Below are 244,393 nucleotides of genomic sequence, written 5' to 3'. Positions count from 1 at the left end.
TTTACAGCAGTGCAAGTCACGTTTATACCAACTATATAGCAGTGCAAGTTATATTTATACAAACTATATAACAGTGCAAGTTATATTTATACCAACTTTATAGCACTGCAAGTTATATTTATACCAACTATATAGCAGTGCAAGTCACATTTATACCAACTATATAGCAGTGCAAGTTATCTTTATACCAACTATATAGCAGTACAAGTCACATTTATACCAACTATATAGCAGTGCAAGTCACATTTATACCAAAAGTATCGCAGTGCAAGTTACATTTATACCAACTTTATAGCAGTGCAAGTTACATTGATAACAACTGTGTAGCAGTGCAAGTCACATTTATACCAACAGTATAGCAGTGCAAGTTAAATTTTTACCAATTGTGTAGCAGTGCAAGTCACATTTATACCAACTATATAGCAGTGCAAGTTATATTTTTACCAACGGTATAGTAGTGCAAGTTACATTTATACCAACTGTGTAGCAGTGCAAGTCACGTTTCTACCAACTATATAGCAGTGCAAGTTATATTTAAACCAACTTTATAGCAGTGCAAGTCACATTTATACCAGCTATATAGCAGTGCAAGTTATATTTATACCAATGGTATAGCAGTGCAAGTTACATTTATACCAACTGTGTAGCAGTGCAAGTCACGTTTATACCAACTATATAGCAGTACAAGTTATATTTATACCAATGGTATAGCAGTGCAAGTTACATTTATACCAACTGTGTAGCAGTGCAAGTTACGTTTATACCAACTATATAGCAGTGCAAGTTATATTTATACCAACTTTATAGCAGTGCACGTCACGTTGATACCAACTATATAGCAGTGCAAGTTATATTTATACAAACTATATAGCAGTGCAAGTTATATTTATACCAACTTTATAGCACTGCAAGCTATATTTATACCAACTATATAGCAGTGCAAGTCACATTTAAACCAACTATATAGCAGTGCAAGTTATCTTTATATAAACTATATAGCAGTACAAGTCACATTTATACCAACTATATAGCAGTGCAAGTCACATTTATACCAACAATATAGCAGTGCAAGTTACATTTATACCAACTTTATAGCAGTGCAAGTTACATTGATACCAACTGTTTAGCAGTGCAAGTCACATTTATACCAACAGTATAGCAGTGCAAGTTATATTTTTACCAATTGTGTAGCAGTGCAAGTCACATTTATACCAACTATATAGCAGTGCAAGTTATATTTATACCAACGGTATAGCAGTGCAAGTTACATTTATAACAACTGTGTAGCAGTGCAAGTCACGTTTCTACCAACTATATAGCAGTGCAAGTTTATTTATACCAACTGTATAGCAGTGCAAGTCACATTTATACCAACGGTATAGCAGTGCAAGTCACATTTATACCAACTATATAGCAGTGCAAGTTATATTTATACCAACGGTATAGCAGTGCAAGTTACATTTATAACAACTGTGTAGCAGTGCAAGTCACGTTTCTACCAACTATATAGCAGTGCAAGTTTATTTATACCAACTATATAGCAGTGCAAGTTATATTTATACCAACGGTATAGCAGTGCAAGTTACATTTTTACCAACTGTGTAGCAGTGCAAGTCACGTTTATACCAACTATATAGCAGTGCAAGTTATATTTATACCAACTTTATAGCAGTGCAAGTCACATTTATACCAACTATATAGCAGTGCAAGTTACATTTATACCAACTATATAGCAGTGCAAGTCACATTTATACCAACTATATAGCAGTGCAAGTTATATTTATACCAACTTTATAGCAGTGCAAGTCACGTTTATACCAACTATATAGCAGTGCAAGTTATATTTATACAAACTATATAGCAGTGCAAGTTATATTTATACCAACTTTATAGCACTGCAAGTTATATTTATACCAACTATATAGAAGTGCAAGTCACATTTATACCAACTATATAGCAGTGCAAGTTACATTTATACCATCTATGTAGCAGTGCAAGTTATATTTATACCAACTTTATAGCAGTGCAAGTTATATTTATACCAACTATATAGCAGTGCAAGTTATATTTATACCAACTATATAGCAGTGCAAGTCACATTTATACCAACTATATAGCAGTGCAAGTTATATTTATACCAACTTTATAGCAGTGCAAGTCACATTTATACCAACTATATAGCAGTGCAAGTTATATTTATACCAACTTTATAGCATTGCAAGTTATATTTATTCCAACTATATAGCAGTGCAAGTCACATTTATACCAACTATATAGCAGTGCAAGTTACATTTATACCAACTATGTAGCAGTGCAAGTTATATTTATACCAACTATATAGCAGTGCAAGTCACATTTATAGCAACGGTATAGCAGTGCAAGTTATATTTATATAAACTATATAGCAGTACAAGTCACATTTATACCAACTATATAGCAGTGCAAGTCACATTTATACCAACTATATAGCAGTGCAAGTTACATTTATACCAACTTTATAGCAGTGCAAGTTACATTGATACCAACTGTTTAGCAGTGCAAGTCACATTTATACCAACAGTATAGCAGTGCAAGTTATATTTATACCAATTTTATAGCAGTGCAAGTCACATTTATACCAACTATATAGCACTGCAAGTTATATTTATTCCAACTATATAGCAGTGCAAGTCACATTTATACCAACTATATAGCAGTGCAAGTTACATTTATACCAACTATGTAGCAGTGCAAGTTATATTTATACCAACTATATAGCAGTGCAAGTCACATTTATAGCAACGGTATAGCAGTGCAAGTTATATTTAAACCAACTTGAAAGCAGTGAAAGTTATATTTATACCAATTTTATAGCAGTGCAAGTTACATTTATATCAATGGTATAGCAGTGCAATTTATTGTCAGGGTGCCAGGAATCAGACTGATATGAGAAGTGCAAAAATAATCACACCTTTATTAATAGCAAAAAATAATAAAAAGTCCACAAGTCAAATAACAAGCCAGGAGTCAAAACCAGTGCTGGTAGTCAGACAAGCCGAGTCAGGAGCCAAAACGAATAGTCAGAAGAGCCGGAATCAGGAACAAGGAGAACAGCAGAGTCAGGAACAAGCCAGGGATCAGGAACCAGGAAGGACGTCAGGCAGCCAGATAATACATAGGAACTCTCACAAACAGGTCTGAGACAACGCAAAGGCAAAGCATACTGAACAGAGGCCCTTTAAATAAAAGTGATGACATCACAATTCTGAGACTGCATCCTGTCTCACATGGATGATGCACACCAGTCTGGCCATAAAAGGAAGTGCAGGAAATGAGCAGCATCCCCCACAATGCACCATAGTCAGGAAGAGAGGTGAGTAAAATGGCTGCCAGTAGCACATGGCAAATACAACAGGGAAAAACACCCTGAAAATTATATTTATACCAACTTTATAGCAGTGCAAGTTAAATTTATACCAACAGTATAGCAGTGCAAGTCACATTTATACCAACTTTATAGCAGTGCAAGTTATATTTATACCAACGGTATAGCAGTGCAAGTTATATTTATACCAACGGTAAAGTAGTACAGGTTATATTTACACCAACTTTATAGCAGTGCAAGTTACATTTATACCAACGGTATAGCAGTGCAAGTTATATTTATACCAACTGTATCAGTGCAAGTCACATTTATACCAAGTATATAGCAGTGCAAGTTATATTTATACCAACTGTAAGGACTGTCAATCTCTCTGATATGAATTAGTAATCTCTAAAGGATACTCAGTTGAGGAACTAAAGTTATGGAAATGTATCACAGTGTATTCAAGCTGAAACAAACAGAAAAGTATCAGCGACGAATATAATGTGAGTTAATATAGTAATTGACTGCTTAATCCCAATGTTGCAAGTTTTAGCAGGAGGAAAGGAAAAGGTAAAGCAGTAAAATTAACACAGAAATACTGACTGAACTATAACTAATCACCCTATGATAAGTCTACCTAAAACTTTCATATAAGCCACTGATAACTTGTTATCCTGTTGCTTCACAGGAGTGTGTTTTATTCACAACTGAGTTGCAGCTTTTAATGTTCACAAGAGACTCTGCTAATACTGTAGGTCAAAGTTCGATCAAGTGGTATGAAGCGCTGAGTGAGCGCAGAGCTGCGGTAGCTGAGAGGGAGTGAGACAGGCCTGCCCGTTACCTGTTACGTCACAGGGGGCGTGGTCCAATGCCGTGGAGCGGCGTGAGTTAGCGATCCGGTAATAAACCTTGAGGCTACAAATCCCCAGCAGGGGTAGAAAGAGAAAGTCTAGTAGGTGCACACAAACTACTTTACGGTTCCGTAGGATACAAGCTGAATGATCGCCAAGTTACAGCGGAGAAGGCTGGGCTGCGTTGTAATCCTCGCAACAGGTTGGAGTCAATGTCTGCATTAGAAAGACAGCAGATTCTATCTGAAGTTCAGTAGATAGTTTAGCAGAGGGGATGTGAAGCAGGTAGCTGGAGGATTATGAATCAGTGATAATCTCGTAGAGGTTAGCTTCCAGGGAATTTGGCTTAATGAGTCAGAACAGGTTGTCAGCAGTTGCTGAGAGATCAGACATACAGGTCTGCAATCCAAAATACTAAGCACCTGTCTGGTCTTGACTGACAGGATTTATAGAGGAAGTGGGAGGAGTATAGGAAAGGTAAAATCCTGACATCACCCCCTCCTCAAAGAAGCGCTCCCAGAGCTTGAGGTCTCGGCCGATCAGGATGCCTGCGGTGGAAAAGGGAAACGAGAGCTGGGGCATGCAGATGGGAAGAGGGCTCCCAGGAATCGTCATCCGTCGAATATCCCCTCCAGCGGATGAGATTTTCCAAGCCACCACCTCGAATTCTAGAATCTAGGATCGACTGAACTTCATACTCCTCAGAATCAGGCAACTGAGACGAGGGAGGTAACACCAGTCGGGTACCGCTGCTCCGTAAAGCGGGTTTGAGTAGGGAGACATGAAAACTGGGTTGTATACGCATAGAAGCTGGTAAGTCCAGAGTGACAGCGTTAGGGTTTATCACCCTAGTGATGGGAAAAGGTCCAATGAATAGCTTACCTAGCTTCTTGCTTGGGACACGAAGCTTGAGATTTTTCGTAGATAGCCAAACAAGGTCTCCCACTGAATAGGAGGGGGGAGTACGATGTCTAAGGTCATAATGATGCTTCTGACTGTTTTGGGCTTGAAGGATATTAGAGCGGAGTGTACGGAAGGTTTCCAGTAAAGTGTTGGATAAGTCATCAACCTTAGGTGAGTTGGGGATAGTCCCAGATGAGATGTGTATAGTGGGATGATACCCATAGTTGGCAAAGAAAGGTGTCATTTTTGTGGTGGAGTTGAGAGAATCATTAAAAGCGAACTCTGCCATAGGAAGAAACTGAACCCAATTGTCTTGATTTTGTGAACAATAGGCACGTAAATACTGTTCCAACCACTGATTGGCTCGTTCCGTTTGGCCGTTAGTTTGGGGATGGAACGAGGTACTGTACCGATGATCAAACTGAAGGAGAGATGAAAGTTGTTTCCAAAACTTAGACGTAAATTGAGTACCACGATCGGATGTCAAGATACGTGGTACACCATGTAATCTCACTATATGCTGAAGGAACAATTGCGCTGTTTCGGCAGATGTTGGCAGCTTGTGGAACGGGATAAAGTGTGCTATCTTGGTGAACAAGTCTAATGGTATTTTGTTTAGAAGAGAGGGGAAGTTCAACGATGAAATCCAGACCTACATGCTGCCAGGGTTTGTCTTGGACCTTTATGGGCATGAGTAGACCATATGGGGATCTATTCTCAGGCTTCGTTGTTGTACAGACAACACAGGATTTAATACATTGAGAAACAGAGTGAATTAAATCCGGCCACCAGTACTCCCGGGAGATCTTTTCAGCTGTTCTGGTGATACCTTGATGTCCAGAGGTAGGTGGATCATGGAAGTGTTCTATGATGGAATGCCTGAGAGAGGGCAGAATGTAGAGTTTCTGAAGATGATAAAAAAGCCCATCTGGTTTTTTAGAGAGCTTGTTAAGGGGTATTTGTTTATCCAGCTTTAAGGAATCTCGTAACTGAGTTGGATGGAAGACTGATAGTCCAATGAAAGGTTCGCTGGGTATGATCTGGTTTGTGAAAGGTGGACTTATGGGAATGTCATCCATCCTGGAAAGAGCATCAGCTTTACGGTTCTTATGTGCTGGTTTATAGAATATGATGAAGTTGAAGCGTGTGAAATATAGGTACCAGCGGATTTGCCGCAAGGAAAGGGTCTTATTCGTCTGTAGGTACTCGAGATTTTTGTGATCAGTGAATATCGTTATCAGTTGTTCAGTGCCCTCAAGGAGATGACTCCAGTGTTCGAGTGCACGTTTAATGGCAAGGAGCTCCTTTTCTCCTATAGGGTAGTTGCGTTAGGCAGGTAACATGATCTTAGAATAGTATGCGACTGGATGAATGGGTCCAGTAGAGGATGATCTCTGGGAGAGAACTGCTCCAAGTGCGTAGTCCAAGGAGTCAACTTCCAGGATGTAAGGTAGTGACGGATCCGGGAAAGATAGGATCGGAGCAGTTGTGAACCTGTGCTTAAGGTTGTTGAATGCGTCCGTAGCCTCTGTGGTCCATTCGAATGGAGTTGTAACAGCTGTGAGATGGGAAAGGGGTTTAGCAATTTGTGAGAAGTTTTTAATGAACTTCCTGTAGTAGTTTGCGAAGCCGAGGAAGCGTTGTACCCCTTTTCTACTTTTGGGCCTGACCCAGTCTTTGACTGTTTGCACCTTAGTATCTTCCATTTTTATTCCACTAGGACTGATGTGATAACCTAGATAGGACAATTCTGTGGTATGGAATGAGCATTTCTCCAGCTTTGCAAATAGGTGGTGTTCTCTTAGTCTAGATAAAACCTTCCTGACATGTTGAACATGATCTTGTTCTGTCTTGGAGTAAATGAGAATATCATCGAGATATATTACTAGACAAGTATCTAGAAGGTCTCTGAAGACATCGTTGACAAAGTGCTGAAATGTGGCAGGGGCATTGCACAGCCAGAAAGGCATAACCAAGTACTCAAAATGCCCGTATCTGGTGCGGAAAGCTGTAAGCCACTCGTCTCCCTTTCTGATCCGGGCGAGGTTGTACGCCCCACGTAGGTCAAGTTTTGTAAAAATTTTTGCTTGGTAAAGCCTTTCAATGAGTTCAGGGATAAGTGGTAGGGGGTAGCGGTTCTTTATGGTCCTCTTGTTCAATTCACTGTAATCTATTATCGGTCTGAGACTGGAATCCTTATTTCTGACAAAAAATATTCCAGCACCAGCTGGAGAAGTTGAGGGACGGATGAAACCCTTCCGTAAATTCTCATCGATGTATGACTTAAGATGGTCCAATTCAGGTTGGCTGAGTGGGTAGAGGTGTCCGTAAGGAACGGTAGCTCCTGGTTGCAATTCTATAGGACAGTCATACTCACGGTGTGGTAGTAAAGTCTCCGCTTGTTTTTTGCTAAAGACATCAGAAAAATCAGAGTATTGTTGGGGAAGAGGGTAGGCGGGTTCCGTGAGTTGTAGCAGGCAATCTTTGTGTAGGAAGCAATGCTGCAGGCAAAATGGTGAGGACAGAGTGAGTTGAAGATTCCCCCAGTCAATCTGGGGCTGATGTTTCTGTAGCCAATGTAAGCCTAGAACAACTGGGAACAGAGGAGACGGAAGAAAATCAAAAGCTATGCTCTCAGTGTGGCCATCAGAAGTTGTGACTTGTACAGGGACAGTATTATGTGTGATGGGACCAGAGGAGATGGTAGATCCATCAATAACACGAATGGAAACAGGGTTATCTTTGCAAATAATTGGAATTTTATTTTTTACAACAATATCTTTGTCGATATAATTGCAATAAGCACCAGAGTCGATGATAGCTTCAGTATTGCATGTTCTGTTTACTCCCCACTGCAAAAGTAAAGAGAGATTACAGTAAGTAGGTTGTTTTCCATTGGAGTGAGTAGAGAAGAAATGGAACTTACTTTTCTTTGTCTTGAGCAGTACATCGCAGTCATACACAGTGTGTGCAGGGTTAGCGCAGTACATACATAGTTGGAGGTTTCTCCTTCTTCTTCTTTCGGTGGGTGAAAGAGGACCACGAATTACTCCAATCTCCATTGGTTCAGCTTGTAGCTTGGAAGGTGTAGTGGTAGAATATCTTGTCTGTGATGAGGCATTAGGCTCTGTGTAAACTCTTTCCTGTCTTCTCTCTCTGAGCCTTCTATCTATCTGGATGGCGAGTTTCATCAGTGCTTCAAGCGAAGAGGGTATTTCTATTCTTGCCAGTTTGTCTTTAAGCTGGTCGGAGAGTCCGAGGCGGAACTGATTCCTGAGAGCCACGGAATTCCACTGGGAATCCGTGGCAAACTGCTTGAATTCAGTTATATATTCCTCTACAGCCCGACGTCCTTGTTTCAGGCTCCTCATCTTGGTTTCAGCCGTGAGCTGTACGTCGGTATCTAGATACAATTCGTCCATAGTGGCATAGAAATCATCCAGTGAAGATAGAATGGGGTTATTGGACTCATAGCAGGTATCGGCCCAAACCCTAGGCTCACCTCTCAAGAAAGAAATGATGGTGAGAACCCTAATCCTATCATTGTTATAGGTTTTGGGTTTGAGGTTAAATAATAGATTGCAGGCATTTTTGAATTGCCGGTACACCTTACGGTTACCAGAGAAGAGATCCGGCAAAGATACTTGAGGTTCTGGTGTGGAGTCAGGTAGTGGAGGTTTAGAGATGGAATCCTTTATTATTCCACGTAATGTCTGGTTCTCCAACTGCAACTCACGTAGTCCCTGGCTTAACTGGTCTACTCTTTGAGATAGATTGTAGACAATTTGTGGGAGCTCCGCTGGATCCATTTTGGGCTTAGTATTGTGTAAGGACTGTCAATCTCTCTGATATGAATTAGTAATCTCTAAAGGATACTCAGTTGTGGAACTAAAGTTATGGAAATGTATCACAGTGTATTCAAGCTGAAACAAACAGAAAAGTAGCAACGACGAATATAATGTGAGTTAATATAGTAATTGACTGCTTAATCCCAATGTTGCAAGTTTTAGCAGGAGGAAAGGAAAAGGTAAAATTAACACAGAAACACTGACTGAACTATAACTAATCACCCTATGATAAGTCTACCTAAAACTTTCATATAAGCCACTGATAACTCGTTATCCTGTTGCTTCACAGGAGTGTGTTTTATTCACAACTGAGTTGCAGCTTTAAATGTTCACAAGAGACTCTGCTAATACTGTAGGTCAAAGTTCGATCAAGTGGTATGAAGCGCTGAGTGAGCGCAGAGCTGCGGTAGCTGAGAGGGAGTGAGACAGGCCTGCCCGTTACCTGTTACGTCACAGGGGGCGTGGTCCAATGCCGTGGAGCGGCGTGAGTTAGCGATCCGGTAATAAACCTTGAGGCTACAAATCCCCAGCAGGGGTAGAAAGAGAAAGTCTAGTAGGTAGTCTAGTAGGTGCACACAAACTCCTTTACGGTTCCGTAGGATACAAGCTGAATGATCACCAAGTTACAGCGGAGAAGGCTGGGCTGCATTGTAATCCTCTCAACAGGTTGGAGTCAATGTCTGCGTTAGAAAGACAGCGGATTCTATCTGAAGTTCAGTAGATAGTTTAGCAGAGGGGATGTGAAGCAGGTAGCTGGAGGATTATGAATCAGTGATAATCTCGTAGAGGTTAGCTTCCAGGGAATTTGGCTTAATGAGTCAGAACAGGTTGTCAGCAGTTGCTGAGAGATCAGACATACAGGTCTGCAATCCAAAATACTAAGCACCTGTCTGGTCTTGACTGACAGGATTTATAGAGGAAGTGGGAGGAGTATAGGAAAGGTAAAATCCTGACACCAACTTTATAGCACTGCAAGTTATATTTTTACCAACTATATAGCAGTGCAAGTCACATTTATACCAACTATATAGCAGTGCAAGTTATATTTATACCAACTTTATAGCAGTGCAAGTCACATTTATACCAACTTTATAGCAGTGCAAGTTACATTGATACCAACTGTGTAGCAGTGGAATTCACATTTGTACCAACAGTATAGCAGTGCAAGTAAAATTTTCACCAAATGTGTAGCAGTGCAAGTTACATTTATACCAACTTTATAGCAGTGCAAGTTACATTGATACCAACTGTGTAGCAGTGGAAGTCACATTTATACCAACAGTATAGCAGTGCAAGTTACTTTGATACCAACTGTGTAGCAGTGCAATTCACATTTATACCAACTATATAGCAGTGCAAGTTATATTTATACCAACGGTATTAGCAGTGCAAGTTACATTTATACCAACTGTGTAGCAGTGCAAGTCACGTTTATACCAACTATATAGCAGTGCAAGTTATATTTATACCAACTTTATAGCAGTGCAAGTCACATTTATCCAACTATATAGCAGGGCAAGTTATATTTATACCAACGGTATAGCAGTGGAAGTTACATTTATACCAACTGTGTAGCAGTGCAAGTCACGTTTATACCAACTGTGTAGCAGTGCAAGTCACGTTTATACCAACTATATAGCAGTGCAAGTTATATTTATACCAACTTTATAGCAGTGCAAGTTATATTTATACCAACTATATAGCAGTGCAAGTTATATTTATACCAACTTTATAGCAGTGCAAGTTATATTTATACCAACTATATAGCAGTGCAAGTTACATTTATACCAACTATATAGCAGTGCAAGTTATAGTTATACCAACTATATAGAAGTGCAAGTCACATTTATAGCAACGGTATAGCAGTGCAAGTTATATTTATACCAACTTGATAACAGTGGAAGTTATATTTATACCAACTTTATAGCAATGCAAGTTACATTTATACAAATGGTATAGCAGTGCAAGTTACATTTATACCAACGGTATAGCAGTGCAAGTTATTGTCAGGGTGCCAGGAATCAGACTGAGACGAGGTGCAAAAATAATCACACCTTTATTAATAGCAAAAAAATAATAAAAAGTCCACAAGTCAAATAACAAGCCAGGAGTCAAAATCAGTGCTGGTAGTCAGACAAGCTGAGTCAGGAGCCAAAACGAATAGTCAGACAAGCCGGAATCAGGAACAAGGAAAACAGCAGAGTCAGGAACAAGCCAGGGATCAGGAACCAGGAAGGACGTCAGGCAGCCAGGTAATACACAGGAACTCTCACAAACAGGTCTGAGACAACGCAAAGGCAAAGCATACTGAACAGAGGCCCTTTAAATAAAAGTGATGACATCACAATTCTGAGACTGCATCCTGTCTCACGTGGATGATGCACACCAATCTGGCCATTAAAGGAAGTGCAGGAAATGAGCAGCATCCCCCACAATGCACCATAGTCAGGAAGAGAGTCGAGTAAAATGACTGCCAGCAGCACATGGCAAACACAACAGGGAAAAAAAACCTGAAAGTTATATTTATACCAACTTTATAGCAGTGCAAGTTACATTTATACCAACGGTATAGCAGAGCAAGTCACATTTATACCAACTTTATAGCAGTGCAAGTTATATTTATACCATCGGTATAGCAGTGCAAGTTATATTTATACCAACGGTAAAGTAGTAAAAGTTATATTTACACCAACGTTATAGCAGTGCAAGTTACATTTATACCAACTGTGTCAGTGCAAGTCAGATTTATACCATCTTTATAGCAGTGCAAGTTATATTTATACCAACGGTATAGCAGTGCAAGTCACATTTATACCATCTGTATAGTAGTGCAAGTTATATTTATACCAACGGTATAGTTGTGCAAATAATATTTACCAACTTTAGAGCAGTGCAAGTTATATTTATAGCAACTGTATAGGAGTACAAGTTATATTTATAGCAACGTTATAGCAGTGCAAGTTATATTTATACCAACGGTATAGCAGTACAAGTTATATTTATAGAAAGCCAACTATGATCCAGATGTTTATAAAACAAGGTTATGGGACATACAGTTTAGGTTTTACGTAGTTAATGAAAAGAGCCAAGGTCCATTGCCAGTCGTATAAAGAGAGAGTGGGCAGGCTACCAAATGCCAGTCAGATTTGACCTATGACTAGCCTTGTCTGCCCTTATGGCATATGGGCTATAATTCATACTGGCTCATTAAGAAGAATTTAAATTAGTTTATTTAAAACCATAGGTGCTTTAAAGAGAGACACAGTTTACCATTTGTAAGAGGTGGAGAAAAAACCTATTGAAGGTCATGATTGAGACCTAATTTTGAGCAGTAAAGGGACAAACTTACTAAATCCCACTGTCATATGCCAGTCAAGAAGACTAAGCTACCAATAAAAGATCATTGTAGTCGACTAAGCCAAACCAGTCCCATCTCTTTACCTAGCAAGGAAATGGTTCTACTTAAGAAACTGTTAGGTTCATATTTGTTTCATATCTATTTTATGAATTGATATTAGATATGGGCAGCCTGTTGCTCATTTGGTTTTCCTATCCTAATTGATGATTCCAGGGTCGGCTCCAAGGGGGGGGGCATTGGGGGGCAATTTCCGCCCAAATGGAATGATGTGCTTCCTCCCCCACTCCACTGCTGACATAGCAACAATTCATTAATTTTTAATTTATTTTTTAAGCCGGGCCCAGTTGTGCTTCACTTACTCCTACTCTACTACTCTGAATCCTCCTAGTTGGATTTTTTGATTGGTTAGGGGGTGGGGACTCGGGGAGAAGGGGCGGGACAATAGCGTGCGCTGCTGCGCAGGACTACTGGCCAGGCACACAGCACACTGCCACATGTTATGTGATGCAGTCAGAGTCAGACGCAGTGGCACACACTTGACAAGTTGTCTGTTAACTCAGAGTCACTGAGCAGCCGCTGAGCCCTGGAGACTCATCACAACGAGCAAAGCAACTCGAGTCTCAAGGTCTCAAGGAAGTGGTAAGGTCATCATCACACCAGCCATTAGGTATTAAGGTATTAAGTAAGCATGGGAGAGTGTCCCTCAGTGTGCCAGGCACATTCCTCAGGACTTTAATTAGACAAGCACTGAGCTGCTGTTATTCTATATAGCCATTCTTATGCCCTTTGATAAGAACTAAACTTTTGTGTTTGACAAAAGCACCAGCTAAAAATAAATTTAAAAAAAAACTAAAGCTAAAAAGACTGTTTCTCATGTTAAAAATGGTTTGTGGTGTATTATTATTTTGTTTTTACCCATTTTATCTGTTCCTTACCTCTAAAAACTGTTATTTATTTTTTACACTGAACTAAAGAGGTTATAGGATAAAAAACTGAGACCCTGTAACATTCTATATGCACTGACTGTGTGATACTAATGAGTGTGGAATGCCCAGATGGGCAGGAAGCACAGTAAGTCGGTGGGACAATGGAGGAGCACAAGAAGCTGGCAGTCCTCACACCTTCCCTCCCTCACAGGCTAAGTGAGGTTGGAGTGGAGGAGGGGTGGGGGGACTGGAGGCAAACAAAAGAAGTAGGCAGGGATAGGGGGAGAGATAGGGATAGGAATAAGGGAGGGTCTAAAAAAAATAAGGCAGGGATATTAGGGACTTACCAGGGCAGTAGGGTCAGTTCATAATTTGGGGCCTATCTATCAAGCTCCGAATGGAGCTTGATGCCCCTTGTTTCTGGCGAGCCTGCAGGCTCACCAGAAACATCAGTTATGAAGCAGCGGTCACAAAGACCGCTGCTCCATAACCTGTCCGCCTGCTCTGAGCAGGCGGACAGACATCGCCGGAAATCAACCCGATCGAGTACGATCGGGTTGATTAACACCCCCCTGCTGGCGGCCCATTGGCTGCGAGTCTGCAGGGGGCGGCATTGTACCAGCAGCTCTTGTGAGCTGCTGGTGCAATGCTGAATACGGCGAGCGTATTGCTCGCCGTATTCAGCGAGGTCTGGAGGACCTGATCCGCACTGTCAGATCAGGTCCACCAGACTTTCTTAAATAGGGGCCCATGTCTTCTTTCCCACCCTCCCAGCCCTAAACGAAAGGAAGGTCATATATGATGTCTTACACCAAGTCTTGTTTTTATTACAGATTGTGAATCAACAATGAGGTCACGGAAGACAATGAGTCCAGATGGATGTTTAAGGAATGTCGTGCCATTCGGTCGACATGGAATTGGCAAATAGTTGATTAGTATAAAAAATGGGCTATCCCCATTTAAGAGGTAGCGTTCCAAATGGGCGTAACTCTTAAGTGGTGGTATGGCAAACCCCCTGGTTGGCGACGGTATTTGGCAGCTAGTGTTGGTGCACGGTTTGACCGAGTAACGTGCAGGGCGTAAGTGGAAATATAGGTCTACGACCCTGACGGGCGAGCCAGTAATGTTTTTCCACATGCGCAATGCAGCATTTGGTGCGGTGTAAGTTAAGCACCTGGTAGGCTGGCTGGGGGAGCGTGGGCTCCCTAACCCCCTTTTCAATTGTTGGTTTCTGGTGATGACAAGTTCAGCCGCAATTACGGGGGGGGTTTAGTTAGGGGACTCATTGCCGTTACTTATGGATTTGATTTAAATAAAGTGACCTTGTTAAATTTGCCACTACACCAGTGATGTGTCATTATTGGGGGAGTGGTAAAAGAGGGATGTAGATGAGTAACAGACTCGGGTGCGGGGACAAGTTGGCCCTACAGCACTTATGGTCCTGGACATCTGTGGGAGGAGCACTAGATGATGGCTCTATATATGAAAGTATCATCATCACACACTTGGGGTCACTTTTTAAGTCAATGAGCCACCATTTTTAAAAAGTGGATCTAGCAACTATTTGTTTCACATATTCCCGTTGATAATATTTTGTTAAGTAGGTTTAATTTTTTTTTTTGCCCTTCTCGAAAAAAACATTATTTTACCTATTCCCAATTAGCTTTTAAAGGGGTACGTTTGGACTGCAAGAATATGCAAGTCTGCTCTTATTTTGACTCTCATACATGCTTTGTAAATGTGTGCCCCCTCGTGAAAAAGAAATGCCCCCCCCCATTTAATTTGTTCTGGAGCCGACCCTGGATGACGCTGAGTCTGTCTGGGTTTATCTCATGTAGTTATTTTGTGTGGTTGTTACGTTTACTTAATATTAGTCATGTAATATTGTATACTCAAAAATGCAGGAGATAAACCATCCAAGAGCAGACGTTCAATATATTAAAACAAATATGCTTTATTTCTCTATTTAAAAGCAAAAGGTAGACACCACTTCACACGCTACAACAAAAACAATCCAACTTGTTTCCTGCCTGACCACGGCACTTCGTCAGGGATAACTCACCTATTTCACTTCCTTCTTAAATGCACATCATCTTTAACCCCTTCATTACATAAGTAATTATCATATGTACTTTTGGTAGAACCGGTATTCCAGTAAATATTATACTGAATATCAAACGTTCTGTGTATAACCTGCAACAGCAGAATCTGAGGATGTGAGTTGCAGGTAGCACAATTAGAAGAAAGTAAATGCTTCAATAAGAACTAAATAAATACATAAATAAATAAAATGTTTGTTTATTTAAGTTTTCAGTAATCCATTACAGGAATTCATATGGAAGACACAGACTCCTCAATTCTCCCCTCCCATGAAAGCACAGAATGGTTTTACTATTACAGACACTGTCTCCCAGCAGAATATAAAGTTTTGAGGGACTTCCCAAAACATTTAATGTACAAATTGCTTACTGTTGTTTAATGTGCAAAAATGTTCCTAAACAGCAATCCATTTCCACAAAATTTTGCACAAGCAAAGTTTATCCTTGTCCAAGAATGTTCTAGAAGTTTCATGAATTTTGGATTCCCATACTGCAAATAAATCGGGTTAAGCACAATTTTTGGCTACTTAAGCCCTTAACCTGATATGATGTAGATTTACGTCATGCAGTAAGAAGCCAATCATACCGCACAACATAGATCTACATTGCAGTGGCAGGAAGCTCCTGCAATCTCGGCTGTCAAGTGATAGCTAAGAGCAGATCTTCCTGAGTTTCGTTACCATATGAAGGCAGATGCCAGATCATTACAGACAGTGACCCTGCGTGTGTCCCCATCTGTAACTATCATCTGCTGGAGCCAATGGGAGGGGTGGGAGGGAAAGCGTGATGCGGGTGGACAACCCAGCAGCGGTAAGGGTGAAGGAGGAAGAGGGATAGGAAGGGGCCTTCACTGCAGAAAAAAAATTTGAAGGGAGGAGGGATGGATCGCTGCACTACACAAAAATGTAGGAATATGGAGTTGGGGTTCCATAAGTAACGATCGCCAAGAGGGTGGAGCAAAAACCTATCACCCCCTAAACATGAATATTGCATAAATGTGCTTTTACATGTTTTCATCTACTTGACTGTAAAGGGCTCCAATGCACTTAAATACATATGTATACATATATAGACATATACACTCACCGACCATTTTATAAGGTACACCTGTTCAATTGCTTGGTAACACAAACTGCTAATCAGCCAATCACATGACAGCAACTCAATGCATTTAGGCAACTAAATGTGGTGAAGTCAACTTGCTGAAGTTCAAACTGAGCATCAGAATGGGAAAGAAATGGGATTTAAGTGACTTTGAACATGGCATGGTTGTTAGTGCAAGACGGGCTGGTCTGAGTATTTCAAAAACTGCTGATCTACTGGGATTTTCACGCACAACCGTCTCTAGGGTTTACAGAGAATGGTCCGAAAAAGAAAAAATATCCAGTGAGTGGCAATTGTGTGGACTACAATGTCTTGTTAATTCTCAGAGGTCAGAGGAGAATGGGCAGACAGGTTTGAGATGATAGAAAGGCAACAGTAACACAAATAACCACTTGTTACAACCAAGGTATGCAGAATACAATCTCTGAATGCACAACACGTCGAACCTTGAAACAGATGGGCTACAGCAGCAGAAGACCACACTGGGGCCCACTCCTGTCAGCTAAGAACAGGAAACTGAGGCTACAATTCACAAACCCACCAAAATTGGACAATAGAAGATTGGAAAAATGTTGCCTTGTCTGATGAGTCTCTATTTTTGCTGCATTCAGATGGTAGGGTCAGAATTTGGTGTGAACAACATGAAAGCATGGATCCATCCTGCTTTGTATCAATGGTTCAGGTTGGTGGTGGTGGTGTTGTAATGGTGTGGGGGATATTTTATTGGCAAACTTTGGGCCCCTTAGTACCAATTGAACATTGTTTAAATGCCACAGCTGACCATGTCCAGTCCCCTTTATGACTACAATGTACCCATCTTCTGATGGCTACTTCCAGCAGGATAATGCACCATGTCACAAAGCTCAAATCATATCAAACTGGTTTCTTGAACATGACAACATGATATTTGGGCTTATTTAATATGGTGCGTGTGGACATGATCCGATACAGCAGATCACGTCCGCTGCACATCGATAAATGCCGACAGCATACACGCTCTGCATTTATCATTGCACCAGCAGTTCTTATGAACTGCTGGTGCAATTCCGCCCCCTGCAGATTCACGGCTAATCAGCCACTAGCAGGGGGTGTCACTCAACCCTGTTGTATTCGATTGGGTTGATTTCTGTCTGCTGCCTCAGAGCAGGTGGACAAGTTATGGAGCAGTGGTCTTTAGTAGACATGTGCGTTTCGATTCGGAACAAATCAAAATTTGGTCGAATTTGTTTAATTCAGAGATTCAGGTCGATTTGAATTTCCGAATTACGGTAGTACCGAATCTACCGAATAAATCCGAATTAATTCGGATTTATTCGGTAGATTCGGATGGCCATGGATTACACTAGTATTGTACAGTATATTAGGTTATATCACTCTGCTATGCGTTACACCTAATATACATTACATAATACTAGTCTAATACACAGCACATCCCACCTAAAACATACCGAAATTCCGAATTTTCGAATCGAACCAAACCGAATCAAGCCAAATTTATTCGAATCCGAATGAATCCGAAATGAATCTGAAACGAATGCATTCAATTTTTTCCGAATTCAAATCGATCCGAACCGAAATTTGAAAACATCCGAATCGATCCAAACCGAATTTTTCTGCCATGCACAAGTCTAGTCTTTAGACCGCTGCTTCATAACTTCTGTTTCCAGTGAACCTGAAGCCTTGCCGGAAACAAGGGGCATCAAGCTCCATACGGAGCTTGATAAATATGCCCCAATGAGTTCATTGTACTCCAATGGCCTCCAAAGTCACCAGCTCTCAATCCAATAGAGCACCTTTGGGATGTGGTGGAACGGGAGATTTGCATCATGGCTGTGCAGCCGACAAATCTGCAGCAACTGGGTGATGCTATCTGTCAATATGGACCAAAATGTCTGAGGAATGTTTCCAACACCTTGTTGAATCTATGCCACTAAGAATTAAGGCCGTTCTGAAGGCAAATGGGGGTCCTACTCGGTACTAGCAAGGAGTACCTAATAGAGTGGCCGGTGATTGTATACATATATATCTTTGAGCTCTTATAGCTATTTTTTTAATAATCTTTATTAGACAGCGTTATTATGAGTGTAACGGTATTGTGTAATGTACTTTTGATGTGTTTTGTGACACTTTTTTGTTTTGCGAAACAGTTAACCAGAGCTCTGAGGTCGCACTAACCCAACACACGTTAACTTCAATTGCACTCAAGCGATCACGTTTACTTTCAACTTGTAATATGAGCTTTAAACCAGACGTGCACAAACAACCACAATAAACCCATTTTCGCTCGCACATAACTTAACACGCAACTCGTAATCTGGCACTATATGTTCTAGGAGAGGGTTATCTCGGAGATACCGTCATATACACAAATCCGTGAATGACATAGGAGGACAGAAGCGCCACATAGCCTAGTATTGTCTAACTGAATGGCAAATACTAATGTGATATATTACACTCACATTTGATGAAGCACCTTGGTAGTGCAAATAGAGCAAGCAGGAATCAGTCACCCAGCAGACTGGCCTCTGGCGAAGATTCAGTGGTCTCTAAATGAGGTTAAAGCAAAATAATGCCAATATGACCTAGTGTTTGTTTGGCTCATTGATTATATATGATACAAGTGGAATTGCACTCATGTGGGGTGAAGCACCCCCCTTGGTGCAAGTGTAGCAGGATGGGATTAAATACAGTCACCCAGCAGACTGGCCTCCGGTCTATCAGGATACACTCCAAAGGAATCCAAGGCTCAGGTGGAAGGTTCCCAAATAGTAGGCATCACAAGATCCCAAATGATGATATGAATAAGGTATGGCAGCAAATGGTAAATTAAAAAGAGATTTAACTTTAATAAAAGCATAAAAAGCATGCAACGCATTTCTCAACCCAAAAGTTTGTTTCATCAGCCACCAATTGTATTCACTTTGTTTTTACAGGTATTTCAATAAAAAAGCAAATATGTGGTTATATTACTTAATAAGGTTCTACATTCAATACAGTTGTATAACCTCCATATAGTATATACAACTTATCCTCTTTTTTTTTTTTTTTTTTTTTTTTTTTTAAAAAGCTTTATTGAATGAGTATAGTACATAAATCCAAAGAAGAAACATTCATAAGAAATACAGACACTGCATGCAAAATAATACTTTCAGGTTATAACATATTGTAATAAAAAATAACAGTAGTTTGAGAGTGTCTCTTTCTTACTTTTTTAACTCATTGTATATATGTAGGCTCATAGCGTTATACAGTGCGTTTACATTTCCGCTTGTAAATGTTTGCGAATATTCGTGTATTACTTCATACCCCAGAAAGAGAAGACAGAGAAAAGGGAGAAATAGAGGAGTTATGGGTTGAGAGGAAGAAGGGGTGGGGGGGAGGGAAGGAGGGGGAAAAAAAAAAGGGGGGGAGGGGCGGGGGGCGGATCTCAAATTATAGGCGACTTACATCCAACCTCCAGTGTTTTTATATTATGGGAACTTTCAGATCTCCTTTAGGGTAAACCGGGTAGGCGCGCCCCCAGGAGGAACAGCTACGTTTTGACCAGATCAGACTTCATCTAGGAGGGCTAGTAGATTCCCCTGCCCTCCCATATCAGAACCATATGTTCATGTGTCTCCAGTTTCCCAGTTTTGAGGTAATGGTACCGTTCCAAACCAAGCAGATCACGAACTCCATTCTTCCATTCACTAAGGCTCGGAGCATGTACAGATTTCCAATGTTTTGGGACCAGGCCCTTGGCACAATTTAGCATCAGTAGGAAAAGTCTGTGTTTGGCCTCCACCACAATCTTAGGGAGGTCGTGATACAGTAGGTATCTCGGGTTTGGTGGTAGGATGATGTCAAGCAGCCGACTACATTCCTGAAACACCCCTTCCCAGAAGACACTAAGTCGTGGGCAAGTCCACCATATGTGCATAATTGTCCCTTCTTCTCCGCAGCCTCTCCAACAGTCCCCGCACGCATGCGGGTAGATTCTGCAGAGCCTCTGTGGGGTAAAGTACCACCGGCTTTGGAACTTAAAATGCATTTCCTGCAGCCTCATAGAGACTGAAGTTTTTTAGGCTTTGTTGAATATCGCTAGCCAATCCTCTGTGGTGATGTCGGAGTCAAAATCTGCCCGCCAGGCATCCACATAGGAAGGCAATGTCTCCTTGCTGCTCACTAGAAGTAGCTTGTATAGCCGGGATATCAGGTGACCAGGCGGCTGTGCCATAGTGCACATGGATTCAAAGAGAGTTTTCCCTCTTGTGAGGGATGTGGTGTCTCTGTGGCCGTTTATGTAATGGTGGAGCTGCGCAGTCCTGAACCACGAGGAGAATAGCCAGTGATCCCACTGTTTCAGGCTTTCTTGAGTCCGAATCTTCCCCTCATGGAAAGCATTTGAGATTGCTGCATCCGCCAGGGTGTATGGTTGTTTCGGGTACTGAGTTTTGTTTACTAGAGCATTGTCTGGGTTTTCAAAAACCGGTGTCACTGGTGATTGGGCAGTGGAGATGAGATTATTTAGTTTAACCAGGGCATCCCATTCCCGAAACACATCTCCCAATAAGGGGTATTTACGTAGTAGGGATGGTCGGTTCTCAACCGATATCCATGCGAGTGAACTTATCCTCTTTTTAACAAAGTACTTGGTAGAATTTACTATAAAATCCAATATTAAACCCCATACACAGAAATTTTGGGGAAGTCTAAGTTGAAATGTGACATAGCACAGAGGTCAGTCTCTGCTTAGCAATTCATAATAAAAAGCAAGAACAGTACAGTATATAAGAAACATCCGATTGCCACTTCAGGGTCTAAGAATTTTTGTTTTCCTTCTGAGGCACAACTGGGAAAAAGCTTCAATTTGGGTTAGTTTGAAGAAGCAGTATTTACAGGAAAGTAAGAAAGGCTAAACTTGATGTGCAGGTATTTTGTTTTTCCTACATTACTATGTAACAATGTAATGGAATGCTTTGTCTCTACTTTTTCGTTTCCTCATTCTGAACATCCAACCAAACTTTACTAATACACGCACAGCCTCCAAAATGAGTATATAGATAATAGAATTGTTTTGTAGGCAGCAAGTATTAGCAGTTAAGCAGATATAATAGCCAAGACACAGCTTCCGATACGGCTCTCGCTGCAAACCTCTCACATCTGCGGTTTCTTAACTCACAGGCAGGTAAGAGAACAATTTTCCATTTATTTAAATACTAGTTGGTAAGTGTGCCCAGAGCGCAGTCTATGTGTTGTTAATAAAAAAAATAAAAAAAAATTGAACTACGGAAAAAAAATAAACAAATTATCAAAAATTAAAAAACTATACCTAATCCCTATGAAAATTAAAAGCCCCCCCCCCCCCCAAAATAAAAACACCCTCTAATCTACTGCTAAACTACCAATAGCCCTTAAAAGGTTTTTTTGCAGGGCATTGCCGTAAGTTAAACAGCTCTTTTGCAGTTATAAAAAATTCTAAGTCCCCCCCTAACAGTAAAACCCACCAAACCCCCAAAATAAATGAACATAACACTAAAAAAACCTAAAGTATCCATTGCTCTAAAAAGGGCATTTGTATGGGCATTGCCCTTAAAAGGGCATTCAGCTATTTTGCTGCCCATCCCTAATCTAAAAAAAGTCTAACCCCCCAAAATTTAAAAATTAAACCTAAATTTAAATTAATCTAAAATTACAGAAAATAAAAAAAATCTAATATTACAGAGAATAAAAAATAAAATTATCAAATTTAAAAAAAATTATACCTAATCCCTATGAAAATAAAAAAGCCCCCTACTCTAAGAATAAACTGTCAGTAGCCCTTAAAAGGGCTTTTTGCAGGGCATTGAGAGCTACTAAAATTCTATTGGCTGATTTCAATAGCCGATAGAATTTGATTTGAATGATTTGAATTTGAAGAATCAGCCAATAGGAATTCAAGGGATGCCATCTTTAATGCCTTGAATTCACTATCCAGTGTACGGTGGCGATTGTACGAAGAGGATCCTCCACGCTCCATGCCTCCACGGTGGCCGGTCTTCAGTTCCAGGGTCTCCGGTCTTCAGTTCCAGGGTCGCCGGTTTTCAGCTCCGCGGTCATCGGAGTTCTGCTCTGCGCCGGATTGTTCCTGGAAGAAGAAAGAAGAGGTCGCCACTTGGAAGATGACTTCACCACATGGGACAGGACCTTCTCAGCCGGACTTTTAATTTTTTTTATTTAGATTAGGGTGGACATTTTGTAAAAGAGCTAAATGCCCTTTTAAGCGCAATGTCCAACAAATTCCCAACAAATGCCCTTTTCAGAGAAATTGGTAGTTTAGGTTTTTTAGTGTTAGGTTTTTTATTTTGGGGTGTTTGGTGGGTGGGGGGTTTTACTGTTAGGGGGGGACTTTGTTTATTTTGAATGTAAAAGAGCTGTTTATCTTTGGGCAATGCCCTGCAAAAAGCCCTTTTAAGGGCTACTGGCAGTTTATTCTTAGATTAGGGGGTGTTTTTTTTTGGGGGGGGGACTTTTTTATTTTCATAGGGATTAGGTTTAATTTTTTAAACTTTGGTAATTAGTTTTTTTATTTTCTGTAATGTTAGCCTTTTATTTTTGTAATCTTAGCTTTTTTTATTTTTTGTAACTTTAGTATTTTTTAGTTTAGGTAATTTGTGTTAATTTAGGGGGCTTAGTAGGTTAGGGGGTGTTAGGTTAGTAATTAGTTATTTGCATTGTGGATGTTTGCGGTTTAAGGGGTTAATAAGTTAATTAGGTTTATTGCGATTTGAGGGGTTTGTGGTTTAGGGGTTAATAGGGTAAATAGGTTTATTGCGATGTGGGGGTTTTGTGGTTTAGGGGTTAATAGGTTAATTATGTTTATTGCAATGTGGATGTTTTGCGGTTTAGGGGTTAATAGGGTAAATAGGTTTATTGCAATGTGGGGGTTTTGTGGTTTAGGGGTTAATAGGGTAAATAGGTTTATTGCGATGTGGGGGTTTTGTGGTTTAGGGGTTAATAGGTTAATTATGTTTATTGCAATGTGGATGTTTTGCGGTTTAGGGGTTAATAGGGTAAATAGGTTTATTGCGATGTGGGGGTTTTGTGGTTTAGGGGTTAATAGGTTAATTATGTTTATTGCAATGTGGATGTTTTGCGGTTTAGGGGTTAATAGGGTAATTATGTTTATTGCAATGTGGATGTTTTGCGGTTTAGGGGTTAATAGGGTAATTATGTTTATTGCAATGTGGATGTTTTGCGGTTTAGGGGTTAATAGGGTAATTAGGTTTATTGCGATGTGGGTGGTTGACGGTTAAGGGATTAAGGGTTTAATTACTTTATTATTTTGCGATGTGTGGGTTTGCGTTGTATGTGTTAATACTTCATGTGGGAGGTTCGTTGTTTTTTTTTTTATATACTTTGTGCGGGCGGAGTTTTTTTTTTTAATGCTCCGTTTGCCTTCGCTGCATCCCGGTGGTTACCGAAAATGACAGGATGTTGAAAGAACCCACCAAAGGCTGCTACTCGCGCTGCCAACATTCCATTGAGGATGCGTGCGCAACTGCTGACAACGACAGACATTACAAACGCAATTATAGTATAGATATTTATTTATAACATATAGGTAGACAGACAGACTAAGATGATAGATAGACATAGATGATAGACAGATAGAAAGACAGACAGACAGAGTGTCAGACAGACAGGCAAAGATGATAGATAGACAGAGATGATAGATAGATAGATAGATAGATAGATAGATAGATAAATAGATAGAGTCAGACAGACAGAGACATATCTTGATAGATAGATGATAGATAGATAGATAGATAGATAGATAGATAGATAGATAGAGTGTCAGACAGACAGAGACATATCTTGATAGATAGATGATAGATAGATGATAGATAGATAGATAGATAGATAGATAGATAGATAGATAGATAGACAGAGTGTCAGACAGAGAGACAGACAGACAGATACTTAATAGATAGATATATTTGTTGTATTTTATTTATTTATATATTAACATCCATAGCATGTTATGTCATTATATATATTATATACGTCAATTTTGAGAGGGACCTGAATGTATCTTATTGACATTGATTTACATTATTTAAATAGAGGTTTACACCAAAATATTTTTGCAACAGTTCCTTCTTGAGCAAACAGTTCAATACAATTGTATATTAATGCCCCCCCCCCCCAATAAAAAAACACTGTGTCGTCACATATAATAAATGAAATAAAGAGAAAATAACAAAATAAGTTGTTTGTGTGTAGATATAGTAAACAGGACATTGCAATATGAATAAATCAATAAAAAGACAGATTATTCAGTCACTTATAATGTGCATATCAGGAATTAAACCCCCTTATAAACAGAGGGGGCAGGGACAGATTGGGGGAAAGAGTGATAAAGACAAAGGGGATAGAGAGATTTCTACTGTAGGACCCCCAGTGTCTGCTTTGTACCAGTTTACATACAATACATTCTGCTTTTTCATTCACTGGAAAAAGGAAATAGTAAAAAAAAAACAACCAGCAGGAATTCAGTACATTGTTGCTTCGGGGCATTTGTCACCCAGAACATTACTGGAAAAGGATTTGTTATCATAAACAAGCTAAATTTAACATACATTTTTGCAGCAAAAACTCACGCAATTGTAAAGAAAAAATACATTGAAGGGACATGCCAGCAAAAGTTTAAGTGTGGATTGGTTTCATTTCAATTATAATTAGAAACATTTTTTCCCTATACATTTGCAAAAAATGTTTCTAATAAAATCAGGGGTCAAGTCCTACAAAAAGCGTGGGAACTCACCAAGAGTTCCACCGCTTCACAATTAATATTGTTTCATAGACCACACACTGCATGTATATGTATATAATCTATACACTCTGGTTAGTGAAAGCAAATTAAAACCAATGAAGGGCTGAATGAGCACCCATGGTTACAATTTTACAGGGTGACATTTGTATTTGTAATTTAGGGTTCAACTGATACTGAAAAGCCAGACACACACTTTGTAGAACACTTGGAGGGGAATTTGTATATAGATGATGTTGAAAAATCCAAAAAGCTAAGGGCCTTAGTAAAATGTTAGGAGATGCTACTCCCTGGCTCTGTAGTGTAAACATCTGATATCATGATCCTGATACAGTTTATGGGTGCACTCACTCTGCAGTAAGAAACAATTATGTGATTTAAAGTAAAATTAAGGTCACAAAATGTCTGAGTGTCATTTTCGTTTGCCAATAACACCAAGTAAATGTGAAGCAAGTAACACTGGCAGTGGAAGCAAGAGGCATGAGGGCACAGTAACATTGAAAGCAAAACAGGCCACCTTTTACTTTGGGATGAAACTGGTAAGGTTGAATCTACAGAAAATACAATAACTTGCACAGGTCAGCATTCTGAAGAGAATCTAGCCTGCTGATCATAAATTGATAGATATACAGACACCAACATAGATAAACAAACTGCACTTACTATTGGTGTATAAAATAAACTAATTGGGCTTATCTTACTACAAGATGTTTCACAAACATCTTTAATTGCAAGGACTATTTTCCTTGGTGTGTAAACATGTATTTCCCAGCCAAAACCACATCACATCTCTGGAAGAGCTAAAAGCAATTCCAATCAGAGAGAAAGAAGGAAGCTGGAAGGACATGACTTCCCTGCTTGATGAGAATTTTTTGTAAAATAATTAACTTTTTTAAAACAACTTTAAAATCACTAAATTAGACACACATGAATGCCTGTTATTTAATGTCAAGATCCAGGGTTTCAATACTTTTTTTATAGCTCACATGGTGCATAACCAGCTTAGCCTCAGTTTCTCACACCCTCCTTCCTTCCCACTTCTTTCCGACTGAGACCACAGTGTCTGACAGAAACTCAAGACTCCTCCTCAGTTACAGAGTCTTGCCCACTTAAAGGGACACTGAACCCAATTTTTTTCTTTCATGATTCAGATAGAGCATGCAATTTTTTTTTTTTAAATGTTTATTTATAACCAACAGAGTGTACAATCAAATTAATTCAATCTCTTTGTGCCTCGCAGGGCCAGATAAAACATAATATATTACAAAACAAAACAATTTTAAATGGAAAATTTCACATATCACATACCAAATTACTGATCCCTTTATAAGAAATATTTGTACACCTAGTTGGGCTTTTCCTAATTAAGTAAAATAAAGAAACAAATGAACACTCATAAATACACAAAAACATATAACTAAAAATAATAAAAAAAAAGAAAAAAAAAAAAAAAAAAAACATAGAAAAAAAAAAAAAAGAAAAAACAAACAAGAACCAAAAAAGAAAGAAGTGTACCTTGTGTTAGGCTAACCTACCTAATGCTAAATTTCAGTGTTTATTCCACTCAATTAAATGATCACCTGTTGGAGAGGTTTAACTTTCCCCCTATAACTTAAAATACGTCCAGTTAAGAACTGACAATAACTTAATCGGCAATCCTCATCCTTAACTGGGGTGAACCCAACAGCAACAAACAACCGACGTACAAACAAACAAGTAATCGAACTAAGAGAAAAAAAAAAAAAAAAAAAAAAAAAGAAATAAAGGGAAAAAATAAACAAGGAGAGAGAGTGAATGAATTACCATAAACCCAACAACACCATTTCTGAGTTTCTAAATGGATGAATCAGGAGGTCAATTTCACTTGAAGGAAAAGATTTAATAAAAAATGCCCACTTCTTAAAGAATGAAATGACCTCTCGTTCCTCATTTAAATTAGTATCCATTTGCTCAAGAGTACATTGTTTTTTTAGACAGTTTTTGACCTCCGGAATACTGGGGACAGTCCCTCCCCGCCATTTTCTGAGAATTAAGTATCTGGCTGCTAATATGGCCATATTAACAATTTTGGAATTGCCTATCTGAGCTTCTAAGTCCTTCCATAAAAATATAATGTGAGATACCTCTAATCTCAGAGAGGAGGTTCCCAGAATAGTATTAAGCCAGTATTGTAGTTTAGACCAAAATTGTTGCAGCTTTGGGCAATCCCAAAACATATGTATAAGATTAGCAGAAGGAAGGGAACATTTAGGGCAAGAACTAAATTTAAAATTACCATACCGCGCTCCCTTTTCTGGAGTAAAGAAAGTCATTAATAATAATTTAATGTGAGATTCTCTCCATGTGGAAGAAAGAGTGACTCGTTTAGTTTCCGCAATTGAGAATTGGATACAACTAGTCTCTATAAAACTTTGCCTTAAAGCAGGAGCCCAGTTAGTGGAGATTTTTTCCAGATTAGAGGCTCCTTTTGTAGAGCTCAAATCTGTATAACTGGTTGAGATTGACATAGTACCAATTTTAGCTAAGATAAGCCATTTCTCTATTGGCCCCTGGGACCAATTCCAACCGTAAGTGCTTATTATATTAGATGCAAAATGCCTTGCTTGTAAATACGCAAAGAAATCTTTTTGAGGGAGTTTATATTCCGCTCTCAATGCGCCAAAGGTTTTTATGCATGTCCTTTCAAAATCTAGTAACTGAGAGAGCTTTCTTAGACCTACCTTATGCCATCTCTGGAAAGGTGAAAATTGAACTCCCGCTTGAAATTGAGGGTTACCTGATAGTGGCATGAACTTAGAGATCCTATGTTCAACACCTAAGAGTTTACACACTTTCCACCAGGCTTGAAGGGGGTTATAGATTGTTCTCATCTTTTTCACCTCCTTTGATAATTGAGCAGCATTACAGTGAATAGTTGCTAAAGGGAGATATGGATGTGTTATGTTCCTTTCTAGATTATTGTTAGTAACGTAGTCTCTCTCATGTACCCAGTCCATAATTAGGCGTAGTAAAAAAGCATAGTTATAAAGTTTTAAGTCTGGTAGAGCCAGGCCCGCTAGTTCTCTGGGGAGAGAAAGTTTAAGTAAGGAAATTCTGGGTTTTTTATTTTGCCACAGGAATTTTCTCAGAGAAGTGTTAAATATTGTCAAATCTCTTCCCCTTATAATCAATGAAATGTTTTGTATTACATATAAAATTTTGGGAAGACAAATCATTTTATATAAGGCTATGCGGCCTGACAACGAGAGGGGGAGATTCTGCCAATTTTTAAGAGTCTTCATAACTCTATTAAGAACTGGGGTAATGTTAAGGTTATACCATTTTTCCGGATTAGGTGAAATCATTAACCCTAGATATTTAAAAGCTCTGGAGACTATTTTGAAGGGTATGTTTAGCATAGGTTCCTTGGGGGGTTTGATCCACATAAGTTCCGATTTTGTGGTATTCACTCTGTACCCGGAGAAGGAACCAAATTGTTCAATGATGGATATAAGTTTAGGAATATTGTTGGCACTGTTAGACATATAAATAAGAACATCATCGGCATACAGAGCAATTTTCAGCTCTTTCGTGCCAATCTTAATCCCCTCCAACTGTTGCCTAATGCATATGGCCAAGGGTTCAATGGAAACATTAAAGAGGAGTGGGGAGAGAGGGCACCCCTGACGAGTACCTCTTTTAAGCCAAATATCTGAAGAAGTCGAGCCATTAATTAACATTTTTGTAGACGCTACATTATATAGATTGCTAACAAAGTTAAGGAAATTACCATAAAAACCGAAATGTTGCAAGGAGTGAATTAAATGATCATGGTGTATTGAATCAAAAGCCTTCTCGGCATCTATTGCTATAACAGCTAGATCAGGAGTGACCCCCTGCCCTCCAGCCCCCAAACTCTCCCTAGTACTGAAAAAATCAATAGTAAGAAGCAATTCTCTTATCTTAGCTGAAGAATTACGCTTGGACATAAAGCCCGCTTGGTCCTTATGAATAACACCAGGAAGAATTGTTTGGAGTCTCGAGGCCAAAATGGTGGTAAGAATCTTGTAATCTGAATTAAGCAAGGCTATGGGTCTATATGACTCCTTCCTCTTTGGGTCCTTACCTTGCTTAAGGATCAGCGTAGTGCAGGAAGCTGCAAAATTAGGAGAAGGGGGGTTACCCTTTGTATATATGTTGTTATATAATGAGGTTAGATATGGCAAGATTGTTAACTTTGCAATTTTGTAAAATTCATTGGGGAGGGCATCCGGGCCTGGAGCTTTATTCAAAGATAAGTCATGAATTGCTCTTGATACTTCCATTTCAGTGATCGGGAGATTCAGATTTTCAATCTGGTCAGGTAATAGTGATGAGGATACAATCTTACTCCAGAAATCTTTGCGAGCAGGTATATTTGAGTTTTTTAAAGAATATAAATCTTTATAATAGGATGAAAATATCTGTGATATATCGTCCATTTTTGTTATCAGTTTACCATCTTCAAATAGGGAGTCAATTAGGAAAACCTCTTTATCTTTTTTAACTAATCTTGCTAAAAGTTTACCCGACTTACTACCATATCTGTAAAGTTTAGCTTGAAATCTCAGCTCCTTCTGAGAAGTCTTATAGAGAAGAAAAGTATCTCTATCTTTCAGCGCCTGGGTATATCGTTCCCAGGTGCTGGATGTTTTTTGTAGAAGATAGCAATTGTATGTATTAGATACTGCTTTTAAGATTTCTTTCTCCCTAAATTTCAATTTCTTTGTCCTCCTAATACAATATGCCAGAATCTCACCTCTGATCACTGCTTTTGCTGTCTCCCAGAAAATGGTGGGACGATTGATATAATCCTGATTAAAAGAGATATATTCTTCTAACTTAAGTTTTACCCAATTCTTAAATTTGAGATCCATGGCTAGGTAAGATGGGAAATGAAATCGATTACTTGTAGTAGTGGGGTCACTAGCTTGGAACTCCAAGAAAATAGGGGCGTGGTCAGAGATACATATAGGAAGAATTCCTGCCATTACTCTCGTTTTACATAATTCTTCGTCCAAGAGAAGAAGATCTATCCTTGAAAGTGATTTATGCACCTTGGATAGGCATGTGTAATCCCTTAAGTCCGGATTTTGTGACCTCCAGATATCCCTAACCCCAAGGTTTTGAAAAAGTCTGTTAAACAATTTGGATTCAATATTATCTCTTTTAGTTCTGGGGGCCAATGGATGTTGTCTTAATCTATCTAAGGGATATTGGGGTGCCATATTAAAGTCCCCTCCAACTATCAGGTAACCCTCTTTATAGATCATAATGTCTGCCTGCAATGTTTCCCAAAAAGACCAATTAATAACATTAGGGGCATAGATGTTGCATAATGTGTATATTACTTTATCAATCTTAATTTTTACCATGATAAATCTTCCCTCAGAGTCATTTTTTGTATGAAAAATTTGATAATTTAGCTTTTTCCCCAAAAGAATTGCTACTCCTCCCTTTCTCTGTTTGCTAGGTGAAAATAAAACTTCTTTAACCCATGAGCATTTGAGTTTTAATATTTCTTCTGTCTTTAAATGGGTTTCCTGTATAAAGGCAATATCAGTATGAATTCTTCTTAAATGTGCTATTATTGTTTTTCGTTTGATTGGGGAGGTAATACCCCCAATATTCCAGGAGGTCAGTCTAAATCTATTTATCGTGTTGGCCATCTAATTTATCGTAAGGGAAAAAAGAAGAAGAGAGAGAGAAAAAAAAAAAAAAAAAAAAAACCAAACGACAAAACAACAAAAACACAGAAACACAACCGAGGACCACCGAGGGCCTCGTTTACCATCCTTATGGTGAGCTGCCATAAAAGAGAGAAAGAGAGAGGCTATAGCTCAGGTTTAGCTAACTATGCTTAGGTGTTAGTCATTGCCTGAAGTCTTAGCCCTTGATCTGGAGCAGAGGATTGACTTATAAATTTTTCTGCCTCCCTGGCTGAATCAAAGAAATGTGTCTGGTTCTCTATTATGATTTTCAGTCTGGCTGGGTAAATGATGGTGGCTCGATATCCCTGATTTATTAATCTAGTGCAGACTGGGGCCAGCTCCCTCCTCTTGGCTGATGTTTCAGCTGAAAAATCCTGAAAAAGCATTATTTTAGTTTCCCCTAAGAGGATAGGTTGTTTTTTTTTATAAGATTGTAATAGTAAAACTTTATCTTGATAGTTAAGTGTTTTTGCTATAATTGGTCTTGGTTTAGGTTTTTCTTTGTCTGGAGGTTGCCAGCCTAACCTGTGTGCTCTTTCGAGGACTATCTGTGGGTGAGTTAGTGGAATTTGGAGTAATTGTGGTAATGTTTTAGTTAAGAATTTAGTAAGATCTTCATATTGTTTTTCCTCAGGGACCCCTATCACCCTAAAATTATTGCGTCTTGCACGGTTTTCTAGGTCTTCCAATTTAGACTGGGTTTTGATAAGTTTAGAGTTCAAGGAGTCTATTTTATCAGTATGATTGCCCATCATATCCTCTAAATCAGAGATTCTTTGTTCCGCCTCGCTCAATCTACTAGAGAATTGGCGAATTTCGGTTGTTAGTGACACTATATCCTGTTTTATTTCGTTTTTGAGGGCATCAAATTTAGGTGTTAAGGCTTCTGATATATTTGAAACAAGTGTTTGTAAATCAAGTGATGTGTTTGTGTGAGGGAAGGTAGTGATGGTAGAGTGAATGTCGGCCGTGACTTCTGTTGAGGCCTTAGATTTTTTATCCCTTTGCCTTGCTGACATATTTAGGGGGGACGTTTTAACCTGTGTATTAATAAATTTGTCCATCAATCTGTGAATGTGATGTGCAAAATCTGGGGTATTAACTAATTCGAAGGGGTTAACCCCCTTAAAGTGATAACGTATAGTAAGGAACAGTGAGGGAAGGGGAGTGAGTGAAAATATGAGAAAGTGATTAGGGCTTTTTTTTTTTTTTTTTTTTTTTTTTTTAGAAATCCTTAGCCTAAGATCAAGAGTATATCCAGAAATATTATACCCTCTGATTTACCTCTAACTCTAATTCACTAAGTAAATACTTAATATGAAGTTAATTTTGTATCAGAAAAAAAAAAAAAAATTTTTTTTTTAAGAACAAAAATTGTAGCTGTTAGATATTTTTACTTTCTATAGATTACTGACTTCAACAGACTATATATGTATTGGGACTATACAGGCAAAAAAAAAGAAGAAAAAACATTTAAATTAAACCAGAACCAGCTTATAAGGAATCTCCTAGGTTTCTGGGTGCAAAGTATCCTAGAAATAATGGAGGTTTCCCTTCCTTAGTCCAAGCCCTTAGGTCTGCCTCTCAGGCTTTGGGGTCTCTTCTCAACACATATATAAGAAAAAATACATATAAGCCACAGAGGTATTACAGTGCTTAGATACAAATGATTTTACAATTTCTGGCGCACTAGTTTGCTACCTATAAGACAAAAAGTTGCTAAACAGTCATAATCAAGTAACCAGGGGACTAGAGTTATCCCCTCAATAAAAAGGGAACACAGTCAGAGATAGGAATTTCTAAACCAATTATCCACTGTATAGAATTTACAAAATTCTAGAATTAGAACTTATAATTTCTTGCTTAGTTGTCAGCTACCCCAGTTAATTATCTTAATTCAGGATTCCTTACCTCTGCATGAAAACTTAGGAAATAAATGTACTAACTTAACAGTTGTTTGCTTAGGGGCGGTATGAGAATCTAGACCAAAATTCAAAGTCTGAATATCAATAGGGGGAGAAACAAAAGAAAGCACCTCCCTAGGATTAATTAATAAACAAAATTAAGCCCAATTTCCACAATTTAAATCATTAACTTAATATATACAAATCCCAATTGTATAAGTTATTAGCTTAAATTACTAAGCACACTTAAGATTGAACAGTTTTGGGTATTTTTAGGTCTAAACCAGGCAAAGACAGAAAAAGAGAAAAAAAAAGAAAAATAAATAAATAACAATAGTATAGGTGAGTTCAGTGTCATAACCAGCTGCCAGGTAAAATAATGTCATTGAACTTAAGCCTTATCAGGCCTTGCTTGTATATACCCAGATGCAAGGTGTCCGTTTTTACTTTCCTAGTCTTCTCAAAGTAACTCCTGCTCTTTCTCCTTTGGAGATATAATTATGTCAAAAAAGAGGAAGGGAAAAGAGGGGCACAAAATTTTCAGTCAGTACGTTACCCCCTGCCAGTTTCCAGACGTCTTGAACAAGGTGCTCCTCTTCAGCACATCCCCCCTCTCGCAGCACCGGTGGGAAGGGGGTGCACCTAACCACAGCTGCCGGAAAAGTCAAACATCACTCAGACAGACCAGTGCTGGAATCAACGGGCAGCAGAAGAGGCAGGCTGTGACCTGAGAGAACAAACCGGGAACAGATGACGGTCCGTGTCCCTCACGCAGCACCGGTGGGAGGAGACAGCGGACCGGGAGCAACCATGAGGCGACCTTCCACCACAGAGACAGGAAGCGCGATGAATCCACTGGGGGCCGACTCGTCCGGCGTTCTCACCCCTACAACAACCCAGCGGAACTTGCAGGTAGGGCCAGATAACTGTCTTAGAACAGTTTACTAAAGTCAGTATGGAGGAGGCGGGTCACCGCGCCGGGTTCGACCGGCAAGCCAGGGGTAACCCAGGTGGAGGCTCCAGACCAGGAGACCTCCTAGCTTTAATCAGGGTCCGTCCTCTGCTTCAATTCAGTTATAAGGAAGCACTTTCACAAATACATTACAGCGTAGTTTTCTTCTTCATCTTCCTTCTATAGCAGTATGAGATGCACGGATAGGGCTAATAACCAGGTGCAATAAGTATGGCAGCTTACAGTTCTTGTGCGGTATAATAGCACTATGTCAGATCCAGCAGCGATAGATTTGCTGAGCAAGCCTCCCAAAGTGTAAGGGCTTAGGCGCGAAAATTCCGCCAACTGCTTGCAGTGGAGGTAGTGCTGAGCAGGTGTCTCACCTGACCATACACCTGGGCTCCTCCTCCGGAACTGATCGAGAGCATGCAATTTTAAGCAACTTTCTAATTTACTACTATTATCAATTTTTCTTCGTTCACTTGCTATCTTTATTTGAAAAAGAAGGCATCTAAGCTTCTTTTTTGTTTTAGAACTCTGGACAGCACTTTTTGTATTGGTGGATGAATTTATCCACCAGTCAGCAAGAATAACCCAGGTTATTAACCAAAAATGGGCCAGCATCTAAGCTTACATTCTTGCATTTCAAATAAAGATACCAAGAGAAGGAAGAAAATGTGATAACAGGAGTAAATTAGAAAGTTGCTCAAAATTGCATGCTCTATCTGAATCACGAAAGAAAAAATTTGGGTTCAGTGTCCCTTTAATATGCAATAGTCCTATTTCTGCTGAGGGGAGCTAAATAACCCCAATGCGCCATGTCTTCCATACAGTGCAGGGCCACTGACAGTCTTCCATTTAGTGTATTGTAGGAAGTGTTACTGCTCATTAATGCTCATTACTAAAGGATCTCACTATCCCTCTAACCAGCCTGTGCTCCAGCTCCTCGCACCAGCAGAAGCAACAGTGTTTAATGAAGCTTTTCTGTTCTCTGCTCCACCTGCAAAAATAGTGCAGGAACTCTGTTCCCATGCATTCCTGTTCGACGACCCCTAAAAAAAATGTATCATTGTTTTCACTGCACAATTGCAGACAATATTTTAATTTAAAAGTGAATCCTGTTCTTTTGTTTCTCTCTTCACAAACTTTTTGCCCTCAATATTATTATTTTTTTGCATAAGTTTATAATAAAGATCATGTAAAAAAAAAAGTACAAATATAGCTCAAATCACACCCTGGGTTGCGCTTGCTTATTGTAGCCACCAATAAACTAGCGCTATCCAGGGTGCTGAGCCTAAAATGGGCCGGCTCCTAAGCTTTACATTACTGATTCTTAAAAAAAGATAGCAAGAGAATGAAGAAAAATTGATAATAGGAGTAAATTAGAAAGTTGCTTAAAATATCTGCTCTATCTGAATCATTAATGAAAAAAAATGGGTTTAGTGTCGCTTTAAAGAAGTAATACAATCTGATAAAAGTCCTCGGCATCATACAGTAAATACCACCAGTTGTATAGGAGGCTTCCAAGGTTAAAACTTCCAAAGTAGTCTCCAATCTGATATCAATTTAAAGGGAATAATAATACTCCTCAATCAAAGTGCTGCTTGGTATAAGGCAGATTCACTTGTGTTGTTCTGCCACTAATGCACTCACACAAGTACAATAAGGCACTCACACAGGTACACTAATGCACTCACACAAGTACACTAATGCACTGACACAAGTACACTAATGCACTCACACAGGTACACTAATGCACTCACACAGGTACACTAATGCACTCACACAGGTACACTAATGCACTCACACAAGTACACTAATGCACTCACACAGGTACACTAATGCACTCACACAAGTACAATAATGCACTCACACAGGTACACTAATGCACTCACACAAGTACACTAATGCACTCACACAAGTACACTAATGCACTCACACAAGTACACTAATGCACTCACACAAGTACACTAATGCACTCACACAGGTACACTAATGCACTCACACAAGTACACTAATGCACTCACACAAGTACACTAATGCACTCACACAAGTACACTAATGCACTCACACAAGTACACTAATGCACTCACACAAGTACACTAATGCACTCACACAAGTACACTAATGCACTCACACAAGTACACTAATGCACTCACACAAGTACACTAATGCACTCACACAAGTACACTAATGCGCTCACATAAGTACACTAATGCACTCACACAAGTACACTAATGCACTCACACAAGTACACTAATGCACTCACACAAGTACACTAATGCACTCACACAGGTACACTAATGCACTCACACAAGTACACTAATGCACTCACACAAGTACACTAATGCACTCACACAAGTACACTAATGCACTCACACAGGTACACTAATGCACTCACACAGGTACACTAATGCACTCACACAAGTACACTAATGCACTCACACAGGTACACTAATGCACTCATACAAGTACACTAATGCACTCACACAAGTACACTAATGCACTCACACAGGTACACTAATGCACTCACACAAGTACACTAATGCACTCACACAGGTACACTAATGCACTCACACAAGTACACTAATGCACTCACACAGGTACACTAATGCACTCACACAAGTACACTAATGCACTCACACAGGTACACTAATGCACTCACACAAGTACACTAATGCACTCACACAGGTACACTAATGCACTCACACAAGTACACTAATGCACTCACACAGGTACACTAATGCACTCACACAAGTACACTAATGCACTCACACAAGTACACTAATGCACTCACACAGGTACACTAATGCACTCACACAAGTAAACTAATGCACTCACACACAAGTACACTAATGCACTCACACAGGTACACTAATGCACTCACACACAAGTACACTAATGCACTCACACAGGTACACTAATGCACTCACACAGGTACACTAATGCACTCACACAAGTACACTAATGCACTCACACAGGTACACTAATGCACTCACACAGGTACACTAATGCACTCACACACAAGTACACTAATGAACTCACACAGGTACACTAATGCACTCACACAGGTACACTAATGCACTCACACAGGTACACTAATGCACTCACACAAGTACACTAATGCACTCACACAAGTACACTAATGCACTCACACACAAGTACAATAATGCACTCACACAAGTACAATAATGCACTCACACAGGTACAATAATGCACTCACACAAGTACAATAATGCACTCACACAAGTACACTAATGCACTCACACAAGTACAATAAGGCACTCACACAAGTACAATAATGCACTCACACAAGTACACTAATGCACTCACACAAGTACACTAATGCACTCACACAAGTACACTAATGCACTCACACAAGTACACTAATGCACTGACACAAGTACAATAAGGCACTCACACAAGTACAATAATGCACTCACACAAGTACACTAATGCACTCACACAAGTACACTAATGCACTCACACAAGTACACTAATGCACTCACACAAGTACACTAATGCACTCACACAAGTACAATAATGCACTCACACAAGTACACTAATGCACTCACACAAGTACACTAATGCACTCACACAAGTACACTAATGCACTCACACAAGTACACTAATGCACTCACACAAGTACAATAATGCACTCACACAAGTACACTAATGCACTCACACAAGTACACTAATGCACTCACACAAGTACACTAATGCACTCACACAAGTACACTAATGCACTCACACAAGTACACTAATGCACTCACACAAGTAAACTAATGCACTCACACAAGTACACTAATGCACTCACACAAGTACACTAATGCACTCACACAAGTACACTAATGCACTCACACAGGTACACTAATGCACTCACACAAGTACAATAATGCACTCACACAAGTACAATAATGCACTCACACAGGTACACTAATGCACTCACACAAGTACACTAATGCACTCACACAAGTACACTAATGCACTCACACAAGTACACTAATGCACTCACACAAGTACACTAATGCACTCACACAGGTACACTAATGCACTCACACAAGTAAACTAATGCACTCACACACAAGTAAACTAATGCACTCACACAAGTACACTAATGCACTTACACAAGTACAATAAGGCACTCACACAACTAAACTAATGCACTCACACAAGTACAATAATGCACTTACACAAGTACAATAATGCACTTACACAAGTACAATAAGGCACTCGCACAACTAAACTAATGCACTCACACAAGTACAATAAGGCACTCACACAAGTACAATAAGGCACTCACACAAGTACAATAAGGCACTCACTTAAGTAAACTATTGCACTCACACAAGTACAATAATGCACTCACAATTAAAATAATTAAACAAGCATAACCTTATGTAACTAACCTCCTGTTACTAACTGGTTGGAAACGTTATCAGTCGTATGGGTGTAATCCCTCTAGTTCTCTTATAGCGTCCTCCTTCCTTCTTGGTAGTATGGTCACATGGGTTGTGCTGGATCGAATGGCTTCTACTCGTTTCCCCTGACTGCACTCAGACTTTCTCAAGAAAAAAATGTTCCCTGCTACTGGGAGATAGCTGCTGATTGTTGGCTGTCAATATATGGCTCTTGGCGTTGGCTCACCTGATGTGTTCAGCTAGCTCTCACTAGTATATTGCTTTAAAAAAGGATACTTGACAGCAGCCATATCTAGGACCTCGTGGGCCAACGATATAGCTAATGATGGAGAGCTCTCACTGGATTCTTTTTGAAATTAGCAAACTCCTGGAATTCTATCAGCATGCATTCACAGCCACCTTACACAAGTCACTTGGACCTGTAGCTGATAATGTGGCTTGGCCAGAAGAATGCTTACGCACAGTGGTCGACGTGGGAGCTAGCGGAGCTACACCAGAGCTACAAGGCTAATTGCACACTCCGGATCTCGCTGTGAGAGCGGATGAAGGCTCAGCATCTCAGGGGCCTGAGCATCGGCTTGCAGAACACACAGCAATGTGAGCTGGAGCTAAAGCAGGCATGTCAGCGTCTAATAGAGGAGAGGATCTGGATCTTGGACCTTTTATTTTCCAAACAGCTGATCACTTATGGAACTTACTCCCGCTATCTAAATCTAACGGCAGTAGAGATTGGTTGCTCCAGCACAGGGAGAGCTGGGGAGGCTTTCCGTATCTATCTAAAGTCGGAGTGGATCTGTTACCTAGCCTCACTCGCGGATCGGCTCTCCTCACAGCATACTTGGATCAGCTGGAACAGTTAGCCCGGAGTGAATGCTCTAGCTTGCGGACTGGGGTGGGGTGAAGAGTCTACCTTGCTGTAACATTACTCCACTTCACTGTCCCCTACCCAGTTTCACAGACGATAGTGAGCCAATGTGTTTTGTGATCTCTTATAAGATTTACCCTTACCTCTGTGATAGTAATGACATGATGCTTTAAATTCTGGTACACTTGGCCTACGTAACGCCACCCTGCTTTCATGGTTCAGCTAGCTTGTTTTCCCGCCTTGTGCTCCCAATGCTGTTCACATTGTTCCTATTCTTACTGCATATTCAAGCTCTTAGTTAGCATCCACATGTTTTAATTCTCTTTGTTTGTGTTGTGAGCTCTAATTCTGTACAAACCTGTTTTTGATATTTTATTCTGCGTATGGTCAATTGAATGCCCACACTGTACTGGCTCCTTAAGTGCATAACTAACTGTTTGTTTGGCAAATGTAGAGCTGCATTATAACCGCCCTTATCCTGTGCTGATGCACCCTCTCTGACTAGCATGAAGAGGCACCCAGGTCACCTATTGCCAGATAGTCATGAGCCCTTACTGCATCCCTCCTTGATATTGTCTCTGACTTTACTATGCTAAATAGGGATCACTGTGTTATACCCTTTGACATGGTTACCTAGTATATACATCTTTAGGTGTTCTCCTGCCGATGGGTACAGGGCCGTGCCAAGGCGGAGGGATGCATACCTATTTATTGTTTTTTTGAAAGTTCATGAGACTGTTATTATTATTTACTGTGCCTGCCTTCTTAATAAACGCTAAGGGATAACTAGAGGGAGCAGAAGACAACCTCAAAGCCTAATATAAGCGTATCAAAATACTAGTAAGGTTTCTCAGTGCAGGCTGGTCCTGCACTATTAATAGCAAACATGGTCTCCTTTTTTACTGTGCCTTAAATGAAGTATGGACATCACACCAAACTTTTGAGCCTGCTTATTCAAAGTCTTCCTTGCTGGGTGAAATCTAGATACAATAGGCAAGCAGTGCTTTCTCTGTAAATAACTTAGCGGCTAGTGGGCTGTCTAGTGTATGTGTGTAGTGTCTGACATGGCTAGTGGGCTGTGTAGTGTATGTGTGTAGTGTCTGACACGGCTAGTGGGATGTGTAGTGTGTGTGTGTGTAGTGTCTGACACTGCTAGTGGGCTGTGTAGTGTATGTGTGTAGTGTCTGACACTGCTAGTGGGCTTTCTAGTGTATGTGTGTAGTGTCTGACACTGCTAGTTGGCTGTCAAGTGTATGTGTGTAGTTTCTGATACTGCTAGTGGGCTGTCTAGTGTGTGTGTGTAGTGTCTGACACGGCTAGTGGGCTGTGTAGTGTGTGTGTGTAGTGCCTGACACTGCTAGTGGGCTGTGTAGTGTATGTGTGTAGTTTCTGACACTGCTAGTGGGCTGTCTAGTGTATGTGTGTAGTGTCTGACACTGCTAGTGGGCTGTCTAGTGTATGACATGTGTGTAGTTTCTGACACTGCTAGTGGACTGTCTAGTGTATGTGTGTAGTGTATGACACAGCTAGTTGGCTGTCTATTGTATGTGTGTAGTTTCTGACACTGCTAGTGGGCTGTGTAGTGTGTGTGTATAGTGTCTGACACTGATAGTGGGCTGCGTAGTGTATGTAGTGTCTGACACGGCTAGTGTGCTGTGTAGTGTGTGTGTGTAGTGTCTGACACTGGTAGTGGGCTGTGTAGTGTATGTGTGTAGTGTCTGACATGGCTAGTGGGCTGTCTAGTGTATGTGTGTAGTGTCTGACATGGCTAGTGGGCTGTGTAGTGTATGTGTGTAGTGTTTGACACGGCTAGTGGGCTGTCTAGTGTATGTGTTTAGTGCCTGACATGGCTAGTGGGCTGTGTAGTGTATGTGTGTAGTGTCTGACACGGCTAGTGGGCTGTGTAGTGTGTGTGTGTAGTGTCTCATATATGTACTTATTACAGTGTTATTGATGTACCGTATGAAGTACTCTGTATTATACACGTTATATCTATCTTTATATATGTACTTATTACAGTGTAACTGATGTACCGTACACATATGTAGTACTCTGTATTATACACATTATATCTATCTTTATATATGTACTTATTACACTGTACCTGATGTACCGTACATATGAAGTACTCTGTATTATACACGTTATATCTGTGTAGTGTGTGTGTGTGTAGTGTCTTATACTTCTTGTGGGCTGCGTAGTGTTTGTGTAATGTCTAACTCTGCTAGTGGGTTGTATAGTGTATGTGTTTAGTGTCTTATACAGCTAGTGAGCTGTGTAGTGTTTGGGTGTAGTGTCTTATACTGCTAGGGGGCTGTGTGGTGTTTGTGTGTAATGTCTAACTCTGCTAGTGGGCTGTGTAGTGTATGTGTGTAGTGTCTGACACAGCTAGTGGGCTGTGTAGTGTGTGTGTGTGTAGTGTCTGACACGGCTGGTGAGCTGTGTAGTGTGTGTGAGGTGTCTGACACAGCTAGTGGGCTGTGTAGTGTCTTACACTGCTAGTGGGCTGTGAAGTGTATGTAGTGTCTGACACTGCTAGTGGGCTGTGTAGTGTGTGTGTGTAGTGTCTGACACGGCTAGTAGGCTGTGTAGTATGTGTGTGTGTAGTGTCTGACACGGCTAGTGGGCTGTCTAGTGTATGTGTGTAGTGTCTGACATGGCTAGTGGGCTGTGTAGTGTATGTGTGTAGTGTCTGACACGGCTAGTGGGCTGTGTAGTGTGTGTGTGTGTAGTGTCTGACACTGCTAGTGGGCTGTGTAGTGTATGTGTGTAGTGTCTGACACTGCTAGTGGGCTGTCTAGTGTATGTGTGTAGTGTCTGACACTGCTAGTTGGCTGTCTAGTGTATGTGTGTAGTGTCTGACACTGCTAGTGGGCTGTCTAGTGTATGTGTGTAGTGTCTGACACTGCTAGTGGGCTGTGTAGTGTATGTGTGTAGTTTCTGACACTGCTAGTGGGCTGTCTAGTGTATGTGTGTAGTGTCTGACACTGCTAGTTGGCTGTCTAGTGTATGTGTGTAGTGTCTGACACTGCTAGTGGGCTGTCTAGTGTATGTGTGTAGTGTCTGACACTGCTAGTGGGCTGTCTAGTGTATGTGTGTAGTTTCTGACACTGCTAGTTGACTGTCTAGTGTATGTGTGTAGTGTATGACACAGCTAGTTGACTGTCTATTGTATGTGTGTAGTTTCTGACACTGCTAGTGGGCTGTGTAGTGTGTGTGTATAGTGTCTGACACTGGTAGTGGGCTGCGTAGTGTATGTAATGTCTGACACTGGTAGTGGGCTGTGTAGTGTATGTGTGTAGTGTCTGACATGGCTAGTGGGCTGTCTAGTGTATGTGTGTAGTGTCTGACATGGCTAGTGGGCTGTGTAGTGTATCTGTGTAGTGTTTGACATGGCTAGTGGGCTGTCTAGTGTATGTGTTTAGTGTCTGACATGGCTAGTGGGCTGTGTAGTGTATGTGTGTAGTGTCTGACACGGCTAGTGGGCTTTGTAGTGTGTGTGTAGTGTCTCACACTGCTAGTGGGCTGTGTAGTGTATGTGTGTAGTGTCTGACACTGCTAGTGGGCTGTCTAGTGTATGTATGTAGTGTCTGACACTGCTATTGGGCTGTCTAGTGTATGTGTGTAGTGTCTGACACTGGTAGTGGGCTGTGTAGTGTATGTGTGTAGTGTCTGACATGGCTAGTGGGCTGTCTAGTGTATGTGTGTAGTGTCTGACATGGCTAGTGGGCTGTGTAGTGTGTGTGTGTAGTGTCTGACACTGCTAGTGGGCTGTGTAGTGTATGTGTGTAGTGTCTGACACTGCTAGTGGGCTGTCAAATGTATGTGTGTAGTTTCTGACACTGCTAGTGGGCTGTGTATTGTGTGTGTGTAGTGTCTGACACTGGTAGTGGGCTGTGTAGTGTATGTGTGTAGTGTCTGACACTGCTAGTGGGCTGTCTAATGTATGTGTGTAGTTTCTGACACTGCTAGTGGGCTGTGTATTGTGTGCGTGTAGTGTCTGACACTGGTAGTGGGCTGTGTAGTGTATGTGTGTAGTGTCTGACACTGCTAGTGGGCTGTCTAGTGTATGTGTGTAGTTTCTGACACTGCTAGTGGGCTGTGTAGTGTATGTGTGTAGTGTCTGACACTGCTAGTGGGCTGTGTATTGTATGTGTGTAGTTTCTGACACTGCTAGTGGGCTGTGTAGTGTATGTGTGTAGTGTCTGACACTGCTAGTGGGCTGTGTAGTGTATGTGTGTAGTGTCCAACACTGCTAGTGGGCTCTGTAGTGTCTGACATGGCTAGTGGGCTGTGTAGTGTATGTGTGTAGTGTCTGACACTGCTAGTGGGCTGTGTAGTGTATGTGTGTAGTGTCTGACACTGCTAGTGGGCTGTCTAGTGTATGTGTGTAGTGTCTGACACTGCTAGTGGGTTGTCTAGTGTATGTGTGTAGTGTCTAACACTGATAGTGGGCTGTGTAGTGTGTGTGTGTAGTGTCTGACACTGCTAGTGGGCTGTCTAGTGTATGTGTGTAGTGTCTGACACTGCTAGTGGGTTGTCTAGTGTATGTGTGTAGTGTCTAACACTGATAGTGGGCTGTCTAGTGTATGTGTGTAGTGTCTAACACTGATAGTGGGCTGTGTAGTGTGTGTGTGTAGTGTCTGACACTGCTAGTGGGCTGTGTAGTGTATGTGTGTAGTGTCCGACACTGCTAGTGGGCTGTGTAGTGTATGTGTGTAGTGTCTGACATGGCTAGTGGGCTGTGTAGTGTATGTGTGTAGTGTCTGACACTGCTAGTGGGCTGTATAGTGTATGTGTGTAGTGTCTGACACTGCTAGTGGGCTGTCTAGTGTATGTGTGTAGTGTCTGACACTGCTAGTGGGTTGTCTAGTGTATGTGTGTAGTGTCTAACACTGATAGTGGGCTGTGTAGTGTGTGTGTAGTGTCTGACACTGATAGTGGGCTGTGTAGTGTGTGTGTAGTGTCTGACACTGCTAGTGGGCTGTGTATTGTGTGTGTGTGTGTGTGTGTGTGTGTAGTGTCTGACACTGGTAGTGGGCTGTGTGGTGTATGTGTGTAGTGTCTGACACTGGTAGTGGGCTGTGTGGTGTATGTGTGTAGTATCTGACACTGCTAGTGGGCTGTGTAGTGTGTGTGTAGTGTCTGACACTGCTAGTGGGCTGTGTAGTGTGTGTGTAGTGTCTGACACTGCTAGTGGGCTGTGTAGTGTGTGTGTAGTGTCTGACACTGCTAGTGGGCTGTGTAGATGTGTGTGTAGTGTCTGACACTGCTAGTGGGCTGTGTATAAGTGGTGCCAGCTAGAAATAAGGAAGCCTGGCAGGCAGAATTCTTGGAATGTTAACTGTAACCTGTGTAACTGTAAAAAGGTAAATCACATAAGTTATGTACTGACAGGGGGTTTATGTTCAGTTGACACTCAGGACTAAGAGAGACTGTTTCCCTTCTGAAGCTGCTGTAGTAACTCTGATAAATATATAATAATAGTTTCTCCTGCATTTTATATCTCTCTTTATATATGTACTTATTACAGTGTAACTAATGTACCGTACATATGACGCACTCTGTATTATACACGTTATATCTATCTTTATATATGTACTTATTACAGTGTAACTGATGTACCGTACATATGAAGTACTCTGTACTTATTACAGTGTAACTGATGTACAGTACATATGAAGTGCTCTCTATTATACACGTTATATCTATCTTTATATATGTACTTATTACAGTGTACCTGATGTACCGTACATATGTAGTACTCTGTATTATACACGTTATATCTATCTTTATATATGTACTTATTACAGTGTAACTAATGTACAGTATATATGAAATACTCTGTATTATACACGTTATATCTTTCTTTATATATGTACTTATTACAGTGTAACTGATGTACCGTACATATGTAGTACTCTGTATTATACACGTTATATCTATCTTTATATATGTACTTATTACAGTGTAACTGATGTACAGTACATATGAAGTACTCTGTATTATACACGTTATATCTATCTTTATATATGTACTTATTACAGTGTAACTGATGAAACGTACATATGAAGTGCTCTGTATTATACACGTTATATCTATCTTTATATATGTACTTATTACACTGTACCTGATGTACTATACATATGAAGTACTCTGTATTATACACATTATATCTATCTTTATATATGTACTTATTACACTGTACCTGATGTACTATACATATGAAGTACTCTGTATTATACACATTATATCTATCTTTATATATGTACTTATTACAGTGTAACTGATGTACTGTACATATGAAGTACTCTGTATTATACATGTTATATCTATCTTTATATATGTACTTATTACAGTGTAACTGATGTACCGTACATATGTAGTACTCTGTATTATACACGTTATATCTATCTTTATATATGTACTTATTACAGTGTAACTAATGTACCATACATATGAAATACTCTGTATTATACACGTTATATCTATCTTTATATATGTACTTATTACAGTGTACCTGATGTACCGTACATATGTAGTACTCTGTATTATACACATTATATCTATCTTTATATATGTACTTATTACAGTGTACCTGATGTACCGTACATATGTAGTACTCTGTATTATACACATTATATCTATCTTTATATATGTACTTATTACAGTGTACCTGATGTACCGTACATATGAAGTGCTCTGTATTATACACGTTATATCTATCTTTATATATGTACTTATTACACTGTACCTGATGTACCGTACATATGAAGTACTCTGTATTATACACGTTATATCTATCTTTATATATGTACTTATTACAGTGTAACTGATGTACCGTACATATGAAGTACTCTGTATTATACACGTTATATCTATCTTTATATATGTACTTATTACACTGTACCTGATGTACCGTACATATGTAGTACTCTGTATTATACACATTATATCTATCTTTATATATGTACTTATTACACTGTACCTGATGTACCGTACATATGTAGTACTCTATATTATACACGTTATATCTATCTTTATATATGTACTTATTACAGTGTAACTGATGTACTATACATATGAAGTGCTCTGTATTATACACATTATATCTATCTTTATATATGTACTTATTACAGTGTAACTGATGTACTATACATATGAAGTGCTCTCTATTATACACGTTATATCTATCTTTATATATGTACTTATTACAGTGTAACTGATGTACCGTACATATGAAGTACTCTGTATTATACACGTTATATCTATCTTTATATATGTACTTATTACAGTGTAACTGATGTACCGTACATATGAAGTACTCTGTATTATACACGTTATATCTCTCTTTATATATGTACTTATTACAGTGTAACTGATGTACAGTATATATGAAGTACTCTGTATTATACACGTTATATCTATCTTTATATATGTACTTATTACAGTGTAACTGATGTACCGTACATATGAAGTGCTCTGTATTCTACACGTTATATCTATCTTTATATATGTACTTATTACAATGTACCTGATGTGCTATACATATGAAGTACTCTGTATTATACACGTTATATCTATCTTTATATGTGTACTTATTACAATGTACCTGATGTGCTATACATATGACGCACTCTGTATTATACACGTTATATCTCTCTTTATATATGTACTTATTACAATGTACCTGATGTGCTATACATATGAAGTACTCTGTATTATACACATTATATCAATCTTTAAATATGTACTTATTACATTGTACCTGATGTACCGTACATATGAAGTACTCTGTATTATACACGTTATATCTGTCTTTATATATGTACTTATTACATTGTACCTGATGTACCGTACATATGAAGTACTCTGTATTATACACGTTATATCTATCTTTATATATGTACTTATTACAGTGTAACTGATGTACCGTACATATGTAGTACTCTGTATTATACACGTTATATCTGTCTTTATATATGTACTTATTACATTGTACCTGATGTACCGTACATATGAAGTACTCTGTATTATACACGTTATATCTATCTTTATATATGTACTTATTACAGTGTTATTGATGTACCGTATGAAGTGCTCTGTATTATACACATTATATCAATCTTTATATATGTACTTATTACACTGTACCTGATGTACCGTACATATGAAGTACTCTGTATTATACACGTTATATCTGTCTTTATATATGTACTTATTACATTGTACCTGATGTACCGTACATATGAAGTACTCTGTATTATACACGTTATATCTATCTTTATATATGTACTTATTACAGTGTAACTGATGTACCGTACATATGTAGTACTCTGTATTATACACGTTATATCTATCTTTATATATGTACTTATTACACTGTACCTGATGTACCGTACATATGTAGTACTCTGTATTATACACGTTATATCTATCTTTATATATGTACTTATTACACTGTACCTGATGTACCGTACATATGTAGTACTCTGTATTATACACGTTATATCTATCTTTATATATGTACTTATTACAGTGTAACTAATGTGCTATACATATGAAGTGCTCTGTATTATACATGTTATATCTATCATTATATATGTACTTATTGCAATGTTCCTGATGTACAGTACATATGACGCACTCTGTATTATACACGTTATATCTATCTTTATATATGTACTTATTACACTGTAACTGATGTACCGTACATATGAAGTGCTCTGTATTATACACATTATATCTATCTTTATATATGTACTTATTACAGTGTAACTAATGTACAGTACATATGAAGTACTCTGTATTATACACGTTATATCTATCTTTATATATGTACTTATTACAGTGTAACTAATGTACAGTACATAAGAAGTACTCTGTATTATACACGTTATATCTATCTTTATATATGTACTTATTGCAATGTTCCTGATGTGCTATACATATGAAGTGCTCTGTATTATACACGTTATATCTATCATTATATATGTACTTATTACACTGTACCTGATGTACCGTACATATGTAGTACTCTGTATTATACACATTATATCTATCTTTATATATGTACTTATTACAGTGTAACTGATGTACCGTACATATGAAGTACTCTGTATTATACATGTTATATCTATCTTTATATATGTACTTATTACAGTGTAACTGATGTACCGTACATATGTAGTACTCTGTATTATACACGTTATATCTTTCTTTATATATGTACTTATTACAGTGTAACTGATGTACTATACATATGAAGTACTCTGTATTATACACATTATATCTATCTTTATATATGTACTTATTACAGTGTAACTGATGTACCGTACATATGAAGTGCTCTGTATTATACACGTTATATCTATCTTTATATATGTACTTATTACAGTGTTATTGATGTACCGTATGAAGTGCTCTGTATTATACACATTATATCTATCTTTATATATGTACTTATTACAGTGTTATTGATGTACCGTACATATGAAGTGCTCTGTATTATACACGTTATATCTATCTTTATATATGTACTTATTACAGTGTTATTGATGTACCGTATGAAGTGCTCTGTATTATACACATTATATCTATCTTTATATATGTACTTATTACAGTGTTATTGATGTACCGTACATATGAAGTGCTCTGTATTATACACGTTATATCTATCTTTATATATGTACTTATTACACTGTACCTGATGTACCGTACATATGTAGTACTCTGTATTATACATGTTATATCTATCTTTATATATGTACTTATTACAGTGTTATTGATGTACCGTATGAAGTGTTCTGTATTATACACATTATATCTATCTTTATATATGTACTTATTACACTGTACCTGATGTACCGTACATATGAAGTACTCTGTATTATACACGTTATATCTATCTTTATATATGTACTTATTACAGTGTAACTGATGTACCGTACATATGAAGTGCTCTGTATTATACACATTATATCTTTCTTTATATATGTACTTATTACAGTGTAACTGATGAACCGTACATATGAAGTGCTCTGTATTATACACGTTATATCTATCTTTATATATGTACTTATTACACTGTACCTGATGTACCGTACATATGAAGTACTCTGTATTATACACATTATATCTATCTTTATATATGTACTTATTACAGTGTAACTGATGTACCGTACATATGTAGTACTCTGTATTATACACGTTATATCTATCTTTATATATGTACTTATTACAGTGTACCTGATGTACCATACATATGTAGTACTCTGTATTATACACGTTATATCTATCTTTATATATGTACTTATTACAGTGTAACTGATGTACCGTACATATGAAGTACTCTGTGTTATACACCTTATATCTTTCTTTATATTTGTACTTATTACAGTGTAACTGATGTGCTATACATATGAAGTGCTCTGTATTATACACATTATATCTATCTTTATATATGTACTTATTACACTGTAACTGATGTGCTATACATATGTAGCACTCTGTATTATACACGTTATATCTATCTTTATATATGTACTTATTACAGTGTAACTGATGTACCGTACATATGAAGTACTCTGTATTATACACGTTATATTTATCTTTCTATATGTACTTATTACAGTGTAACTGATGTACCGTACATATGAAGTGTTCTGTATTATACACATTATATCTATCTTTATATATGTACTTATTACAGTGTAACTGATGTACTATACATATGAAGTACTCTGTATTATACACATTATATCTATCTTTATATATGTACTTATTACAGTGTAACTGATGTACCGTACATATGAAGTACTCTGTATTATACACGTTATATCTTTCTTTATATATGTACTTATTACAGTGTAACTGATGTACTATACATATGAAGTACTCTGTATTATACACATTATATCTATCTTTATATATGTACTTATTGCAATGTAACTGATGTACCGTACATATGAAGTACTCTGTATTATACACGTTATATCTATCTTTATATATGTACTTATTGAAATGTAACTAATGTACAGTACATATGAAGTGCTCTGTATTATACACGTTATATCTATCTTTATATATGTACTTATTACACTGTAACTGATGTACCGTACATATGAAGTGCTCTGTATTATACACATTATATCTATCTTTATATATGTACTTATTACAGTGTAACTAATGTACAGTACATATGAAGTACTCTGTATTATACACGTTATATCTATCTTTATATATGTACTTATTACAGTGTAACTAATGTACAGTACATATGAAGTACTCTGTATTATACACGTTATATCTATCTTTATATATGTACTTATTACAGTGTAACTAATGTACAGTACATATGAAGTACTCTGTATTATACACATTATGTCTATCTTTATATATGTACTTATTGCAATGTTCCTGATGTACCGTACATATGAGGTGCTCTGTATTATACACGATATATCTATCTTTATATATGTACTTATTACAGTGTAACTGATGTACCGTACATATGAAGTACTCTGTATTATACACATTATATCTATCTTTATATATGTACTTATTACACTGTACCTGATGTACCGTACATATGTAGTACTCTGTATTATACACGTTATATCTATCTTTATATATGTACTTATTACAGTGTAACTGATGTACCGTACATATGAAGTACTCTGTATTATACACGTTATATCTATCTTTATATATGTACTTATTACAGTATAACTAATGTGCTATACATATGTAGTACTCTGTATTATACACATTATATCTATCTTTATATATGTACTTATTACAGTATAACTGATGTACCGTACATATGAAGTACTCTGTATTATACACGTTATATCTTTCTTTATATATGTACTTATTACAGTGTAACTGATGTACTATACATATGAAGTACTCTGTATTATACACATTATATCTATCTTTATATATGTACTTATTACAGTGTAACTGATGTACCGTACATATGAAGTGCTCTGTATTATACACGTTATATCTATCTTTATATATGTACTTATTACAGTGTTATTGATGTACCGTATGAAGTGCTCTGTATTATACACATTATATCTATCTTTATATATGTACTTATTACAGTGTTATTGATGTACCCTACATATGAAGTGCTCTGTATTATACACGTTATATCTATCTTTATATATGTACTTATTACAGTGTTATTGATGTACCGTATGAAGTGCTCTGTATTATACACATTATATCTATCTTTATATATGTACTTATTACAGTGTTATTGATGTACCGTACATATGAAGTGCTCTGTATTATACACGTTATATCTATCTTTATATATGTACTTATTGCAATGTTCCTGATGTACCGTACATATGTAGTACTCTGTATTATACATGTTATATCTATCTTTATATATGTACTTATTACAGTGTTATTGATGTACCGTATGAAGTGCTCTGTATTATACACATTATATCTATCTTTATATATGTACTTATTACACTGTACCTGATGTACCGTACATATGAAGTACTCTGTATTATACACGTTATATCTATCTTTATATATGTACTTATTACAGTGTAACTAATGTACAGTACATATGAAGTACTCTGTATTATACACATTATATCTATCTTTATATATGTACTTATTACAGTGTAACTAATGTGCTATACATATGAAGTGCTCTGTATTATACACATTATATCTATCTTTATATATGTACTTATTACACTGTACCTGATGTACCGTACATATGAAGTACTCTGTATTATACACGTTATATCTATCTTTATATATGTACTTATTACAGTATAACTGATGTACCGTACATATGAAGTACTCTGTATTATACACGTTATATCTATCTTTATATATGTACTTATTACAGTATAACTGATGTGCTATACATATGTAGTACTCTGTATTATACACGTTATATCTATCTTTATATATGTACTTATTACAGTGTAACTGATGTACCGTACATATGAAGTACTCTGTATTATACACGTTATATCTATCTTTTTATATGTACTTATTACAGTGTAACTGATGTACCGTATATATGAAGTACTCTGTATTATACACATTATATCTATCTTTATATATGTACTTATTACACTGTACCTGATGTACCGTACATATGTAGTACTCTGTATTATACACATTATATCTATCTTTATATATGTACTTATTACACTGTACCTGATGTACCGTACATATGTAGTACTCTATATTATACACGTTATATCTATCTTTATATATGTACTTATTACAGTGTAACTGATGTACCGTACATATGAAGTACTCTGTATTATACACGTTATATCTATCTTTATATATGTACTTATTACAATGTTATTGATGTACCGCAGTGTTTTTCAACCAGTGTGCCGTGGCACACTAGTGTGCCGTGAGAGATCCTCAGGTGTGCCACGGCAGACTGACAATAGTGTGACATATTTTTTAAACATTGCTTGTTTTTTACTCCAAGTGCAGGGGTAGTTTGTAGGAGGCATGGCATAACAGCACAATACATACAGTATGTGTGTGTTTGTGTGTATGTGTATATATATATATATGCTGTATTAGGCTCCAATGTGTGATTTTTTTTTAAATTTTGGGATGATGGTGTGCCACAGGATTTTTTAATGTAAAAAAGTGTGCCACGGCAAAAAAAAGGTTAAAAATCACTGATGTACCGTACATATGAAGTGCTCTGTATTATACACGTTATATCTATCTTTATATATGTACTTATTACAGTGTAACTGATGTACCGTACATATGAAGTACTCTGTATTATACACGATATATCTATCTTTATATATGTACTTATTACAGTGTACCTGATGTACAGTACATATGAAGTACTCTGTATTATACACGTTATATCTATCTTTATATATGTACTTATTACACTGTACCTGATGTACCGTACATATGAAGTACTCTGTATTATACACGTTATATCTATCTTTATATATGTACTTATTACAGTGTAACTAATGTACCGTACATATGAAATACTCTGTATTATACACATTATATCTATCTTTATATATGTACTTATTACACTGTACCTGATGTACCGTACATATGAAGTACTCTGTATTATACACGTTATATCTCTCTTTATATATGTACTTATTACAGTGTACCTGATGTACTGTACATATGAAGTGCTCTGTATTATACACGTTATATCTGTCTTTATATATGTACTTATTACACTGTACCTGATGTACCGTACATATGTAGTACTCTGTATTATACACATTATATCTATCTTTATATATGTACTTATTACACTGTACCTGATGTACCGTACATATGTAGTACTCTATATTATACACGTTATATCTATCTTTATATATGTACTTATTACAGTGTAACTGATGTACTATACATATGAAGTGCTCTGTATTATACACATTATATCTATCTTTATATATGTACTTATTACAGTGTAACTGATGTACTATACATATGAAGTGCTCTCTATTATACACGTTATATCTATCTTTATATATGTACTTATTACAGTGTAACTGATGTACCGTACATATGAAGTACTCTGTATTATACACGTTATATCTATCTTTATATATGTACTTATTACAGTGTAACTGATGTACCGTACATATGAAGTACTCTGTATTATACACGTTATATCTCTCTTTATATATGTACTTATTACAGTGTAACTGATGTACAGTATATATGAAGTACTCTGTATTATACACGTTATATCTATCTTTATATATGTACTTATTACAGTGTAACTGATGTACAGTACATATGAAGTGCTCTGTATTCTACACGTTATATCTATCTTTATATATGTACTTATTACAATGTACCTGATGTGCTATACATATGAAGTACTCTGTATTATACACGTTATATCTATCTTTATATGTGTACTTATTACAATGTACCTGATGTGCTATACATATGACGCACTCTGTATTATACACGTTATATCTCTCTTTATATATGTACTTATTACAATGTACCTGATGTGCTATACATATGAAGTACTCTGTATTATACACATTATATCAATCTTTATATATGTACTTATTACACTGTACCTGATGTACCGTACATATGAAGTACTCTGTATTATACACGTTATATCTGTCTTTATATATGTACTTATTACATTGTACCTGATGTACCGTACATATGAAGTACTCTGTATTATACACGTTATATCTATCTTTATATATGTACTTATTACAGTGTAACTGATGTACCGTACATATGTAGTACTCTGTATTATACACGTTATATCTGTCTTTATATATGTACTTATTACATTGTACCTGATGTACCGTACATATGAAGTACTCTGTATTATACACGTTATATCTATCTTTATATATGTACTTATTACAGTGTTATTGATGTACCGTATGAAGTGCTCTGTATTATACACATTATATCAATCTTTATATATGTACTTATTACACTGTACCTGATGTACCGTACATATGAAGTACTCTGTATTATACACGTTATATCTGTCTTTATATATGTACTTATTACATTGTACCTGATGTACCGTACATATGAAGTACTCTGTATTATACACGTTATATCTATCTTTATATATGTACTTATTACAGTGTAACTGATGTACCGTACATATGTAGTACTCTGTATTATACACGTTATATCTATCTTTATATATGTACTTATTACACTGTACCTGATGTACCGTACATATGTAGTACTCTGTATTATACACGTTATATCTATCTTTATATATGTACTTATTACACTGTACCTGATGTACCGTACATATGTAGTACTCTGTATTATACACGTTATATCTATCTTTATATATGTACTTATTACAGTGTAACTAATGTGCTATACATATGAAGTGCTCTGTATTATACATGTTATATCTATCATTATATATGTACTTATTGCAATGTTCCTGATGTACAGTACATATGACGCACTCTGTATTATACACGTTATATCTATCTTTATATATGTACTTATTACACTGTAACTGATGTACCGTACATATGAAGTGCTCTGTATTATACACATTATATCTATCTTTATATATGTACTTATTACAGTGTAACTAATGTACAGTACATATGAAGTACTCTGTATTATACACGTTATATCTATCTTTATATATGTACTTATTACAGTGTAACTAATGTACAGTACATATGAAGTACTCTGTATTATACACGTTATATCTATCTTTATATATGTACTTATTGCAATGTTCCTGATGTGCTATACATATGAAGTGCTCTGTATTATACACGTTATATCTATCATTATATATGTACTTATTACACTGTACCTGATGTACCGTACATATGTAGTACTCTGTATTATACACATTATATCTATCTTTATATATGTACTTATTACAGTGTAACTGATGTACCGTACATATGAAGTACTCTGTATTATACATGTTATATCTATCTTTATATATGTACTTATTACAGTGTAACTGATGTACCGTACATATGAAGTACTCTGTATTATACATGTTATATCTATCTTTATATATGTACTTATTACAGTGTAACTAATGTACAGTACATATGTAGTACTCTGTATTATACACGTTATATCTTTCTTTATATATGTACTTATTACAGTGTAACTGATGTACTATACATATGAAGTACTCTGTATTATACACATTATATCTATCTTTATATATGTACTTATTACAGTGTAACTGATGTACCGTACATATGAAGTGCTCTGTATTATACACGTTATATCTATCTTTATATATGTACTTATTACAGTGTTATTGATGTACCGTATGAAGTGCTCTGTATTATACACATTATATCTATCTTTATATATGTACTTATTACAGTGTTATTGATGTACCGTACATATGAAGTGCTCTGTATTATACACGTTATATCTATCTTTATATATGTACTTATTACAGTGTTATTGATGTACCGTATGAAGTGCTCTGTATTATACACATTATATCTATCTTTATATATGTACTTATTACAGTGTTATTGATGTACCGTACATATGAAGTGCTCTGTATTATACACGTTATATCTATCTTTATATATGTACTTATTACACTGTACCTGATGTACCGTACATATGAAGTACTCTGTATTATACACGTTATATCTATCTTTATATATGTACTTATTACAGTGTAACTGATGTACCGTACATATGAAGTGATCTGTATTATACACATTATATCTTTCTTTATATATGTACTTATTACAGTGTAACTGATGAACCGTACATATGAAGTGCTCTGTATTATACACGTTATATCTATCTTTATATATGTACTTATTACACTGTACCTGATGTACCGTACATATGAAGTACTCTGTATTATACACATTATATCTATCTTTATATATGTACTTATTACAGTGTAACTGATGTACCGTACATATGTAGTACTCTGTATTATACACGTTATATCTATCTTTATATATGTACTTATTACAGTGTACCTGATGTACCATACATATGTAGTACTCTGTATTATACACGTTATATCTATCTTTATATATGTACTTATTACAGTGTAACTGATGTACCGTACATATGAAGTACTCTGTGTTATACACCTTATATCTTTCTTTATATTTGTACTTATTACAGTGTAACTGATGTGCTATACATATGAAGTGCTCTGTATTATACACATTATATCTATCTTTATATATGTACTTATTACACTGTAACTGATGTGCTATACATATGTAGCACTCTGTATTATACACGTTATATCTATCTTTATATATGTACTTATTACAGTGTAACTGATGTACCGTACATATGAAGTACTCTGTATTATACACGTTATATTTATCTTTCTATATGTACTTATTACAGTGTAACTGATGTACCGTACATATGAAGTGTTCTGTATTATACACATTATATCTATCTTTATATATGTACTTATTACAGTGTAACTGATGTACTATACATATGAAGTACTCTGTATTATACACATTATATCTATCTTTATATATGTACTTATTACAGTGTAACTGATGTACCGTACATATGAAGTACTCTGTATTATACACGTTATATCTTTCTTTATATATGTACTTATTACAGTGTAACTGATGTACTATACATATGAAGTACTCTGTATTATACACATTATATCTATCTTTATATATGTACTTATTGCAATGTAACTGATGTACCGTACATATGAAGTACTCTGTATTATACACGTTATATCTATCTTTATATATGTACTTATTGAAATGTAACTAATGTACAGTACATATGAAGTGCTCTGTATTATACACGTTATATCTATCTTTATATATGTACTTATTACACTGTAACTGATGTACTGTACATATGAAGTGCTCTGTATTATACACATTATATCTATCTTTATATATGTACTTATTACAGTGTAACTAATGTACAGTACATATGAAGTACTCTGTATTATACACGTTATATCTATCTTTATATATGTACTTATTACAGTGTAACTAATGTACAGTACATATGAAGTACTCTGTATTATACACGTTATATCTATCTTTATATATGTACTTATTACAGTGTAACTAATGTACAGTACATATGAAGTACTCTGTATTATACACATTATGTCTATCTTTATATATGTACTTATTACAGTGTAACTGATGTACCGTATATATGAAGTACTCTGTATTATACACATTATATCTATCTTTATATATGTACTTATTACACTGTACCTGATGTACCGTACATATGTAGTACTCTGTATTATACACATTATATCTATCTTTATATATGTACTTATTACACTGTACCTGATGTACCGTACATATGTAGTACTCTGTATTATACACGTTATATCTATCTTTATATATGTACTTATTACAGTGTAACTGATGTACCGTACATATGAAGTACTCTGTATTATACACGTTATATCTATCTTTATATATGTACTTATTACAGTATAACTAATGTGCTATACATATGTAGTACTCTGTATTATACACATTATATCTATCTTTATATATGTACTTATTACAGTATAACTGATGTACCGTACATATGAAGTACTCTGTATTATACACGTTATATCTTTCTTTATATATGTACTTATTACAGTGTAACTGATGTACTATACATATGAAGTACTCTGTATTATACACATTATATCTATCTTTATATATGTACTTATTACAGTGTAACTGATGTACCGTACATATGAAGTGCTCTGTATTATACACGTTATATCTATCTTTATATATGTACTTATTACAGTGTTATTGATGTACCGTATGAAGTGCTCTGTATTATACACATTATATCTATCTTTATATATGTACTTATTACAGTGTTATTGATGTACCGTACATATGAAGTGCTCTGTATTATACACGTTATATCTATCTTTATATATGTACTTATTACAGTGTTATTGATGTACCGTATGAAGTGCTCTGTATTATACACATTATATCTATCTTTATATATGTACTTATTACAGTGTTATTGATGTACCGTACATATGAAGTGCTCTGTATTATACACGTTATATCTATCTTTATATATGTACTTATTGCAATGTTCCTGATGTACCGTACATATGTAGTACTCTGTATTATACATGTTATATCTATCTTTATATATGTACTTATTACAGTGTTATTGATGTACCGTATGAAGTGCTCTGTATTATACACATTATATCTATCTTTATATATGTACTTATTACACTGTACCTGATGTACCGTACATATGTAGTACTCTGTATTATACACATTATGTCTATCTTTATATATGTACTTATTACAGTGTAACTGATGTACCGTATATATGAAGTACTCTGTATTATACACATTATATCTATCTTTATATATGTACTTATTACACTGTACCTGATGTACCGTACATATGTAGTACTCTGTATTATACACATTATATCTATCTTTATATATGTACTTATTACACTGTACCTGATGTACCGTACATATGTAGTACTCTGTATTATACACGTTATATCTATCTTTATATATGTACTTATTACAGTGTAACTGATGTACCGTACATATGAAGTACTCTGTATTATACACGTTATATCTATCTTTATATATGTACTTATTACAGTATAACTAATGTGCTATACATATGTAGTACTCTGTATTATACACATTATATCTATCTTTATATATGTACTTATTACAGTATAACTGATGTACCGTACATATGAAGTACTCTGTATTATACACGTTATATCTTTCTTTATATATGTACTTATTACAGTGTAACTGATGTACTATACATATGAAGTACTCTGTATTATACACATTATATCTATCTTTATATATGTACTTATTACAGTGTAACTGATGTACCGTACATATGAAGTGCTCTGTATTATACACGTTATATCTATCTTTATATATGTACTTATTACAGTGTTATTGATGTACCGTATGAAGTGCTCTGTATTATACACATTATATCTATCTTTATATATGTACTTATTACAGTGTTATTGATGTACCGTACATATGAAGTGCTCTGTATTATACACGTTATATCTATCTTTATATATGTACTTATTACAGTGTTATTGATGTACCGTATGAAGTGCTCTGTATTATACACATTATATCTATCTTTATATATGTACTTATTACAGTGTTATTGATGTACCGTACATATGAAGTGCTCTGTATTATACACGTTATATCTATCTTTATATATGTACTTATTGCAATGTTCCTGATGTACCGTACATATGTAGTACTCTGTATTATACATGTTATATCTATCTTTATATATGTACTTATTACAGTGTTATTGATGTACCGTATGAAGTGCTCTGTATTATACACATTATATCTATCTTTATATATGTACTTATTACACTGTACCTGATGTACCGTACATATGTAGTACTCTGTATTATACACGTTATATCTATCTTTATATATGTACTTATTACAGTGTAACTAATGTACAGTACATATGAAGTACTCTGTATTATACACATTATATCTATCTTTATATATGTACTTATTACAGTGTAACTAATGTGCTATACATATGAAGTGCTCTGTATTATACACATTATATCTATCTTTATATATGTACTTATTACACTGTACCTGATGTACCGTACATATGAAGTACTCTGTATTATACACGTTATATCTATCTTTATATATGTACTTATTACAGTATAACTGATGTACCGTACATATGAAGTACTCTGTATTATACACGTTATATCTATCTTTATATATGTACTTATTACAGTATAACTGATGTGCTATACATATGTAGTACTCTGTATTATACACGTTATATCTATCTTTATATATGTACTTATTACAGTGTAACTGATGTACCGTACATATGAAGTACTCTGTATTATACACGTTATATCTATCTTTTTATATGTACTTATTACAGTGTAACTGATGTACCGTATATATGAAGTACTCTGTATTATACACATTATATCTATCTTTATATATGTACTTATTACACTGTACCTGATGTACCGTACATATGTAGTACTCTGTATTATACACATTATATCTATCTTTATATATGTACTTATTACACTGTACCTGATGTACCGTACATATGTAGTACTCTATATTATACACGTTATATCTATCTTTATATATGTACTTATTACAGTGTAACTGATGTACCGTACATATGAAGTACTCTGTATTATACACGTTATATCTATCTTTATATATGTACTTATTACAATGTTATTGATGTACCGCAGTGTTTTTCAACCAGTGTGCCGTGGCACACTAGTGTGCCGTGAGAGATCCTCAGGTGTGCCACGGCAGACTGACAATAGTGTGACATATTTTTTAAACATTGCTTGTTTTTTACTCCAAGTGCAGGGGTAGTTTGTAGGAGGCATGGCATAACAGCACAATACATACAGTATGTGTGTGTTTGTGTGTATGTGTATATATATATATATGCTGTATTAGGCTCCAATGTGTGATTTTTTTTTAAATTTTGGGATGATGGTGTGCCACAGGATTTTTTAATGTAAAAAAGTGTGCCACGGCAAAAAAAAGGTTAAAAATCACTGATGTACCGTACATATGAAGTGCTCTGTATTATACACGTTATATCTATCTTTATATATGTACTTATTACAGTGTAACTGATGTACCGTACATATGAAGTACTCTGTATTATACACGATATATCTATCTTTATATATGTACTTATTACAGTGTACCTGATGTACAGTACATATGAAGTACTCTGTATTATACACGTTATATCTATCTTTATATATGTACTTATTACACTGTACCTGATGTACCGTACATATGAAGTACTCTGTATTATACACGTTATATCTATCTTTATATATGTACTTATTACACTGTACCTGATGTACCGTACATATGAAGTACTCTGTATTATACACGTTATATCTATCTTTATATATGTACTTATTACAGTGTAACTAATGTACCGTACATATGAAATACTCTGTATTATACACATTATATCTATCTTTATATATGTACTTATTACACTGTACCTGATGTACCGTACATATGAAGTACTCTGTATTATACACGTTATATCTCTCTTTATATATGTACTTATTACAGTGTACCTGATGTACCGTACATATGAAGTGCTCTGTATTATACACGTTATATCTGTCTTTATATATGTACTTATTACACTGTACCTGATGTACCGTACATATGTAGTACTCTGTATTATACACATTATATCTATCTTTATATATGTACTTATTACACTGTACCTGATGTACCGTACATATGTAGTACTCTATATTATACACGTTATATCTATCTTTATATATGTACTTATTACAGTGTAACTGATGTACCGTACATATGAAGTACTCTGTATTATACACGTTATATCTATCTTTATATATGTACTTATTACAATGTTATTGATGTACCGCAGTGTTTTTCAACCAGTGTGCCGTGGCACACTAGTGTGCCGTGAGAGATCCTCAGGTGTGCCACGGCAGACTGACAATAGTGTGACATATTTTTTAAACATTGCTTGTTTTTTACTCCAAGTGCAGGGGTAGTTTGTAGGAGGCATGGCATAACAGCACAATACATACAGTATGTGTGTGTTTGTGTGTATGTGTATATATATATATATGCTGTATTAGGCTCCAATGTGTGATTTTTTTTTAAATTTTGGGATGATGGTGTGCCACAGGATTTTTTAATGTAAAAAAGTGTGCCACGGCAAAAAAAAGGTTAAAAATCACTGATGTACCGTACATATGAAGTGCTCTGTATTATACACGTTATATCTATCTTTATATATGTACTTATTACAGTGTAACTGATGTACCGTACATATGAAATACTCTGTATTATACACATTATATCTATCTTTATATATGTACTTATTACAGTGTAACTGATGTACCGTACATATGAAGTACTCTGTATTATACACGTTATATCTATCTTTATATATGTACTTATTACACTGTACCTGATGTACCGTACATATGAAGTACTCTGTATTATACACGTTATATCTATCTTTATATATGTACTTATTACAGTGTAACTAATGTACAGTACATATGAAGTACTCTGTATTATACACATTATATCTATCTTTATATATGTACTTATTACAGTGTAACTGATGTACCGTACATATGAAATACTCTGTATTATACACGTTATATCTATCTTTATATATGTACTTATTACACTGTACCTGATGTACCGTACATATGAAGTACTCTGTATTATACACGTTATATCTATCTTTATATATGTACTTATTACAGTGTAACTAATGTACAGTACATATGAAGTACTCTGTATTATACACATTATATCTATCTTTATATATGTACTTATTACAGTGTAACTGATGTACCGTACATATGAAATACTCTGTATTATACACGTTATATCTATCTTTATATATGTACTTATTACAGTGTAACTGATGTACCGTACATATGAAGTACTCTGTATTATACACGATATATCTATCTTTATATATGTACTTATTACAGTGTACCTGATGTACAGTACATATGAAGTACTCTGTATTATACACGTTATATCTATCTTTATATATGTACTTATTACACTGTACCTGATGTACCGTACATATGAAGTACTCTGTATTATACACGTTATATCTATCTTTATATATGTACTTATTACAGTGTAACTAATGTACCGTACATATGAAATACTCTGTATTATACACTTTATATCTATCTTTATATATGTACTTATTACACTGTACCTGATGTACCGTACATATGAAGTGCTCTGTATTATACACGTTATATCTATCTTTATATATGTACTTATTACAGTGTTATTGATGTACCGTATGAAGTGCTCTGTATTATACACATTATATCTATCTTTATATATGTACTTATTACAGTGTTATTGATGTACCGTACATATGAAGTGCTCTGTATTATACACGTTATATCTATCTTTATATATGTACTTATTACAGTGTTATTGATGTACCGTATGAAGTGCTCTGTATTATACACATTATATCTATCTTTATATATGTACTTATTACAGTGTTATTGATGTACCGTACATATGAAGTGCTCTGTATTATACACGTTATATCTATCTTTATATATGTACTTATTACACTGTACCTGATGTACCGTACATATGTAGTATTCTGTATTATACATGTTATATCTATCTTTATATATGGACTTATTACAGTGTTATTGATGTACCGTATGAAGTGCTCTGTATTATACACATTATATCTATCTTTATATATGTACTTATTACACTGTACCTGATGTACCGTACATATGAAGTACTCTGTATTATACACGTTATATCTATCTTTATATATGTACTTATTACAGTGTAACTGATGTACCGTACATATGAAGTGCTCTGTATTATACACATTATATCTTTCTTTATATATGTACTTATTACAGTGTACCTGATGAACCGTACATATGAAGTGCTCTGTATTATACACGTTATATCTATCTTTATATATGTACTTATTACACTGTACCTGATGTACCGTACATATGAAATACTCTGTATTATACACATTATATCTATCTTTATATATGTACTTATTACAGTGTAACTGATGTACCGTACATATGTAGTACTCTGTATTATACACGTTATATCTATCTTTATATATGTACTTATTACAGTGTAACTGATGTACCGTACATATGAAATACTCTGTATTATACACGTTATATCTATCTTTATATATGTACTTATTACAGTGTAACTGATGTACCGTACATATGAAGTACTCTGTATTATACACAATATATCTATCTTTATATATGTACTTATTACAGTGTACCTGATGTACAGTACATATGAAGTACTCTGTATTATACACGTTATATCTATCTTTATATATGTACTTATTACACTGTACCTGATGTACCGTACATATGAAGTACTCTGTATTATACACGTTATATCTATCTTTATATATGTACTTATTACAGTGTAACTAATGTACCGTACATATGAAATACTCTGTATTATACACTTTATATCTATCTTTATATATGTACTTATTACACTGTACCTGATGTACCGTACATATGAAGTGCTCTGTATTATACACGTTATATCTATCTTTATATATGTACTTATTACAGTGTTATTGATGTACCGTATGAAGTGCTCTGTATTATACACATTATATCTATCTTTATATATGTACTTATTACAGTGTTATTGATGTACCGTACATATGAAGTGCTCTGTATTATACACGTTATATCTATCTTTATATATGTACTTATTACAGTGTTATTGATGTACCGTATGAAGTGCTCTGTATTATACACATTATATCTATCTTTATATATGTACTTATTACAGTGTTATTGATGTACCGTACATATGAAGTGCTCTGTATTATACACGTTATATCTATCTTTATATATGTACTTATTACACTGTACCTGATGTACCGTACATATGTAGTATTCTGTATTATACATGTTATATCTATCTTTATATATGGACTTATTACAGTGTTATTGATGTACCGTATGAAGTGCTCTGTATTATACACATTATATCTATCTTTATATATGTACTTATTACACTGTACCTGATGTACCGTACATATGAAGTACTCTGTATTATACACGTTATATCTATCTTTATATATGTACTTATTACAGTGTAACTGATGTACCGTACATATGAAGTGCTCTGTATTATACACATTATATCTTTCTTTATATATGTACTTATTACAGTGTACCTGATGAACCGTACATATGAAGTGCTCTGTATTATACACGTTATATCTATCTTTATATATGTACTTATTACACTGTACCTGATGTACCGTACATATGAAATACTCTGTATTATACACATTATATCTATCTTTATATATGTACTTATTACAGTGTAACTGATGTACCGTACATATGTAGTACTCTGTATTATACACGTTATATCTATCTTTATATATGTACTTATTACAGTGTACCTGATGTACCATACATATGTAGTACTCTGTATTATACACATTATATCTATCTTTATATATGTACTTATTACAGTGTAACTGATGTACCGTACATATGAAGTACTTTGTGTTATACACCTTATATCTTTCTTTATATTTGTACTTATTACAGTGTAACTAATGTACAGTACATATGAAGTACTCTGTATTATACACATTATATCTATCTTTATATATGTACTTATTACATTGTAACTGATGTGCTATACATATGAAGTGCTCTGTATTATACACATTATATCTATCTTTATATATGTACTTATTACACTGTAACTGATGTGCTATACATATGTAGCACTCTGTATTATACACGTTATATCTATCTTTATATATGTACTTATTACAGTGTAACTGATGTACCGTACATATGAAGTACTCTGTATTATACACGTTATATTTATCTTTCTATATGTACTTATTACAGTGTAACTGATGTACCGTACATATGAAGTGTTCTGTATTATACACATTATATCTATCTTTATATATGTACTTATTACAGTGTAACTGATGTACAGTACATATGAAGTACTCTGTATTATACACGTTATATCTATCTTTATATATGTACTTATTACAGTGTAACTGATGCACCGTACATATGAAGTGCTCTGTAATATACACGTTATATCTATCTTTATATATGTACTTATTACAGTGTAACTAATGTACAGTACATATGAAGTACTCTGTATTATACACATTATATCTATCTTTATATATGTACTTATTACAGTGTAACTAATGTGCTATACATATGAAGTGCTCTGTATTATACACATTATATCTATCTTTATATATGTACTTATTACACTGTACCTGATGTAGCGTACATATGAAGTACTCTGTATTATACACGTTATAATTATCTTTATATATGTACTTATTACAGTGTACCTGATGTACCGTACATATGAAGTACTCTGTATTATACATGTTATATCTATCTTTATATATGTACTTATTACAGTGTAACTGATGTACCGTACATATGTAGTACTCTGTATTATACACGTTATATCTATCTTTATATATGTACTTATTACACTGTACCTGATGTACCGTACATATGAAGTACTCTGTATTATACATGTTATATCTATCTTTATATATGTACTTATTACAGTGTTATTAATGTACCGTATGAAGTGCTCTGTATTATACACGTTATACTTATCTTTATATATGTACTTATTACAGTGTTATTGATGTACCGTATGAAGTGGTCTGTATTATACACGTTATATCTATCTTTATATATGTACTTATTACACTGTACCTGATGTACCGTACATATGTAGTTCTCTGTATTATACACGTTATATCTATCTTTATATATGTACTTATTACACTGTACCTGATGTACCGTACATATGAAGTACTCTGTATTATACATGTTATATCTATCTTTATATATGTACTTATTACAGTGTTATTAATGTACCGTATGAAGTGCTCTGTATTATACACGTTATACTTATCTTTATATATGTACTTATTACAGTGTTATTGATGTACCGTATGAAGTGGTCTGTATTATACACGTTATATCTATCTTTATATATGTACTTATTACACTGTACCTGATGTACCGTACATATGTAGTTCTCTGTATTATACACGTTATATCTATCTTTATATATGTACTTATTACAGTGTAACTGATGTACCATACATATGAAGTGCTCTGTATTATACACGTTATATCTATCTATATATATGTACTTATTACAGTGTAACTGATGTACCATACATATGAAGTGCTCTGTATTATACACGTTATATCTATCTATATATATGTACTTATTACAGTGTAACTGATGTACAGTACATATGAAGTGCTCTGTATTATACACGTTATATCTATCTTTATATATGTACTTATTACAGTGTACCTGATGTACCGTACATATGAAGTACTCTGTATTATACACATTATATCTTTCTTTATATATGTACTTATTACAGTGTAACTGATGTACAGTACATATGAAGTGCTCTGTATTATACACATTATATCTATCTTTATATATGTATTTATTACAGTGTAACTGATGTACCATACATATGAAGTACTCTGTATTATACACGTTATATCTATCTTTATATATGTACTTATTACAGTGTAACTGATGTACAGTACATATGAAGTGCTCTGTATTCTACACATTATATCTATCTTTATATATGTACTTATTACAGTGTAACTGATGTACCATACATATGAAGTGCTCTGTATGATACACATTATATCTTTCTTTATATATGTACTTATTACAGTGTAACTAATGTACAGTACATATGAAGTACTCTGTATTATACACATTATATCTATCTTTATATATGTACTTATTACAGTGTAACTGATGTGCTATGCATATGAAGTGCTCTGTATTATACACGTTATATCTATCTTTATATATGTACTTATTACAGTGTAACTGATGTGCTATACATATGTAGTACTCTGTATTATACACGTTATATCTATCTTTATATATGTACTTATTACACTGTACCTGATGTACCGTACATATGAAGTACTCTGTATTATACACGTTATATCTATCATTATATATGTACTTATTACACTGTACCTGATGTACCGTACATATGAAGTACTCTGTATTATACACGTTATATCTATCTTTATATATGTACTTATTACAGTGTAACTGATCTATCGTACATATGAAGTACTCTGTATTATACACGTTATATCTATCTTAATATATGTACTTATTACAGTGTAACTGATGTACAGTACATATGAAGTGCTCTGTATTAAACACGTTATATCTATCTTTATATATGTACTTATTACACTGTACCTGATGTACCGTACATATGAAGTACTCTGTATTATACACGTTATATCTATCTTTATATATGTACTTATTACACTGTACCTGATGTACCGTACATATGAAGTACTCTGTATTATACACGTTACATCTATCTTTATATATGTACTTATTACAGTATAACTGATGTGCTATACATATGTAGTACTCTGTATTATACACGTTATATCTATCTTTATATATGTACTTATTACACTGTAACTGATGTGCTATACATATGTAGTACTCTGTATTATACACGTTATATCTATCTTTATACATATGTATAGTAGACCGAGCGCTGGTATTTTACAGCCTTAAGCTAACTAGCAAGAGTCCCCTAGTGGACTTGTGAAGTGACTACAATTGTGTGATATAGTGAGCGCTGGGAAGCTTAAAAGGACTGTGAGAGTATGGATGTGTTAAAAATGCAATGTATTTATTACAGTCAATAAAAAATACAATATAATACATACAGATTAAAAAACTTCTTAAAATCTTCCTAACATCTCCATGGATCCATGATATAGAAATTAAAGGATATAGTGTTACCTATATCTGTTTAGCTAAAAATGCCCTACTGGTGTTGGAACAAGTATTGCGTTAGCTCCAACAACAGTCTAAGATCATAATATTATATGATCTATAAAATACAATTTGAGCACAAATATTTACATACAGCAATCTGAAGTATAATAACCAGAGATTAGCGTGATACAATATGAATGGTACAAATACAGTATAGAAGTGTAAGTGATACAAATTCAATATACATACAATACAAAAGTGTAAGAGAAATGCAATTGCAATACAAATAAGGTGGCCGGATGTATCCGGTATAGTGTATAAAAAAATAGTGATGAATAATATAGTGTGAAAAAAATGTCTCTCGGATGATCTCTAAAAAATGTCTCTTTGAAAAGTCACAGTGTTCCACAAAAAAAAAAAAATATAGTGAGATAGTGTGTGTAAAAAATCCTAGATGATTAATTCCAATTGAAAACTCTTCCCAAAACCTCCAAAAATAACTCCAATGACTGTGGTAAACGTGAGATATAATTAGGAAAAAAGGTGAAAAAAATGCAAAAGAAAAAATACAATGATGTGGCGGATAGGTCCAAAATCCTCCTCCTAAATCTGTGGGTAAAATAAAATACAATAGTGTAATAACGTCTAAATGCGGTATAATGGAATCAGAAATGTGCTCACCAGTATGTCGACGCGTTTCGGCCCTCCTAGGCCTTTCTCAAGACAATACTGGTCTGTATGTCTCTGGGAGCTTTATATCCTAATACCATAGATGATTGGCTCTACTTTGGCGCCAAAAATAGGGGTCTGCCCTTTCCTGTTTAGCCCAGTGTTACATGGGAAATGAGGGTTTTCTTTTTTGTTTAATATTTTTTAGTATTTTTGTTGTCTGTAACTTTTGTGTTCTTAAAAATAGTTTGTATCTAATTCTTTTTGTGTACCTTACTATTTGAGGGCGTCTCTTATTTCTCTAATATGGTGTATATCAGACAGTGTTTCTTTTTCTTCCGGAGTGTTTCACTCGCTATCTCTTCCGGTTCCTTTACCTGTAGCCTAACGTCCGGTTTCGCTCTCGCTACTTCCGGTTTTGCTTTTACCGGAAGTCTGAATTTACTCTTATCCGGTTGTGCTATTGCCGGATGTTTATCTAATTTGGAACTTCAGTTTTACCTGTGACGTTTTCTATATAGCCTGCATGACTATGTAGTGGGTTAGGGGTCCAACAATGTCCTAATTTTGTATGTGTGGGCCAGTGTTTAACTCTTTAACGCATATATAAGACATATATAAAACGCATATAAAAACTTATATAAAACAACCTTAGCATATAGGTGTGAGTGTTAAATAATGTATGTGATATAAACGATGTAGATTGCATAGATACCTAGGCATTTAAAACTATAAAAAGATATCTTTAAAATTATTAAAAATTCTCCAAAAGATCTTTAAAAATCACTAGAAATTCTATATATACATGTCACAAATATAGGAATTTGTGTGAATAGGTCACACGTTTAAAATACAGAATTTTCTTGAAATTCGTTCCGCAAGTATAAACAAGTGCATGAGATAAGGATGGGGTTTATAAGTAACAAAGAGGCTTTTAAGAAGCGTATAGGAGTGAGAATCTCCCATTAGCTTAAAGAGGTTGTTACACCTATTGATGATGGCATTTGTAAGTGCTGATAGTTAGAGTCACTTTTCTGCAATGATTGGGACATCTTAATTTAAGTTAGTTGTACATGGGGGAGGGAGTGGATTTTGCTGATGTACTCGAGGGAGAAAACCTCTCCAGTGTATCTTATGTTCTAGGTGCTTAAAATGGGAGTTTAGTGAATTACTTATTGTCCTCAATGGAAAAAAGGATTCCTATTCTTTTGGTTCTTATTGTTTCTCAGTTTATTCGATCTATTAATGAATATCTGGGGACCTACTGATGTATATTGCGGATTCTGTCTTCTGGTCTATCAATCTAGAGCGTGCAATCCAGCTAGTGTGAAAACACATGCTTTTATTGGTATGCTTTTGTTTGATAAAGATATTTATTGGTATATTTGTTTTATACACCATCTATAAGAAGTAACATTTACTGTCTAGTCTTTTCGTAAGGACAGCAAGTGTGACAGATCCTCTTTGTGATTTAGTCCCTTGGGGAAGAGGCAATCCAATGTAAAGATCCATTTAGATTCATTGAATAGCAATTTCTTCTCGTGGTTTCCTCTTCGCAAGTTCTTCTCTATCTTTTGGATCTGTACTTATTACACTGTACCTGATGTACCGTACATATGAAGTACTCTGTATTATACACGTTATATTTATCATTATATATGTACTTATTACACTGTACCTGATGTACCGTACATATGAAGTACTCTGTATTATACACGTTATATCTAACTTTATATATGTACTTATTACAGTGTAACTGATCTATCGTACATATGAAGTACTCTGTATTATACACGTTATATCTATCTTTATATATGTACTTATTACAGTGTAACTGATGTACCGTACATATGTAGTACTCTGTATTATACACGTTATATCTCTCTTTATATATGTACTTATTACAGTGTAACTGAAGTACAGTACATATGAAGTGCTCTGTATTATACACGTTATATCTATCTTTATATATGTACTTATTACACTGTACCTGATGTACCGTACATATGAAGTACTCTGCATTATACACGTTATATCTATCTTTATATATATACTTATTACAGTATAACTGATGTGCTATACATATGTAGTACTCTGTATTATACACGTTATATCTATCTTTATATATGTACTTATTACACTGTAACTGATGTGCTATACATATGTAGTACTCTGTATTATACACGTTATATCTATCTTTATATATGTACTTATTACACTGTAACTGATGTGCTATACATATGAAGTGCTCTGTATTATTCACGTTATATCTATCTTTATATATGTACTTATTACAGTGTAACTGATGTGCTATACATATGAAGTGCTCTGTATTATTCACGTTATATCTATCTTTATATATGTACTTATTACACTGTACCTGATGTACCCTACATATGAAGTACTCTGTATTATACACGTTATATCTATCTTTATATATGTACTTATTACACTGTACCTGATGTACCGTACATATGAAGTACTCTGTATTATACACGATATATCTATCTTTATATATGTACTTATTACAATGTACCTGATGTACCGTACATATGAAGTGCTCTCTATTATACACGTTATAACTATCTTTATATATGTACTTATTACAGTGTAACTGATGTACCGTACATATGAAGTACTCTGTACTTATTACAGTGTAACTGATGTACAGTACATATGAAGTGCTCTCTATTATACACGTTATATCTATCTTTATATATGTACTTATTACACTGTACCTGATGTACCGTACATATGTAGTACTCTGTATTATATACGTTATATCTATCTTTATATATGTACTTATTACAGTGTAACTGATGTACCGTACATATGAAGTACTCTGTATTATACACGTTATATCTATCTTTATATATGTACTTATTACAGTGTAACTGATGTACCGTACATATGAAGTGCACTATATTATACACGTTATATCTATCTTTATATATGTACTTATTACAGTGTAACTGATGTACAGTACATATGAAGTGCTCTGTATTATACACGTTATATCTATCTTTATATATGGGCATATTACAGTGCAAAATCTATAGAGTTTTAGCTTAAATTATATTTACTACGTATTTTTCACTTACGCAATCTGTTGAGAGGGATATATACTTTAAATACTTTTGATAATCACATTTACTGGATATTAACTTTGGTTTGTTATTCACTTTTCAGATGTTTGCTATTTTTGTGTAAATGTTATATTTGGTACGAGGCAGATTATGTGCTAATAAAGTTCTTTCCTTTTTGATGGAGGTGGGTGAGATTTAGCTCCAATTTAACATAAACCTTTTTTATAGGGGCTATGAATCCACAATCTCAGTACCCTCAGAAAGGGGCATATGGCGAACCTGGTGGTCTACCCCCTGCACAACAATATCTACCACCGACAGGTAATATACTATAGTATTTGCTGATTCCTTGCCTGCTTTGCATTTTCATTAAAGATAGTTTACCTTTAATGCAGAAAATAAAGGTCCGCTGGAATGAAGATGAGGTGAAGACTATGGGGTACATTTATCATATGCCAGACGGACATCATTCACGTAGCAAATCATATCCGCCCGACATCGCTAAATGCAGACATCATTGTGAAATGCTTGTGCAACTCTGCCCCCTGCACATTCGCGGCCAATTGGCCGCTAGCAGGGTGTGTCAATCATCCTCATCACATCAGATTGGGATAATTGAAGCCCACCACCTAAAAGGTGTCAAAACAAGTTAAGGAACAGCGATCTTACAACCGCTGCTTCTTAACTTATGTTTCTGGTGAGACGGAATCTTCAGGGGTAGATTGCAGCATCTGCTGCTTGTTAAATCTACCCCAAACACTTTGCCTAAGAGAAGTATATGGCTATGCTACAACTATATGTTTATACTTTATAGGGACTTACAGCAGACTTGTTGGGTGTATGGTTCTTATCTGATGTTAAATTGTATGTTTCTAGGAATCAATAATCTGACAACGTATTGATGTGATCCTCTGGTATTTGAGCAAATTGGATTCTATCTATTGGGAGCTTAGATAAACAGATGATGTTTCCTATTTGATCCGGCCCTCTACATAAAGAGATCAGTGTGACCCTTCTTTTGTTGGAATCTTCAGAGTTATACAAACATCCCTAGATACAAAGAATTATTCCTTACAGAAAGACAAACCAAATCAGCATGGTTTTACTTCAGGGAGATCATGTCAGACTAATCAAATTGACTTCTGTGATTATGTAACAAAAGTATTAGACAAGGGTGGAGCAGTTGATGTAGCATATCTAGATTTTAGCAAAGTATTTTACACCGTCCCACACAACAAACTAATTCACAAACTGTATCTCCTTGGTATAGACTCACAAATTGTGATCAGGTAGAATGCTGGCTTAAAGGACCACTCAATGCAGTAGAATTGCATAATTAACAAGAACATAATGAAAAGACAATGGGGCTAATTTATCATAGTCTGTCCGACAGGAAACGCTGTAGCGTAGTATCATGTTCAACAGACATCACTGAATGCCGACAGCATATGCTGTCAGCATTTAACATTGCACAAGCAGTTCTGGTGAACTGCTTGTGCAATGCTACCCCCTGCAGATTTGTGGCCAATCAGCCGCTAGCAGGAGGTGTCAATCAACCCAATCGTATAGGATCAGGCGGATTGCAGACCGCAGCCTCAGAGGCAGCCGGCCAGTTATGGAGCAGCGGTCTTAAGACCGCTGCTTCATAGCTGCTGTTTCCGGCGAGCCTTAAGGCTTGTGCAGAATAAGGGGCCATTCGGCCCTTGATAAATCAGACCCTATGCAATAACACCTACTCTTTTGTCTTCTAGGTCTTGGAGACTTAAACTTCAGAAGAATATTTCATATGCAGTAGATGGGGGCATTTTTAAAATCCTTTATACAGGATTTTCTTTGGCAGTGGGCAGGAACATTATGTATGTTAAGACTAGGGCCCCTACTTATCAAGCCGTCAACTTACCTGCATTCGACGGCCCCAATACGCTCGCCTAAGTTCGCCTAACATCGATGCTGCGGACCTGAATACGCTCTCCAAAATTATCAAAAAAGCTGTCAAAAAGCCACGCACCAAGTACGGAGTGATGAGCAGCGGACTGTTGTTAACTAACAGTCATCGATCTTGCTGCTCTTTGGCTTTTTTACAGCTTTATTGGTACCCTGTCACAAAGCACCGCCACTATACTACACTGTTTTACCCCCTATACCGCCGCTCCCGGAGCCCCCGCAACAAAATAAAGTTATTAACCCCTAAACTGCCGCTCCCGGAGCCCATGTCACCTACATTATACATATTAACCCCTGATCTGCCGCCCCCATACCGCTGCCACCTACATAAAGTGATTAACCCTTATCCTGCTGCTCCCGGACCCCCCGTCACAACTAAATAAAGTGTTTAACCCCTAAACGCTGCTCCCGGAGCCCACCGCAACTAAATAAAGTGTTTAACACCTTAACCGCCGCTCCTGGAGCCCACCGCCACCTACATTATATTTATTAACCCCTAATCTGCCCCCCTACACCGCCGCCACTATGTTAAATGTATTAACCCCTAAACCTAAGTCTAACCCTAACCCTAACACCCCCTAACTTAAATATTATTTAAATAAATCTCAATAAATTATTCCTATTTAAAACTAAATACTTACCTATAAAATAAACCCTAAGATAGCTACAATATAACTAATAGTTACATTGTAGCTAGCTTAGTGTTAATTTTTATTTTACAGGCAAGTTTGTATTTATTTTAACTAGGTACAATAGTTATTAAATAGTTATTAACTATTTAATAACTACCTAGTTAAAATAAAGACAAATTTACCTGTAAAATAAAACCTAACCTAAATTACAATTACACCTTGTTATGGTATAACCCGGATATCAAGGGTTAATACCTGATAAAAGATGCCCTGAGTACGGGATCAGCAACACATGAACCCAGTTAATTCCCCCCAAACACGAGACCAAGCTCCATCTTGAGGGTAAAACAGAATGTCAGCAACAGCTGTGGGTTTATTCTTCTTATATACACATTCTTACACATTAGTACCACCCACAGGGTTTTGTAAAACAACCAATAAACACATATAATACTCTCAGACACTCCCACACAAAATCCTCCCCTCTGTCTGTGATACAATTACCTTACACAATGGGTGATGCAATTACCTTACACAATGGTTGATGCAGTTACCTTACACAATGGTTGATACAATTACCTTACACAATGGTTTATACAATTACCTTACACAATGGTTGATGCAGTTACCTTACACAATGGTTAATACAATTACAGTACACAATGGTTGATGTAATTATCACAGACAGAGAAATACAGTTCAATTGCCATGGAGCCAAAGTCTTTCACATAGTCTTTCATTATACAAATGGGCTACATGGCATAGCTATCTGGGGTATCACTGTTCAAATAGGGCAAGTACTGAATGACCCGGATTTCGTGTCTTTGCAGGGGAAAAGTAAGCATTTCAACATGGGGCCATAGTCTAAAGGCAGCAGGCGGGCAACCAGGCTCCTCCAATGCACAGTGGCGAGATTGGTCTCATAACATCTCTCCCCTTTTCCAAACAGACTAACAGGGTATCTGACCTCGTGCTGGTCAGTGCCCTGATTAGTCCGGCAACCCACCCACAAAACACAATCAGCAGTACAGCCCACCCACAATAAATGGTCACTACATCTGGGTAGAGGAGAAACTTGTCCGTGTCCAGGTGCCTCACTATGGCTGTGTGGGGGACTGGTACACTGAATTGGTGGGTTGCGAGGTGGGCAGAGACCAGCTGTACTCTGCCCTGGTGCCAGCACTACCACGGAAGTAGCCTGGTGGGAGCCTGGTTGCTGGAGAGGGAGACCGACTGTCTCCCCATTGGATACATAGCTGTGCTGCTGGAGTGGGAGACTGATCGTCTCCCCTTTGGACAAAGCACCATGCTGCTGTGGGGGGAGACTGACTCTCTCCCCTTTGGCTAAATAGCCCTGTTGCTGGGGGACAGGATCGACTGTCCCTACCCCCTGTACTGTAAGTGCAGAGACCACGGTCCCATCTGCATGGTTGTGGGGCTTACTGTCTCCCCCTGGTGCATTAAGCTGCCGCTGGGGAGACGGGGTAACAAGCTCCTCTCCCATACATACTTCCAGCCACTGGGGAATGGAGACAGGGCTCCCAATCCCCTGCATCTCACTCTGCTGATGGGGGGCAGAACCAACTGTCTCTGCCCCCTGTAACTCAGCCTGCCACTGGGGAATGGAGTCTGGGCTCCCAATTCCCTGCATATCACTCTGCTGCTGGGGGACAGGACCAACTGTCTCTGCCCCCTGTAACTCAGCCTGCCACTGGGGAATGGAGTCTGGGCTCCCAATTCCCTGCAGGACCAGTGGAGAGACCTCGGTCCCATCTCCACCGGCCACCTGGGGTCCTTCCCAGTAAATCTCCACAATATCTTCCCAGCTGAACGGGTCTGGATCTGGGTCTTTCACCTTGCTGTCCTGATGAGCCTTCCCAATGGAGTGGAAGAGATCTTGGTAGTCCTGCTCCAGTTCCCACTCCAGGGCTGCTAAGTAAGCCAGGTCTTGCTCTACCTCATGGGGGTCAGCCCAGTCATGCCTAGCCTCCCTCTCATAGAAAATGTCCTGAAGTCTGGTCTGCACAGGGCTCCCAAAGTCAGGCTCTGCAAAGGACTCCCATAACAAGCCAGGACCATCAAACTCCTCTCCCTCTGGTTTGTCATGCTCGGCTGTCCAGGGTATATACTGTGCCATATACCACCAGAGCGCCTGGTAGGCATCCTCCAGCCATAGCTCCTGCCATACCCGGTGCTCTAGTTCCTTCACCCATTCCTCCAGGGGCTGCTCTCCCAGGAAGGGCATCCGCAGTGCCACTTGCTTCTGCAACCGCTACTCTTCATTGGGGAGACTCTCACCCCGCTGGTATTGTACATTAACCAGGGCCTAGTACCAGATGCCTTTCCTTAATGCATCCCGGCCATCCAGGTCCTTCTCCTCATATAACACTGCTGCTTCCATTCTGTTGCTTTTAGGGTCACTGTACTGGGACATGCGTTTCCCCAACTTGTAAATCCCCGGATATGTAGTTGCTCTTCTGGGCGATGAGGACCATCCCGTTGCTTGCCACCAATTGTTATGGTATAACCCAGATATCAAGGGTTAATACCTGATGAAAGATGCCCTGAATACGGGATCAGCAACACACGAACCCAGTTAATTCCCCCCAAACACGAGACCAAGCTCCATCTTGAGGGTAAAACAGAATGTCAGCAAGAGCTGTGGGTTTATTGTTCTTATATACACATTCTTACACATTAGTACCACCCACAGGGTTTTGTAAAACAACCAATAAACACATACAATACTCTCAGAAACTCCCACACAAAATCCTCCCCTCTGTCTGTGATACAATTACCTTACACAATGGGTGATGCAATTACCTTACACAATGGTTGATGCAGTTACCTTACACAATGGGTTACAAAATCCTCCCCTCTGTCTGTGATACAATTACCTTACACAATGGGTGATGCAATTACCTTACACAATGGTTGATGCAGTTACCTTACACAATGGTTGATACAATTACCTTACACAATGGTTGATACAATTACCTTACACAATGGTTGATGCAGTTACCTTACACAATGGTTGATACAATTACCTTATACAATGGTTAATACTATTATTATAATGGTTGATGTAATTATCACAGACAGAGAAATACAGTTCAATTGCCATGGAGCCAAAGTCTTTCACATAGTCTTTCGTTATACAAATGGGCTACATGGCATAGCTATCTGGGGTATCCCTGTTCAAATAGGGCAAGTACTGAATGACCCGGATTTCGTGTCTTTGCAGGGGAAAAGTAAGCATTTCAACATGGGGCCATAGTCTAAAGGCAGCAGGCGATCAACCAGGCTCCTCCAATGCACAGTGGTGAGATTGGTCTCGTCACACACCTAACACTACACTACAATTAAATTAATTAAATATATTAACTACAATTAACTACAATTAACTACAATTAAATAAAATTAAATAAAATTAACTAAAGTAAAAAAAAAACCCCACTAAATTACAGAAAATTAAAAAATAATTACAAGAATTTTAAACTAATTACACCTACTCTAATCCCCCTAATAAAATAAAAAGCCCCCCAAAATAAAAAAGGCCTACCCTATACTAAATTACAAATAGCCCTTAAAAGGGCTTTTTGTGGGGCATTGCCCCAAAGTAATCAGCTCCATCCAGACCGACGACTACCCGATGAATGACGGTTCCTTTAAATGACGTCATCCAAGATGGCGTCCCTTGAATTCCGATTGGCTGATTCTATCAGCCAATCAGAATTAAGGTAGGAAAAATCCTATTGGCTGATGCAATCAGCCAATAGGATTGAAGTTTAATCCTATTGGCTGATCCAATCAGCCAATAGGATTGAGCTTGCATTCTATTGGCTGTTCCAATTTTTCCTACCTTAATTCCGATAGGCTGATAGAATTCTATAAGCCAATTGGAATTTAAGCGACGCCATCTTGGATGACGTCATTTAAAGGAACCATCATTCGTCGGATAGTCGTCGGTGTGGATGGATGCTCCGCATCGGATGTCTTCAAGATGGAGCCGCTCCTCGTTGGATGGATGAAGATAGAAGATGCCACCTGGATGAAGACTTCTGCACATCTGGAGGACCTCTTCTGCCCGGATTGGATGAAGACTTCTGCCCATCTGGAGGACCTCTTCTGCCCGGTTGGATGAAGACTTCGCCCGGCTTTGTTGAGGACTTAGGCCCGGTTGGGTGAAGACGTCTCAAGGTAGGGTGATCTTCAAGGGGTTAGTGTTAGGTTTTATTAAGGGGGAATTGGGTGGGTTTTAGAGTAGGGTTGGGTGTGTGGGTGGTGGGTTTTAATGTTTGGGGGGTATTGTATTTTTTTTACAGGTAAAAGAGCTGATTACTTTGGAGCAATTCCCTGTAAAAAGCCCTTTTAAGGGCTATTTGTAATTTAGTATAGGGTAGGGCTTTTTTTATTTTGGGGGGGCTTTTTTATTTTATTAGGGGGATTAGATTAGGTGTAATTAGTTTAAAATTCTTGTAATTATTTTCTGTAATTTAGTGGGGGGTTTTGTACTTTAGTTAATTTAATTTTATTTAATTTTATTGTATTTCATTGTAGTTAATTTATTTAATTAATTTAATTGTAGTGTAGTGTTAGGTGTAATTTTAACTTAGGTAAGGTTTTATTTTACATGTAAATTTGTACTTATTTTAGCTAGGTAGTTATTAAATAGTTAATATCTACACCCTGTTCCAAATTATTATGCAAATTCTATTTCAGTGTCACAAAGATTAATTTTTTTTTTTTTCAGTTTAACTCATGGATGGTATTGTGTCTCAGGGCTCTTTTAGTCACTGCAAACAATCTCGGACACCTGTGATAATTAGATTGCCAGGTGAACCCAATTAAAGGAAAAACTACTAAAGGAGGGTGTTCTACATTATTAAGCAGAGCACAATTTTCAAGCAATATGGGGAAGAAAAAGGATCTCTCTGCTGCCGAAAAGAGTGAAATAGTTCAATGCCTTGGACGAGGTATGAAAACATTAGATATTTCACGAAAACGTAAGCGTGATCATCGCACTATTTAGAGATTTGTGGCTGATTCAGAGCACAGACAGGTTCATGCAGATAAAGGCACATTGAGGAAGATTTCTGCCAGATCCATGCATCGGATCAAGAGAGCAGCTGCTAAAATACCATTACATAGCAGCAAACAGATATTTGAAGCTGCTAATGCCTCTGGAGTCCCACGGACATCAAGGTGTAGATTCCTCCAGAGTCTTGCAACTGTGGATAAACCTTCAATTCGGCCACCACTAACCAATGCTCACAAGCAAAAACGGCTGCATTGGGCAGAAAAATACATGGAGACTAATTTTCAAACAGTCCTGTTCACTGATGAGTGCCGTGCAACCCTGGATGGTCCAGATTGATGGAGTAGTGAATCGTTGGTGGACGGCCACCCTGTTCCAACAAGGCTGCAACGCCAGCAAGCTGTGGTGGAGTCATGTTTTGGGCCGGAATCATGGGAAGAGAGCTGGTCGGCTCCTTTAGGGTCCCCGAAGGTGTAAAGATGACCTCTGCAAAGTATGTGGAGTTCTTGACTGACCACTTCCTTCCCTGGTACAGAAGGAAGAACTATGCTTTCCATAATAAAATCATCTTCATGCATGACAATGCACCATCTCATGCAAAGCATACCTCTGCATCAATGGCTGCTATGGGGATAAAAGGAGAGAAAGTCATGGTGTGGTCTCCATCCTCCCCTGACCTCAATCCTATTGAGAACCTTTGGAGCATCCTCAAGCAAAAGATCTATGAGGGTGGGAGGCAGTTTACATCCAAACAGCAGCTCTGGGAGGCTATTCTGACATCTTGCAAACAAATTCAAGCAGAAACTGTCCAAAAACTCACAAGTTCAATGGATGCAAGACATATGAAGCTGCTATCAAATAAGGGGTCCTATGTTAAAATGTTTAAAAAGTTAAAATGTTGTTCAAAGTTTGATTGAAAATTAGCTTTTGATTTCAGTAAATATGCTGCAATCACAACAAATGACAATTTCAGTTCTTTACAACCTATAAAGTATTTTGAAACTTACTGTGCATAATAATTTGGAACAGTGCATTGTAAGTTTTTTATTTTGAAAAAAAATACTGTTATCATTAGGAGCTTTGTTCAATAAAATTTGAATTGTACTCTTAATAGTTGATAACATGAGAATTATGCGGACTGTTGTTTACATCAATTATTTAGGTAAATGAGAAAGATATCATTGGCATAATAATTTGGAACAGGGTATATTTAATAACTATTGTACCTAGTTAAAATAAATACAAACTTGCCTGTAAAAATAAGCCCTAAGCTAGATACAATGTAAATATTAGTTATATTGTAGCTAGCTTAGGGTTTATTTTATAGGTAAGTATTTCGTTTTAAATAGGAATAATTTAGTTAATGATAGGAATTTTATTTAGACTTATTTAAATTATATTTAAGTTAGGGGGTGTTAGGGTTAGGGTTAGACTTAGGTTTAGGGGTTATACATTTAATATTGTGGCAGCGGTGTAGGGGGGGCAGATTAGGGGTTAATAAATGTAATGTAGGTGGCGGTGGGCTCTGTGAGTGGCGGTTTACGGGTTAAACAATTTATTTAGTTGTGGTGGGCTCTGGGAGCGGCGGTTTAGGGTTTAATACGTTTATTTAGTTGCGGCGGTGTCCATGAGCAGAGGTTTAGGGGTTAATAAGTATAATGTAGGTGGCGGCGGTGTAGGGGGAGGCAGATTAGGGGTGTTTAGAATCGGGGTACATGTTAGGGAGTTAGGTGTAGACATTACCATAGGAATTAATGGGATATCGGGCAGCAGCGAACATAAGCTTTCGCTGCTTTCAGACTCCCATTGATTCCTATGGCATCCACCACCTCCAGGGTGGCGGATTTAAAACCAGGTATGCTGGGCCGGAAAAGTGCCGAGCATACCTGCTAGTTATTTGATAACTAGCAAAAGTAGTCAGATTGTGCCGAACTTGCATTCGGAACATCTGTAGTGATGTAAGCATCGATCTGTGTCGGACTGAGTCCGGCGGATTGTATGTTACGTCACTGAATTCTACTTTTGCAGGTCTGTAGCCTTTGATAACTAAGGCGAATCAGGCTCGTCACAAATACGCTGCGGAATTCCAGCGTATTTGCGATTGACCGCTTGATAAGTAGGGGCCTAGGGGGTCAATTTATTAATGTGAGAGCGGACATGATACAATGTAGCGTATCATGTCCGCTGCACATCGATAAATGCCGACAGCATACGTTGTCGGCATTAATCATTGCACCAGCAGTTCTTGTAAACTGCTGGTGCAATGCTGCCCCCTGCAGATTTGTGGCCAATCAGCCACTAGCAGAGTGTGTCAATCTTCCGAATGGTATTTGATCGGGTTGATTTCTGTCTGCGGCCTCAGAGCAGGCAGACAGGTTATGGAGCAGCGGCCTTTAGATCGCTGCTTCATAACTTCTGTTTCCGGCGAGGCTGAAGGCTCGCCGGAAACACGGGGCATCAAGCTCTGTACAGAGCTTGATAAATATACCCCTAGGGGTTATTTTTCCCTTTATTAGGACGTTTTTCCTCTTTGGGCTAATTTTGTTGAAATACTTTATTAGTATGTGTGTGGCTTATGTTTTATACAGGGATTTATGTATAAAATCAAAATTTGGCAGTTGGTTTTCTTTGCTTGCTTAGCTAGAACAGGCTAACTGACAAACTATGAAGAGAAAAGACAGAAGCGCCACATGGCCCAATATTGTTTGATCCAGAATAAATAGATCTTAAGGTGATGAGTAAACTCACGTTTAGTAGAGCACCTCAGTTAGTGCTAGATATACGGTCTGGGATCTATTTGGTCACCCAGAAGACCAACTTCCTGCACAGGAGCTGATGTTTTTTTTAACTGACAAACTGCTTGCTTAGCTAGAACAGGCTAACTGACAAACTGCTTGCTTAGCTAGAACAGGCTAACTGACAAACTGCTTGCTTAGCTAGAACAGACTAACTGACAAACTGCTTGCTTAGCTAGAACAGGCTAACTGACAAACTGCTTGCTTAGCTAGAACAGGCTAACTGACAAACTGCTTGCTTAGCTAGAACAGGCTAACTGACAGACTGCTTGCTTCGCTAGAACAGGCTAACTGACAAACTGCTTGCTTAGCTAGAACAGGCTAACTGACAGACTGCTTGCTTAGCTAGAACAGGCTAACTGACAAACTGCTTGCTTAGCTAGAACAGGCTAACTGACAAACTGCTTGCTTCGCTAGAACAGGCTAACTGATAAACTGCTTGCTTCGCTAGAACAGGCTAACTGACAGACTGCTTGCTTAGCTAGAACAGGCTAACTGACAGACTGCTTGCTTAGCTAGAACAGGCTAACTGACAAATTGCTTGCTTAGCTAGAACAGGCTAACTAACAAAATGCTTGAGCGTTTGTTTTGAATTTCAGTCTCTTCAGTGTCGATCTACTACATGATTGTTTTAGAGACTTCTGGCAGCTAAATTGTGTATAAGTGTTACGGTAAGTCTGCTACCCGTACAGGTGATGCACATTTTGCTTCACGACTCCATCTAGGTGAAGTTACTATGTACAAAACCCTTTTCGTTTTAATGTGTCAACATCTTTCAAGACCAATTGCATGAATGTTTCAATACTGTTATTACATGTATTTGGATTAAAGTTACTCTTAACTCTGAGATTCAAGTTTCTCAATGATTATATATTTGTCACGTTCCATACAACTGGTATATCCCTTTAAGGCTCAGCTCACCTTTTCATATCCGCTATTTAAGGCCCGCCTACCTTTCTCTCATTGCTAGATTATTGTTGAAACGTGACCTGTCAGTGCCTCTTCAATATTTCCTAGCCTTCAAGCCTAAAGCACTGGATAACTCGTCCATTATCTTGTTCTACTTGAGAATAACCTCTACAACCAGTGTACAACAACCTTACTTGCTATCCAGAGTTGACTCCTTCACATATTGGGTCTGCTCGACATCGCAGCTCATACCTTACAAGCAGGATTCAGCCACACAGGAATCACTGCAGACGGGTGACGTCATCAGCTACCGTCCGCTCACTCTCCGCCCTGGATGAAGCCAAGCAGTCAGGTTGTATGTTTCTTGTACCAAGCTAAAGCGCAATTACTGATCATTACTAAAGTGAACTTGCAGACTGATACTTGTTTCTACCAAATGTCTCCTTGTTGATTTAGATGTAGTTGCTACATTCTCTCAGCTTGCTCCGTGTCTGTTCTCACAGTCACTACTAATCTGTCTGACACTTATATACTATAGAAGTATTTACCGATTACTCTGCCTGTTGCCAAGGGTCTTTCTGTCTTTCATTGTCTGTAAGAACCTTTGCCTATAACAAGACACTGTGTTAACATTTAGTTTCAACCTGTAGCCGTTAACTCTGTGTCACAAACTGACCTTATAAGCCTTCATTAACCATTTGCAGTTTGCTTAATACTACCAGCTCATCAGATCTGAATACATTGTAGCTTCACCAACTGAAACAATTTCGCTACATTAACTATCAAAGGACAGATCTTACAATATTGCAATCTTTACATAAATCAACCTCTGTCGTAGGATTAGTTCCCTGTGATGACTGAAATTGTCCAAAATGTGTTTTCCATTTAACATTACGGAATAATGAATACAGATCCCTTTGTAGCTGAAAAAAAATCACATTTAGGCAGAGGGCAAAAATATAGTCCCTTATTAATAACTTGCTTCTCCATATCAGTCAAATTATAGTTGGATATATTTACCACTAAGCCCGCTTGTTCTTGTTGCGGGTCATCCTTTGCAGCCTCGATTCCTTTAGGCCTGGATCCGATGCACCTGTGTCGATGCTTCCGACCGCCTCTGTGCTTCCTTTTGAGTCCCCTGAGGAGTCGTTAGTTGATGATGCAGAGCTTGCATTTGTGTTGCGTGTGCGACGTTGTCTCCGCCAATTCACTGTTCCTGTCGCCTCCTATCATCGTGGGAATCTCTGTACCACCTGTAAACTGTTCCATTATGGTAATCGTTCTCATCCCTCTGGAATTTTTGACGCTTGTGAGCCTCTATTACTTTCTTCTGGTCTGTGATGTTTGTATTAACAGATGCCAGCAGTTTGTCCATATCTTCGGTGGACATCATGGATCTCAGAGCTCCTCCAAGGTTTGACAGTTTTTCTTTCTGTTTATCCAGATCCCGCTGCAGGAACTCCACTGTCAGCACCAGGAGATCAAAGTAGCATTTATTCAAAACGTGAGTGAATTTTTCACAATACTCCTTGTTTTCACGCATCAACGTGGGTCTCACGTTCAAGCAAAGGCCCCTTGGTATTCGGCGGACCATAGGGTACTCAGCCAGGGTTATGACATGCAACTCAAATACCTGATTTTTCTTTGTTAGTTTTTCATAGTCCTTAGTTGATATTTCAGAAGGGGGAGTCTGGAGAAAGTTCCTTGAGCCTCGCACTAAAGTAGTAGTCTGTGTGGCTTCCATGTCACTATATGTGAAAGTTTTTGGTTCAGTCTCATTCATATTACTTTCCATAGTATGCAGGCAGAAAAAGTGCACGTAGCCAAGTACAGCAAAAAAACTTGACAAGGAACAAGAGAGGCCCAGCACTTACTGCAAAAACCAGGTGCATGCTACAGGGGTCCTGTACATCCCCCAAATAGAATAAATTAACAAGGAGTAGCATCACCAATTGGGTTTATTTCAATATCCTTTAATATGAGATAGCACATAGAACAAAGCAACGTTTCGGTCAACACCTGACCTTAATCATGTTGTATACACATATGTCCTTAACCACTCTATATAAAGCCAAAAAGGGAGGAGTCTGCTACCTGTACAGGTGATAGACATTTTGCTTCCCCACCATCTATTGACAGAAAATATCACAACTCCATCTAGTGGTCACAGGAATATTAATCTTATACATATGTTTAACCTGAAGAAATATATATATCTAAATATAAATATATATATATATATATATATATATATATATATATCAATAAGATACACATTGTTTTGCCTATGCAATTCTGTGATGCATGTTTAGCTAGAACACTTCAATTTAAAGATAAATTGTTGCCCTATGAGCCCAATGTATCTCAGGATGATGCTGTTCAGGCAATGCCACAGCTTTCTCCTCAAATGTCCTAAGCCTCTATGGCGTCACATACAGTGACCTGCAGTTCCTCTCAGCCTCCTGGAGGAGTTTATTTGCCTGCAGATTTTGCTGCACAGGTATCTTCTGCAGTATCTGCAGCATTATCTGCTTTTCCTATGCTGGGAAAACGCAAGAGGAAAATTAGACATTCAGATAGTAAGGTTTCTGTTCCACCTACTGCTACGCAGGTTGCCCTCCCTCATAAGTCTGATGAGGAGGATACGTCGGTAGCCTCTGAGGGTGAAATCTTAGATTTGGACAGTATTATTCCTTCATCTGATACTGAATAAGTAAACTTCAGATTTAAGCTTGAACACCTTTGTGTACTGTTAAAGGACGTATTGGCTACTTTGGATGACTCTGATACTTCTGTCGTTGTCAACCGTAAGAAGTCTAGTAAACTTAATACATACTATGCTGTTCCTTCCTCTGTGGAAGTTTTTCCTGTCCCAGACTGTGTGACAGATATTATTTCACAGTAATGGGAGAACCCACGGATTCCTTTCTCCCCATCTCCTGTATTTAAAAAGATGTTTCATTTTGCTGACTCCATTAAAGATTCTTGGCACACAGTGCCTAAAGTAGAAGGGGCTATTTCTACTCTGGCTAAGAGAACTACGATCCCTATAGAGGATAGCTGCTCCTTTAAGGATCCCATGGACAAAAAGCTGGAAGCTTATTTGAAGAAGATGTATGTTCATCAAGGTCTTCAATGGCAACCAGCAGTTTGTATTGCCACAGTAGCAAGTGCAACATCTTATTGGTGCAACGCCTTGTCTGAATCAATTTTAGTAGAGACTCCGTTGGAGGAGATACAAAATAGGATTAAGGCTCTCAAACTAGCCAACTTCTTTATTTTTGATGCTAACATGCAAGTTATTAGACTGGGAGAAAAGATGTCTGGCTTCTGTCCTAGCCCATAGGGCATTGTGGTTAAAATCTTTGCCAGCTGATGTTACCTCTAAGTCCAAGCTTCTGGCGCTTCCTTACAAGGGTAAGACCTTGTTCGGACCTGGTCTGGCAGAAATAATTTCTGATATTATGGGTGGAAAAGGGTCTTTTCTACCGCAAGACCAGAACAGACTCAAAGGACGTCAAAGAAATTTTCGTTCCTTTCGTAACTTCAAAGGTCAAAAGTCTTCCTCTCCCTCTTCCAAGCAGAAGCAGTCCAAGGCCCATATTTATCAAGCTCCGTACGGAGCTTGAAGGGCCGTGTGTCTGGCGAGTCTTCAGACTCACCAGAAACACAAGTTATGAAGCAGCGGTCTAAAGACCGCTGCTCCATAACCCTGCCCGCCTGCTCTGAGCAGGAGGACAGGAATCGCTGGAAATCAACCCGATCAAATATGATCGGGTTGATTGACCACTCCCTGCTGGCGGACGATTGGCCGTGAGTCAGCAGGGGGCGGCGTTGCACCAGCAGCTCTTGTGAGCTGCTGGTGCAATGTTAAATGCAGAGAGCATATTGTTCTCCACATTTAGCGAGGTCTTGCGGACCTGATCCGCACTGTCAGATCAGGTCCGCAAGACCTTTGATAAATAGGGGCCAGTGTCTTCTTGGAAGCCCAATCAGTCTTGGAATAAGGGGAAGCAATCAAATAAACCCTCAGCTGAGTCTAAGTCAGCATGAAGGGTCAGCCCCCCCATCCAGGATCGGATCAAGCGGGGGGCAGACTTTCCCTGTTTAGTCAATCATGTATATGAGATGTCCCAGATCCTTGGACTGTGGACATAGTATCTCAGGGTTACAAAATATAATTCAAAACTTTCCCTCCCAGGGGCAGATTCTACCTCTCAAAATTATCTGCAGACCAGGTAAAAAAAGGCATTCTTGAACTGCGTTCAGGACCTTTCCTCCCTGGGAGTGATTGTTCCAGTTCCAGTAAGGAAATAGGGTCTAGGATTCTATTCATATCTGTTTGTGGTTCCCAAAAAAGAGGGAACTTTTTGACCCATTTTAGACCTAAAGTGCCTCTATAAGTTTCTCAGGGTACAGTCCTTCAAAATGGAAACCATTCGTTCCATTCTTCCTTTGGTGCAAGAGGGTCAGTTCATGATGACCTGATGGACGAGTATCTTCATGTTTGCATCCACAGGGATCATCACAAATTCCTGATATTTGCCTTTCTAGACAAACACTCTGGTTCTTCCGTTTGGACTTGCCACAGCTCCCAGAATTTTCTCAAAGGTCCTGGGGGATCTCTTGGCAATGATCAAGTCTCAAGGAATTGCAGTGACGCCATACCTGGACGACATATTGGTTCAGGTGCCATCTTTTCAACAAGCAAACTCTCATACAGAGGTCTTTTCTATGTTCCCATGGTTTAAGAAGTGAATCTGGAAAAGAGTTCCCTTGTTCCAGCTACAAGGGTGGTTTTCTTAGGGACCATAATAGATTCCCTATCTATAAAAAAAATTCTGACGGAGGTCAGAAAATCCAAAATTTTCTCCTCTTGCCTCTCTCTTCAGTCTACTGTTCGGCCATCAGTGGCTCAATGTATGGAGGTAATTGGTCTGATGGTCGCTTCCATGGACATCATTCACTTTGCTCAATTCCATTAGAGAGCTCTAAAATTATGCATGCTCAGACAATGGAACGGAGACCATTTGGGTCTGTCTCAGTGGATGGTTCTAGACCAGTCAACAAGAGACTCTCTCCCATGGTGGCTTTCTCAGGACCACCTGTCTCAGGGCACAGGGTGATTGTGGACCATCTGTCTCAGGGAGACCTTGCTGGGTGATTATAACCATGGACGCCAGCCTGCTGGGGAGCAGTCTGGGACTAATTAAAGGTGCAGGGACTATGGACTTGGGAGGAGTCTACTCTCTCCATAAACATCTTAGAGTTGAGAGTGATTTAGAATGCTCTGATGGCTTGGCCTCAATTGTCTTTAGCCCGGTTTATCAGGTTTCAGTTGGACAACATCACCTCAGTGATATCAACCACCAGGGAGGAACTCAGAGTTCCTTAGCCATGGGTCGTATGGATTATTCAGTGGGTGGAAGCTCACAATTGTTGTCTGCCATCCACATTCCTGGAGTGGACAACTGTAAAGCGGATTTCCTGAGCAGACAGACATTTCATCCCAGGGAGTGGACTCTCCATCAGGAGGTGTTCTCCAGGTTAACCCTCAAATAAGGGGTGCCGGAGTTGGATCTGATCTCAGCAGAACGTCAAGATTCCAAGGTACGGTTCAAGGTCAAGAGATCCTCAGGCTGCTCTGATAGATACTCTGGTGGTTCCTTGGGATTTTGGTCTAGCATACCTGTTTCCTCCGTTTGCCCTCCTTCCACGAGTTATTGCTCGTATCAAACAAGAGAGAGCATCGGTAATTCTAATAGCTACTGCATGGCCTCATAGGATCTGGTATGCAGACCTAGTGATTATGTCATCTCAGCCACCTTGGAGGTTGCCTCTGAGGAAGGACCTTCTAACTCAGGGTCCATTCCTCAATCCAAATCTTGTTTCTCTGAAGCTGACTGCTTGGAGATTGAACGCTTAGTTCTGTCTGAGCGTGGATTTTTTGAGTCGATCATTGAGACCATGATCCAGGCTCGTAAGCCTGTTACTCGAAAAATGTACCATAAGGTATGGCTTAAATACCTAAATTGGTGTGAATCTAAGGGCTACTCTTGGAGTAGGGTCTGGATTCCTAGAATTTTGTCTTTTCTCCAGGAAGTTCTGGAGAAAGGGTTGTCAGTCAGTTCTCTGAAAAGTCAGATTTCTGCATTATATATTTTGTTACAGAAGCGTCTGGGGGATGTGCCAGATGTTCAATCTTTTTGTCAGGCCCTGTTGCTCCTCCTTGGAGCCTTAATCTTGTTCTTAAAGATTTGCAGCAATGCAGCCAATGCATTCCATAGATATTAAGTTGTTATCATGGAAGGTTTTGTTTCTTATTGCTATTTCTTCTGCTCAGAGAGTTTCAGAACTCTCGTCTTTCCAGTGTGATTCGCCTTACCTTATCTTTCATGCGGATAAGGCGGTTCTTCGTACTAAATTGGGGTTTCTTCCTAAAGTGATTTCGGATAAAAATATTAATCAGGAATCAAAAATGAAGCTTCTGTGGAACAGATTTGTAAGGCTGCAACTTGGTCCTCTCTGCATACTTTTTCCAAATTTTCCAAATTTGATACTTTCTCCTTGGCTGAGGCCTCTTTTGGGAGAAAGGTTCTTCAAGCGGTGGTGCCTTCTGTTTAGGTCTGCCTGTCTTGTTCTCCTTCCCTGTTCATTCTGTGTCCGCTAGCTTGGGTATTGGTTCCCACTAGTAATTGAATAATGTTGTGGACTCTCCATATCTTACGAAAGAAAACCAATTTATGCTTACCTGATACATTTCTTTCCAGATATGGAGAGTCCACGACCCAACCCTTTATTAAGACAGTTATTTTTTACTAAACCTCAGGCACCTCTACACCTTTTTGTTATTCATTTTCCATTTCACTTCAGGGATGACTGGGGATTATGGGTAGGGGAGTGACACTCAACCGCTTTGCTGTGATGCTCTTTGCCTCCTCCTGCTGGCCAGGAGTGATATTCACACTAATAATTGAATGATGTTGTGGATTCTCCATATCCGGAAAGAAAAAAAAATTCAGATAAGCATACATTTTGTTTTAAAAAAAAAGGAGGATTGGAAAAATGATTCAGATCTAAATTTTAACACCAAAAAGTGCACAAAAATCTAGGGCGAAATTACAAATGTGGTGTCGCCCGCAAAAGCCGGCGTCCGGTATTTTATTGGGATATTGCTATCACATATATGATATTTCATCCATCGCCCACTATTTTTACTTCTATAAACTAACATAGAACCGGCGTCGCAAGTAGGTATCACATATTCAGCGCAAGGACTTACGCCGTGAAGATGGAGACATTTTACTCCATTTTCACCTTGCCACACAGACAGGTGCAGCAAGCCTTGCACTGAATATGAAACTACCGTAACTGCCTAGAAGTATTAACAAACACCTAGCGATTGTGCAATATCTTCCTGTCAACCGCCATCCCCCCACCGCAATAAATAAATAAATGTATTAAACCCTAATCCACCAACCCCCACATCGTAAAGGGCCTAATAAAGTTATTAACACCTAATCCGCCACCCACCCAAAACGCAAACTATCTAATTACACTATTAACCCCTAATCCGCTAACCCCCACAACTCAATCTACATTTTACCACTATAAACCCCAAAACAAAATTTTACCACTAAAAACCCCAAAAGACATTGGAAAAATCGGAATACTCCTGTGGAATAAGGAAGTCATATGTTTGTAGAATGTGTAAGGCAGGGTAGCATTTTTGGTTACAATACTCAGACTTTAAGTCAGTAGTAGATGTAGACCAGGAAATACTGGGATTGTGAAGTTTGAGCCATGTTATACCTAATATAACCAGATACATGGATGGGTGTCAATCAACCTGATCGTATTCGAATGGGTTGAATTGCGGTGATCGCTGTCCGCCTCCTCAGAGCAGGCGGACAGGTTATGGAGCAGCAGAAACACTGTGCTTCAAGCTCCATACGGAGCTTGATAGATATGCCCCTTAGAGTGTCTGCTATTAGGACAAAGCTCGTAAATGGAAATGTGCTCACTGTATGTCAGGCTGGTATGTCGAATGGGGGTCTGTCTATGCATTTCAGCCTGGAGAGGCCTTTATCAAGACTATACCAACATGTGTATCTTTGAAGTATTTAAAGGCTAGTTTAGCCTATCAGAACCAAGGAGAGGTGACAAATTTTGCCGCCCTCAGAAATATGGGTGTGTGAGGTTTTGACCAATGAGTAAGTATAGAATAATGGCGGCCATTTATAATATAGAAATAATATAAACATATGTATTTAGAATAAATAACCATATGGATAAACATATTAATCATACTTGATTAAAGATCCAAATAAAAATAAATGATAGAAATATGTAGAAGAATATATATAGCTGTCTAGCCATAGAATAAATAAAAAAATAAAAAAATGAGAAGACTGTCTCTATGCTGATGGTCAATTGCATATAGGTGAAACACTCAGTGAAACACCACATTTTATATATACAAAGACACGAAACTTGAAAACCATTCTAGCCACCAGTGTAAGTGGGAAAAAAACGGACACAGTGAGAGGCATACAAGGCACCAACCTTAAAAGTTTTTATCCCTTGCCACACATGCAAAGCATGTAAGCATGGTACTAGGACCCAAAATGTACAGTCACATGTCACAAAAGAAAAGTTCAAAATCCAGCAGATGATCCGCTGTAAGGACAAAGGTATTATTTACCTACTAGAATGTTCCTGTGGCCTGCAGTATGTGGGTTAGACCTGCAGGCCCTTAGAGATCGAATCAGAGAACATATCCTGAAGATAGAAGGCAAAAAAATTGGAGAGGAGGAGACTTCGAGAAAATTATTCTATTAAATGAATATAAATGGATCTTTAAACTAGACTGTCTATGGTCTAAATGCAGACTTTGAACCTTGATCGTACTTGATCGGGTTGAATTGCGGCAATGTCTGTCCGCCTGCTCAGAGCAGGCAGACAGATTATGGAGCAGCAGTCTTTAGACCGCTGCTTCATAACTATTGTTTATGGCGAGCCTCCATCCAGAGCTTAATAAATGGGCCCCAGTAACTTCTATAGTTACATACTCTGTGGTAAAAGACCATGAGGCCTATTTATCAAGCCGTCAACCACAAATACGCTGGAATTCCGCAGCGTAATTGTGGAGAGCCTGATTCCCCTTATTTATCAAAGCCTACAGACCGGCAAAAGTAGAAATTTGTGACGTAACATTTGATCCGCCGGTCTCAGTCTGACACAGATTGATGCTTACGTCGCTACAGATGTTCTGAATGCAAATTCTGCACTATCTGACTACTTTTGCTAGTTAACAAATATCTAGCAGGTATGCTCGCCACTATTCTGGCCCAGCATACCTGCTTTTCACTCTGCCACCCTGGAGGCAGCGGATGCCATATGAATCAATGGGAGTCTGAAAGCAGCGAAAGCTTATGTTCGCTGCTGCCCGATATCCCATTGATTCCTATGGGAGAATAAAAGTTATGTTTACACCTAACACCCTAACGTATACCCCGAGTCTAAACACTTAGGTTTTCTTGAATATATTGTTTTAAGATGGTCTAATTCGGGTTTAGATAAGGGAAATATATGCCCAAACGGTATATCTGCTCCAGGCTGCTGCCCTAATCTGCCGCCCCCTACACCGCCGCCACCTACATTATACTTATTAACCCCTAATCTGCCACCGCCGCCACCTACATTATACTTATTAACCCTTAATCTGCTGCCCTGACACTGCCACCACCTACATAAAGTTATTAACCCCTATTCCGCTGCTCCCAGACCACGCCGCCACCTACATAAAGTTATTAACCCCTATCCCGCCGCTCCCGGATCCCACAGCAACTAAATAAATGTATGAACCCCTGTCCTCCCACATCACTAGCACTTACTAAACCTATTAACCCCTAAACTGCCAGCCCCCCACATCGCCATAAACTAAATTAACCTATTAACCCCTAAACCTAACAACCCCTTATCTTTACATTAAATATTATCTCATCCCTATCTTATAATAAATTTAAACTTACCTTTAGATTTAAATTAAACTATATTAAACTAATAATTAATCTACCCTAACTGTTATACTAAAACTACATTAAACTACAAATTAAATTATCTATATTACATATTTAAACACCTAACCCTACTCAAATAATTTAAATCTACAATTAAAAATTACAAAGCAACAAAAACTAACAACTAAGTTACAAAAAATAACAAGCACTAAGTTACAAAAAAATAAACACTAAGTTACACAAAATAAAAAATAAATTATCAAATATTTAAACTAATTACACCTAATATAAGAGCCCTATGAAAATAAAAAAGTCCCCCAAAATAAAAAAAAACCCTAACTTACAATAAACTACCAATGGCCCTTAAAAGGGCCTTTTTCTGGGGCATTGCCCCAAAGAAATCAGCTCTTTTACCTGTAAATAAAAAATACAAATATCCCCCCAACAGTAAAACCCACTACCCACACAACCAACCCCATAAAAACCTAACTAAAAAAAACCTAAGCTCCCCATAGCCCTGAAAAGGACATTTATATGGGCATTGCCCTTAAAAGGGCATTAAGCTCTTTTTCAAAAGCCCAAACCCTAATCTAAAAAAAAAAACCCACCCAATAAACCCTTAAAAAATCCTAACACTAACCCCCGAAGATCCACTTACAGTTTCTGAAAAGCCGACATCCATCCTCAACAAGAAGTCCTCATCGAAGCCGGCAGAAGTCTTCAACCAAGCAGCTGAAGTCTGATTGGAATAGCCAATAGAATGCAAGCTCAATCTTATTGGCTGATTGGATCAGGCAATAGGATGAAAGCTCAATCCTATTGGCTGATTGCAACAGCCAATAGGATTTTTTCAAATTAATTTTCAATTTAATTCCGATTGGCTGATAGAATTCTAAGGGACGCCATCTTGGATGACGTCATTTAAAGGAACTTTCATACCGAAGAAGAAGTCGTAAGAAGAGGATGCTCAGCGTCGGATGTCTTGAAGATGGAGCCACTCTGCGCCGGATGAATGAAGATAGAAGATCCCGTCGGGGTGAAGACTTCTGCCGGCTTCGATGAGGACTGGATGTCGGCTTTTCAAAAACTGTAAGTGGATCTTCGGGGGTTAATGTTAGGATTTTTTAAGGGTTTATTGGGTGGGTTCTATTTTTAGATTAGGGTTTGGGCTTTTGAAAAAGAGCTGAATGCCCTTTTAAGGACAATGCCCATACAAATGCCCTTTTCAGGGCAATGGGGAGCTTAGGTTTTTTAGTTAGGTTTTTATTTGGGGGGTTGGTTGTATGGTTGGTGGGTTTTACTGTTGTGGGGTTGTTTGTATTTTTTTACAGGTAAAAGCTGATTTCTTTGGGGCAATGCCCCGCAAAAGGCCCTTTTAAGGGTCATTGGTAGTTTATTGTAGGTTAGGGTTTTTTTTATTTTGGGGGGCTTTTGTTTTTTTAGATTCGGTGTAATTAGTTTAAATATTTGATAATTTATTTTTTATTTTGTGTTTATTTTTTTTGTAACTTAATGTTTGTTATTTTGTGTTACTTAGTTGTTGTAATTTTTAATTGTAGATTTAAATTATTTGAGTAGGGTTAGGTGTTTAAATATATAAAATAGTTAATTTAATTTGTAGTTTAATGTAATTTTAGTATAACAGTTAGGGTAGGTTAATTAATAGTTTAATATAGTTTAATTTAATTTTAGCATAACAGTTTGGGTAGATTAATTATTAGTTTAATATAATTTAATGTCATTTTTTTATAACAGTTAGGGTACATTAATTATTAGTTTAATATAGTTTAATTTAAATTTAAAGGTAAGTTTAAATTTATTATAAGATAGGGATGAGTTAATATTTAATATAAAGTTAGCGGGTTGTTAGGTTTAGGGGTTAATAGGTTAATTTAGTTTATGGCGATGTGGGGGGCTGGCAGTTTAGGGGTTAATAGGTTTAGTAAGTGGTAGTGATGTGGGAGGCCAGAGGTTTAGGGGTTAATACATTTAGTTAGTTGCAGTGGGGTCCGGGAGCGGCAGGATAGGGGTTAATAAGTTTATAAGAGTTGCGGTGGGCTCCAGGAGCGGCGGTTTAGGGGTTAATAACTTTATTTAGTTGGGGCGGGGTCCGGGAGCGGCGGGATAGGGGTTAAACAGTTTAGTATAGTGTCTGTGTTTAGTGACAGTATACAAATAAAGCTGTGAAAAAGTCGAAGAGCAGCGAGATTGATGACTGTTTAGTTAACAACAGTCCACTGCTCATCGCCCCGTACTTGGTGAGCGGCTTTTGACAGCTTTTTTGTTAAATATGGAGAGCGTATTCTGGTCTGCGGCCACAATGTTAGGCGATATCAGGCGAGAGTATTGGTGCCGTTGAATGCAAGTAATTTGACGGCTTGATAAGTAGGCCTCCATAACTTTTATAGTTACATACTCTGAGGTAAAAGACAGTAACCTATAGTTATATGCTCTGCAGTAAAAGACTGTAACTTCTATAGTTATATGCTCTGCAGCAAAAGACAGTAACTTCTATAGTTACATAGTCTGTGGCAAAAGACAGTAACTTCTATAGTTACATAGTCTGTGGTAAAAGACAGTAACTTCAATAGTACAAGAAACAGAAAGCTCCAGCCACAGGAAATCAAATCAAATCCTTTATCTTCATGGGGGTCAAGGTGAAACAGAAATGAGACAGTGTTTCAAGCTCAAAAGCCCTTAATCATGTCTCAGAGAAATAAAGAATTTGATTTTCTGCCGCTGGACTTTCCTGTTTCTTGTGCATGAGGGACTGACATTCCCTGTCCGTAGCTGCAGGTGTGGAGGTGCTGCCTAAACCCCTCTACTAATAAAGTAACTTCTATAGTTACATGCTTTTCTGTAAAAGGCTAACTTCAGTTACATACTGTGCAGTTATCATACAATCCCATTATATATACTGTACTATCCAGGACATTCTGAATCTCCAGGCGTCTCTGCATTCACTTGAACTTCAGCTATTACATCTCTGTAATGCACTACCAAATAATCCTCTCTACTGATATGTTTCTATTTACAGGAGGAATTATACATCAGGGACCTAGTGCACCTCATCCTTATGCTCCTGGGTATCAACAAAACCTAGGTGAGACCTATTGCAAGTTTTGACTAATTTGATGTATAATAATAATTAGCAATGTATCATGACATAACTGGCTATACATTAAACATACTGTACATAGAACAGGGCACATTAAGTTGTCTGATGCAAAAAATAGTATATCCAAAATGGATATAAAGGATCTTCATTACTTAGCACCGTGTTTGTATCATTAATATGTTGCAAACAAATTTTGCATAAAAAACAAACATTGAATGGTATTTTGTTTGGTTTCAGTTATTTCTTACACGTTCATTCTCTTAAATTGATGTAGATTCTAAACCACCTGAATTGCATTCCAATACTTAGCAAAATGGTTAATATGAAGAATACAGATTTTATATAATTTCTATCCAATTTGTCAACTCTTCAATCAGACAGTTTTTAATGCCTGTCAAATACTTTCACATGACACAAAATGTAGAGCATAGCAGTCCAAGGTAATCCTAAATGCTCGTGACAACAAGGGATTCTGCCAGTTCCCTTACAATATAGTTCTACAATTCAGATTATAGCCTATGGTGTATAAATAATCTTCATTTTATTAAAGACAGGAGGCAAATATTTTGCATCAAATTTTTACTGAATGCAAACAGCAGCAAAGAAAACATACAGAGAAAAAATAACATAGTAACAAGGCTGCACCAATCAGCACACAGCGGTCTAATAAACTGTAATGAACAAGTCAGCACTTCCTCTTTTCTTTGATCATAAGACAGCGGAACCAGTCATGCAGAAAACGAACTCTAAATATCCATCCTAGACCAAAATGGAACAGCGATACCCAGGAACGGAGAAACAACAGATGACATGGTCAGTAGATAAGGGAGAACATAAAATCCACAGAGTCACTGAAAAGAGAAAAAATGCAAAGTAACAACAATCCCAGAAAAGGAAAATCATTTAGATGAAATTTCCAGAAAACAAACTCTTATTAATATATAATGGGAGGGAAAAGAAGGGGGGGATATTCGCCTCCTGTCTTTAATAAAATCAAGATTATTTATTCACCATAGGCTATAATAATCTGAATTTTATGGCAAGACAGGAGGCTTCATATTTTGCATTTTTAAAGCACTTACATACAAAAGATTCAAAACAAAATAAACTATTTCAAACATTTGTCAGAGTCGAAGCTCTGATGTCCCTCTTGATAACCCTGAGGAAGGAGGGTTCTTTAAACCCCATTTTACCTCTGGGGAGGAGGTTATATCACCCCTATGTGAAACAGCCCTCGAACTGGAGTTATGCCTCTATGTGAGACTGGAAGATATAGGGTCTTCCCAAACCAATTGCGAGGATAAAAGAGACTCTGATATTGAGCTACAGAGTTTAGAGCAAGTCTCATAGGAATTAAGGGATACCTCTGAAAAGGGATTAAGGATAATTTAATACGTTGGCCATAGCTGATACAAACTTTTAAAGGCAAAAAAACTACTTAGCAGAAGGAAGAAGATAGAAAACAGAAATACACAAGGAAATGACATTTTCAAAGGAAGAATAAAACTAGGAAAATAAAGGACTAAAGAACCTAGGAAAGAAACCTATATACTGGTTTATAGTATACTCTAAAACAGTGATAAACAGATTAGTGATCTTAAGCAAAGATAATCAAATTTCATTAAAATTTGAGGGGGAAAATGAATACATGACCTGCTGTCTGGAAGCAGCTAAGAAAAGAGGAAGTGCTGGACTTGTTCATTATAGTTTATTAGGCTGCTGTGTGCTGATTGGTGCAGTCTTGTTCATTACAGTTTATTAGGCTGCTGTGTGCTGATTGGTGCAGTCTTGTTCATTACAGCTTATTAGGCTGCTGTGTGCTGATTGGTGCAGTCTTGTTCATTACGTTATTATTTTTTCTCTGTATGTTTTCTTTGCTGCTGTTTGGATTTAGTAAAGATCAGTGGCGTCACTAGGGGGGTGCGGGGGGGGTGGACCGCACCCAGGTGACACCCTCCAGGGGGTGACACCACAATCACCACATTAACGTCGATGACATTTTTTTTTTTTATTACTTGTGGAGACTGGCACAGCTTTTGCCTTGTTGTAAGAAGGGCCAAGGGGTCCACCATTAATGCTGCCTAAGGCAGATGCGGGTTGTTCTCAGCACACCCGGCCCTGGGAACAGGGCACCAGTGTCAGCAGGGCAGCGCTCCCGGCTTCCCAAACTAAGAGCCTCGCGCATAAACCTGCCCAGGTGATATAACACAGTGCTGCATGCAGGCTTAACAGTCTAGCAGTGGCGGTCAGAGCAGTGTCTCTGAGACAGAAGGACTGAAGACTGAAGGATATGCACGCAATATGGATGTGTGCCCTGTGCCGCCAGCGCCAAGACCAAGTAAGTCCTGGGAGTCTGTCTTGTCAGTTCAGCTCGTAACTGAGTCTGTAGACAGTTTCTGTATAATTTAGACTAGAGTACAAATATGGTGGTGTCACTGGTGTTGTTTCTACATATGTAGCAGTGAGAGACTCAGAGTACAGTACAAATATGGTGGTGGTGTTTGTATACAGAGCACAGAGGTAGACTTTTCCTGACTTGACCCCCCACACACACCTACTGTTTACCTGTACAATGATTTAACCCCATTGCTGCCAATGAACCAGGCTTATGTGAAGCCCTCCTTGGAAGGTAAGTGGTTAATACAAAGATGGGGTTAAAAGGACATAAACAAAAAAAAACATAATTTATGTAAGAACTTACCTGATAAATTCATTTCTTTCATATTGGCAAGAGTCCATGAGCTAGTGACATATGGGATATACAATCCTACCAGGAGGGGCAAAGTTTCCCAAACCTCAAAATGCATATAAATACACCCCTCACCACACCCACAATTCAGTTTAATGAATAGCCAAGCAGTGGGGTGATAAAGAAAGGAGTAGAAAGCATCAACAAAGGAAATTTGGAAATAATTGTGCTTTATACAAAAAAGCATAACCACCATTAAAAGGGTGGGCCTCATGGACTCTTGCCAATATGAAAGAAATTAATTTATCAGGTAAGTTCTTACATAAATTATGTTTTCTTGCATGTAATTGGCAAGAGTCCATGAGCTAGTGACATATGGGATATCAATACCCAAGATGGTGAGTCTTCCACTCAAGAGTCACTAGAGAGGGAGGGAATAAAAATAAAAACAGCCATATTCCGCTGAAAAAATTAATCCACAACCCAAAACAAAAAAAAGTTTATTTCATCTTTGAAAGAAAAAATCTTAAATCAAAAGCAGAAGAATCAAACTGAAACAGCTGCCTGAAGAACTTTTCTACCAAAAACTGCTTCCGAAGAAGCAAATACATCAAAACGGTAGAATTTAGTAAATGTATGCAAAGAGGACCAAGTCGCCGCTTTGCAAATCTGATCAACTCTAGCTTCATTCTTAAAAGCCCACATCAGGAAACTGATCTAGTAGAATGAGCTGTAATTCTCTGATGCGGGGCCTGACCCGACTCCAAATAAGCTTGATGAATCAAAAGTTTCAACCAAGAAGCCAAGGAACTAGCAGAAGCCTTCTGACCTTTCCTAGGACCAGAAAATAAAACAAATAGACTGGAAGTCTTCCTGAAATCTTTAGTAGCTTCCACATAATATTTCAAAGCTCTTACCACATCCAAAGAATGTAAGGATCTCTCCAAAGAATTCTTAGGATTAGGACATAAGGAAGGGACAACAATTTCTCTACTAATGTTGTTAGAATTCACAACCTTAGGTAAAAATTGAAAAGAAGTCCACAAAACTGCCTTATCCTGATGAAAAATCAGAAAAGGAGACTCACAAGAAAGAGCAGATAGCTCAGAAACTCTTCTAGCAGAAGAGATAGCCAAAAGGAACAACACTTTCCAAGAAAGTAGTTTAATGTCCAAAGAATGCATAGGCTCAAATGGAGGAGCCTGTAATGCCTTCAGAACAAAATTAAGACTCCAAGGAGGAGAAATTGATATAATGACAGGCTTAATACGAACTAAAGCCTGTACAAAACAGTGAATATCAGGAAGTATAGCAATCTTTCTGTGAAATAAAACAGAAAGAGCTGAGATTTGTCCTTTCAAGGAACTTGCAGACAAACCCTTATCCAAACCATCCTGAAGGAACTGTAAAATTCTAGGAATTCTAAAAGAATGCCAGGAGAATTTATGAGAAGAACACCATGAAATGTAAGTCTTCCAAACTCTATAATAAATCTTTCTAGAGACAGATTTACGAGCTTGTAACATAGTATTAATCACTGAGTCAGAGAAACCTCTATGACTTAGAACTAAGTGTTCAATTTCCACACCTTCAAATTTAATGATTTGAGATCCTGATGGAAAAACGGACCTTGAGATAGTAGGTCGGGCCATAACGGAAGTGGCCAAGGCGGGCAACTGGACATCCGCACCAGATCCGCATACAAAAACCTGTGTGGCCATGCTGGAGCCACACTGTTCCATGATGATTTTGGAGATCACTCTTGGAAGGAGAACTAGAGGCGGGAAGATGTAAGCAGGATGATAACACCAAGGAAGTGTCAGTGCATCCACTGCTTCCACCTGAACATCCCTGGACCTGGACAGGTATCTGGGAAGTTTCTTGTTTAGATGAGAGGCCATGAGATCTATCTCTGGAAGACCCCACTTCTGAACAATCTGAGAAAACACATCTGGATGGAGAGACCACTCCCCTGGAAGTCTGGCGGCTGAGATAATCCGCCTCCCAATTGTCTACACCTGGGATATGCACTGCAGAGATTAGACAGGAGCTGGATTCCGCTCAAGCAAGTATCCGAGATACTTCTTTCATAGCTTGGGGACTGTGAGTCCCACCCTGATGATTGACATAAGCCACAGTTGTGATATTGTCTGTCTGAAAACAAATGAACGGTTCTCTCTTTAGCAGAGGCCAAAACTGAAGAGCCCTGAGAATTGCACGGAGTTCTAAAATATTTATTGGTAATCTCACCTCTTGAGATTTCAAAACCCCTTGTGCTGTCAGAGATCCCCAAACAGCTCCCCAACCTGAAAGACTCGCATCTGTTGAGATCACAGTCCAAGTTGGCTGAACAAAAGAGGCCCCTTGAACCAAACAATGGTGATCTATCCACCATGTCAGAGAGTGTCGTACATTGGGATTCAATGATATTAATTGTGATATCTTTGTATAATCCCTGCACCATTGATTCAGCATGCAAAGCTGTAGAGGTCTCATGTGGAAACGAGCAAAGGGGATCGCGTCCGATGCTGCAGTCATGAGACCTAAAACTTCCATGCACATAGCCACTGAAGGGAATGACTGAGACTGAAGGTGCCGGCATGCTGCAACCAATTTTAAACGTCTCTTGTCTGTTAGAGACAGAGTCATGGACACTGAATCTATCTGGAAACCTAAAAAGGTGACCCTTGTCTGAGGAATCAAGAAACTTTTTGGTAAATTGATCCTCCAACCATGTTTCCGAAGAAACAACACTAGTTGATTTGTGTGAGATTCTGCAGTATGTAAAGACTGAGCTAGTAACAAGATATCGACCAAATAAAGAAACACTGCAATACCCTGTTCTCTGATTACAGATAGTAGGGCACCCAGAACCTTTGAAAAGATTCTTGGAACTGTTGTTAGGCCAAATGGAAGAGCAACAAATTGGTAATGCTTGTCTAGAAAAGAGACTCTCAGAAACTGATAGTGTTCTGGATGAATCGGAATATGAAGGTATGCATCCTGCAAGTCTATTGTGGACATATAATGTCCTTGCTGAACAAAAGGCAGAATAGTCCTTATAGTTACCATCTTGAAAGTTGGTACTCTTACACAACTATTCAAAATTTTCAGATCCAGAACTGGTCTGAACAAATTTTCTTTCTTTGGTACAATGAATAGATTTGAATAAAACCCCAAACCTTGTTCCTGAGGAGGAACTGGCATGATTACCCCTGAAGACTCCAGGTTTGAAACATACTTCAGAAAAGCCTGAGCTTTTACTGGATTTCCTGGGATGTGTGAGAGAAAAAATCTTCTCACAGGAGGTCTTACTTTGAATGCTATTCGATACCCTTGAGAAGCAATGCTCTGAATCCAATGATTTTGGACAGATTTTATCCAAAAATCCTTGAAAAACCTTAATCTGCCCCCTACCAGCTGAGCTGGAATGAGGGCAGCACCTTCATGCGGACTTAGGGGCAGACTTTGGTTTCCTAAATGGCTTGGATTTATTCCAATTTGAGGAAGGCTTCCAACTGGAAGCAGATTCCTTGGGAGGAGGATTGAGTTTTTGTTCCTTATTCTGACTAAAGGAACGAAAACGGTTAGAAGCCTTAGATTTACCCTTAGGTTTTTTATCCTGAGGCAAAAAAACTCCTTTTCCTCCAGTGATAGTTGAAATAATAGAATCCAACTGAGAACCAAATAAATTATTACCTTGGAAAGAAAGAGATAGTAATCTAGATTTAGATGTCATATCAGCATTCCAAGATTTAAGCCACAAAGCTCTTCTAGCTAATACAGCTAAAAACATGGATCTAACATCAATTTTGATAATATAAAAAATGGCATCACAAATACAATTATTAGCCTGTTGCAGTAAGCGAGTAATGCTAGATATGTCAGGATCCAATTCTCGTTGCGCTAAATTCTCGAACCAAAAAGTCGAGGCAGCCGCAACATCAGCCAAAGAAATAGCAGGTCTGAGAAGATGACCTAAATATAAATAGGCCTTCCTTAGATAGGATTCAAGCTTCCTATCTAAAGGATCCTTAAAGGAAGTACTATCTTCCATAGGAATAGTGGTACGTTTAGCAAAAGTAGAAATAGACCCATCAACTTTGGGGATTTTTTCCCAAAACTCTATAGATTTTGCTGGTAAAGGATTCAATTTTATAAACCTTGAAGAAGGAATAAAAGAAGTACCTGGCTTATTCCATTCCCTAGAAATCATATCAGAAATCCCCTCTGAGGAAACCACAGGAGGTTTAAAAACAGTATTTAAACGTTAATTAGACTTAACGTCAATAGGACTGGTTACCTCAATATCCAAAGTAATTACCACTTCTTTTAATAAAGAACACATATACTCTATTTTAAATAAATAAGTAGATTTGTCAGTGTCAATGTCTGAGGAAGGATCTTCTGAATCAGATAGATCCTCATCAGAAGAGGATAAATTATTATGTTGCCGGTCATTTGAAATTTCATCAGCTAAATGAGAAGTTTTAAAAGACCTTTTACGTTTATTAGAAGGTGGAAATGCAGACAAAGCCTTCAGAATAGAATCAGAAACAAATTCTTTAAAATTTACAGGTATATCATGTACATTAGAAGTTGAAGGAACTGCAACTGGCAATGTACTATTACTGATGGAAACACTATCTGCATATAAAAGTTTATCATGACAACTATTACAAATGACATTTGGTGGAATAATTTCTACACTTTTACAACAAATGCACTTAGCTTTGGTAGAACCAATGTCAGGCAGCAATGTTCCAGCAGAAACTTCTGAGGCAGGATCAGATTGGGACATCTTGCTCAATGTGAGAGAAAAAACAATATATAAAGCAAAATGATCTATTTTCTTATATGACAGTTTCAGGAATGGGAAAAAATGCAAAAGCATAGGCCTCTGATAGAGAAAAAAGCAAGAGGCAAACATCAATGGGGTATTGAAATAATGAAAAAAATTTGGCACCAAGCATGACGCACAACGTAACGTAAACTTTTTTGCCGCCAAAAAATAACCGGAAATGACACACTCGCGTCACTAATGATGCCGCCGTGTAAAAGGCCTCGGCGTCACGTATGACGCCAGAAATTACGAAGTTGCGTCATAAACGTCTCTTTCCGCACCAAACTATTTTTTGCGCCAAGAATGACGCAATGAAGTTTAGCATTTGATGCACCCGCGGGCCTAATACCCACAATAGCAAGAAGTAGTCAATTGAAAAAAAGACTAAAACCCCAGGTAAGAAATACATTTCTTGAAATATTTAAATTCCCCAAATATGAAACTGACAGTCTGCTGAAGGAAATACATGAACCTGACTCATGGCAAATATAAGTACAATACATATATTTAGAACTTTATATAAATGCATAAAGTGCCAAACCATAGCTGAGGTGTCTTAAGTAATAAAAAACATACTTACCAAAAGACACCCATCCACATATAGCAGATAGCCAAACCAGTACTAAAACAGTTATTAGTAGAGGTAATGGTAAATTGAGAGTATATCGTCGATCTGAAAAGGGAGGTAGGAGATGAATCTCTACAACCGATAACAGAGAACCTATGAAATAGACCCCCGTTAGGGAAATCATCGTATTCAAATAAGTGATACTCCCTTCACGTCCCTCTGACATTCGCTGTACTCTGAAAGGAATCGGGCTTCAACAATGCTGAGAAGCGCATATCAACGTAGAAATCTTAGCACAAATTTACTTCACCACCTCCATAGGAGGCAAAGTTTGTAAAACTGAATTGTGGGTGTGGTGAGGGGTGTATTTATAGGCATTTTGAGGTTTGGGAAACTTTGCCCCTCCTGGTAGGATTGTATATCCCATATGTCACTAGCTCATGGACTCTTGCCAATTACATGAAAGAAAGTTAAAATTGCTATAAAATTCTTAACTGCGGGTAGAAAAAGCTTTGCAATGTGGATATTTTTTTCTGTTTTCTTGCACTGTTTTTCTTTTTCTTGCACTGCTACAGAATAGTTGAAGTACAATAAGGAGATTTAAAAAAAATAAAAAAAATGACCCTGCAACATTCAATTCAGCTATTCAGGTGCTTATTTATATTCCCCTAATTGTCCACAGAAAATGATATAAAATAAACATAATTTAGGCCTTTTAAGGTGTATGTTCTAGCAAAACAATGCAAACTTTGCTAAAAAGGACAACTTTAAACACTTTTAAACAATTATTTCTCCTGTTAAGTGTGGTCAGTCCACGGGTCATCATTACTTCTGGGATATTAACTCCTCCCCAACAGGAAGTGCAAGAGGATTCACCCAGCAGAGCTGCTATATAGCTCCTCCCCTCTACGTCACCCCCAGTCATTCTCTTGCACCCAACGAATAGATAGGATGTGTGAGAGGACTGTGGTGATTATACTTAGTTTCATACCTTCAATCAAAAGTTTGTTATTTTATAATAGCACCGGAGTGTGTTATTCCTTCTCTGGTAGAATTTGAAGAAGAATCTACCTGAGTTTTTTCTATGATTTTAGCCGGCGTAGTTAAGATCATATTGCTGTTTCTCGGCCATCTGAGGAGAGGTAAACTTCAGATCAGGGGACAGCGGGCAGATTAATCTGCAAAGAGGTATGTAGCAGCTTATTATTTTCTGACAATGGAATTGATGAGAAAATTCTGCCATACCGATATAATGTAAACTCAGCCTTAAATGCAGTAGCAGCAACTGGTATCAGGCTGTCATGTATGTATATTTTACACTTCAGTATTCTGGGGAATGGCACTTCACTGGAATTATACTGTATGCATAAGACTTTAGCCTAATTTGCAGGGACTAGCAACAGGCTTTTTAATAACACTTAATTTATTTAATGTTAAACGTTTTTTGCTGGCATGTAAAATCGTTTAATTTTCTGAGGTACTGGGTGAAAAAATGTTTTGGGCACTAATTTTTTTCCACTTGGCAGTTGTTTTATTTAATTTATGACAGTTTACTGATCTCTCTCACTGTTGTGTGTGAGGGGGAGGGGCCTTTTTTGGCGCTTTTGCTACGCATCAAAAAATTCAGTCAGAAATTTATTGTCTTCCCTGCATGATCCGGTTCATCTCTACAGAACTCAGGGGTCTTCAAAACTTGTTTTGAGGGAGGTAATCACTCACAGCAGAGCTGTGAGATTGTAGTTGACTGTGATAAAAAACGTTTATTTCTGTATTTTGTTTCTGCTATCAGGGTTAGTTATCCTTTGCTAATGGGAGCAATCCTTTGCTAAAATTGTGTTTTTACAAAGATTTGATGCTATAACTTTTCAGTTTATTAATTTTCAACTGTCATAACTTTTTCTGTGCTTCTTATAGGCACAGTATGTTTCATATTATAGTAAATTACTTGAAAAGTATTTCCAAGTTGCTAGTTTATTTGCTAGTGTGTTAAACATGTCTGATTCAGAGGAAGATATCTGTGCTATATGTGCTAAAGCCAAAGTGGAGCCCAATAGAAATTTATGTACTAGCTGCATTGATGCTACTTTAAATAAAAGTCAATCTGTACAAATTGAACATATTTCACCAAACAACGAGGGGAGAGTTATGCCGACTAACTCGCCTCACGTGTCAGTACCTGCATCTCCCGCTCGGGAGTTGCGTGATATTGTAGCGCCGAGTACATCTGGGCGGCCATTACAAATCACATTACAGGATATGGCTACTGTTATGACTGAAGTTTTGGCTAAATTACCAGAACTAAGAGGTAAGCGTGATCACTCTGGGGTGAGAACAGAGTGCGCTGATAATATTAGGGCCATGTCAGACACTGCGTCACAATTTGCAGAACATGAGGACGGAGAGCTTCATTCTGCGGGTGACGGTTCTGATCCAAACAAACTGGATTCAGACATTTCAAATTTTAAATTTAAGCTGGAAAACCTCCGTGTATTACTAGGGGAGGTGTTAGCGGCTCTGAATGATTGTAACACAGTTGCAATACCAGAGAAAATGTGTAGGTTGGATAAATATTTTGCGGTACCGTCGAGTACTGACGTTTTTCCTATACCTAAGAGACTTACTGAAATTGTTACTAAGGAGTGGGATAGACCCGGTGTGCCGTTCTCACCCCCTCCGATATTTAGAAAGATGTTTCCAATAGACGCCACCACACGGGACTTATGGCAAACGGTCCCTAAGGTGGAGGGAGCAGTTTCTACTTTAGCTAAGCGTACCACTATCCCGGTGGAGGATAGCTGTGCCTTTTCAGATCCAATGGATAAAAAGTTAGAGGGTTACCTTAAGAAAATGTTTGTTCAACAAGGTTTTATATTGCAACCTCTTGCATGCATTGCGCCTGTCACGGCTGCAGCAGCATTTTGGTTTGAGTCTCTGGAAGAGACACTTGAATCAGCTCCATTAGATGAGATTACACACAAGCTTAAAGCCCTTAAGTTAGCTAACTCATTTATTTTGGATGCCGTAGTACATTTAACTAAACTTACGGCTAAGAATTCCGGATTCACCATTCAGGCGCGCAGAGCACTGTGGCTAAAATCCTGGTCAGCTGACGTTACTTCTAAATCTAAATTGCTTAATATACCTTTCAAAGGGCAGACCTTATTCGGGCCCGGGTTGAAAGAAATTATCGCTGACATTACAGGAGGTAAAGGCCATGCCCTGCCTCAAGACAGAGCCAAACCTAAGGCTAGACAGTCTAATTTTCGTTCCTTTCGTAATTTCAAAGCAGGAGCAGCATCAACTTCCTCTGCACCAAAACAGGAAGGAGCTGTTGCTCGCTACAGACAAGGCTGGAGACCCAACCAGTCCTGGAACAAGGGCAAGCAGGCCAGGAAACCTGCTGCTGCCCCTAAGACAGCATGAATTGAGGTCCCCCGATCCGGGAACGGATCTAGTGGGGGGCAGACTTTCTCTCTTCGCCCAGGCTTGGGCAAGAGATGTCCAGGATCCCTGGGCGTTAGAGATCATATCTCAGGGATACCTTCTGGACTTCAAATCCTCTCCTCCAAGAGGGAGATTTCATCTGTCAAGGTTGTCAACAAACCAAATAAAGAAAGAGGCGTTTCTACGCTGCATACAAGATCTTTTATTAATGGGAGTGATCCATCCGGTTCCGCGGTCGGAACAAGGACAAGGGTTTTACTCAAATCTGTTTGTGGTTCCCAAAAAAGAGGGAACTTTCAGGCCAATCTTGGATTTAAAGATCCTAAACAAATTCCTAAGAGTTCCATTGTTCAAAATGGAAACTATTCGGACAATTTTACCCATGATCCAAAAGGGTCAGTACATGACCACAGTGGATTTAAAGGATGCTTACCTTCACATACCGATTCACAAAGATCATTACCGGTATCTAAGGTTTGCCTTTCTAGACAGGCATTACCAGTTTGTAGCTCTTCCATTCGGATTGGCTACGGCTCCAAGAATCTTCACAAAGGTTCTGGGTGCTCTTCTGGCGGTAATAAGACCGCGAGGAATTTCGGTAGCTCCGTACCTAGACGACATTCTGATACAAGCTTCAAGCTTTCAAACTGCCAAGTCTCATACAGAGTTAGTACTGGCATTTCTAAGGTCGCATGGATGGAAGGTGAACGAAAAGAAGAGTTCTCTCTTTCCACTCACAAGAGTTCCCTTCTTGGGGACTCTTATAGAAATGAAGATTTACCTGACAGAAGACAGGTTAACAAAGCTTCAAAATGCATGCCGTGTCCTTCATTCCATTCAACACCCGTCAGTAGCTCAATGCATGGAGGTGATCGGCTTAATGGTAGCGGCAATGGACATAGTACCCTTTGCACGCCTACATCTCAGACCGCTGCAATTGTGCATGCTAAGTCAGTGGAATGGGGATTACTCAGACTTGTCCCCTACTCTGAATCTGGATCAAGAGACCAGAAATTCTCTTCTATGGTGGCTTTCTCGGCCACATCTGTCCAGGGGGATGCCATTCAGCAGGCCGGACTGGACAATTGTAACAACAGACGCCAGCCTACTAGGTTGGGGCGCTGTCTGGAATTCTCTGAAGGCTCAGGGACAATGGAATCAGGAGGAGAGTCTCCTACCAATAAACATTCTGGAATCGAGAGCAGTTCTCAATGCCCTTCTGGCTTGGCCCCAGTTAACAACTCGGGGGTTCATCAGGTTTCAGTCGGACAACATCACGACTGTAGCTTACATCAACCATCAGGGAGGGACAAGAAGCTCCCTAGCAATGATGGAAGTATCAAAGATAATTCGCTGGGCAGAGTCTCACTCTTGCCACCTGTCAGCAATCCACATCCCGGGAGTAGAGAACTGGGAGGCGGATTTCCTAGGTCGTCAGACTTTTCATCCGGGGGAGTGGGAACTTCATCCGGAGGTCTTTGCCCAAATACTTCAACGTTGGGGCAAACCAGAAATAGATCTCATGGCGTCTCGACAGAACGCCAAGCTTCCTCGTTACGGGTCCAGATCCAGGGATCCGGGAGCGGTTCTGATAGATGCTTTGACAGCACCTTGGACCTTCGGGATGGCTTATGTGTTTCCACCCTTCCCGATGCTTCCTCGATTGATTGCCAGAATCAAACAGGAGAGAGCATCAGTGATTCTAATAGCGCCTGCATGGCCACGCAGGACTTGGTATGCAGATCTAGTGGACATGTCATCCTGTCCACCTTGGTCTCTACCTCTGAAACAGGACCTTCTGATCCAGGGTCCCTTCAAACATCAAAATCTAATTTCTCTGAAGCTGACTGCTTGGAAATTGAACGCTTGATTTTATCAAAACGTGTTTTTTCTGAGTCAGTTATTGATACCTTAATACAGGCTAGGAAGCCTGTTACCAGAAAGATTTACCATAAGATATGGCGCAAATACTTATATTGGTGCGAATCCAAGAGTTACTCATGGAGTAAGGTTAGGATTCCGAGGATATTGTCTTTTCTACAAGAAGGTTTAGAAAAGGGTTTATCCGCTAGTTCCTTAAAGGGACAGATTTCAGCTCTGTCCATTCTTTTACACAAACGTCTGTCAGAAGTTCCGGACGTTCAAGCTTTTTGTCAGGCTTTAGCTAGGATCAAGCCTGTGTTTAAAACTGTTGCTCCACCATGGAGTTTGAACTTAGTTCTTAATGTTTTACAGGGTGTTCCGTTTGAACCCCTCCATTCCATTGATATCAAGCTGTTATCTTGGAAAGTTCTGTTTTTAATGGCGATTTCCTCGGCTCGAAGAGTCTCTGAGTTATCTGCCTTACATTGTGATTCTCCTTATCTGATTTTTCATTCAGACAAGGTAGTTCTGCGTACTAAACCTGGGTTCCTACCTAAGGTGGTCACTAACAGGAATATCAATCAAGAGATTGTTGTTCCATCTTTGTGTCCTAATCCTTCTTCGAAGAAGGAACGTCTTCTACACAATCTAGATGTAGTCCGTGCCCTGAAATTTTATCTACAGGCAACTAAGGATTTTCGACAAACGTCTTCCCTGTTTGTCGTTTATTCTGGTCAGAGGAGAGGTCAAAAAGCTTCGGCTACCTCTCTCTCTTTTTGGCTTCGTAGCATAATACGGTTAGCCTATGAGACTGCTGGACAGCAGCCTCCTGAAAGAATTACAGCACATTCTACTAGAGCTGTGGCTTCCACTTGGGCCTTTAAGAATGAGGCTTCTGTTGAACAGATTTGCAAGGCTGCAACTTGGTCTTCTCTTCATACTTTTTCCAAATTTTACAAATTTGACACTTTTGCTTCTTCGGAGGCTGTTTTTGGGAGAAAGGTTCTTCAGGCAGTGGTTCCTTCCGTATAAAGAGCCTGCCTGTCCCTCCCGTCATCCGTGTACTTTAGCTTTGGAATTGGTATCCCAGAAGTAATGATGACCCGTGGACTGACCACACTTAACAGGAGAAAACAAAATTTATGCTTACCTGATAAATTCCTTTCTCCTGTAGTGTGGTCAGTCCACGGCCCACCCTGTTTTTTATGGCAGGTAAAAAAAATTTGAATTATACTCCAGTCACCACTACACCCTTTGGCTTCTCCTTTCTCGTTGGTCCTTGGTCGAATGACTGGAGGTGACGTAGAGGGGAGGAGCTATATAGCAGCTCTGCTGGGTGAATCCTCTTGCACTTCCTGTTGGGGAGGAGTTAATATCCCAGAAGTAATGATGACCCGTGGACTGACCACACTACAGGAGAAAGGAATTTATCAGGTAAGCATAAATTTTGTTTTTTTCTATAGAACTCTACGAGTGCAGTGCTTGCTTTTTGACGGCTGTATAATATTCACTTACAAAACCTTTGGAAACAAATAGTTGATATTTTCCTCCGATTAGATAATTTCATTGCTACTGTTAATGCAATAATACAAGATTAATCTGCGCTTCTATAGCAAATAAACATAGGCCATGAGTGAAGAATGGAGTTATTATGGTAATTATATTATATTTTGTGAACTGTTATGATTATGAGAGTAAAAATATGGTGGTAGTGCATTACATAAATACCCCTCTATATATCCTGTTACCAGTTACCCCATAACCATATAAATACAATAACCCTTTATCCCATAAATACCCCTCTAACTATAAATAGCACTTCTACAAAATGAATACTCCTGTTACCCCAGAAATGCTCAACTAAACATATCGATACTAACCAATAAATACCCTTGTTACCCTACATTCCCCATAAATGTTCTTCTAACCCTATAAATAACCCTGTTATCCAATAAATACCCTTGCTACCCCATAAATGCCACTCTTACCCCCATATACACTCCTGTTATCTCATAAATGCCACTCTTACCTTATAAAAATATGTAACTCCATAAATGCCTGTATTGCCATTGAAATAGAATTGTTGCCCTATTAATGCCTCTCAGCCTATAAATACAAAGAGGATATTTCACTTTAATTAACAAGTTTACATTGTTCAATTGGTATTCTTTTCTGAAAGAACATATCCTCAGCAGCAGCAACAATTATGCACTACTGGGAGCTAGTTGATTATTGGTGACTACACACATTTGTTTCTTGTCATTGGCTCACCAAATGTGTTATAAAGGAGATTGGAGTTGAGATTTCCAAATAGCGTTAGTAAAAGAAAAAAAAAAATTCTTGGGGGGTTACACCATGACTTACCGCACCGGGTGACACCAAGCCTAGTGACGCCACTGGTAAAGACTTGATGCAAAATATGAAGCCTCCTGTCTTGCCATAAGATCAGCAGTCCACAGCACCTTGGTTATAATGAATCTCTTTTATTCAAGACAGATAAAACACAATATGCAATGTTTCAGGGTTCCCCCTTAATCATGCAGGCTTTACACATTTTTAGTGCACATATGGTACAAACACATATAGGGGATTAAAAAACAGGCAGATATCCATGCTTAAGTTGTATGGGCTGTAGCTCTATCATTAAGGGAGAATTTTTTCATTATCCACATAATGGAAGGAAATTTTAAATTAATGGTTACCATACATCTGAATCAAAATATGTTGTTTATCTAATCAAATGCCCATGTTCCCTAATTGATATAGGGGAGACCACAAGAAACGTAAGGGATAGACTTAGCCAACATAGATCAAATATTAGATGTAAAAACCAGGAAGCCCCACTTTCTAACCATTTCCTAGAAACAGGACACAAGATTAGACAAATGAGGTGGAAAATCATATAGGGCCCAAACGTAATGGTATGGATAGAGAGAAATTATTAAAGCAGAGAGAAATTAATTGGATACATGGATTATAGACATTAAGACCTAAGGGTTTTAAGGAATATGACTTATCTGTCTTCTTTTAATAACATAAACATTTCCATGCAATGTTTATAGTCAAGAGTAGCAGAAACCTTTTTGTAGGTAAATACTATGTAGTTAGTATTATCTTTTTAATAAGTTGCAATGTAAATACCAATGTATTTGGTGATAATTACAAATATGTAACAAAATGTGAAGTATATAGTATAGGTCCACTAGAGGGCATCAGAGATTCAGCAATAATGAGATTGGTGCCAAAATTACCTTTAAATATGTGGACTAAAGATGTGTAAAGCATGCATGATTAAGGGGGTAACCCCGAAACGTAGCATATTGTGTTTTATCTGTCTTTAATAAAAGAGATTCATTCTAACCAAGGTGCTGTGGACCGCTGATTATGGAAATATTTTTACATGGGGATAGTTTAAGCCCATTATTACATGAATGTATGTTTCTATTTTGACAGCCTGTGTAGAAATCTTTTTAGCAAATAACTGATACAATTAAAAACAGTTGGCTAGATTACGAGTTGTGCGTTAGGGTTAAAAAGCAGCGTTGGCCGGTCCTAACGCTGCTTTTTAACGCCCGCTGGTATTACGAATCTTGCAGGTACAGGCTCACCGCTCACTTTTTTTGCCAGACTTGGAAATACCGCAAATCCACTTACGTAAATTGCATATCCTATTTTTTCAATGGGACTTGCATAGCGCCGGTATTACGAGTCTGACAAAAAGTGAGTGGTACACCCTCTCCTGTCAAGACTGGTACCGCATTTTAGTTAAGAGTTTTACACTACAACGCCGTAGCATAAAACTTTTACCTAAAGTGCTAAAAAGTACACTAACACCCATAAACTACCTATTAACCCCTAAACCGAGGCCCTCCCACATCGCAAACAGTAAAATAAAATTTTTAACCCCTAATCTGCTGAACCAGACATCGCCGCCACTATAATAAATATATTAACCCCTAAACTGCCGCACTCCTGCCTCGCAAACACTAGTTAAATATTATTAACCCCTAATCTGCCGTCCCTAACATTGCCGACACCTACCTACATTTATTAACCCCTAATCTGCCGTCCCTAACGTCGCCGCCACTATATTAAATTTATTAACCCCTAAAACTAAGTCTAACCCTAACACCCCCTAACTTAAATATAATTTAAATAAATCTAAATAAAATTACTATCATTAACTAAATTATTCCTATTTAAAACTAAATACTTACCTATAAAATAAACCCTAAGCTAGCTACAACATAACTAATAGTTACATTGTAGCTATCTTAGGGTTTATTTTTATTTTACAGGCAAGTTTGAATTTATTTTAACTAGGTAGAATAGTTACTAAATAGTTATTAACTATTTAATAAACTACCTAGTTAAAATAAATACAAAAGTACCTGTAAAATAAAACCTAACCTAAGTTACAATAATACCTAACACTACACTATAATTAAATAAATGAAATAAATTAAAACCAATTAAATACAATTAAATTAAATTATCTAAAGTACAAAAAACCCCACTAAATTACAGAAAATAATAAACAAATTACAAGATTTTTAAACTAATTACACCTAATCTAATCCCCCTAACAAAATAAAAAAGCCCCCCCCCCCTAATAAAAAAGCCCTACCCTACACTAAATTACAAATAGCCCTTAAAAGGGCCTTTTGCGGGGCATTGCCCCAAAGTAATCAGCTCTTTTACCTTAAAAAAAATTACAAATCCCCCCCAACATTAAAACCCACCACCCACACAACCAACCCTACTCTAAAACCCACCCAATACCCCCATAAAAATCAGCCAATCAGATTTTTCCTACCTTAATTCCGATTGGCTGATAGAATCCTATCAGCCAATCGGAATTCGAGGGATGCCATCTTGGATGATGTCACTTAAAGGAACCTTCATTCGTCGGTAGTCGTCGGGGAAGGAGGATGTTTCACGCCGGAGGTCTTGAAGATGGAGCCACTCCTCGTCGGATGGATGAAGATAGAAGATGCTGCTTGGATGAAGATGTCTGCCGGTCCGGATGTCCTCTTCTGCCCAGATAGGATGAAGACTTCCGCCGGTCTGGATGTCCTCTTCTGCCCCATCGGATGAAGACTTCGGCCCGGTTGGATGAAGACGACTCAAGGTATGGAGATCTTCAGGGGGGTAGTGTTAGGTTTATTTAAGGGGGGTTGGGTTAGAGTAGGGGTATGTGGGTGGTGGGTTGTAATGTTGGGGGGTGGTATTGTGTTTTTTTTTACAGGCAAAAGAGCTGATTACTTTGGGGCATGCCCCGCAAAAAGCCCTTTTAAGGGCTGGTAATAGAGCTGTTAACATTTGTAATTTAGATTAGGGTAGGGTCATTTTTTTATTTTGGGGGGCTTTGTTATTTTATTAGGGGGCTTAGAGTAGATATAATTAGCTTAAAATTCTTGTAATCTTTTTTTATTTTTTGTAATTTAGTGTTTGTTTGTTTTTGTAATTTAGTTTAGTTTATTTAATTGTAGGTAATTGTAGGTAATTTATTTAATTAATTTAATGATAGTGTAGTATTAGGTTTAATTGTAACTTAGGTTAGGATTTATTTTACAGGTAATTTTGTAATTATTTTAACTAGGTAACTATTAAATAGTTAATAACTATTTAATAGCTATTGTACCTAGTTAAAATAAATACAAAGTTGCCTGTAAAATAAATATAAATCCTAAAATAGCTACAATATAATTATTCGTTATATTGTAGCTAGCTTAGGGTTTATTTTACAGGTAAGTATTTAGTTTTAAATAGGAATACTTCAGTTAATAATATTTAATTTATTTCGTTAGATTAAAATTATATTTAATTTAGGGGGGTGTTAGGGTTAGACTTAGCTTTAGGGGTAAATACATATATAATAGTGGCGGCGAGGTCCGGTCGGCAGATTAGGGGTTAATAAGTGTAGGTAAGGTAGGGGTGACGTTGGGGGGGGGCAGATTAGGGGTTAATAAATATAATATAGGGGTCGGCGATGTTTGGGGCAGCAGATTAGGGGTACATAGGGATAATGTAGGTGGCGGCGGTGTCCGGAGCGGCAGATTAGGGGTTAATTATGTAATGCAGGGGTCAGCGATGTCGGGGGTGGCAGATTAGGGGTTAATAAGTGTAAGGTTAGGGGTGTTTATACTCGGGGTACATGTTAGGGTGTTAGGTGCAGACTTAGAAAGTGTTTCCCCATAGGAAACAATGGGGCTGCGTTGGGAGCTGAACGCTGCTTTTTTTGCAGGTGTTAGGTTTTTTTTTCAGCCAAAACTGCCTCATTGTTTCCTATGGGGGAATCGTGCACGAGCACGTTTTAGCTGCTTACCGCTACCGTAAGCAACTCTGGTATTGAGGGTTGAAGTGGCAGTACATTAGGCTCAAAGCACCCTTTTTGGAGCTTAACGCAGCCCTTCAGACAACTCTAAATACCAGCGTTGTCTTAAGGGTGCGTTGGGAAAAAAAGCGGCGTTAGCTACGCGGGTCTTTACCGACAAAATTCTAAATCTAGCCGTTTGTTTTTAATTTGGTATATTTAATCTGCTGTGACACCTTTTTTTTAACTTGTTTTAATCATTATCATTTTTGCACATTTTTATTTCCAATGCTTTTCTATATGCTCAGTTTACAAGTTAAACAATAAAATTGTCTCCTGGTCTAATTAAAAGTAAAACTATATCTCAAATCATATTTGTAAACTATGAAACATGCAAAATTTAAATAAGGACATTAGACTGTTAATTTATGATTACAAATAAGTGAACTATTTGGAAGATTTAAAAATGTAGCAATTTGTTAATTTTGTACATTTCATGAATTGGTATTAATGATTAATGACAAAAAACACTGCATACAAAAATATTTGGCAAATTTGAAAACTACGCAAAAATCCTTTTGAGAAACAGCCACATGTTAGTTTCCTGCTTGAATATAGAGGTTTATAATGAGAATATCAAGTTAATTGGAATGACTTCAAATGTAAAAAACCCTCAGAATAAGTATCAGTAGGACATTAACATTAAAGGAAGAGTCTGGTCAGAATTAAACTTTCCTGAAAGCAGCAACTTTCTAATTTACTCCTATTATCAATTTTTCTTCATTCTCATGGTATCTTTATTTGAATGTAAGCATAGGAGCCGGCCCATTTTTGGTTCAGCACCTGGGTAGAACTTTCTGATTGGTGTCTAAATGTAGCCACCAATCAGCAAGCGCTACCCAGGTGCTGAACCAAAAATGGGCCTGCTCCTAAGCTTACATTAAAATAGAGATCGCAAGAGAGAGAGAAGAAAATTGATAATAGGACTAAATTAGAAAGTTTCTTAAAATTGTTGCTCTATCTGAATCATGAAAGTTTAATTTTGACTAGACTGTTCCTTTAATTCGGATCCTGGCTATAGGGCCAAATTTCCAATAATGTATCTATAATCATTAATAAAACACAAGAGAAAATATTTTATTACAATTGCAATAAAGCCTTTGTTTTGTGTAGCAACAGTTTATGAGTACTTATACATAGAATACATCAACAGATATCATACATTTATAAAATATTATGTAACACACCTGTGCAGCAAATGCCTTGTGTGAAAATGTAGCAAACATCACTTGACATTTTCCACCACACCCTGACTATAATCCAGCTACTGTGAGTATTTGTATGGTGTCTGTACTTCCAACAATGTGGATGCCCATTGTCTTTATAAGACTTATTGCTTCATATAATGACATCCATAACATATCTCTACTCAGCTTCAACTCCTGATTCTTCTGCTGGGACTGGACCTGCTAGGGGCAATGTTATTAGTCACATCAATATTAATGTAGATCGCCAACAACCTGCCCCACAACCGCAACAAGGTATGTTCTGTACAAACTAGACCTCCGTTATAAACCACCTGATCGAGTTTAGACTAGTCCAAGAAGTATTCATTATGTTTTCTGACAGGGTATACAATTCTATTCATGTGACAAAAGAATATAGAACTGTACGTGTACATAAACATGTGTCTTTATATTATATCTGTAGGTATAATCAGATCTCATTACTTTATCACATTGTGTACATATACATGTGTCTTTATATTATATCTGTAGGTATAATCAGATCTCATTACTTTATCACATTGTGTACATATACATGTGTCTTTATATTATATCTGTAGGTATAATCAGATCTCATTACTTTATCACATTGTGTACATATACATGTGTCTGTATCTTATATCTGTAGGTATAATCAGATCTCATTACTGTATCACATTGTGTACATATACATGTGTCTGTATCTTATATCTGTAGGTATAATCAGATCTCATTACTGTATCACATTGTGTACATATACATGTGTCTGTATCTTATATCTGTAGGTATAATCAGATCTCATTACTTTATCACATTCTGTACATATACATGTGTCTGTATCTTATATCTGTAGGTATAATCAGATCTCATTACTTTATCACATTGTGTACATATACATGTGTCTGTATCTTATATCTGTAGGTATAATCAGATCTCATTACTTTATCACATTGTGTACATATACATGTGTCTTTATCTTATATCTGTAGGTATAATCAGATCTCATTACTTTATCACATTGTGTACATATACATGTGTCTGTATCTTATATCTGTAGGTATAATCAGATCTCATTACTTTATCACATTGTGTACATATACATGTGTCTTTATCTTATATCTGTAGGTATAATCAGATCTCATTATTTTATCACATTGTGTACATATACATGTGTCTTTATCTTATATCTGTAGGTATAATCAGATCTCATTACTGTATCACATTGTGTACATATACATGTGTCTGTATCTTATATCTGTAGGTATAATCAGATCTCATTACTGTATCACATTGTGTACATATACATGTGTATCTTATATCTGTAGGTATAATCAGATCTCATTACTTTATCACATTGTGTACATATACATGTGTCTGTATCTTATATCTGTAGGTATAATCAGATCTCATTACTGTATCACATTGTGTACATATACATGTGTATCTTATATCTGTAGGTATAATCAGATCTCATTACTGTATCACATTGTGTACATATACATGTGTCTTTATATTATATCTGTAGGTATAATCAGATCTCATTACTTTATCACATTGTGTACATATACATGTTTCTTTATCTTATATCTGTAGGTATAATCAGATCTCATTACTTTATCCCATTGTGTACATATACATGTGTCTGTATTCTATATCTGTAGGTATAATCAGATCTCATTACTTTATCACACTGTGTACATATACATGTGTCTGTATCTTATATCTGTAGGTATAATCAGATCTCATTACTTTATCACATTGTGTACATATACATGTTTCTTTATCTTATATCTGTAGGTATAATCAGATCTCATTACTTTATCCCATTGTGTACATATACATGTGTCTGTATTCTATATCTGTAGGTATAATCAGATCTCATTACTGTATCACATTGTGTACATATACATGTGTCTTTATATTATATCTGTAGGTATAATCAGATCTCATTACTTTATCACATTGTGTACATATACATGTTTCTTTATCTTATATCTGTAGGTATAATCAGATCTCATTACTGTATCACACTGTGTACATATACATGTGTCTTTATATTATATCTGTAGGTATAATCAGATCTCATTACTGTATCACACTGTGTACATATACATGTGTATTTATCTTATATCTGTAGGTATAATCAGATCTCATTACGTTATCACATTGTGTACATATACATGTGTCTGTATCTTATATCTGTAGGTCAGATCTCATTACTGTATCACATTGTGTACATATACATGTGTCTTTATCTTATATCTGTAGGTATAATCAGATCTCATTACATTATCACATTGTGTACATATACATGTGTCTGTATCTTATATCTGTAGGTATAATCAGATCTCATTACTGTATCACATTGTGTACATATACATGTGTCTGTATCTTATATCTGTAGGTATAATCAGATCTCATTACTGTATCACATTGTGTACATATACATGTGTCTTTATCTTATATCTGTAGGTATAATCAGATCTCATTACTGTATCACACTGTGTACATATACATGTCTATCTTATATCTGTAGGTATAATCAGATCTCATTACTGCATCACATTGTGTACATATACATGTGTATTTATCTTATATCTGTAGGTATAATCAGATCTCATTACGTTATCACATTGTGTACATATACATGTGTCTGTATCTTATATCTGTAGGTATAATCAGATCTCATTACTTTATCACATTGTGTACATATACATGTGTCTTTATCTTATATCTGTAGGTATAATCAGATCTCATTACTTTATCACATTCTGTACATATACATGTGTCTGTATCTTATATCTGTAGGTATAATCAGATCTCATTACTGTATCACACTGTGTACATATACATGTGTCTTTATCTTATATCTGTAGGTATAATCAGATCTCATTACTGTATCACATTGTGTACATAAACATGTGTCTTTATATTATATCTGTAGGTATAATCAGATCTCATTACTTTATCACATTGTGTACATATACATGTTTCTTTATCTTATATCTGTAGGTATATTCAGATCTCATTATATTATCACATTGTGTACATATACATGTCTTTATCTTATATGAAGCTATTAGTAGAGAGAGGCTCTAACTAGACAGACTACATGTTTAGCACTCAAAGGGTTAATGTAGGATACACCAATAAATAGTGAAAAGACTCTATTACATAAGGCAAATCAGAGTTGCTGATGATCGAGTGAGCATACGTGCTCTACGTTAAAACATAACTTTTATTCATATCAAAATTAAATATAAAATGCTGGAAAGTTACTTTAAAAACACTCTCAGATGCTGAGAATTTATTGAATAGCCTGATCACGATGAGTTCAATATAGTAAAGTAGGTAGTATATTGTGCTTATAGACTACTTAAGTTAGATTGTATCAAATTCATATTGATACAGTCTTATAGTAAAAAAGTCTTTACTCAAATAGTTGGTTATAAATAGACAGATACTTTATTATATTTATTTATTGTGTTATTGGTGAAGCATCTAATATTTATTATTAAACACAAGAGTCACTGAATGATGTGGGTTTGCAATATATCAGTACAGCTCTGATATTCAGGTTTAACCCACTAATAGCTTGTATGGGTGTTATGCCCTATGTACTTGAAATGAGATGATAAGTGTACAGTGCACCGAGTTGGAGACCAATAGTCACTTATTGTTAATACATGGGGAATTAACCCCTGGTTTAAATATTAGGATATCAGTCTGGTGCTCCAAATTCACTTATTCTCAGTAGAGTATTAAAAATGGACTAAACCACAAAATAAAGGCTTACACTCAAGTAGTACAATCTAGTACAAAAATGTGGGTTCCCATTGTTATTATGTAACTTGCACTATAAAAGATTGACGATACTTAGTGTGGGATTATGTTGCCGTTGTGGATCCAATCATCTGTATTGAGCTCTCAATATAACTAACGGGTATTGCTCCCATATATTTGTGTACAACTGTTACGCCAAACACATAAGTTCATGATAAGCTTGTGGTACTGTTAATGTTTTATATCACACACAAACCCACAGTCTCCAGCTGAACTGGAATAGTATGCAACTTGTATATATGTTGAACTTTTACAAAAAACAGTGAGCATTGCTCCAATATATAGTGTACAATTGATGCGCCAAACATATGAGTTTATAATAAACCTGTGGTGTTGTTAAATCATACACAACCCACAGTTTCTAGCTGAACTGAATAGCCTGCACTTAATATATGTGTACCATAATACAGGACTATTCTATGCAAAAGCACAGAGGTTACCAATAAGTTTGGGCTGAATATATAATACACTATATAATAGATAGAGGGATGTCTTTTTGCTAAAGTGTTACAACGGCAACATAATCCCACACTAAGTATTGTCAATCTTTTATAGTGCAAGTTACATAATAACAATGGGAACCCACATTTTTGTACTAGATTGTACTACTTGAGTGTAAGCCTTTATTTTGTGGTTTAGTCCATTTTTAATACTCTACTGAGAATAAGTGAATTTGGAGCACCAGACTGATATCCTAATATTTAAACCAGGGGTTAATTCCCCATGTATTAACAATAAGTGACTATTGGTCTCCAACTCGGTGCACTGTACACGTATCATCTCATTTCAAGTACATAGGGCATAACACCCATACAAGCTATTAGTGGGTTAAACCTGAATATCAGAGCTGTACTGATATATTGCAAACCCACATCATTCAATGACTCTTGTGTTTAATAATAAATATTAGATGCTTCACCAATAACACAATAAATAAATATAATAAAGTATCTGTCTATTTATAACCAACTATTTGAGTAAAGACTTTTTTACTATAAGACTGTATCAATATGAATTTGATACAATCTAACTTAAGTAGTCTATAAGCACAATATACTACCTACTTTACTATATTGAACTCATCGTGATCAGGCTATTCAATAAATTCTCAGCATCTGAGTGTGTTTTTAAAGTAACTTTCCAGCATTTTATATTTAATTTTGATATGAATAAAAGTTATGTTTTAACGTAGAGCACGTATGCTCACTCGATCATCAGCAACTCTGATTTGCCTTATGTAATAGAGTCCTTTCACTATTTATTGATGTATCCTACATTAACCCTTTGAGTGCGAAACATGTAGTCTGTCTAGTTAGAGCCTCTCTCTACTAATAGCTTCATATGTTGAATACTACATAACACCTATTCCAGTCAATACAATTTGAATGGGAATAACTCCCACACATAATTAATAGTGATAAAGGGTTAAAAAGTAATATAGAGTATTAAAGAAATACTTGTTTAGCAGTGCCGTTGATACCCCCCTCTCTCCAGAACTAATGTCTTTATCTTATATCTGTAGGTATAATCAGATCTCATTACAGTATCACACTGTGTACATATACATGTGACTGTATCTTATATCTGTAGGTATAATCAGATCTCATTACTTTATCACATTGTGTACATATACATGTCTTTATCTTATATCTGTAGGTATAATCAGATCTCATTACCGTATCACACTGTGTACATATACATGTGACTGCATCTTATATCTGTAGGTATAATCAGATCTCATTACTGTATCACATTGTATACATATACATGTGTCTTTATCTTATATCTGTAGGTATAATCAGATCTCATTACTGTATCACATTGTGTACATATACATGTGTCTTTATCTTATATCTGTATGTATAATCAGATCTCATTACTGTATCACATTGGGTACATATAAATGTGTCTTTATCTTATATCTGTAGGTATAATGAGATCTCATTACTGTATCACATTGTGTACATATAAATGCATCTTTATCTTATATCTGTAGATATAATAAGATCTCATTACATTATCACATTGTGTACATATACATGTGTCTTTATCTTATATCTGTAGGTATAATCAGATCTCATTACTTTATCACATTGTGTACATATACATGTGTCTGTATCTTATATCTGTAGGTATAATCAGATCTCATTACTTTATCACATTGTGTACATATACATGTGTCTGTATCTCATATCTGTAGGTATAATCAGATCTCATTACTGTATCACACTGTGTACATATACATGTCTTTATCTTATATCTGTAGGTATAATCAGATCTCATTACTTTATCACACTGTGTACATATACATGTGTCTTTATCTTATATCTGTAGGTATAATCAGATCTCATTACTGTATCACATTGTGTACATATGCATGTGTCTTTATCTTATATCTGTAGGTATGATCAGATCTCATTACTGTATCACACTGTGTACATATACATGTGTCTTTATCTTATATCTGTAGTTATAATCAGATCTCATTACTCTATCACACTGTACATATACATGTGTCTGTATCTTATATCTGTAGGTATAATCAGATCTTATTACTTAAAGGGACAGTTCACCCAAAAACTTTCTCCCCTTTAAATTATTCCCAATTATCCCTTTTACCTGCTAGACTGTATTAAATTGGTTGCAAGTAGCTCCTTTACTCATATTTCAGCATTTGAAATAGCTGATTTAGCTTGTGGTTTCCCAACCTATACTGAAAGTTTTGATACTGGCGTATACGCTATTGACAAGCCTAAGTAAACACAGCCAGCAGAAGAGATTACACCCTCAGTGGGGGGCATGATAGTTAAGTAATAAAATGATAATTTTCCATTGTTCTCTCTATGTATTGAGCTTTGGTGTTCCAGACAAATATAAGATAAGGAAGCAAGTCTGTGTACATAAAAGTGATAACATAATGAGATCTGATATTACCTGAAGCTCAACCCATTGTAATAGGCTGTGGTTTCAAAGCACAAAACCAGCTACTTCAGATACGCAAATAAACCTGAAAATGCAATTTCTCAAATATTTTATAGCCTGCAGTTGGTATAACAAGTCATTTAAAATACATTTATGGAAAAACAATTTTACAGTGTACTGTCCCTTTAATCACACTGTTTACATATACATGTGTCTGTATCTTATATCTGTAGGTATAATCAGATCTCATTACTGTATCACATTGTGTACATATACATGTGTCTGTATCTTATATCTGTAGGTATAATCAGATCTCATTACTGTATCACACTGTGTACATATACATGTGTCTTTATCTTATATCTGTAGGTATAATCAGATCTCATTACTGTATCACACTGTGTACATATACATGTGTCTGTATCTTATATCTGTAGGTATAATCAGATCTCATTACTGTATCACACTGTGTACATATACATGTGTCTTTATCTTATATCTGTAGGTATAATCAGATCTCATTACTTTATCACATTATGTACATATACATGTGTCTGTATCTTATATCTGTAGGTATAATCAGATCTCATTACTGTATCACATTGTGTACATATACATGTGTCTGTATCTTATATCTGTAGGTATAATCAGATCTCATTACTGTATCACATTGCGTAAATATACATGTGTCTGTATCTTATATTTGTAGGTATAATCAGATCTCATTACTTTATCACATTGTGTACATATTCATGTGTCTATTGTATATCTGTAGGTATAATCAGATCTCATTACTGTATCACATTGTGTACATATACATGTGTCTGTATCTTATATCTGTAGGTATAATCAGATCTCATTACTGTATCACATTGTGTACATATACATGTGTCTGTATCTTATATCTGTAGGTATAATCAGCTCTCATTACTGTATCACATTGTGCATTTATACATGTGTCTTTATCTTATATCTGTAGGTATAATCAGATCTCATTACTGTATCACATTGTGTACATATACATGTGTCTGTATCTTATATCTGTAGGTATAATCAGATCTCATTACTTTATCACACTGTGTACATATACATGTGTCTTTATCTTATATCTGTAGGTATAATCAGATCTCATTACTTTATCACACTGTGTACATATACATGTGTCTGTATCTTATATCTGTAGGTATAATCAGATCTCATTACTGTATCACATTGTGTACATATACATGTTTCTGTATCTTATATCTGTAGGTATAATCAGATCTCATTACTTTATCACACTGTGTACATATACATGTGTCTTTATCTTATATCTGTAGGTATAATCAGATCTCATTACTGTATCACATTGTGTACATATACATGTGTCTTTATCTTATATCTGTAGGTATGATCAGATCTCATTACTGTATCACACTGTGTACATATACATGTGTCTGTATCTTATATCTGTAGGTATAATCAGATCTCATTACTGTATCACACTGTGTACATATACATATGTCTTTATCTTATATCTGTAGGTATAATCAGATCTTATTACTTAATCACACTGTTTACATATACATGTGTCTGTATCTTACATCTGTAGGTATAATCAGATCTCATTACTGTATCACATTGTGTACATATACATGTGTCTTTATCTTATATCTGTAGGTATAATCAGATCTCATTACTGTATCACATTGTGTACATATACATGTGTATTTATCTTATATTTGTAGGTATAATCAGATATCATTACTGTATCACATTGTGTACATATGCATGTGTCTTTATCTTATATCTGTAGGTATAATCAGATCTCATTACTTTATCACATTGTGTACATATACATGTGTCTGTATCTTATATCTGTAGGTATAATCAGATCTCATTACTGTATCACATTGTGTAAATATACATGTGTCTGTATCTTATATCTGTAGGTATAATCAGATCTCATTACTTTATCACATTGTGTACATATACATGTGCCTATTGTATATCTGTAGGTATAATCAGATCTCATTACTGTATCACATTGTGTACATATACATGTGTCTGTATCTTATATCTGTAGGTATAATCAGATCTCATTACTGTATCACATTGTGTACATATACATGTGTCTGTATCTTATATCTGTAGGTATAATCAGCTCTCATTACTGTATCACATTGTGTACATATACATGTATCTTTATCTTATATTTGTAGGTATAATCAGATCTCATTACTGTATCACATTGTGTACATATACATGTGTCTGTATCTTATATCTGTAGGTATAATCAGATCTCATTACTTTATCACACTGTGTACATATACATGTGTCTTTATCTTATATCTGTAGGTATAATCAGATCTCATTACTTTATCACACTGTGTACATATACATGTGTCTGTATCTTATATCTGTAGGTATAATCAGATCTCATTACTGTATCACATTGTGTACATATACATGTGTCTGTATCTTATATCTGTAGGTATAATCAGATCTCATTACTTTATCACACTGTGTACATATACATGTGTCTGTATCTTATATCTGTAGGTATAATCAGATCTCATTACTGTATCACATTGTGTACATATACATGTGTCTTTATCTTATATCTGTAGGTATAATCAGATCTCATTACTGTATCACATTGTGTACATATACATGTGTCTGTATCTTATATCTGTAGGTATAAGCAGATCTCATTACTTTATCACACTCTGTACATATACATGTGTCTTTATCTTATATCTGTAGGTATAATCAGATCTCATTACTTTATCACACTGTGTACATATACATGTGTCTGTATCTTATATCTGTAGGTATAATCAGATCTCATTACTTTATCACATTGTGTACATATACATGTGTCTGTATCTTATATCTGTAGGTATAATCAGATCTCATTACTTTATCACACTGTGTACATATACATGTGTCTTTATCTTATATCTGTAGGTATAATCAGATCTCATTACTGTATCACATTGTGTACATATACATGTGTCTGTATCTTATATCTGTAGGTATAATCAGATCTCATTACTTTATCACACTGTGTACATATACATGTGTCTTTATCTTATATCTGTAGGTATAATCAGATCTCATTACTTTATCACACTGTGTACATATACATGTGTCTGTATCTTATATCTGTAGGTATAATCAGATCTCATTACTTTATCACACTGTGTACATATACATGTGTCTTTATCTTATATCTGTAGGTATGATCAGATCTCATTACTGTATCACACTGTGTACATATACATGTGTCTTTATCTTATATCTGTAGGTATAATCAGATCTCATTACTGTATCACACTGTGTACATATACATGTGTCTTTATCTTATATCTGTAGTTATAATCAGATCTCATTACTCTATCACACTGTACATATACATGTGTCTGTATCTTATAACTGTAGGTATAATCAGATCTTATTACTTAAAGGGACAGTTCACCCCAAAACTTTCTCCCCTTTAAATTATTCCCAATTATCCCTTTTACATGCTAGAGTGTATTAAATTGGTTGCAAGTAGCTCCTTTACTCATATTTCAGCATTTGAAATAGCTGATTTAGCTTGTGGTTTCCCAACCTATACTGAAAGTTTTGATACTGGCGTATACGCTATTGACAAACCTAAGTAAACACAGCCAGCAGAAGAGATTACACCCTCAGTGGGGGGCATGATAGTTAAGTAATAAAATGATAATTTTCCATTGTTCTCTCTATGTATTGAGCTTTGGTGTTCCAGACAAATATAAGATAAGGAAGCAAGTCTGTGTACATAAAAGTGATAACATAATGAGATCTGATATTACCTGAAGCTCAACCCATTGTAATAGGCTGTGGTTTCAAAGCACAAAACCAGCTACTTCAGATACGCAAATAAACCTGAAAATGCAATTTCTCAAATATTTTATAGCCTGCAGTTGGTATAACAAGTCATTTAAAATACATTTATGGAAAAACAATTTTACAGTGTACTGTCCCTTTAATCACACTGTTTACATATACATGTGTCTGTATCTTATATCTGTAGGTATAATCAGATCTCATTACTGTATCACATTGTGTACATATACATGTGTCTGTATCTTATATCTGTAGGTATAATCAGATCTCATTACTGTATCACACTGTGTACATATACATGTGTCTTTATCTTATATCTGTAGGTATAATCAGATCTCATTACTGTATCACACTGTGTACATATACATGTGTCTGTATCTTATATCTGTAGGTATAATCAGATCTCATTACTGTATCACACTGTGTACATATACATGTGTCTTTATCTTATATCTGTAGGTATAATCAGATCTCATTACTTTATCACATTATGTACATATACATGTGTCTGTATCTTATATCTGTAGGTATAATCAGATCTCATTACTGTATCACATTGTGTACATATACATGTGTCTGTATCTTATATCTGTAGGTATAATCAGATCTCATTACTGTATCACATTGCGTAAATATACATGTGTCTGTATCTTATATTTGTAGGTATAATCAGATCTCATTACTTTATCACATTGTGTACATATACATGTGTCTATTGTATATCTGTAGGTATAATCAGATCTCATTACTGTATCACATTGTGTACATATACATGTGTCTGTATCTTATATCTGTAGGTATAATCAGATCTCATTACTGTATCACATTGTGTACATATACATGTGTCTGTATCTTATATCTGTAGGTATAATCAGCTCTCATTACTGTATCACATTGTGCATTTATACATGTGTCTTTATCTTATATCTGTAGGTATAATCAGATCTCATTACTGTATCACATTGTGTACATATACATGTGTCTGTATCTTATATCTGTAGGTATAATCAGATCTCATTACTTTATCACACTGTGTACATATACATGTGTCTTTATCTTATATCTGTGGGTATAATCAGATCTCATTACTTTATCACACTGTGTACATATACATGTGTCTGTATCTTATATCTGTAGGTATAATCAGATCTCATTACTGTATCACATTGTGTACATATACATGTGTCTGTATCTTATATCTGTAGGTATAATCAGATCTCATTACTTTATCACACTGTGTACATATACATGTGTCTTTATCTTATATCTGTAGGTATAATCAGATCTCATTACTGTATCACATTGTGTACATATACATGTGTCTTTATCTTATATCTGTAGGTATGATCAGATCTCATTACTGTATCACACTGTGTACATATACATGTGTCTGTATCTTATATCTGTAGGTATAATCAGATCTCATTACTGTATCACATTGTGTACATATACATGTGTCTGTATCTTATATCTGTAGGTATAATCAGATCTCATTACTGTATCACATTGTGTAAATATACATGTGTCTGTATCTTATATCTGTAGGTATAATCAGATCTCATTACTTTATCACATTGTGTACATATACATGTGCCTATTGTATATCTGTAGGTATAATCAGATCTCATTACTGTATCACATTGTGTACATATACATGTGTCTGTATCTTATATCTATAGGGATAATCAGATCTCATTACTGTATCACATTGTGTACATATACATGTGTCTGTATCTTATATCTGTAGGTATAATCAGCTCTCATTACTGTATCACATTGTGTACATATACATGTATCTTTATCTTATATTTGTAGGTATAATCAGATCTCATTACTGTATCACATTGTGTACATATACATGTGTCTGTATCTTATATCTGTAGGTATAATCAGATCTCATTACTTTATCACACTGTGTACATATACATGTGTCTTTATCTTATATCTGTAGGTATAATCAGATCTCATTACTTTATCACACTGTGTACATATACATGTGTCTGTATCTTATATCTGTAGGTATAATCAGATCTCATTACTGTATCACATTGTGTACATATACATGTGTCTGTATCTTATATCTGTAGGTATAATCAGATCTCATTACTTTATCACACTGTGTACATATACATGTGTCTGTATCTTATATCTGTAGGTATAATCAGATCTCATTACTGTATCACATTGTGTACATATACATGTGTCTTTATCTTATATCTGTAGGTATAATCAGATCTCATTACTGTATCACATTGTGTACATATACATGTGTCTGTATCTTATATCTGTAGGTATAAGCAGATCTCATTACTTTATCACACTCTGTACATATACATGTGTCTTTATCTTATATCTGTAGGTATAATCAGATCTCATTACTTTATCACACTGTGTACATATACATGTGTCTGTATCTTATATCTGTAGGTATAATCAGATCTCATTACTTTATCACATTGTGTACATATACATGTGTCTGTATCTTATATCTGTAGGTATAATCAGATCTCATTACTTTATCACACTGTGTACATATACATGTGTCTTTATCTTATATCTGTAGGTATAATCAGATCTCATTACTGTATCACATTGTGTACATATACATGTGTCTGTATCTTATATCTGTAGGTATAATCAGATCTCATTACTTTATCACACTGTGTACATATACATGTGTCTTTATCTTATATCTGTAGGTATAATCAGATCTCATTACTTTATCACACTGTGTACATATACATGTGTCTGTATCTTATATCTGTAGGTATAATCAGATCTCATTACTTTATCACACTGTGTACATATACATGTGTCTTTATCTTATATCTGTAGGTATGATCAGATCTCATTACTGTATCACACTGTGTACATATACATGTGTCTTTATCTTATATCTGTAGGTATAATCAGATCTCATTACTGTATCACACTGTGTACATATACATGTGTCTTTATCTTATATCTGTAGTTATAATCAGATCTCATTACTCTATCACACTGTACATATACATGTGTCTGTATCTTATAACTGTAGGTATAATCAGATCTTATTACTTAAAGGGACAGTTCACCCAAAAACTTTCTCCCCTTTAAATTATTCCCAATTATCCCTTTTACATGCTAGAGTGTATTAAATTTTCCATTGTTCTCTCTATGTATTGAGCTTTGGTGTTTCAGACAAATATAAGATAAGGAAGCAAGTCTGTGTAAATAAAAGTGATAACATAATGAGATCTGATATTACCTGAAGCTCAACCCATTGTAATAGGCTGTGGTTTCAAAGCACAAAACCAGCTACTTCAGATACGCAAATAAACCTGAAAATGCAATTTCTCAAATATTTTATAGCCTGCAGTTGGTATAACAAGTCATTTAAAATACATTTATGGAAAAACAATTTTACAGTGTACTGTCCCTTTAATCACACTGTTTACATATACATGTGTCTGTATCTTATATCTGTAGGTATAATCAGATCTCATTACTGTATCACATTGTGTACATATACATGTGTCTTTATCATATCTGTAGGTATAATCAGATCTCATTACTTTATCACACTGTGTACATATACATGTGTCTTTATCTTATATCTGTAGGTATAATCAGATCTCATTACTGTATCACACTGTGTACATATACATGTGTCTTTATCTTATATCTGTAGGTATAATCAGATCTCATTACTGTATCACACTGTGTACATATACATGTGTCTGTATCTTATATCTGTAGGTATAATCAGATCTTATTACTGTATCACATTGTGTACATATACATGTGTCTTTATCTTATATCTGTAGGTATAATCAGTTCTTATTACTTTATCACATTGTGTACATATACATGTGTCTTTATCTTATATCTGTAGGTATAATCAGATCTCATTACTGTATCACATTGTGTACATATACATGTGTCTTTATCTTATATCTGTAGGTATAATCAGATCTCATTACTGTATCACACTGTGTACATATACAAGTGTCTTTATCTTATATCTGTAGGTATAATCAGATCTCATTACTGTATCACATTGTGTACATATACATGTGTCTGTATCTTATATCTGTAGGTATAATCAGATCTCATTACTTTATCACACTGTGTACATATACATGTGTCTTTATCTTATATCTGTAGGTATAATCAGATCTCATTACTTTATCACACTGTGTACATATACATGTGTCTGTATCTTATATCTGTAGGTATAATCAGATCTCATTACTTTATCACATTGTGTACATATACATGTGTCTGTATCTTATATCTGTAGGTATAATCAGATCTCATTACTGTATCACATTGTGTACATATACATGTGTCTGTATCTTATATCTGTAGGTATAATCAGATCTCATTACTTTATCACACTGTGTACATATACATGTGTCTTTATCTTATATCTGTAGGTATAATCAGATCTCATTACTTTATCACACTGTGTACATATACATGTGTCTGTATCTTATATCTGTAGGTATGATCAGATCTCATTACTGTATCACACTGTGTACATATACATGTGTCTGTATCTTATATCTGTAGGTATAATTCCGATTATCCTAATATTATGACGGAATAATCTAGATTTTATTAAAGAGACAGAGACGAATATTTTGCTTATAACTTTTCTTTACTGCTTAACAGCTTTTCAAAGTATAACATATAAACTGCCATCATTTAAAAGAAAAAACATAAATAACATCCAATGAGAATAGGATAACATAGGACAGTATTTAAATGTCCAGTAAACAGTAATAGGTATAAATAGTCCAAGTAGACAGTTAAACATCCTCTTTTCTGTTTGATGTGATGAAGAAGAAAATTATTGGAAGAAGGAAGAAACAAAATTCTGAAAAAATGCAACACATGCTGAAAAAATACAACAATGACAAGGCCAAACGAATCCCTCGTGGAATGAACGGGTTAGTCAAACTTGATCTTGAAGACAACTTTGGAATTGGTGAATTCAGAAAATCCGAAGAAAAATTTATAGAGTCTTCTCTCTTAAATTCCTGGAGTTGAAGAAGGTGGAGCTGAAAATATATATAAAAATGATTAAATAATAAATATAAAATATATAGGGAGGGAATAATAATAAACAATGAAAGAGGTGGGAAAATATTCGTCTCTGTCTCTTTAATAAAATCTAGATTATTCCGTCATAATATTAGGATAATCGGAATTTTATTACAAGGACAGAGACTTCATATTTTGCTAGTTTAACGCAAACAAAAAATTAAGATACCAGGTGGTGTGGAATAGAAGAAATAGGTTTAAAATAAAATTGACGAAAAACAGAATCAGAGGACCAATCTGCTGCATTCAAAATATCTTGTAAAGAAGCAGATTTTGAGAAAGCTTTAGAAGCTGAGGCTCCTCTAACTGAATGAGAAGTAAAAAATGTATCCACACCAGCTTGCATCATAATCCATTTAACGCACCTACTAATAGTAGTAGAAGAAACAGGAGAGTGAGGAAGAGAAAAGGAAATCAAAAGTTGACTAGAAGAAGAATTTCGAAGAGAAATAGTTTTAGATTCATAGATTTTTAAACAAGATACAACACAAAGTTTAGGCTGTTCATAGAAATAAGGGTAAAATATAGAAGAGGATAAAGTTTTAGTACGTCTAGACAAGGAGAAAATGACACCATGAGGAGAAAACATCTTTGCATCATAATCTATAGCTCTAACATCTGAAATTCTTTTACATGATAAAAGACATAATAATGTAGCTAATTTACATGTAAGTTGTTTTAATGATAAATCAGAGTTATCAGGCCAAGATTTAAAAAGGTTTATAACTAAGTCTACATCCCAAAAATATTTGTATCTTGGTACTGGAGGTTTTTTAACTCTAATAGCCTTCAGAAGTTTACATATAGTAACATGTTGACCTATAGGAGTATTATGAAGAAGTTCATGTCTGGCTGAAATAGCAGAACGTGCAACATTAATTGATCTGTAAGCCAAACCAGCCTCAAATAAAGAAGTGAGATAATTAATGACTTCATTTAAAGGGGCTGAAAAGGGATCCAGACTCCTGATATTGCACCAGCTAGACCATTTAGACCAGGAGGAAAGATAACATTTTTTGGTTCCTGGTGCCCAAGACTCTTGAAGGAGGAGTTTAGCTCCTGACGAAAGACCATCGGAGGACCAGGATCCCCTGAAATGCTCCAAGCAATAAGTTGAAGGGAACCTAGAAGAATTAGTTCGTGAAACTCTCCTATGGGATTTGTGAGGAGGTCTTGTTGAAGAGGAATTAATATTGGAGGAAGGAAAGACATCTCCAGAAGAGAAGGGAACCAAGATTGGGTTGGCCACCAAGGAGTTATTAGAAGGAGAGATAATAGATTCCTTTTCACAAATGAGATTGTTCGAGGAATCATCGAAAAAGGTGGAAATGCATAAGCTCTTTTGACTGGCCATTGTTGCAGGAAGGCGTCCGTCGCTAATGCTTTGGGATCTGGTCTCCAACTGAAAAAGGGAAGAATTTGAAAATTCAGACGAGAAGCAAAAAGATCTATAGAAAAAGGACCTCTCAGAGATTGTAAAATAAGAAAAATATTTCTGTTCAATTTCCAGTCGCTGGCATCCGATAAATATCGAGAACCCCAATCTGCAGCTTGATTGTTGAGACCTGGTAAAAATTCTGCTTGCAGAAAAATATTTTGAGAAAGACATAGATGAATAAAATCCTTGGTAAGATTGGATAAAATCTTTGAAGTTGTACCTCCTAAACGATTGACATATCTGACTGCTGAAATATTGTCCATCCGAAGGAGAATTGAAATTGGTTGATTGTTTTTTACAAAACTTTGAACTGCAAAAGAGCCTGCTAAAAGTTCTAGACAATTGATATGAAGATTCTTCTCTGGCCAAGACCATTTTCCTCCTGTAATATGATGGCCACATCTTGCACCCCAACCTGATTTGCTTGCATCCGATTCCAGAATAATGTCTGGAGATTTCCCGAAAATTGCTTTGCCATTCCATGCTTCTATGTTTGCAAGCCACCATTGTAATTCTATTCTGGCTTCCTCTGACAAAGAGATTTTGTGGAAATAGGAGAAACCTTGACGAAGATATTGAATCTTCAATCTTTGAAGAGCTCTGTAATGAAGAGGAGCTGGGAAAATAGCTTGAATTGAAGCCGACAAAAGTCCTATAATTCGAGCAAGAAAGCGAATGGGAAAAAGATCTCTTTTGAGAAGATACATAATTTCTTTCTTTATTTTCTTTATTTTCTCTAAAGGAAGACTCAATGTAGCAGATTGAGTATTGATATGAAAACCTAAGAAAATAAGATTCTGGGAAGGAATAAGAACAGATTTTTTGAAATTTATGATAAAACCTAAGTTCTGAAGGAGAGAAATAGTGAGGTGTAAATGATCTAGAAGTTGTGAATAATCTTGGTGGAGTAAAAGAATATCGTCTAAATAAATAATTAGACGAACACCCCTTGTTCTCAACCAAGCTACAACTGGTTTTAAAACTTTCGTAAAAGCCCAAGGAGCTGAAGAAAGACCAAAAGGGAGACAAGAAAATTGCCAAACACAATCTTTCCAAAGGAAGCGAAGATAATTTCTGAAGTCTGGATGAATAGGAATGGTTAGATAAGCATCTTTTAAATCTAGGCGAACCAACCAATCGAAATCTAGAAGACAATCTCTGAGAAGATGAATACCCTCCATTTTGAAGTGATTGTATTCTAGAAAACAATTTAAATCTCTTAAATTTATTACAGGTCGAAAAGATCCTTCTTTCTTCTTCACCAGAAACATATTGCTGATGAAGGAGTTTGAAGGGAAAGGAACTTTTTCTATTGCTTCCTTTTCTAATAGGTTTTGTAGTTCTAGATTCAAAAGGGACAAATCTAATTGGGAAAATTTTATTGGATTTGGAAGAAATGTTTGAATCGGAGGGGAAGTGAAATTTAAATGAAGACCTGTAATTGTCTGAAGAACCCAAGGGTCTGAAGTAATAAGGTGCCAATTTTGAATAAAAAGGGCTAATCTTCCTCCTATTCTTTTTTGGGAAAAAGGAGTGAGTAGAGAGATGTGAGAACTTACCTGAGAAAGGTCTGCGGGATGATCTGTTTCTGAAGTTCCGATTTGCCCATTGTCTGTTCCTTGATGGGAAGAAATATGAATGGGAAGTTGCTGGAGAGGGCATGTTTTGAAAATAGGACCGGGAGATTGCTGGGGTACGGCTGGGAAAGCGGCCCCTGCCTTTCCCAGCCCTGTCAAAAATTCTGTTTTGCTGAGGATAAAATATTTTTCTAGTACTCATTTTAATTTTGTTAAGAGAATTAAAACTATTAACATAATGACCCAGTTCTTTCAGTCCTGCGTCACCAAAAAGTAACCCATTAGCTTTAGGGCCCATCTCAGTTAAGGCGAAGTCAGAAATTTTAGGATCAATACGTCTTAAAACAATGCGTCTACGTTGGGAAGCTAAAGACGTGTTAGCGTCACCTAATAAATAAACAACTCTCTGAATCCATTCTCTTAAAATGTAAGGATCAACTTGTGAGTCTACAGAAATAGCCTCTTCAGAGATTTCAAACAATTTTGTTACAGGTCCTAGAACATCAAGTAGTTTATCTTGGCATGCTTTTAAATAACGGTCAGGACCTTTTCTCAAATTAAAATCTTTAGAACCAATAAATTTTAATAAATTTACATCAATTTCAGGCGTTAAATGAGTATTATGAGGAAGGTCAGGCCTAGGGCATTCTGCCTTCAGAGTAGATTTTGTTTTCTTAGATAATGGTTTCCTGATATAATAATCTAGAAACTTTGCAACACGTTTAGATGGTCTCCATTGGGAGGATCTAGGGTGTTGGAGTTCATCAGGATCAGTAAATAAATCTCCTTTATTATCAATAAGTTTAGGTTTAGGAGAATTAGAAATTTTTCTCTTTTTCTTTTTAGATTCTTCCTCAGAAGAAGAATCAATAATATCTGTAAAATTATTATCATCATTATCATCATTATTATCATCTTTATTATCATTCTTAAATTCTTCATCAGAAAAATCATAGGAGTCATTTGACTCAGTTGTAGAAACTAAGTCTACATGTTTTCTGTAATCAATTATTTTCTGAAATTGAGAAGCAGATTCAGAATCAGATTCTGAGTTAGAAATATCATCACGTTTTTGTAATGTAGAATCTTTATTGTCTGAACCAGGCAGACGTAAAACAGACTTTAATTGTCTTTTAGATTTTTTAGGTAAAGGTTTATGTATAATATGTTTTGTTTTCTTAGATGTCTTTTTGTGAACAGTAGACTGAGAACTATTAACTGTAGCAATAACACTTTGCATCTGTTCAGACATTTGCTGTTTAAATTTCTCCATAGATAAAATAATATTACTTAAATTTGTTTCATTTAAAGATTGAGATGTATCTTGAGACATTTTAAACTAAGTATAGAATAAATAATTGTAAAATAAACTCAAAGATATTATTTATAATTATATAAAGGACACAACCAAAGATATTTAAAACTAAATAAATCAGTCAAAAAGATCCTTTAAAATCACTAAACGATTGAACTATATATAAAACTGTTGAAAGAACAAATAAAGAAACAATTGTTTCCAAACTAAATAACTTGTTCAGCAGAAAAAACTGTCAGGATCTTGTCAGGGCGTAACCGAGTGAGGTAATGAAGGAGGCGGGAGATTGCGAGTGAAAGAGAACATAGAAGGAGGCGGGAAAATGAGTCCCGTGACGTAGGAGAGAAAGAAAGCAAAGGAAATGGCGGCCGGAGCTCGAGACAGACACAGGGAAAAACGACAGAGTAAGCAGGGGAAACAATTGTAGAAGGGAATAGTAAAAAACGGGTATAGAGAATATGCTATACAAAATAAAAAGCGAAGGAAAAGCGCTTAAACATGAAAGTAATAACGGATCCATTGAAAAATAAGAATTAATCTAAAAAATAAAAAACGGGTATAGAGAGTATGCTATACGAAATAAAAAGCGAAGGAAAAATGCTTAAACATGAAAGTAATAACGGATTAATTGAAAAATAAGTATTAATCTAAAAAAATAAAAAACGGCAGTAATATAGCAAACAATAACATGAAATACACACCTTAAAATACAGATATATATGTATAAAAGTATATAATATGCAAAGAAAAACGAAAGAAACAACGTTTTTAATAACAATATATGAGAACAAAAATAATAATACTTATCTTGTAGAGCAGCAAAAGAAAAGAGGATGTTTAACTGTCTACTTGGACTATTTATACCTATTACTGTTTACTGGACATTTAAATACTGTCCTATGTTATCCTATTCTCATTGGATGTTATTTATGTTTTTTCTTTTAAATGATGGCAGTTTATATGTTATACTTTGAAAAGCTGTTAAGCAGTAAAGAAAAGTTATAAGCAAAATATGAAGTCTCTGTCCTTGTAATAAAATCAGATCTCATTACTGTATCACATTGTGTACATATACATGTGTCTTTATCTTATATCTGTAGGTATAATCAGATCTCATTACTGTATCACATTGTGTACATATACATGTGTCTTTATCTTATATCTGTAGGTATAATCAGATCTCATTACTGTATCACATTGTGTACATATACATGTGTCTTTATCTTATATCTGTAGGTATAATCAGATCTCATTACTTTATCACATTGTGTACATATACATGTGTCTGTATCTTATATCTGTAGGTATAATCAGATCTCATTACTGTATCACATTGTGTACATATACATGTGTCTTTATCTTATATCTGTAGGTATAATCAGATCTCATTACTTTATCACATTGTGTACATATACATGAGTCTGTATCTTATATCTGTAGGTATAATCAGATCTCATTACTTTATCACATTGTGTACATATACATGTGTCTTTATCTTATATCTGTAGGTATAATCAGATCTCATTACTTTATCACATTGTGTACATATACATGTGTCTGTATCTTATATCTGTAGGTATAATCAGATCTCATTACTGTATCACACTGTGTACATATACATGTGTCTGTATCTTATATCTGTAGGTATAATCAGATCTCATTACTTTATGACACTGTGTACATATACATGTGTCTTTATCTTATATCTGTAGGTATAATCAGATCTCATTACTTTATCACATTGTGTACATATACATGTGTATTTATCTTATCTGTAGGTATAATCAGATCTCATTACTTTATCACATTGTGTACATATACATGTGTCTTTATCTTATATCTGTAGGTATAATCAGATCTCATTACTGTATCACAGTGTGTACATATACATGTGTCTGTATCTTATATCTGTAGGTATAATCAGATCTCATTACTTTATCACACTGTGTACATATACATGTCTATCTTATATCTGTAGGTATAATCAGATCTCATTACTGTATCACATTGTGTACTGCACATATACATATGTCTTTATCTTATATCTGTAGGTATAATCAGATCTTATTACTTAAAGGGACAGTTCACCCAAAAACTTTCTCCCCTTTAAATTATTCCCAATTATCCCTTTTACATGCTAGAGTGTATTAAATTGGTTGCAAGTAGCTCCTTTACTCATATTTCAGCATTTGAAATAGCTGATTTAGCTTGTGGTTTCCCAACCTATACTGAAAGTTTTGATACTGGCGTATACGCTATTGACAAGCCTAAGTAAACACAGCCAGCAGAAGAGATTACACCCTCAGTGGGGGGCATGATAGTTAAGTAATAAAATTATAATTTTCCATTGTTCTCTCTATGTATTGAGCTTTGGTGTTCCAGACAAATATAAGATAAGGAAGCAAGTCTGTGTACATAAAAGTGATAACATAATGAGATCTGATATTACCTGAAGCTCAACCCATTGTAATAGGCTGTGGTTTCAAAGCACAAAACCAGCTACTTCAGATACGCAAATAAACCTGAAAATGCAATTTCTCAAATATTTTATAGCCTGCAGTTGGTATAACAAGCCATTTAAAATACATTTATGGAAAAACAATTTTACAGTGTACTGTCCCTTTAATCACACTGTTTACATATACATGTGTCTGTATCATATATCTGTAGGTATAATCAGATCTCATTACTGTATCACACTGTGTACATATACATGTGTCTTTATCATATCTGTAGGTATAATCAGATCTCATTACTGTATCACATTGTGTACATTTACATGTGTCTTTATCTTATATCTGTAGGTATAATCAGATCTCATTACTGTATCACATTGTGTACATTTACATGTGTCTTTATCTTATATCTGTAGGTAAGATCAGATCTCATTACTGTATCACACTGTGTACATATACATGTGTCTTTATCTTATATCTGTAGGTATAATCAGATCTCATTACTGTATCACATTGTGTACATATACATGTGTCTGTATCTTATATCTGTAGGTATAATCAGATCTCATTACTGTATCACACTGTGTACATATACATATGTCTTTATCTTATATCTGTAGGTATAATCAGATCTTATTACTTAATCACACTGTTTACATATACATGTGTCTGTATCTTATATCTGTAGGTATAATCAGATCTCATTACTGTATCACATTGTGTACATATACATGTGTCTGTATCTTATATCTGTAGGTATAATCAGATCTCATTACTGTATCACATTGTGTACATATACATGTGTCTGTATCTTATATCTGTAGGTATAATCAGATCTCATTACTGTATCACATTGTGTACATATACATGTGTCTGTATCTTATATCTGTAGGTATAATCAGATCTCATTACTGTATCACATTGTGTAAATATACATGTGTCTGTATCTTATATCTGTAGGTATAATCAGATCTCATTACTGTATCACATTGTGTACATATACATGTGTCTGTATCTTATATCTGTAGGTATAATCAGCTCTCATTACTGTATCACATTGTGTACATATACATGTGTCTTTATCTTATATCTGTAGGTATAATCAGATCTCATTACTGTATCACATTGTGTACATATACATGTGTCTGTATCTTATATCTGTAGGTATAATCAGATCTCATTACTTTATCACACTGTGTACATATACATGTGTCTTTATCTTATATCTGTAGGTATAATCAGATCTCATTACTTTATCACACTGTGTACATATACATGTGTCTGTATCTTATATCTGTAGGTATAATCAGATCTCATTACTGTATCACATTGTGTACATATACATGTGTCTGTATCTTATATCTGTAGGTATAATCAGATCTCATTACTTTATCACACTGTGTACATATACATGTGTCTGTATCTTATATCTGTAGGTATAATCAGATCTCATTACTGTATCACATTGTGTACATATACATGTGTCTGTATCTTATATCTGTAGGTATAATCAGATCTCATTACTTTATCACACTGTGTACATATACATGTGTCTTTATCTTATATCTGTAGGTATAATCAGATCTCATTACTTTATCACACTGTGTACATATACATGTGTCTGTATCTTATATCTGTAGGTATAATCAGATCTCATTACTGTATCACATTGTGTACATATACATGTGTCTTTATCTTATATCTGTAGGTATAATCAGATCTCATTACTGTATCACATGGTGTACATATACATGTGTCTGTATCTTATATCTGTAGGTATAATCAGATCTCATTACTTTATCACACTGTGTACATATACATGTGTCTTTATCTTATATCTGTAGGTATAATCAGATCTCATTCCTTTATCACACTGTGTACATATACATGTGTCTGTATCTTATATCTGTAGGTATAATCAGATCTCATTACTTTATCACATTGTGTACATATACATGTGTCTGTATCTTATATCTGTAGGTATAATCAGATCTCATTACTTTATCACACTGTGTACATATACATGTGTCTTTATCTTATATCTGTAGGTATAATCAGATCTCATTACTTTATCACACTGTGTACATATACATGTTTCTTTATCTTATATCTGTAGGTATATTCAGATCTCATTACATTATCACATTGTGTACATATACATGTCTTTATCTTATATCTGTAGGCATAATCAGATCTCATTACTTTATCACATTGTGTACATATACATGCTTCTTTATCTTATATATATCTGTAAACCAATAACCAATACTTGGAGAGAACAATGGAAAATTAACATTGTATTATGTTATCTCTTCTCTACCCCACTGGGAGTGTAATTTTGTCTGCTGGCTGTGTTTATACAGCTTATCTATAGCTTGGACCAGAAACTTTCCGAATAGGTGGGGATACCACAGGCTAAATCAACTATTTCAAATGCCAAAATAAGGGTAATGGAAATACTTGCAAACAATTGAATGCAGCAGGTAAAGTGGATCATTGGCAGCAAATTAAAGTGGAGAAATATTTTGAGTAAATTGTCCCTTTAAAGTAAACAAAAGGAGAGGGGGTGCTGAATGTGTTTCTCTTTCTCTGCAGAGTTAAATCCCATAAAATGCCTGATGTGAAAGAAAGTTTACACTAGGCACTAAGTTCTACAGAAGAATTAATATGTCTGTCACATGACCCTCTAAATACCATGTAACTGATAGAAATAAGTAAATTACTTATGGCCGATACTTGCTCTTGAGTTAAACATATACTGTACATGTATTTACTGTTTATATCTGTATTATATTTATTTATCTACATTGATATAATTAAATTTAAAAAAAAATGATATTTATAATAGTCACTGTAACTTTGTTTCCTACTTCAGTGAGCAACAATTAATTTTTTTGTTTTTCCTAAATAGTCATAACTTCCCCTCCCCCATCGGTTGGACCTTATTTCACTGCATCTGAAAGCTATCGAGATATTCCTGTTACAACAGTGTGCAAATTCTGCCAACAACAAGTTGTTACAAGAATTGAATTCGTTAGCGGATTACTAGCCTGGCTGATTTGTTTCACACTCATTATTTTTGGGTAAGTATGTCCCCTACTTATTTTACTATAGTTACATTGGTCCAATGCAATGAGTGGTGCACCAATGATAGCGCTTGTCGTGATAAACAATATCACTGGGTCAAGCTAACATTAGTATGCAAATTGATATTGCAAGTCCATAGTAAAGACCATTTACCAGAGAAGAGTTGGCAAGGCTGACATCGCTCTAGCGCACCCTATACTTTCAATGGATATCGTGACTGCGCTAAATAGCCCTCATATTACTAGTTAAAAGTTATAGGCTGCGCTCAAGCAAAAGCTCAAACTGCGCTAGAATATTTAGTGTGACTTGAAACCTGAAGTAAAGTGTAAGGGTTAAAACAATCTTTTCACAAAATACATCAAAAACATATTCAAATAAATGATTACACTCAGATATACTCTTTTAATAAAAAAATATTGTAATATTATAAAAAAGTTTTTAAAAGGGTTTGTGTATATACATCTATATCTCACTATATATATATATATATATATATATATATATATATATATATAAAATATATATATATATATAGTAGCAAAAAGAAAACCTGCACTCACTGGATTTTTTACTGTGACAGTGTAACGTTTCGGGGATAATATATCCCCTTCCTCAGACTTTTTGCTACTGTGTATATCCGTTAGCACCCCGGCAGACGATTGGAAGGTAAGAGTGCACATCCCTGCTACTTTATATATATATATATATATATATACACACACAGTCATGGCCAACACTCTTGGATTGCTGTCAGATAATGTATCACTTCGCCCTGAAGATTGTTGCAATTACAAATGTTTAGGCATTCTCATTTTCTTTTGTTTGTATTGGTATGACTCAAAAAAGTGGAGAAAAAAAGATAAAAATCTGACACATTCCACGCAAAACTCCAAAAATGGACTGGGCAAAATTATTGGCACCCTCAATTTAATATTTGGTAGCACACCCTTTGGAAAAAAAAAATAACAAATCAGGGGCATTCGGGCAGCGGCCATCTTGCAGGTCGCACTGAGCTTCAGCTCTTCAAGTTCTCTCCATTGTTTCTCAATTTAACATCACATTTTTGACAATACCTTGCTTAAAATAGTCGAGAGGCTTGCCTGAAGAGGTCCGCATTCCAGATATAGGGTTTTGGATAGCGACTGGGCTTACATGCCCTAAGTATCTGACTTTTCATTGTGAGGCCTTCCCCTATAATAGAAGCATCAGCCTGTCCCCACAACCAGATGTGCCTTAAGTGCGCAGTCTTAACCTACTATGGCTGTAACCCAAGAGGAAATCTTTTCAACTATACAAAAATGCTTAGAGGAATTTGAGCTAAAGATGGCTGCTAAGTTTGAAAGCTTCTAATGTCTTGCCAAGACTACGGTGACACAGTGTAATACTTTCAGAGCGGAAGAAGAGGGAGACGCCATCTCACCTATACTAAGAGTGCACCTACCTATATGTTCTGGGGAAACAACGGCAGAAGACCACCTGGAACCTGACCCACCGGACTCTTGTGACAGTCCTTACATGCTGTGTAATGACCCCGAGTGGGGGCGCGACCGGCCCTTTATTCCGGGAGGACAGGCTCGTACGCAAAGGAGATAAGGCCTACATCGGAGACGCTGCCCAGAATGTATGCTGGAGTCATGGGAATCAACAGCCGAACGGGACATCACCTTCCACAGGGCCCTGCGCAGCAGAGAAGATGCCTATTAGAAATGCTGCCCCTTCTGTCGCTGCGGTCTGCCTGCTTGCATTACCTGCTTCAACGGTGACAGATACCCTATTCTTCTTCAATCGTTTGGGCCAGGCGCTACTGGGGATTGCATTTGGCTGTTGGATCGACACTTTGCTTGGACGGTACCCGAGATAAGCAAGTTCAGCTTGCAGCCAGCCCTCCCAAAAGAACCGGTGTCAGCTAAGAGACTGAATAAATTGGTATACTGATGGGTTCCAGCGTTAGGCATTATCATTTCGCTTAGACACTGACCTTTGCCATTTTTCAGAGAAGTGTTCTTATAATTGCTTCCACTGTAAGATACACACATTGCTCTAATGTTAGTGAGATATAACCCATGACTATTTATGCCATCATTACCAGGTTCCAGTTATATGCATGATGTTGTTATTTTAATGGCGGATGTTCAAATCTGGGAAGTGCATATGGTTAGGGTCTATTTCCTAAATGTTTGTAGACATTCCCTTTTTATATGTTTATCTCACTATCTATAACCTATAGCTGCAAGCAGCTACTAGCAGTGTCCCATATGATAGATGAATCTCCTTGGTTAGGTTGTATGTTCTTAATATTATGCAGTCACCTCTTCTACTTTTCTATTACTCAGTATGTTTGACACTCTGAAGCTCTTTTACTTTATTCAACGTTTTCTTGGGCTTAGCTGCTTTGTATTATATTTAAGATAATGTAGCCTCATTTAACAGTCTTACCCATAACTATCCTTCTAATATCACAGTAAAACACTGCCGATGGTTTACTCCTCTAGCGTAGTATATAACATAAGTATACTCCTCACCTACTCTAGTCCTATGACCCTATTACGAAAACTGTCGGGCATATTCGAGAACTCAGATATACTCCCTAGATAAAAGCTTCCTATGCCTAGCAGACTCCCATTTGAATTATATATATACAGTATATGACTACATTGTGGGCCTTTATCTTATGTGTACTCTCTTGACACTACTCAGACTTCCTCCTTCCAGGCTCTATCCTTATTCCCCCGCACCTCTAACACTACTTCGGGTACAAGAGTTACCCTACACATTTTGGGGGAGATTAAAATCACTAAAATACCTAAATCATCCACTCTCACAGTTTGAGGATTAAGAAAGAGATTTCAATGCCAGCACTAGTAGTTGTTATCATACAAACTGTATCACAGACATTTGTACTTGAGGAGAACAGAGGAAATGTCTTTTTCTTTTTTCTCTTTTCTTTTTCTTCTCTTTTTTGTTACCACTGTTATTAGCCACGGATCTTGCAAATCCTATTTTACTCCTATTTTACTCTACTGACTCAAGGTCCAAGTGACCATCCCAAATGCCTCTTCTATTCTAGATAAGTGCTATTAGGTACGAGAGTACGAGAGTCACTTCTTATATTAATTGAGTAAATCTGTTGAGAAAATGTATCTAAAATGGAGGTTCCAGTTATCTATCTCCTGTATTCCAGTATGCATAACTCATGTCTGTTGGTGTCTATTGTAACATCATAATCCTTTCTTTACTTTTCTACTATTGGATTCCTTACATGTTGTATTTTTCATTTTTTGCAAAACCTCAATAAAAACTATTTAAAAAAATAAAAATAAATAAAAAAATAAAATAAATGGGGGCGGAGCCAACTACCGCACAGTATAGACGCTTTCACATAGAGCTCCTGGTTCCTTCCTAGCAAAAGTGCACTTTAATCTAACTTCTGGGATATTTAACCTGACAGAAGGTTTAGTAAGGCTACTTTTATCATCAAGCCTTCACAGAATATCCCCAAGCAGCACGCAGGACTATTTGGGATTCTACATACAACTAGCATGGTCCTTTTTGGGCTGGGCCTTGCAGCCATCTCGGAGTTCTACACCCGGCCACAGCAAGAAGCACATCTGGCTACTCATCGCACCAACTTTAACACTGCACCGCATCTAGCTCCGGAGGGTCAGGGATCCGCTCCGGAGCTCAGCTGTACATAGCGCAGCAGGAGACTGAGCTGCTTTCGTGACGCCGCCATTGAAGCTTCCCCCGGACCAAGGCTGTGGCGCAATCAGTAAGTAAAAACCGGGCGGCTACCGGTCATTGTCCGGGTTACACTAAACTGACTGGGGGCAATTACGATAGAGCAAGACACTGGTACTACACAGACCGCACAATCTACTAATCTCTCGGTCTGTAGTTCTCAGACTTTGGCGCGAAAACGCCATTTTCATTTCACTTAAAAGTTTAGTGCTGCAGGCCCATCCACAGCACGCTCCCCTCATCAACAGCAAATACCCTCACACCGATCTTAAGCTTACAACAGAGGAGCTTCCCAGGGGGTCCTGTGAACTTTTACAAACTTAACAGCTGTCACACAACTTTTTTCTTCCACCCGGTTTGTCGGTTGGCCACGCAGTTCAGTACTGCTTTACTCCCACCTGTGAGCATACTTTGCAAATAGCCTTGCCAACAATTCAACCTGTTTTAATCCCACAGCACATTGCCAGTGCCACGTATAAGGATAAAGAAGCTTGCACCACCTAACCAATTTGGCATTGTCTTTAAATAAGAGAAATTGCTGCAATCCATTTAAGTGCTTTAGGCTTTCCACTCCCAGCTAGTTAGTACTGCTAGCCACGTGTGGGTTCTAATAACTGTTGACTTATTCATACTACTAGCATTCCTTTGGTACCATCAATGACCTAAGTCACCCACAGTGCCAATAAGGAAAAGGGAAGGAGGAGGGAAAAAGAAAAAGAGAAAAGAAACCTTTATTGGGATCTACTTTCTAAAGTGTGGCCTGGGTGTTTATACACAACTCCCAGGTTTACCTACAACTCACATGACACTTTAAAATAAACCGTTGCCAGCCCAATCCCATTGCACGCAGTGTGGGGAGGGAAGAGGAGGAAAGAAGAAAGAAAAAGAAAGAAGTCAGTTTTGAAGCTCATATTTGCAGAGGCACTTTTTTTCCTGACCCAGAGGGCCACAGTTACCTACACCACAGATTTACCCTAACTCACCCACATTGTGAACATCAGTCAAAGGAACAGTGTTTTATCTATCTTGCTATATATTGTTCTCTTTCACGGACTGTATCCCTAGTTGAAAGATGGAGTGAGCCCTCCCGGGCCTTCAATGCCTGCCTCCCACTCAGTGTAACTGACCAATGATAACACCTTGATTTGTTTCAGCAACTGGGGAATTAAGTCTATCCACTTCTTCCACTGGTTTCATTCCATCTTTGCTGGTTGACCTCTAGCAATGTCGCAATCTGCGAGAAAAAAGAACAAACAGACCTTCCCACTAAAAAAGACAGTCATAGACCACTTTGGACCCACCTGCACAACTCCTATAACAGAGGCCGAAGCTCCTGATTCACCAAGATCTGATACTTCTGAGTTAACTACGGCCGCTATGCAGAGCATCCAGCAATTCCCAGCTGAGGAAGTCACTCCTTCATTCATCATGGAGTCCTTAAAGCACCTATTAGATCAACATCATGCCTCATTTACGGCTAAAATTGCTGCGTCTACAGCGGAGCTCAAAAAAGAAATATCTTCCACTAATGAACGTATTGACTCCCTAGAGAGGAGACAAGAGGACCTCTCCACAGAACAATCCAACCTCCTCAGTCTTGCCCAGTGCCTATCTGACCATTTTGATATCGTTGAAGACAAAATAGCAGATCTGGAGGACAGATCTCGGCGCAACAACCTTAGGATCCGAGGTGTGCCCGAGGCTGTCTCTACAGCTGACCTTCAACCATTTCTTCAAGATCTGTTCCACACTCTAGCTCCTCTGACCACAAAGTCAGAAGATCAAGTTGACAGAGCCCACAGGTCCCTTAAACCTAAGGGCTTATCAGATGACCAGCCCAGAGACGTCATAGTGCGCCTCCATTACTTCACCTACAAAGAGCGTATCCAGAGAGCGCATTTTCAAAAACCTACACTACCAGATAGATTTAAAAATCTACAAATCTTCCCTGACCTATCCACAAGGTCTCTGCAAAAAAGGAAAACCTTCGCTGAAATTACTTACGTGCTCAGGAAAAATAATGTCAGGTACAGATGGGGATACCCTATCAAGCTCTTGATCTTTAAGGACAATCAGATGTTCACAATTCTTCAGCCAACCAAAGGATATGAACTTCTTCAAAGATGGAATTTATTCCCCCCTGGTAAAGAGAAACCGAAGCCTCAACACAGCCAACTCCAAGCCTCTGCTGAGGAATGGCCAGCAACTTCTTCCCCTTCTCACCGACAGCCCTCTCAACAACCACCCAGACCCGCTTACTCAACTTGGTCGAGCCCAGGTCCCCATAGCCCAACTCCTCACAGTCAACCATCTGACAGACGTGAATGGGATGCTCTATCTTCAAGGCACAGATCAAGTTCACCACCCTGAAGGGTCTCTGTAGTTTCTAATTTTGGACTTCTTGGCCCTGGCCAGTTAACCACTACCTATTTGTTGACTGTTGCGAACTCTACCCATATGAACCTGCTTGCTGGCAGATAAGTATTTGTCATATTGTGCCTATTACCTATTGAATGTTTGCATTATGTTATTTACTCCCTGAGGTTTTAAAATTTGCACTATAATTTAGTCTTTTTTTTTCATTACTGTTATACCTAGGTTACATGCCAACTCATACCCTTTTGCCACTAACCTTTTAGACTAACTTTAATGCCGAGAGTTATTCCCAATAAGACCTAGCTTACGTGCTAACATATAGATAATATCTTGACATCAGATTCCCACTAAGAGTTAACATCTTCGTTTAATCTCCGCTTTTTCTAAGCAGAACTTATACCATCCCCCATTTTTCCTATAGTTATCCTTGTGGATTGTGGGATAAAACTTTTGTACATCCTGGCCTATGTTTCCCAGTCTAAGTGCTAAGTCCTTTTCCATACGACATACTAGATCACTTGTACACTATTCCAGATATATTGCCCGCAGGTAATCTTGAACCTCTGAAGCATACCCAATTACATGCTGCAGTGGACGTAGACGTCCGTTCACTGGCACAACAGGTGCGGTCTATTTTGGTAGGGTCCACCCCAATGGAACTTGGCATTACAATATTATCCTATTCCTCATTAAATAGGCATTTCTCTTTTCTCCTCATCAAGGTTAAGTCAACTAACAGGCATACTTACCCCCATATAGTGACCCGTCTAGATGGACACTAATAATCTTCAGTAAGCATTATCCTATGTGGGTTCAGATGGGGTCCGCAAGGGTTAGAAGTCTAATGTTATGTTGTTGAATCTTATGTTTGCACTGTTACATTTATGTTTAGTATTTGTATAGGACATAAATTGTCTTCCTATGTCTCTTTTTCTCTCCACTCCACCACAACCCCCTCACCAGAGGCTGCCGACTGTGTTCCATACTTGCTTTATTTCCCCACCCAATTCTTGACACACTGACAATGTTCCAAATCCTTAGACCTCCATAGCGCAAGGCAGGCAATATGGCCATTTTGATATACACCTCACTTTCCTCACCAACAACAATTCCCTCCCCTTATTGCCTTTTTCTTCTGTCTGAAATTCCAACTAATACACCCCATCCTTCGTGAAATTTCAACTAGCACAGCCCATTTTCGATTTCTCTTTTTTTTTTTTTTTCCCCACCTCCGTCCTCCACCTCCACTTTCACTTTCACTTCTACTTCCTCCCCTTCCTCCTCATTTCTCTTTTCCTTTTCCCTCCCTCCCTTTTTTTTTTTTCTCTTTTTTTCTCTTCTCTCTTCTTCTTCCCATACCTTTCCTTATCCCTTTACTTTCAAAGCGCCCCTCTCAGTAGGGGATCCACCTGAGCGGGTTTTGTTTTTTTTTTTGCTTATACCGCAATCAATAGTTTATGAGAAAAACCAATGTAATACAGTTCCTATATTCTCTCTCTCCTTGGAAGTAACCCCTCCCCCTTGTTGCCTTCTTCCTGTTACTCTTCTATCCCCACGCGACAATTTTATTAACTAACACAGTACATCTTCTGTATCTCTATCCCCCCTCACCCTCACCCTTTCCCTACCCTTTAATTTGTAAAATACCCCCCCTGAAGGGGGTCTATCTGAGCGGTCTTTCTTGTTTATACCGCAACCTATAGAACATAAGTATCATAACTGTTATTGAGTTTGTTTGGTTTGTGTTTCTTCTGCTGCTCTGTATACCAGGTGACCCAAATCACAACTGCATTTATCCCCTCTCTCCAACCCCCTCCTTCCACTCCTCCTCCCCACTCCCTTCCTCCCCCCTACTTCCTCTTTTCCCCTACCTCCCCCCCCCCCCATTTTCCTTCTTTTTTTTTTTTTTTCCTCTTTTTCTCCCTCTTCTCCCCTTGCACCAACTAGTATTACAAGATGTCCTTCACATGTACCTCCCAAAATGTACGGGGTCTCAATACCCCGAACAAAAGAAGTAGACTGTTAAACTATCTTTATCACACCAAGTCTAAAGTGGCTTTTTTACAAGAAACCCATTGGGTTCAAGGAACACCTATACCTTTACACTGTAAACATTTTCCAATAGTCGAAACAGCCTCTTTCAACTCCAAGTCACGAGGCGTGGCAATCATGATTCATAAGTCGGTGCTATATGAAAAAATTAGTTCTCACGTAGACCATCAAGGCAGGTACCTTATTCTAAATTGTAAACTGGATAACATTCCATACACCTTGGCTTGTTACTACGCCCCCAACTCGGGTCAAACTAAAATGCTCAGGAAATTTCTAAGACTTTTAGCCTCCAAAAGGTCCCAAAACCTCCTTCTCGCAGGTGACTTCAACATGATTACTGACATCACATTAGATAGACGCTCTCCTAAATCTAAACCATGCGACCCCCAAACCTCACGATCTGCTAGACAATTTAGCAGCCTTCTTGCACAATATAACTTGTTCTTCATATGGCAGTCCCATCATCCCACCTCTAGAGATTACTCCTACTATTCCAGGATACACAACACGTATACCAGAATCGACCAAGTTTACTGCGAGCCCGGGCTTCTTGACCTTGTTCAGCGGGTTTCTATGCCAGGGTGCCCCTGGTCTGACCATTCCCCTGTTCAGTTTTCCTTAAAAGCCCCAATTTGCATGTCCTTCAGATCCTCCTGGAGACTTCCGGAGCACTTACTTTCTACTCCAGAACAGATTCTATACCTCCAACGAAACATCGTGGAGTTTCTCCAGATGAATGACAATGGTTCTGTGAGCGATTTTTGTTTATGGAACACGCTCAAGGCATTCACTAGAGGATTGTTCTTTAAGCTGAAAGCAGACCATAACAAGCAGCTAGGGGAATCTCTGTCCCAATTACACTCAAATCTCCGCTCACTAACCACCTCTCACATGGTTTCCTTAGACCCAAAAACCCTTCTACAGATAGAAGACACCAAGCTGAAAATAGAGGTCATAGAACTTAAGCGCTATCAGGCACAGGTCCACCGGTTTCAGCAAACTTTCTACGCCAAGGGAAACAAAGCTGACCGACTCTTAGCTAATAAGCTTAGGCAACGCACTGCGGAAGCTCGTATTCCCCACTTAGTCACACCAAAGGGCATTGTTCGCCTCCCAATGGATATTGGAAGCGCTTTTGCGCAGTACTATTCTTCTTTATATAACTTGCAAAATTCTGCAGAAACCCCTGCCCCGTCTCCCCAACATATTCAGGATTTTCTGAAATCCTTATCCCTACCAGTTCTATCTGAATCTCAAAAACAGATGCTAGATTCTCCATTTACTATTGAAGAAGTGACTTCGACGATTAAATCGCTGAAACCTAATAAATCACCAGGCCCAGATGGATATAGTGCCCTTTTCTATAAAACTTTTTCCACACTACTTTCCCCCTTACTTACCAGAATATGCTCGCTCGCTAGACAAACTGGCTCTCTCCCTCCAGAAATGCTAGAAGCAGTCATAGTGGCGATTCCAAAGCCAGGAAAGACCCCAGATAGGTGTGAGAATTTTCGCCCTATCTCATTAATTAATGCCGATGTCAAAATTCTGGCTAAGGTTATGGCTATTAGACTTAATAAAGTTCTTACGACACTTATCAATGGAGACCAGGTTGGCTTCACCCCGGGCAGGGAGGGACCAGACAATACTCGTAAATTGCTCAATATTTTCTTTGAGACCAAACAGAGACTTATTCCCTGCACAGCGCTGGCACTAGATGCCGAGAAAGCCTTTGACAGGGTGAATTGGTCATACCTGTTTGAGGTCCTCGGCTGTCTCGGTTTCCCCTGCAGCTTCATCTCTTGTGTTAGGTCACTGTATTCAGCCCCCTCTGCATCAGTTAAAGGCTTAGGTTTTCTCTCTTCCACGTTTAGAATAACTAATGGGACCCGACAGGGATGTCCTCTGTCTCCGCTCATATTTGCTTTGATCATGGAGCCGCTCGCGGAGGCCATTAGGAGCAACCCGGAGATAGGCGGTGTTGAGATTGAGGGAACTATAAAAAATAAAAAAAAAAATAACAAATCAATCGCTTTCTGTAACCATCAATGGAATTTGGACCATTCTTCTTCACCATCAGTGAACCTCCACCATATTTGACTGTAGGGACTGTATTCTTTTTGTTAAAAGACTAATTTCCTTTTCAAAAAACAGTAGAATGATGGGCTTTACCAAAAAAGCTTTCATTTTGTTTCGTCTGTCCACAGCACATTCTCCCAAAAGAATTTTGGCTTCCTCAGGTAAGTTTTGGCAAACTCCAATCTGGCTTTTTTATGTTTCTGTCAGCAGTGGGGTCCTCCTGGGTCTCCTACAATAGCATCCGTTTTCATTCAGATGGTGACGTATAGTCTGAGCTGACACATTTGTACCCTTTGCCTGAAGGTCAGCTTGAATTTGTCTGGAAGTTGATCGAGGTTCTTTACCTACCATTCGAACAATCCTTTGGTGCAATCTTTGATCAATTTTTCTCTTTCGTACACGTCCAGGGAGATTAGCTACAGTGCCATGGGCTGTAAACTTCTTGACAATATTGCGCACAGTGGACACAGGAACAATCAGATCTCTGGAGATGGATTGCAACCTTGAGATTGTCCATGCTTTTCCACAATTTTTATTCTCAAATCCTCAGACAATTCTTTGCTGCTCTTTCTCTTTTCCATGTCCAGTGTGGCACACAGAGACACACGAGTACACGACAGAAAGGTTGAATCTATTTTTCACCATTTTAACTGGTTGCCGGTGTGATTTCTATATTGTCAGCACCTGTTAATTAATGCAGGTGAGTTTAATTACAAATAACAGGAGCATCACAAACTTGGAATGCAATTAGTTCTTACTATTTTGAGAAGGTGCCAATAATTTTGTCCAGTCCATTTTTGGTGTTTTGCATGGAATGTGTCAAAGTTGGGTTTTTTTCTCCACTTTTATGGTGTCATACCAATACAAACAAAATAAATAAACATGAGTGCCTAAACATTTGTAATTGCAACAATTTACTGGGCGAAGTGGTGCATTATCTGACAGAAATGCAGGGGTGCCATGACTGTATATATATGAGTATGTGTGTGTATATACATATGTGTATTTATGTGCTTAGATGTGTAAATATGTATGTGCAAACATACATACAGTATATACACATATAAACACATAAAGCACATCTATGCAGATATATATACACTTTTGCGCTCTTCACAGTCAAATACCTTGAAACATGAAATATAATTTTTATTCAATTTTAATGTTTTATTGTGGGTTTTTTAATAGAAATACATGACATTCTTATGTTCTTCACTTAGAAAACAATGTTCTTTTTATTTTAAAATAGATATTTATATCACAAAATGTGCGCACCACTTGTAATCTGAGCCTGAATTTGTAATAAAAGGATACTCACAATGGAAATATTTAATCTTATTCTTAAAATTATGTTTTAAATCAAAGGAAAAAAACAATAAATGCAAATATTATAAAATGTAACTTTTTAGTCATTTTTTTATAAATCTGAATTCTTTTTTAAATATTGCCAAAGAAGAATGCTCAGCAAAGCTCATTAATTAATTAATTACTCAATTGACAACAGGTTTCTGGATAACAATATATCCAAGTATTTCACAGATTCAATTCAACACTGAGAGGGTGGAGGCTAAGTTAGGTAGACCACTAGCAGGGCTTGTGGAAACAAATGCAGGGTTGAGGCAAGTGCCGGACTGAGTTGGGTATATTTAACTAGTGGGAGTTTAATATTTAAGTGGAAATGGAGAGCCATTATCCTACATATAGTAGACAGTGTACACAAGTAAACAATCCTGCTGTGTTCTACACTTAGGGAATTGCATTAATACTATTTATTTGTGCTATCAAGTACAAAATATTTCAAAATGAATATTTTTTGTAATTGTATAAGGAACAAACTCCTTTAAAGGAACACAAATGCTGTACCTTTAAATGTTATAGTGTATCACTGAATAAATGTGAATCCTCTATTAGTTAAAAAAGGATTCAATAAGTATTTAGTGAAGTTTGATAAAGGTTAATTCTGTATATTACTTCATATACAAGAACTCAAGTTAATGGTGTTAACTTAAAGGTATTGTCAGAATCCTAAGTATTCCAGAGTAAGTAAAATTAAAGTATCACTTAGGTATTTTGAATAACTTCAACTTAGGAAACAAACTTGTGGTATTCAGTCTTGAATATATGTGTCAGCAAAACCCCAAACTTGATAAACAGTCTTTGTATTAATTAACAATAAGGACAGCTTCTGAATAAATTGACTAAATTTTTACCTTGCTTGTACTTTTATTTCCGGCTGTAAATGCTGCGGTATCGTGGCTTTTGCTTTCAGCAGGAGGCTGTATTAGTTCGTAGTTTGTTGCCTCTGGAAATAAACTGCTTCGGTAGTCAGGTATGAGCTGTAGCGGAGGCTGTGTGAGAGGAGAGAAAGAGATGTAACTCTTACCGCGGTCCGGTGGCGTCTGACGTCACAGAGGGGAGGAGAATGGAAAGCCGTTGCTCCGGTCCGGTCTGTTTTCTTACTGACAAGGTACTAGGCAAAGTATTGAGAGGAGGTTTGCCAAACAAATTCCGGATTGATGAAGTAAGAATGAATCTTTAGATGGGATTTGTAAAATTACAGCAGAATTGTAAGTTGATATTATGTTTCCTTAATAATTGTTTGAGAAGGTATCAATGCTTTGTGGTTTGAAAGAAATAACAAATCCTTATTTGAAAGAATTGCGTTTAGTAGGCTTCAGTACTTCCAAATGAATTCAGGTAGCTGTAAGAAAATTACTAAGCACTGAGTAAAGGAAGTGGTAAGGATTTAAAGGCGTTGCTACCAATCAGATTGTTTCTAAAACTTAAAGGGACAGTGTGAAATCCTGACATAACCCCCCCCTTCAAGACAGCTGTCCCACAGCTGTGGGTCTAGGACGGTCTGGATGTCTGCGATGAAAGACAGAAATTAACCTAGGGGCATTAAGGTTAGAAGCCGGTTCCCAAGTATCATCATCAGGAGAATAGTTCTTCCACCGGATTAAATATTGAAGTTCACCCAAATGATATCTAGAATCCAGTATTGATTGTACTTCATATTCATCAGGGTCCAAGGTCTGTGGTTGAGGAGGTAGGACAGTTGTATCCTGTCTAGTACTCAAAAAGGGTTTCAGAAGAGACACATGGAAGGTGGGATGGACTTTAATACTGTCAGGTAATTGAAGGGTTACAGCGTTGTCATTCACAACCCGTATAATAGGAAAAGGTCCAAGAAATAAAGTTGCCAATTTCTTACTGGGTATCTGTAATCTTAGATTCTTGGTAGATAACCAAACCTTATCTCCGATTTTATAAGGAGGAGGAATTCTTCTACGAAGGTCATAATATGATTTCTGTATGGTTTGTGCTTTTTTGATATTATTATGGATGAAAGAAAAATTGTCAAGAAGGGAATTCTGAAAATCTTCGACAAGGGGGGAATTAGTAATCTCTTGAGAACTTATATTGATTGGTGGATGAAACCCATAATTGGCGTAGAAAGGAGTGAGTTTAGTTGAGGAATTCAAGGAATTATTATAAGCAAACTCAGCCATTGCAATGAATTTCATCCAGTCGTTTTGGTGGTAAGAGCAGAAACACCTTAGATATTGCTCCAACCATTGGTTAAGACGTTCAGCTTGTCCATTGGTTTGAGGGTGGAAAGCAGTGGTGTATCTATGTTCTATGCCTGTTATTTTACAGAGATTTTTCCAAAAATGAGAGGTGAATTGAGATCCCCTGTCGGTTGTTAGAATTGGGGGAATACCATGAAGTTTGACGATATTATTGATAAAAAGATGTGCTGTTTCTGAAGAGGTCGGAAGCTTATGGTACGGGATAAAGTGAGCCATTTTCGAGAAGATGTCAATTACCACGAAAATAGTATTTTGATTGTTAGAATTAGGCAAATCAACTATAAAGTCCATTGACAAATGGTACCAAGGTCTAGTGGGGGTAGGTAATGGCATAAGTAGACCATAAGGAGGTTTCTTTTCTGATTTTGAGGTTGTACAGATCAGACAGCTTTGGACGTGTTCTTGTATAGTCTTCTGCATGTTAGGCCACCAAAAATCCCTTTTTACTAATTCAGTTGTACGTAAAATTCCAGGATGTCCTGCTAGAGGAGTATCGTGGTAAGTCTTAAGAATTTGTGATCTCATTGCTTCTGGAACATAGAGTCTCTCACCATGGTAGTAATTGTCTTCTTTCTTTATAAGTGATGGATGTGGAGGATCTGGTTCTTGACTTGTAAATCTCCTTATATCTTCAAGGAACAGGTTTGTGAAACCAATAAACTGGTCCTTAGGAATGATAGGGTAATTGTTATTAAGGTCTTGAGGTTTGTCGGGTAATCGTGAGAGGGCATCTGCCTTGCCATTTTTATTTGCTGGTCTATATATGATATTAAAATTGAACCTAGAGAAATAAAGGCTCCAACGAACTTGTCTTGCAGATAGTGTTTTATTGCATTGCAAATACTGAAGATTTTTGTGGTCAGTATAGACTGTAACAGGGTAAGTAGTGCCCTCCAACAGATGTCTCCAATGCTCAAAGGCTTGTTTAATAGCTAACAGTTCTTTTTCCCCTATTGGGTAATTTCTTTCTGCTGGCGTCATCATTTTGGAAAGGAATGAAACAGGGTGGATAGGGCTACTAAGATTTTCTTGTTGTGAAAGGACTGCTCCTAAAGCAAAATCAGAGGAATCCACCTCAAGTATATATGGTAGATTGGGGTTTGGATATTTCAATATAGGAGTGGTAGTAAAGCGTTTTTTTAATGCTGTAAAGGAAGTAGCAGCATCAGTGTCCCAATGGTAAGGAATTAAAGAACTGGTTAAACGTGTAAGTGGTTTTGCAATTTTCGAATAATCTTTTATAAATTTTCTGTAGTAGTTGGAGAATCCTAGAAACTTTTGAAGCTCCTTTTTGTTTCTAGGGGTAGGCCAATTTTCAACTGCTTCAACTTTTTCTTTTTGCATTTCTATTCCCTGGGGGGAAATGTTGTATCCAAGGAAAGAAACTTTGTTCGTATGAAAAATACATTTCTCCAATTTGGCATATAATTTGTTCTCTCTCAACCTTTGAAGTACCTTGCTTACATGTTCAATATGGTCTGACTTATTTTTTGAGTAAATGAGTATGTCATCTAAATATACTACAAGGCAATTATCCAGAAGATCACGGAAGACATCATTAATAAAATGTTGGAACGTGGCGGGTGCGTTGCACAATCCAAAAGGCATGACAAGATATTCATAGAGTCCGTATCTGGTTCTGAATGCAGTTAACCATTCGTGTCCTTCCTTTATGCGAACCAGATTGTATGCTCCTCTCAGATCCAACTTGGAGTAGATGGTGGCTTGTGAAAGACGTTCGATTAATTCCGGTATTAATGGTAAAGGATATCTGTTTTTTATGGTTCTTTTGTTGAGCTCACGATAGTCTATTATTGGCCTGATGGTTGAGTCTTTGTTGCGTACAAAAAACATCCCAGCTCCTGCTGGGGAAGTTGAAGTTCTTATAAAGCCTTTCCTTAGATTATCGTCGAGATATTGTTTTAGGTAATCTAATTCAGGTTGGCTCATAGGATAGAGATGTCCGTAGGGGATGCTGGCCCCAGGTTGTAACTCAATGGGACAATCGTATGGTCGATGAGGAGGGAGATTCTCTGCCTCTGTTTTACTGAACACATCTTGGTATTGTTTATATTCCTTTGGTAATGTTTCTTCAGGAGAATCAACCTGCAGGATTAAAGACTCAGGTATACATTGTTTTTTACAATATGTGGAGGAAAAAGTAATTGTAAAAGGATTCCAATTGATGTATGGATTATGAAGTTTAAGCCAAGTAATACCCAGGATAATAGAAAAATTTGGGGAAGGAATCACATCGAAAGATAATAGTTCTGTGTGTCCTAATAATGAAACAAGAAGTGGTTCTGTGTGATGTGTAATAGGCCCTGTGGGAATGGTAGAGCCATCAATGACACAAACACAAACAGGTTTTGGTTTGCAAATCAAAGGAATTTTATTAGAAACAGCAGTGTGGTAATCAATGAAATTTCCATATGCCCCAGAATCAATAATGCCTTCAACCTTCAGTTGTCTTTGGTGCCACTGTAGAGAGATAGATAAAATGTTAAAAGAAGATTGGTTGGTGGTCTGTATAGAGTTATTAAGATATGTAGACTTACTTCTTTTAGATTTTTGAAGTAAAGGACAATCTTGCACAGTATGTAACGGATTTGCGCAGTACATGCATAGACTTTTAACTCTTCGGCGGAGCCTTTCTTCGGGAGTTAAAGGTCCTCTGAGCACTCCAATCTCTATAGGTTCAGCTGTATTTTTGGTCGTGGGTGTGTTATTATGAGCCTGGGGATAACTTGATGACTTAGGACGAACCTCAGAAGTGTAGCGTTCTGCTCTGCGTTCACGTAGCCTACGATCCAGTTGGACTGAGGTTCTCATCAGAGCATCTAATGTTTTGGGTAACTCAAAACGTGCTAATTCATTTTTAAGATTTTCAGCTAATCCAAGACGGAATTGATTCCTTAAAGAGACTTGATTCCATTGAGAGTCGGCTGCATACATCTTGAACTCTGTGATGTAATCCTCCACAGGTCTTTTCCCTTGTCTTAAATTCCTCATGGAGGATTCTGTTGTAATCTGTACATCAGAGTCTTGATATAGCTCATCCAATGATGTAAAAAATTCTTCTAAGGACTCTAACAAAGGGTCATCATTCTCACAGAGGTTATCAGCCCAGGTCCTGGGTTCCCCTCTGAGAAAAGAGATGGTGCTTAAAACTTTTACTCTGTCTGTGGGGTATGTCCTGGGTCTAAGATTAAACAATAACTGACAGGAGTTTTTGAACTGTCTATATAGTTTTCTGTTTCCTGAAAAAGTCTCAGGCAAAGAAACTTGCGGTTCAGGGGAATTCTCATGTTGTGAAGCTCTTACTGTAATTGAGTCTCTTATAATGGTTCTTAATGATTGATTTTCAATCTGTACATCTCGAACTGCTTGAGTGAGTTGGTCTACCTTTTGAGAAAGATTGTAGACGATTTGTGGGAGGTCAGCTGGTTCCATAATTTATGGCTTAGTAATTATATAAGGAACAAACTCCTTTAAAGGAACACAAATGCTGTACCTTTAAATGTTATAGTGTATCACTGAATAAATGTGAATCCTCTATTAGTTAAAAAAGGATTCAATAAGTATTTAGTGAAGTTTGATAAAGGTTAATTCTGTATATTACTTCATATACAAGAACTCAAGTTAATGGTGTTAACTTAAAGGTATTGTCAGAATCCTAAGTATTCCAGAGTAAGTAAAATTAAAGTATCACTTAGGTATTTTGAATAACTTCAACTTAGGAAACAAACTTGTGGTATTCAGTCTTGAATATATGTGTCAGCAAAACCCCAAACTTGATAAACAGTCTTTGTATTAATTAACAATAAGGACAGCTTCTGAATAAATTGACTAAATTTTTACCTTGCTTGTACTTTTATTTCCGGCTGTAAATGCTGCGGTATCGTGGCTTTTGCTTTCAGCAGGAGGCTGTATTAGTTCGTAGTTTGTTGCCTCTGGAAATAAACTGCTTCGGTAGTCAGGTATGAGCTGTAGCGGAGGCTGTGTGAGAGGAGAGAAAGAGATGTAACTCTTACCGCGGTCCGGTGGCGTCTGACGTCACAGAGGGGAGGAGAATGGAAAGCCGTTGCTCCGGTCCGGTCTGTTTTCTTACTGACAAGGTACTAGGCAAAGTATTGAGAGGAGGTTTGCCAAACAAATTCCGGATTGTTGAAGTAAGAATGAATCTTTAGATGGGATTTGTAAAATTACAGCAGAATTGTAAGTTGATATTATGTTTCCTTAATAATTGTTTGAGAAGGTATCAATGCTTTGTGGTTTGAAAGAAATAACAAATCCTTATTTGAAAGAATTGCGTTTAGTAGGCTTCAGTACTTCCAAATGAATTCAGGTAGCTGTAAGAAAATTACTAAGCACTGAGTAAAGGAAGTGGTAAGGATTTAAAGGCGTTGCTACCAATCAGATTGTTTCTAAAACTTAAAGGGACAGTGTGAAATCCTGACAAATTGTAATTCTCCTACAGAATATGTGGCATCAGGGCTAAATTTACAGCCCAGGTGTCTGTAGGCACCAAAATCGAAAGCTCCACCGTGCTCCCTGCTCACTGCAGTGCTGGTGGACCTTAAGTAAGATGGCCGCCTGCAGAGAAATAACAGCACCATGTTTGCAACGGCTATCTTTGTTAAGGCTACCGCAAGCATTGCGCATGTGCAGGGGAAGCCAGATTTTGGGCATGCGTAAAACTGGCATATTTCGTTAAAGGGATACTAAACCCACATTTTTTTCTTTCATGATTCAGATAGAACAACAATTTTAAGCAACTTTTTAAATGTATTCCTATTATCAATTTTTCTTTGTTCTCTTGCTATGATTATTTAAAATGCAGGAATGTAAAGCTTAGGAGCCCACCCATTTTAGGTTCAGAACCCTGGAAAGCACTTGCTTATTGGTGGCTGAGGTTCTGAACCAAAAATGGTCCGACTCATAAGAAAAATTGATAATAGGAGTAAATTAGAAAACATAATTTATGCTTACCTGATAAATTCCTTTCTCCTGTAGTGTAGTCAGTCCACGGGTCATCCATTACTTATGGGATTATATCTCCTCCCTAACAGGAAGTGCAAGAGGATCACCCAAGCAGAGCTGCTATATAGCTCCTCCCCTCTACGTCATACCCAGTCATTCGACCGAAACCAAACGAGAAAGGAGAAACTATAGGGTGCAGTGGTGACTGGAGTTTAAGATAAAATTTTTTAGACCTGCCGTAAACAACAGGGCGGGCCGTGGACTGACTACACTACAGGAGAAAGGAATTTATCAGGTAAGCATAAATTATGTTTTCTCCTGTTAAGTGTAGTCAGTCCACGGGTCATCCATTACTTATGGGATACCAATACCAAAGCTAAAAGTACACGGATGACGGGAGGGAAAGGCAGGATCTTTACACGGAAGGAACCACTGCCTGTAGAACCTTTCTCCCAAAAACAGCCTCCGAAGAAGCAAAAGTGTCAAATTTGTAAAATTTTGAAAAAGTATGAAGTGAAGACCAAGTTGCAGCCTTGCAAATCTGTTCAACAGAGGCCTCATTCTTAAAGGCCCAAGTGGAAGCCACAGCTCTAGTAGAATGAGCTGTAATCCTTTCAGGAGGCTGCTGTCCAGCAGTCTCATATGCTAAACGTATTATGCTATGAAGCCAAAAAGAGAGAGAGGTAGACAAAGCTTTTTGACCTCTCCTTTGTCCAGAATAAATGACAAACAGGGAAGAAGTTTGACGAAAATCCTTAGTTGCCTGCAAATAAAATTTCAGGGCACGGACGACGTCTAGATTGTGCAGAAGTCGTTCCTTCTTTGAAGAAGGGTTAGGGCACAATGATGGAACAACAATCTCTTGATTGATATTCCTGTTAGTGACTACCTTAGGTAAGAACCCAGGTTTAGTACGCAGAACTACCTTGTCTGAATGAAAAATCAGATAAGGAGAATCACAATGTAAGGCCGATAACTCAGAGACTCTTCGAGCCGAGGAAATGGCCATTAAAAACAGAACTTTCCAAGATAACAGCTTGATATCAATGGAATGAAGGGGTTCAAACGGAACACCTTGCAGAACGTTAAGAACTAAGTTTAAGCTCCACAGCGGAGCAACAGTCTTAAACACAGGCTTAATCCTAGCCAAAGCCTGACAAAAAGCCTGAACGTCTGGAACTTCTGACAGACGTTTGTGTAAAAGGATAGACAGAGCTGAGATCTGTCCCTTTAACGAACTAGCAGATAAACCCTTTTCTAAACCTTCTTGTAGAAAAGACAATATCCTAGGAATCCTAACCTTACTCCATGAGTAACACTTGGATTCGCACCAATGTAAGTATTTACGCCATATTTTATGGTAAATTTTCCTGGTAACAGGTTTCCTAGCCTGTATTAAGGTATCAATCACTGACTCCGAGAATCCCCGCTTTGATAGAATCAAGCGTTCAATCTCCATGCAGTCAGTCTCAGAGAAATTAGATTTGGATGTTTGAAAGGACCCTGAATCAGAAGGTCCTGTCTCAGAGGCAGAGACCAAGGTGGACAGGACGACATGTCCACTAGATCTGCATACCAGGTCCTGCGTGGCCACGCAGGCGCTATTAGAATTATCGATGCTCTCTCCTGTTTGATCCTGGCAATCAATCGAGGAAGCATCGGGAAGGATGGAAACACATAAGCCATGTTGAAAACCCAAGGTGCTGTCAGAGCATCTATCAGTACCGTTCCCGGGTCCCTGGACCTGGATCCGTAACAAGGAAGCTTGGCGTTCTGGCGAGACGCCATGAGATCCAGATCTGGTTTGCCCCAATGCTGAAGCAGTTGGGCAAAGACCTCCGGATGAATTTCCCACTCCCCCGGATGAAAAGTCTGGCGACTTAGGAAATCCGCCTCCCAGTTCTCCACGCCTGGGATGTGGATTGCTGACAGGTGGCAAGAGTGAGACTCTGCCCAGCGAATTATCTTTGAGACTTCCATCATCGCGCTAGGGAACTCCTTGTCCCTCCCTGATGGTTGATGTAAGTCACAGTCGTGATGTTGTCCGACTGAAACCTGATGAACCTCAGAGTTGCTAACTGAGGCCAAGCCAGAAGGGCATTGAAAACTGCTCTTAATTCCAGAATGTTTATTGGAAGGAGTCTCTCCTCCTGAGTCCATGATCCCTGAGCCTTCAGGGAATTCCAGACAGCGCCCCAACCTAGCAGGCTGGCGTCTGTTGTTACAATCGTCCAATCTGGCCTGCTGAAGGGCATCCCCCTGGACAGATGTGGCCGAGAAAGCCACCATAGAAGAGAATCTCTGGTCTCTTGATCCAGATTTAGCATAGGGGACAAATCTGAGTAATCCCCATTCCACTGACTTAGCATGCACAATTGCAGCGGTCTGAGATGCAGGCGTGCAAAAGGTACTATGTCCATTGCCGCTACCATTAAGCCGATTACCTCCATGCATTGAGCCACTGACGGGTGTTGAATGGAATGAAAGACACGGCAAGCATTTAGAAGTTTTGATAACCTGTCCTCTGTCAGGTAAATTTTCATTTCTACAGAATCTATAAGAGTCCCCAAGAAGGGAACTCTTGTGAGTGGCAATAGAGAACTCTTTTCTACGTTCACCTTCCACCCATGCGACCTTAGAAATGCCAGAACTAACTCTGTATGAGACTTGGCAGTTTGGAAACTTGACGCTTGTATCAGAATGTCGTCTAGGTACGGAGCTACCGCTATTCCTCGTGGTCTTAGTACTGCCAGAAGAGAGCCCAGAACCTTTGTAAAGATTCTTGGAGCTGTAGCTAACCCGAAGGGAAGAGCTACAAACTGGTAATGCCTGTTTAGGAAGGCAAATCTTAGATACCGGTAATGATCCTTGTGAATTGGTATGTGAAGGTAGGCATCCTTTAAATCCACTGTGGTCATGTACTGACCCTTTTGGATCATAGGTAAGATGGTCCGAATAGTTTCCATTTTGAACGATGGAACTCTTAGGAATTTGTTTAGGATCTTTAAGTCCAAGATTGGTCTGAAGGTTCCCTCTTTTTTGGGAACCACAAACAGATTTGAGTAAAACCCTTGTCCGTGTTCCGACCGCGGAACTGGGTGGATCACTCCCATTAGTAAAAGGTCTTGTACACAGCGTAGAAACGCCTCTTTCTTTATCTGGTTTGCTGACAACCTTGAAAGATGAAATCTCCCTTTTGGAGGAGAAGCTTTGAAGTCCAGAAGATATCCCTGAGATATGATCTCTAACGCCCAGGGATCCTGGACATCTCTTGCCCAAGCCTGGGCGAAGAGAGAAAGTCTGCCCCCCACTAGATCCGTTTCCGGATCGGGGGCCCTCACTTCATGCTGTCTTAGGGGCAGCAGCAGGCTTTCTGACCTGCTTGCCCTTGTTCCAGGACTGGTTAGGTTTCCAGCCCTGTCTGTAGCGAGCAACAGTTCCTTCCTGTCTTGGAGCGGAGGAAGTTGATGCTGCTCCTGCCTTGAAGTTACGAAAGGCACAAAAATTAGACTGTTTAGCCTTTGGTTTGGCCCTGTCTTGAGGCAGGGCATGGCCCTTACCTCCAGTAATGTCAGCGATAATTTCTTTCAAACCGGGCCCGAATAATGTCTGCCCTTTGAAAGGTATGTTAAGCAATTTAGATTTAGAAGTCACATCGGCTGACCAGGATTTAAGCCACAGCGCTCTACACGCTTGAATGGCGAATCCGGAGTTCTTAGCCGTAAGCTTAGTTAAGTGTACTACGGCATCAGAAATAAATGAATTAGCTAGCTTAAGGACTTTAAGCTTGTCTATAATCTCATCCAATGGAGCTGAGCTAATGGTCTCTTCCAGAGACTCAAACCAGAATGCCGCCGCAGCCGTGACAGGCGCAATGCATGCAAGGGGTTGTAATATAAAACCTTGTTGAACAAACATTTTCTTAAGGTAACCCTCTAACTTTTTATCCATTGGATCTGAAAAAGCACAGCTATCCTCCACCAGGATAGTGGTGCGCTTAGCCAGAGTAGAAACTGCTCCCTCCACCTTAGGGACCGTCTGCCATAAGTCCCGTGTGGTGGCGTCTATTGGAAACATTTTTCTAAATATAGGAGGGGGAGAAAAAGGCACACCGGGTCTATCCCACTCCTTGTTAATAATCTCTGTAAGCCTCTTAGGTATAGGAAAAACGTCAGTACACACCGGTACCGCATAGTATCTATCCAGCCTACATAATTTCTCTGGAATTGCAACCGTGTTACAATCATTCAGAGCCGCTAATACCTCCCCTAGTAATACACGGAGGTTCTCAAGCTTAAATTTAAAATTTGAAATGTCTGAGTCCAGTTTACTTGGATCAGATCCGTCACCCACAGCATGAAGCTCTCCGTCCTCATGTTCTGCAAATTGTGACGCAGTATCAGACATGGCTCTATTATTATCAGCGCACTCTGTTCTTACCCCAGAGTGATCGCGTTTACCCCTAAATTCTGGCAATTTAGATAGTACTTCAGTCATAACATTAGCCATGTCTTTCAAAGTGATTTGTAAGGGCCGCCCTGATGTACTTGGCGCCACAATATCACGCACCTCCTGAGCGGGAGGCGAAGGTACTGACACGTGAGGAGAGTTAGTCGGCATAACTTCCCCCTCGTTGTCTGGTGAAATTTTCTTTACATGTACAGATTGGCTTTTATTTAAAGTAGCATCAATGCAATTAGTACACAAATTTCTATTGGGCTCCACATTGGCCTTTAAACATATTGAACAAAGAGATTCATCTGTGTCAGACATGTTTAAACAAACTAGCAATGAAACTAGCAAGCTTGGAAAATACTTTTCAATAAATTTACAAGCAATATAAAAAACGTTACTGTGCCTTTAAGAAGCACAAAAAAAACTGTCACAGTTGAAATAACAATGAACCAAATTAGTTATAGCAACCAAATTTTCACAGTAAATGCACTAAGTTAGCAAAGGATTGCACCCACCAGCAAATGGATGATTAACCCCTTAGTACCCAAAAACGGATAACAATTTAATATAAACGTTTTTATCACAGTCAAAACACACTCTCACAGGTCTGCTGTGAGTGATTACCTCCCTCAAAACTAGTTTTGGAGACCCCTGGGCTCTGTAGAGACGTCCTGGATCATGGAGGAAGAAATAGGAAGACTGTGACTGAATTTTTACTGCGCAATAAAGCGCTAAAATAGGCCCCTCCCACTCATAATACAACAGTGGGGAAGCTCAGTAAACTGATTTTATTCAGAAACAAACGACAGCCATGTGGTAAAAATCATGCCCATAAAGTTTTATCACCAAGTACCTCAGAAAAAAACGATTAACATGCCAGTAAGCGTTTTAAAATAAAATTATGAAATGTTATTAATAAGCCTGCTGCTAGTCGCTTTCACTGCAGTGGAGGCTCAAATATAACTTAAATGTATACAGTATTTTCTTAGTGAAGTTCCATTCCCCAGAAATACCTCAGTGTAAACATACATACATATCAGCCTGATACCAGTCGCTACTACTGCATTTAAGGCTGCACTTACATTACATCGGTATTAGCAGTATTTTCTCAGTCAATTCCATTCCTTAGAAAATAATATACTGCAACATACCTCCTTGCAGGTGAACCCTGCCTGCTGTCCCCTGTTCTGAAGTTACCTCACTCCTCAGAATGGCCGAGAACAGCAAGTGGATCTTAGTTACGACCGCTAAGATCATACATAAACTCAGGTAGATTCTTCTTCTAATGCTGCCTGAGAAAAAACAACACACTCCGGTGCTGTTTAAAATAACAAACTTTTGATTGAAGAAATAAAAACTAAGTTTAACAACCACAGTCCTCTCACACGTCCTATCTATTAGTTAGGTGCAAGAGAATGACTGGGTATGACGTAGAGGGGAGGAGCTATATAGCAGCTCTGCTTGGGTGATCCTCTTGCACTTCCTGTTAGGGAGGAGATATAATCCCATAAGTAATGGATGACCCGTGGACTGACTACACTTAACAGGAGAAAGTTGCTTAAAATTGCTGCTCTATCTGAATTAAAGGGACACTGAACCCAAATTTTTTCTTTTATGATTCAGATAGAGCATGTAATTGTAAGCAACTTTCTAATTTACTTCTATTAAAGTATTTTTCTTCATTCTCTTGCAATCTTTATTTGAAAAGAAGGCATCTCAGCTAAGGAGCCAGCAAATTGTGGGTTCAGAACCATGGACTGCACTTGTTTAAAGGTGCTGTCCATTCAGTAAGGACAACCCAGGTTGTTCACCTAAAATGGGCCGGCATCTAAAATTACATTCTTGCTTTTCAAATAAACATACCAAGAAAATGAAGAAAATTTGATAATAGGAGTAAATTAGAAAGTTGATTAAAATTGCATGCTCTATCTGAATCACAAAATAATTTTTTTGCCTACAGTGTCCCTTTAAGAAAGAACAAAATGTGGCTTTAGTATCCCTTTAATTGCCAGCTGACCAGTATTTATAATAGGCAGAGATTAGCGCCCCTCTAAGGAGGGCACCTATAGACACATGCCTACTCTGCCTAATTATAAATCCGGCCCTGGGTGGCATGATAAAGTGGCCGGGTGGGGGTAGTGTAATAGCTTTACAAAGCAAAAATGCATTGCATAATTTGACATAAATCGACAGTGATCATTTGTGCTAAAAACATTGAAAACATTTAATATTAGCAAATTTTAGCTTATGATTGGCTTAGATTTTAGCTGGATATCCAATAAAATCAGCTGGGTGGTGCACCCATTAAATAATAACAGTTAGGTTTCTATCCAGGGTTTATGTATGTACCAGCCTGACTCTCTATTTCATGGACATAACATTCAAGTACATGTTTAGACAAAGAAAGGGGTTTTATTTGCAGTATTTTACTGGGTTTAAATATGCATTGCATTATCTTTCCAATGACATGGAGAGTCCACAAATCCATTCTAATTACTAGTGGGAATTCAACTCCTGGCCACCAGGAGGAGGCAAATAACACCCCAGAAAAGCTGTTAAAGTATCACTTCCCATAAACCCCCAGTCACACTTTGCTTTGCACATCAGGAGGAAGTGCGAAGATGGTGTCTGAAGATTTTAGTCCTTTAATGGGTAGTTTCCCTGCAAGCAAAGATTGGGGAAACGCTGTGTCCATGTAATCCTCTTTAGTAAGAGTAATGGTGGCTTTTAGCTTTTGGAGGTCGGTGAAGTAGTCCTTCCCTATATGGAAAACCAGAGTTGGTTACTCTGCTTTTCCTTTTTCCCCAGGTCCCTGTCAGACCTGGGATACAGTTCTTGCCCTGCAGCTGAAGCTCCAAGGTCCCTGTCAGGATGAAGATTTTTCTGTCAGACCATGGGCTGCTGAGAAAGCTGGCAAGTCCATGGATTCCCTTATCCCTCTATGGCTTGTGGTCTAAGTTAGGGGGGGTAATCGACTAAGGGTGGGGGACTAATAGGTTTATTTTATTTTAAATAAAAAGAAAAAGAAAATGAAAAGTACTAGAAAAAAAGCACTCTTGCCTCAAACCTTAAATAGAGAAAAAGCAATGGCCATATATTGCTATGACCATCCATACTGGTGGAGTAAAACATCAACACACATGATACTAGTGTCAAAGTGATTGGGTTATTGCACTATAAAATCAAATAAATAGTGCATGTGAACTTACATACAATACATTTTATATATAGCAGTGAACTTTGGAATTAAACAAAAAGAACCCTGTAAATAATAAGTGTTCCATATAAAATGTCCATAAACAGTTTACCACACTGAAGTGTTGTTTTCCTGAATTCTGTGATGATAAGTCTCAAGAGAAACAAAGTCTTTTGTTAATGCCCCTTTTTCCCAGTTGTGATAAAGGAAATAAATAGTGACAAAAAACAATTACAAGCAGGAACGATACCAGGATTACAATTAAGCACTACTCAATCTTCACTCTATATGGGCATATAAGAACAGGTCTAGATTTAAACCATGCTCACAATCCATTAAGCAAGGAGAGAGGCTGTAAAGTAAGGCTCTGCTACTTACACTGAAAAGCTAGCAGTGTACAACCGCCAAACTGAACACATGAGCAGCCAGAGAGCTTCTGGAACACCAACACTAAACTGCCAATATTACCATGCAAAAAACAGACCCAATAAAGCTGGTAACTAGAACCTGATAGCCACATAAGCTTACTGTTATTCAGTAACAGTTGTGTCCCATTTCAGTGATGATTTGAGCAAAGATTCTTTGTTTTCCAGTAAAGGTAAAAGGATATGTGGATAACACTTGCTCCAGAGATCTTGAAAGGAAATTTGCCTACGATCGATTCCCCAACTTGGCTTCATCAGGGCTTGTAATTTGCATTCTTCCTCAGCAGCCTTAAATAGCAGCCTAATTGAGGATCATCCCCCAAGTCTAAACCATGTGAAAATAAAAGATCTCTACTACAAAAATAATAAATAAAGTTCACTGCTAATCAATAGATACAAATACTTACATATTTCTCAAAAATCGACACTTTCTGACCATATGTGATTGAAATCAGCAGGTGTTATTAACTGAAATATATTGGTATATTTCTATTTTTTTACATATAATGGGCTCTATTTAACAAGCTCCGTATGGAGCTTGATGGCCCCTGTTTCTGGCGAGTCTTCAGACTCGCCAGAAACAGCAGTTATGAAGCAGCGGTCACACAGACCTTTGCTCCATAACGCTGTCCGCTTGCTCTGAGCAGGCGGACAGACATCGCCGGAAATCAACCCGATCAAGTACGATCAGGTTGATTGACACCCCCTGCTGGCGGCCCATTGGCCGCGAGTCTGCAGGGGGCGGCATTGCACCAGCAGCTTTTGTATTGCTCGCCGTATTCAGCGATGTCTGTCGGACCTGACAGACATTGATAAATATGGGCCATTGGATCCCTGTTCATATGACCACAATGGTTCATGCTTATACTGCTGCACTGTTGCAGCTATTTTATTTAAAGGTGCAAGACAATTTATATTGGCTAAAAAGCAACCACTTGGTAAGAAACTTTGCTGCAAATAATTGTAATCAGTATTTGCCTGCTTTTTAAAACTTTTAATTTTCTCATTTGAGAGAATACACAGGACAATTCCTGAATTTAAAAATACAGAGCTCCTAATGTAAACAACAGAAATGAACACAATTTAACCCAAAGTAAACAAGCTCAACAGATATTATATGTTAAAGTATACATGACTTATTTCTTTCATTTGTACAAACAATAACCTCCTGCTGATAAGACCATTATGGCTAACACCTCTTAAGCTATTAACAACTGTTTTATTTACATTTAAAGGTACAGGACACTTGATATTAACTGTACAACAACCACTTGGTAGTATGTATTGTTGTCAGTTCATTGTATCAATAGTTACTTGTTTTATTAAACAACCTTTATCACTCTCATTTTGGAGAGTGCACAGAAAAATTCATGACTTAAAAATTTAAAGATACAGGGTACAAAGTGTAAACAACCACTTGGTAGATGTACATTTGTATATACATGATAATTGACTGACAAAATCTGGTAATTATTTAACACATCACACTTTATGTTTTTTTTAGGTAAAAAACAAAATATGTTGCTAGTATAATTAACACTGCTAAAGCTCATTGTACTGTTTAGAATATTTCAAACTACAGAAACAATTAATGAACCAAATGTTTTATCCATGTTGCAAACATGGTTTTACCTTTATAGAAAGGGAGAATACAAGAGTTCCTCATTTAATCCTCCAGGAGATAATGTGTCTAGGTTAAAAATCCATCGTCTCTCATGCTGCAGTAAAACTTTATCCAAATCCCCCCCTCTAATACACATAGTCACTCCTCAATCCCTATGAGGCTAAAGATTTTGTGCTAGGAATTGTGATATGATTTAAAGTGTTGGGCTATACTTGAGGTTTTGACTTCATGTTCAATATCCCTAAGGTGTTCTAATGTTCTATCACGTAAGGCTCTTGTGGTTTTACCTATATAGAAGAGAGAACAGCCACATTTTGCTAAATAGATTACTCCAGTTCTCCATGTTATTTTAGTATTAATTTTATATATACGCCCAGTCTTAGATACAAAGTATCTATTTTTTTGTATATAGTTACACTCTTTTCAACACTTGCAAAGATAGCAACCTGGTTCTTGTTTGGTATTTTGTAACCAATTTGGTTTAGCTGGTGGTCTTATGTAAAAACTTCCCACCAGATGATCTCTTACATTGGATGCCCTCCTAGCCTTATTGATGGATATTCCCCTTCTATTTGTGCCAAATCATTGTCAGTATGTAGTAAAGGCCAGTGTTTTTTAAATATACTTTGTATGTCCTTCCACCCCTCATTGTATTGAGTAATGAACCTTATTTTCCTTTCTGGTTGCATTTTACTAGTTGAGGTACGTATAGACTATCAATTTGACTTATATTACTGACCCTCTTGTATCCATTTTTTATAACTCTGAGTATCCCTGACCTTAAATCGCTTAGTTAATTGAATAGGCTCTTTTTTAAAATTCAATATCACTAGTGCAGTTTCGCCTTTGTCATTAATCTTTCATTTACTCTATAGATACTCAAATCTAAAAACTCTACCTCAGTGGTGCTATATTTAAGTGTGAATATGAGATTCATCTCATAAAAGTCTATTAAATAATTCTCATTTCCTTCCCAGAAAAGCAGCACGTCATCATTGTAGCGAAGCCCATACTGACGTGCTGCGTACCCGGGAGGTCAGTATCAAAGACACAATTGGTTTCCCAAAATCCCAGATAGAGGCACGCATAAGAAGGAGCAAATTTTGCCCCCATTGCTGTGCCTCTAACCTGGATATAAAACCTATTGTCAAAGACAAAAGTTATATTCCAGAGCAAATTGTAAAAGTTCAACAAGAAAATCGGTATGGTTACGCAAGGCCACTCCGCTCTGATTTAAATAAAAATATACTGCCTGTTTTCCTCTATCATGAGGAATACTTGAATAAAGTGATTCAACATCTATGGTGGCCAAAATTGTGTCACCAGTTATTAAAATATCTTGAATGTCAGATCAGGGGTGTCTTGTACATAAGAATTTAATGTAGTTACAAAGGGCTTTAGAAAACGATCTATGTATTCACCAATGTTTTCTAATGGTCCCTGTATCCCTGCCACAATGGGACATCCTGGAGGATAATTCACTCCCACTTTATGTACTTTAGGGATAATATAAAACGTTGGGACCCTAGGGTGACTGGGCAACAAGAAAATAGATTCAGACTTAACATTGGGACCCTAGGGTGACTGGGTAACAAGAAAATAGATTCAGACTTACTTATAATGTTGTTATCAAGTGCATTTAACAATATTTGTTCCAATTTGGACATAATGACATTCATAGGGTTTTGATCTAGCTTACGATATTGATTGGGGTCATTTAACTGTCTACTGCACTCGCTATGATACAGACGTGTCCTGAACTACTGTGTTACCTCCTTTGTCCGATGATTTAAAAGTTAGATTTTCATTATTCATTATTTTGAAGTTCAAAAATTGCTTGTCGCTCATCTTGTTTTATATTATCCCATATTATCTGTTTGTCACTTAATGCTTTAATGTCTCTTTCCACCAGTTTGACAAAAGCCTCTACCACAGGGACTTTAGAATGTGCAGGCATGAATTTTGATTTGACTTTAAGCCCAGTACTGAGCTGAGTTTGTGAGACATTGTCATCTTCAGATTCTAAGAAATCTAGTGTCTCCTCAACCAATTCATCATTCACATGTGGTGTATCATCTTTTCCTCCAAGAAACAACTTATGACAGATAAGCCTCCTTGCAAAAAAATGCAAGTCTTTTATTGCTGTAAACCTGTCCATTTTTTGTTGTTGGAGAGAGAGGCCCTTTTTAATACACATATTTGGGATTCTGTCAGAGTGGTGGAAGAGAGATTAATAACAAGTTTGTCATCTAATTGCGCTGGCGTAGTGCGGATTCTGTCAGAGTGGTGGAAGAGAGATTAATAACAAGTTTGTCATCTAATTGCGCTGGCGTAGTGCGGATTCTGTCAGAGTGGTGGAAGAGAGATTAATAACAAGTTTGTCATCTAATTGCGCTGGCGTAGTGCGGATTCTGTCAGAGTGGTGGAAAGAGAGATTAATAACAAGTTTGTCATCTAATTGCGCTGGCGTAGTGCGGATTCTGTCAGAGTGGTGGAAGAGAAATTAATAACAAGTTTGTCATCTAATTGCTCTGGCGTAGTGCATAGTTCAGCCTCCCCCTGCTCTGTTGTATTTTTTTTGTTTTTTCTAAAGGGACCTGAGAATCAGTGTCCTGTGATGTTAAGCGATTAGGAGACCTAATCTTATTGTTAGTGCGACTAATCCTGTTAAAAGTATACACTTCATTATTTTTATAATCATTACTATCCCTTATGAATTTCTTTTTCTTTCTTATTTTCATTTCTAAATGTGTTTTAACAACTTAATTTTTTATTTTGTCATTGAGTTCTTTAAATTCAGAATTTGCTTCCCAATTATTTAAAGGGACAATGAACCCAAATTTTTTCTTTTGTGATTCAGATAGAGCATGACATTTTAAGCAACTTTCTAATTTACTCCTATTATCAAGTTTTCTTTATTCTCTTGGTATCTTTATTTGAAATGCAATGCATTTTTGGTGAACAACCTGGGTTGCCCTTGCTGATTGGTGGATAAATTCATCCACCAATAAAAAAAGTGCTGTCCAGAGGTCTGAACCAAGAAAAAAGCTTAGATGCCTTCTTTTTCAAATGAAGATAGCAAAAGAATGAAGAAAAATTGATAATAGGAGTAAATTAGAAAGTTGCTTAAAAATGCATGCTCTATCTGAATCACAAAAGTTAAAAAATGGCTTCAGTGTCCCTTTAAAGTGGCTGTTGTTACCAAAAGATCCTTCTAAATTTTTTCTAGCTTCTGTTTGTCTTCCCTTTTAATTAATTTCATGAGTTTTGTTGAACACTCATTGAGGGCTGCCTCCCACTCATCTTTAAAAGTTGTAATACAAGGTTCATTGTGATTACTACCTGACAACTTCAAAATTTCAAGCCCCTAGGAATCATTTCTGTTAAATAATTTTCCAAGCTAGAGATCTCCCATTTAATTCTAAGTTGTTTAAACAAGAGATTTTTTTTGTGCTTTAAATGCCTGATAGATGTCATTTTTTGCATTCGAAGTGTCATCAAGTGCTTCTAAATTGAATGTCTCCTTAACATCACTATCACTAAAGGTGAAAGCCATAACGGTCAAAAAGATGTTTATCTCCACCAGTATATACGGATTAAATTTATATTTCCTAAATTAACCATGCTCCTGTTAGAGAAAAAAACGCCTAAGGTATTTATAGACTAAAAATAGTAAATAACAAAATAACCGGGCACAAGTATAGTGTAGGCAGGCAAAAGTCATAAAAGACCGGTGCTCTAGTAAATTTATAAAATATTAAATAAAAAAAAGAAAATGAAAAGTACTAGCAAAAATAATAGGTTTATTTTATTTGCCTGCCTAGTCTATATGGACACAATATTCTAATCTCTTTCATATTGAAGTGATTCTCTATATCTGAGACATCTTATTTTGTCTATTGTCATATGTACATGTATATATATATATACAGTATATATCTCTTTGGGCTAATATTATATTTTTTATCTTTCTCTTGTTGAGGAGATTTTTCTCTTATGCCTGTGACACCTTGTATGGTCATAGGTCATATGTTTTCCTTCCTTGGTGATCTTAAGATGCTAATAGGTTATTTCTTATTATCTTTGTTAGATAGGATCTCATAATATTTCCAATACGAAAAGGTTCTTGCATCTTGCCTTATTTCAGATCTTAATTTGTTATTCTGTAGCTTACAATTTTCTTCTAAGAATTGTGTCATCTTGGGTGTATATGATAGATTCCAAGGAAGGGATTATTTAGAGGTTCTGCAATGCCTCAACTATTTTCTTATTAGCAAGCACAGGGCCGGCGGTTTGAATACCACCCTATGGCTTCAGCTACCATCCATTTCCAAGGAATACCTGCCATACAGCTGCAAAATGGTCTAGTGCTTGATAGGCTGAAAACTGCTAGACCACAAGGGATGGCTCTTTTACCTCCTAACCAAGAGACTACTAAGGATTTAGTAGCCCCTTCTTTTTGGTCTTGCCAAATCTCTTAAATCTTTTCTAAGGTTCTAGGGCTCTTTTGATGCACAGGTTATCGTATGACTAAAAGAAGCATTTCAAGGCAGTGGCCAGGGCTCAAAGGATTGTGGTGGCACCCCTCCTAAACCATATCTTGGTTCTGGCTCCATCTTTTCTTTTAGCATTCCATTCAGGAATGTTTCCTGTTCCCTCTTCGGCATGTGCTTCTGATAACCTCCAGTAGCACAGACAGAACCCAGGTTCAATACCAGTCAGGGGGACTCCAGGGAAATTCTTTGCTTTCCTGGCATGGAGAGTCCACAACCCTCCCTTATTTACATTTTGAGATGGCTTTTTGTCTTTTCTAAACTTCAGGCACCTTGTGTCTCTTCTCTTTCCATATTCCCTCGGCTGAATGACTGGGGGTTTATGGGAAGTGGGAGTGATACTTACAGTTTTGCTGGGGTGTTCTTTTCCTCCTCCTGGTGGCTAGGAGTGGAATTCCCACTAGTAATTAGAATGGATTTGTGGACTCTCCATGCCAGGAAAGAAAATAATTTATCAGGTAAGCATAAATTTTGTTTTTATTTTTGTTTTATGCTGATGTTTACTGTAGTGAATGGGAATGTTTAAATAGTGCCCAATTTCTAGCAACTATGAGTAGGGTTGCCACCTTAGCCATGTTTTCCTGGACACATGAGTTACACATGCTGCAGGGTGTGCTGGGAGGAACATGCATTGTGCTGCTGGATAGCACAAAATAGTGACCATTGACTGCGCTATTCATGTTCCTCACTGCACACCCTGCAACATATGTAACTCATAAGTGTCCAGGAAAACATGACCGAGGTGGTAACCCTAACTATGAGTGGAGGGCAATATTGCACTTACGCAAGAAAAATACTTGCACTCCACTCAGTAATACAAGCGCACGTAAATGTGCGCTGGTACAAGTGAGGCGCAATGCGAACACGATTCCATAAGCTCCAATAATAGTCTCGTTCTAATGCCGCAAGACACTGAAAACCACCTAGCCCAGCACAGGAGGCAATTTGCGCAGTATTGAGCAGCAATAAATACATATGTAGGTGTATATAAACATATTAACATATATATAGTGAAATCACAGGCCCCCACTGACCTCCATGTAAAGGCCGTTTTTTCTAACACCCCACATCCCCTCACTTTAACCCCTTATAACTGCTTTGTGCAGTTATTTAAATAATATTTCATTTAAAAAAAGGAACAGTACATTTTATTTTGTGTGAAACTGGGGGACATTTATTTCATTAACAACTTGTAATGGGTGTTATATAACGTGTGCCCATAAATGGGCAAATTTGCCCCTTTATGGGAGCACATTAAGTTAGTGCGTCACTTGTTATCTAGCCTTATATAATTGTGCTAATCTTTACACTGTGCAGAAAGAATGTTTAAACTCCACTCTAATTCTATAGGACAAATATTACAATACAATATCAATTATTTATTTTATTAAATGTCACTACTGGTCAGCAGTTACGATAAAAGCAACAACCTGGGAACTATAGCTACCCAGCATACTGAAATATTCTGTCTCTCGGTATTGAGTATGGAAAAAAATGTACTCAAATGTATTTTAGTTTTCCATATACTGTTTGAATGTGGCGCTTTGCATAATGGCCCATTTGTATTCAGTAAAACTTCTACCTGCAATAGCACAGGCTCAGGATCTATACTGTATGCACCACTTTTGAAGAGCAGAGCTCATTTGACAGTTGTGAGTTTGGTCAGCATTGCATTGTTGGTGTCTTTATTGTTTTAAAATAACTTTTATGTACCAAGTACATCTCAAAAGTAGAACAAGACATGGTCTAAATCTTAAGAATTGTAAGTGCCCAATATTTGTTACCAAGTTATATATCATGATTGGTACTAGCAGACGGGGATGTAATAACACAATTTTACTTCGCTTAAAAGGTAGGTGTGTTACAGCCTTAAAGGGACAGTCAACAGAAAAATTGTTATTGTTTAAAAAGATAGATAACACCTTTACTACCCATTCCCCAGCTTTGCACAACCAACATTGTTATATTAATGTACTTAACATTTAATCCTCTAAATTATTGTCTGTTTCTAAGTCACTAAATAGCAGTGACCATATTGCCGCTTTAAAAAGGGACACATATGAAAAATACATGTCAGGGCAGTTTAAAGAAATATTTTGAATAATGTTTCATTATAAGAACCCCGACAACATAATTTATGTAAGAACTTACCTGATAAATTCATTTCTTTCATATTAGCAAGAGTCCATGAGCTAGTGACGTATGGGATATACATTCCTACCAGGAGGGGCAAAGTTTCCCAAACCTCAAAATGCCTATAAATACACCCCTCACCACACCCACAAATCAGTTTAACGTATAGCCAAGAAGTGGGGTGATAAGAAAAAAAGTGCGAAAGCATAAAAAATAAGGAATTGGAATAATTGTGCTTTATACAAAAAAATCAAAACCACCACAAAAAAAGGGTGGGCCTCATGGACTCTTGCTAATATGAAAGAAATGAATTTATCAGGTAATTTCTTACATAAATTATGTTTTCTTTCATGTAATTAGCAAGAGTCCATGAGCTAGTGACGTATGGGATAATGACTACCCAAGATGTGGATCTTCCACGCAAGAGTCACTAGAGAGGGAGGGATAAAATAAAGACAGCCAATTCCGCTGAAAATAATCCACACCCAAAATAAAGTTTAAATCTTATAATGAAAAAAACTGAAATTATAAGCAGAAGAATCAAACTGAAACAGCTGCCTGAAGTACTTTTCTACCAAAAACTGCTTCAGAAGAAGAAAACACATCAAAATGGTAGAATTTAGTAAAAGTATACAAAGAAGACCAAGTTGCTGCTTTGCAAATCTGATCAACCGAAGCTTCATTCCTAAACGCCCAGGAAGTAGAAACTGACCTAGTAGAATGAGCTGTAATCCTTTGAGGCGGAGTTTTACCCGACTCGACATAAGCATGATGAATTAAAGATTTCAACCAAGATGCCAAAGAAATGTCAGAGGCCTTCTGACCTTTCCTAGAACCGGAAAAGATAACAAATAGACTAGAAGTCTTTCGGAAATTCTTAGTAGCTTCAACATAATATTTCAAAGCTCTAACTACATCCAAAGAATGCAATGATCTCTCCTTAGAATTCTTAGGATTAGGACATAATGAAGGAACCACAATTTCTCTATTAATGTTGTTAGAATTCACAACCTTAGGTAAAAATTGAAAAGAAGTTCGCAACACCGCCTTATCCTGATGAAAAATCAGAAAAGGAGACTCACAAGAAAGAGCAGATAATTCAGAAACTCTTCTAGCAGGAGATGGCCAAAAGAAACAAAACTTTCCAAGAAAGTAATTTAATGTCTAATGAATGCATAGGTTCAAACGGAGGAGCTTGAAGAGCCCCCAGAACCAAATTCAAACTCCAAGGAGGAGAAATTGACTTAATGACAGGTTTTATACGAACCAAAGCTTGTACAAAACAATGAATATCAGGAAGATTAGCAATCTTTCTATGAAAAAGAACAGAAAGAGCAGAGATTTGTCCTTTCAAGGAACTTGCAGACAAACCTTTATCCAAACCATCCTGAAGAAACTGTAAAATTCTCGGAATTCTAAAAGAATGCCAGGAAAAGTGATGAGAAAGACACCAAGAAATGTAAGTCTTCCAGACTCTATAATATATCTCCCTAGATACAGATTTACGAGCCTGTAACATAGTATTAATCACAGAGTCAGAGAAACCTCTTTGACTAAGAATCAAGCGTTCAATCTCCATACCTTTAAATTTAAGGATTTGAGATCCTGATGGAAAAAAGGACCTTGCGACAGAAGGTCTGGTCTTAACGGAAAAGTCCACGGTTGGCAAGAGGCCATCCGGACAAGATCCGCATACCAAAACCTGTGAGGCCATGCTGGAGCCACCAGCAGAACAAATGAGCATTCCTTCAGAATCTTGGAGATTACTCTTGGAAGAAGAACTAGAGGCGGAAAGATATAGGCAGGATGATACTTCCAAGGAAGTGACAATGCATCCACTGCTTCCGCTTGAGGATCCCTGGATCTGGACAGATACCTGGGAAGTTTCTTGTTTAGATGAGAAGCCATCAGATCTATTTCTGGAAGTCCCCACATTTGAACGATCTGAAGAAATACCTCTGGGTGAAGAGACCATTCGCCCGGATGTAACGTTTGGCGACTGAGATAATCCGCTTCCCAATTGTCTATACCTGGGATATGAACCGCAGAAACTAGACAGGAGCTGGATTCCGCCCATACCAGTATTCGAGATACTTCTTTCATAGCCAGAGGACTGTGAGTCCCTCCTTGATGATTGATGTATGCCACAGTTGTGACATTGTCTGTCTGAAAACAAATGAACGATTCTCTCTTTAGAATAGGCCATGACTGAAGAGCTCTGAAAATTGCACGGAGTTCCAAAATATTGATTGGTAATCTCACCTCCTGAGATTCCCAAAACCATTGTGCTGTCAGAGACCCCCAAACAGCTCCCCAACCTGTCAGACTTGCATCTGTTGAAATTACAGTCCAGGTCGGAAGAACAAAAGAAGCCCCCTGAACTAAACAATGGTGATCTGTCCACCACGTCATAGAGTGTCGTACAATCGGTTTTAAAGATATTAATTGAGATATCTTTGTGTAATCCCTGCACCACTGGTTCAGCATACAGAGCTGAAGAGGTCGCATGTGAAAACGAGCAAAGGGGATCGCATCCGATGCAGCAGTCATAAGACCTAGAATTTCCATGCATAAGGCTACCGAAGGGAATGATTGTGATTGAAGGTTTCGACAAGCTGAGATCAATTTTAGACGTCTCTTGTCTGTCAGAGACAGAGTCATGGACACTGAAACTATCTGGAAACCTAAAAAGGTAACCCTTGTTTGAGGAATCAATGAACTTTTTGGTAAATTGATCCTCCAACCATGATCTTGAAGAAACAACACAAGTCGATTCGTATGAGATTCTGCTAAATGTGAAGACTGAGCAAGTACCAAGATATCGTCCAAATAAGGAAATACCACAATACCCTGTTCTCTGATTACAGACAGAAGGGCACCGAGAACCTTTGTAAAAATCCTTGGAGCTGTTGCTAGGCCAAACGGCAGAGCCACAAACTGGTAATGCTTGTCTAGGAAAGAGAATCTCAGAAACTGATAGTGATCTGGATGAATCGGAATATGCAGATATGCATCCTGTAAATCTATTGTGGACATATAATGCCCTTGCTGAACAAAAGGCAGAATAGTCCTTATAGTTACCATTTTGAATGTTGGTATCCTTACATAACGATTCAATATTTTTAGATCCAGAACTGGTCTGAAGGAATTCTCCTCTTTGGTACAATGAAGAGATTTGAATAAAACCCCAGCCCCTGTTCCAGAACTGGAACTGGCATAATTACTCCAGCCAACTCTAGATCTGAAACACATTTCAGAAATGCTTGAGCCTTCGCTGGATTTACTGGGACACGGGGAAGAAAAAATCTCTTTGCAGGAGGCCTTATCTTGAAGCCAATTCTGTACCCTTCTGAAACAATGTTTTGAATCCAAAGATTGTGAATTGAATTGATCCAAATTTGTTTGAAAAATCATAATCTGCCCCCTACCAGCTGGGCTGGAATGAGGGCCGCACCTTCATGTGGACTTGGGAGCTGGTTTTGGTTTTCTAAAAGGCTTGGACTTATTCCAGACTGGAGATGGTTTCCAAACTGATACCGCTCCTGAGGGCGAAGGATCAGGCTTTTGTTCCTTATTGTGATGAAAGGAACGAAAACGACTATTAGACCTAAATTTACCTTTAGATTTTTTATCCTGTGGTAAAAAAGTTCCTTTCCCTCCAGTAACAGTTGAGATAATAGAATCCAACTGAGAACCAAATAATTTATTACCCTGGAAAGAAAGGGAAAGCAAAGTTGACTTAGAAGACATATCAGCATTCCAAGTTTTAAGCCATAAAGCTCTTCTAGCTAAAATAGCTAGAGACATATACCTGACATCAACTCTAATGATATCAAAGATGGCATCACAAATAAAGTTATTAGCATGTTGAAGAAGATTAACAATGCTATGAGAGTTATGATCTGTTACTTGTTGCGCTAAAGCTTCTAACCAAAAAGTTGAAGCTGCAGCAACATCCGCTAAAGATATAGCAGGTCTAAGAAGATTACCTGAACATAAGTAAGCTTTTCTTAGAAAGGATTCAATCTTCCTATCTAAAGGATCCTTAAAGGAAGTACTATCTGCCGTAGGAATAGTAGTACGTTTAGCAAGAGTAGAGACAGCCCCATCAACCTTAGGGATTTTGTCCCAAAATTCTAATCTGTCAGATGGCACAGGACATAATTGCTTAAAACGTTTAGAAGGAGTAAATGAATTACCCAAATTATTCCATTCCCTAGAGATTACTTCAGAAATAGCATCAGGGACAGGAAAAACTTCTGGAATAACTACAGGAGATTTAAAAACCTTATTTAAACGTTTAGATTTAGTATCAAGAGGACCAGAATCCTCTATTTCTAATGCAATTAAGACCTCTTTAAGTAAAGAACGAATAAATTCCATTTTGAATAAATATGAAGATTTATCAGCATCAACCTCTGAGACAGAATCCTCTGAACCAGAGGAACCACTATCAGAATCAGAATGATGATGTTCATTTAAAAATTCATCTGAAAAATGAGAAGTTTTAAAAGACCTTTTACATTTACTAGAAGGGGGAATAACAGACATAGCCTTCTTAATAGATTTAGAAACAAAATCTCTTATGTTAACAGGAACTCTGAGTATTAGATGTTGATGGAACCACAACAGGTAATGTAACATTACTAAAGGAAATCTTATCTGCATTAACAAGTTTGTCATGACATTCATTACAAACAACAGCTGGAGGAACAGATACCACAAGTTTACAACAGATACACTTAACTTTGGTAGATCCAGCACCAGGCAGCGTTTTTCCAGAAGTATCTTCTGACTCAGTGTCAATCTGGGACATCTTGCAATATGTAATAGAAAAAACAACATATAAAGCAAAATTGATCAAATTCCTTAAATGATAGTTTCAGGAATGGGAAAAAATGCCAGTGAACAAGCTTCTAGCAACCAGAAGCAATAAATAATGAGACTTAAATAATGTGGAGACAAAAGTGACGCCCATATTTTTTAGCGCCAAAAAAGACGCCCACATTATTTGGCGCCTAAATGCTTTTGGCGCCAAAAATGACGCCACATCCGGAACGCCAACACTTTTGGCGCAAAAAAACGTCAAAAATGACGCAACTTCCGGCGACACGTATGACGCCGGAAACAGAAAAAACTTTTTGCGCCAAAAAAGTCAGCGCCAAGAATGACACAATAAAATGAAGCATCTTCAGCCCCCGCGAGCCTAACAGCCCACAAGAAAAAAAGTCAAATTGATTTATTCATATGCATTATCCCAAATATGAAACTGACTGTCTGAAATAAGGAACGTTGAACATCCTGAGTCAAGGCAAATAAATGTTTGAATACATATATTTAGAACTTTATATAAAAGTGCCCAACCATAGCTTAGAGTGTCACAGAAAATAAGACTTACTTACCCCAGGACACTCATCTACATGTTTGTAGAAAGCCAAACCAGTACTGAAACGAGAATCAGTAGAGGAAATGGTAAATATAAGAGTATATCGTCGATCTGAAAAGGGAGGTAAGAGATGAATCTCTACGACCGATAACAGAGAACCTATGAAATAGACCCCGTAGAAGGAGATCATTGAATTCAAATAGGCAATACTCTCCTCACATCCCTCTGACATTCACTGCACGCTGAGAGGAAAACTGGGCTCCAACCTGCTGCGGAGCGCATATCAACGTAGAATCTAGCACAAACTTACTTCACCACCTCCATAGGAGGCAAAGTTTGTAAAACTGATTTGTGGGTGTGGTGAGGGGTGTATTTATAGGCATTTTGAGGTTTGGGAAACTTTGCCCCTCCTGGTAGGAATGTATATCCCATACGTCACTAGCTCATGGACTCTTGATAATTACATGAAAGAAATGTGTATTTTTCATATGTGTCCCTATTTAAAGCGGCAATATTGTCACCCTACTATTTGCAAGTCAATATTTAATAAATAAAAAAGTCATGTGATCAGGAGAGGATTAGACACAAGGTAATCACAGAGGTAAAAAGTGTATTAATATAAACATGTTTTCTGTGCAAAACTGGGGAATGTGTAGTAAAGACAGTATCTATTTTTTTAATTAAAGGGACAGTCTACACCAGAATTTGTATTGTTTTACCTATTCCCTAGTTTTGCATAACCAACACAGTTATATTTATATATTTTTTACCTCTGTGATTATCTTGTATCTAAGCCTCTGCAGAATGCTTGCAGTTTAGCCAATCAGTGATGGCTCCCAGGTAACTTCACTTGCACGAGCACAGTGTTATCTATATGAAAAACATGAACTAACACCCTCTAGTGGTGAAAAACCTGTTAAAATGCATTCTTAAGAGGCGGCTTTCAAGGTCTAAGAAATTAGCATATGAACCTCCTAGGTTAAGCTTTCAACTAAGAATACCAAGAGAACAAAGAAAAATTGGTGATAAAAGTAAATTGGAAAAAATTTTAAAATGACATGCCCTATCTGAATCATGAAAGTTTTTTTTTGGACTAGACTGTCCCTTTAATAACAATTTTTGAGTTGAATGTCCCTTTAAGGCTATAACACCACCTACCTTTTAAGCAAAGTAAAATTGTGTTATTACATCCCCCTCTTTAGTACCACACACCAATCATATGTAAAAAAAAAAATTGAGTTGACTGTTACTTTAAGAAACAAACACATTGGACACATATTTATCTAAAAGATGCACAGAAATGTAAACAGCAGTTGCATACCCTACACAGGGTCATTTTCTAATACCTTTTTCCTGCTCCTCCTATATAAAACCCCTTTTGTACAATCTAACTCTCTCCTTGCTTGCTCTAGACCAAAAACGTAAAGAAGGTTCTGTAATGCAAATTAATGTTGTTCGATGCCTTTAATAGCTGAGGGTGCCACAACAATAATTGGGATATTACATTCCCATAAAATACCCTATGTACAATAACATAAAATATTGAATAGAATGTGATATAAGATTTGTAAACATATGTGCATATAGATTTTATTCATTCTATAAACTAGCTAAATTTATGTTTTGTTCCCTCCAGGTTTGTACTTGGCTGTTGTCTCATCCCATTTTACTTTGATGTTTGCAAAGATGTGAGACATTATTGCCCACGGTGTAATCAGCTGATCCACGTCTACAAACGAATGTAACAAGATGGCTATACGTGCTTTTTTGTCAGTTAGCTAGCGCAAGTCCTTTTAAATGGTATAAACAGCAGCTTTGTGTTATTAACATTCACTAGAGGGAGCTACTGAGTAAGCTTTATTCAAAAAAGATATTTAAAGCCTCGCTGCCCAGGCGAGATATTCTAAAAAGAGTACAGAGAGGCCCCTTAAAAAATTTAGAAACACAAATTTGATCTTGAAAAATGTTTATGTTGCTATGTAGTGTTCTTTATGTGAAACAGAGGCTCTTGCATTACAATACAAGGTCTAAAAAACATTCAAAGATTTTGTGTGGTTTCTCTCAGTGCTGGTGAGGTTTTAAATATCAAGCCCCTACTGTTAGATAGACCTGGGATTTTCAAAACAAGAATACTTTCCTTTAGAAAGAATTAGATAATATTTCTTGTAAAAATAAAGTTGTTAAGGTTCTTTGAGTTTCCTTATATGTTGTATTACTTCTATTAAATATTCATAAACTTTGTAACTATGAATAAACTTTTTAACCAATAAAATTCTCCTCGCAATTCAAAAATGTGCAACTTTATTGGGTTTGTAACTAACTGAATAATAAATACAGAAGCTGTAGGGCACAGCTTCCAAATTGTATACATGTATCCATTCTGTCTCCTCCCACAACTCAACTTATATGATCATGTCACTTTCTGCTCCACCCAAGAAATGACGCAGCCCGTAATGGTTCTGACTATAAATCTTGCTGACTCAGATTAAAGACGTCTCTTACTAGACAGTGAAATGATTAATAGAAATGTTTTTTAAAAAACATTCTTGTGACTGGCAGGAAGGTAGGTCTATTACTGGCACCACCAGGATGAACAAGGCTAAACACTGGAGTTTCTGGAACACTGGACTGGTCACTGGAAGCACAGGCTGGATACTGGTACCACAGGAATTTTACAGGCTGGATACTAGTAACTCAGGGTAGTGGGCAGAATAACAAGTGAAGATCCAGAGACCGGTGATCAATAGCAGTCACCGGCACAAGGAATTATTTTTTATCTATGTTTGCTTAAGGCACATATAGGGGTCAGTTTATCATTGTGCGGACAGACATGATCCACTATAGCGAACCATGTCCGCTGCAAATTGATAAATGCCGACAGCATACGCTGTCTGCATTTATCATTGCACCAGCAGTTCTTGTGAACTGCTGATGCAATGCCGCCCCCTGCAGATTTGCGGCCAATCGGCGGCTAGCAGGGGGTGTCAATCAACCTGATCATTTTCGATCGGGTTGATTTCCGGTGATGTCTGTCCACTGCCTCAGAGCAGGCGGACAGGTTATGGAGCAGTGGTCTTTAGACCAATGCTTCATAACTTGTGTTTCTGGCGAGCCTGAAGGCTCGCCAGAAACACGGAGCATCAAGCTCTGTTCGGAGCTTGATAAATAGACCCCATAGTCTTAATTAAACTATATCTAGTAAACATTGTCCATGCATTTGCTTCCAAGAATGCCAGGAAGGTAAAGTGTACACCATGGTCAGAAATCAGTTTTTCCCTGCCTGTGATCACGGTACTGTACCATACTTAGTTAAGGTTGTCCATGCATTTCCTTCCAATGTAGTTATGTGTAATGTCTTATACAAGCTTCGTTTAAAGCATTCAATATCTTAGCACAAGGGTGATGCACAGATGATCTACTCTGCATAATGTTCCTTTCTGCAAGGGTACCATTGTCAGAAATCAGTTTTTTACAGATGTTCCCTCCTACAAACTATAGAAAGAAATGTAATCAGTGTAGCAGAAGTAACTTGCTTTGTAACTGCTTGTCATGAATACCTCATGATTTAGATGCTAATGGGTTAATTTTCTTAATTTTCTTTAGCTTTTGTGCTAAAAAAACATGTGTTTTTTCAGAAGAAATTTGTTGCAGTGTTTTCCCTTAGATAAGCCAGGGCCTCATAAATAGTTTGTAAGATCCACAAGAGAGAACTTTATGGTCTAAATGATCAGTTTATTGCCCCAACCTTTCAGCACAGGGAATGATGAAACACAGTGCCTCTATCCAGGAACTAGCCTGAGGTCATTGACAGGACAACCAGCCTTGCAAATATATATCATTTTATAACTACTAATGCCTAAGAAACATAAGAATGCAATATATGGTGTTTGGTATCACAATACTCCTCACAACATCACTAAGGGATTGCCTATCTGTGTATATGAAATATGTATGCATGTCAGAAGTTATAAGATGTTATACAATTTCAGCCAAGGACTCCGGGCTTTATGAAGTCATAAAAAGAGAGTGGTGGATATTTCTGGCCCCTCTGTAAGAAGGTTGGGTCAAGCAATTTGATCAGAGAAACAGGTATAAAATGTTGTGTCTAACAATACAAGTTTTTCATTGTACATGGGAGGCTGTTACACCATGAGTGACCATCTTTTCTGGTCAATCTTCCTGGCACAGACATCTAAGCTAGGAAAGTTTAAGTCTGTTATTTCTCCTTTTTATTTGTAAAACGATTTGCTTGTGTATAATTCTATTAGTTAACATCTTTTTATTAATAATGCACTGTGCATATTTTTTTGCATAATAAATCAATCCTTTATTAAAGGGACACTAAACCCAATTTTTTTTTCATTATTCAGATAGAGCAGCAATTATAAGCAACTTTCTAATTTACTCCTATTATCAAATTTTATTTGTTCTCTTGCTATCTTTATTTGAAAAATAAGGCATCTATGCAAAGGAGCCAGACATTTTTTTGGTTTAGAACACTGGACAGCCCTTGTTTATTGGTGGGGGCATTTACCCACCAATCAGCAAGCACAACCCAGGTTGTGAACCAAAAATGGGCCGGCTTCTAAACGTACATTCTTGCTTTTCAAATAAAGGTAACAAGAGAATGAAGAAAAATTTATAATAGGAGTAAATTAGAAAGTTGCTTAAAATTGCAAGCTCTATCTGAATCATGAAAGAAGAAAATTGGATTCAGTGTCCCTTTAAGCTTTGCCTTTGTCTAATATATGAACCATGTTACTGAAAGAGCTTGGTAGTATTAATACTGTGTTTTTAGATTATTTTTTGCTAAATTGTATTCTGGGATTTATTTTGTTAGTCTGGGGTTTCTTTAAGATTTCCCATATAATACATCTTAACAGGTGGCAGCTTAGAGATTTAGTGTAGGTGGTATTAAAGGGGAGTTTGGAGCATTTTTTCTAAGTCTAGGACAGACTAGATAGTGTTGTTAATCTTTGCACCCGGTGAACTAAGTCACAGGCTTGCCTGGAGTGGCTGGACTGTGACAGATTGGTTTAAGTGGAAAGGGTCTGTTAACCCTTTCTGTGCCAAACAAGTGACTGGTGCAAGATTGTTTATTCCTGGTCGTCACACTGCTACTTTAGGCTATCTACTTAAATAACCTATTAAAATGATAGCATAGCGACAGTGAAAAAACAGTCGAGAAAAACTGTCAAAATGCACTGAGATAAAAGGCAGACTTTTACCAAGAGAACAAAACAAAATTGATGATAAAAGTAAATTGGAAAGTTGTTTAAAATTACATGCCCTATCTGAATCATGAAAGTTTAATTTTGACTTGACTGACCCTTTAACCGTTTAGTTGGCAGAAAAATTAGGCTTTGACAGCTGTCTCCACCTGGAGATCCATTCCTGGCTACCAATATCGATCTGGTAGTTGCGGTTTGGTACCACGAGCAAGAATTAAGGCTGCAATTCTTCTGGCATATTAGCTGGTGTGTTCCTCACACAGGGCTAGGTTACAAGTGGCGCAGTTTTTTTTTTTTCTCCTACAGTTAAGATTTTTGTGCTAGTCGGGTTGCATTTGAATTACAAGTTCCAAAAAAACTTAGGCCTAGATTTGGAGTTTGGCGGTAGCCGTGAAAACCAGCGTTAGAGGCTCCTAACGCTGGTTTTAGGCTACCGCCGGTATTTGGAGTCAGTCAAAAAAGGGTCTAACGCTCACTTTTCAGCCGCAACTTTTCCATACCGCAGATCCCCTTACGTCATTTGCGTATCCTATCTTTTCAATGGGATCTTTCTAACTCCGGTATTTAGAGTCGTGTCTGAAGTGAACGTTAGAAATCTAACGACAAAACTCCAGCCGCAGAAAAAAGTCAGTAGTTAAGAGCTTTCTGGGCTAACGCCGGTTCATAAAGCTCTTAACTACTGTGCTCTAAAGTACACTAACACCCATAAACTACCTATGTACCCCTAAACCGAGGTCCCCCCACATCGCCGACACTCGATTAAAAATTTTTAACCCCTAATCTGCCGACCGCCACCTACGTTATACTTATGTACCCCTAATCTGCTGCCCCTAACACCGCCAACCCCTGTATTATATTTATTAACCCCTAACCTGCCCCCCACAACGTCGCCGCCAGCTACCTACAATAATTAACCCCTAATCTGCCGACCGCAAAGCGCCGCCACCTACATTATAGCTATGTACCCCTAATCTGCTGCCCCTAACACCGCCGACCCCTATATTATATTTATTAACCCCTAATCTGCCGCCCTCAACGTCGCCTCCACCTGCCTACACTTATTAACCCCTAATCTGCCGACCGGACCGCACCGCTATTATAATAAAGTTATTAACCCCTAAACCGCCTCACTAACCCTATAATAAATAGTATTAACCCCTAATCTGCCCTCCCTAACATCGCCGACACCTAACTTCAAACATTAACCCCTAATCTGCCGACCGGAGCTCACCGCTTTTCTAATAAATGTATTAACCCCTAAAGCTAAGTCTAACCCTAACACTAACACCCCCCTAAGTTAAATATAATATAAATCTAACGAAATTAATTAACTCTTATTAAATAAATTATTCCTATTTAAAGCTAAATACTTACCTGTAAAATAAATCCTAATATAGCTACAATATAAATTATAATTATATTATAGCTATTTTAGGATTAATATTTATTTTACAGGTAACTTTGTAGTTATTTTAACCAGGTACAATAGCTATTAAATAGTTAAGAACTATTTAATAGCTAAAATAGTTAAAATAATTACAAATTTACCTTTAAAATAAATCCTAACCTAAGTTACAATTAAACCTAACACTACACTATCAATAAATAAATTAAATAAAATACCTATAATTATCTACAATTAAACCTAACACTACACTATCAATAAATAAATTAAATACAATTCCTACAAATAAATACAATGAAATAAACTAACTAAAGTACAAAAAATAAAAAAATATTTACAAACATTAGAAAAATATTACAACAATTTTAAACTAATTACACCTACTCTAAGCCCCCTAATAAAATAACAAATCCCCCCAAAATAAAAAAATGCCCTACCCTATTCTAAATTACTAAAGTTCAAAGCTTTTTTACCTTACCAGCCCGGAACAGGGCCCTTTGCGGGGCATGCCCCAAGAAGTTCAGCTCTTTTGCCTGTAAAAAAAAACATACAATACCCCCCCCCCAACATTACAACCCATCACCCACATACCCCTAATCTAACCCAAACCCCCCTTAAATAAACACTAAGCCCCTGAAGATCTTCCTACCTTATCTTCACCATACCAGGTTCACCGATCGATCCAGAAGAGCTCCTCCGATGTCCTGATCCAAGCCCAAGCGGGGGGCTGAAGAGGTCCATGATCCGGCTGAAGTCATCATCCAAGCGGGAGCTGAAGAGGTCCATGATCCGGCTGAAGTCTTCATCCAAGCGGGAGCTGAAGAGGTCCATGATCCGGATGAAGTCTTCTATCAACGGCATCTTCAATCTTCTTTCTTCGGGAGCCATCATCTTCCATCCGACGCGGAACATCTTCTTCTCCCGACGCCTACTAGCCGAATGACGGTTCCTTTAAATGACGTCATCCAAGATGGCGTCCCTCGAATTCCGATTGGCTGATAGGATTCTATCAGCCAATCGGAATTAAGGTAGGAATATTCTGATTGGCTGATGGAATCAGCCAATCAGAATCAAGTTCAATCCGATTGGCTGATGAAATCAGCCAATCAGATTGAGCTCGCATTCTATTGGCTGTTCCGATCAGCCAATAGAATGCGAGCTCAATCTGATTGGCTGATCGGATCAGCCAATCGGATTGAACTTGATTCTGATTATTCCTACCTTAATTCCAATTGGCTGATAGAATCCTATCAGCCAATCGGAATTCGAGGGACGCCATCTTGGATGACGTCATTTAAAGGAACCGTCATTCGGCTAGTAGGCGTCGGGAGAAGAGGATGTTCCGCGTCGGATGGAAGATGATGGCTCCCGAAGAAAGAAGATTGAAGATGCCGTTGATAGAAGACTTCATCCGGATCATGGACCTCTTCAGCTCCCGCTTGGATGAAGACTTCAGCCGGATCATGGACCTCTTCAGCCCCCCGCTTGGGCTTGGATCAGGACATCGGAGGAGCTCTTCTGGATCGATCGGTGAACCTGGTATGGTGAAGATAAGGTAGGAAGATCTTCAGGGGCTTAGTGTTAGGTTTATTTAAGGGGGGTTTGGGTTAGATTAGGGGAATGTGGGTGGTGGGTTGTAATGTTGGGGGGGGGGTATTGTATGTTTTTTTTTACAGGCAAAAGAGCTGAACTTCTTGGGGCATGCCCCGCAAAGGGCCCTGTTCAGGGCTGGTAAGGTAAAAGAGCTTTGAACTTTAGTAATTTAGAATAGGGTAGGGCATTTTTTTTATTTTGGGGGGATTTGTTATTTTATTAGGGGGCTTAGAGTAGGTGTAATTAGTTTAAAATTGTTGTAATATTTTTCTAATGTTTGTAAATATTTTTTTATTTTTTGTAACTTAGTTCTTTTTTATTTTTTGTACTTTAGTTAGTTTATTTCATTGTATTTATTTGTAGGAATTGTATTTAATATATTTATTGATAGTGCAGTGTTAGGTTTAATTGTAGATAATTATAGGTATTTTATTTAATTTATTTATTGATAGTGTAGTGTTAGGTTTAATTGTAACTTAGGTTAGGATTTATTTTAAAGGTAAATTTGTAATTATTTTAACTATTTTAGCTATTAAATAGTTCTTAACTATTTAATAGCTATTGTACCTGGTTAAAATAAATACAAAGTTACCTGTAAAATAAATATTAATCCTAAAATAGCTATAATATAAATGTAATTTATATTGTAGCTATATTAGGATTTATTTTACAGGTAAGTATTTAGCTTTAAATAGGAATAATTTATTTAATAAGAGTTAATTAATTTCGTTAGATTTAAATTATATTTAACTTAGGGGGGTGTTAGTGTTAGGGTTAGACTTAGCTTTAGGGGTTAATACATTTATTAGAATAGCGGTGAGCTCCGGTCGGCAGATTAGGGGTTAATGTTTGAAGTTAGGTGTCGGCGATGTTAGGGAGGGCAGATTAGGGGTTAATACTATTTATTATAGGGTTAGTGAGGCAGATTAGGGTTTAATAACTTTATTATAATAGCGGTGCGGTCCGCTCGGCAGATTAGGGGTTAATAAGTGTAGGCAGGTGGAGGTGACGTTGTGGGGGGCAGATTAGGGGTTAATAAATATAATATAGGGGTCGGCAGTGTTAGGGGCAGCAGATTAGGGGTACATAGGGATAATGTAAGTAGCAGCGGTTTACGGATCGGCAGATTAGGGGTTAAAAATAATATACAGGGGTCAGCGATAGCGGGGGCGGCAGAATAGGGGTTAATAAGTGTAAGGTTAGGGGTGTTTAGACTCGGGGTACATGTTAGAGTGTTCGGTGCAGACGTAGGAAGTGTTTCCCCATAGGAAACAATGGTGCTGCGTTAGGAGCTGAACGCGGCTTTTTTGCAGGTGTTAGGTTTTTTTCAGCTAAAACAGCCCCATTGTTTCCTATGGGGGAATCGTGCACGAGCACGTTTTTGAGGCTGGCCGCGTCCGTAAGCAACTCTGGTATCGAGAGTTGAAGTTGCGTTAAATATGCTCTACGCTCCTTTTTTGGAGCCTAACGCAGCCATTCTGTGGACTCTCAATACCAGAGTTATTTTAAAGGTGCGGCCAGAAAAAAGCCAGCGTTAGATACGCGGGTCCTTACCGACAAAACTCTAAATCTAGCCGTTATTTTGCTGTACCGTTAACCCGAATGGGTTAACGGTACATAGAAATCAATTGAGAAAAAAAAGTGGACCCCCCCCCGAGATCACGCAAATGCCATCACATTTTCCCATTCCCCATAAAAGTCAATGGAGAAAAAAAATTGTTGAAGAAAACACCCATCGCTCAAACAAGATAGCATATTCACATTAGTAAATGTGGTTACAGTAAAGACATAGTTAAAATCTTTATTAAATGTGAATATTGCATAAAACATAATTTATCTAAGAACTTACCTGATAAATTCATTTCTTTCATATTGGCAAGAGTCCATGAGCTAGTGACATATGGGATATACAATCCTACCAAGAGGGGCAAAGTTTCCCAAACCTCAAAATGCCTATAAATACACCCCTCACCACACCCACAATTCAGTTTAACGAATAGCCAAGCAGTGGGGTGATAAAGAAAGGAGTAGAAAGCATCAACAAAGGAAATTTGGAAATAATTGTGCTTTATACAAAAAATCATAACCACCATAAAAAAGGGTGGGCCTCATGGACTCTTGCCAATATGAAAGAAATGAATTTATCAGGTAAGTTCTTACATAAATTATGTTTTCTTTCATGTAATTGGCAAGAGTCCATGAGCTAGTGACATATGGGATATCAATACCCAAGATGTGGAGTCTTCCACTCAAGAGTCACTAGAGAGGGAGGGAATAAAACAAAAACAGCCATATTCCGCTGAGAAAATAATCCACAACCAAAAAATAAGTTTATTTTCACTTTTGAAAGAAAAAAACTTAAATCAAAAAGCAGAAGAATCAAACTGAAACAGCTGCCTGAAGAACTTTTTTACCAAAAACTGCTTCCGAAGAAGCAAATACATCAAAATGGTAGAATTTCGTAAATGTATGCAAAGAGGACCAAGTGGCTGCTTTGCAAATCTGATCAACTGAAGCTTCATTCTTAAAAGCCCATGAAGTGGAGACTGATCTAGTAGAATGAGCTGTAATTCTCTGAGGCGGGATTTGACCCGACTCCAAATAAGCTTGATGAATCAAAAGTTTCAACCAAGAAGCCAAGGAAATAGCAGAAGCTTTCTGACCTTTCCTTGGACCAGAAAATAAAACAAATAGACTGGAAGTCTTCCTGAAATTTTTAGTAGCTTCCACATAATATTTCAAAGCTCTTACCATATCCAAAGAATGTAAGGATCTCTCCAAAGAATTCTTAGGATTAGGACATAAAGAAGGGACAACAATTTCTCTACTAATGTTGTTAGAATTCACAACCTTAGGTAAAAATTGAAAAGAAGTTTGCAAAACTGCCTTATCCTGATGAAAAATCAGAAAAGGAGACTCAAAAGAAAGAGCAGATAGCTCAGAAACTTTTCTAGCAGAAGAGATAGCCAAAAGGAACAACACTTTCCAAGAAAGTAGTTTAACGTCCAAAGAATGCATAGGTTCAAATGGAGGAGCCTGTAAAGCCCTCAGAACCAAATTAAGACTCCAAGGAGGAGAAATTGATATAATGACAGGCTTAATACGAACTAAAGCCTGTACAAAACAGTGTATATCAGGAAGTATAGCAATCTTTCTGTGAAATAAAACAGAAAGAGCTGAGATTTGTCCTTTCAAGGAACTTGCAGACAAACCCTTATCCAAACCATCCTGAAGAAACTGCAAAATTCTAGGAACGCTAAAAGAATGCCAGGAGAATTTATGAGAAGAACACCATGAAATGTAAGTCTTCCAAACTCTATAATAAATCTTTCTAGAGACAGATTTACGAGCTTGTAACATAGTATTAATCACTGAATCAGAGAAACCTCTATGACTTAGAACTAGGCGTTCAATTTCCATACCTTCAAATTTAATGATTTGAGATCCTGATGGAAAAACGGACCTTGAGATAGTAGGTCCGGCCGTAACGGAAGTGGCTAAGGCGTGCAACTGGACATCCGAACCAGATCCACATACCAAAACCTGTGTGGCCATGCTGGAGCCACCAGCAACATAAAAGACTGTTCCATGATGATTTTGGAAATCACTCTTGGAAGGAGAACTAGAGGTGGGTATATGTAAGCAGGTTGATAACACCAAGGAAGTGTCAGCGCATCCACTGCTTCCGCCTGAACATCCCTGGACAGATATCTGGGAAGTTTCTTGTTTAGATGAGAGGCCATGAGATCTATCTCTGGAAGCCCCCACATCTGAACAATCTGAGAAAACACATCTGGATGGAGAGACCACTCCCCTGGATGTAAAGTCTGGTGGCTGAGATAATCCGCCTCCCAATTGTCTACACCTGGGATATGCACCGCAGAGATTAGACAGGAGCTGGATTCCGCCCAAGCAAGTATCCGAGATACTTCTTTCATAGCTTGGGGACTGTGAGTCCCACCCTGATGATTGACATAAGCCACAGTTGTGATATTTTTTGTCTGAAAACAAATGAACGGTTCTCTCTTTAGTAGAGGCCAGAACTGAAGAGCCCTGAGAATTGCATGGAGTTCTAAAATATTTATTGGTAATCTCACCTCTTGAGATTTCAAAACCCCTTGTGCTGGTCAGAGATCCCCAAACAGCTCCCCAACCTGAAAGACTTGCATGTGTTGTGATCACAGTCCAGGTTGGGAGAACAAAAGAAGCCCCTTGAACCAAACGATGGTGATCTATCCACCATGTCAGAGAGTGTCGTACATTGGGATTCAAGGATATTAATTGTGATATCTTTGTATAATCCCTGCACCATTGATTCAGCATACAAAGCTGTAGAGGTCTTATGTGAAAACGAGCAAAGGGGATTGCGTCCGATGCTGCAGTCATGAGACCTAAAACTTCCATGCACATAGCCACTGAAGGGAATGACTGAGACTGAAGGAGCCGACATGCTGCAACCAATTTTAAACGTCTCTTGTCTGTTAGAGACAGAGTCATGGACACTGAATCTATCTGGAAGCCTAAAAAGGTGACCCTTGTCTGAGGAATCAAGAAACTTTTTGGTAAATTGATCCTCCAACCATGTTTCTGAAGAAACAACACTAGTTGATTTGTGTGAGATTCTGCAGTATGTAAAGACTGAGCTAGTACCAAGATATCGTCCAAATAAGGAAACACCTCAATACCCTGTTCTCTGATTACAGATAGTAGGGCACCCAGAACCTTTGAAAAGATTCTTGGAGCTGTTGCTAGGCCAAATGGAAGAGCTACAAATTGGTAATGCTTGTCTAGAAAAGAGAATCTCAGAAACTGATAGTGTTCTGGATGAATCTGAATATGAAGGTATGCATCCTGCAAGTCTATTGTGGACATATAATGTCCTTGCTGAACAAAAGGCAGAATAGTCCTTATAGTCACCATCTTGAAAGTTGGTAATCTTACATAACGATTCAAAATTTTCAGATCCAGAACTGGTCTGAACAAATTTTCTTTCTTTGGTACAATGAATAGGTTTGAATAAAACCCCAAACCTTGTTCCTGAGGAGGAACTGGCATGATTACCCCTGAAGACTCCAGGTCTGAAACACACTTCAGAAAAGCCTGAGCTTTTACTGGATTTACAGGAATGTGTGAGAGAAAAAATCTTCTTTGAATCCTATTCGATACCCTTGAGAGACAATGCTCTGAATCCAATGATTTTGGACAGATTTTATCCAAAAATCCTTGAAAAACCTTAATCTGCCCCCTACCAGCTGAGCTGGAATGAGGGCCGCACCTTCATGCGGACTTAGGGGCAGACTTTGGTTTCCTAAATGGCTTGGATTTATTCCAATTTGAGGAAGGCTTCCAACTGGAAGCAGATTCCTTGGGAGGAGGATTGAGTTTTTGTTCCTTATTCTGACGAAAGGAACGAAAACGGTTAGAAGCCTTAGATTTACCCTTAGGTTTTTTATCCTGAGGCAAAAAAACTCCTTTTCCTCCAGTGATAGTTGAAATAATAGAATCCTACTGAGAACCAAATAAATTATTACCTTGGAAAGAAAGAGATAGTAATCTAGATTTAGATGTCATATCAGCATTCCAAGATTTAAGCCACAAAGCTCTTCTAGCTAATACAGCTAAAGACATGGATCTAACATCAATTTTGATAATATCAAAAATGGCATCACAAATAAAATGATTAGCATGTTGCAGTAAGCGAACAATGCTAGATATGTCAGGATCCAATTCATGTTGCGCTAAATTTTCCAACCAGAAAGTTGATGCAGCCGCAACATCACCCAAAGAAATAGCAGGTCTGAGAAGATGACCTGAATATAAATAGGCCTTCCTTAGATAAGATTCAAGCTTCCTATCTAAAGGATCTTTAAAGGAAGTTCTATCTTCCATAAGAATAGTGGTACGTTTAGCAAGAGTAGAAATAGCCCCATCAACTTTGGGGATCTTTTCCCAAAACTCTATAGATTTTGCTGGTAAAGGATACAATCTCTTAAACCTTGAAGAAGGAATAAAGGAAGTACCTGGCTTATTCCATTCCCTAGAAACCATATCAGAAATAGCCTCAGGAATGGGAAAAACACCTGGGGAAACCACAGGAGGTTTAAAAACAGCATTTAAACGTTTATTAGACTGAACGTCAATAGGACTGGTTACCTCAATATCCAAAGTAATTAACACTTCTTTTAATAAAGAACGCATATACTCTATTTTAAATAAATAAGTAGATTTGTCAGTGTCAATATCTGAGGAAGGATCTTCTGTTTTAGATAGATCCTCATCAGAAGAGGATGAATTATTATGTTGTTGGTCATTTGAAATTTCATCAGCTAAATGAGAAGTTTTAAAAGACCTTTTACGTTTATTAGAAGGTGGAAATGCAGACAAAGCCTTCATAATAGAATCAGAAACAAATTCTTTAAAATTTACAGGTATATCATGCACATTAGAAGTTGAAGGAACTGCAACTGGCAATGTACTATTACTGATAGAAACACTATCTGCATGTAAAAGTTTATCATGACAACTATTACAAATGACATTCGGTGGAATAATTTCTACAATTTTACAACAAATGCACTTAGCTTTGGTCAGACCGATGTCAGGCAGCAATGTTCCAGCAGAAACTTCAGAGACAGGATCAGATTGGGACATCTTGCTCAATGTAAGAGAAAAAAAAACATATAAAGCAAAATTATCTATTTCCTTAAATGACAGTTTCAGGAATGGGAAAAAATGCAAAAGCATAGGCCTCTTGATAGAGAAGAAAGCAGCAGGCAAACATCAATGGAGTATTGAAATAATGAAAAAAATTTGGCGCCAAGGATGACGCACAACGTAACATAAACTTTTTTGGCGCCAAAAAATGACCGGAAATGACACGCTTGCGTCACTAATGACGCCGCCGTGTGAAAGGTCTCAGCGTCACGTATGACGCCGGAAATGACGAAGTTGCGCCATAAACGTATTTTTTCGCGCCAAAAAAAGTTCGCGCCAAAAATGACGCACTAAAGTCTAGCATTTGACGCACCCGCGGGCCTAACACCCGCAATTGCAAAAAGTAGTCAAATTGAAAAAAAGACTAAACCCCAGGTAAGAAATACATTTCTTAAAAGTGTTTACATTCCCAAATATGAAACTGACAGTCTGCAGAAGGAAATACATGAACCTGACTCATGGCAAATATAAGTAAAATACATATATTTAGAACTTTATATAAATGCATAAAGTGCCAAACCATAGCTGAGGTGTCTTAAGTAATAAAAACATACTTACCAAAAGACACCCATCCACATATAGCAGATAGCCAAACCAGTACTAAAACAGTTATTAGTAGAGGTAATGGTAAATTGAGAGTATATCGTCGCTCTGAAAAGGGAGGTAGGAGATGAATCTCTACGACCGATAACAGAGAACCTATGAAATAGACCCCCGTTAGGGAAATCATCGTATTCAAATAAGTGATACTCCCTTCACGTCCCTCTGACATTCGCTGTACTCTGAGAGGAATCGGGCATATCAACGTAGAAATCTTAGCACAAACTTACTTCACCACCTCCATAGGAGGCAAAGTTTGTAAAACTGAATTGTGGGTTTGGTGAGGGGTGTATTTATAGGCATTTTGAGGTTTGGGAAACTTTGCCCCTTCTGGTAGGATTGTATATCCCATATGTCACTAGCTCATGGACTCTTGCCAATTACATGAAAGAAAACAGAATTTATGCTTACCTGATAAATTACTTTCTCCAACGGTGTGTCCGGTCCACGGCGTCATCCTTACTTGTGGGATATTCTCTTCCCCAACAGGAAATGGCAAAGAGCCCAGCAAAGCTGGTCATATGATCCCTCCTAGGCTCCGCCTACCCCAGTCATTCGACCGACGTACAGGAGGAAATATGCATAGGAGAAACCATATGATACCGTGGTGACTGTAGTTAGAGAAAATAATTCATCAGACCTGATTAAAAAAACCAGGGCGGGCCGTGGACCGGACACACCGTTGGAGAAAGTAATTTATCAGGTAAGCATAAATTTTGTTTTCTCCAACATTGGTGTGTCCGGTCCACGGCGTCATCCTTACTTGTGGGAACCAATACCAAAGCTTTAGGACACGGATGAAGGGAGGGAGCAAATCAGGTCACCTAAATGGAAGGCACCACGGCTTGCAAAACCTTTCTCCCAAAAAACTCTTAGCCATTTCCGTGGAGATGTTGCCTGTGCAACGGCAAAGAGAATGACTGGGGTAGGCGGAGCCTAGGAGGGATCATATGACCAGCTTTGCTGGGCTCTTTGCCATTTCCTGTTGGGGAAGAGAATATCCCACAAGTAAGGATGACGCCGTGGACCGGACACACCTATGTTGGAGAAATATGTTTTATCATGTTTTCATCTACTTAATGGCAAACAGCTCTAATTATTATTATTATAAAGCGCCAACAGATTCCGCAGCGCTGTCCATGGATAACAAAGATAAAAGTACAGTACAATATGAGACACCAGACAAAATGTAACAAACAAATACAGGGGGAATTGGGAGCCCTGTTCCTGTGGGAACTTATAATCTAATGCACTTATATATATATATATATATATATATATATATTTGTACATATTTATTAATGATTTTATATGTGTATATATGTCTGTAAATACGTATATATACACATATAAATATATTAATATATATATACACATATAAATACATTCATATACATGTCTGTAAATACGTATATATACACATATAAATACATTCATATACATGTCTGTAAATACGTATATATAAACATATAAATACATTCATATATATGTCTGTAAATACGTATATATACACATACACTGTGTGCAGAATTATTAGGCAAATGAGTATTTTGACCACATCATCCTCTTTATGCATGTTGTCTTACTCCAAGCTGTATAGGCTCGAAAGCCTACTACCAATTAAGCATATTAGGTGATGTGCATCTCTGTAATGAGAAGGGGTGTGGTCTAATGACATCAACACCCTATATCAGGTGTGCATAATTATTAGGCAACTTCCTTTCCTTTGGCAAAATGGGTCAAAAGAAGGACTTGACAGGCTCAGAAAAGTAAAAAATAGTGAGATATCTTGCAGAGGGATGCAGCACTCTTAAAATTGCAAAGCTTCTGAAGCGTGATCATTGAACAATCAAGCGTTTCATTCAAAATAGTCAACAGGGTCGCAAGAAGCGTGTGGAAAAACCAAGGCGCAAAATAACTGCCCATGAACTGAGAAAAGTCAAGCGTGCAGCTGCCAAGATGCCACTTGCCACCAGTTTGGCCATATTTCAGAGCTGCAACATCACTGGAGTGCCCAAAAGCACAAGGTGTGCAATACTCAGAGACATGGCCAAGGTAAGAAAGGCTGAAAGACGACCACCACTGAACAAGACACACAAGCTGAAACGTCAAGACTGGGCCAAGAAATATCTCAAGACTGATTTTTCTAAGGTTTTATGGACTGATGAAATGAGAGTGAGTCTTGATGGGCCAGATGGATGGGCCTGTGGCTGGATTGGTAAAGGGCAGAGAGCTCCAGTCCGACTCAGACGCCAGCAAGGTGGAGGTGGAGTACTGGTTTGGGCTGGTATCATCAAAGATGAGCTTGTGGGGCCTTTTCGGGTTGAGGATGGAGTCAAGCTCAACTCCCAGTCCTACTGCCAGTTTCTGGAAGACACCTTCTTCAAGCAGTGGTACAGGAAGAAGTCTGCATCCTTCAAGAAAAACATGATTTTCATGCAGGACAATGCTCCATCACACGCGTCCAAGTACTCCACAGCGTGGCTGGCAAGAAAGGGTATAAAAGAAGAAAATCTAATGACATGGCCTCCTTGTTCACCTGATCTGAACCCCATTGAGAACCTGTGGTCCATCATCAAATGTGAGATTTACAAGGAGGGAAAACAGTACACGTCTCTGAACAGTGTCTGGGAGGCTGTGGTTGCTGCTGCACGCAATGTTGATGGTGAACAGATCAAAACACTGACAGAATCCATGGATGGCAGGCTTTTGAGTGTCCTTGCAAAGAAAGGTGGCTATATTGGTCACTGATTTGTTTTTGTTTTGTTTTTGAATGTCAGAAATGTATGTTTGTGAATGTTGAGATGTTATATTGGTTTCACTGGTAAAAATAAATAATTGAAATGGGTATATATTTGTTTTTTGTTAAGTTTCCTAATAATTATGCACAGTAATAGTCACCTGCACACACAGATATCCCCCTAAAAAAGCTATAACTAAAAACAAACTAAAAACTACTTCCAAAACTATTCAGCTTTGATATTAATGAGTTTTTTGGGTTCATTGAGAACATGGTTGTTGTTCAATAATAAAATTAATCCTCAAAAATACAACTTGCCTAATAATTCTGCACTCCCTGTATAAATACATTAATATATATGTACACATATATAGACATATATATCTTTAGCAATGTATCTGTATGTATCTCAATGTTAAAGCCCTTTGTAGCCTTTTTAGTCTAACACACAAGATCTCATATCATTGAGCCCTTATAACTTTTTTTGTGTAACTTTTTTTGTGCAATTTTTTTAAAATAATTTTTATTAGACAATGTTAACATGAGTGTAACTGTACTTTTGAATGTATTTTTTATGTGTTTTGTGAAACTTTTTTGTTTCAAAAAAACAGTTAACCACAGCTCTGAGATTATGGTAAGTTTTGAAGCATAAATCTCCATTGCACTAGCAATAAAAATGGTTCGCAAAAACACAATAACGCTGGTGCAAAACCGTTTGCGCCTCACTTGTAATCTAGCCCATAATGTATAATCACAGTATAAGGAAAGTTCATTGTGCACTCTAAGCTAAGGCAGTAATGATGAATCAAGTCCTTAAACAGGCAGCTTGAAACAGTTTTGGTATAACTATAGCAAGAGTGCATAAAAGGTGTGCAACAACTTCTACATCATGCTATAGTGCAGTGGTTCTCAAACCAAGTGACTTCAAGGCCCGATAAATTATAGCCGGATGTGTTCAGGGCCCTGTAGAGTGAGTAAGTGAGTGTGTGTATATATTTATACTGTATGTATACATATGTGTGTGTGTATATGTATATGTGTGTGTGCAGTGGAGTATTTAGGTTTTGTGCTGCCCTAGGCACTCAAAATTCTGCTGCCCCCCTCCCCCCCCCCTAGGTTTTAAGCTGTTTTTCACGTGCGCACATGTGTACGTGCATGACTCCCTCCATCCTTGTTCAGCTGCCAACAGACAGGAAGGCGGGCGGATGTTCTAAAACATCATGTGACCTCAGCGAAAAGCAGTCACGTGACCGCCGCTTTGTCAAAAAAAAATTTTTAAATACTGAACGAATAATTAGTGGCAATGGAGAAGTGCCGCCCCCCGACATCTGTCGCATAGGCACCGGCCTTGTTGGCCTATCCATTAATACGCCCCTGTGTGTGTGTGTATATATATATATATATATATATATATATATATATGTGTGTGTGTGTGTATATATAACATAATTTATGTAAGAACTTACCTGATAAATTCATTTCTTTCATATTAGCAAGAGTCCATGAGCTAGTGACGTATGGGATATACATTCCTACCAGGAGGGGCAAAGTTTCCCAAACCTCAAAATGCCTATAAATACACCCCTCACCACACCCACAATTCAGTTTAACGAATAGCCAAGAAGTGGGGTGATAAAAAAGTGCGAAAGCATATAAAATAAGGAATTGGAATAATTGTGCTTTATACAAAAATCATAACCACCACAAAAAAAGGGCGGGCCTCATGGACTCTTGCTAATATGAAAGAAATGAATTTATCAGGTAAGTTCTTACATAAATTATGTTTTCTTTCATGTAATTAGCAAGAGTCCATGAGCTAGTGACGTATGGGATAATGATTACCCAAGATGTGGATCTTTCCACACAAGAGTCACTAGAGAGGGAGGGATAAAATAAAGACAGCCAATTCCTGCTGAAAATAATCCACACCCAAAATAAAGTTTAATGAAAAACATAAGCAGAAGATTCAAACTGAAACCGCTGCCTGAAGTACTTTTCTACCAAAAACTGCTTCAGAAGAAGAAAATACATCAAAATGGTAGAATTTAGTAAAAGTATGCAAAGAGGACCAAGTTGCTGCTTTGCAAATCTGATCAATCGAAACTTCATTCCTAAACGCCCAGGAAGTAGAAACTGACCTAGTAGAATGAGCTGTAATCCTCTGAGGCGGAGTTTTACCCGACTCAACATAGGCAAGATGAATTAAAGATTTCAACCAAGATGCCAAAGAAATGGCAGAAGCTTTCTGGCCTTTTCTAGAACCGGAAAAGATAACAAATAAACTAGAAGTCTTTCGGAAAGACTTAGTAGCTTCAACATAATATTTCAAAGCTCTAACAACATCCAAAGAATGCAACGATTTCTCCTTAGAAGTCTTAGGATTAGGACATAATGAAGGAACCACAATTTCTCTACTAATGTTTTTGGAATTCACAACTTTAGGTAAAAATTCAAAAGAAGTTCGCAACACCGCCTTATCCTGATGAAAAATCAGAAAAGGAGACTCACAAGAAAGAGCAGATAATTCAGAAACTCTTCTGGCAGAAGAGATTGCCAAAAGGAACAAAACTTTCCAAGAAAGTAATTTAATGTCCAATGAATGCATAGGTTCAAACGGAGGAACTTGAAGAGCCCCCAGAACCAAATTCAAACTCCAAGGAGGAGAAATTGACTTAATGACAGGTTTTATACGAACCAAAGCTTGTACAAAACAATGAATATCAGGAAGAATAGCAATCTTTCTGTGAAAAAGAACAGAAAGAGCAGAGATTTGACCTTTCAAGGAACTTGCGGACAAACCCTTATCTAAACCATCCTGAAGAAACTGTAAAATTCTCGGTATTCTAAAAGAATGCCAAGAAAAATGATGAGAAAGACACCAAGAAATATAAGTCTTCCAGACTCTATAATATATCTCTCTAGATACAGATTTACGCGCCTGTAACATAGTATTAATCACAGAGTCAGAGAAACCTCTTTGACCAAGAATCAAGCGTTCAATCTCCATACCTTTAAATTTAAGGATTTCAGATCCTGATGGAAAAAAGGACCTTGCGACAGAAGGTCTGGTCTTAACGGAAGAGTCCACGGTTGGCAAGAGGCCATCCGGACAAGATCCGCATACCAAAACCTGTGAGGCCATGCCGGAGCTACCAGCAGAACAAACAAGCATTCCTTCAGAATCTTGGAGATTACTCTTGGAAGAAGAACTAGAGGCGGAAAGATATAGGCAGGATGATACTTCCAAGGAAGTGATAATGCATCCACTGCCTCCGCCTGAGGATCCCGGGATCTGGACAGATACCTGGGAAGTTTCTTGTTTAGATGAGACGCCATCAGATCTATTTCTGGAAGTTCCCACATTTGAACAATCTGAAGAAATACCTCTGGGTGAAGAGACCATTCGCCCGGATGCAACGTTTGGCGACTGAGATAATCCGCTTCCCAATTGTCTATACCTGGGATATGAACCGCAGAGATTAGACAGGAGCTGGATTCCGCCCAAACCAAAATTCGAGATACTTCTTTCATAGCCAGAGGACTGTGAGTCCCTCCTTGATGATTGATGTATGCCACAGTTGTGACATTGTCTGTCTGAAAACAAATGAACGATTCTCTCTTCAGAAGAGGCCAAAACTGAAGAGCTCTGAAAATTGCACGGAGTTCCAAAATATTGATCGGTAATCTCACCTCCTGAGATTCCCAAACTCCTTGTGCCGTCAGAGATCCCCACACAGCTCCCCAACCTGTGAGACTTGCATCTGTTGAAATTACAGTCCAGGAAGCACAAAAGAAGCCCCCTGAATTAAACAATGGTGATCTGTCCACCACGTTAGAGAGTGTCGTACAATCGGTTTTAAAGATATTAATTGAGATATCTTTGTGTAATCCTTGCACCATTGATTCAGCATACAGAGCTGAAGAGGTCGCATGTGAAAACGAGCAAAGGGGATCGCGTCCGATGCAGCAGTCATAAGACCTAGAATTTCCATGCATAAGGCTACCGAAGGGAATGATTGTGACTGAAGGTTTCGACAAGCTGAAATCAATTTTAGACGTCTCTTGTCTGTTAAAGACAGAGTCATGGACACTGAATCTATCTGGAAACCCAGAAAGGTTACCCTTGTCTGAGGAATCAATGAACTTTTTGGTAAATTGATCCTCCAACCATGATCTTGAAGAAACAACACAAGTCGATTCGTATGAGATTCTGCTAAATGTAAAGACTGAGCAAGTACCAAGATATCGTCCAAATAAGGAAATACCTCAATACCCTGTTCTCTGATTACAGACAGAAGGGCACCGAGAACCTTTGTAAAAATTCTTGGAGCTGTAGCTAGGCCAAACGGCAGAGCCACAAACTGGTAATGCTTGTCCAGAAAAGAGAATCTCAGGAACTGATAATGATCTGGATGAATCGGAATATGCAGATATGCATCCTGTAAATCTATTGTGGACATATAATGCCCTTGCTGAACAAAAGGCAAGATAGTCCTTACAGTTACCATTTTGAACGTTGGTATCCTTACATAACGATTCAATATTTTTAGATCCAGAACTGGTCTGAAGGAATTCTCCTTCTTTGGTACAATGAAGAGATTTGAATAAAACCCCATCCCCTGTTCCGGAACTGGAACTGGCATAATTACTCCAGCCAACTCTAGATCTGAAACACAATTCAGAAATGCTTGAGCTTTCACTGGATTTACTGGGACACGGGAAAGAAAAAATCTCTTTGCAGGAGGTCTCATCTTGAAACCAATTCTGTACCCTTCTGAAACAATGTTCTGAATCCAAAGATTGTGAACAGAATTGATCCAAATTTCTTTGAAAAAACGTAACCTGCCCCCTACCAGCTGAGCTGGAATGAGGGCCGCACCTTCATGTGGACTTAGAAGCAGGCTTTGCCTTTCTAGCAGGCTTGGATTTATTCCAGACTGGAGATGGTTTCCAAACTGAAACTGCTCCTGAGGATGAAGGATCAGGCTTTTGTTCTTTGTTGAAACGAAAGGAACGAAAACGATTATTAGCCCTGTTTTTACCCTTAGATTTTTTATCCTGTGGTAAAAAAGTTCCTTTCCCACCAGTAACAGTTGAGATAATAGAATCCAACTGAGAACCAAATAATTTGTTACCCTGGAAAGAAATGGAAAGTAGAGTTGATTTAGAAGCCATATCAGCATTCCAAGTCTTAAGCCATAAAGCTCTTCTAGCTAAAATAGCTAGAGACATAAACCTGACATCAACTCTGATAATATCAAAAATGGCATCACAGATAAAATTATTAGCATGCTGAAGAAGAATAATAATATTATGAGAATCATGATCTGTTACTTGTTGCGCTAAAGTTTCCAACCAAAAAGTTGAAGCTGCAGCAACATCAGCCAATGATATAGCAGGTCTAAGAAGATTACCTGAACACAGATAAGCTTTTCTTAGAAAGGATTCAATTTTCCTATCTAAAGGATCCTTAAACGAAGTACCATCTGACGTAGGAATAGTAGTACGTTTAGCAAGGGTAGAAATAGCCCCATCAACTCTAGGGATTTTGTCCCAAAATTCTAATCTGTCAGACGGCACAGGATATAATTGCTTAAAACGTTTAGAAGGAGTAAATGAATTACCCAATTTATCCCATTCTTTGGAAATTACTTCAGAAATAGCATTAGGAACAGGAAAAACTTCTGGAATAACCACAGGAGATTTAAATACCTTATCTAAACGTTTAGAATTAGTATCAAGAGGACCAGAATCCTCTATTTCTAAAGCAATTAGTACTTCTTTAAGTAAAGAACAAATAAATTCCATTTTAAATAAATATGAAGATTTATCAGCATCAATCTCTGAGACAGAATCCTCTGAACCAGAAGAGTCATCAGAATCAGAATGATGATGTTCATTTAAAAATTCATCTGTAGAGAGAGAAGTTTTAAAAGATTTTTTATGTTTACTAGAAGGAGAAATAACAGACATAGACTTCTTGATGGATTCAGAAACAAAATCTCTTATGTTATCAGGAACATTCTGCACCTTAGATGTTGAAGGAACTGCAACAGGCAATGGTACATTACTAAAGGAAATATTATCTGCATTAACAAGTTTGTCATGACAATTAATACAAACAACAGCCGGAGGAATAGCTACCAAAAGTTTACAGCAGATACACTTAGCTTTGGTAGTTCCAGCACTAGACAGCGATTTTCCTGAAGTATCTTCTGACTCAGATGCAACGTGAGACATCTTGCAATATGTAAGAGAAAAAACAACATATAAAGCAAAATTGATCAAATTCCTTAAATGACAGTTTCAGGAATGGGAAAAAATGCCAAAGAACAAGCTTCTAGCAACCAGAAGCAATGAAAAATGAGACTTAAATAATGTGGAGACAAAAGCGACGCCCATATTTTTTTAGCGCCAAATAAGACGCCCACATTATTTGGTGCCTAAATGCTTTTGGCGCCAAAAATGACGCCACATCCGGAACGCCGACATTTTTGGCGCAAAAGAACGTCAAAAAATGACGCAACTTCCGGCGACACGTATGACGCCGGAAACAGAAAAGATTTTTTGCGCCAAAAAAGTCCGCGCCAAGAATAACGCAATAAAATGAAGCATTTTCAGCCCCCGCGAGCCTAACAGCCCACAGGGAAAAAAGAGTCAAATTTTTTAAGGTAAGAAAAAATGATTGATTCAAATGCATTATCCCAAATATGAAACTGACTGTCTGAAAATAAGGAATGTTGAACATTCTGAGTCAAGGCAAATAAATGTTTGAATACATATATTTAGAACTTTATAAACAAAGTGCCCAACCATAGCTTAGAGTGTCATAGAAAATAAGATTTACTTACCCCAGGACACTCATCTACATGTTTGTAGAAAGCCAAACCAGTACTGAAACGAGAATCAGCAGAGGTAATGGTATATAAATAAGAGTATATCGTCGATCTGAAAAGGGAGGTAAGAGATGAATCTCTACGACCGATAACAGAGAACCTATGAAATAGACCCCGTAGAAGGAGATCACTGCATTCAAATAGGCAATACTCTCCTCACATCCCTCTGACATTCACTGCACGCTGAGAGGAAAACCGGGCTCCAACTTGCTGCGGAGCGCATATCAACGTAGAATCTAGCACAAACTTACTTCACCACCTCCATAGGAGGCAAAGTTTGTAAAACTGAATTGTGGGTGTGGTGAGGGGTGTATTTATAGGCATTTTGAGGTTTGGGAAACTTTGCCCCTCCTGGTAGGAATGTATATCCCATACGTCACTAGCTCATGGACTCTTGCTAATTACATGAAAGAAATATATATATATATATATATATATATATATACTGTATGTATACATGTGTGTGTGTGTATATATATATATATATATATATATATATATACTGTATGTATACATATCCTCACTCATCAGACTTCGCATGTGCTGCTCCTGTCCTCTGGAACTCTCTACCCCGCTCCATTAGACTGTCTCCTACCTTGTATAGCTTCAGAAGATCCTTGAAAATCCACCTATTCAGAGAGGCTTACCATCTCTCCTCCATCCCGCATCCGAACCAAACTAATACATATACATGAACTGCCTGACTCAATGCTGCAAATACAACCGATGTAACAAGCTACCCCAATCTTATGTCTCCGCACCCTAAACCTATAGACTGTGAGCTCTCCGGAGCAGGGCCCTCTTCCTCCTGTGCTAGATCTGTTTAGTTTTGTTATGTTTTGTATTTTATCACAAATCTTTGTCATTGTATACCCCTATCATTGTACCCAGCGCTACGGAATTTGGCGGCGCTATACAAATAAAAGATAATAATGTGTGTGTGTGTGTGTATATATATATATATATATATATATATATATATATATATATATACTGTATGTATACATATATGTGTGTGTGTGTGTATATATATATATATATATATATATCTGTGTGTGTGTATGTATATATAATGTATATATATATATATATATATGTGTGTGTATATATATATATATATATATTATAATGCATTAGTGTAAGTGGGGGAATAAAATAAATACATTCATTGGTGTCAGCAGTGGGCTGGTATCACTTAACAGTGGTTCCAAGGTCCAGTCCTTTCCCACACTGTCTTCCCACTTAACTGCACCTATATGAGCACAGTGCACAAGCACTCTGACAGGCCTGCCCGGTATTTCTTATATGTGGAGTGGCAGGCCTGACACGGCTCGCAGTGGGGTCAATTCAGGTCGTGGCCCACTAGGAGGGCTGTCAACGTCCAGTACTGGGCCGTGGCCAGGCTGTTGAGGAACCAGGCTCTGTTGGAGTATCCGGTGATGGCAAAGGCAAGCAAGAGAAGCAAGTTCCTGGTATTCTAGACATTCTCAACAGTGTAAGAATAGTATTCATTTACGAAAAAAAGATGCGGATCCCATCCAGATGCTTAAAAAAGGTATAACTTTATTGCGATTTACAAATTCACAGTAAAAACAGCCTTTACAGTCTGTGAAGCTTCAGAGACACACACTTAAGGTATGGGAACTGCTGAGCGGTTCGGTCTTACGCGTTTCGGCGGATCCTGACCGCCTTCCTCATAGACCATACCAGAACCTCTCTACCTGTAGCTATTTACCTGTTTATAGGTATACGCCCATTATTATTTTGCTCCAATAGTGTCTTAATATGGGGGTAACCTAAATCTAAGGTGGAACTTATTTTACACCATATTAGATCTCATATATCCAATTAATGGATAGTAAAAACCAAAAACAAAAGGGTAGATGCAATTTAGCAACGCAAAAACCTTGTATAGTATTCATTGTAACCTCTGTTGAACTGTTACATTATACAGTATATGCGCCACTGTCCGCCTCAGCTTGATAAATTGCTGCCTATGTTTCAACTTGTGAACAAACCATCTTGTAAAACCAAGTTCCTCTTCAGGATTATCCTCTGGCACAGCTGAGACTGGTGTTTGTAATGTAGTAGAGTTTGCTTGAGACAGAGTCATTTGTCCATCAATTACCTTAAGATTTAATGCAACAAATACTGTAAATCTATGCTGCGAGTGAACAGAGGGCGCCGTTGCACACTAGCTGTAGTGTGCAATGATAAATGCGAGCAGCGTATTGCTGCCTGCTAGACGCAAAGCCAGGTGAATGCCCACCGTACTTTGTTAAATCTGGCCCTAAGTGTGGTCTCATATTTATTACCAGCTGGGGGATCCACAGAGTGAAAGAAACAAGAGTCTCATCTGGGCTGTGAAGAAAAGGTGTAGGTGGATTCAGAGGCAGAAAAAACGCCCTTGTTACCAAAATGTTAAATGTTGTGTCCGTCCAAGTTTAACTCTGAATCATTTCTTTATTGTTCTTCTACTGGAAGACCCAACAGTAACTATAAAAGTATGTCTTTCATTAAGGGTTCTATTATTTTCTTCACCTCCAGGAACACCTCCAATAAGTCTACTTTGGATATGAAGGAAATAATTGTTACTCCTAATTTGTTACTCTTTCAGCAATTGATACCAAGAGAGTTAAGCTTATTTGATCACATAATTTAATTAAGAAACATTTATATTTAAATAGTATGCTTTATCTGAATCATAAATGAAAAGTGTTGAGTTTCATGTCCTTTTAAGGTATTTTTGGTTTTTAACATTTGATTTCTCATTCACCTACTAATAAACATTTGTAAATATATGGAGGGAGGAAGCTTTTCTATTTGATATATTTTCAGTCAAAACTATACTGAAGAATATCCATTTTTGGCACCTTATAAATTCCAACTATATGTGACATTGAAGTTCTTGTTCACAGTGAGTCATAGATCATTAACACTGGTGTGTATCACAATGATCTGTGATGGTATACTGACCCTAGATTAGATAATAGATAACAGAGTTTTTTGTTATTTGTATAAAGATGTATACATGATGTTATTCCTTTTAACACTATAAATACTGATTTAGTATCTGATATATATGTGTGTGTGTACATTTTACAGTTTAAAAAAACATAATTTATGCTTACCAGATAAATTCCTTTTCTTCCTGGCAGGGAGAGTCCACAACTTAATTCCTTACTGTTGGAAAATACAACACCTGGCCACCATGAGGAGACAAAGACACCCCTGCCAGAGGCTTAAATATCCCTCCCACTTCCCCTATCCCCCAGTCATTCTGGCGAGGGAACAAGAAAAGGTAGGAGAAACATCAGGGTATAAAGGTGCAAGAAGAAATAATATAAAAAGGGAGCCGCCCAGCAAAAAATAAATTACAGACGGGGTTGTGGACTCTCCCTGCCAGGAAGTAATTTATCTGGAAAGCATAAATTGTGTTTTCCTTCCATAAGGCCGGGACAGTCCACAACTTCATTCCTTATTATTGTGAAAACTATACCCAAGCTCCAGAGGACACTGAATGAATAACAGGAGGGAACAAAAAAAGAGGCTGACCCTATTCTGAGGGCACAACAGCCTGAACAACTTTTCTCCCGAAAGCTGCTTCAGCCGAAGCAAACACATCAAACTTGTAAAATTTAGAAAAAGTGTGCAAGGAGGACCAGGTAGCCGCATTACAAATTTAATCCACAGAGGCTTCGTTCTTAAAAGCCCAGGAGGAAGCCACTGCTCTAGTGGAATGAGCCGTTATCCTCTCAAGAGCCTGTCGCCCCGCTGTCTCATAAGCTAAGTGGATGACACTCCTCAACCAGAAAGCTAGGGAAGTCGTAGTAGCCTTCTGCCCTTTACGCTTCCCCGTATAGATGACAAACAAAGAGGAAGATTGTCTGAATTCCTTAGCAGCCTGAAGATAGAACTTCAAGGCACGGACCACATCTAGATTGTAAAGCAAGAGTTCCTTCGCTGAAGGATTAGGACACAAGGAAGGAACCACAATTTCTTGATTAATGTTACGATAGGAACCCTAAATAAGTACGTAAAACCGCCTTATCAGCATGGAAAACAAGATAAGGGAAGTCACATTGCAAAGCAAAAGTCTCAGAAACTCTGCACGCAGAGGCAATAGCCAGCAAAAAAAAGAACCTTTCGAAGATTACAATTTAATGTCAACAGTATGCATAGGCTCAAACGGAGCCTGTTGCAAAACACTAAGAACAAGATTTAGGCTCCAAGACGGAGCCCCAGATATAAACACAGGTCTGATCCTAGTCAGAGCCTTAACAAAGGACTGCACATCTGGAAGCTCAGCCAATCTCTTGTGCAGTAACACCGACAGGGCCGATATCTGTCCCTTCAGGGAACTAGCAGATAGACCCTTCTCCAGTCCATCCTGGAGAATAGATAAAATTCTGGCAAACTTAAATTTATGCCAGGAAAAGTCACGCTCTTCACACTAGTACAAGTAAGTCCTCCACACTTTATGGTAGATATGATGAGTAACTGGCTTACAAGCTTGAACCAGAGTGTCGATAACACTCTCAGAGAACCCTCTCTTGGCTAAGACTAAGCGTTCAATCTCCACGCAGTCAGCCTCAGAGAATCTAGATTTTTATGAATGAAGGGACCCTGTATCAGTGCAGATCTCTGCAACAAGGTAACCTCCACTGAGGAGAAGAGGACATTCCCACCAGATCTGCAAACCACGTCCTTCACGGCCACGATGGACCAATCAGAATCACTGATGCGAGCTCCTGCTTGATGCAAGCCACCACACGAGGGAGAAGCGGTAATGGAGGGAAAATATATATGAGTCTGAACCTCCATGGTACTGATAGGGCATTTATCAATTCCACCTGAGAATCCCTCGACCTCGACCCATACCTGGGCAGCTTGGTATTGAGGTGGGATGCCATGAGATCTATCTCTGACGTCCTCAACTCGCTGCATATCTCTGCAAACACCCCGGGGGGAGAGACCATTCCCCTGCGAGAAAGGATTGCCTGCTGAGGAAGTCCGCTTCTCAGATGTCCAAACTCAGAATGTGGATCACTGACAGCGTACATCTGTGAGTCTCTGCCCACTCTAGTATCTGAGATACTTCTCTCATCACCAAGGAACTTCTCGTTCCCCCCTGATGGTTGATGTAGGCAACCAAGGTTATATTGTCTGATTGGATTCTGATAAACTGGGATGAACCCAGAAGGGGCCAAGCCTTCAAGGCATTGAAGATTGCACAGAGTTCCAATATATTGATCGGAAGGGAGGACTCCTCCTGAGTCCACAGTTCTTGAGCCTTCTTGGCACTTAAAATGGCTCCCCAGCTGGAAAGGCTTGTGTCCATAGTCCCAATCTCCCAGGACGGTCTCAAGAAGCACGTGCCTTGGGACAGATGATCTGGACAGAGCCACCAAGAGAGCAAGTCTCTCGACAGGTTGTCCAGCACAATCCCTTGAGACAGATCTGAATGGTCACCGTTCCATTGTCTCAGCATGCATAGTTGTAAGGGTCTGAGATGGAATCTGACAAAAAGGAATGATGTCCTTACAGGACACCATGAGTCTGATCACCTCCATACACTGAGCCACTGAGGGTCTCAAGGAGGCCTGGAGGGCAAGACATGCAGTAGTTAGTAGTTAGAACTATTTTCCAAGTTTATCTTCCATCCATGTGATCGAAGAAGACTGAGAAGGGATTTCAAATGTTCTTCCACTAGACAAAAGGATGGTGCCTGCACCAAGATATTGTCCAGGCAAGACGCTGCTGCAATACTTTGTGCTCTGGCAATGGCTAGAAGATCCCTTAGAACCTTTGAAAATATCCTTGGAGCAGTAGCTAGGCCAAATGGAAGAGCTATGAACTGGAAGTGCTGGTCCAGAAAGGCAAACCTCAGGAACTGAAAATGTTCCCTGTGTATCGGAACATGAAGGTATGCATCTTTCAGGTCTATGGTGGTCATAAACTGTCCTTCATGAACCAGAGGAAGGATTTACCGTATTGTCTCCATCTTGAAAGAGGGAACACTCAGAAACTTGTTTAGGCACTTTAAGTCTAGGATTGGACAAAAAATTTCCCTCCTTCTTTGGAACCACGAAAAGGTTTGAATAAAACCCCAAAACTCTTTCTGCTGTAGGTACTGGTACAATTACTCCTAGAGAGGAGAGATCCCGTACGCAACCTAAGAAGGCAGCCCTCTTTTCTGGTCTTGTAGACAGACTGGAAAGAAGGAATCTGCCCCTGGGCGGATGAGATTTGAATCCTATCCTGTATTCTTTAGATACAACCTCCAGGACCCAAGGATCCTGTACATCCTGGAACCAAGCATCTGAAAAAAGAGATAGTCTGCCCCCTTTTCCAGGGTTCTTCAAACCATTACTGGGTCACAACACTATGTGTACTGGGTCGCGACTTGTGTGTGTGTTGTAGGAGTGTGTGTGGTGTATTGTATGAGATTGTGTGTGTGCTGTGGGTGTGTTGTGTATAAGAGTGTGTGGGGTGTGTGTTGTATGAGAGTGTGTGTGTGTGTGTGTTGTATGACACACATGAGTGTGTGTGCGTGTGGTATGCGTGCAATATAAAAGTGTGAGTGTGTTATATGAAAGTATGTGTGTGTGTTGTATGAGAGAGTGTGTGTTATATGAAAGTGTGTTATAAGAAAGTGTATGGGGTGAGTGTGTGTTATATGAAAGTGTGTGTGTTGTATGAGAGTGTGTGTGTGGTATGTGTATTACATGAAAATGTGTGTTGTATGATTGTGTGTGTGTGTTGTTTGAGTGTGTGGTGTGTGTGTTGTATGAGAGTGTGTGCGTTATTACGTCTTACAACGCTTTCAAATTTGGCTACAATCAGGAATAAAGCATGCACATATTTTAGTCTCTTTGCCAAAAATTGTAGCTATCATGTTTAGGAAATTTTCAGACCAAGTATAAAAATTGGCTCCCAAAAGGAATCATTTTTTAAAAGTAGACAAGGGGGAAAAGGAAGTTCAGATTCTTTCCCACTCGTTACTAATAATGTTCGCTATCTTAACTGGCACAGGAAAAGTCAGAGGGACCTTCCTGTCTTCATAAACCCTGTCTAATTTATGGATCTTAGGTTCCTCAGGGAGTGTAGCCTCTGGAACATCTAGCCTAGACAGAACCTCCTTTAATAAAAAACGCAGAGGCTCAATTTTAAATCTAAAGGAGGGTTCCTCCACTGAAGGAGGTTTAGAAACTGAAGTCTCCTACTCAGGCAGTTCACTCTCTGAAGCTACAGAGGTTAACTCATCCTCGGATATCTGGGACACAGTAGCTAAATCCAACAAATATTTAGATGACTCTAGGTCAGGAGAACTATGTTTAACCTTTCTCTTACATTTGCTAGAGCGAGGTAAGGCACTCAGGGCCGCCGATTGTAACTGCGCGGTAAAGTCCGCTGGAAAAAGGCCCCCTCCAGATGGAGGATTAGTTGAGTCGCGGGGAACTGCATGTTGAGCGGGTAGTATAGAAAGGGTAGTAATCTGTCAGAACACCGATTCCTGAGAGGTAGACAGCTCAGAGGGTCTAATAGCGCTATGGGTATTAGCAGGCTTGTCTCCCTTCTTAGACTTTAGAACAGTTCTTAGGCAAATAGAGCAAAATTGAGCAGGCGTGCAAACCACGACCTCCTCACAACATAAACAGGAATCAATACTCTCACTGAGAGGTTGACATGATTACTTAAAACTCCAGTCCTTTCTTGAAGGGAACATACTCATTACAGGACTGTCCAAATCTTCTGACACTTCTCTGCCATCTCCTATAGTGAGGAAAGGCAAAGAATGACTAGGGGATAGAGGAAGTGGGAGGGATATTTAAGACTTTGGCTGGGGTGTCTTTGCCTCTTCCTGGTGGCCAGGTGTTGTATTTTCCAACAGTAAGGAATGAAGTCGTGGACTCTCCCTGCCTTATCAAAGGCAATATATATATATACAATATATATATATATATATATATATATATATATATACACAGTATATATACACCTGGATATGTAAGTTAAATATCATTTTTAAAATGGAATATATATTTCTTTCATGTAATTGGCAAGAGTCCATGAGCTAGTGACGTATAGGATATACAATCCTACCAGGAGGGTCAAAGTTTCCCAAACCTCAAAATGCCTTAAAATACACCCCTCACCACACCCACAATTCAGTTTTACAAATTTTGTCTCCTATGGAGGTGGTGAAGTAAGTTTGTACTTGATTTTCTACGTTGATATGTGCTTCTCAGCATTTTGAAGCCCGATTCCTCTCAGAGTACATTGAATATCAGAGGGATGTGAAGGGAATATCACATATTGAATCCTATGGCTTTCCTAGCGGGAAATCTTTTTCAGAGGTTCTCTGTTATTGGTCGTAGAGATTCATCTCCTACCTCCCTTTTTCAGATCGACAATATACTCTCATATTCCATTACCTCTACTGATAACCGTTTCAGTACTGGTTTGACTATCTGCTATATGTGGATCGGTGTCTTTTGGTAAGTATGTTTTCATTAATTAAGACACTCTCAGCTATGGTTTGGCACTTTATATATTATTATAAAGTTCTAAATATTTGTATTGTACTTATATTTGCCATGAGTCAGGTTTATGTATATTTCCTTTTTCGCGAGGTCGCAAAATGCTTGGCGCAATAATTTTTTGGCGCGAAGGTACGTCTGGTGATGCAAATTCATCATTTTCGGGGTCTTAGTTGACGCAGAGTTTCCTTGCACAAGGTTGCGTCTGCCATGACGCGAGTGTGTCATTTCCGGATGTTGTTAGCGCCAAAAAATTTCATTTTGCATTGTGCGTCATACTTGCCGCCAAATAATTTCATTATTTAAAACCCCATTCCTATATGCCTCTTGCCTTTTTCTATGTCAGAGGGCTATGCTGTTTGCATTTTTTCCCATTCCTGAAACTGCCATATAAGGAAATTGATAATTTTGCTTTATATGTTGTTTTTTTCTCTTATATTTGCAAGATGTCTCAATCTGATCCTGTCTCAGAAACCACTGTTGGAACCCTGCTGCCTGATAACAGTTCTACCAAAGCTAAGTGTATCTGTTGTAAATTTGTGGAGATTATATCTCCAGCTGTGGTATGTAATAGTTGTCATGATAAGCTTTTACATGCAGAAAATGTATCCATCAGTAATAGTACAATGCCTGTTGTTCCTTCAACATCTAATGTACATGATATTCCTGTGAATATAAAAGATTTTATTGCTGATGTGATTCAGAAGGCTGTGTCTGCTATCCCGCCTTCTAATAAATGTAAAAGGTCTTTTAAAACTTCTCATAAAGTTGATGAAATTTCAAATGACTGACAACATACTGAATTATCCTCCTCTGATGAGGATCTATCTGATTTAGAAGATCTTACCTCAGATATTGACACTGACAAATCTACTTATTTATTTAAAATGGGGTATATTCGTTCATTGCTAAAAGAGGTGTTGATTACGTTGGATATTAAGGAAACTAGTCCTCTTGATACTAAAACTAGTAAACGTCCAGAGGTTTTTCCAGTTCCTGATGCTATTTCTGATATGATTTCTAAGGAATGGAATAGGCCTGGTAATTCTTTTATCCCTTCTTCAAGGTTTAAACAATTGTATCCTTTACCAGCAGTTAGATTGGAGTTTTGGGAAAAGATCCCCAAAGTTGATAGGGCTATTTCTACTCTTGCCAAACGTACTACTATTCCTATGGAAGATAGTACTTCCTTTAAGGACCATTTAGATAGGAAACTTGAATCTTATCTAAGGAAAGCTTATTTGTATGCTGGCTATCTTCTCAGGCCTGCCATTTCTATGGCTGATGTTGCAGCTGCATCAACTTTTTGGTTGGAAAGTTTAGCGCAACAGGAAATGGATCCTGATTTATCTAGCATTGTTCACTTGCTTCAACATGCTAATAATTTTATTTGTGATGCCACTTTTGATATCATCAAAATTGATGTTAAATCTATGTCTTTTGCTATTTTAGCTAGAAGAGCTTTGTGGCTCAAATATTGGAATGCTGATATGGTAGCTAAGTCTAGATTACTATCTCTTTCTTTCCAAGGTTATAATTTATTTGGTTCTCAGTTGGATTCTATTATTTCAGCTGTCACGGGGGGAAGGAAGTTTTTTTTGCCTCAGGATAAAAGACCTAAGGGTAAATCTAAAGCTTCTAACCGTTTCCATTCTTTTAAACAAAATAAGGAACAGAAACCCAATCCTTCCCCCAAAGAATCTGGTTCCAATTGGAAACCTTCTTCAAGTTGGAATAAATCCAAGCCGTTTAAGAAACCAAAGCCAGCCCCCAAGTCTGCATGAAGGTGCGGCCCTAATTCCAGCTCAGCTGGTAGGGGGCAGATTAAGATTCTTCCAAAGCATTTGGGCAGATTCTGTCCAAAATCAATGGATTCAGAGTATTGTCTCTCAAGGGTACCGAATATGATTCAGAGTAAGACCTCCTGTGAGAAGATTTTTTTCTCTCACGCATCCCAGCAAATCCAGTAAAGGCTCATTCTTTTCTGAAGTGTGTTTCAGACCTGGAGTTTTCAGGGGTAATCATAGCAGTTCCGTTTCAGGAACAGGGTCTAGGGTTTTATTTAAATCTATTCATTTGTCCCAAAGAAAGAAAATTAATTCAGGCCAGAAAATTTTGAATCGTTTTGTAAGAGTGCCAACTTTCAAAATGGTGACTATAAGGACTATTCTGCCTTTTGTTCAGCGATAGACTTACAGGATGCATATCTTCATATTCTGATTCATCCAGACCACTATCAGTTTCTGAGATTCTCTTTCCTAGACAAGCATTACCAATTTGTCACTCTTCCATTTGGCCTAGGGACAGCTCCAAGAATCTTTTCAAAGGTTCTTGGTCCCCTACTCTCTGTAATCAGAGAACGGGGTATTGCGGTGCTTCCTTATTTGGACGATTACATGGTACTAGCTCAGTCTTTACATTCTGCAGAATCTCACACAAATCAACTAGTGTTGTTTCTTCAAAGACATGGTTGGACGATCAATTTTCCAAAAAGTTCCTTGATTCCTCAGACAAGGGTCACCTTTTTAGGTTTCCAGATAGATTCAGTGTCCATGACTCTGTCTCTAACAGACAATAGACGATTAAAATTGGTTTCAGCTTGTCGGAACCTTCTGTGTCAATCATTCCCTTCAGTAGCTATGTGCATGGAAGTTTTAGGTCTCATGACTGCAGCATCGGACGCGATCCCCTTTGCTCTTTGTCATATGAGACCTCTCCAGCTTTTTATGCTGAATCAATGGTGCAGGAATTATACAAAGATATCACAATTAATATCCTTAAATCCCAATGTTCGACTCTCTCTGACTTGGTGGTTAGATCACCATCGTATAGTTCAAGGGGCTTCTTTTGTTTGTCCAACCTGGACTGTGATCACAACAGATGCAAGTCTTTCAGGTTGGGGAGCTGTCTGGGGATCTCTGACAGCACAAGGTGTTTGGAAATCTCAAGAGGCTCTTCAGATTTGGCCTCTGTTGAAGAGAGAACCATTCATTTGTTTTCAGACAGACAATATCACAACTGTGGCATATGTCAATCATCAGGGTGGGACTCACAGTCCCCTAGCTATGAAAGAAGTATCTTGGATACTTTCTTGGGCGGAATCCAGCTCCTGTCTAATTTCTGCGGTACATATCCCAGGTGTAGACAATTGGGAATGGATTATCTCAGCCTTCAGACTTTACATCCTGGGGAGTGGTCGCTCCATCCAGATGTGTTTTCTCAGATTGTTCAGATGTGGGGTTTTCCAGAAATAGATCTGATGGCTTTCCATCTAAACAAGAAACTTCTCAGGTACCTGTCCAGGTCCAGGGATCCTCAGGCGGAGGCAGTGGATGCATTAGCAGTACCTTGATGTTACCAACCTGCTTATATCTTCCCGCCTCTTGTTCTTCTTCCAAGAGTGATTTCCTAGATCATAATGGAACAATCGTTTGTGTTTCTGGTAGCTACAGCATGGCCTTACAGGTTTTGGTATGCGGATCTTGTCTGGATGTCCAGTCGCCAACCTATGTCACTTCCTTTAAGACCAGACCTTCTGTCTCAAGGTCCATTTTTTCATCAGGATCTCAAATCATTAAATTTGAAGGTATGGAAATTGAACGCCTAGTGCTTAGTCATAGAGGTTTCTCTGACTCAGTTATTAATACTATGTTACAGGCTCGTAAATCTGTTTCTAGGAAGATTTATTATCGAGTTTGGAAGACTTATATTTCATAGTGTTCTTCTCATAAATTCTCCTGGCATTCTTTTAGAATTCCTAGAATTTTACAGCTTCTTCAGGATGGTTTGGATAAAGGTTTGTCTGCAAGTTCCTTGAAAGGACCAATCTCTGCTCTTTCTGTCTTATTTCACAGAAAGATTGCTATACTTCCTGATATTCACTGTTTTTGTACAGGCTTTGGTCTGTATCAAGCCTGTCATTAAATCAATTTCTCCTCCTTGGAGACTTAATGTGGTTTTGAAGGCCTTACAGGCTCCTCTTTTTGAGCCTATGCATTCTCTGGACATTAAACTAATTTCTTGGAAAGTGTTGTTTCTTTTGGCCATCTCTTCTGCTAGAAGAGTTTCCAAATTATCTGCTCTTTCTTGTGAATCTCCTTTTCTGATTTTCCATCAGGATAAGGCAGTTTTGCAGACTTCATTTAAGTTTCTACCTAAGGTTGTGAATTCTAACAACATTAATAGAGAAATTGTTGTTCCCTCTTTGTGTCCTAATCCTAAGAATTATTTTGAGAGATCCTTACATTCTTTGGATGTTGTAAGAGCTTTTAAATATTATATTGAAGCTACTAAATGCTACCGTTTTGATGTATTTGCTTCTACGGAAGCAGTTTTTGGTAGGAAAATTATTCAGGCAGCTGTTTCAGTTTGATTTCTCTGCTTATGTTTAAGTTTTTTTTTTTCAACTATGAGAATAACTTATATTTTTTGTTGTGGATTAATTTTTTATTATTTTTATCCCTCCCTCTCTAGTGACTCTTGTGTGGAGTTCCACATCTTGGGTATTACTATCCCATACGTCACTAGCTCATGGACTATTGCCAATTACATGAAAGAAAACATAAATTACCTAATAAATTAATTTCTTTCATATTGGCAGGAGTCCATGAGACCCACCCTTTTTATGGTGGTTATGATTTTTTGTTTAAAGCACAATTATATTTCCAGTTCCTTTTTTTGATGCTTTTTACTCCTTTCTTTATCACCCCACTACTTGGCTATTCGTTAAACTGAATTGTGGGTGTGGTGAGGGGTGTATTTATAGGCATTTTGAGGTTTGGGAAACTTTGCCCCTCCTGGTAGGATTGTATATCCCATACGTCACTAGCTCATGGATTCTTGCCAATATGAAAGAAATGAATTTTTCAGGTAAGTTCTTACATAAATTATGTTGTTTTTTATATATATATATATATATATATATATATATATATATATATACTGTATATATATATATATATATATATATATATATAATATAATATATGCACACACTTTGTTGCACTGCACTACTGGGAGATAGCTGAGCACCTTGGGTGAGCCAATAGCAGCAGCTAGCTCCCAGTAGTACCATGCTGTTAGCCTTCTTAGGTATTCTTTATAACAAGGGATGCAAAAGAACAGAGCAAATTAGATAAAAGACATAAATTGGAAAGTTTTTTAAAATTACACGCTTTAGCTGAATCATTAAATTTTGACTTTATACCTGCATATAATGTTAGTGTCATATTTAAACTTACATTTATAACTGATTAAACTATAAAAACAAATATATTTATGTATGTACTATATATATATATATATATATATATATATATATATATATATATATATATATATATATATATATACACACACACACACACACAGTATATACATACACACAGAGAAAGTCCAGAACTCACTTGCAATTTATTTTGTTATTTTCCCTATGGGCCTTGCACCCAGACTTGTCTGTGGTTAACTGCCTGGGACTCTGGGGACAGCACAGCTTCCTGAGAGTGCTATTGAGCATTTAGGGCTGAGCATGTTGCAGGGTCTTAGGATGTTTATTCAGTCCAGTCTGAGAGTGCAGCCCCCTTCCGTGTTTTGTATATATATATATATATATATATATATATATATAAATAGACAATACTTAATTCTGAAATAAGCATCTATGACCACGTCTATGTTAGTTTGCGTACAATGTTCCAGAAATGCCGTCTGCATGAAATATTAGATAATTTATGATTAACTTCTTTCTAATGATCAGGAAAGTCATTTAATAATCTGGTTGACCTTTGACAAGCCTCTCCCTACTTTTATTATACAGTCTGCTGATCTTCTATGTTTAGAAACTTTAGAGCGGACAAAGCTTCCTATAACATTCGCTTGGAGAGAGACAACGGTAGGAAATCATTTCTGCATAAATATAAATAAACAGATCAAGACATAGATTTATGTGAGTAGCTTATATATAATGAGATATCAGCCCTTGGGTCTATGAGGCAAAGGATGTTACCCAGACTGTTTTGTGTTTTCATTTAGTAACTCACCTGTTGCAATTAGTTTTGTGTTTTATACTTGATATTCTGATTAATATGTTTAGTTTTATACAAAATGATACAATCTACAAATGGAGAATTGTATCTGGGGGATATGATGTCTGGATACAGAAGGTTCATAGTCATTTGAGAAACTACTACTTTATATAACTGGGAATACAGACAAGGGATAGCTTCTCAGAACAAAAACAGTAAAATAATGTAAATGCAAATCCTATTAGTACAATTAAACTATTATTCATTAGAGCAAGTGATTTTTCAATTATTGACCCTGTAAGTCCTGGTTTTAACCCCTACAAAAGGCATAAACTACATTTGTAGGTGTTTAACTCATACAATTCCAGGCACAATACTGTAGAAATGATACACTCTAATGAATTAGAAGAATGTACGTCTGTTTATGGTGGGATATGCATGGGATATATACAAGGTGTTTACAAAACCTCTGTTATTTTAAAGGGACACTGTACCTAATTTTTTTCTTTCATGATTCAGATAGAGCATGTAATTTTAAGCATCTTTTTAATTTACTCCTATTGTCAAATTTTCTTTATTCCCTTGGTATTTTTATTTGAAAAGCAAGAATTTAAGTTTAGATGCCAGCCCATTTTTGGTGAACAACCTGGGTTGTCCTTGCTGATTGGACATCACCAATAAACAAGTGCTGTCCATGGTCTGAACCACAAATTGGCTGGCTCCTTAGCTTAGATGTCTTCTTTTTCAAATAAAGAAAGCAAGAGAACGAAGAAAAATTGATAATAGGAGTAAATTAAAAAGTTGCTTAAAATTGCTTGCTCTATATGAATCACAAAAGAAAAAATTTGGGTTCAGTGTCCCTTTAAGTAGATAAGATAATCAGAATTCATGTGTGAATTAGTTCTTATCTGCTGCTAAAATAAATGTTTTGCCTGGCAAGTTGCCCACTACAGCGAGCACATACTTTGGATCACCCTATACTGGCACATGGCAGTTGGTTTGGGAATCTGATGCCCACCCTGGTTGAAAATACATCTGAGGATGAACAAAAAAACATATCAGGAATGAAATAAACAGAAAAGAGGGTGCTCTGATGGTGTAATATCATCACATAAAATGTATTAATAACATACACTTCACACTCTGTACTCCAGGAGGAAATGCTGATTTAACAGGTGCAACCTCTTCAAAGCTCACCTTGTTCTGTGTGTAAAAATCTACAACTAAATAAACAGAAAAGAGGTGACCCCAATCAGGATTTGATCAGCACAGAACTATGTTTGAATTCTATGGGTAATACAGCAGGTATGTGCAGGGTATCCAGTCAATTTAGTGCAGCTGTGAGAATACTGAGCACAATATTCCATGTCATATCTCATGTATGATCATGACGTGACACTAACAATGACTCAATATGATAAGGTAGATAAACAGACACTCCTATAGCAAAGTAAGGTTACATTGGCTTCTGTCCTTTCGAAATATATATGTGCTAAATTGTTTTATGTTCCATTGCATTCTTTTGTGAATAAACCAACTTTTTTATGGGAATTGTATTTATTTAACAGTATTAAAGGTTATGCTTCATCTAGTAATGACCTGTATAAGATTAAAATTTACTGTAAAGGGACACTGTACTGTACAATGTGTTTCCCCTTAATGTGTTCCAAAAGACTTGTTATACCTACTATAGATTATTTAATGCATGGGAAATTATCCCTTTTTGTTTTTGTATTTGAAATAACTGATTTTGCTCATTAAACCCATCACATATTGTTTTTAAGGAAATGCCCATTTAAACGGGTTGGCTCTGCAGAAAGAACAGACCTCATCATGGAATATCTTTTTGTAATAGTTATTGAAATGCTAATTAAGGCCATTTTAATTGATTTTAAAGCATTTATTTTGCACACACATCATCATTTCTGATCTATAAATAAAAAATAACTTGAATTTGCCTTAGAGATTTAAATAAAAGAAGGTTATTGGTCTGCTCTTAAGCGTAACTGCACTTTTATACAGAGAGACCTATGGGTACAGAGTATTTTTAATTGGACCAGGTGGAACCACAGGACCAAGGTGCCATGTGACATTGGTGACACATAGGGAATATAAGATAAATAAATACATATGGGGCCCATTATTTGGGTGTCATGTGCTTGTGTAAAACATCACTCTGCTGAACTTTGAGACTACTAACTATGGTTGTGTTTAGACTGTATAGTTTACCCAGTCACCACAATGGTCCGGATGACTAAAACTTTAACATCATGGACAAAAACCTAGAAAAATCTTTTAGGACTTTATACTATACATATACAAAGGACACAAACCACTGATTCACTAACTACACACACATAAAGGACACAATACACACATAATAGACACTGACAGACAACCAAGATACAAATAGCACACATGCACATACAGCTCACATTAAAAGGGTACAATCACAATAACTAGACACACCATTATAATGCACATATACAAACCCTATTAGAGATACCCAATAACAGGTAGCAGTAAAAATGCAATATGGACCACAATAAAAAAGCAATGTATTAAACTTAAAGAACATTATATAACATAATTTATGCAAGAACTTACCTGATAAATTAATTTCTTTCATAGTGGCAAGAGTCCATGAGCTAGTGACGTATAGGATATACATTCCTACCAGGAGTGGGCAAAGTTTCCCAAACCTCAAAATGCCTATAAATACACCTACCACCTCACTCATACCTTAGTTTAACGAATAGCCAAGAAGTGAGGTGTATAACAAGGAGTAAAAAGCATACAAAAAGAGGAACTGGAAAAAATAATGTGCTTTATACAAAAAAATCATAACCACAAAAAATAGGGTGGGTCTCATGGACTCTTGCCACTATGAAAGAAATTAATTTATCCGGTAAGTTCTTACATAAATTATGTTTTCTTTCATGTAAGTGGCAAGAGTCCATGAGCTAGTGACGTATGGTATATAATACCCAAGATGTGGAAATCCACAGAGTCACTAGAGAGGGAGGGATAAAATAAAACTAGCTATTTCCGCTGAGAAATGAAATGCCAAAAAATAATTTTCTTTAAAATTTCAAAAAACTCAAATCAAAGGCATTAGAATCAAGCTGAGACAACTGCCCGAAGAACCTTTCTACCAAAGGCTGCTTCCGAAGAAGCAAACACAAAAAAAATGGTAGAATTAGAAAAAGTATACAAAGAAGACCAAGTTGCTGCTTTGCAAATTTGATCAACTGAAGCTTCATTCTTAAGAGCCCAATGAAAATAAAAAAGCCCCCCTAAAATAAAAAAACCCTAACCTACAATAAACTACAAATAGCCCTTAAAAGGGCCTTTTGTGGGGCATTGCCCCAAAGAAATCAGCTCTTTTGCCTGTAAATAAAAAATACAAATACCCCCCAACAGTAAAACCCACCACCCACACAACCAACCCCCCAAATAAAAACCTAACTAAAAAAAACCTAAGCTCCCCATTGCCCTGAAAAGGGCATTTGGATGGGCATTGCCCTTAAAAGGGCATATAGCTCTATTGCTGCCCAAACCCTAATCTAAAACTAAAAGCCACCCAATAAACCCTTAAAAAACCTATCACTAACCCCTGAAGATCCATTTACAGTTTTGAAGATCCGACATCCATCCTCAAAGAAGCCGTGAGAAGTCCTCATCGAAGCCTGCAGAAGTCTGCATCCAAGCGGCCGAAGTCTTCATCCAAGCCCGCAGAAGTCTTGACCCAGATGGCATCTTCTCTCATCATCCATCCGGCGCGGAGTGGCTCCATCTTCAAGACATCTGACACGGAGAATCCTCTTTGTTTGACGTCTTCTTGAACAATGAATGTTCCTTTAGATGACGTCATCCAAGATGGCGTCCCTTAGATTCCGATTGGCTGATAGAATTCTATCAGCCAATCGGAATTAAGGTTGAAAAAATCCTATTGGCTGTTACAATCAGCCAATAGGATTGAGCTTTCATCCTATTGGCTGATCCAATCAGCCAATAGGATTGAGCTCGCATTCTTTTGGCTATTCCAATCAGCGTCGGATGTCTTGAAGATAGAAGATCCTGTCTGGGTGAAGACTTCTGCGGGCTTGGATGAAGACTTCGGCCGCTTGGATGAAGACCTCTGCCGGCTTCGATGAGGACTTCTCCCGGCTTCTTTGAGGATGGATGTCGGATCTTCAAAACTGTAAGTTGATCTTCAGGGGTTAGTGTTAGGTTTTTTTAAGGGTTTATTGGGTGGGTTTTAGTTTTAGATTAGGGTTTGGGCAGCAATAGAGCTAACTGCCCTTTTAAGGGCAATGCCCATCTAAATGCCCTTTTCAGGGCAATGGGGACCTTAGGTTTTTTTAGCTAGGTTTTTATTTGGGGGGGTTGGTTGTGTGGGTGGTGGGTTTTACTGTTGGGGGGTATTTGTATTTTTTATATACAGGTAAAAGAGCCGATTTCTTTGGGCAATGCCCCGCAAAAGGCCCTTTTAAGGGCTATTTGTAGTTTATTGTAGGCTAGGGTTTTTTTATTTTGGGGGGGCTTTTTTAATTTCATAGGGCTCTTAGATTAGGTGTAATTAGTTTAAATATTTGATCATTTCTTTTTTATTTTGTGTAACTTAGTGTTAATGTTTTTTTTGTAACTTACGGCTAGATTTAGAGTTTTGTCGGTAACGACCTGCGTAGCTAACGCTGGCTTTTTTTTCCCTGCACCTTTTAAATACCGCTGGTATTTAGAGTTCACAGAAGGGCGGCGTTAGGCTTCAAAAAGGGAGCGTAGAGCATAATTTACAGCCACTGCAACTCTCAATACCAGCGGTGCTTACGGACGCGGCCAGCTTAAAAAACGTGCTCGTGCACGATTCCCCCATAGGAAACAATGGGGCAGTTTGGGCTGAAAAAAACCTAACACCTGCAAAAAAGCAGCGTTCAGCTCCTAACGCAGCCCCATTGTTTCCTATGGGGAAACAGTTTCTAAGTCTGCGCCTAACACCCTAACATGTACCCCAAGTCTAAACACCCCTAACCTTACACTTATTAACCCCTAATCTGCCGCCCCCGCTATCGCTGACACCTGCATATTTTTTTAACCCCTAATCTGCCGCTCCGTACACCGCCGCAACCTACGTTATCCCTATGTACCCCTAATCTGCTGCCCCTAACACCGCCGACCCCTATATTATATTTATTAACCCCTAATCTGCCGCCCCAACGTTGCTGCCACCTACCTACAATTATTAACCCCTAATCTGCCGACCGGACCTCACCGCTACTCTAATAAATGTATTAACCCCTAAAGCTAAGTCTAACCTTAACACTAACACCCCCCTAAGTTAAATATAATTTAAATCTAACGAAATAAATTAACTCTTATTAAATAAATTATTCCTATTTAAAGCTAAATACTAACCTGTAAAATAAATCCTAATATAGCTACAATATAAATTATAATTATATTGTAGCTATTTTAGGATTAATATTTATTTTACAGGCAACTTTGTATTTATTTTAACCAGGTACAATAGCTATTAAATAGTTAATAACTATTTAATAGTTACCTAGTTAAAATAATTACAAAATTACCTGTAAAATAAATCCTAACCTAAGTTACAATTAAACCTAACACTACACTATCAATAAATTAATTAAATAAAATACCTACAATTATCTACAATTAAACCTAACACTACACTATCAATAAATTAATTAAATACAATACCTACAAATAAATACAATTAAATAAACTAACTAAAGTACAAAAAATAAAAAAAGAACTAAGTTACAAAAAATAAAAAAATATTTACAAACATTAGAAAAATATTACAACAATTTTAAGCTAATTACACCTACTCTAAGCCCCCTAATAAAATAACAAAGCCCCCAAAATAAAAAAAATGCCCTACCCTATTCTAAAATAAAAATAGAAAAGCTCTTTTACCTTACCAGCCCTTAAAAGGGCCTTTTGCGGGGCATGCCCCAAAGAATTCAGCTCTTTTGCCTGGAAAAAAAAACATACAATACCCCCCCCCCAACATTACAACCCACCACCCACATACCCCTAATCTAACCCAAACCCCCCTTAAATAAACCTAACACTAAGCCCCTGAAGATCTTCCTACCTTATCTTCACCACGCCGGGTATCACTGATCGGTCCAGGCTCCGATGTCTTGATCCAAGCCCAAGCGGGGGCTGAAGACGTCCATCTTCTGGCTGAAGTCTTGATCCAAGCCCAAGCGGGGGCTGAAGACGTCCATCCTCCGGCTGAAGTCTTGATCCAAGCGGCGGCTGAAGAAGTCCATCATCGGGCAGAAGTCTTCATCCTATCCGGGCAGAAGAGGAGATCCAGACCAGTAGACATCTTCATCCAAGCGGCATCTTCTATCTTCTTCCATCCGACGACGAGCGGCTCCATCTTCAAGACCTCCGGCGCGGATCCATCCTCTTCTTCCGACGTCCTAACACAGAATGAAGGTTCCTTTAAGGGACGTCATCCAAGATGGCGCCCCTCGAATTCCGATTGGCTGATAGGATTCTATCAGCCAATCGGAATTAAGGTAGAAAAAATCTGATTGGCTGATTGAATCAGCCAATAAGATTCAAGTTCAATCTGATTGGCTGATTGGATCAGCCAATCAGATTGAGCTCGCATTCTATTGGCTGATCGGAACAGCCAATAGAATGCAAGCTCAATCTGATTGGCTGATTGGATCAGCCAATCGGATTGAACTTGAATCTGATTGGCTGATTCCATCAGCCAATCAGAATTTTCCTACCTTAATTCCGATTGGCTGATAGAATCCTATCAGCCAATCGGAATTCGAGGGACGCCATCTTGGATGACGTCCCTTAAAGGAACCTTGATTCTGTGTTAGGACGTCGGAAGAAGAGGATGGATCCATGCCGGAGGTCTTGAAGATGGAGCCGCTCGTCGTCGGATGGAAGAAGATAGAAGATGCCACTTGGATGAAGATGTCTACCGGTCCGGATCTCCTCTTCTGCCCGGATAGGATGAAGACTTCTGCCCGATGATGGACTTCTTCAGCCGCCGCTTGGATCAAGACTTCAGCTGGAGGATGGACGTCTTCAGCCCCCGCTTGGGCTTGGATCAAGACTTCAGCCAGAGGATGGACGTCTTCAGCCCCCGCTTGGGCTTGGATCAAGACATCGGAGCCTGGACCGATCGGTGATACCCGGCGTGGTGAAGATAAGGTAGGAAGATCTTCAGGGGCTTAGTGTTAGGTTTATTTAAGGGGGGTTTGGGTTAGATTAGGGGTATGTGGGTGGTGGGTTGTAATGTTGGGGGGGGTATTGTATGTTTTTTTTTCCAGGCAAAAGAGCTGAATTCTTTGGGGCATGCCCCGCAAAAGGCCCTTTTAAGGGCTGGTAAGGTAAAAGAGCTTTTCTATTTTTATTTTAGAATAGGGTAGGGCATTTTTTTATTTTGGGGGGCTTTGTTATTTTATTAGGGGGCTTAGAGTAGGTGTAATTAGCTTAAAATTGTTGTAATATTTTTCTAATGTTTGTAAATATTTTTATATTTTTTGTAACTTAGTTCTTTTTTTATTTTTTGTACTTTAGTTAGTTTATTTAATTGTATTTATTTGTAGGTATTGTATTTAATTAATTTATTGATAGTGTAGTGTTAGGTTTAATTGTAACTTAGGTTAGGATTTATTTTACAGGTAATTTTGTAATTATTTTAACTAGGTAACTATTAAATAGTTATTAACTATTTAATAGCTATTGTACCTGGTTAAAATAAATACAAAGTTGAATGTAAAATAAATATTAATCCTAAAATAGCTACAATATAATTATAATTTATATTGTAGCTATATTAGGATTTATTTTACAGGTAAGTATTTAGCTTTAAATAGGAATAATAATTTATTTAATAAGAGTTAATTTATTTCGTTAGATTAAAATTTTATTTAATTTAGGGAGGTGTTAGGGTTAGGGTTAGACTTAGCTTTAGGGGTTAATAATTGTAGGTAGGTGGAGGCGACATTGGGGGCGGCAGATTAGGGGTTAATAAATATAATATAGGGGTCGGCGGTGTTAGGGGCAGCAGATTAGGGGTACATAGGGATAACGTAGGTGGCGGCGGTCGGCAGATTAGGGGTTAAAATTTTTTAATAGAGTGGCGGCGATGTGGGGGGACCTCGGTTTAGGGGTACATAGGTAGTTTATGGGTGTTTAGTGTACTTTAGAGCACAGTAGTTAAGAGCTTTATGAACCGGCGTTAGCCCAGAAAGCTCTTAACTCCTGGCTTTTTGCTACGGCTGGGGTCTTGTCGTTAGATTTCTAACGCTCACTTCAGCCAAGACTCTAAATACCAGCATTAGAAAGATCCCATTGAAAAGATAGGATACGCAAATGGCGTTGGGGGATCTGCGGTATGGAAAAGTCGCGGCTGCAAAGTGAGCGTTAGACCCTTTCCTGACTGACTCTAAATACCAGCGGTAGCCCAAAACCAGCGTTAGGAGCCTCTAACACTGGTTTTGACGGCTAACGCCAAACTCTAAATCTAGGCGTAAGTGTTTGTTATTTTTTGTAACTTAGTTGTTTTTTAACTTTGTAATTTTTTATTGTAGATTTAAATTATTTGAGTAGGGTTAGGTGTTTAAATATATAATATAGTTAATTTAATTTGTAGTTTAATGTAATTTTAGTATAACAGTTAGGGTAGATTAATTAATAGTTTAATATAGTTTAATGTAATTTTAGTATAATAGTTAGGGTAGATTAATTAATTGTTTAATAAAGTTTAATGTAATTGTAGGAAAATAGTTAGGGTAAATTAATTAATAGTTTAATATAGTTTAATGTAATTTTAGTCTAACAGTTAGGGTAGGTTAATTAATAGTTTAATATAGTTTAATGTAATTTTAGTATAATAGTTAGGGTAGATTAATTAATTGTTTAATAAAGTTTAATGTAATTGTAGGAAAATAGTTAAGGTAAATTAATTAATAGTTTAATATAGTTTAATTTAAATCTAAAGGTAAGTTTAAATTTATTATAAGATAGGGATGAGTTAATATTTAATATAAAGTTAGTGGGTTGTTAGGTTTAGGGGTTAATAGTTTAATTTATTTTATGGCTATGTGGGGGCTGGCGGTTTAGGGGTTAATAGGTTTACTACGTGTTAGTGATGTGGGAGGCCAGGGGTTTAGGGGTTAATACATTTATTTAGTTGCGGTGGGCTCCGGGAGTGGCGGGATAGGGTTTAATAACTTTATGTAGGTGGAGGCGGTGTTGGGGCAGTAGATTAGGAGTTAATAAGTATAATGTAGGTGGCGGCGGTATAGGGGGCGGTAGATTAGGGGTTAATAAGTATAATGTAGGTGGCGGCAGTGTCGGGCAGCAGAATAGGGGTTAATAAGTATAATGTAGGTGGCGGCAGTGTAGGGGGCGGCAGATTAGGGGTGTTTAGACTCGGGGGTATATGTTAGGGTGTTAGGTGTAAACGTAACTTTTATTCTCCTATAGGAATCAATGGGATATGGGGCAGCAGCGAACATGAGCTTTCGCTGCTTTCAGACTCCCATTGATTCCTATGGCCTCCAGGGTGGCGGATTGAAAAGCAGGTACGTTGGGCCGGAATAGTGGCGAGTGTACCTGGTAGGTATTTGTTAACTAGCAAAAGTTGTCAGATCTGTAATGACATAAGCATTGATCTGTGTCGGACTGAGACCAGCGGATCGTATGTTACGTCACAGATTTCAACTTTTGCCGGTCTGTAGACATTGATAATTAAGGGGAATCAGGCTCACCACAATTACGCTGCGGAATTCCAGCGTATTTGCGGTTGACGGCTTGATAAGTAGGCCTCATTGTCTGTTTAAAAACAAATTTAAAAGTTGTCTCTTAAATAGAGACCATGCCTGAAAAAACCCTGAAAATAGCATGGAGTTTTAAAATATTGCTTGGTAACCTCGCCTCCTGAGGCTTCCAAACCCCTAGTGCTGTCAAACTCTCTAAGACAGCTCCCTACCTGAAAAACTTGCATCTGTTGAGAATAAAGAACAGGTAGGATGAAAAAATGAGGCCCTCTGAACAATAAGGTGATAATCCAACCACCAAATCAAAGAGAAAAGAGTGTTGGGATTTAAGTATTTCAGTTGTGATATCTGAAAATAATCCCTGCACCTATGGTGCAACATGCAAAGCTATAGAGGCCTCTAACGAAAATGAGCAAAGAGGATCGCACCTGATGCTGCAGTCTTGAGACCTAAAACTTTCATGCACATAACCACTGAAGGAAATAATAGAGACTGAAGGTTTTAGAAAAATTAAAATTAACTTAATTTGTCTCTAGTCTATCAGAGAAAAAAACATAGAAAGTAAAATCTATCTGGAAACCTAAAAAGGTGACCCTTGTCTAAGGAATCAAAAAACAATATTGTAAATTGATCCTCCAACCATGTCTTGAAGAAACCACACTAGTTGTTTCAAGTGAGATTCTGCTGAATGAAAAGATTAAAGCTAGTACCAAATATCATCCAAATAAATCTTTGAAAAGAATCTCTGAGCTGCTTCAAGCCCAAAAGGACAGGCGACAAATTGGTAATGCTTATCTAGAAAAAAAAATCTCAGAAAACAATAGTGGTCTGAAAGAATAGAAAATAAGCGTCTATTGTGGACATGAAGTAACCTTGCTAAACAGAAAGGCAGAATAGTCCCTATAATCACCATCCTGAAAGGATTCTTACAAAACGATAAAAATATTTCAGATCCAGAATTGGTCTGAACAAATTTTTTCTTTAGGACAAAGAATAGATTTGAATAGAAAACCAAAACTTTGTTTATGCAGAGGAACTGAAACCATCACCCCTGAAAAACTCTAAATCTGAAACACATTTCAGAAAACCCTGAGCTTTCAAGGAGCTTGGTATAACATGGAAAATAATCTTCCCATGGGAGGTTTTTATTCTGAAACCTAAACGTTACCCCTGAGAAAAATAATATTCTGAATCTACTGGTTTGAAAAGAAACTGTCCAAAAGTGTTGAAATAAATACAATCTGCCCCCCACCAGTAGAACTGGATAAAAGACTGCACCTTCATGTAGTCTTATGGATTGAAATTAGTTTAATTATAAGGCTTGGAATTATTTAAATTCAGAAAAAAAAATCTAAATCAGAGCCAGAGGCCTTAGGGGAATGAAAAAAACAATTAGAAGTTTAAAAAATTACCCTTAGATTTCTAAACTTGGGACAGAAAAGACTCCCTTTCCCTCCAGTAATAGAGGAGATAATAAAATCCAATAGAAAACCTTTAAAAATTACTATCCTAAAATAATAAGATAGTAATCTAAATATAAACACCATATCAGAGATTTAAGCCATAAAACTTTTCTAGTAAAAATGGTTAAAAACAAAGATTTAATATCAGATAAAATGACATAAAAAAACATCATAAATGAAATGATTAGCATGTTGAAGTAAAAGAGCAATGCTTAGACAAATCAAGATCTGATAACTAAACTGTTCAACCAAAACGTTGAAACAGCAGCAACATCAGCCATAGAAATGGCAGGTTAAAAAATATGGCCAATATGTAAATATGCTTCTCTTAAGATAGGAAACAAACTTCCTAGCTAAAGGATCCCTAAAAGAAGAAATATCTTCCATAGGATAGAATTACATTCAGCAAGAGAAGAAATAGCCATAGAAAAAGGACATAGCTTTTAAAACCTAGAAGAGAGGTAAAAAGAAGCACTACATTTAGAATCCTTGCTAAACATATGATAAATATAATCTGGAATAAGAAAAACTTCAAGTTACCTCAGAAGCTTAAAAAAACAGTATTAAAACATTTGCTATTCTTGTTACCAAGAGGACTAGATACCTCAATACTCAAAGTAAACAGTACTTCCTTAATAAAGAATGAATACATTCAATTTGAAAAGTTTGATTTAACAAAATAAATCTCTGAAATAGGATCCTCTGAGTCAGAGAAAACCACATCAGCAGAAATACTACAGTATGCTGTCGATCAATACAAACTTCATAGGTATATGAGAAGTTAGGAGAGATTGTTTACATTAATTTGAAGGTGGAATAGCAGTCATAGCCTTCTGTAAATCATTTGCAATATAATCCTTTATAGCAACAGTAATATCATGTACATTAGACTGTAATGGTAAAACAGTAGATGTATATGTACTCTAGAAACATTATCAGTATGAATAATAAAACATAACAAGTGCCACATATTGAATCTGAAGAAATAAAATCAGCTAATTAACAAAATACACACTTAGCTTTGGTAGAAATTGTGTACAGGCAGGATATTTTTTACAGTAACATCAGAGGCAGGATCAGTTTAAGACATCTTGCAAAAGGTAAAGAAAAAAATAACATTTAAACAAAATATCCAATTTCCTCAAAATAGCAGTTTCAGAAATGGGAAAAAATGCTTATATGAAAAACAAAAGCAAATATCATAGCCCTCTGTAACAAATGAAAGCAGAAAGCAAAAGAGGGAGAGACTTAATATAACAAAAATTTTGGCACAAAAAATGACGCCAACAAAGATGCCGCAAATTTTAAGAAAAAAAATATTGGCTCAAAGTTAACAGGAAATTACATGATTCGCGTCATAACAGGCGCGACTTCGCGGCAAATTTTTTTGCGTCAAAGACACAAGATACATAGGGCCCTATTTATCAAATGTCTTGCAGACCTGATCCGACAGTGCGGATCAGGTCCGCAAGACATCGCTGAATGCGGAGAGCAATACGCTCTTCGTATTCAGCATTGCACCAGCAGCTCACAAGAGCTGCTGGTGCAATGCTGCCCCCTGCAGTAAAAGCTGTTAAAGTTGAAAATTGGAACAAATACAGCAGTATTGGTTTTATATTTCTTCACTGGATGATAAATACAACTGCCTCTTTTTTACTGGTGGAGAGTGACACCGTGACACGTCGCTTCCAATGTGACATGAAAACATTCGATTATTCAGGGCAGGAATATGTTTTTTGAGATAAAAAAATATATTTTGAAGCTAAAAATTCAATGTCCATTGAAGATTTTTTCAATGGTACCACTGTGTCACACTGGTATTGTGCTTACTAAATTGCTGTAAACAGATTTTTTTTAGCTTTGTTTGCTTTTTAAAATGATATTGAGCTTCTCCCACGCTCCCTAGAGAAGTAAAGAAAGTAAAGTCACATAGCTGGTTTAGGCAATTTGCAGAATAATAAAAAAAAATAGGTTACACATTTTGCTTTATTCTCTCTCTTGGTAGTAGTGGAACAAGCATCGTTTTTACACAAGAACAAGAGTCCTGGTGATCTAAAGTTCTCTGCTGGGGTGAGATCATCTCGCCAGTACTGTGAGATTAAAGCACATTTTAGCTTGAGAGCTGTTTATCTCGCTATGTTCAACCCATAAATAGAAAACATAATTTATGTAAGAACTTACCTGATAAATTCATTTCTTTCATATTGGCAAGAGTCCATGAGCTAGTGACATATGGGATATGCAATCCTACCAGGAGGGACAAAGTTTCCCAAACCTCAAAATGCCTATAAACACACCCCTCACCACACCCACAATTTAGTTTAACGAATAGCCAAGTAGTGGGGTGATAAAGAAAGGTGTAAAAAGCATCAACAAAGGAATTTGGAAATAATTGTGCTTTATACAAAAAATCATAACCATCATAAAAAGGGTGGGTCTCATGGACTCTTGCCAATATGAAAGAAATTAATTTATCAGGTAAGTTCTTACATAAATTATGTTTTCTGTCATTTAATTGGCAAAAGTCCATGAGCTAGTTACGTATGGGATAGCAATACCCAATATGTGGAACTCCACAGAAGTGTCACTAGAGAGGGAGGGATAAAATAATAACAGCTATTTCCGCTGAAAAAAAATAATCCACAACCCAAATTATGTTTATTTTCATAATGAAAAGAAATAACTTAAACATAAGTAGAGGAATCAAACTGAAACAGCTGTCTGAAAAACTTTTCTACCAAAAACTGCTTCCGAAGAAGCAAACACATCAAAACGGTAGAATTTAGTAAATGTATGCAAAGAAGACCAAGTTGCTGCTTTGCAAATCTGATCAACTGAAGCTTCATTCTTAAAAACCCACAAAGTGGAGACTGAACTAGTAGAATGAGCTGTAATTCTCTGAGGCGGGACCTGACCCGACTCCAAATAAGCCTGATGAATCAAAAGCTTTAACTAAGATGCCAAGGAAATGGCAGAAGCCTTCTGACCTTTCCTAGAACGAGAAAAAATAACAAATAGACTAGAAGTCTTCCTGAAATCTTTAGTAGCTTCAACATAATATTTCAAAGCTCTTGCCACATCCAAAGAATGTAAGGATCTCTCCAAAGAATTCTTAGGATTAGGACACAAAGAAGGGACAACAATTTCTCTATTAATGTTGTTAGAATTCACAACCTTAGGTAGAAATTTAAATGAAGTCCGCAAAACTGCCTTATCCTGATGGAAAATTAGAAAAGGAGATTCACAAGAAAGAGCAGATAATTCGGAAACTCTTCTAGCAGAAGAGATGGCCAAAAGGAACAACACTTTCCAAGAAAGTAGTTTAATGTCCAAAGAATGCATAGGCTCAAACGGGGGAGCCTGTAAAGCCTTCAAAACCAAATTAAGACTCCAAGGAGGAGAGATTGATTTAATGACAGGCTTGATATGAACCAAAGCCTGTACAAAACAGTGAATATCAGGAAGCTTAGCAATCTTTCTGTGAAATAAGACAGAAAGAGCAGAGATTTGTCCCTTCAAGGAACTTGCAGACAAACCCTTATCCAAACCATCCTGAAGAAACTGTAAAATTCTAGGAATTCTAAAAGATTGCCAGGAGAATTTATGAGAAGAACACCATGAAATATAAGTCTTCCAAACTCGATAATAAATCTTCCTAGAAACAGATTTACAAGCCTGTAACATAGTATTAATCACTGAGTCAGAGAAACATCTATGACTAAGCACTAAGCATTCAATTGCCATACCTTCAAATTTAATGATTTGAGATCCTGATGGAAAAATGGATCTTGAGACAGAAGGTCTGGCCTTAATGGAAGCGGCTAAGGTTGGCAACTGGACATCCGAACAAGATCCGCATACCAAAACCTGTGAGGCCATGCTGGAGCTACCAGCAACACAAACGATTGTTCTATGATGATCTTAGAAATTACTCTTGGAAGAAGAACCAGAGGCGGGAAGATATAGGCAGGTTGGTAACACTAAGGAACTGCTAACGCATCCACCGCTTCCGCCTGAGGATCCCTGGACCAGATACCTGGGTAGTTTTTTGTTCAGATGGGAAGCCATCAGATCTATTTCTGGAAGACCCCACATCTGAACAATCTGAGAAAACACATCTGGATGGAGCGACCACTCCTGATAGAAAAACGGACCTTGAGACAGAAGGTCTAGCCTTAATGTAAGTGGCCAAGGTTGGCAACTGGACATCCGAACAAGATCTGCATACCAACACCTGTGAGGCCATGCTGGAGCTACCAGCAACACAAAACCAAGTCAGAGAGAGTCCAACATTGTGATTTAAGGATATTAATTGGGATATCTTTGTATAATCCCTGCACCATTGGTTCAGTATACAAAGCTGGAGAGGTCTCATATGAAAATGAGCAAAGGGGATTGCATCCGATGCTGCAGTCATGAGACCTAAAACTTCCATGCACATAGCTACTGAAGGGAATAATCGAGACTGAAGGTTTTGACAGGCTGAAACCAATTTCATTTGTCTCTTGTCTCTTAGAGACAGAGTCTGATTGTTCCATGATAATCTTGGAAATCACTCTTGGAAGAAGAACCAGAGGCGGGAAGATATAAGCAGGTTGGTAACACCAAGGAACTGCTAAAGCATCCACTGCTTCCGCCTAAGGATCTCTGGACCTGGCGACGACTCCCCCGGATGTAAAGTCTGACGGCTGAGATAATCCACTTCTCAATTGTCTATACCTGGGATATGAACCGCAGAAATTAGACAGGAGCTGGATTCCGCCCATGCAAGTATACAAGATACTTCTTTCATAGCTTGGGGACTGTGAGTCCCACCCTGATGATTGACATATGCCACAGTTGTGATATTGTCTGTCTGAAAACAAATGAACGGTTCTCTCTTCAACAGAGGCCAAACCTGAAGAGCCCTGAAAATAGCACAGAGTTCTAAAATATTGATTGGTAACCTCGCATCTTGAGGTTTCCAAACCCCTTTTGCTGTCAGAGATCCCGAGACAGCTCCCCAACCTGAAAGACTTGCATCTGTTGTGATCACAGTCCAGGTTGGATGAACAAAAGAGACCCCTTGAACTATTCGATGGTGATCGAAAAAAGACTAAACCCCAGGTAAGAAAAACATTTACTAAATATGTTTTTTCCCAAATATGAAACTGATAGTCTGCAAAAGGAAATATACATAAACCTGACTCATGTCAAATATAAGTACAATACATATATTTAGAAACTTGAACTCTAAAAGAAAAAAGCACAAAACAGACTCAAGTGTGGTAATATAAAACACCAAGAAGCACATATACAAGTTGCACTTACAATGTTTATTAAAATGAATGCAGTAAAAATCGAAGAAAACTTCATCCAATAGACACAATAAAAACGTTCCTTTATATCGGGTACTTAATGTTCACTGTTATGGTCTTTAACTGGTCCCAGCTCCTCTGAGCGGTGTGAATTTCCGTGTTCCTTCCTGAGATCCAACGGAACTGTGGCTGTTGAACACTCTGCCTCCAGAGCTACGGGTACTTAAAATGTCCAAAAGTAGTTTCGGCTGCTAGCGTGCAGACTTTTTCAAGAGGGTGAACAGTAATCTGATGACTAGATGGGATATCTGTCCCACTTAAAAACCCTCACTGGCTTTCCTATTGGTTACAATTCAGTATCTCTTACAAGTCTAATGTATGACCGTGTAGGTTACCCCACAGCAAGTTTCATACCTATACATATTTGAACAAGTATTTTTTTACACATAATAACTTAATTTCTATTTCAGGTTTTGAACTTTATTTGATTAGAAACATACTCCTAATTAAAATTTTAACATCCTTGGACTTGTTAATAAACTCAGATTGTATTCACAAACTAAACAAATTTCATTAAAAATACCGTAATAACCCCAAATACCAAAATTCATTAGAACCCTAAAACATACTAAAAGTTAACGAATGTTTAATACAAAAAAATATAAATACAGAAACTTTTTTATATATATGGGATATGATCAAACATTCATATAAAACATTAAAAACATTCAAGGAGAAAGTAAAAGAAACACTTTATAACTTCACTTAAAAATATATATGTATATAAATACACATATATATTGATATAAATTGAACGAGAGAGAAGAACGGGAATACTGAAAATAATTCATTCTTTGTGCCAACATGAGAGCTCACCCTACACATATATGTCCTAACGTACCCATTCCACACATGCGTGGACCTATCCATTTGTATCAAAAATAGTCCTGAATAGGGATTCTATAAATCTTTACATAAAAGCTGCTATATCAATGTCAATATTTAAACCTTTGGGATGTAGACTTTTAATTTTCTGGATCCAAAATGTTTATTGTTTTCTTAAACTGACAAGTCTATTACTGCAGTTATTGGGTATCCAATCAATAGCCTGTATTTTTAAAGATCTGGGGTCTCCCCCATGGAACTCTGTAAAGTGAAGGGGTACACTATGTTTATCACATTTTTTTTTATATTATATAGATGTTCTGAAAATCTACACCTAATCTTCCTTTTCGTACGCCCTACATAGATCTTATCGCATCCGCATGCTAGGAGATATACTACATATGTAGAATCACAAGTGCACCTACTTTTAATACTGAAGGTTCTAATACCCTCACTGTCAATAAAATTAGTGTCTTTATTAATGTGTTTACACGTGTTGCAAGCCCTCTTTCCACATTTGTATGTGCCCGGTTTTAAACTTAACCAATTACTTTTAACAGATTTGGGTATTTCTGCTTTCTTCAATTTGCTAGGTGCTAGTAAGTTTTTAAGGTTTCTTCCTTTTTTAAAAGCTGTTCCTATTGGTAGGTTTCCTATAGTTGCATACAGCAGTTTTGGAATTGTCATCCACATATAACCAAAGATCAAGGAATTCAATCGTAGACCTGGAATGTTTTCCAGTGAATTTTAAATTAAAACTGTTGTCATTCAAGAAAGAAATTCCCTAAAAAAAATGAATGAACAATAGAGATATAGTTATTAGAGCAGCTGATAAGGGTGGTGGAATTGTGATACAGAGCAGGGGGAATTATTTAACTGAAGCCTACAATTTACTGAATGATAAATTGTCAATTCCAAAACTGCTGTATGGAACTATAGGAAGCCTACCAATAGGAACAGCTTTATTGATAACATGAGTGCCCATGGAAAGAGAATGTACCATATGGGCAATTCTTGAGACTAAGGCGCAAATCTTAGCATTCTTTACAGTGGGGTGTAAATAATTTTTGAGATTTTGAGGTAAATATCTTCCTTTTTTACATAGAGATGTTCAGGTGATATTTTCTAGTCAGCTTTTAACAGCTATGCTGCATCACTTTCAAGTGCTGCAACATTTTGGTATCTTGTCCCTTTAAGTACATTATGGGTTGCTTAGCAGTGTGTCATGTTCTACTTGCTGTATTTTAGGACCAGTCTTTACTTGTATATTGTTTTTTTATAATTACAACTTTGTGGTATTTTTAGACCATAAACATGAGTAAAGAACAGCCGCAGGAACCTGCACCACCTTACACCCCTCAAGTTCCTTCATATCAGCTTAATGTGGAGCCACAACCTCAAACTGCAGGTTTGTTGATGAACAGTCACGTCTGCTTCAGTTACCACCATGTATCATTTAAATGGGGCATAAATATTCAAAAAGAAAACTCATTTGTTTGAGTGTGTTATTATTGTGCCAATCTAATCTATCCAATATTGCTCTCAGATATGGTCGATTTGAGAAGTGTATTATTTGGTTGATCACAATCCAATAGATTCGGCCACTAAAAACCCTCAGCCGCAAATGAGGTTTCAATTGAAAAGTTACCAAAAATGTGTTTTTGGTTATTTGCTTTGGGATCGTACTGTAAATAGATTTTACACAAGGTTCTGGATATTGTAAATGGGGGGTTTTAAAAACAGGATTGTTGAGCTAATTTTTTTAAAAAAAAAAACATCATTTCAGTCACCAAACAACAAGACGGAATGGTAAACGGTAAAATCCCGGTCACAAAGACTTTGTTTGAGAGGTCATTTATGAAGACCATGGTACTGAAACTGACAATCACAACAATGCAAGTGTGAATTACAAACAAACATTTACAGAGCGCGATTGCTGCACGCTGTTCCTAAATGTTGCGTCAGGATTTTAATTTTCTTGCTTTTCCTGCAGATCCATTAGCTGTACGAGATATCATACATTAAATACATAAGTAAATGAACCTATACATACGTCAATATGTGTTCTGCAGACGCACTGTACAATTACGATGAATAGAGCTTTAAAGGGATATGAAAAACTATTTTTTTCTTAAATGATTCAGATAGAGCAGTAATTTTAAGCAACTTTCTAATTTACTCCTATTATCAATTTTTCTTCGTTCTCTTGCTATCTTTATTTAAAAATCAGGAATGTAAAGTTTAGGAGCCGGCCCATTTTGGGTTCAGAACCTGGGTTGCGCTTGCTTATCTGAACCTAAAATTGGCCGGCTCCTAAGCTTTAAATTCCTGCTTTTTAAAATAAAGATAACAAGAGAACGAAGAAAAATTGATAGGAGTAAAATAGACAATTGCTTAAAATGTAGGTTTAGTACCCTTTAAGCACAAACATTTAATTTTGACTTTCATGCATCATGCACCTCAATATGACTTCCTAAATGCCAGGAATATATAAATGGAATAAGGGAGCACATTGTTATTTTTTTCCACGAGGGGGAACTGTGAACACATTTTAGAAACATTACAAACTGAAACAAAGTTCTCATCATTATTATTATTATCATTTATTTGTAAAGTGGTTTAGAAGTGGGTACACAATGACACTGATTCATTAAGTACATAGATAAAATAGAGTAACAAAAATAATACAGAAGGAAGAAGGTTTAGCCCAGAAGACTTTTTAACCTACAGTATCTCTGACTTAAAACTCCATCAGGTCACATTGCTGCTTAAATATTCTATCTCTATGAAAA

At 37.5% G+C, this 244,393-nt stretch overlaps 1 protein-coding gene across 1 annotated transcript; it reads left to right on the top strand.

Moving 5' to 3' along the window:
* The first annotated feature begins 21,472 nt into the window (after window positions 1-21,472).
* On the top strand, window positions 21,473-186,712 carry LOC128641799 (lipopolysaccharide-induced tumor necrosis factor-alpha factor homolog). The gene is made up of 6 exons (XM_053694336.1): window positions 21,473-21,602; window positions 73,029-73,121; window positions 97,178-97,243; window positions 118,415-118,522; window positions 143,652-143,823; window positions 186,057-186,712. Exons 2-6 carry the CDS (start codon window positions 73,034-73,036, stop codon window positions 186,163-186,165), a joined length of 543 nt encoding a protein of 180 aa, XP_053550311.1. The 5' UTR covers window positions 21,473-21,602; window positions 73,029-73,033; the 3' UTR covers window positions 186,166-186,712.
* Window positions 186,713-244,393: the final 57,681 nt, after the last annotated feature.

This window comes from Bombina bombina, chromosome 11 (genome assembly GCF_027579735.1).
Source record: "Bombina bombina isolate aBomBom1 chromosome 11, aBomBom1.pri, whole genome shotgun sequence".
In the NCBI taxonomy this organism is placed as follows: domain Eukaryota; kingdom Metazoa; phylum Chordata; class Amphibia; order Anura; family Bombinatoridae; genus Bombina; species Bombina bombina.
The sequence above is the reverse complement of the archived record's forward strand: the minus strand, read 5'-3'. Positions and strand labels throughout refer to the sequence as shown.

Coding starts and splice junctions, on each gene's coding strand:
- LOC128641799 (XM_053694336.1), top strand. CDS start 73,034: ATGAATCCACAATCTCAGTACCCTCAGAAAGGGGCATATGGCGAACCT. Junction 73,122..97,177: donor ACAATATCTACCACCGACAG/GTAATATACTAT, acceptor TTCTATTTACAG/GAGGAATTATACATCAGGGA. Junction 143,824..186,056: donor TTCACACTCATTATTTTTGG/GTAAGTATGTCC, acceptor TGTTCCCTCCAG/GTTTGTACTTGGCTGTTGTC.